The sequence below is a fragment of the Callithrix jacchus genome, chromosome 2 (assembly GCF_049354715.1).
Source record: "Callithrix jacchus isolate 240 chromosome 2, calJac240_pri, whole genome shotgun sequence".
Lineage (NCBI taxonomy): Eukaryota > Metazoa > Chordata > Mammalia > Primates > Cebidae > Callithrix > Callithrix jacchus.
The window spans coordinates 75380598-75662638 of NC_133503.1; the positions used below are offsets into that span (position 1 = coordinate 75380598).

The 282041-nt window shown below is 42.7% G+C and overlaps 7 protein-coding genes, 2 long non-coding RNA genes, 3 other non-coding genes and 6 pseudogenes across 24 annotated transcripts; 7 read left to right on the plus strand and 11 right to left on the minus strand.

Annotated features, from left to right (window-relative positions):
- The first annotated feature begins 12238 nt into the window (after positions 1-12238).
- On the plus strand, positions 12239-13688 carry LOC100402069 (keratin, type I cytoskeletal 19 pseudogene; annotated as a pseudogene).
- Positions 13689-16641: 2953 nt separating this feature from the next.
- On the minus strand, positions 16642-16956 carry LOC108590563 (protein kish-A pseudogene; annotated as a pseudogene).
- A 6097-nt stretch (positions 16957-23053) lies between these two features.
- Positions 23054-23574, minus strand: LOC100414110 (small ribosomal subunit protein eS24 pseudogene; annotated as a pseudogene).
- Positions 23575-32237: 8663 nt separating this feature from the next.
- On the plus strand, positions 32238-54305 carry ZCCHC10 (zinc finger CCHC-type containing 10). 4 transcript variants are annotated; one of them, XM_008991288.5, is made up of 4 exons: positions 32238-32297; positions 46086-46247; positions 51407-51475; positions 52448-54305. In XM_008991288.5, exons 1-4 carry the CDS (start codon positions 32257-32259, stop codon positions 52713-52715), a joined length of 540 nt encoding a protein of 179 aa, XP_008989536.1. In that variant the 5' UTR covers positions 32238-32256; the 3' UTR covers positions 52716-54305. The 4 variants fall into 4 exon arrangements, with proteins under 4 accessions (XP_008989536.1, XP_008989540.1, XP_054107961.1 ...); XM_008991292.5 differs by having other exon boundaries at positions 51434-51475; XM_054251986.2 differs by lacking the exon at positions 32238-32297 and adding an exon at positions 35214-35560.
- A 2399-nt stretch (positions 54306-56704) lies between these two features.
- Positions 56705-67151, minus strand: LOC128931325 (uncharacterized). The gene is made up of 3 exons (XR_008479532.2): positions 67027-67151; positions 57713-57786; positions 56705-56835 (listed from the first exon to the last, which is right to left on the minus strand). It is a non-coding gene; the product is annotated as an uncharacterized LOC128931325 (long non-coding RNA).
- Positions 67152-68262: 1111 nt separating this feature from the next.
- Positions 68263-190960, plus strand: AFF4 (ALF transcription elongation factor 4). 6 transcript variants are annotated; one of them, XM_078364840.1, is made up of 22 exons: positions 68263-68338; positions 116097-116188; positions 116643-116769; positions 118577-119371; positions 121639-121683; positions 126636-126722; positions 153686-153722; positions 162633-162678; positions 165725-165779; positions 166210-166247; positions 166950-167112; positions 168070-168987; positions 171293-171381; positions 172010-172250; positions 177597-177691; positions 178287-178350; positions 178462-178598; positions 178848-178919; positions 180006-180099; positions 180982-181025; positions 182850-183070; positions 184896-190960. In XM_078364840.1, exons 3-22 carry the CDS (start codon positions 116647-116649, stop codon positions 185021-185023), a joined length of 3492 nt encoding a protein of 1163 aa, XP_078220966.1. In that variant the 5' UTR covers positions 68263-68338; positions 116097-116188; positions 116643-116646; the 3' UTR covers positions 185024-190960. The 6 variants fall into 6 exon arrangements, with proteins under 6 accessions (XP_078220966.1, XP_078220964.1, XP_078220967.1 ...); XM_078364839.1 differs by lacking the exon at positions 68263-68338 and adding an exon at positions 93908-94272; XM_078364838.1 differs by lacking the exon at positions 116097-116188.
- Positions 105652-105951, minus strand: LOC118151382 (V-type proton ATPase subunit e 1 pseudogene; annotated as a pseudogene).
- On the minus strand, positions 112687-112793 carry LOC118151791 (U6 spliceosomal RNA). The gene has a single exon (XR_004740200.1). It is a non-coding gene; the product is annotated as a U6 spliceosomal RNA (small nuclear RNA).
- LOC118151899 (U6 spliceosomal RNA) lies at positions 151227-151316 on the minus strand (annotated as a pseudogene).
- LOC100403984 (elongation factor 1-alpha 1 pseudogene) lies at positions 173174-174649 on the minus strand (annotated as a pseudogene).
- Positions 177352-177466, plus strand: LOC118151767 (U5 spliceosomal RNA). Its single transcript, XR_004740178.1, has one exon. It is a non-coding gene; the product is annotated as a U5 spliceosomal RNA (small nuclear RNA).
- LEAP2 (liver enriched antimicrobial peptide 2) lies at positions 190763-192780 on the minus strand. The gene is made up of 3 exons (XM_002744601.7): positions 192636-192780; positions 192292-192431; positions 190763-191992 (listed from the first exon to the last, which is right to left on the minus strand). The coding sequence occupies exons 1-3, from the start codon at positions 192690-192692 to the stop codon at positions 191956-191958; spliced, it is 234 nt and encodes a 77-aa protein (XP_002744647.1). The 5' UTR covers positions 192693-192780; the 3' UTR covers positions 190763-191955.
- Positions 192781-198631: 5851 nt separating this feature from the next.
- On the minus strand, positions 198632-199668 carry UQCRQ (ubiquinol-cytochrome c reductase complex III subunit VII). Of its 2 annotated transcripts, none has more exons than XM_008991315.3 (3): positions 199611-199668; positions 199275-199441; positions 198632-198832 (listed from the first exon to the last, which is right to left on the minus strand). In XM_008991315.3, the coding sequence occupies exons 2-3, from the start codon at positions 199426-199428 to the stop codon at positions 198738-198740; spliced, it is 249 nt and encodes an 82-aa protein (XP_008989563.1). In that variant the 5' UTR covers positions 199429-199441; positions 199611-199668; the 3' UTR covers positions 198632-198737. The 2 variants fall into 2 exon arrangements, with proteins under 2 accessions (XP_008989563.1, XP_002744648.1); XM_002744602.6 differs by having other exon boundaries at positions 199607-199668.
- Positions 199669-199802: 134 nt separating this feature from the next.
- Positions 199803-205790, plus strand: GDF9 (growth differentiation factor 9). The gene is made up of 2 exons (XM_002744603.6): positions 199803-202457; positions 204435-205790. Exons 1-2 carry the CDS (start codon positions 202061-202063, stop codon positions 205403-205405), a joined length of 1368 nt encoding a protein of 455 aa, XP_002744649.1. The 5' UTR covers positions 199803-202060; the 3' UTR covers positions 205406-205790.
- Positions 205791-224201: 18411 nt separating this feature from the next.
- On the plus strand, positions 224202-224262 carry LOC118151914 (U7 small nuclear RNA). Its single transcript, XR_004740307.1, has one exon. It is a non-coding gene; the product is annotated as a U7 small nuclear RNA (small nuclear RNA).
- Positions 224263-234599: 10337 nt separating this feature from the next.
- Positions 234600-242383, plus strand: SHROOM1 (shroom family member 1). 4 transcript variants are annotated; one of them, XM_078364845.1, is made up of 9 exons: positions 234600-234653; positions 234965-235182; positions 238676-239704; positions 239789-239844; positions 240040-240246; positions 240432-241001; positions 241083-241224; positions 241325-241597; positions 241719-242383. In XM_078364845.1, the coding sequence occupies exons 3-9, from the start codon at positions 238718-238720 to the stop codon at positions 242049-242051; spliced, it is 2568 nt and encodes an 855-aa protein (XP_078220971.1). In that variant the 5' UTR covers positions 234600-234653; positions 234965-235182; positions 238676-238717; the 3' UTR covers positions 242052-242383. The 4 variants fall into 4 exon arrangements, with proteins under 4 accessions (XP_078220971.1, XP_078220972.1, XP_035146745.1 ...); XM_078364846.1 differs by having other exon boundaries at positions 235096-235182; XM_035290854.3 differs by lacking the exon at positions 234965-235182.
- Positions 236565-237922, minus strand: LOC144581394 (uncharacterized). The gene is made up of 2 exons (XR_013532076.1): positions 237792-237922; positions 236565-236774 (listed from the first exon to the last, which is right to left on the minus strand). It is a non-coding gene; the product is annotated as an uncharacterized LOC144581394 (long non-coding RNA).
- A 5473-nt stretch (positions 242384-247856) lies between the features above and the next one.
- SOWAHA (sosondowah ankyrin repeat domain family member A) lies at positions 247857-251390 on the minus strand. The gene has a single exon (XM_002744615.6). It carries the CDS (start codon positions 251024-251026, stop codon positions 249374-249376), a length of 1653 nt encoding a protein of 550 aa, XP_002744661.1. The 5' UTR covers positions 251027-251390; the 3' UTR covers positions 247857-249373.
- Positions 251391-282041: the final 30651 nt, after the last annotated feature.

Consider the following 282041-nt stretch of genomic DNA (forward strand, 5'->3'; position numbering starts at 1 on the left):
TTTGAAAAACTAGCAATAGAGACCATAGTTTGAGAAATAGAAGAAGTCTTCTGTTGTTGGAGGGTCCACCGTGAGTTGAAGATCTCAAGGCTAGAGTAGTTGCCCTTCAGCCATTTTTAAAGTAAATGAGCAAAGAAGAAATTGCCTTGCCTTTGTATCCCCTTCGCCTTAAATTTGCGCATTTTCTTGCCACCTCAGAAGGTACTTTACAGGAGCTGCGCCAAAGCCAGGTTGTTTACCGTTAAGACTTGCTAATGGCCACACAGTTCTCACATTTTGCGTAATTAAAACCTGTTTTTTCTTCAAAGATAAGTACCAGGTGCTACCTTTAAAAGGGTACTGGGAATAAAAAGAGTGGAGGCAGCAAGGAACAACCTTTGAAAAAATGAGAGCAGGGACATATTTTTACATTATACACCCATGTTCATAGCAGCTTATTCACAGTAGCTAAAAGGAGGAAACAACCCACATGTCCATTGATGAATGAGTTTTCCAGATTTAGTGTACACACACATCAGTACATTATATAGCCTTGAAAAGGCAAAGGAAGGCCAGGTGTGGTGGCTCACACCTGTAATCCCAGCACTTGGAAGGCCAAGGTGGGCAGATCATGAGGTCAACAGTTCAAGACCAGCCTGGCCAGCATGGTGACACCCCATCTCTACTAAAAATACAAAAATTATATCGTCACCTTCGACCATGCGCATTTCGAAAAAAATACAAAAATTAGCCAGGCATGGTGGTATATGCCTGTAATCCCAACTACTCAGGAGGCTGAGGCAGGAGAATCGCTTGAACCAGGAAGGCAGAGGTTGCAGTGAGCCAAGATCTCATCACTGCACTCCAGCCTGGTGATAGAGCGAGACTCTGTCTCGGGGAAAAAAAAGCTAAGTGAAAAGCCAAACACAAATCAAAAATTTATATTTTTAAAAAATACTTTCAAATTTAATATGGGCCAGGCACGGTGGCTCACGCCTGTAATCCCAGCACTTTGGGAGGCCGAGGTGAGCCGATCACAAGGTCAAGAAATCAAGACCATCCTGGCCAACGTGGTGAAACCCAGTCTCTACTAAAAATACAAAAATTAACTGGTCATGGTGGTGCACCTATAGTCCCAGCTACTCAGTGTAAGTTCTTTTAGGCTGACTGATGGTGCCATGGATGCCGTGTTAACCTCTGTGACCTGCGTGGACACTCCAGATGAGTTTCTGGAAAATCTGAAGTAGCTGGAAGACCATGAAAAGAGAAAGAAATGATCAACCCCTGCTGTGCCTACTTACCGTTAGTGGAGTGGAGGCAGCAAGGAACATTTCTCTAATGTTCCTTATTCCTAATTCCTAATTGATAAGGCCATTGGACTTTGTAACCCACCTTTGTCAGCCTCGTGACTCCACACCCTACGACTCCCTCCCAACTTGCAAAAAACTGCCCTAAACTATGATTTTCCACTGCCCACCCCAAAACTATAAAACCAACTCCTATGGCACTGCCTTTCGCTGACACCCTTTTCAGCCTCAGCCTGCCTGCACCCAGGTAAATTAACTAGCTCACACAAAGCCTATTTGGGGAGTCTCTTCATTCAGCACTCGAGTTTTAACACAGGCTGAGGCAAGAGAATTGCTTGAACCCAGGAGGTGGAGGTTGCAGTGAGCGGAGATCGCACCACTGTACTACAGCCTGGCAACAGAGAAAGACTCCATCTCAAAAAAAGAAAATGTAATATGGTTCCACTTGTATTAGGCACCTAGAGTAGACAACTAAAGACAGAAAAGCGTTTCACAAATAGAATGAAATGGAGAGTTTAAGGATAAAATTTCAGTTTGGGAAAATAAAGGTCAGGAGATAGATGCTGGTGATAGTTGTGTAACAATGCATAACTCAGTGACACTGATTTATACATTTAAAATAAGTAAAATGATAAGTTTTATGTCTATTTTAATGACAATTTTTTAAAGTTTTTTTTTTTTTTAAGTTAGGTTGACCTTGACCTTCCTTCCTCTGTCTTTCTTCTACCTAGGGGGATATCAATAATACTGAGCATACTATTGACCTTAATTATGACAGAGTCCTAGCTCCATCTGTTTGTCTCAGTTATTAATCACTGAGCAAACAGCCCAGGCTGCCTAGGCTAAGGTGTCCAGTGGACCTAAAATATCGCCATGTCTGTGTTACTGCCTGTTTCTGCCTTCCTTGTGTTGGAAGGCCTCCCTAACTCTTAGCTAAGTTGACGAAAAGTACACCCATATCTTACTGTGTTCCAACCTCATGCCTCAACTGCCTTGTTTGCCTTGGTACTGCTTTCAGTTTAAAATACCACCAGCCCTATCAATCTTTTTAATGATTCGTCCTTCTCAAAATAAAACATAACTAACGTCAGTCACAGAGAATACTCATCCTGCTATAAATAGTTTCCTGGATCATCAAACTTATAGCTCAAGAGACTATTCTGGGATATTTAAATAAATGAAGTCAGGAAAAGGTTATTTGAGAATCCTGAAGAATCTAAAGTGGCAAGTTTCTAAGAATCACAAATGTGAACCAACGAAGTGTCCAGAATATTTAATGTTGGAGACACTGTGATCAGAGGCCAAATTCTTTTCATTCGGCAGAGCATCTTAAGTATTTTAGAAGCAGGAAGTTGTTAAATGCCACTCTGGAATACAATGATTAAATTTAGTCCTAAGCAATCACAGGTGTTTTTTGGTTTTTGTTCTTTTTTGTTTGAGACAGAGTCTCCCTCTGTTGCCCAGGCTGGAGTGCAGTGGAGCGATCTCAGTTCACTGCAACCTCCTCCACCTTCTGGGTTCAAGCGATTCTCCTGCCTCAGCTTCCAGAGGAGCTGGGACTACAGGCGCACACCACCATGCTCAGCTAATTTTTGTATTTTTAGTAGAAACTGGGGTTTCACTGTATTGGCCAGGCTGGTTTCAAACTCATGACCTTGTGATCCATCCACCTCACCCTCCCAAAGTTCTGGGATTACAGGTGTGAGCCACTGTGCCCAGTCAGGAGGTGTTTGTTTTTAAATATACAATGTTCATAGGCTGCCCACCAAGAGACAAAAGTTTCTCCATCAGCTGGGGACTCATATTTTTCCCTAACAAGTATCCAGTGGACTCCTGCCCTACTGTTTGGAGCAGCTTCTGCAATTTTTTGTTTCACAGGGAAACTACATGCTCAGGTAATGGTGATTTTCTGGCCTCCCTGATCTTAAACTGAGTGAATCAAAGCCTTTAGTCAAAGGAACAACCCTTTCTTAAACTCTAAAACCTGATAAGGTTAAGGAACTTGTTCAAGTTTACACAACTTTCTCACAACTACACTGCTGCTCTTTTTCTTTCTTTTTCTTTTATTTTTTGTTTTTGAGACAGAGTCTCGCTGTTGTTACCCAGACTGAAGTGCAATGGCACGCTCTCAGCTCACCGCAACCTCCGCCTTCTGGGTTCAAGCAATTCTCCTGCCTCAGCCTTCCGAGTAGCTGGAACTACAGGCGCGCACCACCATGCCCAGCTAATTTTTGTATTTTTAGTAGAGACGTGGTTTCACCTTGTTGACCAGGATAGTCTCGATCTCTTGACCTCATAATTCACCCCCCTCAGCCTCCCAAAGTGCTGGGATTATAGGCGTGAGCCACCACGCCTGGCCTCTTTTTCCTTTAGATGATCTCATTCTGTCCCCCAGAAGAGTTCAGTGGCACGGTCATAGCTCACTGCAGCCTGGGCCCAAGCAGTCCTCCCACCTAGTCTCCTGAGTAGCTAAGACTACAGTCATGGGTCACATGCAGCTTTTTTTTTCTTTTTTAGCTTTTTTTTTTTTCTTAGTAGAAACGAGGATCTTGTTGCCAGGCGACAAGTGGTTCACGCCTATAATCCCAGCACTTTGGGAGGCTGAGGTGGGTGGATCACCTGAAGTCAGGAGTTTGAGACTAGCCTGGCCAACATGGCGAAACCCCATCTCTACTAAAAATACAAAAATTGGCTGGACATGCTGTCCAGTGTCTGTAATCCCAGCTACTTAGGAGGCTGGGGCAGGAGAATCCCTTGAACCTAGGAGGCAGAGGTTGCAGCGAGCCAAGATACCACCACCGCTTTTTAAACAGGGCGACAGAGCAAGACTCCATCTCAAAAAAAAAAAAAAAAGAAAGAAATGAGGGTCTCACTATGTTGCTCAGGCAGATCTTGAATTCCTGGCCTCAAGCAATTCTCCCACCTCGGCCTTCCAAATTGTGTTTCATAGGACAGCGTTTGTTCTAGGAGATATCAGTGAATTAATATTACCATTTCAAAGGCTCTGAGAAGTCCTGCAGAAAACCTCTTTAACTTTGTGTAAACATAAATACAAATAGAAATATAAGAAATAATGGGGGCCAGGCATGGTGGCTCACAGCTGTAATCCCAGCACTTTGGGAGGCTGAGGCGGGCGGATTATGAGGTCAGGAATTCAAGACCAGCCTGACCAACATGGTGAAACCCTGTCTCCACTAAAGATACAAAAATTAGCCGGGCGTGGTGACGCGTACCTGTAATCCCAGCTACTCTGGAGACTGAGGCAGAAGAATCGCTTGAACCCAGGAGGCGGAGGTTGCAGTGAGCCGAGATCATGCCACTGCACTCCACCCTGGGTGACAGAGCAAGACTCCATTTCAAAAAAAAAAAGAAACAAATACTTGTTTAAAAAGTAGAAGAACATAGTTTAGTCTTCTGCTTTTTTCACTCCAGCATTTTTCTTTTGCTTTTTTTTTTTTTTGAGACGAAGTCTCGCTCTGTCGCCCAGGCTGGAGTACAGTGGCATGATCTTGGCTCACTGCAAGCTTTGTCTCCCAGGTTCAAGCAATTCTTCTGCCTCAGCCTCCCGAGTAGCTGGGATTACAGGTGCCTACCACCACACCTGGATAATTTTTGTATTTTTAGTAGAGACAGGGTTTCACTATTTGGCCAGCTGGTCTCAAACTCCTGACCTCAAGTGATCCACCCACCTCAGCTTCTCAAAGTACTGGGATAACAGGTGTGAGCCACCGTGCCCGGCCACTCAAGCATTTTTGTAAGCATAACGTTTTTTTTTGTTTTTGTTTTTGTTTTTGACACAGGGTCTCACTCCATTGCCCAGGCTAGAGTGCAATGGCATGATCATTGCTCTCTGCAGCTTCAACCTCCCGGGCTCAGGCCATCCTCCTGCCTCAGCCCTCGGAATAGTTCAGACCACGAGTGCATGCCACCATACCTACTAATTTTTTAATTATTTGTATGTATGGAGTCTCTCTGTGTTGCCCAAACTGAACTGCAACTCCTGTGCTCAAGTGATCCTCCCACGTTGGCCTCCTAAAGTATTGGGATTACAGGCATGAGCCACCATGCCTGACCCACCATGCCTGACCCATAATGCTCTTTTGATATAAAAACTACCATCGCAGTTCACTTCTAACTCCAAATTGGCTGAAATCCCAGGGTCTTTACTTCACTCTGGCTATCAAACTGTCTCCTTTACATAACAGCACTATGATCTCACCCAGTGGTCTTTTCTCTTAAGCCCTATTTTTTTATCCTTATACAAGCTGGTTCACTTAATGTGTATGGCTTGCAGTGTCATTAGCAGTCCCAACTCTCCCTCTTTGTAGCTTTTAAATGCTGAGGGGAACACTTCACATATTACTCTGGGCCACATAAGCTGACATTATTCTGAAATTTTAACCCTTTCCTCTAGGTCTCTTGATCACCAGTGATTTTCCTGGCATGACTCACATTTTCACTGCCTCCAACTCTCCTCAACTAGCCCCAGACTAGGTTTTTTCCCACCTCTAGCAGCTAACATTCCAACTCCACCCCCAAGTCCTGCCTGTTGGCCTAGTCCGCTGATGTCAAGCATGACTCCCTGCTCAGCCCAGCTCTGCTCTGGCCTGGCCTAGCCTGTGCCTGTCTTGTCCCTGAGTATAGAGGCCCCCACAGGGAAGTATAAGGCAGTAACAGCAGCTGCCATCTCATTCCTGCAACTTACAAAACTTTTTTTTTTTTGAGACGGAGTCTTGCTCTGTCTCACTGCAACCTCCATCTCCCAGGTTCAAGCGATTCTCCTGCCTCAGCCTCCTGAGTAGCTGGGACTACAGGCCTGCACCACCTCACCTAGCTACTTTTTTATATTTTTAGTAGAGACAGGGTTTCTCCACATTGGCCAGGCTGGTCTTGAACTACTGACCTCATGGTCCACCCGCCTTGACCTCCCGAAGTGTTAGGATTGCAGGAGTGAGCCACTGCCCCCGGCCACAAAACTTTCTTGACCATTTTTCTTTTTTTTTCAGACAGAGTCTCGCTCTGTTGCCGGCACCAGGCTGGAGTGCAGTGGCGCAATCTCAGCTCACTGCAATCTCCACCTCCTGGGTTCAAGCAATTCTCCTGCCACAGCCTCCCAAGTAGCTGGAACTACAGGTGCACGCCATCATGCCCAGCTAATTTTTATATTTTTAGTAGAGATGGGTTTTCACCATGTTGGCCAGGATGGTCTCAATCTCTTGACCTCATGATCCACCCACCTCGGCCTCCCAGAGTGCTGGGATTACAGGCATGAGCCACAGTGCCTGGACCAGCCATTTTTCATTTTAACCATCACATTAATCAAGACTCAGTGTATGCTGTGCTGGTTTCCCTTCATCTGAAGGGCAGCTCATCTCTCAGAGCATAGTGTGCTTTGCTTCTTGCTCTAACACTCAAAGACAATAATTTTAAAGGCCCTGTGGCCACTGATAATTTACTTTTCTCATTAAAGAGGAATTGGAGTGTGAATATTTGGTTTTGTTTTTTATGGGTTTTTTTCATTTGTTTTTGAGACAGTTTCACTCTTGTTGCCCAGGCTGGAATACAATGGCAAGATCTCGGCTCACTGCAACCTCTGCCTCCCGGGTTCAAGCGATTTTCCTGCCTCAGCCTCCCGAGTAGCTAGGACTACAGGAGCAAGCCACCATACCCAGCTAATTTTTTTTTTTTTTTTTGTATTTTTAGTAGAGATGGGGTTTCACCATGTTGGTCAGGCTGGTCTGAAACCCCTGACCTCAGGTGATCCACACACCTCTGCCTCCCAAAGTGCTGGGATTACATGCTTGAGTTACTGCACCCGGCCCCCAATGTGAATATTTGTAATTAGATAAAGGATCAGTGTGATGATTAATACTGAGTGTCAACTTGATTGGATTGAAGGGTGCAGTATTGATCATGGGTGTGTCTGTGAGGGTGTTGCCAAAGAAGATTAACACTTGAGTTAGTGGGCTAGGAAATCAGATGGTGGGCAGGCTGGAAATTAGATGGTAGGCACCATCTAATCAGCTGCCAGTGAATATAAAGCAGGCAGAAAAACATGAAGCAATGAAACGGGCCTAGCCTTCCAGCCTACATCTTTCTCCTACCCTGAATGCTGCCTGCATTGAACATCGGACTCCAGGTTCTTCAATTTTGGGTCTGAGACTGGCTCTCTTTGCTCCTCAGCTTGCAGACAGTCTATTTATTATGAGACCCTGTGATTGTTTAATAATTTTTTTTTCTTTTTTTGAGATGGAGTTTTGCTATCAGGCTGGAGGGCAATGGTGGGATCTCAGCTCACTGCAACCTCTGCTTTCTGGGTTCAAACGATTCTCCTGTCTCAGCCTCCTGAGTAGCTGAGATTACAGGCACGTGCCACCACACCCAGCTAATCAGCTAATTTTTCTATTTTTAGTAGAGACGGGGTGTGTGTGTGTGTGGGTGTACACACACACATATATACATATATATACAGAGAGAGAGAGACTACAAGCGCTCACCAACACACACGGCTAATTTTTTTTTTTTTTTTTTTTTTTGAGGCAGAGTTTCGCTGTTGTTGCACCCAGACTGGAGTGCAATGGCGTGATCTCGGCTCACTGCAACCTCTGCCTCCTGGGTTCAAGTAATTCTCCTGCCTCAGCCTCCTGAGTAGCTGGGACTGCAGGCGCACACCACCATGCCCAGCTAATTTTTGTATTTTTAGTAGAGATGGGGTTTCACCTTGTTGACCAGGATGGTCTCCATCTCTTGACCTCGTGATCCACCCGCCTCGGCCTCCCAAAGTGCTGGGATTATAGGCGTGAGCCACCGTGCCCTGCCTCTATTTATTTATTTATTTATTTTTGAGACAGAGTTTCACTGTTGTAACCCAGACTGGAGTGCAATTGCATGATCTCGGCTCACTGCAACCTCCGCCTTCTGGGTTCAAGCAATTCTCCTGCCTCAGCCTCCCAAGTAGCTGGGACTACAGGCACACACCACCATGCCCAGCTAATTTTTGTATTTTTAGTAGAGACGGGGTTTCACCGTGTTGGTGAGGCTGGTCTGGAACCCCTGACCTCAGGTATCAACCCACTTCTGCCTCCCAAAGTGCTGGGATTACATGCATAAGCCATATATATACATATATATATATACACACACACACACACATATATACGTATATATACGTATATACATATATGTAGACAGAGAGAGATACGTATTACAGTCATGAGCCACTGCTCCCAGTGGGTCCTACTTATACTAGAAAGATCACTTTCACTCTTGGCTGGGCTCAGTGGCTCATGCCTATAATCCCAGCACTTTGGGAAGCCGAGGCAGTCAGATTGCCTGAGGTCATGAGTTGGAGACCAGCCTGGCTAACATAGTGAAACCCCATCTCTACTAAAAATACAAAATAATTAGCCAGGCATTGTACTATAGTACCAGCTCCTTGGGAGGCTGAGGCAGGAGAATCACTTGAACTGGGCGGTAGAGGTTGCAGTAAGCCAAGATTGCGCTATTGCACTCCAGCCTGGGCGACAGAGCAAGACTCCATCTCAAAAACAAACAAATAAATAAATAATAAAATAAAAAATCACTTTCAGTAGTTTAAAATGGTATCCAAAATGTCTCCATTAGGGCTTCTCTCTAATGTTCTTTTCAAGGTTACCCTCTCTCAAAATAAAATTTCTTTCCAAGGTTAGGAGACAAAATAACAGTCTGACATCTCCATGTGAATGAAGAGAAATGATAACCACAGAAATGAGAGGAGTTTAGGAAGAAGCATGTGACATAATCACAAGCACAAGAAGGAAGGCTCAAAGGGGCAAAGGCAAAAACAAACCTCACCAAATTACAGTTTTGCTGAAGAGGCCGACAGTGCGCTATCTAATCCACTTAGGGTAGGCTTGTTTTTGGAGAGTGCCGAAAATAATTTAACATTAATAATGAACCTTTTTAAAGGAATGGAAAGTACCTTTAAAACTTATGTGGCAGCATATTGAATCCCTCTAGAGATCCTACCATAGGCTAAATCAGGATTTTGTTTTAATTCAAAACCACCAGGAAGTTGGGCACGGTGGCTCATGCCTGTAATTCCAGCACTTTTGGAAGCTGAAATGGGAGGAATGCTTGAGCCCAGTAGGTGGAGGCTGCAGTAAACCCTGTTCAGGCCACCACACTCCAGCCTGAGAGATGAAGTGAGAACACCTAAAAATAACAAAACAAACAAAAACCCGCACACACCGTGAGAAGATGTGATAGAATAAAAAAACAGGACTCTGAATACCGTGGCCTAACTATAGAATACAGGATTCCTGGTCCAACCAATCTTTCCTCTAGGTGCATCATTACTCTTCATTTATTTGGATCTGATTTGTTCAAATCTTAACTCAGTATTCAGGGGTACATGGAGTAGCTTCAAAGGGACTTAGAATATGAAGTTGCAAGCCGGATGGCAAAGGACTATGAATTTAAACTTACAAGCCCAATTGTGGATGTGTGGGTATGCAGGCACATGTAACATAGGGAGAGACAATGCCTGTGTGGCTGACTTAGGGAGGAGGGGATAAATGAAGACTGGAGAAGGAAGGGACAGATCAGAAAACAAAGAATGAAGACCTGTGCACCTGGCTGGTTTGGGAAGGCTGCTATTAATGCTTCTGTCTGGCAGTTAAAATCCTGTAGACTCATATCTTGAACTTCTGGGAGATCATTCCCAGAAACAGGCCATTCTTTTCCTAGTGTAGGCAGGCCTCTGCAGTCAGCATACCTGTTCCTGCGACCTCACTGCATGAGCAGGATGAAGATGAGGAAGTGCATCCTCAGCCTTAGGCCTTAGGAATATGGCCTAAGAAGGGCAAGAGTGAAAAATGGCAAGATGAAAGGGAAACGTACAGAAAAGAACCAGGGGTCCTCTTTTGAGAACCACTGAAGTCAAAGATTTGAGTATACAAGTTTGTTGATTCTATCTCTCCCTACCTAGACACACACACACACAACTCCCCTTTGCTTTCAAGTTCCTTAAGTTAGTATCTTTCTCTAAGACTTTCAGTGGAATTTCTTAAAGCATGCAATGTATTTTTACTGCAGCATTTAAGAGTTGCTGCTACTTGTGAAGCAAAGCTGATGGCTCACCTCTCCTCTGTGTGTATTACCTCTTTTGACTAAAGGTGTCATTGCTGGCAGCAGAGCCATCCCATCAGAACTACAAGAGAGGACACAATGTAATGAAACAGTGATAATTAGAACAGGCACCAGAAAAGACAAAGGCTAATCCAGTGGACCAGAAATAAGAGTCAAGAAAGAAATTCAAGTATGAGAATTTAGTCTATGATACATGGCATTTCACTTAAGTACAGGAGGAGGGTGATGTTGAAACATTAGCTAACGCCTTGGGGAAAACATTAGTGCCCCACCTCAAGCCATATCTAAGAAAATATTTCTGATAAATCAAATATTTAACGGTGGGCCGGGCGTGGTGGCTCACGCCTGTAATCCCAGCACTTTAGGAGGCCGAGGTGGGTGGATCACAAGGTTAAGAGATCGAGACCATCCTGGTCAACAAGGTGAAACCCCATCTCTACTAAAAATACAAAAATTAGCTGGGCATGGTGGTGTGCGCCTGTAGTCCCAGCTACTCAGGAGGCTGAGGCAGGAGAATTGCTTGAATCCAGAAGGCGGAGGTTGCAGTGAGCCGAGATCGTGCCATTGCACTCCAGTCTGGGTAACAACAGCGAAACTCCATCTCAAAAAAAAAAAAATATATATATATATATATATATATATTTATTTAATGGTTCACAAATTAAATTTCAAAAATAAAACCATATAATACAAAAAAGGTGAATACATATACATATGCATATATATTTACATAAACACACATATATAGTGAACTTTGGTAAGCATAACACCACTAGACAAAAACAATCAAAGAAAAGATAGAAAAAATGAATACAAGACCGGGCATGGTGGCTCACGCCTGTAATCCCAGAACTCCGGGAGGCCGAGGCAGGTGGATTACCTGAGGTCAGGAGATCAAGCCCATCATGGCTAACATGGTGAAAGCCCTTCTCTACTAAAAATACAAAAATTAGCTGGGTGTGGTGGTGAGCACCTGTATTTCCAGCTACTCATTAGGCTGAGGCAGGAGAATCGTTTGAACCCAGGGAATGGAGGTTGCAGTGAGACTAGATCATGCCACTGCACTCCAGCTCCAGCCTGGTGACAGAGTGAGACTCCGTCTCAAAAAAAAAAAAAGTAGGTGGGCATGGAAGTGGATTCCAGCTACTCAGGAGGATGAGGCAGCAGAATCTCTTGAACCCAGGAGGTGGAGGTTGCAGTAAGGCACGATTGCACCATTGCACCCCAGCCTCGGCAACAAGAGCAAAACTCTGTCTCAAAAAAAAAAAAAAAAAAGGAAAAGAAAATTGAATATAAAAAAAACACTATAAACAAACAGCAATAAATACAAAAAATTTTACCCAAAATTTGGAGATGTGGCAAAATTATTGCTTGCCCTTTCTTATTTTTGTTTAATTATATATTTTTATTTTTTTAAGACATGGGGTCTCGCTATGTTGCCCAGGCGGGAGTGCAGTGGCTATTCACAGGCACGATCTCATTACTGATTAGCACGGGAGTTTTGACCTGCTCTGTTTTTGACCTGGGCCGGTTCACCCCTCCTTAGGCAACCTGCTGGTCCCCCGCTCCCTGGAAGTCACCATATTGATGCCGAAATTAGTGCAGACACCACATCAGCATAGCGCACTGCAGCCCAGAACTCCTGGGCTCAAAGTGATCCTCCCACCTCGGCCTCCCGAGTAGCTGGGACTACAGGTACGCGCCACCACGCCCCGCTTGCCCTTTCGATATCATACCAAAACATTGTCTAATGAGTCCGTTTAACAGTCATATGATTCTCAAAGAAAATGTAACTAACTTGGCTCTCCCGTGATGGCAGCCTCTGGTACCAAAGTGGCTCCGTCTATGCTCCGCCTCGCCATGACCTCCTACAGCTATTGCCAGTCGTCGTCCAGGCCTGGGCGGCGGCTCCGTGCATTTTTGGCCAGGGGGGTCGCCTTTCGCGCGCCCAGCATACACGGCATGTCCGTGTCCTCTGCCCGCTTCGTGTCCTCGTCCTCCTCCAGAGGGCTACGGTGGCATCCTGGCCGCAGCCGATGTGCTGCTAGCGGGCAACGAGAAGCTCACCATGCAGAACCTCAACGACCGCCTGGCCACCTACCTGGACAAGGTGCGCGCCCTGGAGGTGGCCAAAGGCGAGTTGGAAAAGATCCGCGACTGGTACCTGAAGCAGGGGACCCGGCCCTCCCACTACTACAGCCACTACTACAAGACCATCCAGGACCTGCGGGACAAGATTCTTGGTGCCACCATTGAGAACTCCAGGATTGTCCTGCAGATCGACAGCGCCCATCTGGCTGCAGATGACTTCGAACCAAGTTTGAGACGGAGCAGGCTTTGCGCATGAGCGGGGAGGCCAACATCAAAGGCCTGCGCAGGATGCTGGATGAGCTGACCCTGGCCAGGAGCCATCTGGAGATGCAGATCGAAGCGCTGAAGGAAGAGCTAGCCTATCTGAAGAAGAACCATGAGGAGGAAATCAGTGTGCTGAGGGGCCAAGTGGGAGGCAAGGTCCCTGTGGAGGTGGATTTGGCTCCGGGTGCCAATCTCGTCAAGATCCTGAGTGACATGCGAAGTCAATGTGAGGTCCTGGTGGGGCAGAACCGGAAGGATGCTGAATCCTGGTTCACCAGCCGGACTGAAGAACTGAACCGGGAGGTCGCTGGCCACACGGAGCAGCTCCAAATGAACAAGACCGAGGTCGCTGACCTGTGGCGCACCCTCCAGGGTGTTGAGATCGAGCTGCAGTCACTGCTGAGCACGAAAGCCGGCTTGGAAGGCACACTGGCAGAAATGGAGGTTCACTTTGGAGTCCAGCTGGCGGAGATCCAGGCGCGGATCAGCGGTATTGAAGCCTTGCTGGGTGATGTGCGGGCTGATAGTGAGAGGCAGAATCAAGAGTACCAGCGGGTCATGGACGTCAAGTCGCGGCTGGAGCAGGAGATCGCCACCTACCGCAGCCTGGTCGAGGATCAGGAAGATCGCTACAACAACCTGTCTGCCTCCAAGGTCCTCTGAGGAGGCAGCAGGCCGGGAGCTTCTGCTGTCCTTCAGAGGGTGTCTCCTGGATGGGGAAATGGGAAGGAAGGGACACTTACCCCTGAGCTTCCCCTGACCTGCCAACTAAATTTTATGGTTCAACGGGGAAAAGAAGTAAATAACTTGCCATTTTCTGTTAAGACTGGACTAAAATTAGATGTTAACTTATAGATTGATAAATTGCAAATAATTTTTGTATGGTAGAAATGTTAATTTTTTTTCGTATCAACACATATTGAGCCATTTTAATAAAAAAAGCAAGTCCAAAAAAGGGTCTCATTCTATAAAGATTAAATCATTTCCAAATCACAGTGAAAGGAACATGAGTAATTAACCAATTTTGTTTTCTACTATGTGCCTTAGTGATACCTCACTAAAATTTGGTATCTGACACAATAGAATGACATATGCAGAATGTAATATTGTAGTGACAGTACTGAGGTTGATTGTTACAGACTATTAAATGGTTACATCTTAATTATTTATATAGAACATTGGTCCGATAACATAAAAATAGAGAACAGCATCTACGAATGTATCTCATTCAATGTTCGGAGATAAAAGAGTTAAGCGGATCTGGATCCAAGATGGCCGACCACTAACAGCTCAGGATTGTAGCTCCCAGTGAAAGCTCAGAGAACGAGACAACGCCACATCTTTAGGCGAATTTTCGTCACTCACCGATTAGCCGATTCCCAGTGGAGGAGCCCCACGGGTCGCCAATGCGACTCTTGTGGCCGCCGCAGCGGTTTTGCCGGCGTCTTGGCGCAGCAGCTCTTCATGCAGAGCCAACGGGACTGCTTCCCCTACTGACCGGAGTTTGGAGCTCTGGGAAATCAGAGCCGCTTGTTGCGGACTCAAGAGGGAAGCCAGACCAGAGATTCCCGGGCAGAAGAGCACCATCAGTCTTATCGCTGCTATTTAGGCCGCCACAGTGGGTTGCTCGGATCCCAGCACTGGGAATCAATAAGTTGGACGTCGACTCAGAAACCTAATTAGAAAGGCGGTTCATCTACAATGAAGGGAAAAAAACAGCCTAAGAAGGCCGAGTATACTCAAAATCAGAACTCATCAGCAATGGAACAAGCCCTGATGGAAAAGGACTCATCAGTAACGGAACAAGCCCTGATGGAAAAGGACTGTGTTCCATTATCTGAAGCAGGCTTTAAAAGGTGGATGATAAGAAACTTCTGGGAGTTAAAGGAACTTGTTCTAACCCAATGTAAAGAAACTAAGAACTTGGAAAAAAGGTTAGATGAAATGTTGAAAAGAATAGACAATATAGAGAGGAATACAAATGAACTTATGGAGTTGAAAAATACAACACGAGAACTTAGTGAAATATGTACAAGCTTAAACAGCCGAATGGATCAAGCAGAAGAAAGGGTATCAGAGGTCGAAAACCAACTTAATGAAACAAAATGACAAGACAAGAATAGAGAAAAAAGGATAAAAAGGAATGAGCAAAGTCTCCAAGCAATATGGGACTATGTGAAAAGACCTAATATACGCTTGATTGGTGTACCTGAATGTGACGGAGAGAATGAAATCAAGCTGGAAAATACTCTCCAGGACATTATCCAGGAAAATTTTCCTAATTTAGCAAAGCAGGACACTATTCAACCCCAGGCAATACAGAGAACACCACAAAGATATTCCTCAAGAAGACCAACCCCAAGGCACATAATCGTTAGATTCACCAAGATCGAAATGAAGGAGAAAATATTAAGGGCAGCCAGAGAGAAAGATCAAGTTACCCATAAAGGTAAGCCTATTAGGCTTACAGCAGATCTCTCAACGGAAACCCTACAAGCTAGAAGAGAGTGGGGGCCAATATTCAATATACTTAATCAACAGAACTTTCAGCCCAGAATTTCATATCCTGCCAATTTAAGCTTTACATTTGAAGGAAAAATAAAATCTTTTAGGAACAAGCAAGTACTCAGAGATTTTATTACCACCAGGCCTGCTTTACAAGAACTTCTAAAAGAAGCATTATACACAGAAAGGAACAACCAGTATGACCCTTTCTAAAAATACACCAAAAAGTAAAGAGCATTAACATAAAGAAGAATTTTTATCAACGAAAGGACAAAATAGCCAGTTAATATCAAATGGCAGCAACCCTAAATTTAAATCGACCAAATCTCCCAATCAAAAGATACAGACAAAATCTAATGGTATATCCAAAGATATACATAGACTCAAAATAAAGGATTGGAAAAAAAAAAACGTACCAATCAAATGGACAGCAAAAATAAATAACTAAAAAGCAGGAGTTGCAATTTTCACATTTGACAAAATAGATTTCAAAGCTACAAGGATACAAGGGTTAAAGGATTAATGTAATAATAAGAGATATTAACACCCAGATACATAAGACCCATAATGAGATTTAGATTCAACGAGACAGAAAATTGATAATGATATCTGGGACTGGAACTAAGATCCAGAACAAATAAACTCAATAGAGCTCTCCATTTTAAACACACAAAATATACATTATCCACAAAATCTAACGATATATCTAAAGATATACAAAGACTCAAAACAAGGGGATGGAAAAAAACTCACCAACCAAATGGAGAGCAAAAATAAATAAATAAAAAGCAGGAGTTGCAATTTTCACACTTAAACAAAATAGATTCCAAAGCTACAAGCATGCAAGGGTAAAAGGATTAATGTAACAATAAGAGATCTTAACACCCAGATACATAAGACACATAATGAGATTTAGATTCAACGAGACAACAAATTGATAACCATATCCAGGACTTGAACTCAGAGTCAGAACAAATAAACCCAATAGAGGTCTCCATTTTAAACACATAAAATATGCATTAACCACTTTAAACACTCAAAATATTGATTGGCCATTATTGAAACCCATTTTAGGAATGAAGTAATATTCCTTTTTCCCTCTTTTTCTTTTTTTCCCCTTCTTTTTCTTTTTTTCCCCTCTTTAAAAAAGAAAAGAAAAGAAAAGAAAATTATAAAAATACAAAAGAAAACAGGAAAAATATTTTTTGATTTTGTTTTTCATATCAGACAGGTAATGTGCTGATGTCATAGCAAGGTTTTTGAAGGTCTTTTGAAGTAAGATACATATCCTAGGAATTATTTTTAAACTAACAAATCTCATGACACAAAAATTAGAAATATAAAAAAAAAAAAAAAGAGTTAAGCATCCTTTCCATTATTTTCTGCAATAAGTCCTTCTTCACAATGAAATTTGATGGCAATTATATTCTAGCATTTTCCCCAGCTACTGTATGAAAAGGATGCTGAAGGCCATCACTATACAGCATACTGCAACATAAGGACTCTTCCGTTCACCAATTTGGGTACAATTCCAAAATATACCCAACAATCCAGTTTTATTTCTGTCCAGGAGGCTGGGTGTCAAGGATCGAATATAAGCACAGGTACAAATAAGCAGCAAGATTACAGTCAATAGACTCTGAAAATTGAAAATGGCACACATAGTGAGGCCGGCGGTGCCACAGCCACATCACCCTTCTGGGCTCTAGGTGCTTTTTTTTTCCTTTTTGCCTTGACCTCTCAACCAATCCTCCTGCCTCAGCTTCCGGAGTAATGGGGACTACAGGCCTACAGGCTCATGCCGCTATGCTTGGTTAATTTTTTTGTTTGTTTGTTTGTCTGTTTTTTTTTGCAGAGACAGGATTTCTCTTTCTTATCCAGGCTGATCTTGAACTCCTGAGCTCAAGCAATCTGCCTGCTGCATTCTCCCAAAGTGCTGCGATTACAAGGGTAACTCACCTGCCATGCCCAGCTGAGATGTAAATTATTTGTGTCTTGTAGAAAAAATATTCCCCACTGGGAGCAGTGGCTCACACCTGTAATCCCAGCACTTTGGGAGGCTGAGGCAGGAGGATCACTTGAGGTCATGAGTTCGAGACCAGCCTGGCCAACATAGTGAAATCCCATCTCTATTAATAAAATACAAAAATTAGCTGGGTGTGGTGGCAAGCACCTGTTATCCCAGCTACTCAGGAGGCTGAGGCAGGGGAACCACTTGAACTCCGGAGGCAGAGGTTGCAGTGAGCCAAGATTGAGCCACTGCACTCCAGCCTCAGTGACAGAGTGAGACTCTGTCTCAAAAAAAAAAGAAAAAAGAAAGAAAGAAAAGAAAAAGAAAACTATTTCCCAAAATTATGCTTTTATGCTCTGTAGAATAACGAGTTTTGTATTTAATTTAGAAATCTGGCCGGGTACGGTGGTTCACACCTATAATCCCAGCACTTTGGGAAGCCGAGGCGGGTGGATCACGAGGTCAAGAGATAGAGACCATCCTGGTCAACAAGGTGAAACCCCGTCTCTACTAGAAATGCAAAAATTAGCTGGGCATGGTGGTGCACGACTGTAGTCCCAGCTACTCGAGAGGCTGAGGCAGAAGAATTGCTTGAACCCAAAAGGCAGAGGTTGTGGTGAGCCGAGATCATGCCATTGCACTCCAGTCTGGGTAACAACAGCGAAACTCCGTCTCAAAAAAAAAAAAAAAGAAATCTAACTTCAGCATTCTTGCTTTCACAAGTCTCTTGAATTATCTATTGAATCAGCTTTGTTCTCCTGCTGGCTCTCCCCTGAATAAGTTAAATAAATCACTGACATACCCTCACTATATATTTGCATGTTCTTACCTTTTTAAAACATACTTTTATAACTCAGACATTTCCTTAATAAAATTAAAAATAAATAAATAAATAAAAATTACACTTTGTCCTCAAAGAGTCAGGCATAGTATTAGCTATGAGCCAGCAGTTCCACTCACAGGTGTCTGTATATCCAAAGGAACTGAAAGTAAAGCTCAGATACTTGTGCATCAATGTTTATAGCAGCATTATTCACAATAGCCAAAAGATGGAAGCAACCTGTGTCCCTCAACAGATGAATAAACAAAATGTGCTATATACATAGATTTTTTTTTTTTTTTTTTAGTTTTGCTCTCGTTGCCCAGTCTGGAGCACAATGGCATGATCTTGGCTTACCCCAACCTCTGCCTCCTGGGTTCAAGTGATTCTCCTGCCTCAGCCTCTCAAGTAGCTGTGATTACAGGCATGTGTCACTACCACCAGCTAATTTTGTATTTTTATTAGAGACATGGTTTCTCCATGTTGGTCAGGCTGATCTTGAACTCCTGACATCAGGTGATCCTCCCGCCTCGGCCTCCCAAAGTGCTGGGATTACAAGCGAGAGCCACTGCGCCCGACCTTTTTTTGTTTGTTTGCTGGAGACAGAGTTTTGCTTTGTTGCCTAGGCTAAAGTGCAAGGGCACGATCTCTGCTCACTCCCAGGTTCAAGCGATTCTCCTACCTCAGCCTCCTGAGTAGCTGGGATTACAGGCACCCACCACCATGCCTGGCTAATTTTGTATTTTTAGTAGAGATGGGGTTTCATCATGTTGTCTAAGCTGGTCTCAAACTCCTGACCTTGTTATCTGCCTGCCTCGGCCTCCCAAAGTGCTGGGATTACAGGCATGAACCACCGCATCGGGCCATACATAGACCATTATTCAGCCATAAAAAGGAATGAAATTCAAATAAATGCTAGAATATGAATAAACCTTGAAAATACTGTTTTGTTTTTGGTTTTGTTTTTGTTTTGAGATAGGGTCTCACTCTGTCTGTCACCCAGGCTGGAATGCAATGGCACAATCTCCACTCACTGAAACCTCTGCCTCTGAGGCTTAAGTGATCCTACCATCTCAGCCTCCTGAGTAGCTGGGACTACAGGCTCATGCCACCACACCCTGCTAATTTTTGCATTTTTTGTAGAGATGAGGTTTTTTCATGTTGCCTAGGCTAGTCTCAAACTCCTGGGTTCAAGCAGTCCACCTCCCTCGGCCTTCCAAAATGCTAGGATTACAGGAGTGAACAACCACACCCCAGCTGAACTTAGAAATTATTAGGCTAAGTGAAATAAACCAGATCCCAAAGGACAAATATGATAGGAATACACGTATAATAAGATACCTAGGGCAGGGCACGGTGGCTCACGCCTATAATCCCAGCACTTTGGGAGGCCAAGGCAGGTGGATCACGAGGTCAAGAGACCATCCTGGTCAACAAGGTGAAACCCTGTCTCTACTAAAAATACAAAAATTAGTTGGGCATGGTGGCGCGCGCCTGTAGTCCCAGCTACTCGGGAGGCTGAGGCAGGAGAATTGCTTGAACCCAGGAGGCAGAGGTTGCGGTAAGCCAAGATCGTGCCATTGCACTCCAGTCTTCGTAACAACAGCGAAACTCCGTCTCAAATAAAGAAAAAAGATATCTAGAATAACCAAACTGATAGAGACAGAATGTAAAATAGAGGTTACCAGAGGCTAAGAAAAATGGATGGGGAATTATTTTTAAGTGAATGCAGAGTTTCTATTTGGGAAGATGAAAAAGTTCTGGAAACAGGTAGTAGTGATGGTTGCCAGGCATGATGGCTCACTACAGTAATCCCAGCACTTTGGAAGGTCAGGGCAGGCAGATCACTTAAGGCCAGGAGTATGAGACCAGCCTGGGCAATATAGTGAGACCCTGTCTCTACAAAAAACATTTTTATTTATTTATTTATTTATTTATTTATTATTATTTTGAGACAGAGTCTCACTCTGTTACCCAGGCTGGAATAAGGTGGCACCATTTTGGCTCACTGCAATCTCCGCCTCCTGGGTTCAAAGGGTCCTCCCGCCTCAAGCTCCTTAGTAGCTGGGACTATAGGCATGTGCCACCATACTCAGCGAATTTTTTTGTATCTTTTGTTTTTGTTTTGTTTTTGAGATGGTGTCTCGCTCTGTCACACAGGCTGGAGTGCAGTGCAACCTCCGCCTGCCAGGTTCGAGCAGTTCTCCTTCCTCAGCCTCCCGAGTAACTGGGATTACAGGCACGGGCCACCATGCCTGGATAATTTTTTGTATTTTTAGTAGAGACGAGAATTTACCATGCTGGCCAGGCTGGTCTCGAACTTCTGACCTCAGGTAATCCACCCGCCTCGGCTTCCCAAAGTGCTGGGATTACAGACATGAGCCACTGCACCTGGCCCTGTATTTTTTTTTTCCTGAGACAGAGTTTTGCTCTTGCTGTCCCAAAATACTGGGATTATAGCCATTAGCCACCACGTCTGACCCTGGCCCTGTATTTTTAATAGAGATAGGGTTTCATCATTTTGGCCAGGCTGGTTTTGAACTCCTGACCTCAAGTGATCCACCTGCCTCAGCCTACTTTCTCTGTAGATCAGATGTCTCTCTCTCCAGACACTGGCTACCCCTCAGCTCTGAATATACATGCTTCAGGACCAGCCCTATGCAGAAGCGAAAAGTAAAGACCATCAGTTCTAATATAAAATTCTCAGGTAAGTAACCTTGATTGACACAGCTTGGATCAGTCAAACTAGTTCAGTCAAGTGTGCCTAGAGGTACAGGGTCACAATGTCCAGATGTGACCTGGAGCAAGAACAGAGGCAGTGAAGCCTATGTGAAATTAAACCACTAAAAATACCGTCATCTTTCAACTACCCTAGACCCCAGATATTGGAGCCAAGATTACCCAGTTCTCCAAGTTCAGCAAAGCCCCTAGGTGATGTCTGAGTTACAATTTTAAGTGTTAAAAAAAGGAAACCATGTAGATTTCACCAATAGCAGCCTGATTAAATAACCACTCTTCTTTACAAAGTGGTCGCCCTGCTCTAAAACACTCCCCTATTTAGAAAAGTTAGTTAAATTCTTTTTTTATTTTTTTTTGACATGGAGTCTTGCTCCATCACCCAGGCTAGAGTGTGGAGTGCAGAGACACAATCTCAGTTCAATGCATCCTCCACCTCCCGGGTTCAAGCGATTCTCTGCCTCAGCCTCCTGAGTAGCTGGGATTACAGGTATGTGCCACCATGGCCAGCTAATTTTTTTGTTTGTTTGTTTGAGATGAATCTCACTCTGTCGCCCAGGTTGGAGAGCAATGGCTTGATCACGGCTCACTACAACTTATGCCTCTTGGGTTCAAGTAAGTCTCCGGCCTCAGCCTCCCAAGTAGCTGGGATTATAGGCACACAGCACCACACCCGGCTAATGTTTGTATTTTTAGTAGAGTTTGGGTTTCACCATGTTGGTCAGGCTGGTCTCGAACTCCTGACCTTAGGTGATGTGCCCACATTGGCCTCCCAAAGTGCTGGGATTACAAACGTGAGCCATGGTACCCAGCCCTCAGTATGTTTTTGAGTTTTGGTACAACTGTAATCTAGGCCCTCTACTCTGTAAGAAGGCTGGTCTCAAACTCCCAACCTCAAGTGATCCACCCACCTCGGCCTCCCAAAGTGCCGGGATTCAGGAGTGAGCTACTGCGCCCAGCCAAGTTAGTTAAATTCTTTTATGCTACTGTAAGAAGAGTTCTTGTTGTTTTATTCCAAGGCATATGAAGGGTAAACCCACACTTGATTTTTATACCAGATTCCAATTTTACCAGCTACAGCACTGAGGTTTCCTGAATAGTTACAATAATCAGTGGTAAAATATAAAGTGTAAAAAAAATTTAAAAAAAAAAATAGCTGCTGGCTGGATGCGGTGGTTCATGCCTGTAATCCCAGCACTTTGGGAGGCTGAGGCGGGAAGATCACTGCCAGATCAGGAGTTTGAGACCAGCCTGGCCAGCATGGTAAAACCCCACCTCTACTAAAAATACAAAAAAATTAGCTGGGCGTGGTGGCGCATGTCTGTAGTCCCAACTATCTGGAGGCTGAGGCAGGAGAATGGCTTGAATCTGGATGGCAAATGTTGCAGCAAGCTGCGATCATACTATCGCACTCCAGCCTGGGTGACAGAGCAAGATTCCGTCTCAAAAAAAAAAAAAAATAGCTAGGCATGTTTGATGGACGGTGCCTGTAGTCCCAGCTACTCGGAGGCTGAGGCAGGAGAATTGCTCAAAACCAAGAGATGGGGGGTGCAGTGAGCCAAGATCACTCCACTGTACTCCAGCCTGGGCAATAGAGTGAGACCCTGTCTCAAATAAAAAAAAAAAAAAATAGCTGCCAATCTTTCTGGAAAAGCTGACCCTGAATTCCAGGAAAGGTAAAAGATTAGTCCTCTCCCATCTTCTGTCCTCGTGGAGCTGGTTTACATTGTGCTCAGAGTCTCACAAAGTGTCTTAATGAAAACACTTTCACCAACCTCTTGGGCAGAGCTAGCTATGTAATTTGCAGGACCCAGTGGAAAACTATTAAATAAAATATGAAGGCTCTTTCTTCAAAAGTTATTAGGAAAGTTGAAATGGTGATAGCAGACCGTTAAACCAAGTACGGGCCTCTTCAAAGCAGGGTGCTGTATGTAACTGCATAGTTTGCTACCCATGAAACAGGCCCTGTTCTCATGCTCAGTCCTCTAGCCATAGGCACACATAAAAGACCAGGACCAGGACAGACCAAAAGCAACCATACTGACCAAAAGCAGAGAATCCAGAGAGATGCAACTGTCCCTCCAACACACACCTTTATATCCATCCCTCTTCCAGTTCTTTCAGACATCTTACATAACCAAAAGATGTTGCAGGAGGTGGTCCCAGGATAAAGGCTAGTAAAGTGTTCACTCTTGCCAGATAGCAATTATGTGCAGCTTCTTCATAAATTTTTTTTTTCACACAAAAGTTTTTAGTTTATTAATAAGCTTCTCGTGAAAAATCCACAACGGCCATAGATAACATCATTGCGGCACCTTTTACTTCTTTGGCTTTTTGCCAGCACCAACATTGGCCTTTGCAGTCCCCCTGACTTCATTCTGTTCTTGCGTTCCTTTCATTGCTTTCTTGAGGTCTTCTTCTCATACAGGCCATGTCTTGCAAGTCTATGTTTGGGTTCATTTTTCTTTGCATAATCCAGGGAATCATAAATTGTGCCAAAGCCAGTTGTCTTGCCAAAATGAGTTCTGAATCCAAATACAAAGATGACATCCGGTGTGGTCTTGTACATTTTGGCTAGTTTTTCCCGAATTTCTGTCTTAGGCACTGTTGCCTTCCCGGGGTGAAGGACATCAATGACCATTTGTTTCCTCTGAAGTAGTCGGTTGGTCATGAACTTTCTAGTGCAGATAGTTACTGTGCCGTTCATGATGGCGGCCTATCTTCTTCATAAATTTTTAACTTTTTCAGCTTCTATCCATTAAGATTTACACATTTTTAGTGTCTGAAATTTAGCCTGGATCTCTGGACAAAGCTGAGGATCCCTCAAACTCACAGGTCACAATGGGAAACAGCTACATAGGCTGTCTTGCCACTGAGAAAGCAAATAATGTGTGTGTGTGTGTGTGTGTGTGTGTGTGTGTGTGTGTGTGTGTCTAGCCACTATGTAGAACTCTAGTCCCTTTTTTTTTCTTTTTTGAGATAGGGTCTTATTCTGTGTCACCAGGCTGGAGTGCAGTGGCAATATCTCGGCTCACTGCAACCTCTGCCTGCCAGGTTCAAGCAATTCTCCTTCTTCAGCCTCCCCAGTAGCTGGGACTACAGGTGTGTGCCACCACGCCCAGCTAATTTTTTGTATTTTTAGTAGAGACAGGATTTTATCATGTTAGCCAGGATGGTCTTGATCTCCTGACCTCGTGATCTGCCTGCCTCTGCCTCTCAAAGTGCTGGGATTACAGGCGTGAGCCTATGAGAATTAACAAATTCTCATAGGCTTTCCAGGTTTGCAACCCATTCATTGCAAATAATATCATTCCCTTCTTCCTTTCAGTTTGTTATACCGCATTCTGTCTCTTGACTTTTTCTTTTCCTTCCTTCCTTTTTCTTTTTCTCTTTCTTTCCTTCCTTTCTTCCTTCTCTCTCTCTCTCTCTCTCTCTCTCTCTCTCTCTCTCTCTCTCTCTCTCTTTCTCTTTCTCTTTCTTTCTTTGAGATGGTGTCTTACTATGTTGCCAGAAGGTTCTCAAACTTTTGGGCTCAAGCCATCTTCCTGCCTCAGCCTCCCTGTAGCTGGTATTATAGATGCATACCACCATGCCTGCCTGTCTCTTGACTTTTCAAATTTGCCATAATGCAGTGCCTTTTTAAATTGCCTGACAAATAAATCTTAGGGCTTGGCACAGTGGCTCATGCCTATAATCCAGCCCTTTAGGAGGCCAAGGTGGGTGGATCACTTGAGGCCAGGAGTTCAAGACCTGCCTAGCCAACATGGTGAAACTCCATCTTTCCTCAAAATACAAAAATATTGGCCAAGCACACTGGCTCAAAGCTGTAATACCATCATTTTGGGAGGCTGAGCCATATGGATCACCTGAGGTCAGGAGTTCGAGACCAGCCTGACCAACATGGAGAAACCCTGTCTCTCCTAAAAAATACAAAATTAGCCAGGGGTGGTGGTGCATGCTTGTAATCCCAGCTACTCAGGAGGCTGAGGCAGGACAATCGCTTGAACCCAGGAGGTAGAGGTTGCAGTGAGCCGAGATTGTGCCATTGCACTCCAGCCTGAGCAACAAGAATGAAACTCTGTCTCAAAAACAAAACAAAACAAAATTAGCTGGGCATGGTGGCACATGTCTGTAATCCCAGCTACTTGGGAGGCAGAGGCATGAGAATTATTTGAACCTGGGAAGCAGAGGTTGCAGTGAGCTGAGATCGCACCACTGCACTCCAGCCTGGGTGACAGAGCAAGAGACTTTGTCTCAAAAATAAATAAATAAATAAATATTCGTATTATTTTACAGAAAACTTGAAAATTTATTACAAGGCTTATCTAGGAAAATAAATGCCTAACAGCAATAAAGTAAACAAGGAAAAACAAGGATTAATTAGGGGGTAAAGACTTGTCTAACTAGATATAAAAATATCCTGTTAAACCCAGTGATACTGATACTGCCACAGTATATCTCTGGAAGAAAACAATGTCCAAACTTACTAAATTGGTACATAATAAGTATATCAGAGTAGCATTTCAAATCAACAGAAAAATGATGCTTAATAAATTGTTTCAATAAAATAAAAATTAGGACTCAGGATATAACCATAGATACAAAATTGTTATTGTAATTAAAGAAATACAAGGCCAGGCTTGATGGCTCAGGCTTGTAATCCCAGCACTTTGGGAGGCTGAGGCAGGTGGATCATGAGGTCAGGAGATCGAGATCATCCTGGCCAACATGGTAAAACCCCATCTCTACTAAAAATACAAAAATTAGCTGGGTATGGTGGCGTGTGCCTGTAATCCCAGCTACTCGGAAGGATAAGGCACAAGAATGGCTTGAATCCAGGAGGTGGAGGAGATTGCAGTGAGCCAAGATCATAACAGCCTGGTGACAGAGTGAGACTCTATCTCAAAAAAAAAAGGAAATACAATAAAACGGCCGGGAGCAGTGGCTTACATCTATAATCTCAGCATTTTGGGAGCCCGAGGCAGGAGGATCACCTGAGGTTGGGAGTTCAAGACCAGCCTGACCAATATGTAGAAACCCTGTTTCTGCCAAAAAAACAAAACTTAGCCAGGCCTGGTGGTGCTTATCTGTAATCCCAGCCACCTGGGGGGCGGAGGCAGGAGAATCACTTGAACCAGGGAAGCGTAGGTTGCAGTGAGCTGAGATTACACCATTGCACTCCAGCTTGGGCAACAAGAGCAAAACTATGCCTCAAAAAAATAAAATAAATAAAATATTTAAATAATTTTGGGACATAAAAGGCCATTCTAAGTGTGAGCCAAATATAGAAAACCACAAAGAGAAAGATTGTTAAACCTGACTATATAAGTCAGCCTCAGTGGCTCGAGCCTGTAATCTCAGCACTTTGGGAGGTGAAGGTGAGAATCTTGCTCTGTCGCCCAGGCTGGATTGCAGTGGCAAGATCTCAGCTTATTGCAACCTCTGCCTCCCAGTTTCAAGGAATTCTCCCTGCCTCAGCCTCCTGAGTAGCTGAGCGTATAGGCGCCCGCCACCACATCTGGCAAATTTTTGTATTTAGTAGACCTGGGGTTTCCCCATGTTGGCCAGGCTGGTTTTAAACTCCTGACCTCAAGTGATCCACCCACCTTGGTGTCCCAAAGTGCTGGGATTACAGGTATGAGCCACTGTACCTGGCCCCACTTCCACAAAAAATTGTTTTAAAAATTAGCCAGGCATGGTGGCACACAAATGTAGTCCCAGCTCCTGGCAAGGATGAAGTAGGAAGATGAAGTAGTAGCTGAGATTACAGGCTTGAGCCAAAAAGCCGGGCCTGAAGAGACAACTCTTGAAGAAGTATACTTTAGGGCCAGGCATGGTGGCTCACGCCTGTAATCTCAGCAGTTTGGAAGGCCAAGGCAGCCAGATCACAAAGTCAAGAGATCGAGACCATCCTGACCAACATGGTGAAACCCAGTCTCTACTAAAAACACAAAAATTAGTGGAGCATGGTGGTGCACGCCTGTAATCCCAGCTACTCAGGAGGCTGAGGCAGGACAATCACTTGAACCCAGGAGGCGGAGGTTGCAGTGAGCTGAGATTGCACTACTGCACTACAGCCTGGTGACAGAGTGAGACTCTGTCTCAAAAAAAAAAAAGAAGTATAGTCTATCAATAATGTTAATATAAAAATTTTAAACAAATTTAACAGTTTAATTGAGCAAAGAACAATTCACAATGTAGGACACCATCAGAATCAGTAGAGGTTCAGAGAATACTTTAAAATATAGGTAGGCAGTTTGTATAGTCAGAAAAGAAAAGTGAGGTACAAAAACAGATTGATTGGTTACAGCTGTGCATTTGGCATATTTGTGCACGGTCTGAACAGTTGGCGGCTTGTAACTGGCTGAAACTCAGCTACCTGTTATAAAAGCATACCCCTAATATAGGCTTGCAATTTGTTTACATATCAAGCTAGGTTGTAGTTCCTTATGTAGTGACTCAACGGAGGCATCCTCAGACCAAATTTACTTTAACAATGATCAGCGGCTAGGCTAGGTTGCTCACGTCTATAATCCCAGCACTTTGGGAGGCCGAGGAGGGTGGATCACTTGAGATCAGGAGTCCAAGACCAGACTGGCCAACGTGGTGAAACCCTGTCTCTACTAAAAATACAAAAGTTAGCCAGGCATGATGACGGCTGCCTGTAATCTCAGCTACTCAGGAGGCTGAGGCAGGAGAATCGCTTGAACTCAGGAAGGCGGATATTGCAATGAACAAAAATCTTACCACTGCACTCCAGCCTGGGCCACAAATCAAGACTCTGTCTCAAAAAAAAAAAAAAAAGAAAAGAAAAAGAAGAAAAACAATGATCATACAAAAGGCATTTAACCTCATCAGTAATATATTATATTGGCTTGGTAGATAGGCAGTAGTCTAAAAGTTTGACCATTCTGGTGACAAGGCAGGTTAGGTACAATTTATTTAAGAAGCAACGGGAATATCTATCAAAATCAAAAGCGTGCACATTGGTTGGGTGCAGTGGCTCACACCTGTAATCCCAGCACTTTGGGAGGCTGAGGTGGGTGGATCATTTGAGGTCAGGAGTTGGAGACCAGCCTGGCCAACATGGAGAAACCCCATCTTTACTAAAAATACAAAAAATTAGCTGGTGGGCATGGTGGTGGGTGCCTTTAATTCCAGCTATTCAGGAGGCTGAGGCAAGAGAATCACCTGAACCCAGGAGGCCGAGGTTGCAGTGAGCCACTGCACTCCAGCCTGGGCAATAGAGACTCTGCCTCAAAAAAAAAGGGGGAACGATCCAAGATGGCCGATCGCTAACATCTCGGGATTGCAGCTCTCAGTGAAAGTGCAGAGAACTAGAGGACGCCACACTTTCAGACAAATTCTGGTCGCTCACGGAGCAGAAGATCCCTAGTGGAGGAGTCACACGGGTCGCCAGAGCGACTCTTGTGGCCGGCGCAGCGGTTTTGCCGGCACCTCAGTGCGGCAGCTCTCAAGCAGAGTAAACAGGGCTGGCTCCCCTTCTGACCGAGGTTTGGAGGACCCACACGGGTCCCCAGCATGACTCCTGAGGCCGGCGCAGCAGCTGTGACAGCACCTCGGCACAGCAGCTCTTGGCACAGAGTAAACGAGACTGGTTCCCCTGCTGACCGAGGTCTGAAGCCCCAGAAAGGCAGAGTCGCCTATTACGGACACAAGAAGGAAGCCAGACAGGAGAATCCTGGGCAGAAAAGCACCATCAATCTTAACGCCGCTGTTCTGGCCCTGGGAACTAACAACTTGGATATCCACTCAAGAGACCTAATCTGAAAGTCGGTAATTTCAAAGATGACAGGAGGATAAATTTACAATGATGGGAAGAAACCAGCGTAAAAAGGCTGAGAATACTCAAAATCAGAACGCCTCTCCCTCTAAAGAGGATCACAGTTCCACATCAACAATGGAACAAGGCTTGATGGAAAACGAGCGCATCCCAATAACAGAATCACGCTTCAGGGAATGGATAATAAGAAACTTCTGTGAGTTAAAAGAACATGTTGTAGCCCAACATAAAGAAACTAAGAACTTTGAAAAAAGGTTTGATGAAATCCTATTGAGAATAGACAACTTAGAGAGGAATATAAGTGAATTAATGGAACTGAAGAATACAATACAGGAACTCCGAGAAGTATGCACAGGTTTAAACACTCGAATTGTTCAAGCAGAAGAAAAGATATCAGAGGTCAAAGTCCAACTTAATGAAATAAAACAAGAAGACAAGATAAGAGAAAAAAGGATAAAAAGGAATGAGCAAAGTCTCCAAGAAATGTGGGACTATGTGAAAAGACCAAATCTACGTTTGATAGGTGTACCTGAACGCGATGGAGAGAATGAATCCAAGCTGGAAAATACCCTTCAGGATATTATTCAGGAAAATTTTCCTAAACTAGCTAAGTAGGTCAATATTCAACCCCAGGTAATACAGAGAACACCACAAAGATATTCCTCAAGAAGAGCAACCCCAAGGCACACAATCTTTAGATTCACCAGGGTTGAAATGAAGGAGAAAATACTAAGGGCAGCCAGAGAGAAAGGCCAGGTTACCCTCAAAGGCAAGCCTATCAGACTTACAGCAGATCTCCCAGCAGAAACTCTACAAGCCAGAAGAGAGTGGGGGCCAATATTCAACATCCTCAAAGAACAGAACCTTCAGCCCAGAATTTCATATCCAGCCAAACTAAGCTTCACAACTGAAGGAAAAATAAAATCTTTTATGAACAAGCAAGAGCTCAGAGATTTTATTACCACCAGGCCTGCTTTACAAGAGCTTCTGAAAGAAGCATTACACACAGAAAGAAACAACCAGTATTAGCCTTTCTAAAAATATACCAAAAAGTAAAGAGCACCAACATAAAGAAGAATTTACATCAACGAATGGATAAAACAGCCAGTTAACATCAAATGGCAGTAACCCTAAAGTTAAATCGACTAAATCCCCCAATCAAAAGACACAGCCAAAACCCAATGACATGTTATATCCAGACCTGTTTCACATGCAAGGATACACAAAGACTCAAAACAAAGGGATGGAGATTTACCAACCAAATGGAGAGCAAAAATAAATAAATAAATAAATAAAAAGCAGGAGCTGCAATTCTCGTATCGGATAAAATAGATTTTAAAGCAACAAAGATATAGTGGTAAAAGGATCAATGCAACAACAAGAGCTAACGATCCTAACACCCAGATACATAGAGACTTAGATTCAATGAGACAGAAAATTAATAAGGATATCAAGGACTCAAACTCAGATCCGGAACAAGTAAACTTAATAAATATTTATAGAGCTCTCCACTTCAAATACACAAAATATACATTCTTGTCAATACCACATCACACCTACTCATAGGTTTAAATGAAACATTGATTGGCCATTATTAATACCCATTTTTTTTCAGAATAAAGAAATATTTCCGTTCACCCTCCCTCTTTCTCTTCCTCTTTCTTCCTCTCCTTTACTCATTTTTTTTTCTTTCCTTCTCTAAAAAAAAAAAAAAAAAAAGTGTGCATATCCTTTGACCCAGCAATTCTACTAGGACATCATCTTACGGCAACACTGGGGGGTTGTTTAAAAATCTACTCTTTCTGTTGTGGTGGTAAATTATCTAACTGTTCAGCAATAGGGTGCTGGCTGGATAAATTGGGGAATATCCATGTAATCCATAACATAATAGATAAAAAGAGGAATTAGATTTGTGTGTGGGGACATGGGAAAAGATTGTCATAAATACATTGAGGAATGAAAAAAGTAAGCTGGAGAACACAACATGTAAGAACCTACTTTTTTGAAGAACAAGTTGTGCTCAAAGGTCACATCATCACCTTCCCTAACTCCTAATCACTCTTTAATCCCTTACCCTAAAATATTTTTCATTAGAGTACTTAGGCCCGTTGGAATAGTCTTCATGCATTGTCTGTACAAAGTTCCGATTTTATTTGTTCAAAGGCTCTATCCTCAGCTCCTGAAACATTTTAAGTGTTATTTTTTTTTTTTTTTTTTTTTTTGAGACGGAGTTTCACTCTTGTTGCCCAAGTTGGAGTGCAATGGCACAATCTCGGTTCACCACAACCTCCGCCTCCCGGGTTCAAGCGATTCTCCTGCCTCAGTCTCCCGAGTAGCTGGGATTACAGGAATGCTCCACCACACCCGTCTAATTTTGTATTTTTAATAGAGACGGGGTTTCTCCATGTTGGTCAGGTTGGTCTCGAACTCCCGACCTCAGGTGATCCACCCGCCTCGGCCTCCCAAAGTGCTAGGATTACAGGCGAGAGCCATTGCGCCCAGTTTGTGTTAATTATTGATTGAAAAAATATGGGCCAGGGGCAGTGGCACACGTCTGTAATCTCAGCACTTTGGGAGGCCGAGGCGGGCAGATCATGAGGTCAAGAGATTGAGATTATCCTGGCCAACATGGTGAAACTCTGTGTCTATAAAAAAATACAAAAATTAGCAGGGTGTGGTGGCGGGCGCCTGTAGTTCCAGCTACATGGGAGGCTGAGGCAGGAGAATCGCCTGAACCTGGGAGGCGGAGGTTGCAATGAGCCGAGATCGCTCCCCTGCACTCCAGCCTGGGCAACAAGAGTGAAACTCCGTCTTGGAAAAAAAAAGAAAAGACAAAATATGGATGACCAAGAAACACACACAGAGACACACACTTCAGAAAGTTATATATATTTCAGAGACTATGGGTTTAATAGAATAATAGCTCCATAAGCTGACATTAGATGTAGGTGCAGCTAAAATATTCTAAAATACTTGTATAGTCCTTTTCTACTTGACAAAGCAGCTTTAGTTACACAGTCCAATTTAGTATTTATAACAACCCTGTGAAATACATTTAAAAAAAAAAACAACCAGAATTTATGTTTGCACTCTATGGCTTGCTAAAGTCATTCTTTGGTCTCAATCCTGGTCAACTAATTCCTTTCTATTCTTCAGACTACCTCTAGTTTTCTGAACACCACAGTTTTATTCTTCGTCTTCGTATGTGTATCCCTCGTTGGAGAATGTTGTCCTCATTTTTCACAGATAACGTACTTGCTGTAATCATCCTTCGAAACCCTGTTCGGCCCGACAATCCGAGACCCACACCGGTCTCCATGGGCCTCTCCTGACTCACCAGGCCCCCCGCCCTGCCGACCCACCAGGCCCTCCCCTCCCAACCTCCAGCCCCTCCTCTCCCGACCTCCCGACCTCCCGACCTCCCGACCTCCCGACCTCCCGACCTCCCGACCTCCCGACTCGCCAGGCAGCGCTAAGATCCTGCCGCGGCTGCTGCCCAGAACCCCAGAGGCCTGTCTGGCTCCGCCCACGTCTATGGCCTCCGGGTTGGAAGCCCCGCCCTTCCGAGGAGTTCCCAAAACCCTGCGCGGCAGTCTTGGACCACGCTAAAATGGCGACTCCCATGCATCGGCTCATAGCCCGGAGACAAGCGTAAGTAAGGATCCGGTTCGGGCCCACGGGCGGCCTGGGAACGGGAAAAAGCGCATCAATGGGTTGATTTCGGACCTCTGTTGGGACCGGCGGACGATGTCCGTTTCTCAAGTACGCTGCCGAGTCCCGAGGGACTCGGGCCCGGGCGATAAGTCTGGTGACCGTAGGTTAGCGATTTCGCGGAAGACAGCCGAGTAAAGTCCGCGGCACAGGACATAGCGGGGTTTGAAGACAATTGTCCCATTCGGTTTCCCTGAAGGGAACGCCCACAGTTGGTCGGTCAGTGGTTTATGCCGCTCCGCCAACCTTACGCGTGTACAGGGAAACCCTGAAGCCCCTGTCCGACACCTTTATTCCAGCCCACGTAAACCTTCAGCTTCCTATTCAGTGTCCAGCCCAGCTCACTTTTCCTTCTTCCTTTCTTGACGCCTCCCTAGGAACACCCTCCCTACAATGCCGACTGCTCTCCCAAGCTATCTTATTACATTTTGCCACTCATTCTCTCTTTCAATAAATATTAATTTAGTTCCTATCTTTCTGTGCCAGACATTGGGTATAAAGAAAGAGATGTTCAACAAAAAAAAGCAAAAATAAAAAGAGATGTTCAAGACAAAATCCTCGCTTTCAGGGAGCTTACATTCTAGTGATGGAAACAGTCGATAAACTACAAATTAAGTAAATACAGCTGGTGATAACAGCTTTGAAAGAAATAAGCTGTTGTGATGGAAGGAGGGAAAGGCCCACTTTGGGGATTGATTGGACTGGAAAGCCATCTCTGAAGAAGTGGAATTTAAACAGAGACTGAAAGAGTGAGAAAGGAACAGTCATGAAAGGATTTGGAGAAAGAGCTTCAGGATAGTGGCATAATTGCTTTGAGGCTGATACTTACTTTTTAAAGAACTGAAAGGTGGCTACTATGCCTAATGAACAAGAGAGAGGGGCAGAAGAGATTTACAGTTGACAAATAATGAGGGGTCACCCCAGATGCCCCTTTCTGGTAAAGCTTTTTTTCCAACAGCCTTTGCACATCCAAACATCTGCCTCTTTTTCATAAAATATTTCATGACATCACTATTTGCATGATATGGAGCTCAATGTCTGCTAGTATATATATATGTGTTTGTCTATCTTTTTATATATCTTTAATCCAAATAATCCCTTTCTTTCTCTTCTTTCCATCTACTCTTTCAGGCCTGATAAGAAGAGTTTCTCAAATGTACAGACACACTTAGGGAGTTAGAGTAGTAAGCTTGGTGAAGGAAGAAGGCTTTGAAGTCAGACAGTTATTTTTTTCTTTTTTAGACAGCATCTCACTCTGTTGGCCAGGCTGGAAAGCAGTGGTGCAATCTTGGCTCATTGCAGCCTCTGCCTCCCTGATTCAAACGATTCTCCTGCTTAGCCTCCAGAGTAGCTGGGACTACAGGCGCCCACCACCGTGCCCTGTTAATTTTTGTATTTTTAGTAGAGACAGAATTTCACCATGTTGGTCAGGCTGGTCTCCAATTCCTGACCTCAAGTGATCCACCAACCTCAGCCTCCCAAAGGGTTGGGATTACAGGCATGAGCCACTGTGGCCCACCATTAAGTCAGACAGTTCTGAGATCAAAAATGGGATGATAATACTTAAGAAGAGTGCTAAATGATGTCACTAGGGTCCCATTTCTCCCAGTCTCTCATGCCTGCTTTTTGGTTGTTGGCTCCATACTTGGATAGACTCTCTTCTTTGGTCCCAATATGGCTGAAAGTATCCAGGGTCGTTTATATTCTCTCAGCTTCAAGTTGATTGTGCTTCTTTGGTCTAGATTGGATTACGTGACCAACCCTAAACCATGCCTGTGGGATTGTGAAGCTCTGATTGATTTAGAGATCTTATTCACCTTTCAGTACAATTGAATGGATGACCATAGCCAATGATGACCGTGGTGGATAGGTCAGAGGAGGTAAACGCAGAATCAGCAAAACCAGTGTCCACTGTAAATTTGAAATGAAAATAAGACTTAACATCTGAATAATACTGTTATTTCTTGTTTCAGAAGTATCAAAAAGTTAAATGTTTTATTTCTACAGTGTGTATTTGGTACATGAGTTATATGATTTGTAAAAGACAAATCTTACCTTTACAGAGCTTCCGTTCTTGTTAGTAGGCAAACGTGGCATATTATAAAAACTCTTGTGGTATACAGACTGTAAGTCTACAAGAGGTTCAGCAAAGGAGGGCCTTTAGAAGCTTGCGAGGTCCAAGAAAGTTTGGGGGTGTATTTGGGGGAAAAGCAAGAGAGGAGCCTTTAGTTTTCATTTTATATTCATCAAAAAGGTTTAATTTTATTTACAAGGAGCATATATTATTTCCATAATAACAAATTTAAAATAGTTTTTAAGGCCAGGCGTGATGGCTAATGCCTGTAATCCCAGCACTTTGGGAGGCCAAGGCGGGTGGATCACTTGAAGTTAGGACTGGGAGACTGGCCTGGCCAACATGGCAAAACCCTGTCTCCACTAAAAATAAAAAATTAGCTGGACATAGTGGTGCATGCCTGTAATTCCAGCTACTCAGGAGGCTGAGGCTGGAGAATCACTTGAATCACTGCCTGGAGGCAGAAGTTGCAGTGAGCCGAGATTGCGCCACTGCACTCCAGCCTGGGCAACAGATTAAGACTCCGTCTCAATAAATAAATAAATAAATAAAATAGTTTTTTTTGGGGGGGGACGGAGTCTCATTGCCCAGGCTGGAGTGCAGTGACGCGATTTCGGCTCACTGCAACCTCCGCCTCCTGGGTTCAAGCAATTCTCCTGCTTCAGCCTCTCCAGTAGCTGGGATTGCAGGCACGCACCACCTAATTTTGTATTTTTAGTAGAGATGGGGTTTTACCTCATGGACCAGGATGGTCTCGATCTCTTGACCTCGTGATCCACCCGCCTCGGCCTCCCATAGTGCTGGGATTACAGGCGTGAGCCACCGTGCCCAGCTTAGTTTTTAAGTTAGTAATGAGAAGTGAGAGGCCGGGCATGGTGGCTCACACCTGTAATCCAGGCACTTTGGTGGCCAAGGTGGGCAGATCGCCTGAGGTCGGGAGTTCAAGTTCAAGAGAAGTGAGAAAGTACTATTATCACTCTTTTTTTGTTTTGTTTTGTTTGAGTCGGAGTTTCGCTCTTGTTACCCAGACTGGAATGCAATGGCACGATCCTGGCTCACCGCAACCTCCTCCGCCTCCTGGGTTCAAGCAATTCTCCTGCCTCAGCCTCCTGAGTAGCTGGGATTACAGGTGCGCACCACCATGCCCAGCTAACTGTTTGTATTTTTAGTAGAGATGGGGTTTCACCTTGTTGACCAGGATGGTCTCGATCTCTTGACCTCGTGATCCACCCACCTCGGCCTCCCAAAGTGCTGGGATTATAGGCGTGAGCCACCACGCCTGGCCTTATTATCACTCTTAAAAAAAAAAGTCTTTGGACTAATAGAAGAAAAGGAGGGAAAAAGCCTAAATATGACCTCCTCATTCAGTAGATCTTTCAGAGACTTAACTAATGAGTCTACTAAATCAATTGGAATGAAATTATTTTTACCTCATAAGTTGTAATTACATCTAACAATATGTAAATAAATTATGGAATCTAGGCACTATTTGGGGTCATTTCTTCCATTAAACCTTATATGAGATTCCAGTACTCCCTCTTCAACATCCGGAGTTGTTATCAAAATTGGCTTGAAGACTTCCAGTAATGTATACTTACCTCCTGAAGTGGCCTATTGTGTTTTGCAAGTCTATCTAAAAGCTTATGTTGACCTGAAAGGAAATAGTATTTGTACAGTTAACCCCTCTTCTTTCTGACTTCCTTGTTTCTGACTGTTGCTATGATTTCAGTCAGTTGAAAAACCCTGTTTTCTACCTGAATTGTCATCAAGTCAGGGCCTTATATTGATTTTCTGGACTTAAGTGTCAGACTCACCTTTGTCATTGTTAAATTTCATCTTGTTAGATTCGACACAGAGTTGCAGCCTGTCAAGACCTTTTGGATCCTGATTCCATCATCCATTGTTATTAAGTATCCTTGTCAGCTTTGTGTCACTGCAGGTTTGATAAATACGTACATTTGTGTCCTCATACAAGGCATTTATAAAAATGTTGAACAAGGCCGGGTGTGGTGGCTCATGTTTACAATCCTAGCACTTTGGGAGGCTAAGGCAGGTGGATCACGAGGTCAAGAGATTGAGACCATCCTGGCCAATATATGGAAACCCCGTCTCTACTAAAAATACAAAAAATTAGCTTGGCATGGTGGTATGCACCTGTAGTTCCAGCTACTCGGGAAGCTGAGGCAGGAGAATTGCTTGAACTCAGGAGGTGGAGGTTGCAGTGAGCCAAGATTGCACCACTATACTCCAGCCCGGTAACAGAATGAGACTCTGTCTCAAAAAAAAAAAAATGTTGAATAAGACCAAGCCATGCAGGCCATCACTGGATCTCTCTTTCTATATATTGTCACTTACTACATAACAGATTCCATATGTTAATTGTATGGTTGTTGCATAAGATTATAATGGAGCTAAAAAATTTTATTGCCTAGTGACGTCTTGATGATCCTGACCCTGTGTAGATCTAGGCTAATATGTATGTGTGTTAGTTTCCCCCCCCCCCACAACTCCCCAGTCATCCAGAAACAGGTTTGGAGGAGAATGTGTCTTAGTTTTTAACAAAAAAAGTTTAAAGAGAAAGAAAAAATTAATAGAAAACAGCTGATTGAATAAAGATATAAAGAAAGAAAATATTTTTGTACAGCTGTAAATGTGTTTGTGCATTAATTGTTATTACAAAAGAGTCAAAAAGCCGGGTGCGGTGGCTATGCCTGTAATCCCAGCACTTTGGGAGGCTGAGGCGGGTGTATCACGAGGTCAAGAGATTGAGACCATCCTGGTCAACATGGTGAAACCCCGTCTCTACTAAAATACAAAAAATTAGCTCGGCGAGGTGGCACGTGCCTGTAATCCCAGCTACTCAGGAGCCTGAGGCAGGAGAATTGCCTGAACCCAGGAGGCGGAGGTTGCGGTGAGCCGAGATCGCGCCATTGCACTCCAGCCTGGGTAACAAGAGCGAAACTCTGTCTCAAAAAAAAAAAAAGAGTCAAAAAATTTTAAAGATTTCTAAGTTATAAAGTAAGCCAGGCAAGGTGGCTTACGCTTGTAATCCCAGCACTTTGGGTGGCCGAGGTGGGTGGATGACCTGAGGTCCGGAGTTTGAGACCAGCCTGGCCAACATGGTGAAACCCCATTCTACAAAAAATTTAGCCAGGCATGATAGTGGGTACCTATAACCCCAGCTACTTGGGAGGCTGAGGCAGGAGAATTGCTTGAGCCTGGGAGATGGTTGTTGAAGTGAGCCAAGATCGTGCCATTGTACTCGAGCCTGGGTGACTGGCAGAGCAAGACTCTGTCTCAAAAAAAAAAAGTTATAGGAAGCTAAGAAGAAAAGAAAATGTATTCATTTAGGGTAGCCTGGCCGGGTGTGGTGGCTTATGTCTGTAATCCCAACACTTTGGGAGGCCTAGGCAGGCAGATCACCTGAATGAAGTCAGGAGTTCGAGACCATCCTGACCAACATGGAGAAACCCCATCTCTACTAAAAATACAAAAAATTAGCTGGGCTTGGTGGTGCATGCCTGTAATCCCAGCTACTTAGGAGGCTGAGGCAGGAGAATCACTTCAACCTGGGAGGCGGAGGTTATGGTCAGCTGAGATTGCACCATTGCATTTCAGCCTGTGCAACACAAGTGAAACTCCATCTCAAAAAAAAAAAATGAGGATAGCTTAATGTACAGTATTTACAAAGTCTATGGTAGTGTCATGATTACTGTAGCTTTATAATACGTCTTGAAACCCTGTGTTAGCCTTCTGATTTTGCTCTTGATTCTCAAATGATTCTCCCACCACAACCTCCCAAGTAACTGGGATTACAGCAGTAAGCCACTACACTCAGCAATTTAATTTTATTTATTTATATATTTTTTGAGACATAGTCTTGCTTTGCGGCCCAGGGTGGAGTGCAATGGTGCAATCTCCATTCCTTGCAGCCTCTGCCTCCCAGGTTCAAGCGATTTTTGTGCCTCAGCCTCCCAAGTTGTTGGGATTACAGATAATTTTTATATTTTCAGCAGAGTTGAGGTTTGCCATGTTGGCCAGGCTGGTCTTGAACTCCTGACGTCAACTGAAACACCTTGACCTCCCAGAGTGTTGGGATATTACAGGAGTGAGCCACCATTTCTGGTCACAATTTTATTTTTAATAGGCAGGGCATCGCTATGTTGCCCTGGCTTGTCTTAAACTCCTGGGCTCAAATGATCCTCCCATCTGAGTTTCCCAAAGCACCCGGATTATAGGCATGAGCCACATACCTGGCCTAGTAGCTCTATTTTTTGGATATCTTAGGTATTTTCTAGACAAACGGCCATCTTTTCTTTTATCTTCTTCTTTTTTTTTTTTAATGCACTGTTTTTTTTTTGTTTGTTTTTGTTTTTGTTTTGTTTTTTTTGAGACAGAGTCTCACTGTGTTGCCCAGGCTAGAGTGCAGTGGCACGAATTCCACTCACTGCAACCTCCACCTCCTGGGTTCAAGCAATTCTCCTGCCTCAGCCTCTTGAGTAGCTAGAAGAATTGATGCACCACCACACCCAGCTAATTTTAGTATTTTTAGTAGAGACAGGGTTTTGCTATGTTGGCCAGGCTGATCTTGAACTCCCGACCTCAAGTGGTCCACCTGCCTTGGCCTCCCAAAATGCTGGAAATCACACCTGGCCGGTATGCACATTTTAAATGTTTTTGTTGCATATTAACAAGTTGCCCTTTGAAAACTTTGTGCCATTTAACATTCTTAACAGCAGTGTCCATATACACAGTGCCTGTTTCCCGCTTTTGTCAGCAATAGGCATTAAAAAGAAACTTGGCCAATATGGCAAGTGTGTCCTAGTATTTTTGGTATCAAGCTCATTTCATATAGAAAGCCTGTACCATTAAAATACTTCCTTGAGCCTTACTTTAGCAAATAGAAATGAAATATTGTTTGACTAGATAATTCATTTGGGTAGAAAGAAATGGTAATCTTGTTTGTTTTGAAATTATGTTTGTTGGGGGTCGGGTGCAGTGGCTCATGCCTGTAATCCAAGCACTTTAGAGGCCAAGGTGGGCAGATCACCTGAGGTCGGGGGTTCAAGAGATTATGTTTGTCTAACTCAGCAATCTATATGGAAGATTAGTATTTTTAGGGGTGATTTGTGAGTTGTGTTTAAAACATGCATAGAAAATATGTTAATCATACCTGGGCTTTGTTTTCTCTCTCTCTCTCTTTTTTTAAGAGACAAGTTCTTACCCTATTGTCCAGGCTGGTCTCAAACTCCTGAGCTCAGGTGATCCTGCCTTGGCCTCCCAAAGTGCTAAGAATATAGGTGTGAGCCACTGCACCCAGCCTCATACCTGGGCTTTACATGATATTTGTGAATGTTGTATTTCTGACAACAAAAAACAAATTCTGCAGTGTCTGGTGGATATTTTAATGACTAGGTCCCAAGCTATCCGTTTCTTGATATGGAGAAAACAACCTATGAACTTGGAAAAGAAGACTATGGCCTCTACCCCCAACACCTTCACATATATTCATTTTTAGGAAAAATCATGATAGGCTTTGAAATGGACAGAAAGAAAGATGATTACTGAGTGCTCTGTCTAGTCCACCCTTCCTGGCTATGTGACTCTACAAAGGCCTGCTTCTTTCATTGCCAGAAGATGTGGTGGCTCACACCTATAATCCCAGCACTTTCGGAGGTCGAGGCGGGCAGATTACTTGAGGTCAGGAGTTTGAGACCAGCTGGCTAACATGGTGAAACCACATATCTATTAAAATACAAAAATTAGCCAGGCATGGTAGCTGGTGCCTGGAATCCCAGCAACCGGGGAGGCTGAGGCAGGAGAATTGCTTGAACGTGGGAGGCAGAGGTTGCAGTGAGCCGAGATCATGCTACTGCACTCCAGCCTGGGTGACTCCCTCTCAAAAAAAAAAAAGAAGCAGTGCAATGCAATCACTTATTTCCCAGTGTCTACTGACCAGTTGTCAACTATTTATAAATTTATTTCAGCATTACTGATTGCCCATATATTTGTGTTGTTTGAATTGTTTTTTGGGTTTTTTTTTTTTTTTGAGTCGGAAGTTTTGCTCTTGTGGCCCAGGCTGGAGTGCTGTTGTGGTCTTGGCTCACTGCAACCTCCGCTTTCTGGGTTCAAGTGATTCTCCTGCCTCAGATTTCTGCAGTGGGTATTGCAGTTGTGTATATCGATGCCCTTACTATAATAATACAAATTCAGATAAGCCCCGAAGTTTTTTGTTTTTGTTTTTTTTTGAGATGTAGTTTTGCTCTTGTTGCCCAGGCTGGAGTGCAATGGCGAGATCTCGGCTCACCACAACCTCCACCTCCCGGGTTCAAGCGATTCTCCTGCCTCTCAACCTCCTGAGTAGCTGGGATTACAGGTATGCACCATCATGCCCGGCTAATTTTGTATTTTCAGTAGAGATGGGTTTCTCCATGTTGGTCAGGCTAGTCTGGAACTCCAGACCTCAGGTCATCTACACGCCTGGGCCTCCCAAAATGTTGGGATTATAGGTGTGAGCCATTGCACCTGGCTAGTCCTGAAGCTGTATTCATGGTTTAGACAGTCATTTGTTGAAATTTAGGAATTACTATTGGGGCGGGGGGCGGTGGCTCATGCTTGTAATCCCAGCACTTTGGGACCCCTAGGTGGGCGGATCACAAGGTCAGGAGTTCGAGACCAACCTGGCCAACATGATGAAACCTCATCTCTACTTAAGATACAAAAAATTAGCTGGGCATGGTGGTAGCAGGGCCTGTAATCCCAGCTACTTGGAGGGGCTGAGGCAGGAGAATCGCTTGAACCCGGGAGGCAGAGGTTGCAGTGAGCTGAGATTGTGCCATTGTACTCCAGCCTGGACAACAGGGTGAGGCTCAGACTCAAAAAAAAAAAAAGAAAGAAAAAAAAAAAGAATTACCATTAGGCAAAAAGTTGACTTTTATTATCTTTTATACTTTACGTAAGTAGTCTCATCTTATTTCCAAACCTGAAGCATTAACTCTTCAAATTAGTATTAGCTTAAATTTTGGATAAATGCTTAAAATAATTATTGTCAGGAATACACAATCTGGCCTGTAAGGCAGAAATTTGTTAATGAAAAGGCTATAGTAAATAAATAAATTGTTCTCTTAAACCCTTGCCCATTTCAACAGTCATTCATTTTGCAAACATTTACTGAGATCAATTATGTTTTTAGCAGAGTAAAAGATGACTGCTGTTGGTCAGTAATAAGAATTCAGATGCCAGGTTCAGTGGCTCACACCAGTAATCCCAGCACTTTCGGAGACTGAGGAGGGTGGATCACCTGAGGTCAGGAGTTTGAGAGCAGCCGGACCAACATGGAGAAACCCTGTCTCTACTAAAAATATAAAATTAGCCCAGCATGGTGGTGCATGCCTGTAATCCTAGCTACTCGGGAGGCTGAGGCAGGAGGTAGTAGAATCACTTGAACCCAAGAGGCAGAGGTTGCAGTGAGCTGAGATCGCACCATTGCACTCTAGCCTGGGCAACAAGAGCAAAAAAAAAAAAAAAAAAAATTCAGCATCTCATCGTGCAATCATGTTTTTTAAATCTACACCTTTTATTTTTAAAACAACCGTGTTTTGAGAAAATGTTAATTTCTGTGTATCATTAGAAATTAACATTTCTAATTGCTCCACATTGCTCTGATTGCTCTAATATGTGGACTAGTAATAATAGTTCTCATTTGTGTGTTACTTTATGTCAGATGCCTTACTGCTTGCTTTATGTACTTCCCAATCTATAGAGTAGATACTGCTCTCAATTCATTGGGTTGTTATAATGGTTGGGTGTGACCACTTATAAGTATTGCTTAAATTTTTGGCACAAGCTTGTATAAGCCCTGGTTATAGTTTTAGCTAATTCTCTCAAAAACCTAATAAAGTAGGTATTAACACTCCTTTTTTTTTTTTTTTGGAACAGGGTTTCACCATGTTAGCCAGGCTGGTCTTGAACTCCTGACCTGTGATCCACCTGCCTCGGCCTCCCAGAGTGCTGGGATTACAGGTGTGAGCCACCATACCTGGCCTAACTCTTTTCTTTTTTTAATGACGAGGTCTCACCTTGTTGGTCAGGCTGGTTTCAAACTCCTGACTTCAGGTGATCCACCCGCCTCAGCCTCCCAGAGTGCTGGGATTACAGGCATGAGCCACCGTGCCTGGCTCTTTTTTTATTTTTTTTGAGACAGAGTCTTGCTTTGTCGCCAGGCACCAGGCTGGAGTGCAGTGGCACGATCTCGGCTCACTGCAACCTCCACCTCCTGGGTTCAAGCAATTCTTCTGCCTCTGCCTCCCAAGTAGCTGGGACTACAGGCCTGCACCGTGCCCAGCTGATTTTTGTATTTTAGTAGAGGTGGGGTTTCACCATGTTGGCCAGGATAGTCTCAATCTCTTGACCTTGTGATCTGCCTGTCTCAGCCTCCCAAAGTGCTGGGATTACAGGCATGAGCCACCACATCCGGCCTCTCACTCTTTTTTTTTTTTTTTTTTTTTTTAATAGAGACCGAATCTTACTATGTTGGCCAGGGTGGTCTCAAAGTCCTGGCCCCAAGCAGTCCTCCTGCCTTGGCCTCCCAAAGTTCTGGAATTACAGGCATGAACCTCTGCACCTGGCCAGTATCACCATATTTTTCACAAGAGGAAACAGAGTTCAAAAATCAGTTTGCTCTGCCAACCATGGTGGCTCACACCTGTAATCCCAGCACTTTGGGAGCCCAAGGTGGGCCAAGGTTGAGGATTACCTGAGGTCAGGAGTTCAAGACCAGCCTGGTTAATGTGACAAAACCCTGTCTCTCCTAAAAATACAAAAATTAGCTGGGCAGGGTGGCATGCCCCTTTAATCCCAGCTACTTGGGAGGCTGAGGCACAAGAATTTTTGAACCTGGGAGGCGGAGGTTGCAGTGAGCCAAGATTGTGCCACTGCACTCCAGACTGAACAACATAGTAGGACTCTGTCTCAAAAAAAAGGAGAGAGGACAAGGAGGGAGGATTGCTTCAGCCCAGGAGTTTGATACCTGATAAGGCAACATAGTGAGACCTTGTCTCTATTGTAATTAAAAAAAAAAAAAAAATCAGTTTGCTAAAGGTCATATAGCTATGTAGTGAAAGAGTAAAGATTTCTTAAAAACTTTAAAGAAGTGCTGGGATGACAGTAAACCACTATGCCTGGCCTCTCTTTATATTTTTACTATCTGAGCACTAGAGTTTAATTTTTTCTTTTTTTTTTTTTTCTTTTTTTGAGGCAGATTCTTGCTTTACTGTCCAGTCTGGAGTGCTGTGGTGCGATATTGGCTCATTGCAACCTCTGCCTCCCGGGTTCAAGTGATTCTTGTGCCTCAGTCTCCCAAGCAGCTGGGACTACAGGCATGTGCCCAGATACCCAGCTATCTTTTTGTATTTTTAGTAGAGACAGAGTTTTGCCATGTTGGCCAGGCTGGTCTCGAACTCCTGGCTTCAACTGATTCACCCACCTACCTTCCCAAGGTGTTGGGATTACAGGTGTGAGCCACTGCACCTGGCTGTCTGTTTACACTTTGTATAAATTTGTACAGTTTGGATTCTTTTGAGTCTGTCTTCTTATATCATATGTTAAATGAAGCTGTAATTTATCCTTTTTTATTACCATGAATATTCCACTGTATTCTATACCACAAATTTCTGTTGTACTTCCATGTTATTTCCAAATTTGAGGATACTGCAAATAATGCTTCTGAGCACAGTGGCTCCTTCCTACAATCCCAGTGCTTTGGGAGGCTGAGGTGGGTTTTTGTAGAAGTGGTGTTTCACCATGTTGCATGAGCCACCATGCAAAGATGGCTGGGCGCAGTGGCTCATGTCTGTATTCCCAGCACTTTGGGAGGCCATGGCGGGCAGATCACTTGAGGTCAGGAGTTTGAGACCAGTCTGGCCAACATGGTGAAACTCCACTTCCTCAAAAATATAAAAATTAGCCGAGTGTGGTATTGCCCATCTGTCCAGCTACTTAGAAGGCTGAGGTGGGAGAATTTCTTGAACCTTGGAGGCATAGGTTGTGGTGAGTCAAGATGGTGCCACTGTACTCCAGCCTAGACAACAGAGTGAGACTCCATCTCAAAAAAAAAAAAAGAGAGAATCTCCCTCTGTTGCCTAGGTTAAAGTACAGTGGCACAATTATAGTTTCCTGCAGCCTTGAATTCCTGGGCTCAATTGAGCCCCCTATCTCAGCTTCCCAAGTAGCTGGGACTAAGATATGCGCCACCATACATGGCTAATTTTTGTATTTTTTGTAGAGACAGGGTTTCACCATGTTGCCCAGGCTGGTCTCAAACTCCTGAGCTCAAGTTATCTGCCTGCCTTGGCCTCCCAAAATGCTGGGATTATAGGTATGAGTCACCGTGCCTGGCCCTAGCTAATTTTAAAAAATTTCTTGTAGATATAGATTCTTGCTATGTTGTCCTGCCTGGCTGTTCTCAAATTCCTGGCCTCAAGCAGTCCTTCCACCATGGCCTCCAAAAATGCTGGCTCATGCCTGTATTCCCAGCACTTTGGGAGGGCATGGCGGGCAGATCACTTGAGGTCAGGAGTTCAAGACGAGCCTGGCTAACACGGTGAAAGATGTGAGCCACTTCAGCTGGTCAGCTTGATTATTCTTTACCCCCTTGTTGATTCTCTGATTCTTAAAGAAGCTTGTTAAAAATGTTTTGACAGTCTTTCTTAGTTCTGAGCTGGAAAGTAGTCTGAATGACCTCGTCTGTCATTAACTGGAACTTATTTGAGGAGCCATGATTTGAATTCAACTGTATCTTAACTTTAAGATCTATGCTTTTAACCATGTATTTTATGTATTAATCCATTTTCACACTCCTGATAAAGACACACCCAGACTGGGCAATTTAAAAAATAAAGAGGTGGCCAGGCGCGGTGGCTCAAGCATGTAATCCTAGCACTTTGGGAGGCCGAGGCGGGTGGATCACGAGGTCAAGAGATCGAGACCATCCTGGTCAACATGGTGAAACCCTGTCTCTACTAAAAATATAAAAAATTAGCTGGGCATGGTGGTGTGTGCCTGTAATCCCAGCTACTCGGGCGGCTGAGGCAGGAGAATTGCCTGAACCCAGGAGGTGGAGGTTGCGGTGAGCCGAGATCACGCCATTGCACTCCAGCCTGGGTAACAAGAGCGAAACTCTGTCTCAAAAAAAAATAATAAATAAAGAGGTTTTATTGGACTCACAATTCGACGTGGCTGGGGAGGCTTCACAATCATGGCAGAAGGCAAGGAGGAATAAGTCATGTTTTACATGGATGGCAGCAGGCAAAGAGAAGAGAGACCGTGCAGCAAACTGCTATTTTAAAAACCATTTATTCACTATCACAAGAACAGCATAGGAAAGTCTTGCCCCTATGATTCAGTTACCTCCAGCCAGTTCCCTCCTACAACACATGGGAATTCAAGATTTCAAGATGAGATTTGGGTGAGGTCACAGCAACCGTATCATTATACTTATTATACTTTGTTGTATTAAATCTAACATAAAGAGTAAAATATTTATGAATCGGACCATAAAAGTAAACATTATTTTATCCTTTATATTTTTTATATTTTACAGGGCAAAAGTCCCAAGACAAAATTTTAAGGCTTGTATTCTATTTTTTGTTCTGCAGTGAAGCAAATAAGCAACATGTAAGATGTCAGAAATGCCTGGAATTTGGACATTGGACTTATGAATGCACAGGAAAAAGAAAATACCTACATAGGCCCTCAAGGACAGCAGAACTAAAAAAAGCTTTAAAAGAAAAAGAAAACAGATTATTATTACAACAAAGGTAGGTTTACATGTGTTATCCAAAGGAATATTTTTTAAAATGTATATTTATAGAATTTATTAAAGGACTAAATGTTTCATGGTGGTTCTCCAGATTTTAATTATATTACTACGAATGTTTAATGGATGCTTGCTATGTGCCAAACACTGTTCTAGGGTCTTTATAAGTATTAGCTTATTTAAACCTGACATCTACACTATTAAGGTAGGTAATATTACTGTCTTTTTACATATGAAGAAACTGAAGCAAGGAAATATTGAACGATTTACTCATTGTTACACAGCTAGTAAGAAGAAAAAAATAATCATTAAATCATGCAGCCTGTGCCCCAGATTCATTGTCTTAATCATTTTGCTCTGTTGCCTCAACTGTCAATGAAATGACAGTTGAATTAAGAGATAGATTATATGAGCTGACATAGAAAGCTTTATATATCAGGTATATAAAGAAGGTAGGGAACAGAATATATAATATGCTGTGATTTATGTTTATAAAAAGAAAAATTGGCTGGGTGCAGTGGCTCACACCTGTAATCCCAACACTTTGGGAGGCCGAGGCGGGTGTATCACATAAGTCCAGGAGTTCAAGACCAGCCTGGCCAACATGGTGAAACCCCATCTCTACTAAAAATACAAAAATTAGCAGGGTGTGGTAGTGTGTGCCTGTAATCCCAGCTAGTCAGGAGGCTGAGGCAGGAGAATCGCTTGAATCCAGGAGCTGGAGGTTTTGGTGAGCCAAGATTGTGCCACTGCACTGCAGCCTGGGCAATAGAGCAAGACTCTGTCTCAAAAAAAAAAAAAAAAAAGGAAAAGAAGCAGCATCTTCATAAAGGTTATTAGTTATATAATAGTGTCTTAAATATTTAGGCTTTCAAGGCAGCAGTCTTCCAATCTGCTGGACATGAAACTTCTTCAAAAGTTGTACAGGAATAGGTAAATAACCAATTTCTAAATTATCAACATTCATATGCAATTTTTCCTAAAACAAATCTAGATGAGAACTTCCCTACTGGTCTGCTTTTATACTTCCGCTTTTCCAACAAACCTTCTCTAATCTCACAAAAGAAAGGTATACCTCTCGCCTATCTCTAATACTTTAGTGTGTTGTCCTCATGTATAAATACCTAGATGGTTTTTCAAAATAGTGGTATTTGTATTGAGAAAGTAAATGGCCATAATAGTTTTGTTTGTTTTGAGACAGGTTCTCACTAGGTCTCACTGTGTCACCCAGGCTGGAGTGCAGTCTCTTCTCACTGCAACCTCCAACTCCTGGGCTCAAGTGATCCTCCCACCTCAGCCTCCCAAGTAGCTGAGACTTCAGGTGCATACCACGATGCCTGGCTTATTTTTTGCATTTTTTGTAAAGACAAGATTTTGCCATGTTGCCCAGGCTGGTCTCAAACTTCTGAGCTCACGCAATCCACCTGCCTCAGCCTCCCAAAGTGTTGGGATTATAGGTGTGAGCCACTATGCCCAGCTGGCCATGATTTTTGAGAGTAAGTTCTTTTTTTTTTTTTTTTCTTTGAGATGGAGTTTCGCTGTTGTTACCCAGCTGGAGTGCAATGGCGCAATCTTGGCTCACCGCAGCCTCCACCTTCTGGGTTCAAGCAATTCTCCTGCCTCAGCCTCCCAAGTAGCTGGGACTACAGGTGCCCACCACCATGTCCAGCTAATTTTTGTATTTTTAGTAGAGACGGGGTTTCACCTTGTTGACCAGGATGGTCTCAATCTCTTGACCTTGTGATCCACCTGCCTTGGCCTCCCAAAGTGCTGGGATTATAGGAGTGAGCCACTGTGCCCAGCCTGAGAGTAAATTCTTTTTTAAGGTTTTTCCCCCAACAAAATTGGTGGGGGACCTAATTGAATTGTCAATTTAAAAATATTTTTTACTGATATATTCTTATATGACTTGTGGAATGTAACATAGAAGGAATGCAGAGAATTGAGTGATACTGAAGTAAGAAGTCTTTCCATTTCCATGATTCTATTTAGGTTAAGGTTTCTCCAGGTTAAATCTATAAAACTGTAAAATAATTTAATTCCCAAAGAGCCATCTCTATTGAAAAAATAAAATTTAAAAATAGGAATTTAGCCAGGCGTGGTAGCTCACGCCTGTAATCCCAGCACTCTGGGAAGCTGAGGCAGGCAGATCACAAGGTCAGGAGTTCAAGACCAGCCTGGCTAATATGGTGAAACCCTGTCTCTATGAATAATACCAAAAAAATCAGCTAGGCATGATGGCACATGTCTGTAGTCCCAGCTACTTGAGAGGCTGAGGCAGAAGAATCGCTTGAACCTAGGAACAGAGGTTGTAGTGAGCCGAGATTGTGCCACTGCACTCCAGCCTGGGCGACAGAATGAGACTCTGTCTCAAAAAAAAAAAAGAATTTAATTGATGTCAAACCTGGTCACATTCTACTCTGAAGTTTTTATTTATGGATATATAAACTAGAAAAAAAATCTGTCATTAGGAAATACATTTCTGGACCAGGCACAGTAGCTCATGCCTGTAATCCCAGTACTTTGAGAGGCTGAAGTGGGTAGATCACTTGAGGTCAGGAATTCGAGACCATCCTTTCCAACACGGCAAAACGCCATCCCTACTACACGTATAGAAATTAGCTGGGTGCAGTGATATGCACCTGTAATTCCAGCTACTCAGGAGGCTGAGGCAGGAGGATCACTTGAACGTGGGAGGCGGAAGTTGCAGTGAGCTGAGATAACACCACTGCACTCCAGCCTGGGAGATAGAGTGAGACTCTTACACACATACATGCACACACAGATATATGTTACCAATAAAGTAACAGTTATTAAAATTTATAATATTGTCCAGCTGCGGTGGCTCACACCTGTAATCCCAGCACTTTGGGAGGCCAAGACAGGAGGATCACTTGAGGCCAGTGCAACATAGCAATATTCTGTTCCTATTAAAAAAAAAAAAAGTTAGCTGGATGTGGCAGCGCATGTCTGTGATCCCAGCTACTTGGGATACTGACTTGGAGGATTGCTTCAACCCAGGAGGTCAAGGTTACAGTGAGCTGTAATTGCACCATTGTACTCCAGCCTGGGTGAGAGAATGAGACCCTGTCTCAAAAGAAGAATTGTTAAACTTTTTCTTTTTTTTGGGATGGAGTCTCACTCTGTTGCCCAGGCTAGAGTGCAGTGATGCGATCTCGGCTCACTGCAACCTCTGCCTCCTGGGTTCAAGCCATTGTCATGCCTCAGCCTCTCGAGTAGCTGGGACTACAGGTGTGCACTACGGAGCCCAGCTAATTTTTTGTATTTTTAGTAGAGATGGGGTTTCACCATGTTAGCCAGGATGGTCTCAATCTCCTGACCTTGTGATCTGCTCGTGTCAGCCTTCCAAAGTGTTGGGATTATAGGTGTGAGGCAACATACCCGAAGTTTACTTCCCTCTCTTGTTTTTTTTTTTTTTTTTTGTCCTACATGTAAAGATCCCCCTCTTATTTTACTCCCAAAATGACAATTCGGTAAGGAATTCCATTGTGTAAAAAACTTTACATAAATACACATTTATGTTTGGAGACTCAGGAAATAAACACAGAAACAGAATCTAGGAAATATAGAAAGGGCCAGAATATAAAAACGTTGGCCACGTGTGGTGGCTCACACCTGTAATCTCACACTTTGAGAGGCTGAGCAGCTTGCTTGAGCTCAGGAGTTCCAGATCAGCCTGGGCAACATGGTAAAACCCCGTCTGTACAAAAAAATGCAAAAATTAGCTAGGGGTGGTGGTAAACACTTGTAGTCCCAGCTACTCAGGAGGCTGAGGTGGGAGGGTTGCTTGAACCTGGGAGGCAGAGGTTGCAGTGAGCCAAGATCGTGCCACTGCACTCCAACCTGGGTAACAGTGATACCCTGTCTCAAAAAGAAAAAAAAGAAGTTAAATTTACAGGACTGAGGTGATATAATTAATTCTGGGGGGTTTTGTTGTTGTGTTGTTTTGAGACAGTCTTGCTCTGTCTCAAGCTGGAGTTCAGTGGCACTATCTTGGCTCACTGCAACCTCTACCTCTCAGGTTCAATAGATTCTTCCACCTTAGTCTTTCAAGTAGCTGGGACTAAGGCGTGTGCCACCACGCCTGGCTAAATTTTATATATTTTTAGGAGAGACCAGGTTTCACCGTGGCCAGCCTGGTCTCAAACTCCTGACATCAAGTGATCTGCACGCCTCAGCCTCCCAAAGTGCTGGGATTACAGCTGTGAGCTACCGCACCTGGCCTAATGCTGTAATTTAAAAACCTGATTTAGCATGCATGTTGTTTGGCAGCATAGCAGCAGCAAGCCATTTGTTCCTTTCATTCAAATTTACCAGACTTTGTTCTTTATAAATAATGTGAGTGAGGCCAGGTGCAGTGGTTTATGCCTGTAATCCCAGCACTTTGGGAGGCCAAGGGGGGCAGATTACCTGAGGTCAGAGTTCAAGACCAGCTTGGCCAACATGGTGAAACCCTGTCTCTACTAAAAAATGCAAAAATTAGCTGTGCATAGTGATGGGCATTTGTAATCCCAGTTATTTGTGAGGCTGAGGCAGGAGTATTGCTTGAACCCAGGAGACAGGTTGCAGTGAGCCAAGATCTCACCACTGCACTCAAGCCTGGGCAATAGAGTGAGACTTCGTCTCAAAAAAAAATAAGAATAATGTGAATGAACGTAGTCTTGAAGTATTAAATTTCTGGTCTTTAAGGAGTAAATAACTCAACAGTCGGGGGGGCATGTGGAAAAATAAATAGGTCTTTTTAAATTAAAGATCTGTTTTTGAAAAATTACGAAATGGCTGTTTATATGATTCTGTGAACTCAAACTACAAATTATAGCTCTTGTGCTATTTGCTTTGTTCTGTTATTCAGTAAGTAGTGATGTAGCTATGTCAGTTTAAGTTCCTGACTAAAACAATTTAATTATCTTAACTACTAACATACCTGACTTTCATACAGGTGATAAGTCTGTCTTAGATGCTGGTTAAATTGACTGCATGTACCATATACAGCCTACAATAGCATACTTTCCACTTGCTTATAACAAAAACTACTGTACTCTACATGTTATAAAAACGCAGAATGTTTCTTCAATATAAAATGGTTTTGGGGATAGCAGAAGGGTTTGTCTGAGCTGTGTATAATCACTCTATTAACAGGAGTTTTTCCCCCTTCATGTTTATCAGCATTGGAGAGACCACTGTAGAAAGAAAGACCAAGAAAAAAAGGTATGTGTGGTTTTGGGAGTACTTTACAGATAATATGTAATGCTAATTGGAGGGATGGGAAAGGTGATTTTAAAATAATAGCTGTAAGATTTGGATCTGAAGTCTCTTATTGCAATTCATAATTAAATAATCCTATTTTCTGATAACTTCCTTATTTTAACCTGTCTGGAATGTATTGCTTCCATTTCTCCTTTTACTCAACTTTCTAGAGTCCTTATACCTGGAAACAATAAATAATTGTCTTCCTTTGGCTTAAAATAGGAAATGTTAATAGACTGCTAAGAAATTGTTGGCCAACCATATCTGGTCCAAAGTAGTTAAAATAAAGATGATGAAATAGTAACAAGCTATATGAGGTTTAAATAGAGCCAGTTGTTACACTGCAGCTTTATTCTAACATTATCACCTCTGAAATGTAATATAGTAGATACTCTTATCTTGAATTCCAACCAAGAGAATTAAGTTGCTGAAGCAACAATATCTTACAAAGAGAGGAGTGTAGTTTACAGCAGTTAGGCAATCCCCAAAACATCAAACCAAAGGATAACATGCTAGTAAAGCTCAGTATATACATATATATATATAATCGGAATCATGTAAAATTGCTTTTGGCCAGGCACGATGGCTCATGCCTGAAATCCCAGCACTTTGGGAGGCCGAGGCAAGTGGATCACTCAGTCAGGAGTTCAAGACCAGCCTGGCCAACATGGTGCAACCCCGTCTCTACTAAAAATACAAAAATTAGCTGGGCGTAGGTACACGCGCATGTTATCCCAGGTACTTGGGTGGCTGAGGCAGGAGAATTGCTTGAACCTGGGAGGCAGAGGTTACAGTGGGTCAAGATTGCGCCACTGCACTCCAGCCTGGGCGACAGAGCAAGACTCCATCTTAAAAAGAAAATAAAAAAGAAATTGCTTTTAACATTCTATTAAATGTGCCTTCCAATATATTTAATTGTGTATTGTCTAATAGGTCTAAGAGTGTAACCAGTTCAAGTAGCAGTAGCAATGGCAGTTCAGCCAGTGATTCTTCATCAGAAAGTGAAGAAACATCTACCTCATCCTCCTCAGAGGACAGTGACACTGATGAAAGCTCCTCTAGTTCCTCATCCTCAGCCTCCTCCACAACCTCATCCTCCTCCTCTGATTCAGACTCAGATTCCAGTTCTTCTAGTAGCAGCAGCACCAGCATGGATAGCAGCTCTGAGGATGAACCACCAAAGAAGAAGAAAAAGAAATAGTTGTTCCATCCATATTGGACTGATGGACCGAAAACATTAATGTGATTCTTGAAAGGGAATTTAGAATATGTTAAGGCCAAATAGGTTAACTGGTGAAAATTTTTAGAATTCAAAAGTTTCTAAATGTTTTATATTGCAAGAGCATAAAGAGTATTAATAATGAATTATATATAGAGAGAGACTTTTTTATTTGAAGGGTGAATCCTGTTTTTCATTTTTTTCTTTAAAATATCTCTCTAGAACTTAAAGCTGAAATCTCCAAATCTGTTTGTGTGATGAAACTATCTTTTCTTTCTGTGAAATAAATGCCATACTTTGTTATATATGTTAGTGGTATATACCAGACATATTTTCAGGATGGTGCATCAGAATATTTGGCAGTGAATTTCTAATGCTTTTGGCTATGAATTATGTAAGATTTAATATATTGTTACTGTAAGCATAGGAGTTTTCCTATTGTTAATAAATGTGCTCTATTTTTACATTTATGTTCAGAAAGTTATTCTGACTTTTTGTCCTAAGTGGTATGTTCAAGGAGCCTATTAATATATTTATAGTTTTTGAATGCTACAAGTTTCAAGTTGCTGTGTTACATCATTCATTTTCTTCTGGTTCCTTAAGTTTTTCAAGTTATCCTTTTATAAGGAAAATTTTTCTAGAGGAACCTAAAAAGGGAGAAAAAATCTGAAACTACTTAGGAGTGTAATCTTGGTGCCTTCCGACAGTCAGTGTATCAGAAAAGAAAGCAGCCATGTAAGAGGCTAACTTAAGCAGAAGTACTAGAAATATCTTCGTGTATTAACATGCAATAAAAGGTACCATTCAAAGCAGGGGAAAGGTAGGAGGAAGAGGTAATTTTTACTGCAAATTAGGGCAGCCTTGGTCACCTTTTATTAAAAGCTTTTTTAAGCTTTCATAAAGATTGCCTTTTGTTATTTTTGCAATTATTATAGTATAGTTTATATGCTAACTAGTCATTTAACAGTCTAGTGCATAAATATGAATGACTAGGATTAATCTGGTGTGGTTACATAGGATATACATAGTTGAAATCTAGCATGAAAGGCTAAAAAGAAAATGCTGCACAATATTTCTTTAAAAATAAAATGTTACTGAGGCAAGAGTCTTTGGTTTAACATCACAGTATTCTGTGATGTCTTTTTAACTTTTTGGAAAGAGGTATCATTTGTAGAAAAATTTTGATTTGGGTTAAATACAGGTTTTTAAAACTATAAATGTCTTATATTTTTATGAAAAAGCAGTGGAAAATTACTTTTGAAGAAAATTAGCTATTTAAATATTAAAATATACGTATGTTGTGAGTTTAGGGAACCTGTAATTACTTGTCGGTTTTACAAAACCATCTGTGTTCAGTGGTTGTAAATAAATTCTCAAAACAATTTCAAAAGCTGCCTACAGAATATTATCACTTGACAGATAAAGTTAATAAATTACCAATCAGGCACATTTGATAATGTTTGTCTCTGTAAAGGTAATGTGAGCAGTTAAAGAACATGGATGAGAAAAGAATGTGTTAACATAGGTTGCATCACTTGCAGTTAAATAAAACTCAACAATTTGTGCTCACAAGCTTCAGCTTCTGTTATCTCTTTACTGTTTTATTTAATCCCAATTCTTACTCCATTTGAGATGTAAGGGCATTTGAACAAATTCTAATTTTAAAGTTTTACTATTAGGGCTGTTAAAAGTATGACTGGGCCAGATGCAGTGGCTCACACCTGTAATCCCAGCACTGGGAGGCCAAGGTGGGTGGATCATTAGGTCAGGAGTTCGAGACCAACCTGGCCAAGGTGGTGAAACCCCATCTCTACTAAAAAATAAAAATAAATAGCCAAGCACAGTGGTGCCCACCACTGTGATCCCAGTTACTCAGTAGGCTGAGGCAGGAGAATCGCTTGAACCCCAGAGGCAGAGGTTACAGTGAGCCAGGATTGCGCCACTGGGCTCTAGCCTAGGCTAGAGAGCAAGACTCTTGTCTCAAAAAAAGAAAGTATGACTGAGAGGTACAGAGAGCAGGAGCTCAATTCTTCTAGTACATTTCTTTCATTCAAAAAGAATCAGGCTGGTCACAGTGGCTCATGCCTATAATCCCAACACTTTAAGAGGCTCAGATGGGAGAATCACTTGAGTCCAGGAGTGTGAGACCAGCCTGGGCAACATAGTAAGACTTCTTCTCTACAAAAAATTGAAAAAAATTGAAAAATTTGTTGGGCATGGTGGTGTGCCCCTATAGTCTCAGCTACTCAGGAGACTGTGGCAAGAGAATCACTTGAGCTGAGGTGGTTGAGGCTGCAGTAAGCTGTGATTGTGCCACTGCAGTCCAGCCTGGGTGACAGAGTGAGAAAAAACAAAATCAATGGCAAAGTGGATACTAACTTTGAAAAGTTTTGTTTTTAGTCCTGCCTAAAATCAGGACTCTGGAAGTTGAGTCCCTGGCAAATACAGTGAGTATATTACTTAACCGCAATCATATGAGTATATTACATAACTACAGTCATATCAAAAGGAATTGTTAGATGATAGGTTTTCATTACACACACACATTTTGTTATTAATAGACTATACAATATACAGATTTTGCCCTAGAATGAACATACAGCATTAGCCATAACTTAACACTGGAAGTAGAAAAAGTGCAGAGAGTCATATGTATTCTTTTTAAATTTTGAACTGTAGATTTACAGAAAAGTTGTAAAAATAATACAATTCCCTTATAAATAACCTCATCTAGCTTCCCATAGTGTTAACATCTTACATAACCATGGCACGATTGCCAGAATGAAGAAATTAACATCTAGTGAAACACTTTTGGGGGAAGTTCACTCTTACTGCCCAGGCTGGAATGCAATGGCATGATCGTGGCTCACCACAATCTCTGCCTCCCGGGTTCAAGCGACTCTGCCTCAGCCTCCCAAGTAGCTGGGATTACAGGCCTGTACCACCACGCCCAGCTAATTTTATATTTTTAAGAGAGACAAGATTTCACCACACTGGTCAGGCTGGTCTTGAACTCCCAACCTCAGGTGATCCACCCGCCTCAGCCTCCCAAAGTGCTGGGATTACAGGCGTGAGCCACCACGCCCAGCCAAAATACTATTTTTTAAGGATATCCTATTATAGCATAGTAAAATACTATTAAACTGGAAACCTTATTCATATTTTGCTCATTTTCCCACTAGTATCCTTTTTCTGTTCCAGAATACTACCCAGAAAATACATTTAGTTACTTCTACCTTTCTACAGGCGGATCACGAGGTCCCAGCTACTCAGGAGACTGAGACAGGAGAATCACTTGAACCCAGGAGGCGGAGTTTGCGGAGAGTGGAGGTCATGCCACTGCACTCCAGCCTGGGCAACAGAGCGAGACTCCACTGCAAAGAAAAAAAAAAAAAATTAACCGGGCACAGTGGCACATGCCTATAATCCCAGTTACTCAAGGCTGAGGCAGTCTCAATACTTCTTCAATGTTACCTTGTTTTTCATGCCCTTGTCACTTTTGAAAAATTATTTTGTCTAACACCCCTCAATTTGGGTTTGTCTGGCTGTGTGCAGTGGCTCGCGCTTCTAATCCCAGCACTTTGGGAGACCAAGGTGGGTGGATCATTTGAGGTCAAGAGTTCAAGACCAGCCTGACTGACATGCTGAAACCCCATCTCTACAAAAAATGCAAAAAAACTAGTGGGGCATGGTGGCACATGCCCGTAGTCCCAGCTAGTCAGGAAGCTGAGGGAGGAAAATTGCTTGAACCTGGGAGGCAGAGGTTGCAGTGAGCCAAGATCTTGCCATTGGACTCCAGCACAGGTGACAGAGCGAAACTGTAAAAAAAAAATTGGTTTTGTCTGATGTTTTCTTGTGTTTGAGGTTATGCTTTCTGGAAGAATATCACCGAAATAAAGTGTCCTCAGTCAATCATATGAGATTCATAATGTTCATATGTCTTCTTTATTACTGGCGATGTTGACCTTGATCACTTGATTAAGGTGGTTCCAGGCTGGGTGCGGTGGTCCATGCCTGTTATTCCAGCACTTTGGGAGGCCAAAGCGTGCAGATTGCTTGAGCTCAGGAGTTTGAGACTGGGCAACATGGCAAAAACCCATTTCTACAAAAAACACAAAAATTATGCCTGGTACAGTGGCTCACGCCTGTAATCCCAGCACTTTGAGAGGCTGAGGTGGGTGGATCACCTGAGGTCAGGAATTTGAAACCAGTCTAGGCAACATGGTGAAACCCTGTCTCTACTAAAAATACAAAAATTAGGCTGGACGCAGTGCCTCAAGCCTGTATCCCAGCACTTTGGGAGGCCAAGGTAAGCGGATCACGAGGTCAGGATATAGAGACCTTCCTGGCTAACACAGTGAAACCCTGTCTCTACTAAAAATACAAAAAATTAGCCAGGTGTGGTGGTGGGCACCTGTAGTCCCAGCTACTCAGGAGACTGAGACAGGAGAATCATTTGAACCCAGGAGGCAGAGTTTGCGGAGAGTGGAGGTCATGCCGTTGCACTCCAGCCTGGAAGTGCAACAGCCTGGAAGGGCAACAGAGCGACACTCCACTGCAAAAAAAAAAAAAAAAAAATTAACCGGGCACAGTGGCACATGCCTATAATCCCAGTTACTCGGAAGGCTGAGGCAGGAGAATTGCTTGAACCTGGGAGGTGGAGGTTGTGCCATTGCATTCCAGCATGGGTGACAGAAAGAAACTCTGTCTCCAAAAAAAAACCATATATATATATATATATATATATATATATATATATATATATTAACCAGGTGTGGCTGGGTGCAGTGGCTCATGCCTGTAATCCTAGCACTTTGGGAGGTCAAGGCAGGTGGATCACGAGGTCAGGAGTTCAAGACCAGCCTGACCAACATGGTGAAACCCCATCTCTACTAAAAATACAAAAATTAGCTAGGTATGGTGGTGGGAGCCTGTAATCCCAGCTACTCAGGAGGCTGAGGCAGGAGAATCTCTTGAACCTGGGAGGTGGGGGTTGCAGTGAGCCAAGACCAGCCCTTGCACTTCAGCCTAGACGACAGAGTGAGACTCATGCCTAAAAAAAAAAAGAAAGAAAGAAAAATTAGCCAGGCATAGTAGTGTGCATTTGTAGTCTCAGCTACTGGGGAAGAATAGGTGAGAGGATAGCTTGAATAGGTAGGAGGAGGACCAGGCTACAGTGAGCTGAGATTGTGCCACTGCACTCTAGATTGAGCAAAAGTGCCAGACCTTGTTTCAAAAAAAAAAAAAAGCCAAGCATGTGACATCGCTTGAGCCCAGGAAGTCCAGGCTTCAGTGAGCTGAGATCAAGCCACTGCACTGTAGCCTGCTTGACAGAGTGAGACCTTAACTCAAAAAAAAAAAAAGGTTATAATCAGATTTTTCCACTGTAGGTTACTACCTTTTCCTTTTTAGCTAATAGATAATTTAGGGGACATATTTTGAGAATATGCAACTTGTTTCTCCTCAAACTCACTAGTTTTAGTGAATCAGTGGAGCTTATCTACAATAATTATTACTATACTATCATCCTTTCCAAACCATGGCTTTATTTCCTTTTTTTTTTTTTTTTTTTTTTTTTGGTAGAGATGGGGTTCACCATGTTGGCCAGGATGGTCTCAATCTCTTGACCTCGTGATCCATGAGCCTCGGCCTCCCAAAGTGCTGGGATTACAGGTGTGAGCCACCGCACCCGGCCTTCTTTTCTTTTTTATTTTTTTGAGGAGTCTTGCTCTGTCACCCAGGTTAGAGTGTGGCGGCATGATCTCAGCCCACTGCAACCTCCACCTCCCAGGTTTAAGTGATTCTCCTGCCTTAGCCTCTCAAATAGCTGGGATCACAGGTGCCCACCACGAGGCCTAGCTAATTTTTTTATTTTTAATAGAAACGGGTTTTCGTCATGTTGGCCAGGCTCATCTCGAACTCCTGACCTCAGGTGATTCCCCCCAACCTCAGCCTCCCAAAGTTCTGGGATTACAGGTGTGAACCACCATGCCCAGCCCCAAATCAGGGTTTTTGTTGTTTGAGCTGGAGTTTCACTCTTGTTGCCCAGGATGGAGTACAGTGGCACAATCTCGGCTCACTGCAACCTCCACCTCCTGGGTTCAAGTGATTCTCCTATCTCAGCCTCCTGAGTAGCTGAGATTACAAGCAAGTGCCACCACGTCCAGCTAATTTTTGTCTCTACTAAAAATACAAAAACTGGCTGGGCGCAGAAGCTCACGCCTGTAATCCCAGCGCTTTGGGAGGCTGAGATGGGCGGATCACGAGGTCAAGAGATCGAGACCATCCTGGCCAACATGGTGAAACCCCACATCTCTACTAAAAATACAAAAATTAGCCGGGTGTGGTGGCATGCACCTGTGGTCCCAGCTACTCGGGAGGCTGAGGTGGAAGAATCGCTTGAACCCAGGAGACGGAGGTTTCAGTGAGCCGAGATTGCGCCACTGCACTCCAGCCTGGTGACAGAGCAAGACTCCGTCTTAAAAAAAAAAAAAAAGATACACTGGGCGCGGTGGCTCAAGCCTGTAATCCCAGCACTTTGGGAGGCCGAGGCGGGTGGAGCACGAGGTCAAGAGATCGAGACCATCCTGGTCAACATAGTGAAACCCCGTCTCTACTAAAAATACAAAAAAATTAGCTGGGCGTGGTGGCGCGTTCCTGTAATCCCAGCTACTCAGGAGGCTGAGGCAGGAGAATTGCCTGAACCCAGGAGGCGGAGGTTGTAGTGAGCCGAGATCGCGCCATTGCACTCTAGCCTGGGTAACAAGAGCGAAACTCCGTCTCAAAAAAAAAATTAGCCGGGCATGGTGGTGCATGTCTGTAATTCTAGCTACTTGGGAGGCTACGACAGGAGGATAGACATTTTCTTTGACAGAAAAAAATAATAATACTGGAAACCAGAACTTGAATTATGGTGCCTTAACTGAAACGAGTTGACCCAAAACACCATTTCAAATTGTACTTTTGTATGCTTCCCTGTAGGTTTTTACACCCTGGGAAAATCGTGCCATAAAGAAATTTAGAGATGTGTTTGTGCCAAAGGGGGAGAAAGGCTTTATCAAAGGAGAAGAGAGAAAGGAAAACCAGTGGGATACCTGGGCTACAGATTCCTTCTCAGTTCAACTTTAGGTGTAGGTGCCCACAGAAGCTGAAGACCTGGAAATTGTCAATGTTTTGAAAGTTTTTTGTGAACCCCCAAGGGTATTTGTGTCTGCTATTCAAAGTAATCAGTAATAACCACAAACATTAACAGAAGTCTTCTTTGGAAGTACTATACAAAGATGTATAAATAATGCTTCAACAGTGGTTTCCTTGGAATTCGCCATCTAGCTGGAGAAACCAGACACACAAAAAACAATGGAAAAGAGAACTTTCCATTAAACATGGTAAACTGAACCCAATGTTCACTATTATTTCCTCCTAAAACCTAAAATGGCAGAAGGAGACAAAAAAACATAAACCCATGAGGCATAGAGATAAAAAGAGGAGATACACTAGTTGGTGTTCTCCAGAGAAGAGAACCAATAGGAGATTTCGTGTGTGTGTGTGTGTGTGTGTGTGTGTGATATATAAACATACAGATATATGTGAGGATATTTATTGTGGGAAATGGCTCATGCAATTATGGAAGCTGAGAAGTCCCACAGTCTGCTGTCTGCAAGCTGGAGGACAAGAGAGCCAGTGGTATAACTCAGTCTGCGTCCAAAAAGACCTGGGAAGCAGAGAGGCTGCTGGTGTTAAGTCCCAAAATCCAAAGACCCAGGAACCAGAAGCTCCAAAGTCCAAGGACAGGAGAAGATAGATGTTCTAGCTCAAAAAGAAAGAAAGGCCAGGTGTGGTGGCTCATAGCTGTTATCTCTGCACTTTGGGAGGCAAGGTAGGCGGATCACCTGAGTTTGAGACCAGCCTGGCCAGCATGGTGAAACCCCATCTCTACTAAAAATACAAAAATTAGCTGGGTGTGGTGGTGGGAGCCTGTAATCCCAGCTACTCACGAGGCTGAGGCAGGAGAATTGCTTGAACCTGGGAGGTGGAGGTTGCAGTGAGCCAAGGTCACACCATTGTACTCCATCCTCCAACCTGGGCAAGAGCTAGATGCTGTCTCAAAAAAAAAGAATTCTCTCTTCCTCTGCCTATTTCTATTTGGGCTCTCAATGGATTGTATGATGCCTGGGGGAATGGATCTTCTTTAGTCGGTTTACTGATTCAAATGCTAATCTCTCCCCAAAACATGCAGAAATAGTGTTTTACCAGCTATCTGGGCATCCCTTAGCCCAGTAAAGTTGACACATAAAATTAATCGCCATAGGAGATGAAACAGATGAGAAATGACAACTATACTGGAAGCTGAAAAGTGGATGTTGACTTAAATAACCAAAGAAAGCCAAACCCTAAGCCCACAGTGAGGAAAAGTAAACAGGAAGCAAATCACAGACTCTGAAAAGCCTCCAAACTTGATGGCACCATACACTTCTGCCAGCCAAGGCACAAGGAGGGCTTGAAAGCAGACTGGTAGAAAGTTTATGTAAGAAGATGGACCCCTATGCTCTCCTCTCCTGTTCATGCTGTCTTTAATATTTTTATCATGACATTTTGCAAGTGAATATTAGCAAACATCTATGTTCATTTTTTTTTTCTGGGTTTTTTTTTTTTTTTTTTTTTGAGATAGGGTCTTATTCTGTTGCCCCAGCTGGAGTGTAGTGGTGTGATCACAGCTCACTGCAGACTTAACCTCCCAGGCTCAAGTGATCTTCCCACCTCAGCCTCCCTAGTAGCTGGGACTACAGGTGTGTGCCACCATGCCTGGCTAATTTTTGTATTTTTTGTAGAAATGAGGTCTCATCATGTTGCCCAGGCTGGTCTCGAACTCCTGGGCTTAAGCCATCCTTCCACCTTGGCCTCACAAAGTGTTGAGATTACAGGTGTGAGATACCACACCCAGCAGGAACATCTATGTTCATGATTAATGAGTATTCCATTATTTATTTATTTATTTATTTTATTTTTTTGAGACAGGATCTCAGTCTGTCCCCACTGGAGTGCAGTGGCACAATCTTGACTCACTGCAACCTCTACCTCCCAGGCTCAAGTGATTCTCCTGCCTCAGCCTCCCAAGTAGCTAGAATTACAGCCACATGCCACTACTGCCCGGCTAATTTTTATATTTTTAGTAGAGATGGGGTTCACCATGTTGGACAGGCTGGTCTTGAATTCTTGACCTCAAGTAATCCAACCACCTTGGCATTCTAAAGTGCTAGGATTGCAGGCATGAGCCACCTTGCCTGGCCCATGATTAATTTAAAATTAAGTAAGAAACAATACAAGTTGCCACATGCTAAGAACCACTTGAAATGGCCAGTCGAGGTGGCTCACGCCTGTAATCCAGCACTTTGGGAGGCCGAGGCAGACAGATCACCTAAGGTCAGGAGTTTGGGACCAGCCTGGCCAACATGGTGAAACCCCTTTTCTACTAAAAATACAGAAAATTAGCTGGGCATGGTGGTGGATGCCTGTAATCCCAGCTACTCAGGAAGCTAAGACAGGAGAATGGCTTGAACCGGGGAGGCAGAGGTTACAGTGAGCCAAGATCACGCCATCTATTCCAAGTGGTTTATTTTTCTTTTTACTGTTGCCCAGGATGAAGTGGCGTGATCTTCATCCTGGGCAACAGTAAAAAGAAAAATAAACCACTTGGAATAAAGACAGTAAGTAAGGGCCTCATTTCTAAATCTCCAGCTCCGGATATTTCTCTAACAAAAATTTTGGACAAAATCAAGAATGAAAAACCACAGAACTTCTGGGAAACCTTTTAGTGTTTGGACACTGTGCTATATACTTGATAAAGTGATCTCCTTCCTTAAGGGGTCCTGAGGGAGGCTGGTCCAAGTGCAGTGGTGTTTACAACTAATTTATCACAATCACTTACAGATTTCTTTGTTCCTTCACCATTCCCACTGTTTCACTTGACTAGCCTAAAATTAAATAAATAAATAAAAGTCCTGGGGCCAGGCGCACTGGCTCACGCCTGTAATCCTCACTTTAGGAGGCCAAGGCAGGTGAATCATGAAGTCAGGAGATTGAGACCTTCCTGGCCAACATGGTGAAACCCTGTCAACATGGTGAAACAAAAAAAAAGTTGCCGGGTGTGGCGGCATGCACATGTAGTCCCAGCCTTCCAGCTACTTGGGAGGGGAATTGCTTGAACCCGGGAGGTGGAGGTTGCAGTGAGCCAAGATTGCACCACTGCACTCCAGGCAACAGAACAAGACTCCCGTCTCAAAAAAACAAAACAAAACAAAACAAAAGCCCTGAGGGGATTCTGTACTAGGCAAATTCATTAAAAAATCTAGGATCACAAAATATGTAAACCAAAACCACAAGACATCTGCTTGAGGAAAAATCCTCTCTAGTTAGCTGTCTTGAAGGGTCACTGAGCCTGTGGACAGAAGAGAAAACTTACTCCTCAGTCAAACTTTAACAACTGTTATTAAGTAACTGGTCCTGTCCCTTGAGGGTTTACAGGCTATTAGTAAACAATTATAGATTTGTCTTTAAGTGCTGCAAATGTCTTGCTAGAGAGCTTAGAGACTTAAACAATTGCTGAAAGTTTGGTAGAGTCTTCCAGGGGAGGCTGATATGGCTGAGAAATAGCTGTTGGGCCTGGCAGGAAGCCCATTAGTATGGGAGCCTGGCAGGGGTTGAGGCTGCTGGTGATAATTGTTTTATTCTCAAGGGTACAATAGGTCAGGCTAAGGAATTTGTATTTTAATTGGAAGATGACAGGAGAATCTTACATTCAAGAAACATTTAAAACCTTGTCAAGACTAGAAATAAAGAAACCAATTACATGACTCTGTAAGAAGCAGCCAAGCCCTATACTTCAACCAAGAATCAAATGATCTGTGACCCAGATTTTATAATCTCAGTTTGTGTGAGATGGTATCACTTTTCTTTTGGGTCTGTAATACTAATCTAATCCTAAAAAGGCATCATAATCATATTACCAGGCTGGGTGAGGTAGCTCACCCCTATAATCTCAGCACTTTGGGAGGCCGAGATTGATGGATCACCTGACATCTGGAGTTCAAGACCAGCCTGGCCAACATGGTAGAACCCCCGTCTCTACTGAAAACACAAAATTTAGCCACGCATGGTGGCTGGCACCTGTAATCCCAGTTATTTGGGAGGCTGAGGCAGGAGAATCGCTTGAAACCATGAGGCGGAGATTGCAGTGAGCTGAGACTGTACCATCGAAATCCAGCCTGGGTGACAGAGCGTGATTATGTCTCAAAAAAAAAAAAGATAAAATTAATAAAACCCTTGATGTTAATTGTGTTTGTAAACATGTATGAAAATACAGAAGGTCGAGCATGGTGGTTCACTCCTATAATCTTAGCACTTTGGGAGGTCCAGGTGGACAGATTCGTTGAGCCCAGGAGTTTGAAACCAACCTGGGCAACATGGCAAAACCCCATCTCTACCAAAAATAAAAAAACTGAGGTGGGAGAATCACCTGAGCTTTGAGAAGTCAAGTCTGCAGCGAGCTGTGATTGAGCTAGTGCACTCCAGCCTGGACAACAGAGTAATACCCCATGTCAAAAAAAAAAAAGAAAGAGGGAAAGAAGAAATATTTTAAACACATATTATATATATATTTAAATATATATGTATAATAATCACAAAATACATAGCTGATCAGCTTGTATTCAACATTGAAATTCAAGGAAAATTCTTTTCACATTTTATTAAATGTGTTGGCTTATTATTATTAAATATATATATATGTGTGTATATATATATATATATATATATATTTTTTTTTTTTGAGACAGAGTCTCACTCTGTAGCCAGGCTGGAGTGCAGTGGCATAATCTCGGCTCTCTGCAACCTCTGCCTCCCGGGTTCAAGTGATTCTCCTGCCTCAGCCTCCCGAGTAGCTGGAACTACAGACATATGCTACCATGTCCAGCTAATTTTGTATTTTTAGTACAGATGGGGTTTCACCATGTTGTCCATGATGGTCTTGATCTCTTGACCTTGTGATCCACCTGCCTCAGCCTCCCAAAGTGCTGGAATTACAGGCGTGAGCCACCATGCCTTGCCATAGGTATGAGAGATATTAAGAAGGTAGAAATGACAGAATTTTGTGATCAGTTGATTACGGTAGTGAGAGAGGTATACCTGGAAAGGTTTTAGGCTCTGTTGTTTGGATGACTGGGTGAATATAAAAATAAAAATACACATTTCAGGCTGGGTGTGTCTGAAATTTTTTTTTTTTTTGAGACTGGATCTAGCTCTGTCACCCAAACTGGAGTGCATTGTCATGGTCTTGGCTCACTGCAACCTCCATTTCCTGGGTTCAAACAATTCTCCTGTCTCAGCCTCCTGAGTCACTGGGATTGTAGGCATGGGCAATCACACCTTGCTAATTTTTATATTTTTAGTAGAGATGAGGGTTTCATCACATTGGCCAGGCTGGTCTCGAACTCCTGACCTCAAGTGATCTGCCCACCTCAGCCTCCCAAAGTGCTGGGATTACAGGTGTGAACCACTGCACCCGGCTACCAAGGTAGTTCACATTCTACACTATAAAACAAGTCTCGGCCAGGCGTGGTGGCTGACACCTGTAATCCCAGCACTTTTGGAGGCAAAGGTAGGCAGATCACAAGGTAAAGACATCGAGACCAGCCTGGCCAACATGGTGAAACCCCATCTCTACTAAAATACAAAAATTAGCCAGGCGTGGTGGCGCGTGCTTGTGGTTCCAGCTACTCAGGAGGCTGAGGCAGGAGAATCACTTGAACCCAGAAGGTGGAGGTTGCAGTGAGCCAAGATCGCACCACTCACTGCACTCCAGCCTTGCTACAGAGCAAGACTCCATCTAAAAAAAAAAAAATTAAAACAAGTCTCAATAAATACGAAAAGGTTCAAGTCATACAAGATATAGTGCTCAACCATGGTGGAATTAAATTAGAGATCAGTAACGGAAACATATCTGGAAAATCCTCCACTATATGGAAACTAAATAAGATACTTCTATGTAATCCATGGTCAAAGAAGAAATCAAAATGAAAATTAGAAAGCATTTTTAACTGAATAAGACAAAAACAAAACATATTAATATTTGTGAAATGCTGCTAAAGTAATACTTAGAAGAAGAAATTTATGTTGGGGTAAAGTCTTAAATCAATGACTGCAGCATTCATCTTAAGAAACTGGAAAAATAGTTTGGGTGTGGTGGCTCACTCCTGTAATCCTAGCACTTTGGGAGGCTGAGGCAGGAGGATCACCTAAGATCAGGAGTTTGAGACCCGCCTGACCAACATGGAGAAACCCCCTCTCTACTAAAAACACAAAATTAGCGAGGTGTGGGCGTGCATGCCTTTAATCCCAGCTACTCGGGAGGCTGAGGCAAGAGAATCATTTGAACCTGGGAGGCAGAGGTTGTGGTGAGCCAAGATTGCATCATTGCACTCCAACCTGGGCAACACGAGCAAAACTCTGTCTCAAAAAAAAAAAAAAAAAAGAAAGAAAGAAAAAGAAAAAAAAAACTAGAGAAATGAAAGCAAATAAATCCCAAAATAAGAAAAGAAAGAAAAATAAAGATCAGGGCCGGGTGTGGCAACTCGAGCCTGTAATCCCAGCACTTTTGGAGGCCAAGGCGGGTGGATCAAGACCATTTTAGCCAACACGGTAAAACCTTGCCTCTACTAAAATACAAAAAATTAGCTGGGCATGTTGGCCCGTGCCTGTTGTTCCAGCTACTTGGGAGGCTGAGGCAGGGGGAATCTCTTCAACACGGAAGGCAGAGGTTGCAGTGAGCTGAGATTGTGCCACTGCACTCCAGCCTGGCAACAGAGTGAGACTCTGTCTCAAAAAAATAAAAAAGATCAGAGCAGAAATCAATGTAATAGAAGATGAAAAAACAATAAAGTCAATGAACCCAAAGGATGGTTCTGAGAAGATTAGTAAAACTGATAAACCTCTAACCATAATGCCCAGGATAAAAAAAGAGAGAGGACACAAATTACCAACATTAGGAATGAGAGAGGTGCTATGGCTACAAATTCCCAGATACTAAAAGAACACAAAGAAAACAATATGAACAACTTTACTCATTTAATAAATTAAACAGGCAGGGTGCTGTGGCTTACACCTATAATCCCAGCACCTTGGAAGGCTGAGGCAGGAGAATTGCTTTAGGCCAGCAATTTGAGACTAGCCTGTGCAACATAGTGAGACCTTGTCTCTAGAAAAAATGTTTTCAAAAATAGCCAGGTTTAGTGGTGCATACCTGTAGTCCCAGCTACTTGGAGGCTGAGATGGAAGGACAGCTTGAGCCCAGGAGTCTGAGGCTGAAATGAACTGTGATTGCACCACTGCACTCCAGCCTTGTCAATAGAACAAGACCCTATTTCTTTAAAAAAAAAAAATAAACACATACATACATAAATTAGATGAATGGACAACTTCTTTGAAAGACAAACTACCAAGGCTCACTTAAGAATAAACAGACCGGGTAGGCGCCATGGCTCATGCCTATAATTCCAGCACTTTGGGAGGCTGAGGTGGGTGGATCACTTGACCTCAGGGGTTCTAGACCAGCCTGGGCAAAAAGGTGAAACCCTGTCTCTACAAAAAATACAAAAATTGGCCAGATGTGTTGGTGTATGTCTGTAGTCCCAGCTACTCTGGAGGCTGAGGTGGGAGGATTCCTTGAGCCCAGGAGGTTGAAGTGGCAGTGAGTAAAAATCATGCCACTGCACTCCAGCCAAGGCAACAGAGTGAGACTCTGTCTCAAAAAAAAGAAAAAAAAGAAAAGAAAAAACAAGGCCAGGTGCGGTGGCTCAAGCCTGTAATCCCAGCACTTTGGGAGGCCGAGGCGGGTGGATCACGAGGTCAAGAGATCAAGACCATCCTGGTCAACACAGTGAAACCCCGTCTCTACTAAAAATATAAAAACTTAGCTGGGCATGGTGGCGTGTGCCTGTAATCCCAGCTACTCGGGAGGCTGAGGCAGGAGAATTGCCTGAACCCAGGAGGTGGAGGTTGTGGTGAGCCAAGATCGTGCCATTGCACTCCAGCCTGGGTAACAGCAGCAAAACTCCGTCTCAAAATAAAAAAAAAAAAAAGAAAAGAAAAGAAAAGAAAAAACAAACACATTTATACACCTAAGGGGAATAAACTTCAAACAGTGAGCAATATAAATTAAATATAGAGTATATCTATACATAAGGACTGGAAATAAAATTGAGTCAATATTTGAAAAATTAGATTTTAGCATTCATTAGCATTTCTCTATCTGTAAATTGCTTAAAGTTATAGTTTGGATTGTGACAACCAGCCTCCAAGATGGTTCCCAGGGATTTTCATTTCCAGTTACTTATGACTTTGTATAGTCCCTTTCCATATGGAATCAGAGCTAACCTATGTGACCAATAGAAAAGTATAAGAATGGCAGTGTGTGACTTCAGAGGTGAGGTCATAAGGGAGTCATTACAGCTTCTGCTTTGTCTCTGGAAACATTTCCAAGGTCTCTTCTGTTGCCCAGGCTGAGTGCAGTGCATGATCATGACTCACTGCAGCTTCGACTTCCCTAAGCTCAGGTGATCTTTTACCCTATCTTCTTACGTAGCTTGGATCTCAGGCTTGCACCACCATGCCCGGCTGATTTTTTGTAATAGCAGTAGGGTCTTGTTATATTGCTCAGGCTGCTCTGGAACTCTTGGGCTTAAGGGATCCTTGGCCTTCCAAAGTGCTGTGATTACAGGCATATGCCAATGTGCCTGGCCCACCAGAATAAATCTTAGAATATTCTGATCACCATGAAAAGAAACCCTGTACCTATTAGCAGTCACTACCCATTTCCAGTGTCCATCCCCCAACCACCCAGCCATAGACAACCACTAAAATCTACTCTCTGTCTCTACAGGTTTGTCTATTGTGGTTATTTAATACAAATGGAATCATAAAATATATTTTCCTTTGTGACTGGCTTTTTTCGCTCAGCATAATGTTTTCGAGGTTTGTTAATATTGCAGCATGTATTAATAATTCATCTCTTTATTACCAAATAATATTTCATGTGTACATACCAATTTCATTTATGCATTCATCAGTTGAAAGACATTTGGATTGTTTTCTATGTTTTGGTTATTATAAGTAATTCTGTAGTTAACATTCATGTACAAGTTTTTGTGTGAATATATGTTTTGAATGTTCTTAGGTGTATACCCAGGTATCAAATTTCTGGATCACATGTTAACTTAGGTATACTCTCAGGAGTAAAATTTCTGGGTCAAATATTTTGAGGAACTGACTGTTTTCCAAAGCAGCTATACCATTTTACACTGTAAACCTACTAGCAATCTGTAAGTGCTCCAATTTCTCCACATCTTCACAACTACTATAGTTTGGATGCTTGTTTCCCCAAGCCTCATATTGAAATTTGATCCCCAGTGTTGGAGGTGGGGCCTACTGGGAGGTGTTTCCGTCATAGGGGCAGATCCCTCATTAATAAATTAATCACCTCCCTGGTTAGGGAGGGAGTGAGTTCTAACTCTATTAGTTTACACAAGAGCTGGTTTCTAAAAAAGCCTGGCACCTCCCCTGCTCTCCTGCTTCCTCTTTTGCCTTGTCAACTCTGCACACATTGGTTCCCCTTTGTCTTCTGTCATGAGTAGAAGCAGCCTGTGGACCCCATCGAAAGCCTAGGAGATGCCAGCACCAGCCTCCTGTACAGCCTGTAAAACCGTGAGAAAAATAAACCTCTTTCCTTTATAAATTGCCTAGTCTCAGGTATTCCTTTATAGCAATACGAACAGACTAAGACACCGGTACTATAAACAAAATCAAGTATCTGTCATTTTGATTATAGTCATCCTAGGGGGTATGAAGTGATACCTCACTGTTTTGATATGCATTTCTCTGACGCCTAATAATGTTGATTATCTTTTTATGTGCTTATTGGTCATTTGCATTTGTATATCTTCTTTGGAAAGATGCCTATTGAGAGCCAGGCATGGTGGCTCACACCTGTAATACCAGCAGTTTGGGAGGCCAAGGTGGAAGGATCACTTGAGGTCAAGAGTTTGAGACCAGCCTGGCCAACATGGTGAAACTCCATCTCTACTAAAAATATAAAAATTAGCCAGGTGTTTTGTTTATTTTATTTTTAATTAAAAAAAAAAAAAGAGGCCAGGCACGGTGGCTCACACCTATAATCCCAACATTTTGGGAGGCCACGGTGGGCAGATCGTGAGGTCAAGAGATCAAGACCATCCTGGTCAACATGGTGAAACCCCATCTCTACTAAAAATACAAAAATTAGCTGGGTGTGGTGGCACGAGCCTATAGTCCCAGCTACTTGGGAGGCTAAGGCAGGAGAATCACTTGAACCTGGGAGGCAGAAGTTGCAGTGAGCTGAGATTGCACTGTTGTACTCCAACTGGGGCAACAAGAGCAAAACTCCATCTCAAAAAGAAAAAAAAGAAAATGAGATCCTCTGATCATTTTTTATCTATTTTCATTTTTTGAGATGGAGTTCTGCTCTGTCACCCAGCAGGAGTGCATTAACACGATCTCAGCTCATGGCAACCTCTGCCTTCCAGATTCAAACTATTCTCCTGCCTCAGCCTCTTGAGTAGCTGTGGTTACAGGCGCACACCACCACACCCAGCTAATTTGTGTTTTTTGTTTGTTTGTTTCTTTATTTTTTTGAGATGGAATTTCATTCACTTGCCAGGCTGGAGTCCAGTGGTGCAATCTCAGCTCACTGCAACCTCTGCTTCCCAGGCTGAAGTGATTCTCCTACCTCATTCTCCTTCGTAGCTGGGACTACAGGCACATGCCACCATGACCAGCTAATTTTTGTATTTGTAGTAGAGACGGGGTTTTACCATGTTGGCCAGGATGGTCTTGATTTCCCGATCTTGTGATCTGCTCACAGGCGTAAGCCACCGCACCCAGCCCAGCCCCCCACCTTTTTTTTTGGAGATGAAGTCTTGCACTGGAGTGCAGTGGCATGATCTCAGCTCACTGCAACCTCCAACTCCCAGGTTCAAATGATTCTCCTGCTTCAGCCTCCTGAGTAGCTAGGATTACAGGTGCCCACCACCACACCCAGCTAATTTTGATTTTTTTGGTAGTGATGGTGTTTCACCATGTTGGTCAAGATGGTCTAGTAGAGAGGGGGTTTCGCCATGTTGGCCAGTCTGATCCCCAACTCCTGACCTCAGGTGATCCACCCACCTCGGCCTCTCAAAGTGCTGGCCGCATTTTGACCTTTGTTTTTCTTTTTTGTGACGGAGTCTCGCTCTGTCACCCTGGCTGGAGTGCAGTGGCGCAGTCTCAGCTCATTGCAACATCCACCTCCCAGGTTCAAGAGATTATTCTGCCTCAGCCTCCCTAGTAGCTAGGACTACAGGCATGTGCCACCAAACCCAGCTAATTTTTGTATTTTTAGTAAAGATGAGGTTTCACTATGTTAGCCAGGCTGATCTTGAACTCCCGACTTTATGATCTGCCTGCCTCGGCCTCCAAAGTACTGAGATTACAGGTGTGAGCCACCGCACCCACCCAGCCCCTGGACCATTTTTTAAAAGCTGAATTGTCATTGGGCACAGTGGCAATTGAATTAAATTGTCTTAGAACTCTTGTTGAATATTGGGCTGGGTGAGGTGGCTCATAACTGTAATCCAAGCACTTTGGGAGGTCAAGGTGAGTGGATCATCTGCGGTCAGGAGTTCAAGACCAGCCTGGCCAACATGGTGAAACACCATTGCTATTAAAAATACAAAAATTAGCCGAGCGTGGTGACGGGCACCTGTAAACCAGCTACTCCAGAGGCTGAGGGAGGAGAATCTCTTGAACTCAGGAGGCAGGGGTTTCAGTGAGCCAAGATCACACCATTGCACTCCAGCCTGGGTAACAGAGCAAGACTTCATCTCCAAAAAAAAAAGGTGGGGGGCTGGGCTGGGTGCGGTGGCTTACGCCTGTGAGCAGATCACAAGATCGGGAAATCAAGACCATCCTGGCCAACATGGTAAAACCCCGTCTCTACTACAAATACAAAAATTAGCTGGGCGTGGTGGCATGTGCCTGTAGTCCCAGCTACGAAGGAGAATGAGGTAGGAGAATCACTTCAGCCTGGGAAGCAGAGGTTGCAGTGAGCTGAGATTGCACCACTGGACTCCAGCCTGGCAACAGAGCTAGACGCTGTCTCAAAAAAAAAAAAAAAAAGAATTCTGGTTAAATATCAACTACTTTTAAATGAGTGTTATTTTTGGACTTTAATTTCTTCTTTTTATTTGTATGTCTTTGACTCTTAAAGAGGTGATGAATGTTAGCAATACTGCTCAGTTGTTCAATGAGCAATGTTGTATTGGAAGTGACTGAAGAATTAGCTTCAAAGAGTAATCTCAGCTGGGCGCAGTGGCTCACGCCTGTAATCCCAACACTTTGGGAGGCCAAGGCAGGCAGATCACGAGGTAAGGAGTTCGAGACCAGGCTGGCCAACATGGTGAAACCCCATCTCTACTAAAAATACAAAAATTAGCTGGGTGTGGTGGCACTTGCCTGTAATCCCAGCTACTCAGGAGGCCGAGGCATGGGAATTGCTCGAACCCCTGGAGGCAGAGGTTGCAGTGAGCTGAGACTGCGCCACTGTACTCCAACTTGGGTGACAGAGGAAGACTCCTTCTCAAAAAAAAAGAAAAAGAGTTGTCTCTATGGAATGAGTACATGTGAGAATATTTTCAAAGAAGTTGAAAGTCAGTACAACCTGAAGTCAAATCTGCTAAAATGTGTTACAATCGATGCTATTACCAATATTTGCAGAGCAGAAGAAACTTAGTTGGACATATTCACTAAGCTTGTGACAATGTAAGATGTTTAACGCCTTGTAGGAAAAAATAAAGAAAGAAGAAGAAAAAAGAAAAGCCTTGTAGGAAATATTTGAATTTGTCATGTGTTATTGAGCCAATAGTGTCAACTGTGAACTTTATTTGCTCTTCTAGAATCAATCATTATGAGTTCCAGATTTTTTTCAGTAATGAAGCTGAATATCCTGACTTGATCTGCCATACAGCAGTTTGATGGCTTAGCAGTTGTAACTTCTTCTTCTTCTTCTTCTTCTTATTATTATTATTATTTTTGAGACGGAGTTTTGCTGTTGTTACCCAGATTGGAGTGCAATGGCACAATCTCGGCTCACCGCAACCTCTGCCTTCTGGGTTCAAGCAATTCTCCTGCCTCAGCCTCCCGAGTAGCTGGGACTACAGGCGCGCACCACCATGCCCAGCTAATTTTTGTATTTTTAGTAGAGATGGGGTTTCACCTTGTTGACCAGGATGGTCTCGATCTCTTGACCTTGTGATCCACCCGCCTCGGCCTCCCAAAGTGCTGGGATTATAGGCGTGAGCCACCGCACCTGGCCATAACTTATTATTTTATTTGGGCTCAGGGCTGAGAATGAAATATTTAAAACTTGTGGTAAAATACACACAACATTCAATTTACCATTCTAGCCATTTTTAAGTGTACAGTTCAATGATATTAAGTATATTCACAATGTTGTGAAACCATGGCCACCATTACCACCACCCATCCATCTCCAGAACTTTTTTTATTTTTTGAGATGGCATTTCACTCTTGTTGCCCAGGCTGGAGTACAACAGCGCAATCTCGGTTCACTGCAACCTCCTTCTCCCAGGTTCAAGTGATTCTCCCACCTCAGCCTCCCAAGTAGCTGGGATTACAGGCATGTGCCACCATGTCCAACTAATTTTGCATTTTTAGTAGAGACAGGGTTTCTCCATTTTGATCAGGCTGGTCTCGAACTCATGACCTCAGGTGATCCACCAGCCTCACCCTCCCAAAGTGCTGGGATTACAGGCATGAGCCACACCCAGCTTCTGGAACTTTTTTTTTTTTTGAGACGGAATATCGATCTGTCTCCAGGCTGGAATGCAGTAGTACGTTCTCAGCTCACTGCAACCTCCGCCTCCCGGGTTCAAGTGATTCTTCTGCTTCAGCCTCTCAGGTAGCTGGGACTATAGGCATGAGCCACCATGCCCAACTAATTTTTTTGTATTTTTAGTGGACACAGGGTTTCACCATTTTGGCCAGGATGGTCTGGATCCACCCGCCTCAGCCTCCCAAAGTGCCGGGATTAGAGGCATTAGCTATCACTCCTGGCCTCCAGAACTTTTCATATTGCAAAACTCAAGTTTTATACCCATTAAATAATAATATTTCCCCATTACCTCCCTACTCCCAACCCCTAGGAACCACCATTCTGCTTTATGTCTTTGTTAATTTGACTACTCTTGGTACCTAATACAAATGAAGTCATATAGTATTTGTCTTTTTGATTGTCTTATTTCATCTGGCATAATATCCTCAAGGTACATCCATGTTTTAGCATTTGTCCTTCCATTTTTTGTTGTTGTTGAGGCAGAATCTTGCTCTGTCGCCGGGGCTGGAATGCAATGATGCAATCTTGGCTCATTGCAAACTCCGCCTCCCAGGTTCAAGGGATTCTTCTACCTCAGCAACCTAAGTAACAGGGATTACAGGTGTGCACCACCACACCTGGCTAATTTTTGTTTTTAGTAGAGATGGGGGTTTCAACATGTTGGCCAGGGTGGTCTCGAACTCCTGACCTCAAGTGATCTGCCCCCTTCAGCCTCCCAAAGTGCTGGAATTACAGGCGTGAACCACTGTGCCCAGCCATTCTTCCTTTTTAAGGTTCGATAATATTTCAACCTTATTTGTTTATTTTTTTACATTTCTGGTGATTCTAATTTTGTTTGAATCACCAGAAATGTCAAGTTGCTTTACACACTTTCTGTGGTGTCAAGGTTGGTGTTTTTTTTTTTTCCTTTCTTTCTTTTTTTTACTGGGACAGAGTGTCACTCTGTTGCCCAGGCTAGAGTGCAATAGCGCAACCTTGGCTCACTGCAACCTCTGCCTCCCGGGTTCAAACAGTTCTCCTACCTCAGCCTCCTGAGTAGCTGGGACTACAGGTATGTGCCACCACACCCGGCTAATTTTTCTATTTTTAGTAGAGACAGAGTTTTGCCATGTTAGCCAAGCTAGTCTGGAACTCCTGACCTCAGGTGATCTGCCCACCTCAGCCTTGCAAAATGCTGGGATTATAGGCATGAGCCACTGCACCCAGCCTGGTGTCAAAGTTAACACAAGACCTGAGATGTCTATTATTGCACAGATTTGCAGCATGTATCTTTTTTTTTTTTTTTTTTTCAGTAGAGACAGGGTTTCTCCAGGTTGGTCAGGTTGGTCTCAAACTCCCAACCTCAGGTGATCTGCCTGCCTCTGCCTCCCAAAGTGCTGGGATTACAGGCATGAGCCACCGCGCCTGGCCTTCAGCATATGTCTTTTCTGTGATTCAAACTACAGTGCCTGTAACTTGTTTTAGCTCTCACATATAAGGGAAATTTTCATATTTCAAAATCAGTTTCAATTTACAATTGAGGCTGTCCTATCTAATCTTCAATTGCACTGTGATTACTTTTCAATGTAATGATATGCTCAAAGGCATATATTAAGAGAAGAGTCTAACAGAATTTTTTTTTTTTCGACAAAGTCTTGCTCTGCCACCCAGGCTGGAGTCCAGTAGCATGATCTCAGCTCACTGCAACCTCTACTTCCTTGGTTCAAGTGATTTTCCTGCCTCAGCCTCCCAAGTAGCTGGGATTACAGGCTCGCACCACCACTCTCAGTGTGATAGCCATGGGACTCTCCAGAACATCATCCCTGCATCTAGCACTGCCAAGCTTGTGGGCAAGGTCATCTCTGAGCTGAATGGGAAGCTCGGTGGCATGGCCTTCTTTGTCCCTACCGCCAATGTGTCAGTCATGGACTGACCTGCCATCTGGAGAAACCTGCCAAATATGATGACATAAAGAAGGTGGTGAAGGCCAGGCGTGGTGGCTCACACCTGTAATCCTAGCACTTTGGGAGGCCGAGATGGGAGGATCCCTTGGGGTTGGGAGTTCAAGATCAGCCTGATCACCACAGTGATATCTATCTCTATTTAAAAATATAATAGCCGAGTATGGTGACTCACACCTATAATCCCAGCACTTTCGGAGGCCAAGGCAGCCAGATCACTTGAGGTCAGGCGTTCCAGTCCAGCCTGGCCAACATGGTGAAACTTCATCTCTACAAAAAATACAAAAAATTAGCTGGGTGTGGTGGTGCATACCTGCAATCCCAGCTATCAAGAGGCTCAGGAGAATTGCTTGAATCTAGCAGGCAGAGGTTGCAGTGAACTGAGATCATGCCACTGCACTCCAGCCTGGGCAACAGAGCAAGACTCTGTCTCAAAAATAAAATAAAATAAAATAAAGTAGTGAAGTAGGCCTCAGAGGGCCCAATCGTGGAAGGGCTTCCTGGGATACAGTGAGTACTAGGTCATCTCCTTCAAGTTAACAGTGACACTCACTCTTCCATCTTTTATGCTGGGGCTGGTATTGCCCTCAATGACCACTTTGTCAAGTTTATTTCCTGCTATGATAATGAATTTGGCTACAGCAACAGGGTGGACCTCATGGTCCACATAGCCTCCAAAGAGTAAGACCCCCAGACCACCAGCCCCAGAGACAGCATAAGAGAGAGGACCTCAGCTGCTGGGGAGTCCCTGCCACACTCAGTCTCCTACCACACTGAAAATCTCCCCTTTTCTCAATTTCCATGAAGTCTCCCTGAAGAGTGAGAGGCCTGGGCCTGGGGAGTCCTACCTTGTTGGGTACCATCAATAAAGTCCCCTGTACTCAACCAAAATTATAAAGAATAAAATCTCATGACAGATCAGCATTAACAGAATATTTGCAATAGCTTTTAATTATAGGAAACACTAACTTCAAATCTCAATTAAGTGAAATGTTATCTTCTGCCAAAAAAATTGTTTAATTCTTTTTGTTGTTGGTTTTTTTTTTGACGAAGTTTCACTCTTGCTGCCCAAGTTGGAGTGTAATGGTGCGATCTTGGCTCACTGCAACCTCTACCTCTGGGTTCAAGCGATTCTCCTGCCTCAGCCTCCCAAGTAGCTGGGATTATGGGCATGTGCCACCATGCCCAGCTAATTTTGTATTTTTAGTAGAGATGGGTTTTTTCCATGTTGGTCATGCTGGTCTCAAAATCCTGACCTTAAGTGATTCACCCAACTCAGCTTCCCAAAGAGTTGGGATTACAGGTGTGAGCCACTGCGCCCGGCTGATTTTTTTTTTTTTTTTAAGACAGAGTCTCTCTCTGTGGTTCAGGCTGGAGTGCAGTGGCTCAGTCTTGGCTCCCAGGTTCAAGCAATTTTTCTGCCTCAGCCTCCTGAATAGCTGGGACTGTAGGCATGCCCCACCACGCCCAGCTAATTTTTTTGTATTTTTAGTAGAGACGGAGTTTTACCATGTTGGCCAGGTTGGTCTCGAACTCCTGACCTCAAGTGATCCTCCCAAAGTACTGGGATTACAGGCATGAGCCACCACCTCCAGCCAAAATTGCTTTATTTTTAGTAACAGGCCTGAAAACTTACTCCACTACTATATTCAAAATTTTGTCGAGGCCTGGCACGGTGGCTCACACCTATAATCCCAGCATTTTGGGAGGCCAAGGCAGGTGGATCACGAGGTCAAGGGATCGAGACCATCCTGGTCAACATGGTGAAACCCTGTCTCTACTAAAAATACAAAAATTAGCTGGGCATGGTGGTGCGCACCTGTAGTCCCAGCTACTCGGGAGGCTGAGGCAGGAGAATTGCTTGAACCCAGAAAGTGGAGGTTGTGGTGAGCTGAGACCGTGCCATTGCACTCCAGTCTGGGTAACAACAGTGAAACTCCGTCTCAAAAAAAACATTTTTTTTGGTCAATAAGCCAGTCATGGTGGTTTATCCCTATAATCATAGCTCTTAGGGAGGCAGAGGCAGGAGGGCAGCTTGAGCCCAGGAGGTCAGCACGAGATATGGGCAATATAGTGAGACTGGGCAATATAGTGAGACTCTATTCTCCACAAAAGGGAAAAAAAAGATGCAAATTTTATCAATAAAATATTTATGGAAACTTTTATACTGTTGTGTAAGCACCTAGATAAAATTCTCAATTTGGCTGGTTGTGGTGGCTCACACCTGTAATCCCAGCACTTTGGGGAGGCCAAGGTGAGTAGATCACTTGAGGTTGGGAGTTCAAGACTAGCCTGGCCAACATGGTGAAACCCCGTCTCTACTGAAAATACAAAAATTAGCTGAGCGTGGTGGTGGGTGCCTGTAAGCCCAGCTACTTGGGAGGCTGAGGAAGGGTAATTACTTGAACCTGGGAGACAAAGGCTGCAGTGACCCAAGACCACATCACTGCACTCCAGCCTGGGCGATACTGCGAGACTCCATCTCAAAATTTAAAAAATCCTTGATTTTGCCACTTGACCTGCAAAGCCTAAAATATCATTATGCTAATGATTTATGATTTTTTAGGCTTTGCAGATCAAACAGAAAGTTTGCTAGGCCGGGCATGGTGGCTCACACCTGTAATTCCAGCATTTTGGGAGACCAAGTTTGGCAGATCACTTGAGGTCAGGAGTTTGAAACCATCCTGGCCAACGTGGTGAAACCCTGTCTCTACTAAAGATACAAAAAATTAGCCAGGCCTGGTGCCTCATGCTGGCAATTCCAGCTGCTCAAGAGGCTGAGGCAGGAGAATCGCTTGAACCCAAAACACAGAGGTTGCAGTGAGCTGAGATGGCACTGCTGAACTCCCGACTAGGTGACAGAGCAAGACTCTGTCTCCAAAAAAAAAGAAAGAAAGAATTCAGGGGATCCATCCATATAGTAGAGTAAAAGCAAGTTTGTTAGAGAAGTAAAGAAACAAAAGAATGATTACTCCATAGACAGAACAATGGCTGGGCTGCTTGACTGAGTATACTTACAGTTATTTTTTGATCATATGCTAAATAAGGGATGGATTATTCATGAGTTTTCCAGGAAAAGGATGGGATTTGCCAGAACTATGTGTTCCTCCCTGGTTCAGACCGTATAAGGTAACTTACAGACATTGCCATGACATTTGTAAACTATCATTGTGCTGGTGGGAGTGTCTTCTAGCATGCTAATGATTTATGATTAAGGTATAATGAGCAGTGAGGTCAATCAGAGGTCACGTTTATCACCATCTTGGTTTTGGTGGGTTTTGGCTAGCTTCTTTACTGCAACCTGTATTATCAGCAAGGTCTTTGTGGCCTGTATCTCGTGCTGACCTCCTATATCATCCTGTGACTAAGAATGCCTAACCTCCTGGGAATGCAGTCCAGTATGTCTCAGCTTTATTTCACCCAGCTCGTGTTCAAGATGGAGTCCCTCTTGTTGGAACACCTCTGACAATTTTAGGAACTTTTTAGAATTGTTTTTGTATTACTCCATTCTTGCATTGCTGTAAAGAGATAACTGAGTCTGGGTAATTTATAAAGATTAAGAGGTTTAATTGGCCCACAGTTATGCAGGCTCTACAGTAAGCATGATGCTGGCATCTTCTTGGCTTCTGGGGAGTCCTCAGGAAAGTTACGATCATGGCAGAATGTGAAACTTACAATCATGGCAGAGCACACACATCACGAGGCCAGAGTAGGAGCAAGAGAGAGGGAGTGAGGAGATGTCACACACTTTTTTTTTTCTTTTTTTTTTTTGAGACAGAGTCTCACTCTGTCACCCAGGCTAGAATGCAGTGGTGTGATCTGGGCTCACTGCAACCTCCACCTCTCAGGTTCAAGCAATTCTCCTGCCTCAGCCTCCTAAGTAGCTGAGACTACAGGTCTACACTACCGAACCCAGCTAATTTTTGTAGAGATGGGGTTTTGCCATGTTGGTCAGGCTGGTCTCAAACTCCAGATCTCAAGTGATCTGCCCGCCTCAGCCTCCCAAAGTATTGGGATTACAGGCATGAGCCACCATGCCCAGCCACGCCACACACTTTTAATCAACCAGATCTTCTGAGAACTCATCATGAGAAGGTAACTAAGAGGATGGCACTAAACTATTCAAGAGAAATATCTCCATGATCCAATCACCTCTCATCAAGCCCCACCTCCAACACTGGGAATCATGATTTTACTTGACACTTGGGCAGAAACACAGATCCAAAGCATATCAGTGTTTAAAAGAATAGCTAAGTGCTCAGCTTTTCGATAGATGACTTCAAATGACTTTATGCTCTGTGGTAAGCAGAATAATTATTCTCCAAAGATGTTCATGTACTGATCCTTAGAACCTGTGGACATGCTTTTGTTTGTTTGTTTGTTTGTTTTTTTGTTTTTGAGGGAGGATCTCTTCCTGTCACCCAGACTAGAGTACAGTGGCAGGATCATGGGTCTTTGCAATCTCCACCTCCCAGGCTCAATTTATCTTCCTATCTCAGCCTCCCAAATACCTGGAATTGCAGGTGTGTACCACCACACCTGGCTAATGCTTCAATGTTTTTAAGAGATGGGAGTCTCACTATGTTGTTCAGGCTGGTCTTGAACTCCTGGGCTCAAGTGATCCTCCTGCCTAACCTCTAAAAGTGCTGGAATTACAAGCATGAGCCACTGCATCCAACATAATATGCTATTTTATTATTTATTTACTTTTTTTTTTTTAGGCAGAATTTCACTCTTGTCACCCAGTCTGGAGTGCAATGGTGTGATCTCAGCTCACTGCAACCTCTGCCTCCCAGGTTCAAGTGATTCTCTTGCCTCAGCCTCCTGAGTAGCTGGGATTACAGGCCCATGCCACCAGGTTTGGCTAATTTTTGTATTTTTAGTAGAGACAGGGTTTCTACACATTGGACAGACTGGTCTTGAACTCATGACTTTGTGATCCGCATGCCTTGGCCTCCCAAAGTCCAGGGATTATAGTCATGAACCACCACGCCCAGCCTTAATATGCTATTTTATATGGCAAAGGGTAATTGAGGTGGGTGATGAAATTAAGGTTGTTTATTTAGTTGATCTTAAAACAAGGAGATGAGATTCTGAATGATCTGAGTTGGCCTAAAATAATCAGAAGTGTCCTTTACTTTTATATAATACATATATAATATAAAGATATATTTGTATAAATATAAAATAAATAATGGAGGTGGAATAGCAAGTGAAAGTGATATGATTTTAAAAGAACACAACCAGCCTTTGCTGGCTTTGAAGATGGAGGAATGGACCCCAAGCCAAGGAATGAGGGCAGCCTCTAGAAGCTGGAAAAAGGAAGAATTCTCCCCCCCAAGCCTCTAGAAAGCAGCAGGCTTGCCAAACATTGTCTTAACCCAGTAAGACTCATGGCAGACTTCTATTGACACAATTGTAAGATAACACATTTGTGGTGTTTGAAGACCCTAAATTTGTGGCAATTCATTCCCGAAGCAGTAGAAAACTAATATACTGTCCCAGACTCTTTAAAATCCTTTCCTTGGAAGGAAAACTAAGAAACAGAAATAATTTCATCATCAACAACCTGGACGTCCACTCAGAGACCCAATCTGAAAATCAGCAACTACACAGATGACAGGTGGATAAATCCACAAAGATGGGAAGAAACCAGTGCAAAAAGGAGGAAAACACCCAAAACCAGAACACCTCTCCTCCTACAAGGGATCACAACTCCTCACCAGCAAGGGAACACAACTCCTCACCAGCAAGGGAACAAAGCTGGATGGAGAATGAGTGTGATGAAATGACAGAATCCAAATTCAGAAGGTGGGTAATGAGAAACTTCTGTGAGCTAAAAGAACATGTTCTAACTCAATGCAAAGAAACTAAGAACCTTGAAAAAAATTTTGAGGAAATGATAACAAGAATGGACAACTTAGAGAGGAATGTGAGTGAATTGATGGAGCTGAAAAACACAACACGAGAACTTCGCAAAGCATGCACAAGTTTCAACAGCCTAATTGACCAAGCAGATGAAAGGGTATCAGAGGTCGAAGACCAACTCAATGAAATAAAATGAGAAGGCAAGATTAGAGAAAAAAGCGCAAAAAGGAATGAACAAAGTCTCCAAGAAATGTGGGACTACGTGAAGAGACCTAATCTACGTTTGATAGATTAGGTGACAAAGAGAATGAATCCAAGCTGGAAAATACTCTTCAGGATATTATCCAGGAAAACTTCCCCAACCTAGCAAGGAAGGCCAATATTCAAGTCCAGGAAATACAGACAACACCACAAAGATATTCTGCAAGAAGAGCAACCCCAAGGCACATAATCGTCAGATTCACCAGGGCTGAAATGAAGGAGAAAATGCTAAGGGCAGCCAGAGAGACAGTTCGGGTCACCCACAAAGGGAAGCCCATCAGACTCACAGCAGATCTCTTGGCAGAAACCCTACAAGCCAGAAGAGAGTGGGGGCCAATATTCAACATCCTTAAAGAAAAGAACTTTCAACCCAGAATTTCATATCTAGCCAAACTGAGCTTCATAAGTGAAGGAAAAACAAAATCCTTTGTGAACAAGCAAGTACTCAGATTTTGTCACCACCAGGCCTGCTTTACAAGAGCTCCTGAAAGAGGCACTACACATAGAAAGGAACAACCAGTACCAGCCATTCCAAAAACATACCAAATGCTAAAGAGCATCAACAAAATGAAGAATCTGCATCAACTAATGGTCAAAACAGCCAGCTAGCATCAAAATGGCAGGATCAAATTAACATAATAATATTAACCCTAAATGTAAATGGGCTAAATGCACCAATCAAAAGACACAGACTGGCAAATTGGATAAAAAGCCAGAACCCATCAGTGTGCTGTCTACAGGAAACCCATCTCACATACAAGGATACACAGAGGCTCAAAATAAAGGGATGGAGGAAGATTTACCAAGCAAATGCAGAGCAAAGAAAAGCAGAATTTGCAATTCTCCTCTCTGACAAAATAGACTTTAAAGCAACAAAGATCAAAAGAGACAAAGAAGGACATCACATAATGGTAAAAGGATCAATACAACAAGAAGAGCTAACGATCCTAAAGATATACGGACCCAATACAGGAGCACCCAGATACATAAGGCAAGTTCTTAATGACTTACAAAGAAACTTGGACTCCCACACAATAATAGGGGGAGATTTTAACAATCCACTGTCGATATTAGACAGATCAAGCAGACAGAAAATTAACAAGGACATCCAGGACTTGAACTCAGACCTGGAACAAGCAAACCTGACAGACATTTACAGAACTCTCCACCCCAAATCCACAGAATATACATTCTTCTCAGCACCACATCTCACCTACTCTAAAATTGACTGCATACTTGGAAGTAAATCACTCCCCAGCAAATGCAAAAGAATGGAAATTATAACAAACAGTCTCTCAGACCATAGTGCAATCAAGTTAGAACTCAGAATTCAGAAACTAACACAGAACCGCACAGCTTCATGGAAACTGAACAACTGGCTCTTGAATGTTGACTGGATAAACAATGAAATGAAGAAAGAAATAAAGAAGTTCTTCGAAACCAACGAGAATGAAGACACAACATACCAGAATCTCTGGGACACATTGAAAGCAGTCTCTAGAGGAAAATATATAGCAATAAGTGCCCACATGAGAACAGTGGAGAGATCCAAAATTGACACCCTAATGTCAAAATTGAAAGAGCTAGAAGAGCAAGATCAAAAAAACTCAAAACCTAGCAGAAGACAAGAAATAACAAAGATCAGAGCAGAACTGAAGGAGATAGAGACACGAAAAACCCTTCAAAAAATCAATAAATCCAGGAGCTGTTTTTTCAAAAAGATCAACAAAATAGACAGACCACTAGCCAGATTAATTAAAAAAGAAAAGAGAGAATAACCAAATAGATGCAATAAAAAATGATAGAGGGGAAATCACCACAGATCCCACAGAAATTCAGACCATCATCAGAGAATATTACAAACAACTTTATGTACATAAACTAGTAAACCTGGAAGAAATGGATAAATTCCTGGACACTTGTGTCCTCCCAAGCCTAAACCAGGAAGAAGTCGAAACCATGAATAGACCAATAACAAGATCTGAAGTTGAGGCAACAATTAGGAGCCTACCACACAAAAAAAGCCCGGGTCCAGATGGGTTCACAGCCAAATTCTACCAGACACACAAAGAGGAACTGTTACCATACCTCCTGAAACTATTCCAAATAATCCAAAAAGAGGGAATCCTTCCCAAATCATTTTATGAGACGAACATCATTCTGATACCAAAACCCGGCAGAAACTCAACAAGAAAAGAAAACTTCAGGCCAGGCCGGGCACGGTGGCTCAAGCCTGTAATCCCAGCACTTTGGGAGGCCGAGGCGGGTGGATCACGAGGTCAGGAGATCGAGACCATCCTGGTCAACATGACGAAACCCCGTCTCTACTAAAAATACAAAAAAAATTAGCTGGGCATGGTAGCGTGTGCCTATAATCCCAGCTACTCGGGAGGCTGAGGCAGGAGAATTGCCTGAACCCAGGAGGCGGAGGTTGCGGTGAGCCGAGATCGTGCCATTGCACTCCAGCCTGGGTAACAAGAGCGAAACTCCGTCTCAAAAAAAGAAAACTTCAGGCCAATATCCATGATGAACATAGATGCAAAAGTCTTTAATAAAATACTGGCAAGCCGATTGCAACAGCACATCAAAAAGCTTATCCACCATGATCAAGTAGGATTCATCCCGGGGATGCAAGGCTGGTTCAACATATGCAAGTCTATAAACGTAATTCACCACATAAACAGAACAAAAAACAAAAACCACGTGATTATCTCAATTGACACAGAGAAGGCATTTGACAAAATTCAACAGCCCTTTATGCTAAAAATCCTCAATAAACTCGGTATTGACGGAATGTATCTCAAAATAATAAAAGCTATTTATGACAAACCAACAGCCAATATCATACTGAATGGGCAAAAACTGGAAGCATTCCCTTTGAAATCTGGCACTAGGCAAGGATGCCCTCTCTCACCACTCCTATTCAATATAGTACTGGAAGTTCTAGCCAGAGCAATCAGGCAAGAAAAAGAAATAAAGGGTATTCGAATAGGAAAGGAGGAAGCCAAATTGTCTCTATTTGCAGACGACATGATAGTATATCTAGAAGATCCCATCGTCTCAGCCCAAAATCACCTGAAACTGATAAGCAACTTCAGCAAAGTCTCAGGATACAAAATCAATGTGCAAAAATCACAAGCATTCCTATACACCAATAACAGACTTAAAAAGAGCCAAATCGAGAACGAACTGCCATTCACAATTGCTACAAAGAGAATAAAATACCTAGGAATACAACTAACAAGGAACGTAAAGGACCTCTTCAAGGAGAACTACATACAAACCACTGCTTGACGAAATAAGAGAGGACACAAACAGATGGAGAAACATTCCATGTTCATGGTTAAGAAGAATCAATATCATGAAAATGGTCATACTGCCCAAAGTAATTTACAGATTCAATGCTATCCCCATGAAGCTACCAATGACCTTCACAGAACTGGAAAAAACCACCTTGAACTTCATATGGAACCAAAAGAGAGCCTGCATAGCCAAGTCAATTCTAAGTAAAAAGAACACAGCGGGAGGCATCACACTACTGGACTTCAAACTATACTACAAGGCTACAGTAATCAAAACAGCATGGTACTGGTACCAAAACAGAGATATAGACCAATGGAACAGAACAGAGGCATCGGAGGGAACACAGCATATCTACAACCATACAATCTTGGATAAACCTGACAAAAAGAAGCAATGGGGAAAGGATTCCCTGTTTAATAAATGGTGTTGGGAAAACTGGCTAGCTATGTGCAGAAAGCAGAAACTGGACCCCTTCCTGACACCTTACACTAAAATTAACTCCAGATGGATTAAAGACTTAAACATAAGACCTGGCACCATAAAAACCCTAGAAGAAAATCTAGGCAAAACCATTCAGGACATAGGAGTAGGCAAGGACTTCATGACCAAGACACCAAAAGCATTGGCAGCAAAAGCCAAAATAGACAAATGGGACCTAATCAAACTCCACAGCTTCTGCACGGCAAAAGAAACAGTCATTAGAGTGAATCGGCAACCAACAGAATGGGAAAAAATATTTGCAGTTTACCCATCTGACAAAGCGCTGATATCCAGAATTTAGAAAGAAGTCAAACAGATTTATAAGAAAAAAACAAACAAGCCCATTCAAAAGTGGGCAAAGGATATGAACAGACACTTTACAAAAGAAGACATACATGAGGCCAACAAACGTATAAAAAAATGCTCATCATCACTGGTCATTAGAGAAATGCAAATCAAAACTACATTGAGATACCATCTCACGCCAGTTAGAATGGCGATCATTAGCAGAGGATGTGGCGAAATAGGAACACTTTTACATTGCTGGTGGGAGTGTAAATTAGTTCAACCATTGTGGAAGACAGTGTGGCGATTCCTCAAGGACCTAGAAATAGAAATTCCATTTGACCCAGCAATCCCATTACTGGATATATATTCGAAGGATTATAAATTGTTCTACTATAAGGACACATGCACACGAATGTTCATTGCAGCACTGTTTACAATAGCAAAGACCTGGAACCAACCCAAATGCCCATCGATGATAGACTGGACTGGGAAAATGTGGCACATATACACTATGGAATATTATGCAGCAATCAAAAACGATGAGCTCATATCCTTTGTAGGGACATGGATGAACCTGGAGAACATAATTCTCAGCTAACTGACACAAGAACAGAAAATGAAATACAGCATGTTCTCACTCATAGGTGGGTGTTGAACAATGAGCACACATGGACACAGGGAGGGGAGCACTACACACTGGGATCTGTTGGGGGCAATAGAGGAGGGACAGTGGGGGGTGGGGAGTTGGGGAGAGACAGCATGGGGAGACATGCCAGATATAGGTGAAGGGGAGGAAGGCAGCAAATCACACTGCCACATATGTACCTATGCAACTATCTTACATGTTCTTTACATGTACCCCAAAACCTAAAATGCAATTAAAAAAATATTAAAAATAAATAAATAAAACCCTTTCCTGGCCAGGCACAGTGGCTCACTCCTATAATCTCAGCACTTTGGTAGGCTAAGGCAGGAAAATCACCTGAATTAAAGAGTTTGACACCAGCCTGGCCAACATGGCAAAACCCCATCTCTACTAAAAATACAAAAATTAGCTGGGCATGGTGGTGGGCACCTGTAATCTCAGCCTGTCAGGAGACTGAGGCCCGAGAATCACTTGGACCTGGGAGGTGGAGGTTGCAGTGAGCCGAGATTGTGCCACTGCACTCCAGCGTGGGTGACGAGAGACGAACTGACTCTCAAAAACAAAACAAAACAAAACAAAACAAAAAAACCCCTTTCCTTACTATGTCCACAAATCCCAATGTATTATGACTCTTATCCAGTTGTAATCGAGCTCCTTTAATTGAAAAACTCAAAATCAGATCCCCAAACCTTATAAATGTTCCAATTTTGCTTTTCCCCTTGGAGCTGTTACTGAAACTCTGATAAGGTAGTGATCTATCTTTTTTTATTGATGTAAACAATAACTCAGTTTTACTTCTTTTTGAGACAGTGTCTTACTCTGTCACCCAGGCTGGAGTACAATGTCAAGATCTCGGCTAACTGCAGCCTCTACCTCCCAGGTTCAAGCAATTCTCCTGTCTCAGTCTCCCAAGTACCTGGGATTAGAGGTGCCCACCACCATACCCGGCTAAATTTTTCTACTTTAGTAGAGACAGGGTTTCACCAATGTGTTGTCTTGGTGGTATTTTGGGGGAGTTAGTACCTGACAATTTTCTTATCATTGTGCTTAGAATAGTACCTGCTATGTGGTAGATGTCTAATAAATATTTGATAAATAATAAATTTCTGAGTTTCTAAAATAATATGGAATATTTATGTAGCTGTAGTTATGACTTGGTATTTCCTGTATCTAGATGTGATTTTCAGAAAATATTGGTGGAGATCATTTAAGGCACAAATGAAAACTTGTACATGGATAATTATAGCAGCTTTATTCATATTTTATTTTATTTTTTGGACTTGTACAATGCCTTGGAATTTGTTGTTGTTGTTGTTAATAGAAACAACCCAAATGTCCTTCAACTGATTAATGGCTAAACAAGCTATGTTATATCCATATAATGAAATACTATTCAGCAATAAAAAAAGAAATAAAGTACTGATACATGAAAACAACAATGGATAAATTTCACAACCATTATACCAAAGAAGCCAGACTTGAAAGGCTATATACCGTATGATTCCATTTATTTGATATTCTGGAAAAGGTAATGCTATAAAGGACAAAAAGTAGATCTATATTTTCCAGGAACTAGGGTTGAAATGAAGGGTTCATTACCAAGGGCCAAGAGGGAATATTTTGTGGTGATTGAAATGTTTTCTATCTTGATTGTGGTGGTAGTTACACAACTGTATGCATTTGTCAGAACTCATAAAACTGTACATTATAAAAGATACTTTGTTTTTTTTGAGATGGATTCTTACTCTGTTGCCCAGGCTGGAGTGCAGTGGTGAGTTCTCATCTCACTGCAACCTCCACCTGCCAGGTTCAGCCTCCCACGTAGCTGGGATTACAAGTGCAAACCACCATGCCCAGCTAATTTTTGTATTTTTAGTAGAGACGGGGTTTCACGATGTTGGCCAAGCTGGTCTCAAACTCCTGACCTCAACAGATCTGTCCACCTCTGCCTCCCAAAGTGCTGGGATTACAGGGATGAGCCATCACACCCAGACTAGAATGAATTTTATGACATGTAAATTATACCTCCAAAAACCTAAGTTAAAAACAGCACTCTACTAAGTATTGCTACTCTAACAAATATATATTAAATAGCTTTTTTTTTTTTTTTTGGAGAGGGAGTCTCCCACTGCTGCCCAGGCTGGAATGCAGATGGCACAATCTTGGCTTACTGCAACCTCCACCTCCAGGGTTCAAGTGGTTTTCCTGTCTTAGTCTCCCAAGTAGGTGGGATTACAGGCATGTGTCACCATGCCCAGATAATTTTTGTATGTTAGTAGAGATGAGGTTTCGCCATGTTGGCCAGGCCAGTCTAGAATTCCTGACCTCAGGTGATCCACCACCTCAACCTCCCAATGTGCTGGGATTACAAGCAAGAGCCACTGCGCCTGGCCTAAATCCTTTGTTAAAATCTTGCATGCTAGTAAAACGATCATATTTTGTTTTGAGATTTTTGTTTCTCTTTTAGTTTTATGGTACGTTATTTTCTGTGGTTTCTCCATTCTGCACAGTAGTCTTACACTGTTCTGAAACATGAAGTTAGAGACAGAACATTCACTTTGTTAAAACAGATACAACTGATTAAATAAAATGATATAGCATCAAAATATCAAAAATTTAGAAATAATTTTAGAAACTTTTTCTTTCATTTGCTGTAATAGAGGAAACTTTTTATTTGTAGAATAATGCCAAATACAAGGCTACATTGGTCATTCCTCCCGTTTTTAGTTTTTAAATAAGGTCTCATTTTGTATTAAAAAATTAGCACTATCCTTTATGGAACAAGAGCATATTATTTGGGTTAGCTAAATAACATTTACTTCAAAGCAAGAAAACTTTCTTATAAAATTTGTTACATATTTTCAATTTGCACATTAATACTTATCTTTAATCAAAATTATTATGGTGTAAAGTGACAAACATTCGTGCCTTTTTTTTTTTTTTTTTGAGATGGAGTTTCACTCTTGTTACCCAGGCTGGAGTGCAATGGCACAATCTCGGCTCACCGCAACCTCCGCCTCCTGGGTTCAGGCAATTCTCCTGCCTCAGCCTCCTGAGTAGCTGGGACTACAGGCACGTGCCACCATGCCCAGCTAATTTTTTGTATTTTAATAGAGACGGGGTTTCACCTTGTTGACCAGGATGGTCTCAATCTCTTGACCTCGTGATCCACCTACTTCGGCCTCCCAAAGTGCTGGGATTACAGGAGTGAGCCACCGCGCCCAGCTTTTTCTTTTTCTTTTTCTTTTTTCTTTTGAGATGAAGTCGCACTCTGTCGCCCAGGCTGGAATGCAGTGGGGAGATTTTGGCTCACCAGAACCTCTGCCTCCCACGTTCAAGCGATTCTTCTGCCTCAGCCTCCCGAGCAGTTATGATTACAGGAACGTGCCACTACGCTCAGCTAATTTTTTTTGGCATTTCTAGTAGAGACAGTGTTTCACCATGTTGGCCAGGATGGTCTTGATCTCTTGACCTTGTGTTCCACCTGCCTTGGCCTCCCAAAGTGCTGGGATTACAGGCGTGAGCCACCGTGACCGGCCTACTCTTTCCTTTTGCCATTTTCCATCCCCCAACCCTCCAACCTATACAGCCTTGTAAATCTTCCTAAGCATAGTTTGAAAGAAAGTAAATGAAATCAGCACAATTTCTGTGTAGGATAATTTGGTATTATCAAAATTAAAAATCCTTTTGATCTAAAGATCCCAGGCTAAGGATTTATCATATAGGTATAATTTCCTCATTATATGGTGTTTTCATTTTTAATTATTTTCATTTTTTTGAGACAGGGTCTTGCTCTGTTACTGAGACTGGAGTGCAGTGGTGGGATTAGCGCTCATTGCAGCCTTCACCTCCTGGGTACAAACGATCCTCCCACCTCAGTCTCCCTAGCAACTAGGACCACAACCCTGTGCCACCACAGACAGCTAATTTTTTATTTTTTGTAGAGACAGGGTCTTACAATGTTGCCCCGTCTTGTATGAGGTTATTCATTGCATCTGAGCATGTAATAGTAATGGCTTGGCAACAAGCTGAATATCCACCTGTAGGGGATTGGTTGGTTAAACAAGTTAGGATATTTGTATACAGTGGAATATTATTCTGCCTCTAGGAAGAAAAAGGTATTCTTTTTAAAATTTTATTTGTTTATTTTTGATACGAAGTCTCCCCCTGTTGCCAATGACGTGCAATGATGTTATCTTGGCTCACTGCAACCTCTACCTTCTGGGTTCAAGTGATTCTCCTGCCTCAGCCTCTCAAGTAGCTGGGATTACCGGCACACGACACCACCCCTGGCTAATTTTGTGTATCTTTAGTAGAGATGGGGTTTCACCATATTGGCCAGGTTGGTCTTGAACTCCTGACTTTGTGATCTGTCTGCCTTAGCCTCCCAAAGTGCTGGGATTTACAGGTGTGAGCCACCATGCCTGGCAAAGGTAGTTCTTTATATACTGATTTGGTAAGATTTCCAAGACATTTTTCTCTTTTTCCTTTGTTTCTTCTTCTTTTTTTTTTTTTAAACAAGGTCTCACTTTGTCACCAGAGTGGATGGCACACTCTCAGCTCACTGCAACATCAACCTACTGGGCTCATGTGATCTTCCCACTTCAGCCCCCAGAGTAGCTGGGACTACAGGCACCCACCACTACCCTAGACTAATTTTTGTATTTTTCGTAGAGACGGGATTTTGTCATATTGCTGGGGTTGGTCTCAAACTCCTGGCCTCAAGCAATCAGCCTGCCTCAGCCTGCCAACGTGGGAATATAGGCCTGAGCCACTGTGCCCAGTCTATCTAAGATATTTGAAGGGAGAAAAGGAAGGACTGAACAGTGTATATAGTGTATTATCTTTTGTGTAAAAAGAAGTATCCCTGTATTTTAACGTATTGTTTATAAATATGTAGGGAAGGATACATTATAAAACACTAAGTGATTGCCTTCCAGTACTGGAGTAGCTAACGGATAGAGATGGGAGAATCAATCATTTTTCACTCTATTCTGTCATGTTTTGAGTTTTGCATTAAGACATTTCTTAATTTATATAGATCTATAGAGAAAATGTAGGTAAAGAGTGAAGCTTAAGAAATAGCAGGTATCGGGCCGGGTGCGGTGGCTCACGCCTGTCATCCCAGCACTTTGGGAGGCCGAGGCGGGTGGATCACGAGGTCAAGAGATCGAGACCATCTTGGACAAGGTGAAACCCCGTCTCTACTAAAAATATAAAAAATTAGCTGGGCATAGTGGCGCGTGCCTGTAGTCCCAGCTACTCAGGAGGCTGAGGCATGAGAATTGCCTGAACCCAGGAGGTGGAGGTTGCGGTGAGCCGAGATCGTGCCATTGCACTACAGCCTGGGTAACAAGAGCGAAACTCCGTCTTAAAAAAAAAAAAAAAAGAAAGAAAAAGAAAAAAGAAATAGTAGGTAGTCATTTCGGCGTGGTGGCACATGCCTCTAGTCCGGGCTACTCTGGAAGCTGAGGCAGGAGAATTGCTTGAACCCGGGAAGCGGAGGCTGCAGTGATCGAGATCGCGCCACTACATTCCAGCCTGGCGACAGAGCGAAACTCTGTCTAAAAAAAAAAAAGAAAAGAAAAAGAAACAACAACAACAGAAATAGTACGTAGTCAGGATTTTTTTTTTTTTTTTGACGGAGTCTCACTCTGTAGCTAAGTAGCTACAGAGTGTACCAAACAAGCTGCTGGGATTACAGTCACGCACCACCACGCTCGGCTACTTTTTGTGTTTTCAGTAAAGAGTGGGTTTCACTAAGTTGGTCAGGCTGGTCTCGAACTCCTGACCTCCTGATCCATCCGCCTCGGCCTCCCACAGTGCTGGAAGTACAGGTGTGAGCCATCGTGCTGGCCGGTAGTTAGGAGTTTTAGAAATGAAAAAGGGCTGGGCGTGGCTCATGCCTGTAATCCCAGCACTTTGGGAGCCCAGGAGTTTCGGACCAGACTAGGCAACATAGAGAGGCTGTTTCTACCCACCACCAAAAAAAAAAAAAAATCCACAAAAATGAAACAAAACAAAATAAAACCACCTCAAAAAACAAAATTAAAAAATGTTTTATACTTCTGTTGCTACCACCTTTGGGGTTCATAAAAGCATTTTTCATATGTACATTTCTTATACTTATTGATTACAAAGTTCCTCAAAACCTTTGAATCTCATTAAAAACAATCTTTAAAGTGATCACTTCAAAATCAGTTAGAAAGTAAACAACAAAAAAATTTCATAAGGCTTCTTCACTGAAAGTAAACAGGTAGACGTGAGATTTTATTAATATCGTTTAGGAAATGATGAACAAGAGGTTGATCCCTCGAAAGAGTATAGAACCCTACTAGGTTCTATGAGACCCTTTGAAAACCCTGTCAAATCTATATCATTTTACTCTGAGTTAAATTATGGCTTGCCCTGACTGGAAGGATGTTTAGAGGTGAAAGAAGTGTTGAGAACGATATCCTGAAGAAAAACAGTGGGCTGGGTGCGATGCCTCACACCTGTAATCCCAGCACTTTTGGGAGGCCGAGGTGGGTGCATTGCTTGAGGTCAGGAGCTCTAGACCTGCATAGCCAACATGGCACAACCCGTCTCTACTAAAAATACAAAAATTAGCTGGGCGTGGTGGCTGGCGCCTGTAATCCCAGGAGGTTGAGGAACGAGAACCTCCGTCAGGAGGTTGAGGAAGGAGAATCGCTTGAACCTCGGAGGCAGAGGTTGCAGTGAGCCGAGATCACGCCATTGCACTCCAGCCTGGGCGACAACAGCGAGATCAGTCTCAAAAATAAAATAAATGAATAAAATTTAAAAAAATAAAATAAATAAAAGAAAAGGAAAAGAAAAGCATTGGTGGTAGATGTTCAGGTGACGAAGAAAGAGGGCCGGTTTGGCTTGTTAAGTTTACTGGAAGTACCGAACAGCCTCCTGCGTCCTTTGCCTCTCTGCTGGACCTGTTGAGGATTCTAGGGTTCTACAACTGGAAGCAGGTCTAGGGGGCTCCGGGTTGGGACGGATCCCCACCCGGGGCGAGGGGCGCAAGGCCTGGGCCCGTCACATGAGCCCCAGAACCTGCAGATCCGGCTCGGCCCGGCCCTGCCCCGCCCTTCCGAACCTCACTAGCGGGCTAAGCGCAGGAGGGCGTGTGCGACCGGATGTGCAGGCCTGGTCCTGCCCTGGTAGCCCTGCCCGACGCGGCCGCAGTGCCCAGAGGCTCAGGCCTAGACCGCTCGGGCCGGTCCTCCGCCTGGCCCTGGTCATCGACCCCCACAGCCGGGCACGTCACCACCTCGGGCGTCGCCTCCCGGCCCAGCGGGCCCACAGATCCCAGTCCCCCACCCCCAGAGGGGAGGGGCGCAGAGGCGTCACGTGACGCCCCGAACTCGCCCGGTTCTGGTCACGTGGGTGGCACGGCCGCTGCGTCAGTCACAGTCCTGGCTGCGGGAGTCGAGCCGCCGTCGCCGCCGCCAGCGGACGGGGCGGGGATCCTGGTGTCAGGTCCTCGTCAACCCGCCCTCGTCGCCTCAGTCAGCCGTCCCAGCCGGGGCCCGACCGTCATGGAGCGGTGTGGGGCCTACGTCTGTTCCGTGTGAGGCGCGTCGCTCGCCGCCGCCGCCTTGGCTTTTCTAGGCCTCTGGAACCCCCGCCGCCTCCCGGAGCCCCTCGCCCTTGGCAGCCTGTCGCCGCCCCCTGGGCGATCTCGAATGCGCGTCTAGTGAAGGTGCAGGCCCGGCGCCTCCACTGCCGCGGTCAGGAGATGGTTCGGGCCTAGCGGAGCCGGGACTGGAGGTGAGAGGGCCGACGGACTGACTGAGGGCCGTGCCGGGCCGCGGGGGCTGTGGCCCAGGCCAGGTTGGGGGGGGCAAGCTCCTCAGGGAGCCTCGGGGAGATCCCCCGGGCTGGGGCTGCTCGATCAGGCTTCACCCCTCCCCTGATCTTCGCGTCTCACCCCACCACCTTCCCGCAAAAATAAGAAAATAAAGCGAAGCCAATCCTAACAGTTCTCAGAAATCCATCTTTTCAGTGTTTCTCCTTTCATCTTTCTTAATCCATTCCTTTCCTCAGACATTTCATCGGCTGATTTGTTACTTTTTCATATCCTCCTCAGCTTCAGATTATTTCTAATTAAAGAGAAAATAGGCCCAGATTCTGGCTAACATTACCCAACTAGTTCTCGCTTTCCTTCTCGCGATCCTGCGCACCTCTCCCACCCCCCCACCCCCGCAAAAAAAAAAAAAAAGAAAAGAAAAATTTCCGCCTTCGACTTGTGAGGGGGGTTGACTAAAAATGGGAACGTGAGGTTTTAATACTCAGATAGTCCCCCCGACAACTTCTCAATCGGCCTGTTACCTAGTTATCCCGGTAGCTTGTGCGTGGATATTGATGTTTAGGCCTTTCCTCCAGCTGCCTGTGTTTGGGGTTAATCTCGTAATTGACGTCAGTGCTTTGTTCCTTCTACTTTGCTGTTCCTTCCACTCTTTGAGAATGGATCATGGAGTACAGGAGTTTGGGGAGTAACCTTATTGCCTTTTCGTATACAAACAACATTATTTACAGAAAGTGGAAGTACAAATCTGAAGTGTTTGTGTATGGAGTTCAAGGCGAAGAGTCCGATTTAGGGTTCTTGTAGTTTTGTCACTTGTAATTCAGAATTATGCGGTTTCCTCCCTGCTGGCCATATGGAAATTTCAAACTAAGGCTAGTCTCTTTTCCATTGACCAGTGTTTTTCTTGATGGAATCTAAGCTATAGGTGACTGTGAATAGACTGTAAATGTGACATAAAATGTGTGCTGTTTTTAGGGCTCGTGTCAATAGCCCAAAGCTTCATTTCTATATTGATTCCGCACTTTATAAAGTGCTTTTTAAAACTTAACTGACCTTTAACTTATCAAAATTGAAATATTTATGAGAACTTTCTTAATTTGGGGTTTGATAAAGAGTCTTTGTGGTCTGTGAGTCTGCCTAGAATCATCTTTGGTCATATGTGCATAAAGAAGTGTTGGCAAGTGGCCACTTGGTTTTCGACAAAGCTGGCTTCTTTAAATTTCTCGGGTTCCTTTTCCTTATTCATCACTGCATCTTTCAGCCCCTAAACATAAGAAAAATTCCCAATAAATTATTTTAAGTTATCTTTCAGAGTTAACTTACTAAAAACCTGGACCAGTCAAATTTTTCTTTTTTTAGTATCAGCAATTTCATTCAATTTGTGGTGGTTTGCACGCTGGCGATTTTGGTTTTTGTTAGCTCTGTATGAACAGCAGGCAAATTTTACTTTAAATAAAATTTTGCTTCAAGCGGGGGACAAGGTAGGGTGTCTGAAAAAAGAGCTTAGCTGTGTTAATTGGAACATGTTCACAATTTGGGAATGTAAGGTGAAACCGTAATTAAGAATTCTTAAAGATAGACTAATTTTGTTCTGAGTTACTTGCTACTTGTCAGATTCTCACATTCAGGTTTATATATTCTCTTCTGTGTACCCTTGAGTTATTGTACCTTTTTCTAACAATATATTCTGCAGCCGGGCCTGGTGGTTCATGTTTGTAATCCTAGCTTTGAGAGGCCAGGGTGGGCGGATCACCTGAGGTCAGTCTGGCCAACATGGTGAAACCCCATCTCTACTAAAAATACAAAAATTAGCCAGGCATGATGGTGCACACCTGTAGTCCCAGCTACTCCAGAGGCTGAGGCATGAGCATCAAATTGGCTAGGCATGGTGGCACATGCCTCTAGTACCAGCTACTCCAGAGGCTGAGGCATGAGAATTGCTTGAACTGGGAGGTAAGGGTTGCAATGAGCAGCGATCACACCATTGCACTCCAGCCTGGGTAATGCCTCAGAACAATCAAATGGAAGCCCACTATATTTTCTGCATTGTAATTTTCTTTTTCCCCCGTGTCTTGCAAATACTGAGGGGTGCATAATTTTCTTATAGAGCTGTTATAGGGTCTTTGAGCAAGTATCATATTTATCCCTCTCTTTATCTTTCTCAGTATTTTACTCAATTATTAGATTGAATTTGAATGTGAGAATATTTTGAACTTGAAATTGTTCTATCAAGTTATCTAAGATTTCACGAAAAGGTAATGTGAAGAAAGGTGTATGAGCGAAGGATCAGTACTTGAAAGGGAAAAACATAGCTTCAGAAGATGAGACAGAAGATGAAGCTTTCTAAAAGTTTTGCATTTTGCCTTTTTTGCGAAGGTAAGGTAAATGTCATAGTTTTATATGTAACTGAGAGGAACAAATAGGTATTTCTTCTTTCATATCCATCTACTGGTTTAGAATGGAGTTGAAAATCTGTGAGGACTTTTCTTTGTGATATTTTTAATAAAATCAAAGAGGTGTTCTTAAGTATTGAGGGCACACCTGGACAATGACCCAGAAGTACAACATGTACTATAAAAAAATTGATGACTTAGTTTTTTTTACTTCAGCTTTATTCTACAGATATCTCACTATAAAGACTTTTCTATATGATATAAAGGTTCCCAGCTGTCCTCATCCTTATATTTTACCCATTCCCTTATTCATTTCCTCTGATAAGTTGGAATAATTGTATTTGATTTCTGGGAGGGTGTTAGCTAGTCTCAGTTATTGTGAAATACGGTGTAACTAGTGACTAAGGACTGCATAAAGCTAACCTGACCTGTTACCTTGCTTTTTTCTTTGGTTTAAGAAAAGCACTCCTACTTGTTAACTTCCTGTATATAACCCTCTCGGTTATTTGAAGTGATACTCTAGTACATGGAAGAGGGCAATAATACCTGTTTCAGTTACTGAGTTTTGGCACATCATCTGCATTCCTATTTGTCTTGAGGTTCATTTTCACTGGCATCATATCATGAAAATTTTAATGATACTGGGCACAGAAAATATATCAAATTCAATTCCAGAGTATTCCAGAACATTTAAATAACAGAACTACCTATTCTATTTTTGAAGAAAAATATCTTATTTAACTACCTGCTTTATCAGCTATTCTTTATTAAAAAAATCTGTAACCTGAGGAATGTTCTGACAGAAGGCATTTTATGTAACTTTATCTCTCGTGGAGTACTTAATGAACTGTGTTGGTGGGTTTTAGGCAGGGAATCATGGCTTATTAGTGGGTACTATTTTAAACTAATTACTTCAACAATCGTTTCCTAGGTCAGGTAAAAGAACTTCATCTTTTTTTTCCCCAAGGTTGTTGGGTAGGAGAAATCAGGGACTGACATGAATAGATTGCATTGAAAAGCCAGTATGGTTTGATTATCCAGAGATTATAATGATCTGTTTGGGGACTGGGCTCCCTGGGGTTGCTTTGGGCCTAATAACTCTCCCAGGATTTTGTCAGTTTGGAGTTGCCTAGTGGGTTATGACTTTTCCTTTTCATGTCATCATTAGGGAAGGGACAGTTTTATGGAGAGGTGAGTACCAGCCAACACTCTACAGAGACACACCTTCTTACCTTTTTGCAGTTGCTAATCGGAATATTATTTCTCCTATCTTGTTTCTTACCTGTTAAAATTTCACCATTTTTAAAGGCCTAATTCTCATTCCATTGCCTTCTTAAAGTTTTCCTTGATTCCTCACCCCACTCCAGTTGTGATCTGCTTCCTTTCAATCTCTGCATTGCTTTGTAGCGCCCCCCACCCCCCGCCTTTTTTTTTTTTGTCATCCAGGCTGGAGTGCAGTGGTGTGATCTTGGCTCATTGCAACGTCCGCTTCCTAGGCTCAAGCGATTTTCGTGCCTTCGCCTCCCAAGTAGCTGGGACTACAGGTGTGCACCACCATGCCCTGCTTATTTTTTTTGTATTTTTTGTAGAAATGGAGTTTTGCCCTGTTGCCCAGGCTGGTGTACCTCTTTTAATTATTTGTTATGAAGCTACTATGGGACTATAGCCTGCTGAGTAGCATCATGAAAAATGTATTAGGAAAGGTACTAGTAAAAGAAGGACTGTAAGTGTTGCAAATCTCATTATATATTTCTAAAAGATAAGGATTAAAACAATAATCACCATATTATACACTAAAAAAATGTAATGCTAATTCCAGCTGGGCACCATGGCTCACACCTGTAATCCCAGCATTTTGGGAAACCAAGGCAGGCGGATCACAAGGTCAGGACTTTAAGACCAGCCTGGCCAATATGGTAAAACCCCATCTCTACCAAAAATACAAAAATTAGCTGGGCGTGGTGGTGGGTGCCTGTAGTTCCAGCTACTCTGGAGGCTGAGGTAGGAGAATTGCTTGAACCTGGGAGGTGGAGGTTGTAGCCTGGACGACAGAGCGAGAGTCTGCCTCAAAAAAAAAAAGGCCAGGCACGGTGGCTCACACCTATAATCCCAGCACTTTGGGAGGCTGAAGCAGGTGAATCACAAGGTCAGGAGTTTGAGACCAGCCTGACCAACATGGTGAAACCCCATCTCTACTAAAAATACAAAAATTAGCTGGGTGTGGTGGCATGCAACTGTAACCCCAGCTACTCAGGAGGCTGAAGCAGGAGAATCGCTTGAAGCCAGGAGGCAGAGGTTGCAGTGAGCCGAGATTGTACCACTGCACTCCAGCCTGGGCAACAGAGCAAGACTCTGTCTCAAAAAAAAAAATTAATGCTCATTTCTTAATATCATCAGTATCCAGTTAAGTGTTTACATTTCACTGATTATAGTTTTTATATTGTTTTTACAATTCGTAGGAAATATAATCCAAATATGGTCTGTATATGTTACATTGGGTTTAGCTGCATCTCAACCCTCTTTTTTTTTTTTTTTAATCTGTAAGTTTTTCTTATAGAAAACTGGCCAGGAAAGTCAGATTTCAATGTCCATAAATCAAGTTTTACTGGGGCCGGGCATGGTGGCTCACGCCTGTAATCCTAGCATTTTGGGAGGCCAATGTGGGTGGATCACCTGAGGTCAGGAGTTCAAGACCAGCCTGGCCATCATGGTGAAACCCCATCTTTAAAAAAAATAAAGTTTTATTGGAACACAGATAGTACACCTGTTTGTTTATGTATTGTCTGTGGCTGCTTTTGCTGTTGCAATGGCAGAATTTATTAATTGTGACTATATGGCCTGCCAAACCTGAAATATTTACTGTGAAAAACATTTCTTGAGTCCTGCCTTAGCAGATCAAATAGGCCTTAGTGCATACTTGGGTTTCAGGATTACCTTAGGGTTGAGCAGTTAGTTACAAGATCCCTATTTACTGTGGTGGCTATTAGGGTTTTTTGTTTGTAGAATATGTATATGTGTATAATATATACATTTATATATTATATTACATATATTGCATATAACATATATCATGTGCCTTGTATATACTATGATGTTTAGTATATATTATAGTATGTATTATATATATTACATATGCTGTGTGTGTGTGTGTGTGTGTGTGTGTGTGTTTGAGACGGAGTTTCGCAGTTGTTACCCAGACTGGAGTGCAATGGCACGATCTCGGCTCACCGCAACCTCTGCCTTCTGGGTTCAAGCAATTCTTCTGCCTCAGCCTCCCAGGTAGCTGGGACTACAGGCGTGCACCACCATGCCCAGCTAATTTTTGTATTTTTAGTAGAGACGGGATTTCACCTTGTTGACCAGGATGGTCTTGATCTCTTGACCTCGTGATCCACCTGCCTCGGCCTCCCAAAGTGCTGGGATTATAGGCGTGAGCCACCATGCCTGGACATATATATATATTTTTTGAAACAAGAGTCTTGCTCTGTCACCCAGACTGGAGTGCAATGGCACAGTCTCTGCTCACTGCAACCTCGAACTCCCAGGTTCAGATGATTCTCCTGCCTCAGCCTTCCAAATAGTTGGGAATACAGGTGTATGCCACCATACCCAGCTAATTTTTATATTTTTAGTAGAGATGGGGCTCCACTATGTTAGCCAGGATGGTCTTGATCTCTTGACCTAGCGATCCCCCCCACTTTGGCCTCCCAAAGTGCTGGGAAGGCATGAGCCACTGCGCCTGGCCCATATAGTATATATTATATGTAGTATATATATATTACATGTATGTATAATATATATGTAATATACTCTGCTGTATATTATATATACTATATACATAATACATATTGCATATGTGTGTTATATATTATATGTACAATATAATTTAGTATACTATTCAGGATCAGATTCTCATAGTGATATGGACAGGAGGCAGGGAAAGAATGGCTAGAAGAGGGTGGGGTCCCTGGTGAGAGCCCCTCAAGCCTGGACCTGTGGCCCTAAATAAGAACTTCACATCCCTGTTTTCCTGCCTGAGTTTTGCCTTTTCCATAACGACCCTGGCCTGCCAAACGCACCCCGCTCTGTACCCATAGAAACCCCATGCTCCACTAGCAGAGGAGCAGAGTGGTATGGCACAGGAGGAGAGAAGAGAAGAAGCATCTGCATGTCGAGAGGAGAAGAGACAGCTGGACACCAGAGACTATGGGTTGGAGAGGATTTCAGCCAGGGACAGCTGAGCTCCAGGGGAGGGTTATCTTCCCACTCCATTCCTTTTCCAGCTCCCCATCCTGCTGAGAGTCACTTCTCCCACCCAGTAAAATTTCTGCATTCGCCATCCTTCAAGTTCTTGTGACCTGATTCTTCCTGGATGCTGGACAAGAACCTGGGTACCAAGAGAGCAGGGTGTAAAAGGATATCATCCTGACCTTCTGCTGAGCTGGTTTAACTCTTAGCCATCTGTGGACAGCAAACAATAAAACAGCATTGTTTGTAACACACACCCTCTGGGGCTCCAGAGGTCGTGGGCAACCACCCCTAGATGCTGCCGTGGGGGCTGGTTTATTCCTCCTGGCACCCAAAGGCTCCTGTACCCACTCCCCCTCCTGCAAAGGGTAGGAGCATGGTGGCTGAGTAAACAAGCCACCTCTGTCACAAGTCACATGATGGGGTCAAGCGAACTCTCCTGTCTCAATAGGAGCTCAAAAACTGTGCATGTGAGGGATTAAGTTGCATACTCCTGAGAATCTAACTAATGCCTGATGATCTGAGGTGGAATGGTTTTATTTCAAAATCATCTCCCTGCAACCCTATCCATCCATGGAAAAATTTTATCTTCTGTAAAACTGGTCCCTGGTGCCAAAAAGGTTGGGGACTGCCTGTCTACATGATTTTCCTGAAACTGGAATAAGCACCACATGTTCAGGAAGCCCACAGAAAGGCCCTTGGAACTGGAAGGGACTGGTAGAAAGTATGAGATGAATCTGATGAGAGAGACAAGAGTCAGATCAAGTGGAATGTTTTAAGCCCTGTTGAGGAGTTTAAAGTTTATCTTCAGGTAAATGGAAAGCTTATTTAAAAATTTTAAGCAGGAGTTAGGCAATTTGACCTGATTCGTGTCTTAAAAAGATTACTTTGGCTGCTGTATAGCATATAGATTAAAGAGAGACCAAGGGAAATAGAATTCCAATAAAAAGGCTGTAGCATTTATTCAAGCCAAAGATAAAATGTGGTGTGTTTTGAATGGTGGCAGTAGAAACAAGTGAGCAGGGAGAGTCAAAATTTATTTTAGAGGTTATGGTGATGGATTGGATTTGGAGGAAGGTTGAAGGAAGAATTCAAAAGTGGTTGGATGGATGCACTACCATTAGGATGAGGATCACTGGAGAAGAAGTGGTTGATGGTAAGGGAAAGTAGATCAGAAACTTAATTTTAGGTGTATTAAGATTGAGCTTTTTGGGGCTGGGCATGGTGACTCATTACAAAGTTCTTGTAATCCCAGTACTTTGGGAGGCTGAGGTGGTAGGATTACTTGAGGCCAGGAGTTTGAGACTGGCTTGGGTAACACAGTGAGATCTTTAGATTTCTTAGATAGCCAAAGGACATTGTTAAACGGGTCCCTGGATGTGTGGTTTTGTATTTTAGAAAAGAAAGTGTCATGTGGAGCATATGTGGGCATTCTGGTTGTAGGCATAGAGTTGTTTTTTGAGACAGTCTCACTCCGTCACTCAAGCTAGAGTGCATGGCATGATCTAGGCTCACTGCAACCTCCCAGGCTCAAGTGATTCTCAAGCCTCAGCCTCTTGAGTAGGTGGAATTACAGACATGCACCACCACACCCAGCTAATTTTTTGTATTTTTAGCAGAGATGGGGTTTCACCATGTTGACCACGCTGGTCTTGAATTCCTGACCTCAAGTGATATGCCCGCCTTGGCCTCCCAAAGTGTTGGGATTATAGGCGTGGTGCCTATAAGAGATATTTTAAGTTTTGAGAGTGAAAGGAGAGGATGTAAAATGAATGAGAATAAGACCCATGGCTGAGCACAGATGAATACCAACTTTGAACAAGTCTGGTAGTAGGATGGGAAGAGCCAGAGGAGCTGGGGAAACTGGGAAGGCTAAGTGTTAATAGAAGCCAAAGAATGTATCAAGGAGAAATAAGTGGCTCAATCTATTGAATGGTAGGTCAAGTAAAATGATAAAGTATCTGTTGGATTTAGCAACATGAAAGTTGCTAATGATCTTGGCAAATAAATACTATGTGGGAAATTGGAAACAATGTTGGGAAATTGGAAACAATAGAATGTTGAATAGTGATTGGATACAACATTTTGGAAAGTATTAATTGGCTGTATCTACTAAAGTTGAAAATGCTTATCCTCTGCAGCCCATTAGTTCCACTTCTAGCTTTCTATTCTGGAAAAACTCATTGGTAAAAAGAGTTAAGCATAACAATGATGATTTAGTGTTGTTTGTAATGGCAGAGAAAGGGGAAACTACCTAAATATATGTCATCCGGAGAGTGGATAAGTAAACTGTGTGGATACATAGTGAAAATAAATGAACTACAGCAATGGATTAACTTCATAATTCTGAGAATTATAAAAACGAAGTTCTTAGAGTTTTAATAATGTTGGAGAAATATGGAAAACAATTCAGTTTCTTATTTAGAGATACATACATATATAGTAAAAGTATAAAGATTTCTGGCTGGGAGCAGTGGCTCAAGCCTATAACCCCAGCAGTTTGGGAGGCTGAGGCAGGTGGAACATGAGGTCAGGAATTCAAGACCAGCCTGGTTTACATAATGAAACCCTGTCTCTACTGAAATGTGTGTGTGTGTGTGTGTGTGTGTGTGTGAGATAAATTAGCCAGGCATGGTGTCGTGTGCCTAGTCCCAGCTACTTGGGAGGCTGAGGCAGGAGAATGACTTTAACCTGGGAGATGGAGGTTTCAGTGAGCTGAAATCAGGCCACTGCACTCCAGCCTGGGTGACAGAGTGAGACTCTGTCTCAAAAAAAAAAAAATTCCTTGCTGGGAGTGGTGCCTAGTGCCTATAATCCCAGCACTTTGGGAGGCCAAGGCGAGTAGATCATCTGAGGTCAGGTGTTTGAGACCAGCCTGGCCAACATGGTGAACCCCCCATCACTACTAAAAATACAAAAATTAGCCAAACATCATGATGGACACCTGTAATCCCACCTACTCAGGAGACTGAGGCAGGAGAATTGCTTGAACCTGGGATGCAGAAGTTGCAGTGAGCTGAGACCATGCCACTGCATTCCAGCCTGGGGAACCAAGTGAGACTGTCTCAAAAAAGAAAAGAAAAATTCCTGAGAATGGTTGAAACCACAATTAGAATAGTGGCTACTGCTTGTAGTGGGAGGGAGTACCTGGAGATGTGATATAGGAGAAGGGCACAGCAGCCTTCAACTATGTTGTTAATGCTTTATTTCCTAAGGTGTTTGTTTGATGAGTAGCACAACTGTTCACTGTATTGGTCCTTACACCTTTTGGGGTAACGTTTTATAAAATGATTGGTTGCTCAGGAAGTGAAGAACCACTGAGAGTCCTTTTGAGAAGCTTGACTGGAGAGATATGTGGGGCCAATGCAGACCTTTTTATTTTTTTGAGACAGAGTCTCACTCTGTTGCCCAGGCTGGAGTTCAGTGGTGTGATCTTGGCTCACTGCAGCCTCTGCTTCCTGGTTCAAGTGATTCTTCTGCCTCAGCCTCCCAAGTAGCTGGGATTACAGGTGCCCGCCACCACACCCAGCTAATTTTTGTGCTTTTAGTAGAGACAGGATTTCACCATGTTGGCCAGGCTAATCTCGAACTCCTGACCACCTGTCTTGGCCTCCCAAAGTACTGGGATTACACCAGCCTTTTCTTTTTTTTAAAAAAGAATATATTTGAATGCTGATGGAAAGGATTTGAAGGATTCATTAGAGATGGAGAAGTTGAAGTTGTTGGAGAGAAAGCAGTAACTTAAAGGTCTAGAAGATAGCACAATGAGGATAGTTGTTCTTTTGATAGGAAGATAGAGGTTTTTTCCTTTGTCATTGGGAGGGAAGAGAATAGATGTAGATGCTGATAGTTTGAAAGTTGATGGTTGATTGATAAAAATATTTTTCTTTCATTGTTTTTTTAATTTTTATCCTATTTTATTTTTGAGACCGAGTCTTACACTATCACCTGGACTGGAGTGCAGTGGCGCAATCTCAGTTCACTGCAATCTCTACCTCCCAGGTTCAAGTGATTCTCCTGCCTCAGCCTCCTGAGTAGCTGGGATTACAGGCACCCACTACCATGCCCAGCTAGTTTTTTTTTGTATTTTTAGTAGAGACGGGGTTTTACTTTGTTGGCTGACTGACCAGGTATGGTAGCTCATGCCTCTAGTCCCAGCCACTCTGAAGGCTGTGGCAAGGAGGATTGCTTGAGCCAAGGAATTTAAAATAAGCCTGGGCAACATGGCAAGACCCCATCTCAAAAAAAAAAGACAAATGATGGCAGAAATAAGACATTTATCCTGAAAATACGGTTTGGTGTAGTGTTGTTGGCACAGGTCTTCCCTCTGAGAATGCTTTCTTACTGACAGCCCCACCAGAGTCTTGTTTGTCTTGTAGCAGTTTTCAAACCCTTCACTGATTCCCATGTTTTGATAAGGTAAGAACCATCTTCAAATCTATAAATTCCAAAGATAGATCAATACATTTCTCAGAAGAGAGCATCTTCTGTCTCAGAAGAGTCCAAAAACATTGTGTGGAATCAGCATAGTTTAGGTTAAGTAGGCGCATAATTCATCAAAGTGTAAATAAGGTGAAAGAAAAAATACTGCATTGTAAAAAAATATATTCAAATGTGCTATGAACAGTTAAGGCAGCTGATGCCCAAATAGGCAAAGTCAAAGAAGTTGGCCTGCGTTTGGAGGTGATTTTGCATCGAAAAGGGAATTCACTTTCTTGTCTTTGATGACTGAATAACACTGTAGAACATGTCTTCTTCCTCAAGGCCAGTGATGCTTCAGATACCAGGTGGTTTCATCTTTCAAGCATGGTCCATAGAGAGGATTACATTAGGCCAGAATTGCAATCAGCCAAAAGAGAGCAGCAAACTGAACAGGTCACCATCATGGTGATGACAACTCCCCAGTTAGGCCCTTTAGGGATGAACCAGGGCACAAAGAAGCCAACAAAGCCCCAGAACATGCTCATTTCTGTGAAGCACTGTGAGGCCACAGTATGCCATGGTTGCTGCTCAAGCTGCCTCTCTTTGATTTTTAATACTCTGTTTTTTATCTTTGTCTATTAAGACAAGGTTATTTGTGAATGGAAATTAGGATTGCAGAGAGTCATAGAACATCATGAAATACTTTATGAGGAATGGGAGAGAACATTTATCAGAGAAAGATAGTACAATTTCACTTTGGGAGGCCAAGGTGGGTGGATCATGATGTTAGGAGATTGAGACCATCCTGGTCAACATGGTGAGACCTTGTCTTTACTAAAATACAAAAAATTAGCTGGGCATGGTGGTGTACACCTGTATCCTAGCTACTTGGGAGGCTGAGGCAGGGAAATCACTTGAACCCAGGAGATGGAGGTTGCAATTAGCCGAGATTGTGCCACTACAGCCTGGCAACAGAGCAAGACTCTGTCTCAAAGAAAAAAAAAAGGAAGATAGTACAATTTCTGGGAAAATTTGAGGGTCCAGTTGAGAGTGATTTATGAAATAAATGAGAAATTCAGATAATACATAAAGATGTGATGAAGAAAGCAAAAATGTGTGGAATTGTTAGCTTTGCTTTCGTATTTTTCACCACATTATTTTAACCTGAAGGCTGTAGAAGTTTCATGACCAACTTTGGGGCAAAGGTCCTTCTGTGCTAAATATTGTCTGGGTACCTGATGTTTTGTTAGTATTGGCTTTGATCTCTAAGTGTACAACCTTTGTTTCCCTGACTTGTAGGAAGTGACCTCTTTAGACTCCCTCATGGGTAGAGAAGTTCTACCAAATGAGGTCAAGAGGGATTTATGTACTCCTGAGGCTTTGTGCTTTAACATAGTGCATTGTGGTAAAGTTAACAGTTTAATAGCAGTTGTAATATACTGGCTTTGAAAATAATCTCTTAGCTTAAATCTCATTTTGACTTTTGGAGTTTAAATCACTCAATAATCTTAGAGTTGAATGGCTCTGTGTTTCAGTAGAATAGTTATTCGAATACAGTAAGTGGAAAAAAATATTGTAACAAATTCTGACTTCCACTTAAATGGGGAAAGGCAGAGTACACATTTTATACTAAACTTTTTATTTATTTATTTATTTTTGAGACAGTCTTACTCTGTTGCACAGGCTGGAGTGCAGTGACAGTCTCAGCTCACTACAACATTTGCCTCCCAGGTTCAAGTGATTCTCTTGGTTCAGCCTCCTGAGTAGCTGGGACTACAGGTGCGTGTCACCCCACCCGGCTGGTTTTTGTATTTTTACTAAAAATGGGGTTTCACCACGTTGACCAGGTTGGTCTGGAACTCCTGGCATCAAGTGATACACTGCCTCAGCCTCCTGAAGTGCTGGGATTACAGGAGTGAGCCACCACACCCATCTGTTTAAAAATTTTTAAAATTAAAATTGTAAAAAGTCATAAAATGTTTTATGTATGTATGTATTTATTTATTTGAGTCAGAGTCTTGTTCTGTCGCCGCGTAGTACAGTGGCGCGATCTTGGCTCACTACAACCTCTGCCTCCTGGGTTCAGGCGATTCTCGTGCCTCAGCCTCCTGAGTAGCTGAGACTACAGGAGCATGCCACCATGCCTGACCCAAAATGTTTTATAACTAATGTATGTGTTTATAAAAAATTATAAAATGAATTTAATTCTTAGGAATACACATTAAAATTTTTATTTTTACTGTGTACTAATTTTTTTAATGTGGCAAAATATATATAACAAAATTTACTATTTTAATAATTTTACATATACAATTCAGTGGCATTAAGTACATTCACAATGTTGTACAATCATCAACACTGTCCATTTCCAGAACTTTTTCATCATCTCAAAGAGAACCTCACCACATCTGTTCTCTTTTCTGTCTATGAATTTGCCTATTCCAGATGCCTCATAGTAAGTGAACAATATGTGTCCTTTTGTATCTGGCTTATTTCACATAGCATAATCAAGGTTCATCTGTGTTATAGCATGTATCATAATTTCATTCCTTACGGCTAAATAGTATTCCATTGCATATATAGACCACATTTTGCTTACCCATGTTGATGGATAGCCATCTGTTAATGGACACTTGGGTTGTTTCCACATTTTGGCTATTGTGAACGATGCTGCTGTGAACATTGATGTACATAGATTTGTTTGAGTGTCTGCTTTCAGTTCCTTTGACTGTATTCCTAGGAGTAAAATTGCTGGCTCATATGGTAATTATTTGTTAAAGTTTCTGAGGAACTGCCAATCCATAGCAGCTACACCATTGCACATTCCCACCAGCAGTGCACAAAGGTTCCAGTTTCTCTACATCCTCACCAACATGTGATATTTTGTGTTTTTGTTTTTGTAATAGCCATCCTAATGGGTGTGGAATGATGTCTCATGGTGGGTATTTTCTCTCATTAAACTTTACTTGTTTGTTTGTTAATTTATTTTTTTGAGATGGAGTTTTGCTTTCGTTCATGCTGAAGTGCAATGGTGTGACCTTGGCTCACTGCAACCTCCACCTCCTGGGTTCAAGCAATTCTCCTGCCTTAGTCTCCTGAACAACTGGGATTACATGTGCCTGCCACCATACCCAGCTGACTTTTTTTTTTTTTTTGAGACGGAGTTTCGCTGTTGTTACCCAGACTGGAGTGCAATGGCATGATCTCGGCTCACCGCAACCTCCGCCTTCTGGGTTCAAGCAATTCTCCTGCCTCAGCCTCCCGAGTAGCTGGGACTACAGGCGCACACCACCATGCCTAGCTAATTTTTTGTATTTTTAGTAGAGGTGGGGTTTCACCTTGTTGACCAGGATGGTCTCAATCTCTTGACTTCGTGATCCACCTGCCTCGGCCTCCCAAAGTGCTGGGATTATAGGCATGAGCCACCGCGCCTGGCCCCCCAGCTGACTTTTTGTATTTTTAGTAGAGATCGGGTTTTACCATGTTGACCAGGCTAGTCTCAAACTCCCAACCACCTCTGCCTCCCAAAGTGCTGGGACTACAGGCATGAGCCACTGCACCCGGCTTTTGTTTTTTGTTTTTGTTTTTGAGACAGAATTTTGCTCTTGTTGTCCAGGCTGGAGTACGGTGGCGCGATCTTGGCTAACTACAATCTCTTCTGGATTCAAGTGATTCTCCTGCCTCAGCCTCCCGAGTAGCTGGGATTACAGGCATGCGCCACCATGCCCGGCTAATTTTATAATTTTAGTAAAGTCAAAGTTTCTCCATGTTGGCCTAGCCGGTCTTGAACTCCCAACCTCAGGTGATCGCATGCCTTGGCCTACCATAGTGCTGGGATTACAGGCATGCCCAGACTGTTTGTTTATTTTTTAAAACTAGTCAGTCAAGTGTGATAGTGAGAATGGGGCAAAGAGTAGAACAATGAGTTCAATCTGTAACTTCACTGTGAACAATCAGTTTACATAACTGACTACCTTTAAACCAGCCTCTCATTAAACATTGTTTCATGGGTCTCAAAATTCTTAGACAGTTTCTTGGTCAAGTTGCTTCCATTAAACAGTGCTGATTTTAAAAACTAGTAATTTAAAATTACCATGTGAAAAAAACTCAAAATGATTCACACAGCAGTCATCTTTTCCTTCTGAAGGTTTTACCATGCACTATTATCATTAACCACTCTCTTACTGTTAAACCTAAATGGCCAGTCAAAACAAAAACTTCTGAGATTATTCTTGTACCACTGATTGAGACTGTGGTGGCAGGTATTAGGGATGATATTTATTTAGTCTTCTGAGCTTTCTGGGCAGACTTGATGATGTTGCTAGGTCTAGGAGTCTTCTTGTCCACTGTTTTTTTGTTTTGTTTTGTTTTAAATTTTAAATTTAAATAAAAAAATTTTTTTGAGACAGAGTTTCATTCTTGTTGCCCAGGTTGGAGTGCAATGGTATGGTCACAGCTCACTGCAACCTCTGCCTCCCATGTTCATGTGATTCTCCTACCTCAGCCTCTCTAGTGGCTGGGATTAAAGGCGCCTGCCACCATGCCTGGCTAATTTTGTATTTTTAGTAGAGACGGGGTTTCACCATGTTGGCCAGGCTGGTTTCAAACTCCTGACCTCAGGTGATCTGCCTGCCTTGGCCTCCCAAAGTGCTGGAATTAAGGTATGAACCACTGGGTCTGGCCAATTTTACAATTTTGAGAGGGAGTCTCAGTCTGTCACCCAGGCTGGAGTGCAGTGGTGTGATCTTGGCTCATTTGAACCTCCACCTCCCAGGCTCAAGCATTCCCCTCACCTCAGTTTCCCTAGTAGCTGGGACCACAGGTGCATGCTACCACACCCAGCTAATTTTTTGTGTTTTTGATAGAGATAGGGTTTCACCATGTTGCCCAGGTTGGTCTCAAACTCCTAAGCTCATGTGGTACTCCTGCCACGGCTTCCCAAAGTGCTGGGATTACAGGCCTGAACCTGTTTTGATGACACCCACAGCAACTGTCTTATATTATGAACAGCAAAAAAACCCAGAGGAGGATAGTCAGAAGCTCTCAACATACATTGGCTTGCTGGGGACCATATCAAAGATGGCAGCGTTACCAGATTTCAAGAATTTATTTCAAGCCATCTTTTAGCTTACCAGAATGTCAGTGGGTCTTTTTCTTCAATTCAGCAAACTTGCAGGCAGTGTGAGCCATGTGGCAGTTCATTACAGGAGCATAGCCAGCACTGATTAGGCCTGGATAGTTGAGGATGATCACCTGAGCAGTGAAGCCAGCTGCTTCCATTGTTGGGTCATTTTTCCTGTCACCAGCAACATTGCCATGATGAACATCTTTGACAGATATGTTCTTGACATTGAAGCCCTCATTGTCCCCAGGTAAAGGTTCATTCAAAGCTTCATGGTATTTTGCAACAGATTTGGCTTTAGTTGTAACTGTTGACTGGAGCCAAGGTGACCACTATGCTGACACCAATCTCCAGTTGGCCTACAGAGACAGTAATAATGCCACCAATTTTGTAGATATTTTGGAGAGGCAGACACAAGGGCTTGTCACTTGGACAAGTTGGTGGTAGGATGCAATCCAGAGCTTCAAGCAGGGTGTTTGCACTGGCATTGCCATCTTCACAGGTGACTTTCCATCCCCTGAACAGAGGCATGTTAGCACTTGGCCCTGGCGTGTTGTCATCATTCCAGCCAGAAATTGGCACAAATGCTACTGTATTGGGGTTGTAGCCAACTTTCTTATTATAAATGCTGACTTCCTTAACCACTTTCTTGTAACTCTTCTGTCTGTAGGGTGGCTCAGTGGAATCCATTTTGTTAACTCCAACAATTAGCTGTTTCACACCCAGTGTGTAAGTCAGAAGGAGATACCAGCTTCAGATTCATTACCGGCAACAGTCAGGGCAGCACAGTCAGCCTGAGATGTGCCTATAATGATGTTTTTTAAAAAAGTCTCTGTCTTGGGGTGTCAACTAGTCACATAATACTTTCTGATCTTAAGTTTCCACAGGGAGCTATCAGCAGTGCCACTACGCTCACACTCAGCTTTCAGTTTATCTAAGACCCAGGCATATTTGAAGGACTCCTTTCCCATCTCAGTAGCCTCATTAGCTGATGGATCTTTTATCAATCCCACCACATTTATAGATCAGATGGTCAGTAGTGGTGGACTTGCCTGAGTCTATGCGTTCAGTGACAGTGATATTGGTAAGGGCCTTCCTTTCCCATTTTGGCTTTTAGGGGTGGTTTTTTCAACTGACCTGTGTCCTTGGTGGCAAATCTGATGCAAAAAAGATCATGGTGGTTTCATTTATTTTTATTTTTTTGAGACGGAGTTTTGCTCTTGTCACCCAGGCTGGAGTACAATAGTGTGATCTCGGTTAACTGCAGCCTCCGCCTCCCAGGTTCAAGTGATTCTCTTGCCTTAGCCTCTTGAGTAGCTGGGATTACAGGTGACTGCCACCACACCCAGCTATTTTTTTTGTATTTTTTGAGAGATGGGGTTTCACCATGTTGGCCAGGCTGGTCTTGAACTCTTGACCTTGTGATGTACCCACCTTAGCCTCCCAAAGCTCTGGGATTACAGGCGTGAGCCACCGTGCCCAACCAAGTGTGTGGCTTTTAACTTTGTTCTTTTGCAAGGTTGTTTTGACTATTCTGGATCTTTTGAATTTAAGGATCAGCTTGTGAATTTCTGCAAAGAAGTCAGCTGAGTTTTTCTTTTTTATCTTTTTAAGAAACGGAGTCACTCTGTCACCCAGGCTGGAGTGCAATGGTGAGAACGCGGCTCACTGCAGCCTCAGCTTTCTGGGGTGAAGCAATCCTACCACAGCTTCCTGAGTAGCTGGAACTATAGGTACACACCAGTATGGATGGCTATTTTTTTTTTTTAAGATAGGGTCTCACTGTATCCTCCACCTTCCAGGCTCGGGTGATTGTCTCACTTCAGCTACTTGAGTAGCTGGGACTACAGGCACGCATCACCACGCCCAGCTAATTTTTGTATTCTTTGTAGAGACTGAGTTTCACTGTATTGCCCAGGGTGGTCTCGAACTTCTAGACTCGAGCAGTCCTCCCGCTTCAGCCTCCCAAAGCTAGGATTACAGGCATGAGCCACCATGCCTGGATTGGAATTGCTGTCTTAATTTCATTTTTGGTTTAATTATTGCTGCCATACAGAAATACATCTGATTTTCTGTGTTTTAATGCTGTATCCTGCAACCTTGCTGAACTCACTCGTTAGCTCTAATAGATTATAAGTGGATTCTTTAGGATTTTCTATATACAGGGTCATCATTTTACTTCTTTTTTTTTTTTAAATATGGAACACTTCATGAATTTGCATGTCATCCTTGCACAGGGGTCATGCTAATCTTCTCTGTATTGTTCCAATTTTAGTATATGTGCTGCCGAAGCGAGCACTCATCATTTTACTTCTTTCTTTTTAGTTTGATGGCTTTTGTTTCTTTCTTGCCTAATTGCCCTGGCTAGAAGAAGTCACAGGTGTTGAATAGAAGAGGTGAAAGCAGACATCCTTGTCCTGCTCTTAGGGGGAAAGCATTCAGTGTCTCACCATTAAGTATGGTATTAGCTGTGGGGTTTTTTGTTTTTTGCTTTTGAGAGGGAGTCTCTTTTGAGACTCCAGTCTCTGTTACCCAGGCTGGAGTGCAATGGCGTGATCCCAGCTTACCACAGCCTCTGCCTTCTGGGTTCAAGTGGTTCTCCTGCCTCAGCCTCCTGAGTATCTGGGATTATCAGGCGCCACCACGCCTGGCTAATTTTTGTATTAGTGGAAATAGGTTTCACCATGTTGGTCAGGCTGGTCTCAAACTCCTGACCTTGTGATTGCCCACAGGCTTTTGAAAGTTTAAGACAGGTATGAGCCACCCTGCCCAGTTGGTGGGTTTTTTTGCAGATGCCTTTTATTAGTTTGGGGAAATTCTTTTTTATTCCTAGTTTGTGGAGTGTTTTTATCAAGAAAGAGTGTTAAAATTTGTCACTTTTTTTTCTGCATCTGTTGAGACAATCGTATGCTTTTTTTTCCCCTTTACTGTGGTATATACATTAATTGATTGTGGTATATTATGTTAGCTGGTCTTAGGTGTTAAAGCAACCCATGTTCCTGAGATAAATCTCACTTGATCATGGTGTATAATCTTTTGTATATATTGCTGTATTCAGTTTGCTAGTATTTTGTAATTATAAGGTTTTATTGATCTATAGTTTTCTTGTAATGTCTTTGTCTGGTTTTGATAAATATTGGCCTCATAGAATGAATTGGAGTATTTCTTCCTCCTCTTTTCAGGAGTGTTTGTGAAGGATCAGCACTAAGTAGCTGGGATTACAGACACGTGCCACCATGCCCAGCTAATTTTTTAATTTTTAGTAGAGGTGGGGTTTCACTATGTTGGCCAGGCTGATCTTGATCTCCTGACCTCAAGTCACCTACCTGCCTTGGCCTCCCAAAGTGCTGGGATTTTAGGCATGAGCCACTGTGCCCAGCCTTAATTTTTGTGTTTTTAGTAAGGATGGAGTTATGCCATGTTGCCCAGGCTGGTCTTGAACTCTTGACTTCAAGCAGTCTACCTGTCTTCCCCAAAGTGCTGAGATTACAGGCATGAGCCACCGTGCCTGGCTAAAACTGTTAGAATTACTATTTTTGAGACTGAGCCTTGCTCTCTGTTGCCCAGGCTGGAGTGCAGTGGTGCAATCTTGGTTCACCACAGCCTCTGCCTCCCAGGTTCAAGAGCACATGAACGTTAACTTAGCCTCCCAAGGTGCCTGCCACCACACCCGGCTAATTTTTTGTATTTTTAGTAGAAACGGGATTTTGCCATGTTGGCCAGGCTGGTCTCAAACTCCCAGCCTCAAGCAATCTGCCCACCTTAGCCTCCCCAAAGTGCTGGAATTACAGGTGTGAGCCACCACCCCTGGCCAAAACTGTTAATTTTTTAAGGTAAATTGTTTTAAGTGCCTGCGAAGTACTTATGTTCAGTCAATACATTAATTATAAACAAATATATACGTATTTTTAGGTTTTTGTTTACAGTTCCTGGCTCCCAGCTTCTGAACCCTTGCAATTTCCTAAATGATAGAGCAGTAAGAATATCTTTTGTTAAAATGTTTGGCCTTTTGTCCTTGGTGCCTGAAACAACTGTGAACAGTTCTGGAGGGATAATGGTGAAAGGCACCGTTTTGTTATTTTTAACAAGCCCCTTTCAACCACACCTGAGCTTACCTTAATGAGGTGATTTTTGGAAAGTCCCTTGGTAACCACAAGAGGAATGGTTGCCAGGGGAACCAACCTAATGCTGGTAGGGTTGGAACTCATAGCCCTACTCCCCACCTCTTGGGGGAGGGGTTGAAGGTTGAATTGATCACCAATGGCCAGTGATTTAATCAGTCATGCCTATGTAATGAAGCCTTCTTAAAAAGTCAGAAGGGCCAGCACAGTGGCTCAGGCCTGTAATCCCAGTAGTTTGGGAGGCTGAGGCGGGCAGATCACCTGAGGTAGAGAGTTTGGGACCAACATGGGGAAACCCTGTCTCTAACTGAAAATACAAAATTAGCTGGATGTGGTGGCACATGCCTGTAATCCCAGCTACTCAGGAGGCTGAGGCAGGTGAATTGCTTGAACCTAGGAGGTGGAGGTTATGGTGAGCTGAGATCATGCCATTGCACTCAAGCCTGGGTAAGGAGCGGGGTAGGGGGAGGGGGGAAATAAAGGCGGGCGCTGTAGATTACGCCTGTGATCCCAGCACTTTGGGAGGCCAAGGTGGGCAGATCACAAGAAAGTTAACTCGCCTGTCCTACAAAGACTGCTGCCATTCGTGCTGAGAATAATAAAGCTCTGTTTTTTTTTGTTTTTTTCTGGGAAAAAAAGTATAGTATTGGGGGAGGCTTGGTTGCTCTTATGCCTGTAATCCCAGCACTTTGGAAGGCCAAGGTGGGAGGATTGCTTGAGGTCAGGAGTGCTAGACCGGCCTGGCCAACATGGCAAAAACCTGTCTCTACTAAAAATACAAAATTTAGTCAGGTGTATTGGCTTGCATCTGTAATCCCAGCTACTCAGGAGGCTGAGGCAGGAGAATTGCCTTGAACTCAGTAGATGTAGGTTGCAGCGAGCTTGGAGATTGCACCACCGCACCTCCAGCCTGGGTGATAGAGCAAGTCTCTGTTTCAGGAAAAAGCCCAAGAATGTAATACTGGTTTTGTTACTAACTGTAATTTTATAACTATAGTTTTTGATTAACTTTAATTTTCTGATTTGATTTATGAATTATAGGCTAGAAATACTCCATACATATAACTTGATTGTTTTCTTCTGGGCCCTAATGGGACTTTTTTTTTTTTTTTTTTTAAAAACAAAACCAGGTCCAATAATTTAATTTCTCCAGGGAAGAGTATTGTACAGTCCCTGGTAATCCCTAGTGCCAGAGTTTGACAGCCTGTACTACCATTGTCTATTTAACCAAAATCTTTGATGCTGTAAATTGACTGTATTTCTCTTGGTTTGTTCTGGTAAAAATAAGACAAACTGTCATGATTATAGAGATGAGACTTCCATTTTTTTCCCCTACTCCAAAAACTGTCTTTTTCAATACAATTTCAGTTACTGCTACCCAAGTTAATTTTAGATTTTATCACTGAAAACCTGGGTTTTGCCATTTATTGAGGTGTTATTTGAAATATAAATATATTTAGAGCAGAATTGTCATTTTTTAGGGAATCTAGAGCAACAGCAAAGCTGAGGTCAAACTGCCATAAGGATGGACACCAAGGAAGCGGTGTTTGGGACAAAAAGAAATCAAGATAAGGTAGATGCAAAGCAGAGAAAAGAACTGGACCCTGCGGGGAAGGGTGGTAGTTGGGAGTGGGTTTTATGCTTCTAAGGGCAAAGAATAGATAGATTTCTGAAGAGGAAGCCCCAAAAGGAAATATTGAGGATTTGTGTTCAAATGCTACCTTCCCTCTTAATGTACAAGTTTCTGCTTTTAGCTAACAGAGTACTTCAAACGTTGATAAGGTTAAGAGTTTCGTTGGGGTTGGTTCTAATATTCTGGACTAGTGTTTCCTCTGAATAGTTGTGCAAGACACTATTGGTATTTGGTGATGAAACCATTACCAAAACCCAACTTCAGCACTAATGCCTGTATTACTTGGAAGTTGAAAGGGAATCTGTGACTGAAGTGTTAAGCTGACAAAATCAGTACAGAATATTTTATTTTTCCTTTTATTTTTGTGATAAAAAGATTGTGTTTTTTTTCATAGCAACATGAACCGTGAAGACCGGAATGTGCTGCGTATGAAAGAACGGGAAAGGCGGAATCAGGAAATTCAGCAGGGCGAAGACGCCTTCCCACCTAGTTCTCCTCTCTTTGCTGAGCCATACAAAGTTGTAAGTTGTCCTTCTGTGAATGTTTTTTTCCCATTAGCATGACATTTTTGCTTTTAAAATGTTTCATACTTGAATGTTTATATTAGAAAAGAATTATTATGACTACCACTGAACATTTTTCCTGTCCTTTACATATAACATACTTTTTTGGGGGGGATAAACTTTTTTTGGAATATAATATGCTTACAGAAAAATACACAAAATAAGAGTTATGGCTTGAAGAATTTTCACAACATCAGCAGCTTCATACATTCAGTACTCAGATCAAGAAATAGAGCATTAGCAGCACCCTAAAAGTTGTCTTCCAACCCACGTCCTATTGCTGTACTGTGTTCTAAAAAATGTGGTCTGAGTTGGCTCATACATTTATTTCTATTTTCCTAGTTGTGCTACTAACCATGGGCAGGTACTTTACCATTCTGAGCCTTGAATTAGATTAGTATTTTGTGACTCAATTTGCATTGTTTGATTTTTTTCCTAGGTGTTCCTTAAGTATGATACCAATAAAAAATGAATATTTTTCATAGATGCTTTTGTTTCTTCTCCTCACTTATTGCCATTTGCTGCTTAGTTTACAGAGTTTCAGAGATTATTAGTAGTATGTTTGAATAAGTGTGTTTTCAGTATCAGTCTGATTTCTTCTTTTTCTGTTGTTATAGTGTCACTTGGGTATAACTTGTTTCACTAAATTTTTGTTTCTGCTTCTAACTATAACATTGAATTGTAAGGAATATAATATTTTCATAAACTGCCAAATGTTAGCTAATCTGCTGGCCTGCGAACTTAATTTTATAAAGGCAGTTTATTTTCTGTTCTTCAAAAGATTTTGGTTTTTTTAGACAGAGTCTCGTTCTTTCGTCTAGGCATGAGTGCCATGTCATAATCTTAGCTCACTGTCACCACTGGCTCCTGGGTTCAAGTGATTCTCCTGCCTCAGACTCCCAAGTGGCTGGGATTACACGCATGCACCACCTTGCCTGGTTAATTTTTTCCTTTTTGGAGGTGGATTCTCACTGGAGTGCAATAATGCAGTCTTGGCTCACTGCACCCTCCACCTCCCGGGTTCAAGCGATTCTCATGCCTCAGCCTCCTGAGTAGCTTAGATTACAGGTGCCCGCCACCATGCCTGGCTAATTTTTGTATTTTTAGTAGAGATGGGGTTTCATCAAGTTGGCTAGGCTTGTCTCCAACTCCTGACCTCAGGTGATCTGCCTGCCTCAGCCTTCCAAAATGTTGGAATTACAGGCATGAGCTACCGTATCCAACCACCCTCGGCTAATTTTTGCATTTTTAGTAGAAATGGGTTTTCACCATGTTGTCCAGGCTGGTCTAGAATTCCTGACATCAGGTGAGCCACCTGCCTCGGCCTCCCAAAGTGCTGGAATTACACAAGTGAGCCACTGCCCCCAGCCCTTCAAAAAACTAAGTATTTAAAAGACAGAGTCTTGCTATGTTATTCATGCTGGAGTGCAGTAGCTATTCACAGGCGCAACCGTAGTACAAAATCTTGGAATTGAATAATCCTCCTGCCTCAGCCGCCTGGAGTAGCTGGGAAGTACAGGCACGTGCCACTGCACTTGGCTTATGTTTTAGCATGGTTATTTTTAGCCAATTTTCAATGATTTATTTTTTTTCACTACAGAAATGATATATTTGGAGTTTGCTTCAAGGTATTAACATTAAGATATGAGGTAAAGTCTCCCTTTGAAAAACCCCTTTCCATTAGAAGTTTGGAAAATTAGTTCAGAAGCATATTTTATTTCTAATATGCTCATTGTGTAATTTTATTTATTTATTTATTTTGTAGACTAGCAAAGAAGATAAGTTATCAAGCCGCATTCAGAGTATGCTTGGAAACTACGATGAAATGAAGGATTTCATAGGAGACAGATCTATACCAAAGCTTGTTGCAATTCCCAAGCCTACAGTACCACCATCAGCAGATGAAAAATCTAACCCAAATTTCTTTGAACAGAGACATGGAGGCTCTCATCAGAGTAGCAAATGGACTCCAGTAGGACCCGCACCCAGCACTTCTCAGTCTCAGAAACGGTCCTCAGGCTTACAGAGTGGACATAGTAGCCAGCGGACCAGTGCGGGTAGCAGTAGTGGCACTAATAGTAGCAGTCAGAGGCATGACCGTGAGTCGTATAACAGTAGTGTGAGCAGTAGCCGGAAAAAAGGCCAGCATGGATCAGAACACTCCAAATCACGTTCTTCTAGCCCCGGAAAACCCCAGGCTGTTTCTTCCTTAAGCTCTAGTCATTCCAGGTCTCATGGGAGTGATCACCATAGCAAGGAACATCAACGCTCCAAATCGCCTCGGGACCCTGATGCAAACTGGGATTCTCCTTCCCGTGTACCTTTTTCAAGTGGGCAGCACTCAAATCAATCTTTCCCACCCTCATTGATGTCAAAGTCCAACTCAATGTTACAGAAACCTACTGCCTATGTGCGGCCCATGGACGGACAAGAGTCCATGGAACCAAAGCTGTCTTCTGAGCACTACAGCAGCCAATCCCATGGCAACAGCATGACTGAGCTGAAGCCCAGCAGCAAAGCACATCTCACCAAGCTGAAAATACCTTCCCAACCACTGGATGTAAGTCACACATTTAGAGCTTTTAACGTTGTGACTGTGAAGCAATTGATGCTTATGAAATTATGATTGAACTTGAACTGTTTCCTTGCCTTAATAGTAAGGAATGTAAAAGTTTAAAGATTGAAAAAAAATGTAGACAGACTTACGAGTTACTCCCAAATGGATCTGTAGAGCCGTTAACTTGTCCTTTTGGGAAATGGAGAAAATGTCGTCCACAGTTTTCAAATATTAAGATGATAAGTTAGTTATAGAATAAAAGAATGACCCATTGATATCTTAGATTTCTGCATTTTAATTTTATGGAACAGTATACCTTTGTGATTTAAAAACAAAATGAACTTCTCTTCGCTTAGATTAATACTAATGAATGAGATGCAGGTCATGGTTTATGGTTATGGTAAATGGGACTTTTGAGTCCCATTGGACTCAAAAAAAGTGGAAATGGTAATATTGTATTCTTTGAATGCTATGATCCTTTTCTCTGGTTATGCTTTTTCTTTTTCTTTTTTTTTCTTAAGCGGAGTTTTGCTGTCACCCAGGCTGGAGTGCAGTGGCCCCATCTTGACCCTCTGCAACCTCCTCCTCCTCAGTTCAAGCAATTCTCCTGTCTCAGCCTCCCAAGTAGCTGGGATTATAGGCATACGCCACCACACCCAGCTAATTTTGTATTTTTAGTAGAGGCAGGGTTTCACCAAGTTGATCAGGCTGGTCTTGAACTCCTGACCTAAAATGATCCTCCTGCCTTGGCCTCCTAAAGTGCTGGGATTACAGGCGTGAGCCACCACACCTGGCCTCTTGGGTTGTATTAAAGGATTGAGACAGCTGCTCCAGATTCATAGTGATGGTTTGAAATTTGAATTGAATTGTATCCCAAAGCCTGATATTCAAAACAACCAAACAAGGGAACATTTCACTGTGAAATAGCTGAAATTTTATCTTTTTTTCCGAGATGGGTGTCTCATCATGTTGCCCAGGCCCGTCTGGAACTCCTGATCTCAAGTGATCCTCTCACCTTGGCTTCCCAAAGTGCTGAGGTTATAGACATGACCATCATGCCTGACCCAAATTTTATCTTCCCCCTGCCTTTTTTTTTTGGAGACAGAGTTTTGCTCTTGTTGCCCAGGCTGGAGTACAGTGATGTGATTTTAGCTCACTGCAACCTCCAGCTCCTGAGTTCAAGCGATTCTCCTGCCTCAGTCTCCTGAGTAGCTAGGATCACAGGCATGTGCCACCATGCCTGGCTAATTTTGTATTTTTAGTAGAGGCGGGGGTTTCACTATGTTGGTCAGTCTGGTCTCAAACTCCTAACCTCAGGTGATTCGCCTGCCTCGGCCTCCCAAAGTGCTGGGATTATAGGCGTAAGCCACTGCGCCCAGCCCCAAATTTTATCTTTTGATGTAGTTTGTGCAATAAAGAAAAAATTTGGAAAGTAATCTCAGTAGCCAAAAACTTATAACTCTTAGCTCAAAATGGTGGAGGGAAGAATTTGGGTAATGTCAAATGCTGTTTTGCAAACATTTAAAGTATCTTTCCAGTGGCCTTGGGAAACTCATTTTGAGTGGCATTTGTTATCTAATTACACCTCTCAAGAGAACAGTAAAATGGTCATTTGTTTCTTTAAACAACATGATCTTTAGAGCTAGACTGGAGTTCAGCTCTCTAATTCCTGTTTGTGCATTAGAATAAATAATTTGCTTTTTGTGATTTAGAAAGACTGTAAAATGTCCATGTTCTACCCCAGTAATCTTTCAGTAATACTTGTTTAACCCATTTATGCCTAGTGTTTCATTATTGGATTGCTAAGCTTGTAGGAGTTATTTATATCCTACTGCTCGAGGTCATTGCCAAGGTCTGATTTTTCACAAAAAAACTTTGCAACCTCTGGCATAAATGGGTTAACTCTGTTTATACGAAATGATGTATCTCAGTATCATGATATCGTTTATATATAGATAAGTTTAAATTTTTGGATAAGCTGCACACCTGAAAAATTACATTCTAAAAATTATTTCTAATCTAAAATATAAGATAAAAAAACGTAAAACCTTCGAAAACTTTACAGTTCTCCCAGCTTTGTATGGTTTAGTGATTAGAATTTTCCGGTGCTTGAAGAATTTGTATTTAAGGAAATTAATCCAAAGATTCTAACCAGTGTTCTGATTTAGAGTAGTGGGATCATAAATACTTTCAATAATGTTTTAAGTCCGTGAAGCAAATACTAAAAGTCTACTGATAAAAATCTAATGTGTGCTGCTTCTTCTCTTAAGGCATCAGCTTCTGGTGATGTGAGCTGTGTGGATGAAATCCTAAAAGTAAGTTTAAAAAAAAAAAATCATTTCAAGCTCTTTAATTTTTTTATGCTCTGCTACCCTCTTATCCTCCTTCTACCTATATTGCACAAAGGATCTGAAGCAACGGATTGCTTATATGTGTAACTTATGCCCATCATAAATAATGTACTCTCTTTTGCTTATATAGATTCTAAATCACATGGTTTGTTTACCATTTGCCTTCAAAGAGCTTTGTTCTTTGTGTTTTTTTGTTGTGTTTTTTGAGACAGAGTCTTACTCTGTCGCCCAGGCTGCAGTGCAATGGTTCGATCTTGGCTTACTGCAATCTCCGCCTCCCAGGTTCAAATGATTCTCCCGCCTCAGCCTCCCAAGTAGCTGGGATTACAGGTGCCCACCATCATGCCCAGCTAATTTCTATATTTTTGTAGAGATGGGGTTTCACCATGTTGACTAGGCTGATCTGGAATCCCTGACCTCAGGTGATCCACCCCCACCTCAGCCTCCCAAAGTGCTGGGATTACAGGTGTGAGCCACTGCGCCCGGCTGCATTCTTTGTTTTTAAGTAAAACAAATTTTAGTCTTAACACTTACTTTGCCTGGAAAACATGAACAAGCCAATTATAACTGTACTTTCTCATGCTTAACTGTTAGTAATTTGAAGTGCAAAAATCTCAGTAGTTATCAATCAAACCATTTTGATCAAAATACCTTGCTTTAGTTCATCTGTACATACTGGTCAAATCTTACAGTAATAGATTTCCTTCTAGTTTTGCACTTTTGAAAAAAAATACCTGGGGGTCTTGCTCTGTGGCCCACGCTGGAGTGCAGAGGCACGATCTTGTCTCACTGTTAAGCTCTGCCTCCTGGGTACAAGTGATTCTTCTGCCTCAGCCTCTCGAGTAGCTGGACTTACAGGCCCCTGCCACCATGCCCAGCTAATTTTTGTATTTTTAGTAGAGATGGGATTTCACCATGTTAGTCAAGTTGGTCTCAAACTCCTGACCTCAGTTGATCCGCCTGCTTCGGCCTCCCGAAGTGTTGGGATTACAGGCATGAGTCACTGTGCCTGGATGTGTTTTACGTGTTTTGTTTTTGTTTTTGTTTTTTTGAGACAGAGTTTTGCTCTGTCACAAGGCTGGAGTGCAATGGCATGATGTCGGCTCACTGCAGCCTCTGCCTCTGGAGATCAAGTGATTCTCCTGCCTCAGCCTCCTGAGTAGCTGAGATTATAGGTATCTGCCACCCCGCCTGGCTAATTTCTATTATTATTATTATTATTTTTAGTAAAAATGGAGTATCACCATCTTGGCCAGGCTAGTTCGGAACTCCTGACATCAGGTGATCCACCTGCCTTGGCCTCCCAAAGTGCTGGGATTTTAGGCATGAGCCACCATGCCTGGCCAACATTTTAGATATTTAGTGAAATAGGTTTAAAATTGACACATGATCAAGAAGTACATTATACTATTGGAAAAAGAGAAAGTCCAGTGAATTAATGAATGACAGTGACTACTTTTTGCTTAGGAAACTGTTAGTCACATATTACTTAATTTTCTTTTCTTTTTTCTTTTTCTTTTTTTTTTTTTGTGAGCTTCTGAGATTGTGTCTATATTCCGTATTTCACTGTGAATACCTTTGAAAGACTACCTGCATTGGTTCCTTCCACTGTTTTCTTTCCCTTTCCTTCCTTTAGCCCGCTATAATTTCTCTTTTACCTCTACCATTTTGCTGAACCTATTTCTCTGTGGTCATTATCTTTCTCCTTTCATCCAGAGGCATCAGTTGAGTTCTTTTTTATTCTTTCTGCTGTTTATTTTTTCCTTTTGGAAACATTCTTCTCTACTTGACTATTGTTATGCTTCATTGTTTTTATTTGCCTTCTACCTTTTTTGCCTCTCTTTCTTTGCCCTTTTTGGAAACCTGTGTCTTCTCTTATCCCTTCAGTGCAGGTGCATTCTTCCAGCCTCTGCTCTTTCTGCTCTTTGACTTGCCTTTTCCACCATTCTTGGCTTTATCTGTTAGACAGCTGTTTACGCTTTCTCTCCTGCATTGACCTCTTGGGTTTTGGTTTGTCTCTTAATTGCTTCTTAGCTGGGTTTCCATTGGGATTTATTTCTCTTTGCTTCTTCAGACTCAACATGTCTAAAGCCGTACTTATCAGACTTCCTTGGATTAGTAGTACACCATTTTCCCATGCTTGTAAGTGTAGAATCCTAATTATCTGTGATTTCTTCCTCATGTTCTATGTAGTTGCAAAACTAGATGTAGACTTTGAAATTTTTGTTTTTTAAATATCCATTCCTTTCTTTCCATTTCTGCAGCTTTGAGCTTCAATAATTATAACACTGAGTACTCACTCAGCCTTTCTGCCTCCAGAATCTCTGCTTATAGTCTTGCATTGCTTCCTGATTCTTTACTTCAGGCCCTGGTCTTCATAAATTAATTTTTTCCTTAAAAATTTTCAGTGGCTCTCTAAGACCTGTAGAAAGAATAGTATCCAAATTTAATGTTCACAGACCAATCTTAACCTCTTTCATTACTGATTGACTACTTTGGCAAAACTGGTTTCCCTAAGCCACATACTTTCTTGCTGTTTTACCTCCTTAAATAAAGTATGTTTGGAATCTTTTTCCTTCCTCTTCAGTTATCTATAGATTGTTTTTTCCTGGAATCCCAATGAAATCCTTCTTCGTATCAGATTATGAGACTACAGTGACTGCTCTTTCATTTGAATCTCATTCGTTTCTTAGTTGCCACGTATATAAAAAGTCCAAGGGAGCGTAATATTTTCCTCTGAATCCTCAACAGTGCATGGAATTATTAGTACCTGGAAGATTTTCTTACATTTAATGATCTGTTTAATGTTATTGACAGCTACATTTTATATGTACAGGGACTTGGCACTTGGCCTTTAGTTAAAAGGTGCTCAGTCTATTCAATGATAGTTGGAGAATTAGATCAGATTTTTATTTGAGAATTTCGACATTTGAGATATAAAATGCCAATGCTAAAAACCTGAGTTTATGAATTTCTGTTTCCTTTTCCCTTTCCTATTTGTAGTATGCAAGGAACTTCAGGTGTGTGTTGCCTTCATGTTTTTGTATTTGTAGTTGGATCATTTGTAGGAACTCTGTCATGAACTTAAAGAAAAATAAATTACTCTAAAAGTAATGTATATTTATTGAAAAAATGATTTATTCAAGGCATGCTAATTGAACACCTACTTTGTGTCAGCCACTGGTAATACAGTGGTCATAATGATAGCTGTTATACCTTTGAGCTGATATTCTAGAGCTGGATGTATGAAGTAATCAATTATATAATATTATTTCAGGAAGTGAAATTCTATTTAAAAAACAAAGCATTTTAAGGGAATAAAGAGCAATTTTGTACAGATGGCTATTTTAAGAGGTTCAAGTAGTAATATATCAAATGCCCTCATCTCTTCTTCCTTCTGTCATTCTGTTGCCCAAAGCAAGTTATAAACATTTACTAGGACATAGACTATGATTTGTCTTTGTCACTTAACAAAATACTGTGGGCATCATTACATATTAATAGTTAAATTTCTCATTTTAATGTCTACTTGGTATTCTGTTTTATAGATGTCTGATAATTTATTTAATCAACACTTTGTTGGTGTCAACCTAAATAACAGAGGCTCTCTAAAAGAAAAGACAATGGGAATAGAGCATTGCAATGGGAATATGTGTGCCATAATCGTTTATGTGCATATTCAAGGAGGCAAAGAAAGACAAAGGTTTTTTAAAGGGAAAAATGAGGAAGATTATATAATTGTTTTTGAAATTATTATTCTTGGCTACAAAGATCAGTAGTAAGGATGACACCAGTCTAAGGTTGGACAGGCTGGACAGATGTCCTTGTGGAAAAACTTTTTGGTTTAAGGTTTTGATGACCTTTGTGCAAGGTTGTGGTTTTTGTAGACTTTTTTGTTTATCAGGCATATAAGCATCAAGTATGAAAAGCCTTTCTTCATGATCTTTCTCAGCTCAGGGTGTTTTTTTTGTTTGTTTTTTTGTGTGGTGGTTTCAATTTTTGAAGTGTGAACCCCTTGTATCTTTACAAAACTGTATAGATATTGCTATGGGATAAATTCCTAGGTGTTATGCCACTGTTAATTTGTTTTATTTTCTTAATTTAACTGATGGCTTACTTTGATCTAAATGCCATAAATAAAACACTCTCTCCTTATCCTGTTACCTCTGTCTCCTTGGCTCCTCAAATATGTCTGGGTGAGGTCTGTAAGCTTATCTTACATATTTGGCATTAAGATTAGACAGAAGGCATTGAATAAAATCAAACTTAGGGTCTTGCTTTTCTGTCTTCTTCCTCTTGTGCTTTTGAAATTTCTCTTCTGATTTCTTCCCCTGTCAGAATTTTTCTATGAGCATGTAGACTATAGCCAGACTTTTGAGGGTGAAATATAATGTTTATTATTTACCAAGTGTATGGCCTTGAATAAATTAACTTTTGTGCTTCAGTGTCATCCTAAATAGAGGTAGGATAATAATGGTATCTACCTCATAATGTCATTGTGAGTATGAAATGAGTAATAAACACGTAAAACACTTAGCACAGTGTCTGGCCCATTAAAGGTACACAGTAAATGTTAGCTGTTTCCTTATTGTTGTCCCTTTCCTCCTTCTCTCACAGCGAGCTCTTCCTTATTAGTGTTTTATTATGTGCCTTGTATTTGATTACAGGCTGATTTCTGTAACAATTCACAGGTTTCATCATTTGAATTGTAAACTCCTTGAAACCAGGAGTTTATTAATCTTCGTATTACCTACACCATAGTGCCTTGCACACAATTGTACTTAATATTTATTAAGTATGTAGAATTTTGGAGGAGCTGTCATGAAACCAGTATTTATAAATACAAATCTGGTTTTTAGCTGTATAATTTTTATCCTTGACCTGGTTGAAAACAAACTGTAATAATTACATTTCAGGAGATGACGCATTCATGGCCTCCCCCTCTAACGGCTATTCATACACCATGCAAAACAGAACCTTCCAAATTTCCTTTTCCAACTAAGGTAAGTAAACAAAATGTGTCTTTCATAATGTAAGAAAACTCTAAATGGCTTGACTAAAATTATATGGATTAAAAATTGTCTTGCCATTCCTATTCTAGTGGGAGATAGGCAGTAAATAAGTGAATAAATAGATAAGTTTAGATAGTGACAACTGTTATGAAGATTATTAGCAGGGTAATGGAATTGAAAGCATTTTGGATCAAGGGCTATTTAAAAAAGCTTAGAAGGCAATATGGGGGAGAGATTCAAAACATACTGATATAGCTGGACACAGTGGCTTATGCCTGTAATGTCAGCACTTTGGAAGGCTGAGGCAGGAGACTCTCTTGAGGCCAGGAGTTTGTGACCAGCCTAGTCAAATAATGAGACACCATCTCTACCAAAAATGGAAAAAAAAATTAGCTGGGCATAGTGGCACACACCTGTGGTCCCAGCTACTTGGGAGGCTGAGATGGGAGGATCACTTGAACCTGGGAGGTCAAGTCTGCAGTGAGCTGTGATTGCACCATTGCGCTCCAGCCTGGGCAACAGAGCAAGATCCTATCTTTAAAAAAAAAATAGACATTGATATTTATTGCAAACTATTTTGGTATTGTAGGCCAGAGTTGGTAAGGGCTTCTCAAACTGTTGTTTTAAGAACCTGTTTCCATAAGACATAGCAACCATACTTATGTCCCGTTGAAAAAAGTTGTTCAGATAACAGTTCCAAGGTTATTTAAAATCAGCAGATTGATTTTTTTTTAAAGTTATACTTAACAGTATTAATTTGTATTTACACAGATAATACAAAAATACATTCTCCTTGTGAAAGTTTGACCAGGACCCCTAATAATAGCCTTTTCCCAATTCTGTTCCCTTCATCCCAACAGAAGGGGTACATCTTTCATATGTACCTTTGCAAGTCTTTTTTTATATTCATGTACATAACATATATGTAATCATTACATGTACTCATTTTCTCATTTATTTCTACACAAATATGTTGTTCTGTATCTTTCATCAGTAGGTCTTGGGGACCTGTCCATGTTATTACGTAGAGAGGTATTTCATTTCTTTTAACTGCATCTGTAGTATTAATGTATCCTAGTTTATTTAGCCATTTCTCTGTGGTATTTAATCTGATAGCAAGTTTTCTTTTCTATAAATGTTTAGTTGGTGTCTTTGATCATGCCTTCTTTGTGCGTGTGATTTCAGGTAAAAAGCAGAAAGTAGAATTGCTGAGTGTTCGTAGTATATATTTAATCTATACTCTTACAAATTCCTTCCATAGTTCTGATACAGGATTTGTATGAGCCAGTACTCTCACTTGTATTACCTATTGTTTCACATATGCACACCACCATTTGATGTTATTAAATAACGGTGTTTTGAATAAAAACGGCATTCCATTTGCTTGATGGCTGGTGAGGTTCATCATCTTTACATATTTGTTATCTATTTGGTTTCTTTGTGGGTGAACTTGCTTATTCTCACTGTCCTTTGGGTCGTGTTTTTTACCTATTGAGTTTTAGGTGGTCTTTGTTTTTTGTTTTGTTTGAATTCTGGATTCTAGTAATTAATTATATATGCTGAAAATATATCTACCAGTTATATTCTTGTTTTTTTTTATGGTCTAAAGGTTTTAATTTTGATGAATAAAATATATCTTTCTCTTCCTTTACAGCTTTGCTTTTAATATCTTGTTAAAGAAGACTTTTCTTTCTCTAGGATCATGAACACACCCTCTTACTTTTCTTTTGATGTGGTTTTATTTTTTATGTTTATCTTTGTGAATGACGTCAGGTAGCTGTAAAAACTTTCTGTCTATATGTGCCGTATCACTCTTACTTTTTGAATCTTTATTTATATATGCAAAATGCACCGGTGTTTAAATGTGGAGTTTGAATTTTGTTTTTTTGTTTGTTTGTTTTTTGAGACAGAGTCTTGCTCTGTTGCCCAGGCTGGAGTGAAGTGGTGCAATCTCAGCTCACTGCAACTTCCCCTTCCTGGGTTCTAGCAGTTCTCTTGTCTCAGCCTCCTGAGTAGCTGGGACTACAGGCACATGCCACCACACATGGGTAAGTTTTGTATTTTTAGTAGAGACGGTGTTTCACCATGTTGGTTAGGCTGGTCTCCAACTCCTGACCTCAGGTGATCCACCTGCCTCTGCCTCCCAAAGTACTGGGATTGCAGGCATGAGCCACCATGCCCTACATGTTTTCTGATATAATTATTGAAGCTAGTATTTTAACTCCAAGACCTGTTTTAGGTGTATCCTACAATTGTTTTTATTATATTCAGTACAAAGGATTTTCAAATTTTCTGTGTGACCTCTTTGAATAGTGTGTTATTTAAAAGTATGTGGTTTTGTTTTCAACTCTTTGAACATTTTTTAGATGGTGACTATTTCATGTGCACTAGGCACAGTATGTTCTATATATCTCAGATCAATTTGGATGAGAGTAGATAAGTCATCTGTATTTTTAGTGACTTTCTGTCTACTTGTTCCATCAGTTACTGAAAGGAGTGTTGACATCTATGTCTGTATTTGTGGATTTGTCTTCTTACCCCTTTCAGAAAGTTTTGTCAGTTTTTGATTCCTGTATTTTGAAGTATTGTCAGTGGGTATGCACAAATTTAAGATTGCTATGTTTTTCTGATTAACTGATCCTTTTTTCATTATGAGATGTTCCTCTTTATCTTTGCTATTAATGTTTATTCTGAAGTCTACTTTGTCAGTTATTAATATAGCTACTCCAGCTTTGTTTTAATTTATTTTTAGCCTGGTTTACCAATTTTCATTCTTTTATTTTTGTCTTTTTTTGAGTTGGAGCCCTATGTTTTTCTGATTAACTGATCCTTTTTTCATTATGAGATGTTCCTCTTTATCTTTGCTATTAATGTTTATTCTGAAGTCTACTTTGTCAGTTATTAATATAGCTACTCCAGCTTTGTTTTAATTTATTTTTAGCCTGGTTTACCAATTTTCATTCTTTTATTTTTGTCTTTTTTTGAGTTGGAGCCTCACCCTGTTGTCCAGGCTAGAGTGCAGTGGCACAATCTCAGCTCACTGCAACCTCCACCTCCTAGGTTCAAGCTATTCTCCTGCCTCAGCCTCCTGAGTAGCTGGGATTACAGGCACGCATGACCATGCCTGGCTAATTTTGTGTATCTTCAGTAGAGACGGGGTTTCACCATGTTGGCCAAGCTGGTCTCCAACTCCCGACCTCATGATTCTCCCACCTTGGCCTCCAAAGTGTTGGAATTACAGGCGTGAGCTACTGTGCCCAACTCTCTTTTACTTTTAATCCATATCTTTATATATATATTATTTATGTAACAGGTTTCTTACAGGCATCATATCACTGGGTCTTGCTTTTTTTTATCCAGCCTGCCAGTCTCAGGTATTTAATCTTGCAGTGTTTAATTCATTTTCTTTTGATGTAATTATTAATATTTTTGGATTTAAAATGCACACTTTTGCTATTTGCTTTCTGTTTGACCCATCAGTTCTTTGTATTCTTTCTCAGGCTTCTTTCTTGTTAAATAATTATTCTATATTCCATTTCATCTCTTCAATGTTTATACCTCTTTTATTTTTTTAGTTCTGAAATTAAAGCTTGAGTTTATCAGAAGACTTTGAGCCTAAGTTCATTATTCTGCCTAGTACTTACTTTTTTTTTTTTTGGAGACAGAGTCTAACTCTGTCACCCAGCCTGGAGTGCAGTGGTGTGTCCCGAGTTCAAGTGTTTCTCCTTCCTCAGGCTCCCCAGTAGCTGGGATTACAGACGTGTGCCACCACACCCGGGTAATTTTTATATTTTTCAGTAGGGATGAGGTTTCACCAGGTTAGCCAGGCTGGTCTCAAATTCCTGACCTCAGGTCATCCACCCACCTCGGCCTCCCAAACTGTTGGGATTACAGGCATGAGCCACCATGTGTGGCCATAATACCTACTTTTTTGGGGTAACAGTTGTATGAAGACATAACATATGTTAAATTCACCCATCTAAACTGTTCACTGGTTGTTAGTATATTCACAGAGTTATACCATGTATTCACAGAGTTATACCACCAATACCACCATTATTTTAGGACATTTCTATTAACCTAGAAAGAAACCCTGTATCCTTTATTAGTCGCTATTACATATCTTCCAAAGCACCCTTCCCTAGTGCCTGACAGCCACTAATCTACCTTTTGTCTGTATAGATTTGCCTATTCTGGACATTTTATGTTAAGTGGAATCATATACTCTGTGACCTTTTGTGACTGATTTCTTTGACTTAGCATGATGTTTTCAAGGTTCATCCCTGTTATAGCATGTGTCAGTACTTGCAGTACTCGTGGATGAGTTTATTCCATTTTATGGATATGTCATATTTTATTTATCCATTAGTTAATGGATATTCTCCACTTTGGGGCTATTATGAATAATTTCTTTTTTTTTTGAGACGGGAGTTTCACTCTCTCGCCAGGCTGGAGTGCAGTGGCATGATCTCAGCTCACCACAGCCTCCATCTCCTGGTTTCAAGTGATTCTCCTGCCTCAGCCTCGCGAGTAGCTGGGACTATAGGCACATGCCACCATGCCCAGCTAATTTTTATATTTTTAGTAGAGATGGGATTTCACCATGTTGGGCAGTATGATCTCGATCTCTTGACCTGGTGATCCACGCATCTCAGCCTCCCAAAATGCTGAGATTACAGGCCTGAGCCACTGCGCCCGGCCATGAATAATTTCAAGTAGAGGTGTTTTTGTGGACATATGTTTTCATGTCTCTTGGTTCTATACCAAGGAATGAAATCGCTGTGTCATTTGGTAAGTCTGTATTTAATCATTCGAGGAACTGCCAAATGATTTCCAAGGTGGCTGCTCTATTTTATGTTCCTGTTAGCAATGCATGAGTGCTCCAGTTTTATCTAGACATGTTATTATCTTTCTTATCTATGTTTTCATAACCATTTTAGTGGATGTGAAATGGTAGGTCATTGTAGTTTTGATTTGCATTTCCCTAATGGCTGATGAGGTTGAGCATCTTTTTATGTGCTTGTTGACCTTTACATATCTCTTTTTTTTTTTTTGAGAGAGGGTCTCACCCTGTTGCCCAGACTGAAGTGTAGCTGTGCAGTCATGACTCACTGTAGTCTTGAACTCCTGGGCTCAAGTGATCCTCCTTGTTCATCCTCCCAAGTAGGTGGGACTACAGGCATGTACCATCATGCTTGACTTTTTTTTTTTTTTTTTTGGTGGGATAGGGTACAGACAGGGCCTTGCTGTGTTGATCAAGCTGTTTTTAACTCCTGGCCTTAAGCAATCCTGTCATTTCTGCCTCCCAGAGTGCTAGGATTTCAGATGTGAGCCATGGCAGCCAGCCTTTCATATAACTTAGTCAGTGAAATATGTCTTCAGAGCTTTAGCTTTTTTAAGAAAATATTTTTCCAGCTTTTATTTTCAAATTAGTGGGTACATGCGCAGGTTTGTTACAGAGTTATATTGCATGATGCTGAGGTTTAGAATACAAATGAATGTGTCACCCAGGTAGTGATTATATTACTCACTAGGTAGTTTTTCAGCCCTTGCCTGCTCCATCACTGTCCTCTCTAATAGTCCTCAGTGTTGTTCCTATCTTTATGTCCATGTGTATCCAATGTTTAGCTCCTACTTATTATACACGAGAATATGCAGTATTTGATTTTCTGTTTCTGTGTTAGTTTGCTTGTGGTAATGGCCTCCAGCTGTATCCATGTTGCCTCAAAGGACGTTATTTTATACTTCTTTATGGCTGCATAGTATTTCATGGTGTATATGTACCACATTTTCTTAATCTACATAGTGAAATCAATTTAAAAATTTTTTTATTTTATTTTATTTTGGTTTCTTTTGCTCATTTTTATTTTATTTTTTTGAGACAGAATTTTGCACTTGTTGCTCAGGCTGGAATGAAATGGCATGATCTTCACTCACTGCAACCTCCATCTCCTGGGTTCAAGTAATTCCCCTGCCTCAGCCTCCTGAGTAGCTGGGATTGCAGGCATGCGCCACTATGCCCAGCTAATTTTGTATTTTTAGTAGAGACAAGTTTCACTATGTTGGCCAGGCTGGTCTTGAACTCCTGACCTCAGCTGATAATCCTGTGTCGGACTCCCTAAGTGCTGGGATTACAGGCATGAGCTATTATGCCTGACCCCTTTTGCTCGTTTTTAAATTTGATTGTCTTTATTGAATTATAAGCATATTTATTTATTTATTTTTTTTTTGAAACAAGGTCTGTCTCTATCACCCAGGCTGGAGTTTATTGATGGTATACCGGCTCACTACAGCCTAAACTTCCCAGATTCCAGCGATCCTCCCACCTCCAGTACCACCATGCCTGGCTAATTTTTATATTTTTGGTAGAGATGAGGTTTCTCCATATTGTCCAGGCTGGTCTCGAATGTCTGTGCTTAAGGGGTCCACTTGCCTTGTCCTCTCAATGTGCTGGGATTATGGGAATGAGGCACTGTGCCTGGCCAAGAGTTTTTTTTATAAATTATAGAAATCAATTTCTTATCAGATGCATGATTTACAAAAATCTCCCATTCTTTGGTCTGTCTTTTTGCTCTCTTGATGGTATTCTTTGAAGCACAAATGTTTTTTATTTTGATGAAGTCCAATTTATCTAATTTTTGTTGTTGCTTGTGCTTTTGATGTCATACTCAAGAAACCATTGCATAATCCAAAATAATAAAGATTTATACCTTTTTTCTTTTTCTTTTTTTTTTTTTTTTTTTTGAGACGGAATCTCACTCTGTCACCAGGCTGAAGTGCAGTAGTATGATCTCAGCTCTTTGCAACCTCCACCTCCTGGGTTCAAGTGATCAAGTGATTCTTCTGCCTCAGCCTCCTGAATAGCTGGGACTACAGGCATTCGCCACAACACCCAGCTAATTTTTTTGTATTTTTAGTAGAGACGGGGTTTCACCGTGTTGGCCAGGATGGTCTTGATCTCTTGACCTCGTGATTGACCCACATCGGCTTCCCAAAGTGCTGGGAATACAGGTGTGAGCCACTGCGCCTGGCCACCTTTTTTTTTTTTTTAAGAGTTTCATAATTTTCTCTTACATTTAGGTCTTTCATCCATTTTGAGTTAATTTGTGTCTATGAGATGTAAGGGTCCACATTCATTCTTTTGCATGTGCATATGCAGTTTTCTCTACAGCATTTGTTGAAAAGGTTATTTTTTCAATGAATTGTCTTGACATCCTTGTTGAAAATCAATTCACTGTAAATGTGAGGGTGTGTTTCTAAACTTTCAACTATGTTTTATTGATCTGTGTGTCTTTTCTTATGCTATTACCGCACCATCTTGTCTACTGTAGCTTTCATGGTAAGTTTTAAAATAGGAAAGTGTGAGTCCTTTAGATATCAGTGCATGTGTGTGTGCAATTGCTCTAGGGCTTGCAATTTAAATTTAAACATATTACAATTACTTTATAAGAATACATCATTTCTTGGGGCCAGGGCAGTGGCTCACCCCTGTAATCCCAGCACTGTGGGAGGCCGAGGCAGGCGAATCACCTGAGGTCGGGAGTTTGAGGCCAGCCTGACCAACATGGAGAAACCCCATCTCTACTAAAAATACAAAATTAGCCAGGCGTGGTGGTGCATATCTGTAATCCCAGCTACTTGGGAGGCTGAGGCAGGAGAATTGCTTGAACCTGGGAGGCAAGGTTGCAGTGAGCCAAGATCGTGCTACTGCACTCCAGTCTGTGCAACAAGGGTGAAACTCTTGTCTCAAAAAAAAAAAAAAAAAGAATACATCACTTCTTGTATAGCTTAATTGCTTTACGACAGCATAACTTTATTTCTCTCTTCATTCCCTCTGTTGTCATACGTGTTATTTATATATGTTAAAAACTTCGTGGCATATTATTTTAAACATTTAAATAGTGAAAAATCTTTTATATAGCTTTATTGAAGATTGACATTTAATAAATGGCATATAAAGTATACACTTTGATAAGTTTTGACGTATGTGCGCAACTGGGAAACTGTCAAGGCAATCAAGATAATGAATATATTAGTCACTAGCAAAAGTTTCTATATGATCCTTATATAATGCTTTCTTCCTTCCATTTCTGGTTCCTCCCATACCTAGGCAGCCAGTAATCTGACTTCTGTTAGCATAGTTTGTATTTTCAAGAATTTTGTATAAATGGAAGGATTCTATATGTACTGGCTCTTTTGTTCTGGCTTTCTTTTACTCAGCGCTGTTATTTTGAGATTCATCCATATCATTGCATGTGTAGATCATACTTTCTTACTAATAAAGTAATATTTAATTATATGGCATCACAATTTACCTAATTACCTAATAATGGACATTTGGATTCTTCTAGTTCTTGGCTATTAAAAATAAAGCTGATATGAATATTTGTGTATAAATCTTTGTATGAACATATACTTTTCTTTTTTTTTTTTTAAGACAAGGTCTCACTCTGTTGTCCAGGCAAGAGTGCAGTGGCATGATCATGGCTCACTACAGCTGCGAACTCCCAGGTTCAAGCAATCTCTCAGCTCAGCCTCCCAAGTAGCTGGGACTACAGGCGCATGCCACTATGTCTGGCTAATTTTGTATTTTTTTTGTAGAGACAAGGTTTTGCCACACTGTCCAGGCTGGTCTTGAACTCCTGGTCTCAAGCAATCCTCCTGCTTTGGCCTCTCAAATTGCTGAGAGTCAGGCATGAGCCACTATGCCTGGCATACTTTATTTCTTTTTGATAAATACCTATTAGTGGGGTGGTTAGGTATGTGGTAGGTGTCTATAGCTCACACCTGTAATCCTAGCACTTTGAGAGGTTGAGGCAGGAAGATCACTTGAGTCCAGGAGTTTGAGACCAGTGAAGGCAACATAATGACACTCTGTCTCCACAAAAAAAAAAAAAAAAAAAAAAAAAAAAAAAAAGTACCCAGGCACGGTGCCATAGGCCTGTAGTTTTAGCTACTCAGTAGGCTAAGGTGGGAGGATTGCTTGACCACAGGTGGTTGAGGCTGCAGGAGCAGAGATCATGCCACTACTCTCCAGCCTGGGTGACAGAGTGAGACCCTGTCTGGGGATGCGGGGAAGTTTAACTTCTTACAACTCTCATACTGTTTTCCAAAGTGGTTGAACCGTTTTATATTCTTGCCAGTGGTATATGAGAGTTCCAATTATTCCATGTTCTTAATAACACTTGATATGGTCATTCTTTTAAAATTGTAGCCTTCTAGCAGTATTATAGTGGTACCTCATTGTGATTTCAATTTACATTTCTCTAGAGACAGATTATTTTGAGCATCTTTTGCTTGCTTTGTGGACTAACTTTTCATTCTCTTAATAGTGTCTCTAAGAACACATGTTAATTTTTATAAAGTCTACTTCTTCAGTGTTTTCTTTTATGGGTCATGTTTTTGGTATCTTAAGAAGTCTTTGCCTGGTTGGGCGAGGTGGCTCTCGCCTGTAATCCTAGCACTTTGGGAGGCCGAGGTGTGTAGATCACCTGAGGCCAGGAGTGTGAGACTAGCCTGGCCAACCAGGCAAGAACCCACTTCTACAAAAAATATAAAAATTAGCCAGGCATGGTGGCCTGGCCTGTAGTCCCAGTTACTTGGGGGATCGCTTGAGCTTGGGAGGTTGAGGCTGCAGTGAGCCATGATTATGCCACTGCACTCCAACCTACATGACAGAGTGAGACCTTGTCTCAAAATTAAAAAAAAAAAAATACATATATATATATATTGCCGGCTAGGTGCAGTGGCTCATACCTGTAATCCCAAAACTTTGGGAGGCTGAGACGAGTGGATCACTTGAGGTCGAGAGTTCCAAACCAGCATCGGCAACATGGAGAAACTCCGACTCTACTAAAAATATGAAACTTAGCCAGGCATGGTAGCAAGCACCTATAATCCCAGCTACTCAGGAGGCTGAGGCAGAAGAATCGCATGAACCCAGGAGGCGAAGGTTGCAGTGAACCAAGAATGCACCAGTGCACTCCAGCCTGGGCCACAGAGCAAGACTTCCTCTCAAAAAAAAAAAAAAAGAAAAGAGAAGAAAATTTTTTTGCCTAACCCAAATCTTCTTACATTATTTCCTAGACTTCTCCTTTTTTCTTATTTAAATAAGAGACAGGGTCTTGCTTTGTTTCCCTGGCTAGTCTTGAACTTGTAGACTCAGGTGATCCTCCCACCTCCTCTGCTTCCTGCATAGTTGGGACTCTGCTGTCAGTTATCCTAGACTTTTTTTTTTTTGAGACAGAGTTTTGCTCTTGTTACCCAGGCTGTAGTGCAATGGCGCGATCTCGGCTCACCGCAACCTCTGCCTCCTGGGTTCAGGCAGTTCTCCTGCCTCAGCCTCCCGAGTAGCTGGGAATACAGGCGCGTGCCACCATGCCCAGCTAATGTTTTGTATTTTTAGTAGAGATGGGGTTTCACCATGTTGAACCAGGATGGTCTCGATCTGTTGACATCGTGATCCACCCGCCTCAGCCTCCCAAAGTGCTGGGATTACAGGCTTGAGCCACCGTGCCCGGCCCTAAGAAATTCTTATGTCTTGGCCTCTGGAATAGCTGGAATTACAAGTGCGTGCCACCACACCTGGCTAATTTTTGTATTTTTAATAGAGATGGGGTTTTGCCATGTTGTCCAGGCTGGTCTTGAACTCCTTAGCTCAAAGTGATATGCCTGCCTTGGCCTCCCAAAGTGCTAAAATTAAAGGCATGAGCCACTGTGCCTAGCCTTTCCTAGATTTTTTTATAGTTTTAGGTTTTATGTTTGGATCTATGATTTATCTTAAGCTAATTTTTCTATATTGTGACAATATATGAAATGAAGTTTTATCCTCTTGTATGTGCATATCCAATTAGCGTATTTATTTAAAAGCCTTCTCTCTCCATTGAATTGTCTTTGCAGTTGTAGTTGATACTGTATGTGGTGCATTTCTAACTTTGTTATGTTTTATTAACCTGTTTGTCTCTCATGGTGCCAATATCAGCTTGTCCAGATGATTTGACTTCAGGATTACTGTAAAGTTACTGCAACGTAAATCTTCAAATTATATTAGTATTCTTCAAAGTAGATTTGACTTTTCTAGGCCCTTTGCATTTTCATAAGAATTTTAGGCCAGGCATAGTGACTCATACCTGTAATCCCAGCAATTTGGGAGGCCGAGGAGGGTGGATCACCTAAGGAGGAGTTTGAGTCCAGCCTGGCCACCGTGTTGAAATCCCATCACTGCTAAAAATACAAAATTAGTTGGGCATGGGACATGGTGGTGCATACCTGTAATCCCAGCTACTCAGGAGGCTGAGGCAGGGGAATCACTTGAACCTGGGAGACAGAGGTTGCAGACAGCCAAGATAAGGGCCACTCTACCTCTAGCCTGGGTGACAGAGCAAGACTCTGTCTAAAAAAAACAAAAACAAAACAAAACAAAACCACTATATCAATTTCAACATAAAAGCCTGGTGGGATTTTGATAGGGGTTGTGTTAGATCTATAGATCGATTTGGGGAGAATTGATGTCTTAGTAATACTGAGTTTTCTGACCCATGAGTCCTTATTTATCTCTACTTTGGTCTAATTTAATTTCCTTCAGTATTGTTTTGTAGTTTTCATTATATAGATTTTGTACATCTTTTGTCAGAGTTAATCTTTTTTTTTTTTTGGGAGGGGGCGGAGTCACACTATGTCATCCAAGCTAGAGTACAGTGGTGCTCACTGCAATCTCCGCCTCCTGTGTTCAAACAATTCTTCTTCCTCAGCCTCTCAAGTAACTGGGATCACAGGCGCCCCCCATGATGCTCGGCTAATTTTTGTATTTTTAGTAGAGACGAGATGTTGGCCAGGCTAGTCTTGAACTCCTGACAGCAGGTTATCTGCTTGCCTTGGCCTCCCAAAGTTCTGGGATTACAGGCGTGAGCCACCATCGTTGGCTGATTTTTTTTTTTTTTTTTTTGAGACAGAGTTTCGCTCTTGTTACCCAGGCTGGAGTACAGTGGCAATCTTGGCTCACTGTAGCCTCAGCCTCCCAAGTAGCTGGGATTACTGGCCTGCGCCAACACACTCAGCTGATTTTTAAATTTTTAGTAAAGATGGGTTTTTACCATGTTTGCCAGGATAGTCTCAAACACCCGGCCTCAAGTGTTCTGCCTGCCTTAGCCTCCCAAAGTGCTGGGATTACAGGTGTGAGCCACTGTACCCAGCCCTGTTTGATTTTTTTAATGGTATTATAATAGACTTTTATAAACATTTGAGTATCTGATTTTTCCTTGCTAGTTTATAGAAATACGTTTCATGGGTTGGATGTTTTGACCCATGCCTGTAATCCCAGCACTTTGGGAGGCTGTGGAGGGTGGATCACCTTGGGTCAGGAGTTTGACACCAGCCTGGCCAACATGGTGAAACCCCATTTCTACTAAAAAATACAAAAATTAGCCTTGTGTGGTGGCACATGTCTGTAATCCCTTGGAAGGATGAGGCAAGAGAATTGTTTGAACCCAGCAAGGCAAAGGTTTCAGTAAGCCAGGATCGTGCCACTGCACTCCTACTTGGGCAATGAAGTGAGTCTCTGTCTCAAAAAAAATAAAAATAAAAAAGACATGCCTTTTTTGTATAATTTTATGTTTTATCTTGCAGTTTTGCTAAATTTACTTAATTTTAATAGCACTTTTGTAGATACTATAGATTTCCTACTCAGTTATTTCACCTGTGAATAAAGATTTTACAATGTTTGTTTCAAATGGATGCCTTATTTTGTATTCTTGCTTTATTGCACTGGCTAGAATCTCTAGTATGATGTTGACTGCCAAGTAGTGAATTAGACATTCTTGTCTTATTTTTTATCATAGAGGAGAAAATATTCGGTCTTTCACCATTAAGTGTGATGTTAACTGTGGGCTTTTCATAGATGTCATTTATTACATTGAGGAAGTTCTTCTCTTCCTCTTTACCTAAGAGTTCTCATTAGGAAAGATTTTTGAATTTTGTTGAATACCTTTTCAATCTGTTGGAATGATCATCAGATTTTCTTGTTTGGTTTGTATTAATATGTTGAATAAATGGTTAAATTTTAAATGTTAAATCAATATTACATTCCTGGTATAAACTCTACTTGGTCATCATGTATTTTTTATAGTGTTGAATTTGATTTTAAAATTTTTTTCTAAATTTTGCATCTGTTTTCATGAGTTATCTTAGTCTGTATTGTTCTCTTCTTATATCTGCAACCATAATAGGTCTGTTGTCTGAGGCACACAGCAGGTCAATAACAGAGACACTGGTTGCTACAGAGAAAGAGTTTAATTATAGGGCCTTCAAACAAAGATGGGAGGAAACAACAAATCTGTCTTCGCAAGGAGTCGAGACCATGGCTTTTAAGGATTTTGGAGTGGGCTGAAGGATTAAGATCGTTGTGGTCAAAGAATGCTGGGTGAAATTATGAGATAGGTAGATGTATCTTTACAACTTTGTGTGATCTTTAAACTGGTTGGCTTCAGCTGTTCTGTGTTTAAGCAACTCTTGATTAAAAAAAAAAAAAAACTTTGTGGAAATGGGGATCCCACAGTGTTGCCCAGGCTGGTCTCAAACTCCTGGCCCAAAGCAATCCTCCTGCCTAGGTCTCACAAAGCACTGGGATGATAGGCATGAGCCATGGAGACTGTCTTGCTTAAGTGATTCTTTTTTTTTTGAAAAAGACCGCATCTTACTCTGTTACCCAGGCTAGAGTGCAGTTGCACAATATGAACTTACTGCAACTTAAGCTTCTCAAGCTCAAGTGATTTTCCCTGCCTCAGCCTCCCAAGTAGCTGGAAGTACAGGCCCTGCTACCATAACCAGCTAATTTTTGTATGTTTTAGTAGAGACAGGTTTTCACCATATTGCCCAGGCTGGTCCCAAACTCGTGATCCTTCTGCCTTGGCCTCCCAAAGTGCTGGGGTTACGGATGTGAGCTACCACACCTGGCCATAAGCAATTGTTAAACAAAAGCCTTAAGTTTCTAATGTCAGCAATTCTATCTGTAGGAACAATGGGAATGCCAGTGGTCAACTTTCAGTGGTTACAGGGAAGTAGGTCAAAGTACAGTATAATTAATGCTTAATTATAACTATATTTCTGTTCAGAATTCTGTTAAATCCTGTGAGGATGGTTTCATATCCTTGCCTCGTTTTGGCGTCTGAGTAATGATAGCCTTACAGAATGGATTGGGAAATAATTGCTTTCTCTTCCATTTTCTGCAATAGTTTGTATAGAATGGGTAATTTTTCTTTACGTATTTGTTAGAATTCACCTCTGGATATAAGCTTTCTTTGTAAGATGGATTTTAAGCAAAAATTAGACTTCTTTGGTGGCTATAGGGCTACTCATGTTTTTCTCCTTGAATGATCTTTGGTTGTTTTTATCTTTCAAGGAACTTGTCCATTTTATCTATGAATTTCCAAAGTTAACAAATTGCTGTAAGTTTTTTAAATAATATTCCCTTACACATTTAACATATGTTGTTATGATAGCACTTCTCTTATTCCTGATTCTGGTAATTTGTTTTCTTGTCTTTTTTTTATTGCCCTCACTAGAGATTGTCCGTTTTCTTGAGAGCTGCATTTTCTTTCTCTGTTGTTTCGTTTTTTATTGCACTGATTTCTGTCCTGATCTTTTACTTTTCTGATTTCTTTTGGCTTAATTTTTTTCTTTTCTTTTTTTTTTTTAATGTTGTCTCTCTCTGTTGCCCAGGCTAGAGTGCAGTGGCACAGTCTTGGCTCATTGCAACCTCTACCTCCCAGGTTCAAGCATTTTTAGTCAGTTTAAAATACCTTTTGAGGGCCGGGGGCAGTGGTTCACACCTGTCAATCCCAGCACTTTGGGAGGCCCACGTGGGTGGATAACCTGAGGTCAGGAGTTCAAGATCAGCCTGGCCAACATGGTGGATCTCCATCTCTGCTAAAAGTACAAAAATTAGCTGGTGGGGGAGGGTGGTGGCATCAGCTACTTGAGAGGCTGAGGCACGAGAATCACTTGAACCTGGGAGGCGGAGGTTGCAGTGAACTGAGATGGAGCCATTGCGCTCTGGCCTGGGCAACCTCAAAAAAAGAAAAAAACACCTTTTGATTTTGTGTTTTCTTTATTTTTTTTTTTCCAGACAGAGTTTTGCTCTTGTCCCCAGGCTAGAGTGCAGTGGCTTGATCTCAGCTCACTACAATCTCTGCCTCCTGGATTCAAGTGATTCTCCTGCCTCCGCCTCTCTAGTAGCTGAATTACAGGGGTACACCACCACATCCAGCTAGTTTTTGTATTTTTAGTACAGAGAGGGTTTCATGATGTTGGCCAGGCTGGTCTGGAGCTCCTGACCTGAAGTGATCTGCCCGCTTTGGCCTCCCAAAGTGCTGGGATTACAGGCATAAGCTACCATGCCCTTGCCTAATTTCTTGTTTTTTGGATTATTTCTAATTGTGTTTGTTTCCAAATATTTGGATATTTTCTACATATTTTGTGTTACTGATTTGTGATTTAATTCCATTATGGTAATGGATCATATGTTATATGAGATGAATCTTTTTACATCTATTGAGACTTAAATCCCAGATTATTGTCTTTTTTTGGCTAATGTTTTGTGTACACTCTAAAAGAATGTGTATTCCAGCCAGTGTGGTGGCCCATGTTTGTAATCCCAATGCTTGGCTGAGGTGGGAGGATCCCTGGAGGCCAGGAGTTTGAGACCAACTTAGGTAATATAGCAAGACCTCATCTCTACAAAAAAATCAGCAGGGCACGGTGGCAGGCACCTGTAGTCCCTTTTACTCAGGAGGCTGAAACAAGAGGATTGCCTGAGCGCAAGAGGTCAAGGCTACAGTGAGCCGTGATCATGCCACTGTACTCCAGCCTGGATGACAGAGAAAGACCCTATCTCAAAAAGAAGAAAAGAAAAGAATGCTTATTTTGCTGTTGTTGAGTGGAGTATCCTGTTAGGTTAAGTTGGCTTATGGTGTTATACTAATCTTTTATACTCTTACTCATTTTAATTCTATTCTATCAGTTATGTATTATTGAGAGGTAATCTTCAACTATAATTTGAATTTGTATGTATGTTCTTGCTTTGTTTCTTCATGCCCTCTCAAAATCTGTTTTTAGGTACATAAACACTAAGGATTGTTACCTCTTAATGAATTGAGCCTTTATTATTATGAAATGACCCCTTTTAAACCTGATCATATTCTTTACTATAAAATTTACTTTCATATTAACATGACCAGCTCCAGCTTTCTTTTATTTAATATTAGTATGGTATACTTCCTTCCAACCTCTTGCTTTTAACCTATTTATGTTCTTATATTTAAAATGCATTTCTTTTAGGTAGTATATTATTTTGTTGTGCTTTTTAAACATAATCTGACACTCTGCTCTTTAATAAGGGTGTTCAGACCACTTACATTTAATGTGATTATTGATATAGTTGGGCTTAAATCTACTATCTTGCTTTTTGATTTCTGTTTGTCTCATCAGGTTTTTTTTTTTTTTAACAGCCTCTATCTGCAAGTGATTTTATACCATCCTTTTCTACTGTATGAAACCCTATTATCATTATACTTGCATTTCTCCTCTCCTAGAATCTGTATTATCTGTATTATTCTTGTTTGTGTTTTACTCCCACGTAAGGTATAAATGGCACAATGTTACTATTTTTTTATTTAAACTATCTATTTAATCTTTTAGGCTGGGTGCAATGGTTCACACCTATAATCCCAGCATTTTGGGAGTCCAAGGAGGGAGGATCACTTGAGTCTAGGAGTTTGAGACCAGTCTCAGCAACATAGTGAGACCCTGTTTCTACAAAAAAATTAAAAAATTATCTGAGTGTGGTAGTATGTACTTGTGGTCCCAGCTGCTCAGGAGGCTGATATGGAAAGATAGCTCAAGCCCTAGAGATCTTGGCTGCAGTGAGCCATGATCACACCACTGCACTCCAGTCTGGGTGGCAGTGAGACCCTGTCTCAAAATAATCAAATAAATACACTATTATCTCTTTCTTTCTTTCTTTCTTTCTTTCTTTCTTTCTTTCTTTCTTTCTTTCTTTCTTTCTTTCTTTCGTTCTTTCTCCTCCTTTCCTTTCCTTTCCTTTCCTTTCCTTTCCTTTCCTTTCCTTTCCTTTCCTTTCCTTTCCTTTCCTTTCCTTTCCTTTTCTCCTTTTCTCCTTTTCTCCTTTCTCCTTTCTCCTTTCTCCTTTCTCCTTTCTCCTTTCTTTCTCCTTTTTCTCCTTTTTCTCCTTTCTCCTTTCTCCTTTCTCTGTTACCTAGGCTGGAGTGCAGTGGTGCAATCTTGGCTCGCTGCAGCTCTGCCTCCCCAGTTCAAGCAATTCTTCTGTCTCAGCCTGTGTAGTAGCTGGGATTACAGCGATTGCCACCCTGCCCAGCTACATTTTTTTTTTTTTTGCATTTTTAGTAGTGGTGGGGTTTCTGCATGTTGGCCAGGCTGGTCTCAAACTTCCTGACCTCAGGTGGTCTGCCCGTCTCTGCCTCCCAAAGTGCTGGGATTACAGGCGTGAACCACCATGCCTGGCCCATTTTACTTCTGTCTGGAGGACTTTTAAAAGTATTTCTTTGAGTACTTTAAATAAATCTTTATTTTACTTTTCCATTTTTATTTTATTTTTTAAAGTGTTTTTGTTGGCTATAGAATTCTAGGTTGAGGATCTTACCCCACTGTCTGCCAACTTGCATTGTTTCTGATATGTACTTTGATGTCATTCTTTTCTTTCTTTATATGCAAGGTGTCCTTTTTTGGGGAGAGCGAGGACGCGTTGCCTTTAAACTTTTAATCATTGCTTTTAATTTGTTCAGTTATGATATGTCCTGATATAGTTCTCTTTATCTTTTTTGTGCTTGGGGTTTGTTCAGCTCCTTGAAACTTTGGTCTTACGGTTTCCTTCAAATTTGGGTAATTTGCTTTAATTACTCAAAAAACTTTTTTTATCTTCTCCTTCCCTTTTTTCTTCTTCAAGGACTCCAATTACATGTATATTAGGCCCCTCAAAGTTGTCCCAGGGTTTACTAATGCGGTGTTCTTTTTCCTTCTTTTTTTTTGCTGGGGATTCTCCTATTTTATTGCTCCATTTTGGATGGTTTGTATTGCTGTGTCTTCAGGTTTGCTAATCTGTTGTTCTGTGATGTCTAATCTACTGTTAGACATTTAATATGTATTTTATGTTAGACATGTTTTTATCTATGCAAATTTGATAATGCTTATGTATTTATTAAACAGATACTTATTAACTTTTTACTGTATTTCTGGCTTTAGATTTGACAATTTGTTGTTTATTAACAAAGATTTTTAGTAGAAAGATGAGGATAAAAGACTAATTGTATACTAGTCTCAAAAGATCAGAAGAGGTGTCTTTAGAAGCATTTTTTTTAAAGCACCCTGATTGCCCACAGACCCAGGGCCAGGCCATGTGGGGCTGCACCAGGGCTAGAAAAATTTACTGTAAAAAGGAACAGAGAATGTGGTACCAAGAACTGTGTGGTGATGTCAGGGGAGTGTTTTTATAAGATGAAGATATTTTGTTATATGCTGATGGTTTAGTAGAAAGGGAAAAACAAATGATCCATGGGAAAGAGAGCAGGTAACCTTAGGAAATCTTCACAAGAGTGGTTGATTTTCAGTGCCCAAGTAGAGCGGAGTAGCTTTAGAATAGAGTACCACTACTTCACTGGCACCAGAGGGAATCAGAGAATATGTGTATAGTTGGGGATAGCTTGGGAGATTTTCCAGTGATAGTTTAAAGAACATTAAAGATTTTGTTTGCCTTTGCACTTATTCACCATATGTTTGGAACAACCTCCAGCAGTGTTCTTGACACTGGAGATAGAACACTGTACAATTTAAATGTTTTTGGTTTAACTACGATGGGTATTTAAAGAGCATAGGAAAATGCTGTGCCAATGCTTAGAATAGTTCTGGCATGAAGTAGCTTTTCAATGAATGTTTGGGTACATATACTGAGGTTATAGTGTTTAGATTTTGGTGTTTGTGAGACACCTCAGTTAGCTGCTGACTGTTGCTTAAGCTTATCTCGTTCTCTGAATTTCAGTGGGTACAACAACTTTATGTATAATATACCTAAAAGCTCTGTGTGATACTTGTCCAGTGAGAGAACAGAGAAGGGAGAAAGTTGTTATACCTAGGGAATTTGGGATTAGCATCCTACAGGAAGTGATACTGTTCTTTACCTAGGTGCTTCACAAATCTTTATCTTACCATCTTCTCCTTCCCATCTCCTTCCCTCTTTTCCTTCCCCTTCCATATGCCACTATTGATACAGGGGCTGCTTTAACAGGAACTATAAAAAGGAGCCCAGGACAAGGCAAGAGTAATGGTACAAGTGCAGTTTATGCACAGTTATACTGTTGCAGCAATACAGAAATGTCTGGAACTGTGGAATATCTTCAACTCAGATATAAAATCATGCTCTGTACAATATGTTCTGTAATGAAATGAGGAGTGACTCTGAATATTTTTTACGCTAACATAGAAGTTATTTCATCATGTCAGTTATTTCACTTAAAAATGAGTTAGACACCTCTCTCTTTTCATCTCTCTCTGTCCCTCTCTCTCTCATACATGCACACACATACAAACCACCACCAAATATGCCATATGTCTTTTTGTAATGTATTTTTAAAAAATTAATTAAACACCCTCTCTCTTCAGAGTAAAGATGATGTTGGCTGAGTGTGGTGGCTCATGCCTATAATCCCAGCACTTTGGGAGGCCAAGGTGGGCCCAAGATCACCTGAGATCAGGAGTTCAAGACCAGCCTGGGCAACGTGGAGAAACCCCATCTCTACTAAAAATACAAAAATTAGCCAGGTGTGGTGGCACGCACCTATAATCCCAGCTACTTGGGAGGCTGAGGCTGGAGAATCACTTGAACCCAAGAGGCAAAGGTTGCAGTGAGCAGAGATTACGCCATTGCACTCCAGGCTGGGTGACAACTATGAAACTCCATCTCAAAAAAAAAAAAAAAAAAAAAGACAGTGTTTTAACAATGAATAAAGTAACTACTTCCATAAAAAATATACTCGAATTAGGAATATAACACTTAAAAAAATATTGTCATTGTTTATGTATTTTTAGTTTTTTGTTACCAATAACCATGGTTACTAAAGTGCAAACTTTAAAGAGCTGAATAAAAAATTCTATTCGGTGGATTGAACCTATTTGCTAAAAATATTAAAATGCAACCTTTTAATTAATTTTTCTAAATGATTTATACCAGAGAGCGTGGAAATCTAATTCAACTTCAGTAGAATCCTTTACATGATGTGCAGGACTGAAAGTTTGGTACTATGATTTAATAAGCATAGTATTTCTTCCATGAGTATAACTATATCTTTGTGGCATCTATTGAAACCAGATGTCAAAAGTCAGTCTTAGTCATACCTTTGTTTTTTTTTTTTTTACAGTCCAGAGGTCTTTTATTATTTTTTTAAACACCTATTATGCCATGAATTCATAGGGAATAGGTTCCAGCAGCTCAGGCTCCTTCCCATTGGTTCTCACAAAGTGTGCTTCTCTGGGTGGAGCAGGTTGGCGCTTCAGTTGAACCCAGGTACCTTTCTCTTTGGCTTCTTTCTTTTTCTGATCATTTTCCTTCACACATTTTAGGAAGCTATCTCAGCTCTTAGAGTGCTTGATGTGCTCAATACGTACTTTAATTCTCTTGGCAAGAATCTTGCCCTTAACTTGTTTGTTTGCAACAATGCCAACAGCATGCTGGGTAATATTGTAGACTCTTCCAGTTTTGCCATGATAACATTTGTGGGGCATTCCTTTTTGAACAGTACCCATTCCCTTGATGTCTACAATATCACTTTTCTTTTAGATTCACATAGACATGGCCAAAGGAACAACTCTATGTTTTCTAAAAGGCTCAGAGAACATACATCAAGTGCCTCTCCTCTTTCCCTTTGTGTTCGTCATTTTGGCGAATTACTGGAAGATGGCGGTTCTGGCTGAAAGGCTTAGTCATACCTTTGAAGTGTTACATTTTTGTGTGTAAGAACGGTTTTTGTTGTCATTCATAAATATAATTTAAAAATTTAAAATGTTAATTTTTATCTTATACATATGTTAAGTAGTAATGCATACTCTGTACATATTTTGGAGATACAAATGGGAAAATTTCTTAGTAATAGAGTACATGATAAAAAGCCTGAAGAAAAACTTGTTTAAACTACAGCATCTACTGGTACTACTACTCTAGTAACCTCATTTTGTATCCTTAACACCATCCTAGCTTTCATAAACCTGTTCTCCACTTAGTAGGTGAGATGGTCTTCACAATATGCAGATATAGTTGCGTGACTCTTCTGCTTAGTAAGCTGCACACACACAGGTCTTTAATATGGTCTACAAGGTCTGTAAACTGTGTGATGTAGTGTTTTAGGTATCAGTCTCATGTCTTACCACTCTTCCACCTGTACTTTTTCCTCTCTGTGGGCTGCCTCTAAGTTCCTTGTACTAGCTGTGCTCTTCCTTTTAAGCTGGCGTTACACATGTTTTCTCTCTCCCTACGACACTTAGCCTATCTCCTCCTTTCCCAGTTTATTTCCTACATATCCTTCAAACTTCAATCTGAATGGCAGGTCCTTCAGGGAATCCTTTGGTCATCTTGCTGGCTAGATCTCGATCTTGATCTCGATCTCTCTCTCTCTCTCTCTCTCTCTCTCTCTCTCTCTCTCTCTCTCTCTCTCTCTCTCTCTCTCTCTCTCTCTCTCACACACACACACACACACACACACACACAATTACAAACTCAATATAATTCTGTGTATTCACCCTTTATTGTACTTATCACAGTTGCCATTTTACTTTGATTTGCATGAGTATTTGCAAAGGTAGTCATATTGACGTTCAAATAGGTGTTAAGCTCCTTGGGCACAGGGCCTTTGTCAGTTTTTGCTTATTCTGTTTTCTTAGTACTTTGATGCATGAGTGTGATGCCAGGGAGTCTGGGTTTCATACTAGGAAAAAACAAAGAGTCATTGGAGGTTCTACAAAAAGTAGACAAGCAGTGATGACACATACTAAGACTTGGGCTGTAGAAGGGTAAACTGGAGGCTATAGTTGAGTGAAGGAGAAAGACTAGAGCCAGGAAGATCCATTAGAGGGCCACTGTAGGTAAAAAAGATGAGGACCTGAGTCTTTCCAGTTCAGTTGGTCTTGCCTTTGGTGGGTTTAAGAGACAGAATCTAGTATTCTTTGGGGACTTTGTCAGAGATAAGACAAAGAAATCAGAGATTACTTGGAATATAGGGCTAATAACTTTTAGGCCATTCACCAAGTAAATGAATATTAGACAATAAGCAATTCAAGGGGGTAAAGGAATCTTCGTTTTATTTTACTTTTATTATTTGTACAGATGGGGTCTTGGTATGTTGCCCATGCTGGTCTTGAGCTCCTGGCATCAAGTGATTCTTCCACCTTAGCCTCCCAGAGTATTGGGATTACATGCATAAGCCACCATACGAACCCTGGAATGTTCATTTTATTTATTTATTATTTTTTTAAATTGCATTTTAGGTTTTGGGGTACATGTGAAGAACATGCAAGATAGTTGCATAGGTACACATGTGGCAGTGTGATTTGCTGCCTTCCTCCCCTTCACCTATATCTGGCATTTCTCCCCCTGCTATCTCTCCCCAACTCCCCACCCCCCGCTGTCCCTCCCCATTCCCCCCAACAGACCCCAGTATGTAGTGCTCCCCTCCCTGTGTCCATGTGTTCTCATTGTTCAACACCCTCCTGTGAGTGAGAACATGCAGTATTTCATTTTCTGTTCTTGTGTCAGTTTGCTGAGAATGATGTTCTCCAGGTTCATCCAATGTCCCTACAAAGGACACGAACTCATCGTTTTTGATGGCTGCATAATATTCCATGGTGTATATGTGCCACATTTTCCCTGTCCAGTCAGTCTATCATCGATGGGCATTTGGGTTGGTTCCAGGTCTTTGCTATTGTAAACAGTGCTGCAATGAACATTCATGTGCATGTGTCTTTATAGTACAACGATTTATAGTCCTTTGGATATATACCCAGTAATGGGATTGCTGGGTCAAATGGAATTTCTATTTCTAGGTCCTTGAGGAATCACCACACTGTCTTCTACAATGGTTGAACTAATTTACACTCCCACCAGCAGTGTAAAAGTGTTCCTATTTCTCCACATCCTCTCCAGCATCTGTCTCCAGATTTTTTAATGATCGCCATGCTAACTGGCGTGAGATGGTATCTCAATGTGGTTTTGATTTGCATCTCTCTGATGACCAGTGATGATGAGCATTTTTTCATATGTTTGTTGGCCTCATGTATGTCTTCTTTTGTTAAGTGTCTGTTCATATCCTTTGCCCGCTTTTGAATGGGCTTGTTTGTTTTGTTCTTGTAAATCTGTTTTAGTTCTTTGTAGATTCTGGATATCAGCCCTTTGTCAGATGGGTAGACTGCAAAAATTCTTTCCCATTCTGTTGGTTGCGCATTCACTCTAATGACTGTTTCTTTTGCCGTGCAGAAGCTGTGGGGTTTCATTAGGTCCCATTTGTCTATTTTGGCTTTTGCTTTTGGTGTTTTGGTCATGAAGTTCTTGCCTACTCCTATGTCCTGGATGGTTTTGCCTGGATTTTCTTCTAGGGTTTTTATGGTGTTAGGTCTTATGTGTAAGTCTTTAATCCATCTGGAGTTAATTTTAGTGTAAGGTGTCAGGAAGGGGTCCAGTTTCTGCTTTCTGCACATGGCTAGCCAGTTTTCCCAACACCATTTATTAAACAGGGAATCCTTTCCCCATTGCTTATTTTTGTCAGGTTTATCAAAGATCAGATGGTTGTAGATGTGTGGCATTGCCTCCAAGGCCTCTGTTCTGTTCCGTTGGTCTATATCTCTGTTTTGGTACCAGTACATGCTATTTTGATTACTGTAGCCTTGTAGTATAGTTTGAAGTCCGGTAGTGTGATGCCTCCTGCTGTGTTCTTTTTGCTTAGAATTGACTTGGCTATGTGGACTCTCTTTTGGTTCCATATGAAGTTTAAGGTGGTCTTTTCCAGTTCTGTGAAGAAGGTCATTGGTAGCTTGATGGGGATAGCATTGAATCTGTAAATTACTTTGGGCAGTATGGCCATTTTCACGATATTGATTCTTCCTAACCATGAACATGGAATGTTTCTCCATCTGTTTGTGTCCTCTCTTACTTCGTTGAGCAGTGGTTTGTAGTTCTCCTTGAAGAGGTCCTTTACGTTCCTTGTTAGTTGTATTCCTAGGTATTTTATTCTCTTTGTAGCAATTGTGAATGGCAGTTTGTTCTTGATTGGGCTCTCTTTAAGTCTGTTATTGGTGTATAGGAATGCTTGTGATTTTTGCACATTGATTTTGTATCCTGAGACTTTGCTGAAGTTGCTTATCAGTTTCAGGAGATTTTGGGCTGAGACGATGGGGTCTTCTAGATATACTATCATGTCATCTGCAAAAAGAAATATGGAATGCTTCACTGTATAGAACGCTTCACTAATCTTCTCTGTATTGTTCCAATTTTAGTATATGTGCTGCTGAAGTGAGCACGGAATTGTCATTTTAAACAGAAAAGTCACAAAAGTGACCTCTTGCCTACTGCTCTAGTTACAGTTTTTTAACAGCAGTACTGAGATGCAATTCACTTACCATGTGATTCACCTGCTTCAAGTGTAGAGTTCAGTAGTTTTGAGTTTATTTGTTAATCATCAAAAGAAACTGTACCTTTAGCTGTTATCCCTCTTTCCCTTTATCCTCCTTCCCACCCTTAAGCAACAACTAATCTACTCTATCTCTATAGATTTCCCTGTTGTAAACATTTTATATAAATAGGATAATGTAGCATGTGGTCTTTTGTGACTGGATTTTTTCACTTAACATTATGTTTTCAAGATTCATCTAAGTTGTAGCATGTAACAGTACTTCATTCCTTTTTATGGCCAGATACAATTCCAGTATATGGATGTATGTCACATTTTGTTCATACATTCTTCAGCTGTTGGGCATTTGAGTTGTTTCCACGTTTTTGACTATTATGAATAATGTTGCTATAAACACTTATGTAGAAGTGTTTGTGTGGACATATGTTTACATTTTGTTTGGTTATATACCTAAGAGTGGAATGTCTGGGTTGTCTGGTAACTGTTAAATTATTTGAGGAACTGCCAGAATGTTTCCAAAGTAGCTGCACCATTTCACATTCTCACCAGGGTTCTGATTTTTCCACATCTTTGTCAACATTTGTTACATCTGTCTTTTTGATTCTAGTCATCCTAGTGGGTGTGAAGTGAAATCTCTTTGTAGGTTTGATTTGTATTTCCCTGATGACAAGTGTGAGACATCTTTTCATCTGCTTATTGGCCATTTACATGTCTTCCTTGGGTAAATGTTTATTCCGGATCTTTTCCTGCTTTTTAATTGGATTGTCTTATTATTGAATTGCAAGGATACTGTGGATACTAGCCCCTTATCAGAGATATCATTTGCAAATATTTTCTCTCATTCTGTCATTTCACTTTTTTGATAGCATCATTTGAAGCACAGAAGTTCTTAATTTTAATTAAGTCCAGTTTTTCTTGCCAAATCCCAGGTCATTTCGATTTGGCACTGTTTTCTTCTAAGGATTTTATAGCCCTAGCTTTTACATTTACAGGTCTTTGGTCCATTTTGAATTAGTTTTTTTATATGGTATGATATAAAGTCCCAGCTTTATTTTGCCTACGGCTATTCAGTTTTCCCAGCAGTATTAAGAGGATGCCATGTAATGGTCTTGGCATCCTCTTGGAAAATCAGTTGACTGTAGAAATAAGTTTTTAATGTTTTTTAACAGCAGAACTATATTTTAGCTTTCTTATTAGTTGGATTGTTCTTTCACAGACAATTCTGTAACTAAAAGAAGATTATGCTTGTTTTTAAGTAGGCTTTTAGGAATATTTGTGTAATTTTAGTGCTACATCTTTTACCCAGACTTAATTTTGAGAAATGCATAATTTGTACATATGGAACAGCTGTTCTGGTCATGAAAATTGAGTTTGGAAAGCCATGTTTTACTGAGGGTGATATTTTGGTTTCTTGCTATTGGTGCTTCCTGAGTGCCAGCCACTATGCTGTTATAGGGCTTACATGGAAGTATATGACCATCTCTTCTTCAAGTTGCTAATGTGTATAAAATATTGGGAGCAGGGAGAAGGAGGTAGTAAAATGATAAGGAAATATTCATATGGGGTTTTTTAGTCTATAAAAGTGGTGGGTTTTTTGTTTGTTTGTTTGTTTTTTGAGATGGAGTCTTGCTCTGTCGCCAGGCTGGAGCGCAGTGGCATGATCTCGGCTCACTGTAACCTCCACTTCCTGGGTTCAAGTGATTCTTCTGCCTCAGCCTCCTGAGTAAGCTGGGACTACAGCCACGTGCCACCATACCCAGCTAATTTTTGTATTTTTTAGTAGAGCTCGGGTTTCACCATATCGGCCAGAATGGTCTTGATCTCCTGACCTCGTGATCTGCCCACCTCGGTGTCCCAAAAAGGTGGTATGCTTTTAATGAATAAAGGTTATGCTGCTGTTTTCACCTAGTACACTGTCTTCAGTATTACTTTTAGTTTTAAATAAAATGTTTTCTTAAAAGCAAGAATTTTAAATTGAATTTACTTTCTAAAGGGCTCCAAATAAGGATATGACTACAATGGATGCTGCTGAAATAATTGAATGATAAAGATTATTAGTTACTTAATTCTTTTTGTATTAATCTCTGGGAAAATCCGTTATTGATCACAAAATTGCCAAAGCTGATCAGACAGGATCATTATATTCTTTCTGTGCTTTTTCAAGTACTTGAAGTGTTTTTATGTAATTTAAGCATTCTTCATGAATTAACCTTTCTCTTTTAGTGTCACTTTGTATAATACTATGTTCGTTTTTCTTAGGATTCTCAGCAGTCCAATTTTGGCCCTGGAGAACAAAGTGAGTATTTCTTTCCCTCTTGGTTTTTCAAATTAAGCTATTTATTGAACTTTCAGTTTTCATGGTCATACCATATATAATGTTAATAGTAACTTTACATGTCATATCTTTTTTCATTTTTCTTTTACTTTCTTTTTTTTTTTTCTTATTAGGAACTTTTATTTTTCCCAAATGAAGCATGGTTTTACATCTTCATAGCTGTTCCAACTTTTAAAATTATCCAGCATGTTTCTGAATTTAACAGGTTTTAATTTCTTTCTTTCTTTATTATTATTTTTTATTGAATTTTAGGTTTTGGGGTACATGTGCAGAACATGCAAGATAGTTGCATAGGTACACACGTGGCAGTTTGATTTGCTGTCTTCCTCCCCTTCACCCACATCTGGCATTTCTCTCAATGCTATCACTCCCCAACTCCCCCACCGCTGTCCCTCCCATATTCCCCCCAACAGACCCCAGTGTGTAGTGCTCCCCTCCCTGTGTCCATGTGTTCTCATTGTTCATCACCCGTCTATGAGTGAGAACGTGCGGTATTTCATTTTCTGTTCTTGTGTCAGTTTGCTGAGAATGATGTTCTCCAGATTCATCCATGTCCCTACAATGGACACGAACTCAACGTTTTTGATTGCTGCATAATATTCCATGGTGTATATGTGCCACCTTTTCCCAGTCCAGTCTTATCATCAATGGGCATTTGGGTTGGTTCCAGGTCTTTGGTATTGTAAACAGTGCTGCAATGAACATTCGTGTGCATGTGTCCTTATAGTAGAATGATTTATAGTCCTTTGGATATATACCCAGTAATGGGATTGCTGGGTCAAATGGAATTTCTATTTCTAGGTCCTTGAGGAATGGCCACACTGTCTTCTACAATGGTTGAACTAATTTACACTCCCACCAGCAGTGTAAAAGTGTTCCTATTTCTCCACATCCTCTCCAGCATCTGTTGTCTCCAGATTTTTTAATGATCGCCATGCTAACTGGCGTGAGATGGTATCTCAATGTAGTTTTGATTTGCCTTTCTCTAACGGCCAGTGATGATGAGCATTTTTTCATATGTTTGTTGGCCTCATGTATGTCTTCTTTTGTAAAGTGTCTGTTCATATCCTTTGCCCATTTTTGAATGGGCTTTTTTGCTTTTTTCTTGTAAATCTGTTTTAGTTCTTTGTAAATTCTGGTTATCAGCCCTTTGTCAGATGGGCAAATTGCAAAAATTTTTTTCCCATTCTGTTGGTTGCGCATTCACTCTAATGACTGTTTCTTTTGCCGTGCAGAAGCTGTGGGGTTTCATTAGGTCCCATTTGTCTATTTTGGCTTTTGTTGCCAATGTTTTTGGTGTTTTGGTCATGAAGTCCTTTCCTACTCCTATGTCCTGAATGGTTTTGCCTGGATTTTCTTCTAGGGTTTTTATGGTGCCAGGTCTTATGTTTAAGTCTTTAATCCATCTGGAGTTAATTTTAGTGTAAGGTGTCAGAAAGGGATTCAGTTTCTGCTTTCTGCACATGACTAGCCAGTTTTCCCAACACCATTTATTAAACAGGGAATCCTTTCCCCATTGCTTGTTTTTGTCAGGTTTATCTGAGATTGTACGGTTGTAGATATGTTGTGTTCCCTCCGATGCCTCTGTTCTGTTCCATTGGTCTATATCTCTGTTTTGGTACCAGTACCATGCTGTTTTGATTACTGTAGCCTTGTAGTATAGTTTGAAGTCCAGTAGTGTGATGCCTCCCACTGTGTTCTTTTTACATAGAATTCACTTGGCTACGCAGGCTCTCTTTTGGTTCCATATGAAGTTTAAGGTGGTTTTTTTCCAGTTCTGTGAAGAAGGTCATTGGTAGCTTGATGGAGATAGCGTTGAATCTGTATATTACTTTGGGAAGTAAGGCCATTTTCACGATATTGATTCTTCCTAACCATGAACGTGGAATATTTCTCCATCTGTTTGTGTCCTCTCTTATTTCGTTGAGCAGTGGTTTGTAGTTCTCTGTGAAGAGATCCTTTACGTTCCTTGTTAGTTGTATTCCTAGGTATTTTATTCTCTTTGTAGCAATTGTGAATGGCAGTTTGTTCTTGATTGGGCTCTCTTTAAGTCTGTTATTGGTGTATAGGAATGCCTGTGATTTTTGCACATTGATTTTATATCCTGAGACTTTGCTGAAGTTGCTTATCAGTTTCAGGAGATTTTGGGCTGAGACGATGGGGTCTTCTAGGTATACTATCATGTCGTCTGCAAATAGAGACAATTTGGCTTCCACCTTTCCTATTCGAATACCCTTTATTTCTTTTTCTTGCCTGATTGCTCTGGCTAGAACTTCCAGTACTATATTGAATAGGAGTGGTGAGAGAGCGCATTCTTCTCTAATGCCGGATTTCAAAGGGAATGCTTCCAGTTTTTGCCCATTTGGTATGATATTGGCTGTTGGTTTGTCATAAATAGCTTTTGTTATTTTGAGATACATTCCATCAATACTGAGTTTATTGAGGGTTTTTAGCATAAAGGGCTGTTGTATTTTGTCAAATGCCTTCTCTGTGTCAATTGAGATAATCACATGGTTTTTGTTTTTGATTCTGTTTATGTGGTGAATTACGTTTATAGACTTGCATATGTTGAACCAGCCTTGCATCCCCGGGATGAATCCTACTTGATCATGGTGGATAAGCTTTTTGATGTGCTGTTGCAATCGGCTTGCCAGTATTTTATTGAAGATTTTTGCATCTGTGTTCATCATGGATATTGGCCTGAAGTTTTCTTTTCTTGTTGCGTTTCTGCCGGGTTTTAGTATCAGGATGATGTTGGTCTCATAAAATGATTTGGGAAGGATTCCCTCTTTTTGGATTATTTGGAATAGTTTCAGAAGGAATGGTAACAATTCCTCTTTGTGTGTCTGGTAGAGTTTGGCTGTGAACCCATCTGGATCCGGGCTTTTTTTTTGTGGTAGGCTCTTATTTGCTGGCTCAATTTCAGATCTTGTTATTGGGCTATTCATGGTTTCGACTTCTTCCTGGTTTAGGCTTGGGAGGACACAAGTGTCCAGGAATTTATCCATTTCTTCCAGGTTTACTGGTTTATGTGCATAGAGTTGTTTGTAATATTCTCTGATGATGGTTAGAATTTCTGTGGAATCTGTGGTGATTTCCCCTTTATTGTTTTTTATTGCATCTATTTGGTTATTCTCTCTTTTCTTTTTTATTAATCTGGCTACTGGTCTATTTTGTTGATCTTTTCGAAAAACCAGCTCTTGGATTTATTGATTTTTTTTGAAGGGTTTTTCATGTCTCTATTTCCTTCAGTTCTACTCTGATCTTAGTTATTTCTTGTCTTCTGCTAGGTTTTGAGTTTTTTTTATCTTGATCCTCTAGCTCTTTCAGTTTTGACAATAGGGTGTCAGTTTTGGATCTCTCCACTGTTCTCATGTGGGCACTTATTGCTATATATTTTCCTCTAGAGACTGCTTTCAATGTGTCCCAGAGATTCTGGTATGTTGTGTCTTCATTCTCGTTGGTTTCGAAGAACTTCTTTATTTCTGCCTTCATTTCATTGTTTATCCAGTCAACATTCAAGAGCCGGTTGTTCCGTTTCCATGAAGCTGTGTGGTTCTGAGTTAGTTTCTGAATTCTGAATTCTAACTTGATTGCACTATGGTCTGAGAGACTGTTTGTTATGATTTCAGTTGTTTTGCATTTGCTGAGGAGTGATTTACTTCCAAGTATGTGGTCAATTTTAGAGTAGGTGTGATGTGGTGCTGAGAAGAATGTATATTCTGTGGATTTGGGGTGGAGAGTTCTGTAGATGTCTATCAGGTTTGCTTGTTCCAGGTCTAAGTTCAAGTCCTGGATATCCTTGTTAATTTTCTGTCTGGTTGATCTATCTAATACTGACAGTGGAGTGTTAAAGTCTCTCACTATTATTGCGTGGGAGTGTAAGTCTTTTTGTAAGTCGTTAAGAACTTGCCTTATATATCTGGGTGCTCCTGTATTGGGTCCCTATATATTTAGAATCATTAGCTCTTCTTGTTGTATCGGTCCTTTTACCATTATGTAATGTCCTTCTTTGTCTCTTTTGATCTTTGTTGCTTTAAAGTCTATTTTATCAGAGACTAGAATTGCAACTTCTGCTTTTTTTTGCTCTACATTTGCTTGGTAAATCTTCCTCCATCCCTTTATTTTGAGCCTTTGTGTGTCCTTGCTTGTGAGATGGGTTTCCTGGATACAGCACACCGATGGGTTTTGGCTTTTTATCCAATTTGCCAGTCTGTGTCTTTTGATTGGTCCATTTAGCCCATTTACATTTAGGGTTAATATTGTTATGTGTTAATTTGATCCTACCATTTTGATGCTAGCTGGCTGTTTTGACCATTAGTTGATGCAGATTCTTCATTTTGTTGATACTCTTTAACATTTGGTATGTTTTTGGAGTGGCTGGTACTGGTTGTTTCTTTCTATGTGTAGTGCCTCTTTCAGGAGCTCTTCTAACGCAGGCCTGGTGGTGACAAAAATCTCTGAGTACTTGCTTGTTCGCAAAGGATTTTATTTTTCCTTCACTTATGAAGCATAGTTTGGCTGGATATGAAATTCTGGGTTGAAAGTTTTTTTCTTTAAGGATGTTGAATATTGGCCCCCACTCTCTTCTGGCTTGTAGGGTTTCTGCCGAGAGATCTGCTGTGCGTCTGATGGGCTTCCCTTTGTGGGTGACCCAACCTTTCTCTCTGGCTGCCCTTAGCATTTTCTCCTTCATTTCAACCCTGGTGAATCTGACGATTATGTGCCTTGGGGTTGCTCTTCTTGCAGAGTATCTTTGTGGTGTTCTCTGTATTTCCTGGACTTAAATATTGGCCTGCCTTGGTAGGTTGGGGAAATTTTCCTGGATAATATCCTGAAGAGTATTTTCCAGCTTGGCTTCATTCTCTTCGTCACATTCAGGTACACCTATCAAACGTAGAATAGGTCTCTTCACATAGTCCCATATTTCTTGGAGATTTTGTTCATTTCTTTTTTCACTTTTTTCTCTTATCTTGCCTTCTCATTTTATTTCATTGAGTTTATCTTCGACCTCTGATATCCTTTCTTCTGTTTAGTCAATTCAGCTGTTGAAACTTGTGCATGCTTTGCGAAGTTCTCGTGTTGTGTTTTTCAGCTCCATCAATTCACTGATATTCCTCCTTAGCTGTCCATTGTTGTTATCATTTCCTCAAATCTTTTTCAAGGTTCTTAGTTTCTGTTCTTTAGCTCACGGAAGTTTCTCATTACCCACCTTCTGAAGTCTGACTCTGTCATTTTATCACACTCATTCTCTGTCCAGGTTTGTTCCCTTGCTGGTGAGGAGTTGTGGTCCCTTGTAGGAGGCAAGGTGTTCTGGTTTCGCGTGTTTTCCTCTTTTTTTATGCTGGTTTCTTCCCATCTTAGTGGATTTATCCACCTGTTGTCTGAGTAGTTGCTGATTTTCCAATTGGGTCTCTGAGTAGACGTCCAGATTGTTGATGATGAAGTATTTCTGTTTCATAGTTTTCCTTCTAACAGTCTGAACCCTCTGCTCTAGGACTGCTGAGGTCCACTCCAGGCCCTGCTTGCCTGGGAAACACCTGTAGCAGCTGCGGAACAGTAAGGGTTGCTACCAGTTTTTTCTTCTGCTATCTTTGTCGCAGAATGATGACCGCCAAATGTCAGTCTGATCAGTCCTTTGTGAGGTGACTCTTTGGATATAGTGGGGTCAGGGAGCTACTTGAGGAGATAGTCTGTACTTTATAGGAGCTCAGATGCTTAGCTGTGAGCTCCACTGTTCATTCAGAGCTGCTGGGCAGGTCCATTTAAGTCTGCTGCAGCAGAACTCATAAAACCCCTTTTTTTCTCCTCAGGTGCTCTGTCCCAGGGAGTTAGGGCTTTATTTATGAGTATTCTTAGCACTGTCCTGCCCTGCAAGGAGGCAGTCTAGTCACTGCCTGCCTGCAGAGGCTATACTGAGCTGCTCTGGGGTCTGCCCTGCTGCCGTGGGCTCCGCCCTGCTGCCGTGTGTAATTCCCTGCAGTCCTGTTTATATGGGTGTGGTTCGAACTGCCGTGGCAATGGTGGCCTGCCTCTGTAATGGCGGACTCTTTCTGTTTTGGTGGGTTGCCTTGGCAATGGCAGGCTGCATCAGCACTGGCACAGTACCTCTGTAGGGGTGGAGTGCCTCCGTAATGGTGGACACCCCTCCCACACCGAGCTGCACTGTCCTGGGTTCAGCTGTACTTGCCGTGAAACTCTCAACCCCAAGGGTTTCCAATTGCAGTTTTTTTTGTTTGTTTGTTTTTGCGGGGTTGGGACCCACCAAGCCTGATCACCTGGCTCCCTGCCTCAGAGCCCTTTTTTAAGTTGAACAGTTGACTCTCTCCCAGGTGTTCCAGTCGCCTGCTGAAAGGGCGCTGGGATCTGTGTGATGTCCTGTGTGGCGACCCACTGCGCCGGCTGAAACAACATCGCTGCCTGGGAATCTCCTGGCCTGGCTTTATGTTTAAGTCCCATTTAATCAGATGTATGTGCTAATCTGCCTTCCCAGATCTTCAATTGCTGGTTTAGCAGGGCAACCAGACCAGTGTATTTTGTACGGAGTGCTGCCGCGCTGCAGCGCCGGCCAAAACAGCTGCGCTGGCGACCCGTGGGGCTCCTACACCTGGGAATCTCCTGGTCTGTGGGCAATAAAGATCCATCTGGAAATATGCCATCCATTAACCCTCTGCGATTTCACTGGGAGCTGCAATCCTTAGTTGCTCCTACAGCGCCATCTTCTCTTCTCCCCACCTTTCTTTTTTTTTTTTCTGGAATGTAGTGGTGTGGTTGTAGCTCACTGCAGCCTCCATCTCCAGGGCTCAAGTGATCCTCCTGCCTCATCCTTCTGAGTAGCTGGGACTTTGGGAACATGCCACTATGCCTGGCTGATTTTTTAAATTTTTCATAGAGATAGAGTCTCACTGTGTCGCTCAGGCTGGTCTCAAACTCCTGAGCTCAAGTGATCCACCCACCTCGCCTCCTAAAATGTTGGGATTAATGGCATGAGCCACATGCCCTCATATCCTAATTTTTATGATCTAATGAGTAGTAATGGGTTGAGCTGAAAAATTGTTATGCTTTAAAAAATTCAAGAACTGTAGGTCATTGGAGATCAATATACACTACTTTTGTTAAGTATTTGAACTAATAGTTAGTAAATACAATTTGATGGGCACCTTGTAAACTCAAGAGTCATTCTTTCTTTTAACTTTCTTCATGAAGATGCTTGGTTCTATGATGGTAAAATGCCATACAGGAAGGTGTCATTTTATTTAGCTGACCATGGCTCTTTTCTTCTTATATCTGTACATTCCTTGTTTATTATTCCCTGGTTTTCTGATCTGGGTAGAAAGTCTTCTGCCTGCATACCCTCACCTTTGCCCTTACTCTTTTGTCCTGTCAGAAGAACTTCTAGGGAAGATAGTCTTAAGGAATTCAAATATGGTCCCAAGAGATGGTGGTTGTGTAGACTGAGAGTGGTAAGATCAGGAACCATTGCAAATGTTTGGGCGTCACCATATACCTTGGTAACAAAATAGGTATTCTTTTTGCCAAGAGCAGTAACTTCTTAATTAAGGTAGATTTATAGTAGTCATAAGGTATTTTAGGAAATGAAAATGTGGGACTTTTTGATCCTTGATTTTTTATCTCCAGTGATCTTAATGCAGAGGTAAAACTAGAAGAATACCTCTTTTGATGTATGCTTTTCTTTATCAATATATTCGTTTCTTAGTTCCACCTTAAAGGTTGTAGCTGCAGGAAAAAGGGACCTGACATTGTTAATATGCAGAAAATAGCTAGATGTAGGCCAGAAAATTTACATTTTTCTCTCTTCTTTTTATTTCCTTTTTCTTGGCTTGTTTTTTTCTAGTCATCATCTTTTAAGAATATTTAGTCCTTCTACTCCTCTCCCATTCTCTTTCCCAAAAGCTGTTCACAAATGGGATTATAAGCTGCCTCTACTCATTATTACTTTGTGTTTTTCACTTCGTTTTAGAGCTATTTCTATATCAGCATAAAGCTCTAGCTCATTCTTTTAACCTTATACTTGTGTTATAATATGAAAGTATCTGGCTGGGAACGGTGGCTCACGCCTGTAATCCCAGCACTTTGGGAGGCCGAGGCGGGCAGATCATGAGGTCAGCAGTTCAAGATCAGCCTGGCCAATATGTCGAAATCCCGTCTCTACTAAAAGTACAAAAATTAGCCAGGTGTGGTAGCGGGTGCCTGTAATCCCAGCTACTTGGGAGGCTAAGACAGGAGAATCGCTTGAACCCGAGTCGGAGGTTGCAGTGAGCCAAGATTGTGCCATTGCACTCCAACCTGGGTAACGAGCAGGCATAATTTATTTCACTATTTATCATAATTTATTGCCAAGAACAGTAACTTCTTAATTAAGGTAGATTTATATTAGTCATAAGGTATTTTGGGAAATTATGCTTTCTTTATCTCTATATCCAATTTCTTAGTTCCACCTTAAATATTGATGGACATTTTTTTTTCCAGTTTTTGCTGTTACACACTGTGCTATGAAAACATTCCCCTGTGTGTGTGTTTGTGTGTGTTTCTCAAGATTATACCTGTAACGTAATTCCTTATATTAGAATTACTAAGTTAGTTAGCAGTATAGTTATATTATATTACCAGATTGCCCTCCAAGAAGATAGTGTGCATTTACAGTCCTACCGGCAACATGAATGCATGCTTATTTCCCCTGTAGTCACCAGTACCTCATATTATTGGGCTTGATGGTGATACCTGTTTGGTGGATGAAGAACTATATTTCATTGTTTGATTTACATTTATTTGAGGGTAGATATTTTATGTAGACATTTTACAGTCTAAATAGCCATACTTTAGTTGCTCACGTCATTGTTTTTGTTCCAGAAAGATATAATCCTTCTAAAACTTCAAATGGGCACCAGTCTAAATCGTAAGTTTATTGCTTAATAAGTTTCATGTTTATCATTTTTATAAAAGTTACCTGTAATATCTGAGATTTGTTTGTTTGTTTGTTTGTTTGGAGACGGAGTCTCGCTCTTTCGCCAGGTGGGAGTGCAGTGGCGCAATCTCGGCTCACTGCAACTTCTGCCTCCCGGGTTCAAGCATTTCTCCTGACTCAGCCACCCAAGTAGCTGGGACTATGGGCGCACGTCACCAAGCCCAGCTCATTTTTGTATTTTTAGTAGAGACAGGGTTTCATCGTGTTGGCCAGGATGGCCGTGATCGCTTGACGTCGTGATCCGCCCGCCTTGGCCTCCCAAAGTGCTAGGATTACAGGCGTGAGCCACCACGCCCGGCCATATCTGGGTATTTTTAACAATACTTAGAAATATTGAGGCTGGGCAAGGTGGCTCACGCCTGTAATCCCAGCATTTGGCAGGCCAAGGCTGGTGGATCACATGAGGTCAGGAATTCGAGACGAGCCTGGCCACTGTGGTGAAACCCCTTCTCTACTAAAAATACAAAAAATTAGGCAGGCTTGGTGGCGAGTGCCTGTAATCCCAGCTACTTGGAAGGCTGAGGCAGGAGAATCACTTCAACTTGGAAGGCTGAGGTTGTAGGGAGCTGAGATTGCACCGCTTTACTCCAGCCTGGACCACAGAGTGATACTTGGTCTCAAAATTAAAAAATAAAATAAATATTGATCTTTTAAGGCATGAGCATGCAAACTTTTATGTAAAGGGTCAGTTAGTGAAATATTTAGGCTTTCAGAGCCACATAGTCTGTGTTTTAACTGCCCAGCTCTGCCACTGTAATATTAAAGCAGCTGTAGACCATATTCCAGCCACACTCTTTATAACAATGTGGCAGGTTGGATTTGGCTTGTGGTCACAGTTTGCCTGCCTCTGCTCTGAGATAATTTTTTTTTCTCATTTTAGAGTTGTATGTGTATGTTTTTGTGTGTATATTCCTAATTTGTATTTAGTAAAGAAGTCATAAAATAGAAAAAGACATGATTTTTCTTTAAGCCAAGCCCTTCATTTAACCACTAGATTAAGTAACAAACGTAGTTTGAATTGTCTTTAAGTTTTCCTATTTTTATTTTGTTGGTAGATCCAGGAATATATTTTTTTAAATGTAACAGGGTAATGTATTGGATGAAAATAAATTCCAGCTTAAAAAATGAATTCCTGAGACTGCAAGTTAACTCAGTGATTAAAGTTCTAAAGAAACAGTGACTATAGTGCCAGCTTTCTATGCCACAGTCAGAAACTACTGTGATGACCCTAGCCTGGCAGCACTTCAACTGAATATAAGAACTAAGAATGAAAATACATGAACACGAGAAGCAACGCCCCCCACTGAAAAATTCAAATTATATTTCTGTTACCATATTTATTTGTATGTAAAGAACTGCTCTGTACTTACATATTTGTGCCTATCACTTTGGTTGCTAAGGGAACAAAAGTGTGTGTACGGCCTTGAGTAGTCTGCTAAAAGCTTTGACATATTCACATGTGTAAACAAGTTCATTGAGCTGCCATTATTAAATCATAAGGGCCGAGAGAATTCAGAGTAAGTACATTTCCTTAGAGGAAAATCAGTCATAGAGATAGATGTACTCAGCCCTTGCCTGAAAGAAAACTCTTTTTTCCTGTTCGATTTAATTGGGCCTGTTTTAAAAATCATCTGGTTACTTCATTTCAAGGTGATCTTTTATATGTAATATTTTGAACTTAGGGTCAGATACAGAAATGTAGGTTAAGCTTTGATGGGGAAATTACAAGTAGTTATTAGAGGGAAAGAAGATTTCCTTCCCACTGATTGGAGATAGTCATAAAATTTTAAGAAAGGTAATGGAATTACTGGTAATGAGAAATTAGACCTTTTTCTAGTTTTAGTTCTCCCTAAGCTTCGTATTAATTTTTCCTCCTCTGTAAAAAGACAAGGAATGTTTTGTGGGCTGTGTGGAAAATTTTAAGTTTAATTGTTTTGATTTTACAGCTTTAATTTTACTTTCAAAAACAAATTCCAGAAACTGTTAGCTTTTAGTATTTGTGTATGTGTTTTAATTGATTTGAATTTTGCTCAAGGGTGATTCTGGAACTTGGATGGTTTATTTTTTATTTTGTTTTTGAGACAGAGTCTTGCTCTGTCGCCCAGGCTGTAGCGCAGTGATGGGATGTCAGCTCACTGCAACCTCCAGCTCCCAGGTTCAAGCGATTCTCCTACCTCAATCTCCTGAGTAGCTGGAATTACAGGCATTCACCACCACCCCCAGCTAATTTTTGTATTTTCAGTAGAGATGAGGTTTTACCATTTTGGCCAGGCTGGTCTCACTCCTGACCTCAGGTGATTTGCTCACCTCAGCCTCCCTAAGTGCTGGGATTATAGATGTGAACCACTGCACCCAGCCAGAACTTAGGAGTTTTAAAAACATATGCATAGTCATTGCTGCTATATAGCCAAGGCTTTTACCTGAAATTTTTATTTATAGAGGGCAATTTCTTTCATAGCAAGGCATTTATGAAGTAAAACTTTGGCTTAGGAAACTGTGCTGGTTTTCACATTTACCCAGTTGTCAACAGTTATGCTAACCTCTCTTTGTGGAACATAGGGTACAAAGAAAGAATTGCTTGATGCTTTCATTTTGTCTTCCTTCTTTTTAGGACTTATATCTCTGTAGTGGATTGTTGGGTATGGCTGTGTTAATTTTTAATAATGAATATGTGTGTGCACGATTAGGGGAAAAGTTAGAGATTACAGAACTGAATATGAGAGTTTATAGAAAGTTGCTTTTGTTTAATTAGAAAAAGTGAATATTTTATTCATGGGAAGGTTAGAGCTTATGAGATAGTTAAATTCCTCCATTCTCAATTTTGAGACTGAATCAAACCGGATAGAATAAGACTTATGGGTGTTTTGTTTTATGGTTAAATTTTTGGTTACCACAGTGATAGTTTCTAGAATTTAGTACTTTGGCATACCATGTAAACTGTTCCAAAAATAATAATCCTTTCTGCCTTTTCTCTTAGTATGTTAAAAGATGACTTAAAACTAAGCAGCAGTGAAGACAGTGATGGGGAACAGGTATGTCTACTATTTGCCAGTCTCAAACAGTATTTTCATTGTATCTTATAAAAATGATAATTGAATAATGCATTTATTACTTAAAATAAGTTTCTTCTTATAAGCTTTCTGACACTGGAATGTTGTAGTTTTCCTCTCTGTATTTAGATCTCCATTTTTTTCTTATTTTTTTTTAATTGGGTTTTCCTCACATTTATTATGGATCAGAACATACTCATGAAGCAGTAGATCATTGACAGCAATAACTATTAACAAAGCTTTTGATCTTATACTGGCAATTCAGTTACTATTTAGGTAAAAACAGTATAAGTGTTAATTAAGCATTGTTGCATAGAGAATCCAGTTTTTTTTGTTCAGTTCAGATATTCACACTAAGCAAATAGAATACTGTTTATTCATTCACAGATTCCTTCTTATGCTTTAATTTTAGGATTGTGATAAGACAATGCCAAGGAGCACACCTGGAAGGTGAGCATCCTTTTCTTTACTCTTTTATTGGTAAGAGTTGGATCAGCCTGATAACAGTGTAGGGATATAAGTTGCTTTATAAGTAAATATCAGTTTTGATAGTGGTTGTACAACTCTGTAAATTAACTAAAAATAATTGAGTTATACACTTAAAGTAGGTGGTTTATATATTATACCTCAAACTGTTTTTAAAAGGTAAGAATAGCTAAGCAGCACATCAGAAACTTTTAAAAGGAATTATTCATTTCATTTACAGTGAAGTTCAGGATTCATAAAATTATAACAGTCTAACAAATAGTAAACATTTTAAAGAGAGTTGTGGCTGGGTGTGGTGGCTGACACCTGTAATTCCAGCACTTCAAGAGGCCAGGGCAGGCATATCACCTTGGTCAGAAGTTTGAGACCCGATTGACCAATATGGTGAAACTCTGTCTCTACTAAAAATACAAAAATTAGCTGGGCATGGTGGCAGGTGCCTGTTGTCCCAGCTACTCAGGAGGCTAAGAGAAGAATTGCTTGAACCCGGGAGGTGGAGGTTGGAGTGAGCTGAGGATCATGCCACTGCACTCCAACCTGGGTGACAGAGTGAGACTCCGTCTTGAAAAACAAAACAAAACAAGAAAGTTGGTTGTCAGATTTGGATGTTTTCCTGTTGGCAATGTAAAATAAACTTTGGACATTTGTATGTTTCATCTCTTTTAGTAACTCTGAACCTTCACACCATAATAGTGAAGGAGCAGATAACTCCAGGGATGATTCTAGTAGCCACAGTGGATCTGAAAGCAGCTCTGGATCTGACTCAGAGAGTGAAAGTAGTTCCAGTGACAGTGAGGCAAATGAGCCATCCCAGAGTGCATCTCCTGAGGTGAGACAGAGAGAGGGGCTACCTTCCATAGGCCCTCTCAGGATTCTTGGTGATATCCATTTAAGACCTAATTTAACTGAGGCGGGTGGATCACGAGGTCAAGAGATTGAGACCATCCTGGTCAACAAGGTGAAACCTTGTCTCTACTAAAAATACAAAAAATTAGCTGGGCATGGTGGCGCGTGCCTGTAATCCCAGTCACTCGGGAGGCTGAGGCAGGAGAATTGCCTGAACCCAGGAGGCGGAGGTTGCGGTGAGCCGAGATCGTGCCATTGCACTCCAGCCTGGGTAACAAGAGTGAAACTCTGTCTCAAAAAAAAAAAAAAAAAAAAAAAACGGGCCTGATTTAAATATAAAAGGTAAAGGAAAGACGATTCCATATTCTGACAAAAAGAAATTGTACTGTTTACCTTGGAGGAAACATATGGTTCCTTGTTGTTTGAGGAAATTTGGTCTAGATTAGGAACTGCTTGACATCATATTACAGGTCACTAAAATATTGTGTATCTTTAGTTTGGTCTTTATTTTTATGATTCAACATGGTAATTGATGTTCTGTAGTTAGAAAGAACATCCTGTTGTTGATAAAAGGCATCTTATATAATACAATTTTAGTATAGTTTGTTAAATTGCAGTTAAAAATCTCCTTGTACCTACATCATTTCTTTACTTTCTAGAATTAAATATTCTGTATGGTCATTTGTAATTATGCTTTTGAAATTGGATTCTTGAATTTGTAATTTAAAGGTCATATGTAATATTAAGCTTATCTTCTCATTCAGATGATAAGAGCTAACAGTCAATACTCACCCAGCCCTTTGCTTTGGTTCATAGAGAATCATGGAGAGTAAATGCTTTTGTTGCATGAGGCAATTGTAGTTTTTGTCTTCTTGGAGGTTATAAAGGAGAGAGAACGCTTCAGTATTGACAAAAGCATGCATATTTCTCTGTTTTTCAGCCTGAACCCCCGCCAACAAACAAATGGCAACTTGATAATTGGTTGAATAAGGTGAACCCACATAAAGTGTCACCCGCTTCTTCAGTGGACAGTAATATCCCATCATCTCAAGGTTACAAAAAGGAAGGCAGAGAGCAGGGCACTGGGAATAGCTACACTGATACGACTGGACCCAAAGAAACGAGTTCCGCTACTCCTGGACGAGACTCCAAAACCATCCAAAAGGGATCAGAAAGTGGGCGTGGGAGACAGAAATCTCCTGCTCAGAGTGACAGCACAACACAGAGAAGAACTGTAGGCAAAAAACAACCCAAAAAGGCTGAGAAGGCAGCTGCTGAAGAGCCTCGTGGAGGCCTGAAGATAGAAAGTGAAACCCCTGTAGACTTGGCTAGCAGCATGCCCTCCAGCAGACACAAAGCAGCCACCAAAGGCTCAAGGAAACCCAATATAAAGAAGGAGTCTAAGTCTTCCCCTCGACCTACAGCAGAGAAAAAGAAATATAAGTCGACAAGTAAATCTTCCCAGAAATCAAGGGAAATCATAGAAACAGATACCTCATCCTCAGATTCAGATGAAAGTGAGAGCCTTCCTCCTTCCTCACAAACTCCTAAGTACCCCGAGAGTAATAGGACTCCTGTTAAACCCTCCTCAATGGAGGAAGAAGATAGCTTTTTTCGGCAACGAATGTTCTCTCCTATGGAAGAGAAGGAACTTCTTTCACCCCTCAGTGAGCCTGATGACAGGTATCCACTTATTGTGAAGATTGACCTGAATCTTTTGACTAGAATACCAGGAAAGCCTTACAAAGAAACAGAGCCACCCAAGGGGGAAAAGAAAAATGTGCCAGAAAAGCACACGAGAGAGGCTCAGAAACAAGCCTCAGAAAAAGTTTCCAACAAAGGCAAGAGAAAGCATAAGGTGTGTGAAGGGTTTTTGTTGTTTGTTTTGAAATATCAGAATCTGAAATGGCACATTAAAATCTGAAATGCTGTGGAAATCTCAGTGAGCCACAAAGTAACAAGGTGGGTCATAAGCTGTGAAGGAAAGTAGTGGGTAAGTACAAGGCCCAATAGAAGCTACATATGGAGCAGTCTTGAGGACTTCTTTGTTTCTGCCTGTGTCCTTCAGTAAAGCAGGATAATTGCTAATGAAATAAGAAATGAGCCAGTGCTTTTTAGCATGTGCTGGCCAGTGTAAAGGTCAGAGAGCAGCATCTTGCAAATAGGCCTTTGCAACATTCTCAACATTTTGGTTGTAGGTGTTTTTAGTTTGGATATGTACCCTCCAGGTTGTTATAATCCCTACCATTCTTTTCTGTCTTACACCCAGACCAAGTCACACTTTTAACACAAGTAATACTGATTTCAGCTAAAAAAAAAAGAATTGATTTACAAATTTTGACATATCCTTAAGAATTCCACTAATCTGCTGTGCACCTCTGTGCCCCAGCTTCTTTTCCCTAACAAAGGTCAGAACTAAAAATACTGCTAGCACATAGCCAGCTCTCATCCCTAAATGTCTCCCAAGATAATTTTGGATGTAGAGGCAAATTTGTACATTCAAGTTTTCTTAGAAGAAATGTGAAAACTCACACGTGTCTATGATTGGAGGAATAGTCATATAATGAAGAGATCTGAATCACACCTATAGAGACGCTTTGGGAAAAACAGCCTGATCTTTTCAGCTCTAGTGAGGAATTTTTAGGAGAACATAAAGTTTTAAGTAGTCTATATCAAAGAATAATATAATTTCCCCTGATACCTGTATACCTGTATATGATTGTGAAAGACTAAAAGTTAAGCTTGAGTAGGTGAACAGTTAGGTACTCAAATGGCCTTACCAAATAAACTTAGAACACAAGAACCAATCTAGTTAACCTGAGAATCCTAGATACTACAGGAGAGTAGAGCACTTTCTTAAAATGAAGTGAGATATTTTCCTCTCTCCTTTGCATAAAACCACAGTGCCATGTGCAAATTATATATATTAAGAGAAATTAGAATAGTACCTCACTACTTTTTGAATCTTTAAAAATTGAAATTGTCCACATTATTTGAATTTCTAGAAGACCAAAGCTTACTACTGTCCATACTATACCTAATGAGTTTTATTATGTTATGGTAGAATATTTACATTCTCGTGTCCTGATATTTGAAGCAAAAGGAAAACTTAGATTCATTTAGAAAAATAACATTGGCAGTGAGTGGGCCCACCACTTGTGTTTTCCATCAGAAAGTTTTTTCAGTCACTAGGCTGGGCTATAATCAAAAGTATGGACCATAGCAAATGTTGGCAAAGTTGTCAAGAAGTTGGAACTTCTGAGACAGTGCTGGTGAGAATGGAAATGATACCACTGCTTTGGAACATAGTTTAGTTGTTACTGAAAAAATTAAACATAGAATTACCTTTTGACCTGCAGTTGTACTCCTAGGTGTACATCCAAGAGAAATGAAAACATATATCCACACAAAAACTCGTACTTGAATATTCATAATAGCATTATTCATATTAGCCAAAAAGTGGAGACAACCCAGATGGCCATCACTTGATGAATAACTAAACGAAATGAATAAATTCTATGCAGTGTAATACTATTTAGCCGTAAATGAGAATGCAGTACTGATCCATGCTGCAACGTGGATGAACTTTAAAAATGTTACACTAAATGAAAGGAGAGCCAGTCACAAAAGGTCACATATATTGAATGATACCATTTTCCTGAAATGTCTAGAATAGGCAAATCCATAAAGATGAAATGTAGATTGCCAGTGTCTGGGAGAGGAGGAGATGGGGATAGACTGCTAATGGGTATAGAGTATCTTTTCAGGATAACAAAAATATTTTAAAATTCATTGTGGTGATGGTCGTACAACTCTGAATATACCAAATGTTATGGAATTGTGCACTTCTAAAGAGTGAATGTTACGTTATATAAATTATATCTTAATTATAGTTTCACAGATGTGACCCCTCAAATCATTACACTGAAAAGATGCCATCTTAGACACTGCAGGAAATCTGTTTTAGTCTATCTAAAATAGGAGACCTCAGCCTTAAAACCTAATCTCTTTCAATATTATTTAAATGAATTATTGTACTTCTCTTTTATTTTCTTTCTGATGTCTTATCAGGGATAAACTCTTTATGGGTAGCTAGTGCTGGAAGCTGAAGTTAGTTGAATAAAAATCAGACCGAGTAGCCATGGTTTCTATTTTTCATCTAGAATGAAGATGATAGCCGAGCCAGTGAGAGCAAGAAACCCAAAACGGAGGACAAGAATTCAGCAGGCCATAAGCCATCCAGCAACAGAGAGTATGTCCCCAAAACATGTTGCATGCTAGTGTTGTTAATATATGTATATCACTTGATACTGGGTACTTTCTAACATGCTCTGAGTGTTCCTTTTAGTAAATGGGTGTCACATAAATGCACACACATAACATATGGCAAATAGTGGAAGCTTTTGCTTTTAGTCAATGGGGATGGGCAACATTTAAAATTTAATTAGTTCTTCCTTTCTTCATTTTTTATTGGGGGTAGGGGTGAGTATGGGGGGAGAATTAAAATAAAGCTGTGCCACTTTCTGGTTAGATGGCAAACTTACCTATAATTTCCAAGAGACTAGTTGCCAACTTATGAGTGGTAATCTCTTCATTCACCATTCATCAATTTGTTCATTCATTCAACCAATATTTATTGAGTACTTACTGAGTGGTAGGTCATATTTTTGGCACTGCATATACAACCACGGGAATAAAAACAGACAAGATACCTACCCTCATGGAATTTACAGTTTTATTTTGTTTTACAGAAATAATGTGTCCTAGTAATGAAATGGGGAAAAACAGATTTGTCTTGAAAGCAGACAAAGAGAAATGGAAAAATCCATCACCTCTGTATCACTGTGTGGAGAAATGAGGGCATTTGTTTTATTTGGCAGGTCATCTAAGCAGAGTGCTGCAAAAGAAAAGGATTTGTTGCCTTCTCCCGCTGGGCCTGTTCCTTCAAAAGATCCAAAAACAGAGCATGGCTCTAGGAAGAGGACTATTAGTCAGTCTTCTTCCTTAAAGTCAAGCAGTAACAGCAACAAGGAGACAAGTGGCAGCAGCAAAAACAGTTCTTCCACATCCAAGCAGAAGAAGACCGAAGGGAAGACTTCTAGTAACTCCAAGGAGGTTAAGGTAAAGTGTTAGGGGCTGGGGCTTTTGAAAATCACTCAGCTTGCCATATGACTTCTCCAAGGTGACACTGCTTTGAAATTATTGTAACATCTCAATAAATATATAGGCCTATGCCTTTTACCCTCTCTATATAATAATACTGATCGATTAATACAGTGATGTGAGACTGTGAAAGCAGTAAATCAGCTGGTCACATGCACACTGAAATAAAAAGTCCTGAGTGCAGTGGCTCATACCTGTAGTACCAGCTATTTGGGAGGCTAAGATGGAAGGATCACTTGAGGAATTTGAGTCCAGCCTGGGCAACATGATGAGACCCTGTCTCTAAGAACTTTAAAATTGGAAAAATAAAGGTAGAAACCAGTAATTGGAAAAGTTGGTTATGGAAGTTTTTAAAATAAGAACTAAATGGTTTTAGTTGCTAAGATTAAGTTCTTGTATTTTGTTTGAAGTAGGCTTTGAGTTTCTCAGAATTAGACTTTACAAACAAGTTATATTATGTAAGGTGACAAAGCAATCATTTGCCTTTGATTCATTAAATAGAAAAAGAAATCTTTAGCTAAGTTAGCACTGTAATTATTTCTTTTTTTTCCTCATTAAACTTTTTTAATGGGTCTCAAAATTCTGTGACAAATTTTTGGTCAAGTTGTCCAAAGTGGCTCCTGCTGGAGGTCATGGCGCTCGCGAAGGCGAGGTCATCAGTTCAAGGCTAACCTGAGCAACCTCATAAGCTCAAACTGATTGGCAAAAAAAAAAAAGTTGTTTCCATTAAAAAGTACTGATTTTAAAAACTAATAACTTAAACTGTCACATGCAAAAAAAGAAAACCAAAGTGGTCCACAAAACATTCTCCTTTCCTCCCAAAGATTTTACGACACATTGTTATCATTAACTAGTCTTTTACTAGTAAACTTAAATGGCCAATTGAAACAAACAGTTCTGAGACGGTTCTTCCTCCACCACTGATTAAGACTGAGGTGGCAGGTATTAGGGATAATGTTCATTTAGCCTTCTGAGCTTTCTGGGCAGACTTGGTGACCTTGCCAGCTCCATCAGCTTTCTTGTCTCCTGCTTTGATGACACCCATGGCAACTGTCTGTCTCATATCACGAACGGCAAAGCGACCGAGAGGTGGATAGTCTGAGAAGCTCTCAACACACATGGGTTTGCCAGGAACCATATCAATGATGGCAGCATCACCAGACTTCAAGAACTTAGGGCCGTCTTCCAGCTTTTTGCCAGAATGGCGATCAATCTTTTCCTTCAGCTCAGCAAACTTGCGTGCAATGTGAGCTATGTGTCAGTACAGGGGCATAGCCAGCACTGATTTGGCCTGGATGGTTCAGGATAATCACCTGAGCAGTGAAGCCAGCTGCTTCCATTGATGGGTCATTCTTGCTGTCACCAGCAATGTTGCCACAACGAACATCCTTGACAGACACATTCTTGACATTGAAGCCCACATTGTCCCCAGGAAGAGCTTCACTCAAAGCTTCATAGTGCATTTCAACAGATTTCACTTCAGTTGTAACGTTGATTGGAGCAAAGGTGACCACCATACCAGGTTTGAGAACACCAGTCTCCACTCGGCCAACAGGAACAGTACCAATACCACCAATTTTATAGACCTCCTGGAGAGGCAGGTGCAAGGGCTTGTCAGTTGGACGAGTCGGTGGTAGGATGCAGTCCAGAGCCTCAAGCAGTGTAGTCCCTCTGGGATTGCCATCCTTATGGGTGACTTTCCAACCCTTGAACCAAGGCATGTTAGCACTTGGCTCCACCATGTTGTCACCATTCCAACCAGAAATTGGCACAAATGCTACCGTGTCAGGGTTGTAGCCAATTTTCTTAATGTAAGTGCTGACTTCCTTAACGATTTCCTCATATCTCTTCTGGCTGTAGGGTGGCTCAGTGGAATCCATTTTGTTAACACCAACAATTAGTTGTTTCACACCTAGTGTGTAAGCCAGGAGGGCATGCTCTCAGGTCTGCCCGTTCTTGGAGATACCAGCTTCGAAATCACCAACACCAGCAGCGACAATCAGGACAGCACAGTCAGCCTGAGATGTCCCTGTAATCATGTTTTTGATGAAGTCTCTGTGTCCTGGGGCATCAATGATAGTCACATAGTACTTCCTGGTCTCGAGTTTCCACAAGGAGATATCAATGGTGATACCATGTTCACGCTCGGCTTTTAGTTTATCCAAGACCCAGGCATACTTGAAGGAGCTCTTTCCCATCTCAGCAGCCTCCTTTTCAAATTTTTCAGTGGTTCTTTTGTCGATGTTACCACATTTGTAGATTAGATGGCCAGTAGTGGTGGACTTGCCCGAATCTATGTGTCCAATGATGACAATGTTGATATGAGCCTTTTCCTTTCCCATTTTGGCTTTTAGCGGTAGTTTTCACGACACCTATGTTCTGGCGGCAAACCCTTTGCCAAAAAGCAGCACTGTAATTATTTCTAATTATTATTCCTAGGATAGTCACAATATAGGGGAATATTCTTCATGTTTATGGATGGAGATTTGGATCAAAGAAGCTTTTTCAAGGCTGTACTTTAATTGAATCACCCTCAGTTTGTTTACCAGGTTCTTTGCATTGCTTTCTAAACTGTTTACAAATTTACTCAAATCAGAAAATACCTATTATTTAGTAAGCAAAGGTTTGAGAGTTGAAAAATAAGACTGCTTAAAGCTATTAGTTATATTGATTAAATGTGGTAAAATAAAATTTTTTAATCAAGATTATTTTAATAACTTTTCAAATCAAAATACACATTTTCTCTAGCTGAACAACCTCCTTCTTTAGTAGATCAGTGTTAGCACAAGGTGCTTAAGACCTTGACTCTTATATTGGCCCTGCTTCATTGCTCCAGTTCTCCATCTCCCTGCTGATGGATTTTCTTCATTTCTCATCCTTTAACTGTAGAATTTGAGGCCTCTGTGCTTGATTCTTGAAACCTGCTATTGCTTTAAAAAAAATGTATTAAATGAGCTCTCCTGCTCATTTGGTTTCTGCTGTCTCACAGGTAAAAATCACTGTGTACACTTCTAACACACATTAGAAGGGAATTTTGGTCGGGCGTGGTGGCTCACACCTGTAATCCCAGCACTTTGGGAGGCCGAGGCGGGCGGATCACAAGGTCAAGAGATCAAGACCATCCTCTCCAACATGGTGAAACCCCGTCTCTACTAAAAATACAAAAATTAACTGGGTATGGTGGCGTGTGCCTGTAGTCCCAGCTACTCGGGAGGCTGAGGCAGGAGAATCACTTGAACCCAGGAGGCAGAGGTTGTAGTGAGCCGAGATCGCACCACTGACTCCAGCCTGGCGACAGAGCAAGACTCCGTCTGAGGAAAAAAAAGAAGGGAGTTTCTTCAAGAAGTTTGTCAGCTTCTTGAAAGCAGGGATTTGTGTCTTACTTATTTTGTGATTTATCTAGTACTTAACTTGCTGGGTAATGAGGAAATATTTGTTGGATCAAATGTAGTAATTTGGGACTCTGTTGTTTTCAACAAAATATAGAATAGGTCCTTACCACTCTGATTTCAGTAGCTCTTGGGACTTAAAGTTATTGAAGTTAATATTTGTTAGTCTTGACAATTTCCAAGTTAGGCAGTGACGTTTGAGTTTATTAGAGAAAAATCTGTAATTTAGTTGGGTAATATGCTACTTTTTATTCTATCAATGAAAGAAAAATTAGATCTGGAAAACCAACATTACACACAACTTTTATATAAGAAAACTATGTTTAAATATCTGGAAACTTTATTTTCAGAAATCCTCTGAAAAGCAAATCTAAATGTAGGTCCTTAGGGGGTCTATTTATACAATATAGAGGGAACCAGGCATGGTGGCTCATGGCCTGTAATTCCAACAGTTTGGGAGGCTGTCTGGAGGATCACTTGAGCCCAGGAGGTTGAAGCCACAGTGGGCCATAATTGTACCACTACACTCCAGCCAGGGTAACAGAGTGAGACCTTGTCTCAAATAAATAAATAAAACATAGAGGGAAAGCTATCCTAGTAATGTTACAGTACAACATAATATTCAGAAGGCCATTTCAAAGTACAATTATGTATTTAAAAATTGTGTATGTTTTATATAAATATAAAATTTATATTATTGGGTAAAGTTATGTATTATTGGGTTTTCTAAATGTTGAAATATCCATGCATTCCTGGAATAAATTCCACTTGTTTATGGTGTTTCATTATGGAAAAATGTATATTTGTTTTATTGAAGATAGGGCTGGATGGGAGGCAATTGAGAGAGAGAGTCATAGTTCTCTGGAATAAATTCCACTTGTTTATGGTGTTTTATTGTAGAAAAATGTGTATTCATTTTATTAAAGATAGGGCAGGATGGGAGGCAGTTGAGAGAGAATCATGTAGGGCTATATTGAAAGGAGACAGAGCAGACAAGCAGCCAGGTGCAGTGGTACCTGCCTCCTATCCCAGCTACTCAGGAGGCTGAAGTATGAGGATCACTTGAGCCTAGGAGTTTGAGACCAACCTGGGCAACGTAGCAAGACCCCATCTCAAAAAAAAAAAAAAAAAGACATGTGGATGGGAGGCACAATAAAGTTTAAGAAAGTAGCTAAGCTTTTGAAGACTGACAATTCTGAATTTAAAACTCAAATTCCAGGAATGCCACTTAAAACCTGTTTGAACTTAGGCAAGTTATTCAACCTCCTTGAGACTGCTTTTTTATTTTATCTTAATAGCAGTACTTATTTCCTAAGGTTGTTGAGGGATTAAAAACAGTGCTAAGAACTTAGTTAACTTAGTGTCTGGTAAGTAATAAGCACATAAATAAACATTAGATGCTATTAATATTATTTCTGTTTTCATTGACGAGTAACTATCAATAAATTTTGCCGTAAGCAGTGCTGCCATTTTGGTATTAGATTTTGTCTTCCTTATGTTTTAACAACTGCCTAGGCCAGTGCCTGGCATATAGTAGGCCCTTAAATAAGTATTAGAATGAATATTACAGTTATATTAAATGGATCCATTGTTTTTTTTAAAAAAAAGTTTACATTATGAAGTTTATAAAAGTTTTATAACAAGGAAATTTATTACAAAAGGCAGTGGACATTCTCTGGTTTCTCTTCATAACAAATAAGTCTTGCTTTTTACTAAAGAGTTCCATGGAGAGGAACAATTATGAGTTTATAACTGAATTTTTTGATGTCCTGCTTAGTCAGGGCTCATTGTTAAAAAAAAAAAAAAAAGGCAATGGATTTTTGTTTCCTTTTTACCAGTGGCTGAAAAAAATGCTGTTAGTTTAATTTTTAATCTCCTTACAGTTTTCATTGTAGTTATTTATTTTTTTGGTCAGGAAAAGGCTCCAAGTAGCTCCTCTCACTGTCCTCCATCTGCACCAACTCTTGATTCTTCTAAGCCTCGGAGAACAAAGCTTGTCTTTGATGACAGGTAAGATAATACGATTTTTTTGTATGTGTATCTAAGAAATTATTTCAGTCAGCATATAAGAAACTCATTTTAATTTCTATCATTGGTCAGTAGGATGAATAGTTATGTATGATCGGCAGCATATTCAAGTTTCAATTTGAAAGGTACCCACTAGTCCAAGTACTGCTCCTTTAGTGACTCCCATGGGGGATGTGAATGATCTGTGTTTTAGTAGAAGAACCTTACTACTGCTGATATCACTGTTAAAATGGAGTGTTTCTTAGATGAGGAAGAGGAATATTGTTTTTTTCCTCTGTTTTAATAAAAGATTATTTCTTCTCACATTTTATTTATGCTTAATCAACTTGAGTAACTTAGTATTTAATACTAGGGAGCTTGATTTCTATTTTCCTAATTAGATTTGCCATGAGTTAGCCAAGTAACTTATACTTTTAACCTGATATAAACATTTGTCAGAAAAAATTGAAACAAGTACTTAGTAATAGCTCATTTTATTTGCTTGAGGACATAAAAACTGAGGGTTACTAGAAACTGAAATGAACTAGTATTATAAAAATATTTACTATTTTATTTGTAATGAAAATTTACCTTGCAGAAATTATTCAGCAGACCATTATCTACAAGAAGCAAAAAAGCTAAAGCACAATGCAGATGCATTGGTATGTAAATATTCTCCATACACTTATGTATTTAATCAAATTAACTTAAATAATCTTTTGTTTGTAGCCATAGTACGTCACTATGCATTACTTGTATTCTCCTTTCTTCAGTCTGATAGGTTTGAGAAAGCTGTATACTATCTTGATGCTGTGGTATCTTTCATTGAATGTGGGAATGCATTAGAGAAAAATGCTCAGGAATCCAAATCCCCATTCCCTATGTATTCAGAGACGGTGGATCTCATCAAGTAAGTGGAAAAACTTGGCAAATCATTGGCAATAACATTATTTCTCTGGTCCATCTAGGGAAGGGGCTGATATATAGTAAACTGAAGAGTGTGTATATCTTTTAATGTCCTTGGATAAAGAAGTAGATACTTCAATGAGTATTTTTGCTTTTATTTAGGTTTGAAATTCTAATGTTTTGAGGACAAGTGAAATCATAAGATCAAGGTGAAGTATTCTGTTTGTCATTTTTTTGTTATTGTAACTCACAGATACACTATGAAGCTAAAGAACTACTTGGCACCAGATGCTACAGCTGCAGATAAACGACTCACAGTGCTTTGGTGAGTTTCTGTGTACTAGCCTCTGTAGATGACAGGAAGTTCTATGATAAATAGTGCTGTATTGCTCTTCTGAATGTTTTCCTTGAATCAGCCTTCTATAATCCTGTCTTAAATCTGTTCCTGATGGGTCAAGCAGGAAGTAACTCAGAATTCCTACTAAAAAGTTTTAGCTGTTGTCAGTCTCTGATCCATTTCCCGCTTGATGAAAGCTTTGGTTTGGTGGGACTGATGTTAGAAACCGCCACAGTCTGACTTTTCCACGCTCTTCTTTTGGTACCCTCTCTCTCCATTCATGTATACATCTACCTTGCTCAGAATAAAGGACGTGACTTGCTTGCTTCATCGCAGTGAGATATTATCAGTTCGGTTGTTACAGACCTTTACTTTACCTGGCACTCTGTTTAACACTGGGAATGCAACTAAGAAGAAAACTAACAGAGCCCTATTCATCATGGAGTATTGTCTAGTATGAGAAGACAGAAATCAACCAAATCATCATTCAAGTCCATATTAATTAAATATTTTGAAAGAAAAGTATATGTAACTGTAACAGTAGAGGGTAGGGAGACCTACTCTATTTAGAGGGAACAACATGTACAAGGGCTGAATGGTGGAAAGAAATGGGAAACTTTTAAGGAATTAAAAGACCAGCGAGAAGGTGTGACTGGAGACAGGCAGGAATGATCCTGCAAGGTTTTTGTAAGCCATGTTTTGGTTTGTCATGTTTGTAGTTGAGTTTCCAGTTTTCACTCATTTTAGATTGTTTACAATTTGGCTTGGAAATTCTCCACCTTTGTAGTCTTTAAAACTTCCTAACCTGTTGGCGTCCTATGAGGTGAGGTTTGAATTTTGGAATGTCAACAAATAATGAAAGGCTAGTCCTAGGCTTCTTAGTTATCTCCCGCTCCCTAGGTTGTATACCACAATAAGAACACATCTTTTGGTTTTGCCTAAGGGTTAGTGTTGTGGCCTATGCTGTGGTCATATGAGCCAGTTATATATTCTTGCACAATGCAAAGGCTGTCTGTGCAGATCTGGCCAGAGTTTGCTGTCCTGGTAAATAAGTTGCCCTTTTCCATTGGCTAGCCTGCGATGCGAGTCTTTGCTGTACCTGAGGCTATTCAAACTGAAGAAGGAAAATGCTCTGAAGTACTCAAAGACACTGACAGAGCACCTGAAGGTAAGCATGCAAAAGTGCAAGGTACATTTCTTAGGAGACAAAATTTGTCATCTCCTGTCCTCACCTCAGAACTGCCCTCATGTTTATGCAAAACACAACAAGGGAGGAGCTACTGTTTGGGACCTTTCAGATAAGTTTGAGGTTTCTTTTGAGTTTTTTAATGTACCTGTATCTCATTGTAGAACTCTTGTAGCCACATGCAGCTGCTGTTTTTAGATTTTTTAAGTGGTCTTTTATTTTCATGCCATTATTTTTTTACTACTATCTTAGTTTCCTAAAAGGTTTTCCTGTGTTTCTTCAGGCTAACACCACATAAATCCTCCTAAAATCTGCCTCTGATTATGACTTGAAACCCTTCAGCAGTTGCCTACTGGATCAAGTTTAAATACCTTAACCTGGCCCCATGGTCTCTCTCTGTTTCTTGCCTAAACTTCTGCTTTAGGCAAACTGTATGGGGCACATACATTTTCTTTTCTGCAGCCTTTGTGCTTAGTATGATTCACCTCTCCCCTGTCCCCCCCGCCCAGACTCCCTGCTCCTTTTTTTAAGAGGGAGTTTTAAAGAAAATGATCATGGCTTACTGTAGCTACTCCCGGGCAGTTGGGAGTAGCTGGGACTTATTCCCCTTCCCTTCATCCATGTGTTACTCATTCTTTCCTTGCCTCTTCTGTGAAGTCTTCCAGAACACCCTAGCTCTCACCTAATAATTTTTTTTGTACATTTACACACGCACGTTCCTGCACACACACGTGTGTATTTGGTGTCTTAAACTTTTAAAGCTCCTTAAGATCAACTCTGGCCCAATGCTTTCAGATATATTTAGAACGTTATAAAGTAGTGATAGTTTTTGTTGTTGTTAAGTATGTTTTACTTTTTCCACAGAATTCTTACAATAATTCTCAAGCACCATCGCCTGGTTTGGGAAGGTAGGTGAAATTTTATTACATAAAATTTGTGGCAAATTAATAAAAGTAAAATGAGGTTGGGCATGGTGGCTCATGCCTGTAATCTCAGCCCTTTGGGAGGCCGAGGCGGGTGGATCACCTGAGGTTAGGGGTTCAAGACCAGCTTGGCCAACATGGTGAAACTCTGTCTTTTAAAAATAAATAAATAAATAAAAGTAAAATGAGTATGGTCCAATTTCTAAAAAAATGGAAAGATGATTACTTTTTAAATAAGTAAAACCATCTCTGATAAAATATTTTTAGAAGTTAGAATTTTTTCTCTGTATTTTTTGTGAATTGGAAATATGAATGAATATAATCATAAAGATTAGATATGAGACATTTCACCTGCAGAAATCTGAGTTTTTACTAGCACACAATCCTTTTCACAGTTTCATTTCCATAGTTACTTGGACTTATCACAGTGGGCTTATCGTTAGCCAAATCTTGGCACTGTCAGAAGTTAGTAACAGTGACATGATTGTGATTTCTCCTCCATCCCCACATCACTCTCATCTCACCCATCTCTCAGAGGATGAAAAACACCATGGAACCTTTTTTATTTTGTTTATCTATTCAGTTATTATGTTTATACGAATTGACATTCTGTCTTTGCCTGTATGTATTTTCTTACATAAGTTTATAATGTTAAAAGTGCAGATAAAAATACAGACAAGCCAGGTGAGGTGGCTTACGCCTGTAATCCCAGCACTTTGAGAGGTCGAGGCGGGTAGATCACAAGATCAGGAGTTTGAGACCAGCCAGGCCAACATGGTGAAACCCTTGTCTCTACTAAAAGTACAAAAAATGAGTATTATATAAACAAATTTATGATTTTCCCCAACTTTTGACTTTTCCTTTCTTTCAGTGTGTGATCATAGTCTTGAACATTTTACAAATTTTAGTATTCCTGAAATGAACCTTCCAGACTTCAAGCCTGCCTTGAAAAATTCAACCTGCCTGTTTTCTAAGAAATATTTAATTGGCAGGAAGCTTGGATGATTGCAGTTGCTTGAGAGAGCTGTACCTCTTTGTCAGCTGAATAATTTTGTTAAACTAGGAAAGTGTCAGAAATTATGGAGTTCGATAAAAGATGTTCCCATCTTCTACCACAGTTTTTTAGGTTAAATGTGAATTCCACCAAAGTTTGTACAAAACAGTATGAAAAGTACGTAATTATATTCCTGAATAGATGGAAAGTGTTGAGCAGAGAGTAAGAGGATCTGGCTTTTAAGTCTTTGAAATGACTTCTTCAGTTATCTTCCATCTCTTGTTGTTTTGTTGTCATTCATTAAAACAAAGGGTATAGATTCTAACATAATAAGATTGTGAATTGCAAGGTTATACTGCTTATTTAGAAGAAATTGTAGTTCTCTGCAAACCCCTCTAGTTTAAGAGAATGTTGGCCGGGCGTGATGGCTCACACCTGTAATCCCAGCACTTTAGGAGGCCAAGGTGGGTGGATCATGAGGTCAGGAGATCGAGACCATCATGGCTAACATGGTGAAACCCTGTCTCTACTAAAAATACAAAAAAAATTAGCTGGGCATGGTGGCAGGCGCCTGTAATCCCACCTACTCAGGAGGTTGAGGCAGAAAATTGCTTGAACCCAGGAGGTAGAGGTTGCAGTGAGCCAAGATCGTGCCACTGCACTCCAGCCTGGGCGACAGAACGAGACTCTGTCTCCAAAAAAAAAAAAAAGAATGTTTACATTTTTAATGCTTTCATGTAGAAAGAGCTAGTAGTACTAGATTTTATAATGCTTACCATGTCCATATGAACAAGCTTCCTATTTCTGTTGTGTAGCAAAGCTGTGGGGATGCCTTCCCCTGTTTCTCCAAAGCTGTCACCAGGCAATTCAGGAAATTACTCATCTGGGGCCAGTAGTGCTTCTGCAAGTGGTTCTTCAGTGACCATTCCACAGAAGATCCACCAGATGGCAGCCAGCTATGTTCAGGTCACATCCAACTTCCTCTATGCCACCGAAATTTGGGACCAAGCTGAACAACTTTCCAAAGAGCAAAAAGGTAGGTGGCTTTCTGAATAACTTAGAGGGATGGAATTGTTAAAAGGAACTGTTACAATTTATTTAAATAAGTATTCAGTCTATATTTAGTTTTATTGCCTACTTTAGAGTTAATGATCATCTGTTTGTTAATAATTGCTTAGCAGTTATACTAAATGAAACTGAATTTGGTCAAACAATACCTCTCATGATTCTGGTGACACAAATTAAACTGAAAATAGTTCTTGGTCTAAGATAAGTGTGCCTCTATTCTGGCACATTAAATGCAGCTCATACCATAAAAGTAATAAAATATATGTCCTACTCTATGATAATTAACAGTAAGTTTGGCAGTAGGCATAGGATTACATCCAAACATCTGTACATCTAAGAAGTTTAATGTATAAGAAAGCATATTCATACTGGATTTTTAGGTTTAGTGGAAGAAACCTATGAAATAAAGGAGACTAAGAAATGAATAGAATTCTTAACATTCTTTAAAATTAGGTTGGTTGAGGCTTTGCCCTTAAAAGTTTCTTATTTCCCAAACTAAGGATATTGAGAATTATAAAGTCTTTGAAGAACTTAGTGGAAAGTACTGTATAAAAACCGTTTTATTTTAGTAGATGCTATTAACAAATATGTGCATGCAGCTTCTCTTTAGGCAGATCCTTTACAGAGAAACACTATATTAGCCAGTCAATCAAGTGTCCTTTTGTCACAGAGTACATTTAAATACTTATAGTATGAACAGTTAATCAGATGAAAATGAAAGATTCCTATCCATAAGAGAGGTAATGGTGAGAGAAAAGTAAAAGTGGAATCCCAACTTTTTTTTTGAGACAAGGTTTTACTCTGTCACCCAGGCTGGAGTGCAGTGGCACAGTCACAGCTCACTGCAGCCTCTACCACTTGGGCTCAAGTGATCCTCTTGCCTCAGCCTCTTGAGTAGCTGGGACTGCAGATGCGTGCCACCATACCTAGCTAATTTTTCTACTTTTTGTAGAGACAAGCTCTCATTATGTTGCCCAGGTGGGAATCCCAACATACAACAAAAGTTGTATTTATAAAAATACAATTTGTGGCTCATGCTTATAGTCTCAGCACTTTGGGAGCCCAAAGTGGGTGGATCACCCAAGGTCAGGAGTTAGAGACCAGCCTGGCCAACATGGTGAAACTCCATCTCTACTAAAAAAATACGAAATTTTTTTGTATTTTACATTTGGCTGAGGCAGGAGAATTGCTTGGACCCAGGAGACGGGGGTTGCAGTGAGCCAAGATTGCGCCACTGCACTCCAGCCTGGGCAACAGAGGGAGACTTCTTCTTAAAACAACATAAATGAATAAAAACATAGGGTAGTTATCAGTTGGTTCATGGCATATGATTCTAGCTGAAAGTTTGATAGTCTTAAGTGTCTAACCTCATAGAGGCTGTTACAGGAAACATGCAAAGAACATCTTCCTTTTTGTATCACTTGCTTCTTATACAAAAACAGTACACAAAATGTTTTGTGTAATCAGTAGTACATTGTGGCACTAGGTCTTCATTTTAATAATATTTACTGCATAATAGCCCTTTATCATTTCCATTTCTGGAATCCTGCATATATGTATAACACTTAATTTCTGACCATACATTCTGTTTAAAATGTGCATGACCTAGGAAACAACTGTAACTTGAGAGATTGTGGAATGATTTGCTCTGAAACATGGACAGTAATTATTTTAGTGTGGGAGGAGGTATTTTTTGAATTTATATGAATGCTGTTTTATAATCTCTACTCAAAATTTTAAAGCAGTGATTCAAAGGAGTATATATCATTTAATGAATATTTTTGGTTTTCCAGAATTCTTTGCTGAACTGGATAAAGTAATGGGTCCTCTCATCTTTAATGCAAGCATCATGACAGATCTAGTTCGTTACACCCGGCAGGGACTGCACTGGCTTCGCCAGGATGCCAAGTTGATATCTTGAACTGAACACATTCTCGTTGCCTCTGATTTTCTCCACAACACTGTGTCACATCACAAAGGAAAACTGCCATAACATACATACCACCTAGTCGACACTAAGAATGAGGAATAGTTTTCTCCTCGTTGGTTCATGTGTTGTTGTTTTTTATAATCCAAAGCCATCATGTCAGTTGGCCCCTTTAATATTTCCAATGTGAAAAATTATTTAAATGCTTTTAAATCTGCAGCACATTGAAAAGATGGTTTCCATGAACTATAAGATTGAAATTCCAGTTGCAATTCATAACTAATGAATTGAAATTTTATTTATTTTAATTTTTTTAAGTTCCCAGACTGGGGCTAGTTTAAGACTTAGTTATTTCTGCCTATGAATTTACTCTGTTGAATATTTAGCATAAATTTAATGTAGACATTTTTATTTATATACTTTGGGAGCTTTATTACCTAATGTCTTTTTGTGGTAGCTGTTCTAAGAGTAAGAATTGGTTCATCTAAAATAAGGACATATTCTTTCTATACCTACTACCTGATAATTGAAATGATAACTCTCGTTTTATTATTGTGGAATTTACAGTTAGTATTAAGGATATTCTTCTATACATGAAAAATCACTTAAATATGAGAGAATGACATTCTACATGTATGTAATATGAACTGTGTCTGATTTGGTATGCATTATTTCAAAAACTGTGAATGTGTGTTAATAACACTACAGCAATCACAAGGTGACTATAACTTGCATTTAATGCATTACAAAAGAGGGTGGGCAAACTTTCTAGAAGAAGCATTTCATTTTAAAGGTTTTCATAAAGGACAATCCTGAACTTTATGGATTTTATTAAAACCATATGTTCTTTTTTATTGCTAATCATTTGACACTTAATCAAAGCAGAATAAGTACTGAGGGTTGCTGCCTATGTGTCTTTGATAATCTTTGATGGTTAGAGTTATTTTTCAGATTTTTCCCCCTCATACTGGATTGTGATGCTCTGATATGAGCATGCAGTGACTGATACAGAAATAGGCTGGAGCTTTGGTGTGTGCTTTTGCTATACAACTTACAGTTCTAATGCCTGATGTAGAGATGGTGAATTTCTTCTTTTTAAACCTATCTTATGTTTACTCCTTTTGTATTATGAAGGCCCTCTTCAATGATGTATGTTTCTGATGGAATCAGAAAATTTCACACTAGAAAAGTGTACCTAACTTGTTCAGTGTGAGCTCTCGGGACAGGGAGGGGGCCAGGGGTAGAGCTTAAGAAGCCGGCTCTGTAAGAGTTGTGTATCAAAGTACCTTCTGCTGCAAGGTGCATATAGAAGTCAAAGGTAAGAAATGTACCCTCTGTACTTTATTTTTCATGCCCCTATCATGTTTGGTGTGCCTTAAATCTTACCTTTAAATGAAGACTATGGATTGTTTACAAATGAAGTTTTACACTAGGACCAGATCGTCCATACATGATTGGTCTTCTTCAACAATAATGTTAAATTCTGTTTCATCTTAAATCTTTCTTTAGGGTCACAGAAAGATTAGTTCTTTCAGAAAAGCTATTGCTTTGGTACATGACTTAGTCTGACCAATTGGGTAATGCTGCTTTGAAAAATAGTTTGTCTCCCTCCCCATTCCAAAAATGAATCTATCTAGTCAGAAAAAAAAGATGATCCTACTATTTGTAGATGATTGCTAAGGCCTGAAATAGGAAAGGGGAACAAAGGGATAGAAAAGCTTCAAGTCCCGTGGTGCAGTGAATCCTTTGAGTTTGAGTCTTTTTTATACTTAGTTCTGAAGGTGAACTTTCATTGTCCTTGTGGCCTCATATTTATAGAGTTTCTTAACTGTTTTGTACCTCAGATTTTTTTTAGATATCATTGAAGATTGAGATGTACAAATTATGTTGAATTTAACGTTTCCCTTGGAGAAATTGCCTCTGGTATGTTTCTAACTTAATCTTAGTGTGTTCTAGGAACAGTTTTCCATAAGAGGACAACTTCTCAGCGATCATTATAGTTATTTAGTAAGAAATAATGGTTGTTAATCAAGTACATGTATGTCTTGTCCTTCTCTGACTCCGATTCCTTAACTCGCAGTGTTGTCTTAGAAATGGAAAAAGTATCCTCTGGGCTTTCAGACTTTCAGCAACAATAGCCAGTGGGATACCTCCAAGTTCTAGTGTGTTCTAGTCTCTTGTATGTCCTGAAAGGCAGCAGGAGCATTTCTGGGGTCACACTGATTATTTTGTTAAAGCAGAGTTTCCTGCATGGTTTATGGTGCTGCTCTAATATTTTCTCTTTAAAACTGTGTTAATTTTTGGAGAATGACTTTTTCAACCTTTTCATTGTGGAGGGTTTTTCCCAGAAGGTTGTAATGGGCAATGAATCGAAATCCTATCGTAAATGATTGACTATTCAATGTCATAGTGTGTGGAAATACTCCCTTTCCTTCATATCTGTCTTCTTAGATGTTCTGTCTTTGTCATCATCTTCTCCGGCACATACTTTGGACTCCTTTACAGGTGACCATTCCTCCCTCCTTAATAGGTGTCCTCAGTGTTTTCTAACCATTTAAAACTGAATTTGACAAGTGGCTAAAAACTTAGTCTGAGACTTGTACTTAACATGTGGTTAATTATAGAAATAACTATTTTAACAATTACTCTGTTGATTGCTCTTTATGACCACACTTGTATGCCAGGAGGCAGCAGCCTATACACCATTGGACTCTTTACAAGCAACCAACGAACCAATTGAAGTGGATGCAGTTGTCACAGTAGTCTTGCCTGGGCCAGACTGGGCTGGGCTATGGGGAACATCTCCCTTCAGGGGAGTTTCCACAGCTCAGCCCAGGCTCCAGTCTGGTTAGAGAGCATCCAGCCCATTCCTTGCCTCACTTTTTCTGGGCAAGTGACTTTATACGCAGTGAGTACTTCAGATAAACTTACAGCTGTAGCTGCCGAAGAGTGGAGAAGGTTGACCACCATTGATTTAATTATCTAATGTGAAAGCAATTTAGAGCAGTATGTGCACAAACCCACAGATGCCTGTGTTTCTGGGAGCTCTCGAAGTGGTGGATTCATAGGCACTTGGGCTGCACTTTGAGCGGCACACTTGTGGCTTTATTAGATTCACTGGTTTTTAAAAAATTGTTGTTCGTTTCTTTTCATTAAAGATTTAATCAGCCAGATAAGACAGCATCATTTTGTATTTAATGACAGAAACTTTGGTACATTTTTTCATGAATGAGCTTGCATTCTGAAGCAAGAGCCTACAAAAGGCACCTGTTATAAATGAAAGTTCTGGCTCTGGAGGCCAGTACTCTGTGGAGTTTCAGAGCAGCCAGTGATTGTTCCAGTCAGTGATGCCTAGTTATATAGAGGAAGGGTACACTGTGCACTCTTCTAGGTGTAAGGGTATGCAACTTTGGATCTTAAAATTATGTACACATACACACTTTATATATATGTATGTATGTATGTATGAAAACATGAAATTAGTTTGTCAAAAATGTGTGTGTTTAGTATTTTAGCTTAGTGCGACTATTTCCACATTATTTATTAAATTGATCTAAGACACTTTCTTGTTGACACCTTGAATATTAATGTTCGAGGGTGCAATGTGTATTCCTTTAGATTGTTAAAGCTTAATTACTATGATTTGTAGTAAATTAACTTTTAAAACGTATTTGAGCACTTCTATAGTGTAATAGGGCTCTTACAGGGTGGGAAAGATTTTAATTTTCCAGTTGCTAATTGAACAGTATGGCCTCATTATATATTTTGATTTATAGGAGTTTGTGTCTGGGTCCCAGGAACATCTTCTGGGGATGACTGTTAGGCAGCTTTTGATGATGATTTTTTTTAAAAAAAAAACCTAAGTAACTTGGGGAGCCAGAGCATTTCAAACCCATATAGACACCTATCATACCAATATATCCCCTAATACATGGAACATAACTTTTATTTCAACTTTATGCATTAATGTGTTGAAGAGGCAGGCTTTTTCCCAGTAATAATATTACACATCTAAGGTTGCTATTCAGTAAAATTAATAGAAGAGATCATTATTGAATGCCTTGGAATATGTAGTGACAATAGGCCAAATTGTTCATGTTTGTGACCATGTCTTTCAGATACTCACTAATGGAGAAATTCATTTTAGACCTCTAGGCTGGGTGCAGTGGCTCATGCCCGTAATCCCAGCACTTTGAGAGGCTGAGGCTGGTGGATCACAAGGTCAGGAGATAGGACCATCCTGGCTAACATGGTGAAACCCCGTCTCTACTAAAAACACAAAAATTAGCTGGGCATGGTGACACTTGCCTATAGTCCCAGCTACTCGGGAGACTAAGGCAGGAGAATTGCTTGCACTTGGGAGGTGGAGGTAGCAGTGAGCTGAGATTGTGCCATTGCACTCCAGCCTGGGCAACAGAGCAAGACTCTGTCTCAAAAAAATAAATAAAATAAAATAGACCTCTAGACCTGAAAACCAAGTTAGCAAGCGAAGAAAAGTAAATTATTAATAGTAAAGTGGATGCTGGTCTTACAAAGCTCCTATTCACATGAACCCTAAGGCTAATTAAAAAGAACTTGCTGTCTCCAGAAAAGGGAATGGAAAGAATAACTATACATCTTCTTTTCATGTAATTTGGTCACAGAATAAGGTATTCAAGTTAAGTCTAATCCAAGTCTTAGAGATCTTTAAGTATCTTAAAATAGCAGCCTAAGTAGTCATCATATAAAGAAGTTGACTTTCAGGAATGTCAGCATTGACCTCTCCTTGCCACTGTTACTCAGCTAAGCATAACTTGCCATTCTTAAAAATAAAAAAAAGCTCTCTAAATGAACGTGGAAAAAAAAACTCCCACCTAGAAGTTCTAGTAATACTCAGTTTTGACTTCTTACTGCTTCCATGTGGGGTTTCTTTTCAGCTTTTAACCATTAGCATTCTCTACCTGCTATGTTCCTCTTTGGAAAATATCAATTTGGAAATGCTGCCTTTCAAATCAATGCCATGATTATCCATATTGTTGAGTTTGTTGTTGCTGTTCCAGAAGTGTCCCCATTTTACAACTTTATGCACACACCTGGCAAATCATTGACATGAGCATTCAACAGTACTGGGATGGGTGGGGTGGGGGGTGGGGGGCTCACCAACAGAACTGGCCCGGTTGACATTGCCTGCAAAGGCACCATCTTTGAGGGCCAGTTGTGGGGTTGGTAAGCACAGTTATGAAAATTTCTATCTAACCTCCGTTTTGAATGGTTTTAAGAAATTTTATATATGGAGGATGGAAATGCTTATATATTTATTGAAAATCCTTTTATTTGAAATTAAAATTATTTGGTAAATAATTGTTTGATATTTTGGGAGGGTTTTGGAGGGGTGGTAATGTCACTGATAAATTAAAAGCCTGTTGATTTTGCAGAAAGGTACTGTTAGTGACTGATAGGATGCCTTTGTTTTGTACATGATCCAGATCTTTGTTTTACATTTTTTTTATCCAAAATATTTAGGCATCTGACATTTTCAACCAAAATTTCAATTATATACTGTGATTTTTATTTGTTGCAATACATTAAAATTTCAAAGGTACTTTGGGGCTCAAAAGCTAGGATTTCTAAGTCAGTATGTGCATTTCACATGATAAAGCTGTTAATGGTGAGCAAAGTATTATATACTAACTAGATTTTTCCACATCTGTATAGTATATTATATGTATTTTGTGGTATTGAGAGTATAGAAAGTTTAGTGTCAAACATGCGTTTAATGTGTATTTTTAAACAAATTTATGGCAATTAAAATATTTGGAGACAAGGGTATCACATTTCAATTTGTAAAGATCTTTTTAACTCTATTGTGTCATTAAGATGCTTTGTACAATGCCAAACCATAGCTGGAGAAACTAAGTTTAATAAATATCAAATAGATTTTCTGTATTAAAAGTTAATGAACACTGTGCTCTTTATACTTTTTCAACTCTTAGCCCTTTTCATGCAATTCGTGTTTTGTGTCTTCAGGTCTATTATTACAGTCTATTCCTGCCAGCTGAGGTCTCATTTTCTGATTACAGAAATTCTGAACTTGCTGGCCATGGATCGTTGTGCTTATGTCAAAATTTAACTTGTCCCAGCAGAAATCTTAAATCCCTTTTGGTGCTTCTGGTGGCTTGGGTTTTTATTGCTTTATTAAACTAGATTTTTCTTTTTGTTCTCCCTTACATTCAGACAGTCATAGACAAACTTGGGTATTTGTCTTAGATGGCAAGTGCCAAGCTTGACCATCTTTTTTTTTTTTTTTTGAGACAGAGTCTCGCTCTGTCACCCAGGCTGGAGTGCAGTGGCGTGATCTCGGCTCACTGCAACCTCCACCTCCCAGGTTCAAGTGATTCTCCTGCCTCAGCCTCTCAAGCTTGACTCTCTTTGACACCGCCCTGAAGAGTTACCATGGAGTGAAGGGATCCAGGGCTACAACTTAGGAACTTGTCAAAGCTGATTACTTAGCCATTGCTAAACTTTTGCCTTTAACCTACTGTTGTGTTCTTTATAAGATTCTTGAAAAAATGTCAACTCTCACCACACTTTCCAGATCGAGAAGTTTACAAGTTATTGCGCAGTGCTCTTTTTTTCTCTAGTATACAAAGTGAATCCTTCTTTCCCTCAAAAGCTTGAATTCCAGACTGCTAAAATTTCAATTTGAGACATTTAATAGTATCCATAGAAAAATAAACTCTAAAGTGACAAGTTTAGTTATGCTTATCCATATATCAACATTCTAAGAAGAAATGGAGACCAATTTAAAGCATACATCTGCCTTTAAATATTAAAAATACAAGATTGCTTCACTTGTATGTCTCCAGCCAAAATGCAGTTAATCAATATTCCATAGAACGGAGCATTGTCAGAGATGACTGCTATCCTTTCTTCCCCTGGTATGTACTTCATTCCTGGGCCACACTTAAGGAACAACGTCGTTTTCTAGGGGAAAAGAAAAGGCAGTTTTTAAGACTGAGTCTAGGAGTGACCAGAACTAACTCTGCTGCATTTCCCTCTTTGCTTGATCTATTCAGTCTCAAGGAAGACTGAAGAATGGAAAGTCACCCATGTGGAGCTGTTCTTGGCTCCTAACTCTTAAGGGATTTTCCATGGAGCTCCCAGTCTCAGCCCAGAGCTCCTCCAGCCCAGCTTTATTCTTAGGTTCATGTTCCCCTCATCTCTCCTCTGCCCAGCTTCCCAGGGCTCTCTGGCCCAACCCTGCTCCTAGGTTCCTGGAGTACCTGCATAGCCTTGTGATACACTCAGAATCATCCCGGCAGGAGGCTCCAATGGGCCTGAGGGAAACCCCTCTCCAAAATGGGGTCATTCTCTGTGGCCTTCTCTTTGCTGAACTCACTTCTGGTATTGGGGAGCCATTTATCTGTAGAGCAAAGACATCCAGACATGGAAGTGTTGACACCCTGCCGCACACCTTGGAAGAATGATCATTCCCCAGATGCTGTAGACTCAGAACAGAGGAACCATTCCTCAGGATGGAGTCTGGCTTTCAAGTTCCACTTACGGTTCCACCACTACTGTCATCTTCACACTCCACACATACACATACATATCCGTCCCTCCTTACCTGGCCCAACAGCAACAGGAAGATCATGAGCAGTGCACAAAGTTTGAGGTGCCACATCTTGACAGAGGCAGGATGTTGGAGCCTGAAAGCCAGGGACAGTTCCTACTTCCTTTTATAGACTCACATTGAGTCTTGCATTGTTACCAGGTGAGATGGGGGCAAAGTTTATATTTGTAATCAGAATCAATTTAATAAGTTAATGTCTACCAGAGGAATGTGCCCAAGGGCCACCTTTCAGGCACATTGTATTTACTGATGCCTCATCTGGACTTTGAGTGATTGTGTTGCTGGCATGGACCCTTTCGCCCATTTTACCAAAAGTCAGCACTGCCCCTCCTTCCCTTTGAAAGCCACGTGAAACCATTGAGGGAGATCAGGCAACCAGCCATATTTCTATTCCAAAATAGCTCAGTGAGATCACTCCCAATAAAAATAGAATTCCAATAATGAAGTCTTCAGAAATAATGTTGACCCCTTTCAGCCTTGTCTAGGAAAGAAGTACCGATCTGTTGTGTACAGGCAATTAGGATAAAGCCCTTATCTCCCTTCTATGGGAGGATGCTTCAGGAAGGTCTACAGTCCCCCAGCTCCTCCACTTGCTTAGATGAACTATCACCCTAATCTGCACCAGTTCATCTCACTAGTAGAATGAAGACCTAGCTGTGGAAAGTTGAAAGTCTGGCTTCCTGCCCTCTCAGGGTAATTGCTGGATGTGAGACTTATCTGGACCACAGGTGAATTGAATAATTATACATTTCTTTTTGGTTTTTAAGCACATGTAGACGAGGAGGTAACAAGATCCCCTAAATCAGAGGGAGAACTTGTGTAGTGACTATATTAAAAGCCTTGAATTATGGGCTTTCTTTCCAGTAGTTGAGGGAGGCCTTTCCTTCTGGCTGCTTCAGGGCAGCAGGCATAGGGATGAGATGTCTCCGAAGCCCAAAGCATTCATCATTTTAAGTAGGAACTGCTGCCAATTTCTAGACGAAGTGCTCTACTGAGACAAAGGGAGGACATGTATCTAAACCATGAGTAGTTATGGGTACTTGTGAAATGGCATGGACATTTTAAATTTGAGGGGAAAGGTGTGAATTCTGAGTAAGGAGATTCATTGGACTTTAGATCTTTCTATGACCTGGGAGGATAATAAGCTTAAGACAAATACAACAAATTCTATCTGCCAGGCATCGCATTGAAAACTTGGCTAATACCTCTTCCCAAGGCCTTTCTCATCTTCATAGGTTGGGTATTTGGATAAGAATCTGCTTGTTCCTTTACCCCAAGAAAAAGAGGAGATGCACAGTAGCTGAAGGTAGAAAAGGATGGCCACTGACTCTGCTATCAGGTAGATGGAGCTTCTTGCCAAGGGAGAAGCAGATGGTTTGATGGACCTCCAAGCTGGAATTGGGCAGGATGTGACCACAGATCTTACTGTCCTGGTTTTAGTCCTCTCAGAATCATGGAGCCAAGCCTTGACAGGGATGTCACTGTTTGCACGTTAGGAACATTGAGAAAAGACCTATATACCAACTAACCAGTTAGGACTAGTTAGCTGCTCCCTCCCTTCATCCCTGAGCTTGGATACTGGATGATCCCAGCTAGGGGCCTAACTGGGAACTTTTGTAGGGTGAGGAAGTGGCTATGTGCTGACCTAACGAACATTGGGTAAGAACACAAATGTGATTAGATAAGGAAAAGACTGAACAACGTGATGTCCTAGAGTCAGTTGGGTCTGTGGACTCAGTGCCAGCCTCCCCTTCACCAGTCTAGAGTGACGTGCCAAATGGGATTTGGAAACTGCTCATCCAAAAGATGAGTAATTCTTCTAATTCTCCATTTCTGCCTTCCTGTACGTCAAACAGGATCAAACTAGCCTGTTGTGTTAATTTCTAAAGCCGACAACACCGTCAAGGAAAGAGCTTAAAGCCCTTTGCTCTGTGTGTAGGGGGAAAAAGACTATTCATCCTCACGAGTGTGGCAACACTGCAGAGGCGTTTGGTTCAAGCCTCTATGTTGTATACCGCCCTCTCGCCAAAAGAAACCATTAGTTACTGTCTGTGGAAGGAACCACTGTTGGGGAAGGGGAATGTATTTCAACATGTATCATACATGAACTCTGTAGTTGTTTTAGTTAAGTATGGAGCAAAAATCAAACACAAAGCAACATCCAGGCAGCACTTAGCTGAATTGACAGCATTCGTCCACAGCCATCCCATACTTGAGAGACTGTGAAGGCCTCCTCTTGAAATTTAAAAAAAAAAAGAAAGATCATGGACTCTACAATCAATTATTTTGCTCAGCGAATATACACATAACTATATGCACCTTCCTCCCATAGGAAGGCCTAAGTAGGCTTTAACAGTTTCAGCCATGAGAAGATAGAATACTTGGCTGGGAAGCAGTAGCCTGGGGTCGAGAGTGCAATTGCCCATAGGCCAGCCCTTCCCGTCTTTGGGCTTTAGTGTCCTGTTCTTTCACTTTGGGGGTTCAAACGATTAATTTACAAGAAGAAAATGAGAGAAGCAGATTTGGTAGCTGAGAGCTTGGTAACTCTGGATACAACTCTTCAGAGATTGTATGCTTCTGAGGCAAATGCCTAGGATGAAATGGGAGAAAGAGGGTATGGATACATGAGCAGCTGCCTGAAACACATTCCAGGTCAATCAGTAGGAGTTGGCAGTAATTGGAAACTTTTTTTTGCTGTCTCTAAGCAGAAGGTACCTAATAAAAGATGAAAGACCCTGAAATGGAAACACTTTCCAGGTAAAATTTCAACAATGGGTCAAAGTGTATTTGCTTTTTAGCTGGCTGGAACTGGCATAGACTTTTGGGCCTACTCTAGGCCTGCATTTTGAGGACTGTTGGCAAACTAAAAGAGCAAGGGCATTCCTTTCACCAGACTCTGCAGCCCACAGATAAAAGCACTTGTGGGGGCAGGAACATTTGGAGAAAGAAAGGTTAAATGGAGCAAGTGGTTGTGCCAGAGTAGCAAGTAAAGGCTCAACACCCAGGGCTGGAGGCTCTGGATGGGCTGCCGGCACTGAAGCCCACAGCAGCTGTCCTCTCTTAAAAAGGCTTTACTCAGCTCCTCCGCTGAGGATTTCTTCAAATAGAATGTCCCCAAAATGATTCCAGATGATGTATAGGAGCACTAAGCTGCTAAAACTCACCACTTTCCACACACCTACTACTTCAGCACACCCGCCACACAGGTGAGATCCACGCCCCCAAACTTAGAGAGGGAACCCCCTTGATGAGACATAGGCTTAAAGCAGATTAATTTCTTGTAAAGCAGAAGCTCCGCACATCACAGGGCTAACAGCAGAGTCATCTCAATAGTGCACTCCTGGAATAAAAAACGGGCTCAGTGCCTGGTTTGGGCTGAGAAAAGGGGTTTGGATCTTTTGAGCTGGTCTCTCCAAAGGAGTCAAAGAACCAGGGAGAAATAGTCTAAGTGTAGAAGAAGGCAAGCAAGATGGGAGAGGGTGGCTATCTACTTTGGAGGCTTGGGGCGAACATCACGGGGTGAAAGACATTAACGGCCTCTCAAAGCAGTGGTCCTTTCCTGGACTGTGAACTTTTTGAAGCTATGCAAGGTAAGTACGGGTCCACAGTTTCCTTAGTCTGTGACCCAAGTATGTTGCAAGACCTGGGAATAAACCTGGACTGAGAGACATGGGAAAATTGGACCGTCTTTTGGGGGTGGAAGAGTTACTCAGTTAGTTGTCCTGTGTTAACCCTGTACCACCTTGCCAGACATTTGTCATTCATTTCACCATCACCACAACCCAAGAAATTTATATTAATAGTTCCATTTTATGGGCGAGAAACTTAGGCTCATGAAGGCAGGTTTCTTGCCTATATCACACAATGAGGAAGTGATGGGCTAAGAAGATGAGCCCAAGACTCAAACTTCTCCCCATATCCTGCCTCACAATGTAGTTTATCTTTAAGGTTTTATTTGAAGTCTCGCTCTGCCACCCAAGCTGGAGTGCAGTGGCACAATCTCTGCTCACTGAAACCTCCACCACCTGGGTTCAAGCAATTGTGCCTTAGCCTCCTGAGTAGCTGGGATTACAAGTGTGAACCACTACACTCAGCTAATTTTTCTATTTTTAGGAGAGAGATGGGGTTTCACCATGTTGGCCAGGCTGGTCTCAAACTCCTGACCACAAGTGATCCACCCACTTCAGCCTCTCAAAGTGTTGGAATTACAGGCATGAGCCACCTAATCCAGCCATATTTTGAAGTACCTTTTGATTGTTAAAAGGCAATAGCAGTAATTAGGATAATAAAGATATAGTCTGAGCCAGAATAAAAGTTGCTGCTGGCAAAAGTGTCCTTAGAAGAGTTTCTGTAAACATCTCAGATCTCATATTATGTACTGTACTGACTGAGCTAAGACAACTCACCTTATTCCACATAACCACTACCCCAGGTGAGATCCGTGCCCCCAGGCTTAGAGAAGCCTCTCTGAGGGACTAGAGGCATAAAACTGCCAACCACATCTACCCCCACCATCTCCTGGTGGGCAAAGAGAAAATGGTACCTTTTCTACCAAAAAAAAAAAAAAAGAATGTAAGCGCTCTAGAGCAGGGGTTTACTTTTTTTCATAAAGAGCCAGAGTACATATTTGAGGCTTTATGAACCACATATGGTTTAAAACATTGTTGGCTCCCTGGCACAGAAACAGAAAACTTCTGTGGAGGCCAAGAGATCACCTCATCCATTTTGTAGCTGGCATCCCCTCACGCTAAGGCCTGCCTTAGGAGGAAAGGGAGTAGAGCAAGCTTGTCCAACCTGCAGTCGTGGGCAGCATCTGACCCAACAAAAATTGAGTTTTCTTAAAACACTGAGTTTTCGTAATTTTTTTAAAGCTCATCAACTATCATAGTGTATTTTGTGTGTGACTCAGGGATGCCAAAAGATCGGACACCCCAGAATTAAAGCATAGCTTTAAGAACATCACTTTAGTGCAAGACTCCACCATTCACTGCTATATACTTTCTGGCAAATAACTAAATCCCTGTGACTCCCTCATCTGCAAAAGAAGGATGATACATTAAGGGTGCTTGTGAGGTTTCACAGTTCATTTGTGTGGATAAGAAGAGTATTCGAAGCTGGGCTTGCAATGGCTCACGCCTGTAATCCCAGCACTTTGCAACGCTGAGGTAGGCAGATCACCCAAGGACAGGTGTTCCAGACCAGCCTGGCCAACATGGTGAAACTGTCTCTACTAAAAATACAAAAAAATTAGCCAGGTGTGGTGGCCTGCACCTATAATCCCAGTTACTTGGGAGGCTGAGGCAAGAGAATTGCTGGAACCCAGGAGGCAGAGGTGACAGTGAGCAGGGATTGCACCACTGCACTCCAGCCTGGGTGACAGTGCAAGACTCTATTTAAAAAAAAAAAAAAAAAAAACGCCAGGCACAGTGGCTCACGCCTGTCATCCCAGGACTTTGGGAGGCTGAGGCGGAAGGACCACCTGAGGTCAGGAGTTCGAGACCAGCTTGACCAACATGGAGAAACCCCTCCTCTACTAAAAATACAAAAAATTAGCCAGGTGTGGTGGCACATGCCTGTAATCCCAGCTACTCAGGAGGCTGAGGCAGGAGAAAAGCTTGAACCCTGGAGTCAGAGGTTGCAGTGAGCCAAGGTCACGCTATTGCACTTCACCCTGGGCAAGAAGAGTGAAACTCCCTCTCAAAAAAAAAAAGTGTACCTGAAATATAGTAATTACAATATAGTTACTAGACTTTATTGTTATGGCAGCAGAGGACCTAGAACCAGCACTCCCCATAGCCCATGTTCCCCACAAATGGTTAGCTGCAGCTACTTTCTTGTAGATTATGGAACAAAAGGCGAGCCCTGCTCCTTCACTAAAACCCTAGACCAGGTAAAAACTTCCAAGACTCATGCTGAAGAGGGGAGCTTCATGAACTTGAATATTAGGGGTCACACAGGATTCTGTTCACAAAAAGGTAAAATCACAACAATGCAGACCATAGGAAGTTTACTGTGTCTTTAAGAGACTACAATGCAGACTCCTCTTCCAGAGAAAGGTCTTTTAAGAGTCAGGGAACTGTCATTCGGATGCGTGGCTCATTTGTCATTTTCATAGTCAGCTGGATTCTTCCTCTTGGATCGCTCAAACTCTTCAGTCCCCCATGTGTAGAGAAGATAAAACGCTATAAACGCTTTAAAAACCAAGAGAGCACACATATAAGACACAAAGAAGAAAAAAAAGGTCTTAGTCCTCTTAAGGTATACACTTCAGTAGTTCTTAGCATATCCAAGGCCGTGCAACTATCATCACTATCTGCGGCATGTTTTACAAAGCATTTCACCACTGTTAAGAACTGGATAAAGATGACCTCCGAGGAACATGCTGGAATCACTCGAGTGACGGAGTGACCCTGAGCCAGTCATTTCAGTTCTGTAACTGTTTTCCCCGTGTTAAGATGGGGAGGATAGTATGACCAGCTTAAGGGCGGTCACGAATATTCAACGAGAAAGGTGTGTACTGCAAGTTACAGAGCGCCTGCCCGACCGCCCCCGCTCATAGGGGAGCCGCAGTGACTGCTGCTACTGCTGCTGCTGGAATCCAGCCTCCCGCCCCCGCGGGCCCTGGGCACTCACGCGGCACCACGCGAAGGAAAGACTCCCGAGTGCGGCGCACCACGTTGGGGACTCCTTTAGAGAAGACGTGCGGGAAGGCGCGCTGCTCGAAAGGTGACAAGCTGTAGGAGATCACATGCCGCATCCGCGTCAGATTCCCAAATTCGCGACCCATGGTGGCGGCGGCCCTGCAGGACCGAGGGCGGACGGGCGCTTGGCTCGCTTTCGCGAAGCGCCGCAGTCCCCGCGGGGATCTGTCCCCAACCCCAGACGCCTGCCCCTGCAATCCTTATCCTTCCCCAGCCCAGAGAGTCCCCCACGGTACACTAACAGCACAACCAAACGCCACTCACTCACTGGAGTCACCGACCCCTCCGTAGTCACCGATCCGGTGGACTCGTTCGTCATTTCCGGTAAGATCGGAAGCCGCTCTTGGAGGACGTGAGGTCACTTCTGGGAGATACCATTTTCCTGCTGTCTCTAGGGGGTGACGCCTCTGTCCCAGAAAGAAGTGTCCTGACTGGGTGACCCGTAGGTGGGTGGTACCTTGGAGGCCCTCCCTGGGCCTGTGGCTTGGAGCCTAGCGGAGGACGTCGGGGATTGAGCGGGCTTTGGGAAGCAGTGGACAGGCGGAGGCGCTCATACTTCTCCTCAGCCGTCGGCCTTTCTGTGGAGTCCAATCAGGAAGCGGTCGAATGCGGGAGGCGGGTGAGGGGACAAAGAAGTGACAAGGAAGGGGCCTGTCGACTTCGGGGGCCGCGCTGGCCAGGAGCTTGGGGCCTCCGAGTACTCCCGGCTGTGGACAGAGTGCCTCTGCGTCTTGAGGCCAGGCCACCCCGCAGCAGACCACTTTGGTCTTGGCCAGTAGCTCAAAGGGGGCTCCGTTATTTTCAGGCCACCAGCAACCCCAGCACCAAAATCAGGGACATACATCTAAGGCTTTTCTTGGTAACTTCTGTTTTAGAGTCCACCGGCAGGCTGTAAACAGTCCCAAGAGATAATAAAAACGTTTCTTGAAATTCAGCCACAAAAATCATCAAATAATCATCAAGCAATTGATGAACACTGAGGCTGCGTCGACAGCAGCCAGCCTCCTCCCAAGATGGTTTGCGTGGGGTGGGGGGTATCACCATGCCCCAGTTCTTTCCTATCCCCACATGAGAAGCAAGGAATGTCGAGTGAGAGGCCTTCTTGTGTTTTCCCTGAAGTGCATTCTACTTAACGATGCTGTTGTCCTGTGCAGCTCACCACGCGCCGGCTGTCAGTGTTTTGTTAGTGGAACTGCTGGCCATATATAATCTAGGACCAAACAATCAACAGATGAGTGTGTTTTATTTTTATTTATTTATTTATTTATTTATTTATTTATTTATTTTGAGACGGAGTTTCACTCTTGTTACCCAGGCTGGAGTGCAATGGCGCGATCTTGGCTCACCGCAACCTCCGCCTCCTGGATTCAGGCAATTCTCCTGCCTCAGCCTCCTGAGTAGCTGGGATTACAGGCACGCGCCACCATGCCCAGCTAATGTTTTGTATTTTTAGTAGAGACGGGGTTTCACCATGTTGACCAGGTTGGTCTCGATCTCTGGACCTCGCGATCCACCCGCCTCGGCCTCCCAAAGTGCTGGGATTACAGGCTTGAGCCACCGCTCCCGGCCATGAGTGTGTTTTATAACACTGCTTACGGACCACGGAGGCTCAGCAGGCAGTCAACTTGTATTTTGCATACATACCTTAGTTTTCTCAATCTAGCTACTGCACAGACTGGCTTTGTATCTTGTACTATGGGTGTGAGTTGACTTTCTTCCAGCAGTCTCTCCTTCGGGGTGGCGCTGAATATCCCCTCATTTCAGCTTTTTGTGGTGCTCCTTTGCCTCATTTTTCTAAGCCATAATGTCTAGCCTGGTCTCAGCTCCAAGGCAAGAACAGAAATACAGATAAGGACAGAAATGCTATAGCGAATTCTACCACCATTTGGATGAATAATAAAAAAATAAAACATTTATTTTATAGCATCTGCAAACATCCCAAAACCTTTCAACCAAAATACATATAAATGAGTGTGTAGACCAAAGTAAGGACATCAAGATGTTATATTTAAAAATAAATCAAGATTAAAGGCAATGTCCTTCTCTTTTAGGAACATTGCAAATACAATTGCAATACTCCAAGTACATATTCTGTACCCAGCCACCTGGGACTACTGGGAACTTCTATGCCAATTGTGACTTTCTCACCCCTCAAATTAACATGCAGTGAATAATTACATATTGTAAACACCTGGAAGTGGAAGAGGCAGTGGGGATAAATTAAGAGGAAGAGTAAAGCTAATACCATAAGTTCGTTGCATAGCAACAGATCTGAGTATCATCATGAATAATTGGTTAGCTTTTCCACATGCCTCAGAAGTTTCAGCAATCACCTAACAAACATTTTAGGAATCCAGATTTCTCAAAAATTGAGAGATTTAAGATAATTCCTCAATTTATCTTGGACTTTCAGCTTAGTAGCTAGCCCAGTACTATAACAATGACAGGTTTTAAGTAAATGGCAGGGGAAAAGGGAGGAAATCTAAATAACCAATCTCTAGCTGGTGAATAGATTGGCTGAATAAGGTGTTATCAGCTGCTTGATATAGAGCTGATAAAAATCATCTTCAGCTAGGCATACTTGAGGCCTGATTACAGAGGTGATGCTCTTCCACCCACACACCTAAAATTTATTTAAGAAACCAAGCTAGGCTCTTCCTGGCTTTTAGGAAGAGGACTGGCATGGAGAAATATGTTCCTCGCTAGTTCTCCCAAGCCATGGCGCTTCCCAGCAAATTACTCCTTTGGTTTTGCTGCTTTGCCTGGCTATGTTTTCCTATTAGTGTTGGTTCTCAGGCTTCTAGGGGAGACGCTCAGATTGCTGCTAGTGCTGAGTTGGCATCTGAGGCTAAGCCTTGGTCCTTGCTGCAGCCTATAGAGGAGAGAGACAGAGCTGGCCTCCTTCCCCCGCTTTTCAAAGTTCTCTCTGGTGGGCGAGGTGGGGCACCTAGGCTGCAGCCAGACTCCAGAGCTTTGCACTACATGAAGAAGCTCTATAACACATATGCTACGAAGGAAGGGATTCCTAAATCCAATAGAAGTCACCTCTACAACACTATTCGGCTCTTCACCCCCTGTACCCAGCACAAGCAGGCTCCTGGAGACCAGGTAACAGGTGTGTAAAAGCAGATTGGTTAACTGGATGGAGGGAGGATGATAAACACTTCTGCATTTCAGTTACAGAAAGGAGCTGAGTCTAGCTCCTTGAATTGCATTTTATTTTCCATAAAACTCAGTATCCAACTGAAACAAATCTGGGATTTGAGCTTATTGTTTGTTCCTAATGCTCTCCTTCGTTAAGGTGGGCTTACATGATGGAATTTTAAAGTGACACCGGAGACTTAATGGCTTTCAAGGCTGAAGGGCAATGCTGCTAGAGAATAGTAGCATCTCTTTCTATACCACTAAGCTTTTGGCCCGGAAATGGGCTTTAAACATCTCTTACAGCTATTGGTGTGCATGTTAAATAGGATATTTTTTCATTGTTACTTTCTTTGAGAGAAAATCTTAAGTCCCCATTTGGAACAGTCAGCCCTTACAGGAACAAAATATTAGTCCACAGTTTGACTCAGCAGTTGGGTGTGGTGCTTTAAAAAAAGAACATATTTACCAGCTTTTTTTTTTTTTTCTTCTGAGACTGAGTGTCTCTCTGTGGCCCAGGCTAGAGTGCAGTGGTGCAATCTCCGCTCATTGCAACCTCCGCCTCCCAGGTTCAAGTGATTCTCCTGCCTCAGCCTCCTGAGTAGCCGGGACTATAGGTGCACGGCACCATGCCCAGCTAATTTTTGTATTTTTAGTAGAGATGGGGTTTCACCATATTAATCAGGCTGTCCTTGAACTCCTGACCTCAGGTGATCCACCTGCCTCCTAAAGTGCTGGGATTACAAATGTGAGCTATTGAGCCCAGCAACCAGCTCTTGATTTAAAATCATTGGAACCCAACAGGGCAGTTGTGTCTGCTTAAAATCCTTTCTCCTAGGCCAGGCACAGTGGCTCAAGCTTGTAATTCCAGCACTTTGCTAGGCTGAGGCGGACGAATCACTTGAGGTCAGGAGTTCGAGACCAGCTTGGCCAACATGGTGAAACCCCGTCTCTACTAAAAATACAAAAAATTAGCTGGGCGTGCTGGTGCATTCCTATAGTCCCAGCTGCTTGGGAAGCTGAGGAAGGAGAATGGCTTGAACCTGGGAGGCGGAGGTTGCAGTGAGCCGAGATTGCACCATTGCACCCTAGCCTGGGTGACAGAGCGAGACTCTGTCTCCAAACAAAAAACCCTTTTTCCTTCCCTAATATCCTATTTTAATATAGTGGTTTTAGAGCATCTGTTTTTAATCTCAAGTGTTCTAAATTAACTCGGACAATTACCTTGTAAATTGACTTTCTTCACTAAGGCTTAGAATGTTATCTTAATAAGTCTGATAAGTGTTTTTATTATGGTGTGCCCTCTAGAGACGATCCAAGAGAAAAATACTACTTTCCTTATCAGCTGCTTCTGTGTTTGGAGCAAATTATTCAGAATGAAACTTCAGACTGAGCACAATGGCTCATGCCTGTGCTTCTAGCACTTTGGGAGGTTAAGGCAGGAGGATCACCTGAGCCCAGAAGTTGGCACAGCCTGGGCAACATGGCAAGACCTTGTCTCTACAAAAACAAAAAATTAGCTGGGCGTGGTGGCTCACACCTGTAGGCCCAACTACTTGGGAGGCTAAGGTGGGAGGATCAGTTGAGCCTGGAAGGTTGAGAGCGCAGTGGCCGTGATGGTGCCACTAACTCCAGCCTGGGTGACAGAGTGAGACCCTGTCTTGAAAAAAATAAAAATGAAACCTCAGAATGTAGTTGATTCCCTGTTACTTTAACTCACCACCAAATCTGACTTTCTAGAGATAAAATGTCCAGTATGGTTGCTGGGAATTAGTAATGGTACCAGTTGCCTTCCTTTTCTATATTAGCCCCATTCTCTTTTTTGAGTCTTGAGAAAGCAGAAAAAAGAAGGGAGAAAGCATATTACAAAGTACTGATTCCTTGACTTGACTGCCTGTTATGTATGTTGACTCGTATTCAAGCACTACTACTCGATTGTTTTTCTTCTCAGGAATCCTTCCATCAGTGGACCTGCTATTTAACCTGGATCGCATTACTACCGTTGAACACTTACTCAAGTCAGTCTTGCTGTACGCTATCAGTGACTCAGTTTCTTTTTCCTCTGCTATCAAATGTATGTGCAACCTGATGATGAAGGAACCAAAGTTTTCTAGCAAGACACTCCCCAGAGGTCCATACTCATTTACCTTTAACTCACAGTTTGAACTTGGAAAGAAACACAAGTGGATTGAGATTGATGTGACTAGCCTCCTTCAACCTTTAGTGGCCTCCAACAAGAGAAGTGTTCACATGTCTGTAAATTTTACATGCATGAAAGACCAGCTGCAGCATCCTTTGGCACAGAATGGTTTGTTTAACATGACTCTTGTGGTGCCCCCCTCACTCATCTTATATTTGAATGACACAAGCGCTCAGGCTTATCACAGGTGGTATTCCCTTCACTATAAAAGGAGGCCTTCCCAGTGTCCTGACCAGGAGAGAAGTCTGTCTGCCTATCCTGTGGGAGAAGAGGCTGCTGAGGTTGGGAGAACTTCCCATCACCGTCACCGCAGAGGTCAGGAAACTGTCAGCTCTAAATTGAAGAAGCCCCTGGTCCCAGCTGCCCTCAATCTGAGTGAGTACTTCAAACAGTTTCTTTTTCCCCAAAATGAGTGTGAGCTCCATGACTTTAGACTTAGCTTTAGTCAGCTGAAGTGGGACAACTGGATTGTGGCTCCGCACAGATACAACCCTCGATACTGTAAAGGGGACTGTCCAAGGGCAGTTGGACATCGGTATGGCTCTCCAGTTCACACCATGGTGCAGAACATCATCTATGAGAAGCTGGACTCCTCAGTGCCAAGACCATCATGTGTACCTGCCAAATACAGCCCCCTGAGTGTGTTGACTATTGAGCCTGATGGCTCAATTGCCTATAAAGAGTATGAAGATATGATAGCTACAAAGTGTACCTGTCGTTAACAAATGGTCCTCTTAAAACCTTGAGCCTGTTTGGCAAAGTATCTGTGCCTTCAAGAGAAAGCTTCATATGTTAAGTCTCAATAAAATGCAGCGTATGTTATATAAAGAGGAGCCTGTGTAGATTAGTACCTTACATGGCATCTATCAGGATAACGGGATAACATCAATTGTTGCTTCAGAGCCTTTTTTATTTCCAAATTTAAATGAAATATAATTATTGTGGAGAACTTTACATTTTTTTCCTTGAGCTATTTTTTCATAGGAGTCTGTTTCTTGATAGGGAAAAAAACCTTATTTAGCATAAATCCTGGATGGACTTGCACTATAAATAGGCAATTCAGATTGTAGTCTTAATCGAAAAATAAATTTCTGTCAATGGCATAAATTTTTTGTGTGTTTTATTAAAGATTGCTTTTAAGTGATCTTTTGAGGGCGAGAGGAAGTGTCTAAAAACTGGCCATAGGTCAACTTTTGATCCTTTTTCCGGGTGAAAGAGAGCCTAACTTCACCTGAATCCTCATGAAGTGAGACTCAATAGGACTAGAGAGTAGGCAGTTTAACCCATTTCTGTTGCTTTAGTGTGATTGGTGAACAATATACTAATTCTTCTTGTTAACTGGAATACATAAATTGATCAAGTCACACAGAGCAAAATAACATTTGTCCCATTCATTTAAAGGAAATTGCCTTGCATATTTTCCTAAGAAAACCTATATACAAGACTTTGTAATGTATTTTTTTCTTTATGTATTTAAAACCTCTGACCTTATGAAAGGAAGCCAGGGAAGGTTTTATGTCTTTTGGTTTGGTTTTTGCTGATTTCCTTAGCTCCCTCCACACCAGCCCCACAGATTTTTTTCTAGCTGCGTTTAAAACTGTTAAGTTTGCAGTAGTGACTGGTTATATTACTGACTGGTCTTATGTGGATGCTAGGGTTTTTATGTAAGTTTCAATACATCTGTTTTGAGAGTGCCCTGGAGGCACAGAGGTAGGTTTGATATGGTGATTTTGTGTTTGAGTTTCTAAAACCTTGATGTATAAACCCAAACTCCTAGATGTGATAAGTACTTTTCATTCTTGTAAATGATCTTTTCTTGGTGCTATTTTTAGCTTCATTAAATATGCACATACCATATAATTTACCCATTTCAAGTGTACAATTCAATGGCTTATAGTATATTCATAAACATGGGACACCATCACCATCATCAGTTTTAGAACATGTTTATCACCTCAAAAAGAAACCTTAGACCCTTTAGCTAGTACTCCCCTGTTTCCCATCCTGCCCCACTCCCGCCCTAAGCAACTACTGACCTGTTAATAGGTTTCCTGATTCAGGACCTTCATATGAATGGAGTCATACAATAGGCTGGCTCCTTTCATTTAGCATGTTTTCAACATTCATTTGTATTGTAGCATGTATCAGTACTTTCTAGTGGCTATAGTGGTATGGCTATACCAAATTTTGTTTATCCATTTGTTGATGGACATTTGGGCTGTTTCCATGTTTTAGCTATTACAAATAATGCTGATAAAATTCATGTAGAAGTTTTATTTCTTTGGAGTACATACCTAAGAGTGGAATTGCTAGGTCATATGTTAACTACATTTAGTCATTTGAAGAACTGCTAGATTTTTTTCCAAACCAGCCACACCATTTTACATTCCCACCAACAGTGTACGAGAGTTCTGATTTCTCATCCTTTCAACACTCACCTGACTTTGGGAGATGTTTTTATTTTTATTTTCTATGGGTATATAGTAGTTGTACATATTTATAGGCACATGTGATACTTCGATATAAGCATACAATGTGTGATGAACTTAACTGACTTTTCTGACCATCCAAGTGGGTGTGAAATGGTATCTCATTGTGGTTTTGATTTGCATTCTCTTGATAACTGATGATGTTGAGCATCTCTTCATTTGCTTATTAGCCATTTGTGTATCTTTTTTGAAGAAATCTCTATTAAGATCATTTGCCCATTTTCTAATTGGTTGCATGTTTATTGAGTTGTAAGAGTTATTCATATATTCTAGATACAAGTTTCTTATACAATTTTCAAATACTTTCTCTCATTCTGTGGGCTGCCTTTTTGTTACTTTATTGTAATATATATAACATTTTACTATTTTAAGTATTTTTTAAGTGTACAAGTCAGTGGCATTAAGTACATTCACGTTGATTTCCGACCATCACTACTATCTCAAACGTTTTCATCATCCCAATCTGAAATTCTTCCCATGTAGAGTTAAAAAAAAAAAAAATCCCAGCCTGGGCAACAGACAGGGTTCTGCAGTGTTACTCATTTAAAAAAAATCCCAGCCTGGGCAACATTGCAAAACTCCATCTCCACAAAAAATACAAATATTAGCTGGGCATAATGTCATGAGCCTGTAGTTCCATGTACTCAGGAGGCTGAGGCAGGAGGATTACTTGAGCCTTGGAGGTCAAGGCTGCAGTGAGTTATGATTGCACCACTGCACTCCAACTACAGCCTCAGTGGCAGAGTGAGACCTTGTCTCAAAAAAAAATCACTTTTCTCCTTGCTGTCCTTGGTAACCACTATTCTGTTATATCTCTACAAATTTGCTTGTTCTAGGTACTTCCTATAAGTGAATCATTCAATATCTGTTCTTTTGTGTCTGTCTGATTTCACTTAGCATGATGTTTTCAAGGCTCGTTCATGTTGTAGCATATATCAGATTTTCTTTCCTCATTAAGGCTGAATAATCCATTGTACTCCTATCACATTTTGTTCATCTATCAGTGGATGCTTCAATTGTTTCTACCTTTTAGCTATTGTGAATAATGCTGCTATGAACATTGGTTTACAAATATCTGTTAGAATCTCTGCTTTCAATTCATTTGGATCTATTCCTAGAAATGGAACAGCAGGATCACAGGGTAATTCTTTGTGGCCATAGCATTTTACATTTCTACCAGCAATTTACAAGTATTCCAATTTCTCCACCTCATAGCCAGCACTTGTAATTTAATTTTCTCTGTGTGTGTGTATACACACAGCAAATAAAATTACAAGTATGTGTGTATGTGTATATGTGTGTGTGTGTGTATATGTATATGTATAAAATAGCTATCCTAATGGCTATGAAATGGCATCTCATTGTGTGTGTGGTGTCTTTTTGTTTGGTTTATTTTTAGAAGTAAAAGAATAGTTACTCCATAGGCAGAGCAGCTTCATTGTGGTTTTGATTTGTATTTCTCTAATAACTGAGGATGTTGAGTATTTCTTCGTGTGTTTACTATTTGTATATCTTCTTTAGAGAAACGTCTACTCAGATCCTTTTCCTTTTTTTTGAGATGGGGGTCTCTCTCTGTTTCCCAGGCTGGAATGCAGTGGCATGATCTCAGTTTACTGCAACCTCCACCTCCCTGGTTCAAGCAATTCTCATGCCCCAGCCTCTTAGATAGCTGGGATTGCAGGTGCGTGCCATCACACCTGGCTAAGTCTTGCATTTTTAGTAGAGATGGGGTTTCGCCATGTTGGCCAGGCTGACCTCAAACTCCTCACCTCAAGTGATCTGCCTGCCTCAGCCTTCTCAAGTGCTGAAATTACAGGCATGAGACACTGCATCCAGCCCTGTCCATTTTTAAATGTATTTTCTCATTCTTTGGGTTACCTTTTCACTTTTCACTCGTGTGTGTGTGTGTGTGTGTGTGTGTATGTAGGTAGAGACATGGGGTTTTACCATGTTGCCAGGGTAGTCTTGAACTCCCGAGCTCAAGCAATCTGCTCACCTCCGTCTCCCAAAGTGTTGGGATTAAAAGTGTGAGCTGCTGTGCCAAGCCCCTTTTCACTCTCTCAATAGTCCTTTGCACAAAAGTTTTCAATTTTGATGAAGTCTAAAACATCTGTTTTTCAGTTTTTTGCCTATGCTTTTGGTGTTATATCCAAGGAATCGTTGCTAGATCCAATTTTGGGTTGTAAAATCAATGTCATGAAGATTTTTCCCTGTGTTTTCTTCTAATGGTTTTGCACTTTTAGCTTTTACTTGAGTCTCTAATCCATTTTGAATTAATATTTGTATATGGTGTAAGGTAGAGGTCCAACTCTTACTTTTGCATGTGAATATCTAGTTGTTTCAGTATCACTTGTTAAGACGATTTTTTTCTCCTGTTGAATTATTTTGGAATTCTTGTAAACAGTTGACCAGGCTGGGAGTGATGACTCACACCTGTAATCCCAGCACTTCGGGAGCCTGAGACAGGAGGATTGCTTGAATCCAGAAGTTTGAGACAAGTCTGGGGGGTAACAAAGTAAGACACTGTCTCTACAAAAAATACAAAATAAAAAAATTAGCTAGGTGTGGTGGTGCACACCTGTAGTTACAGCTACTCGGGAGGCTGAGGCAGGAGGATTGTTGAGCTCAGGAGGTTGAGGCAGCATAGAGCTATGATTATATACCTATACTCCAGGGTGACAGAGCAAGACCCTGTCTCTCTCTCTCTCTCTCTCTCTCTCTCTCTCTCTCTCTCTCTCTCTCTCTCTCTCTCTCTCTCCTCTCTCTCTCTCTCTCTCTCCTCTCTCTCTCTATATATATATATATAAAATTTACTTTTTTTTTTTTTTTTTTTTTGAGACAGTCTCTCTCTCTCTGTCATCCAGGCTGGAGTGCAGTGATGCGATCTCAGCTTCCCTTCCCAGGTTCAAGTGATTCTTGTACCTCGGCCTCTGGAGTAGCTGGCATTACATGTAGGTGTCATCACACCTAGCTAATTTTTGTATTTTTTGTAGAGATGAGGTTTTTGCCATGTTGGCCAGGCTGGTTTCCAACTCCTGGCTTCAAGTGATCCACCTCCCTTGGCCTCCCAAAGTGCTGGGATTACAAGTATTAGTCACTGCGCCTGGCTAAAACCATATAAATTTTATAATCAATTCATTAATTTCTGCAAAAAAGTCAGCTAGGATTTTCTTAGGGATTATATTGAATCTATAGGTCAGTTTGAGAAGAATTGCCATCTTAGCAATGTTGTCTTACAGTTCATGAGCATAAGATGTTTCCCATTTGTTTAGATAATCTTTAATTTTCTTTTCTTTTTGTTTTTTGTTTTTTGAGACAGGGTCTCACTCTATTGCCCAGGCTGGAGGCTCCCTGTAGCCTTCAACTGCCAGGCTCAGGTGATCCTCCTACTTCAGTCTCCCAGGTAGCTGGGACTATCGGCATGTGCCACCACTCTTGGCTCATTTTGTGTACTTTTAGTAGAGACAGTGTCTCGCCATGTTGCCCAGGTTGGTTATAAACTCCAGGCTCAAGTGATCCTCCCACTTCCTCCCTCGCAAAGTGGTAGGGTTACTGGCCAGGCGCAGTGGCTCATAATCCCAGCATTTCAGGAGGGCAAGGCAGGCAGATCACTTGAGGTCAGGCATTTGAGACCAGCCTGGCCAACATGGTGAAACCACCCTCTACTAAAAATACAAAAATTAACTGGGCATGGTGGCGCATGCCTGCAATCCTAGCTACTTGGGAGGCTGAGGCAGGAGAATTGCTTGAACCCAGGAGGTGAAGGCTGCAGTGAGCCAAGATACTGTGCCATTATACTCCAGCCTGGGCAACAGAGTGAGACTCCATCTGGAAGGAGGAGAAGGAGGAGAAGAAGAAAATAGGGTTATAGGCATGAGCCACCATGCCTGGCCAATTTTGTCATTTTTAAGAGTTAAAGGGTCGAGTATGGTGGCTCACATCTAATCCTACCATTTTGGGAGGCTAAGGTGACAGAATCCCTTGAATCCAGGAGTTTAAGACCAGTCTGGGCAATGTAGTGAGACCCCATCTCTTAAAGAAAAAAATTCAGCTGGATGTAATGGCTTAAACCTGTAGTCCCCACTATTCTTGAGGCTGACATGGGAGAATTAATTACCCAAGCCCAAGAGATGGAAGTTGCAGTGAGCCATGATGGTGTCATTGCACTCCAGCCTGGGCAATGGAGTGAGATCCCATCTCTAGAAATAAAAGTAAAGCATCTGGATTGGGCTGGGCACAATGGCTCACACCTGTAATCTCATCCCACTTTGGGAGGCCAAGTCTGGCGGATCATTGGGGTCAGGAGTTTGAGACCAGCCGGACCAACGTAGTGAAACTCTGTCTCTACTAAAAATAGAAAAAATTAGCTGCGTATGGTGGCACATAGCCTAAAATCCCAGCTACCTGGGAGGCTGAGACAGGAGAATTGCTTGAACCTGGGAGGCTGAGGTTGCAGTGAGCCAAGATTGCGCCACTGCATACCAGCCTGGGCAACACAATGAGACCCCATCTCAAAAAAAAAAGTGGAAAAGGGCATGAATAATGGTGCCAATGCACAATTGAACTTAATTGAAGGTAACTTTCCTTTAATATGGCTGCTTTCGAATCGATCACACTAAATATATATTGATCTAAGTGGTGCCTCATAATTTCCTAACCTATCATTATTTTTATTTTTGAGGCGGAGTCTCACTGTCACTCATGCTGGAGTGCAGTGGTGTGATCTCAGCTCACTGCCACCTCCACCCCAACCCGGGTTCAAGCAATTCTCATGCCTCAAGCTCTGGCGTAGCTGGGACTACAGACACCTGCCACCATCTCCAGCTAATTTTTGTATTTTTAGTAGAGACAGGGTTTCACCATGTTGGCCAGGCTGGTCTCGAACTCCTGACCTCAGGTCTGCCTGCGTTGGCCTTCCAAAGTGTTGAAATTACAGGCGTGAGCCACTGTGCCCAGCCATCATTTTTATACTTATGGTTTATATGTATATATATATATATATATATATAGCCAGAAAAAAATTGTTATTGCTTATATGTTTTTATTTGTATATAAAATATGGAGTCTCGCTCTGTGGTCAGGCTGGAGTGCTGTGGCACAATCTTGACTGACTGCAACATCTGCCTCCTGGGTTCAAGTGATTCTCCTGTCTTGGCCTCTCAAGTAGCTAGGACAGCAGCTTGCCACCATGCCCAGCTAATTTTTGTCTTTTTAGTAGAGATGGGATTTCGCCATGCTGGCCAGGCTGGTCTCAATCTCTTGACCCTCGTGATCCACCACCTCGGCCTCCTAGAGTGCTGTGATTAGAGGCAAGAGCCACTGTGCCCAGCCTCTATTTATTTTTTTATTTATTTTTATTTATTTTGAGATGAAGTTTTGCTCTTGTTTCCCGGGCTGGAGTCTGATGACACTATCTCAGCCCAGTGCAACTTCCACATTCTGGGTTCAAGTGATTGTCCTGCCTCAGCCTCCCACGTGGCTGGGGTTACAGGGATGTACCCCCACGCGTGACTAATTTTATATTTTTAGTAGAGATAGGGTCTCACATGTTGGTCAGGTTGGTCTTGAACTCCTGACTTCAGGTGATCCACCTGCCTCAGCCTCCCAAAGTGCTGGGATTACAGCCATGAGCCACTGTGCCAGGCCTGTTTTTATTTTTTGCATGACCTAGTTCTGTGGTTGAGTACGAATGTGGTCTGAAATCTGAAGATAACAAAACAAAGAAAGCAGGGGAGTTGGAAAAGAAAACGAAGGGAAGAGTTTGATGGAAGTTAAGTATTATGGTCAATGCCAAAATTCAGGAGCAGAAAAATCACTGGGTATTCTTACAGGTAAGTTCTAAAAAGTACTTACCTAAACTTTTTTGCATAGTGTTTTGATCCTATAGGTGAATGATAGCTTGACATTAAATTTTTTTTTCTTAGACTTTATTTGTAAATCTAATTTCACTCACAGGACAGTGTTAATATTCCTGTAATATGTCAGGGCCGATAGACCTGCTAAGTTTAAACTTCAAAGTTTCTCTTATACACAATTGAGAAGGATATACTAATTGCTCAACTCCCTCTCCCATATGAAACCTATTTTCTTTTTTTACTCTTATAAAAGCTGCCACTCTAGAAAACAAATGAGAAAGGACAACAGCGATTTAAATCTGGAAATTTAAGGATGAAGCTGCATCTGCCTTAAATAGATGCATTCAGCTTTGGTATTTAGTCCAGATGAGATATGAGGTCACTTAATGTGATGAGTGCCTTAGTATGCCAAGGAACAATGGGTTACGTCAGGCACTGGTTTTACCTTTAGCTCTGAATTTCCTGCCCTTTATCAGTTTAAATCAACTCCTGTATTATGTTGAATACTTTGTGTTTTGCTAATCAGCTTCAAGGGCAGCAGCCACTGGACGTGGTTTAGAGTGCCATTTAGACAGTCTGTGGGAAAAGAAAAAAAGCTCTTCATGGGGTAGAGAGAAAAGAAAAATGCTCTGACAGAAGAACTTGATTTATATAAAATTTTATGAAGTTGATTTTAATGAAAAATAAGAATTTAAAAAACAAAAAATAAGAAAATTTATGTAATGAATTTTAGTGTTTAACTTTGTAAGGATTGTAACTTATAAAGTGAAAAATGAAGTGAAATTAAATTTTTTTAAATGTTCTTTTAGAGGATGTAAAACTCAAAAATATTTTAGGCATGTAGATTAGCTAAACGGATACAATAGACAACTATGCTGCTTAACTCATTAACTGTTCTCTAAATAGAAACAAAATATAAACACAAGGGGATGCAGGCACTTCATCCTTTACCACAATTGACAAGTCAAAGAGGGCCTCTTCTTGTGGCTAGCTACTTCCTTATTCAGTTGTTCTTCCCAAACCACACAATTACTGGTCGATTTTTAGAAAGGGCCTTGTTAATAAGACCAGGACTCAGGATTTTATACATGGCCTACCAGAGTATTTCCTTGTCTTACCTTAGTATATAATGCAATTTGTATCAAATAATTTTATTTTTTAAAATTTTTTGTATATCAAAGAATTGAGTAATTAGACATGTGGATAAGTGTCAACTGTACATTTTGGGAATCTTACTCCTTTAAGAGTAATAGGGGCATTGGGCACACTGGCTCACTCCTGTAATCCCAGCACTTTGGGAGGCCAAGGTGGGCGGATCACGAGGTCAGGAGATCAAGACCATCCTGGCTGGCATGGTGAAACCCCGTCTCTACTAAAAATACAAAAATGAGATGGGAATGGTAGTAGGTGCCTGTAGTCCCAGCTACTCGGGATGCTGAGGCAGAAGAATCACTTGAACCTGGGAGGCAGAGGCTGCAGTGAGCTGAGATTGTGCCACTACACTTTAGCGTGGGCAACAGAGTAAGACTCCATCTCAAAAAAAAAAAAAAAGTAATAGGGGTTTTGTGAACAATACACGAAGTCATTGATAGACCTGTCTTTGATGCTGGTGTCTTTCCATGCTGGAATAAAAGTCAATGTAATAAGAGTTCACAACCTGTGCCTGGATGTCATTTTGGCTTTCTCAAATAATTAGCTCATTAAATAAATATTTATTGAACACTGACTATGGGCCAGGTGCTGTGTGGTTAAGAACAGTCTGATGTTCTTAGCTCCCAGAGAGGGATATTGGCTGTCAGCTATGTAGGCGTCTTCCATGACCCTAAGTTCATCAGTGAGCATTCATCTCTGTGGAGCATTCTATAAAGGAATACATTTTGTGGTGGCACTACAAAAGTAGGCTGGGTGAATACTAAATGATCTTACTTTTGATTAGAATTGTTTAAACATTTTATTTTAGCAGAGATACTAAAATAATATACTAAATATAAATAGTAAATTTAGATACCAAATAATATACTAAGAGATAATTTCAGATTTACATAAAATTACAAGAAATAATACAGAGATCCTGTGTATCTTTTATCCAGTTTCTTCAGTCTTGCCAAACTATAGCATATTATCACAACCAGGATATTGACATTGATAGAATTTTTGACATTAAAACTTACTTGGTCCAAGGGAACTACTGATTTTAACATCAAAAGAGTTTTTATATCCCCTGATGGGATTTGCTTAATAATTCAATATTTTTTCATTTTACATTGTTTCACCTCTCCCTTGAAACTCTGAGGCTTCTGTACTGTGATTTCATTTATTCAATATTTATTGGGTGCACACTATCTGGCAGGTATGGCAAATAAGATAGGCATGATACTTGCTTTCATGGAGCTTTTGTTATAGGGTGGGGACACAGACAATTAAAAAAAAGCAGTCATATTCAGGAACCTCTAGGCTAGGCCTGAGAAGAGAAAAAACTTGTGTTCTAGGAACAGAAAGAGCTGGATGTGGCTGGCATGTCTTGGGGAAAAGGAATGGGTGGAATGGCAAGTAGAATGGGAAAGATCGAAGGAACATGCAGGCTCAATGATACCAGACCTTTTTGGCCAGCACAAGGGCATTAGATTTATTATTTATGTATTTTTTGAGGCAGGGCCTCACTTTGTCACCCAGCAGGAGTAAAGTGGCATGATTTTGACTCACTGCAACCTCGACCTCCCAGGTTCAAGTGATCCTCCCACCTCAGCCTCCCAAATAGCTGGGATTATAGGCATGAGTCACCATGCCTGGCTAGGCATTAGATTTTTATGCCACATTCTAAAGTAAGCCATTGAGAATGTTTAATCAGGGACCTGATATGGTTGGATTCTTTTTTTTTCTTTTTTAAGACAGTCTTATTCTGTCACCCAGACTGGAGCGCAGTGGTGCAATATCTGCTCACTGCAACCTTCACCTCCCGGGTTCAAGCAATTGTCCTGCCTCAGCCTCCCAAGCAGCTGGGACTACAGGTGTGCGCCATCATGCCCGGCTAATTTTTTTGTATTTTTAGTAGAGAAGGGGTTTTACCATGTTGGCCAGGCTGGTCGTGAACTCAGGTGATCCATCAGCCTCAGCCTCCCAAAGTGCTGGGATGACAGGCATGAGCCATGTCCCTGGCCTCTTTGTTGTTGTTGTTTTTTAATAGATCATTCTGTCCCGGTGCAGTAGCTCACAGCTGTCATCCCACCACTTTGTGAGGCTGAAGGGGGTGGATTGCTTGAGACCAGGAGTTCAAGACCAGGTTGGGCAACACAGGGAGCCCTCATCGCTACAAATAATAAAAAAAAAATTGCCAGGTGTGGTGGTGGTACACATCTGTGGTCCCAACAATTCCCTGAAGTAGGGGAATTGCATGAGCCCAGGCAGTCAAGGCTGCAGTGAACTGTGATCATATTACCGCACTCTAGTCTGGGCAACAGTTTCAAAAAAAAAAAAATTCTAAATATTCTATGTAGTATTGTTTGGCAGGGGCTAGTCTAAAGCAGGGAGACCTTTTGAAGAGGTTGTTGTCATGGTTCAGGTAAGAGTTGATGTTGCTTTGGACTATGGCAGTGGAGATGGGGGTGCAGAGAAGTGAAAAAAACTTGGAATTTATTTTAACGGTTTTTTATTTGGTCTATCTCTCTGAGTTGGTAGGGTGGCAACATTCAAATAAGAGAAGAAACATGAGTTCTTAGAGTGAAATGAAAAGATACAAGTAATCCCGTTCTTTGGCTTTATAGTCCCATCCAAATGAAGTGTTTCTTAATTACAATTTTTTTGAAATCATCTTGCACTGATTCATCTAAGTTTTTATTTATTTTGTCCTTTACATGTTGGAGGCTTTTTTCAAAAGTCTTTTGTGGTCTATGAGTAGAAGGCCCTAGAAAAGCCATTGGAAGCTCTGCATCAGAAGATGAGATGTGTTAGTGCACTCTTGTTTAAAGCACCTATCAATTTCTTTGTTTTTCCAGAGAAGAATTATCCAATCTTCTGGTGGTGAAAAAAGATTGGGCAAAGATACACACTTAGCTACTGGTGGCTTTAGAGCCCACAATGCAAGCTAAGATTTCATCATTCACAGTGAGCACTTTCACCCTTTTTCCCCAATAATCTATTACTTCCCCCAACCTCCAACATGCCTGGAGTTTATTTGCCTGGAGCTTCTTTGAAACTGTCCCACAGAATCAACTCCCAGTCTCTTGTTAGTTGGGAGAGGGGCAGTCATCTAGCTGCTTGGGATGAGAGTGTCCATAGGGGCCCAATTGTTCCATCTAAAGACTCAGCCAATACCCACCTACAGTCCCAGCTGGCCCGCTACTTTCCATGGTACATGGCATGATACATGGTATGTGGATCCTGAGCTTCTTCAGGGTCTGAGGCTTAACTCACTAGCTTCTCATTGACATCCCCATCCCTAGCAGGTTTAGGTTTCACTTTTTCCTAGCTGCTCACTCTTCCAGATAATTTCTAACTTCTGAAACTCTGTTCATACTCATCTGCTGCTCTCTTCTCCCTTATTTTTTGTCCGTATGGGTATATTTGATGTTCACTTGCTCTAATGTTAGTGGGAAGAAGTAGAGATAAATGCATGTGCTCAGTTTTCCAAGTCAAAATGAGGTGCTCCTTAAAGTACCAGGTAAAGTCCTCATCCAAACCGCTGCTTAGAGAAAATAAGAAAAGTTTATAGTAGTTTGCAGTCCCTTTGTGACCTGCAAATAATTTGCTGCATGTTCTTTGCCTAATAGCATTCTTAATTTTCTCCATCTCATCCTTCTATTAGTTTTAGGTAAGTAAAGTAGTATTCCTAAAGCAGGAGAACATCCAACAGTTGGACTGTATAACATATTTGACACTAAAAAGTGCCTCATTAGATAATATTAACTAGCAGGGCTAAACCGTTTTCCAATAAGTAATCTGAAGTTTTAATGTAGGAAAATGGATTTCAATTGTACCTTTAGAAAATGGACAGTTTTAACAGTTTATTAAAGTCAAAAGGCTAGCATGCTCAGCTTCTATTGCATCATTCTCCATGAAAATTTGTGCTGTGAACTTTGCAAATCATTGCATGATTAGAGAAGAAAGTGATTAGCATCACAAGTTTTCTTTGTGTTTGTGCCCTTGACCTTTGCCAGTTTGTGAAATATTTGTAAAGCGCTGAAGCAGGGTTGTAGAGATTAAGGAATCTTGGAGATTTACTGAGTCGATGCTCCACATTTAGCGCTTCTTGGACCCGAAGAGTTCATGACTCCACCTTATCATATCCTTCTCCAACAAAACTACATATAAAGTAAAAAGTATTCCCAGCAACAGCACTTGGTTTATTATCACTTATCAAGACGATACTAGAGAGAGAAATAGTAGGCAGGCCCTAGGGAGTTAAGTAGAATAGTTAAAAGTATGAGCTCTGAAACTACCTTGGCTATGACTTTGGGCAAATAAGCTCACCTCTCTGAAACTCAGTTTCCTTCTCAATAAAACAGGATGAAAATACCTACTTCATAGAGTTGTGAGGATTAATGTATTAATACCTGTAAAGAGCTCACAACAATGCCTGCAAAAATCGATCCACTAAGCGCTGCTTTTATTATTCCCACACTAAGATGCTGTGAAGCTGTGCTGTCCAATAGAGTTGTCACTAGTCATGTGTAGCTACTGAGTATTTAAAATATGAGTAGTCAAAATTGAGATGAGCTGTAACTATAAAATATTACCAGTTTTCAAAGATGTTTCAAGTCTTTTACCAAAGACTTAAGACTTTAAAACACTTAGAAGTATGTATTTTACATCTAGCATATATCTCTTCCCTCCATGGAAAACCTACATGCCCACACATTGCCCACCTCACTGATTTTTACAAATGATTTCAATTCCCTTTGAAGGCTACTGGTGGGCTGATGTATTGCCAAACTATTGGGAGTTTCACACATGCAAATTTTAATCTCTGACCTCTGCAAATAAAAGATCTTTATGTTCTCCAACTGTGAAGTGTGTTCACAATTTCTATGCAGAGCATCTGTCTGTGCATGAACTCAGAGGCTCTGCGAACATATGTGTTCACTGCCATGTTTGAGAATTTTCATGGAAAAGAGGGTTTTTTGTAAAAGCCCTGGCAGCACCATCTCTTTCCAAAGAATGCCCCACAAACGCTGTGTTGGAGCTAAATTGTCAGCCCTGGTATTGTGTCCAAGTGTTTTGAGAAGTCGCATACCAAAGTAAGCCCACAACAAGCTATGCTGGTTTTGTCATAAGGAACAGTGTTTTAAATGCTTGACAAGAAATTCATATGGGTTTTTGTCTTGTTGATACATTTTGGGACACCAGGGTGGATGGATTGCTTGAGCTCAGGAGTTGGAGACCAGTCTGAGTAATACGGCAAAACCCCGTCTCTACAAAAATTAGCTGAGCATGGTGGTGTGTGCCTCTAGTGTCAGCTATTTGGGTGGCTGAGGCAGGTGGATTGCTTGAACCCAGAAGGTTGGAACTGCAATGAGCCATAATTTACCCACTATACTCCAAGCTGGGTGACAGAGCAAGACTCAATCTCCAAAAAAAAAAAAAAAAGTATAATGGGAATTAACGAGCAAGCAAGGATTTTGCAGTCAGCTATGGATCTGAGTTCAGGCTCTACCATGTATTAGCTCTGAGATGCCAAACTTGACGCCTCTAAGTCTTAGTTTCCTTACCTGCACAATGGCATAATAAAAGTTACTTTGTGGAATAAGACTGATGAAATATGAAGAAAATAATGTAGACTGGGTGTGGTGGCTCATGCCTGTAATACCAGCACTTTGGGAAGCTGAGGCAAGAAGAGCCCAAGAGTTAAGACCAGCCTGAGCAATATAGTGAGAACCTGTCTCTAAAAAAGTAAGAATAAAAAATTAAGCAGGCCTGAGCCTGTAGTGAGCTGTATTTGCACCACTGAACTCTAGCGCAGGTGACCTAATGAGACCCTATCTCAAAAATTAATAATAAAATGTAAAATATTTCTATTGATTACATGGGGAAATATTTTGATATATTGGGTCTATTTGGATATGTTAAATTGGTACATATAGTTAATGTACTAATTAATTTCACTTTTTTTTTTTTTTTACTATTTAGTTTTGAGACAGAGTCTTACTCTGTTTCCCAGGCTGGAGTGCAGTGGTACGATCTTGGCTCACTGCAACCTCCGCCTTTTGGGTCCAAGCAATTCTTGTGCCTCAGCCTCCTGAGAAGCTGGGATCACAAACACCCACCACCATGCCTGACTAATTTTTTCTATTTTTAGTAGAGAGGGGCTTTCATCGTATTGGCCAGGCTGGTCTCAAACTCCTGACCTCAGGTGATCCTCCCATGTAGGGCTCCGAAAGTGCTGGGATTATAGGTATGAGCCACCATGCCTGGCCTACTTATTTATTTATTTATTTATTTATTCTTTATGTATTTATTTATTTTGAGACAGGATCTCACTCTGTTGCCCAGACTGGAGCGCAGTGGTGCAATCTCAGTTCACTGCAATCTTTGCTTCCTGGGTTCAAGCGATTCTCCCACCTCAGCCTCCTGAATAGCTGGTATTATAGGCATGAAACACCATGCCCCGCTAATTTTTTTGTATTTTTAGTAGAGGTGGGGTTTCACTATGCTGGCAAGGCTGGTCTCGAACTCCTGGCCTCAAGTGATCCACCTGTCTTGGCCTCCCAAAGCGCTGGGATTACAGGTGTGAGCCACCAAGCCCAGCTCTTTTTACTTTTTTTTTTTTTTTTAAGATGGAGTCTTGCTCTATAGCCCAGGCTGGAGTGCAGTGGTGTGATCTCACTGCAATATCCACCTCCTGGGTTCAAGCAATTCTTCTGCCTCAGCCTTCTGAGTAGCTTGGATTATAGGCATCTGCCATCATGCCCAGCTAATTATTATTTTTTTTTTGTATTTTTAGTAAAGACGAGGTTTCACCATGTTGGCCAGGTTGGTCTCAAACTCCTGACCACAGGTAATCCACCTGCCTCCGCCTCTCAAAGTGCTGGGATTACAGGCATGAGTCACTGTACCTGGCCTACTTTTTTTTTTTGAGTTAGAGTCTTACTCTGTCACCAGGCTGGAGTCAGTGGCAAGATCTTGGCTCACTGCAAACTCCGCCTCTCGGGTTCAAGGGATTCTCTGGCCTCACCCTCTGAGTAGCTGGGACTACAGGTGCCCATCACCATACTCGGCTAATTTTTGTATTTTTAGTAGAGACAGGGTTTCACCATGTTGGCCAGGATGGTCTTGATTTCTTGACCTCGTGATCCGCCTCCTAAAGTGCTGGGATTATAGGAATGAGCCACTGCATTCGGCCCACTCGGCCTACTTTTTAAATGTGTCTGTTAGATTACTTAAACCTACATATGTGGCTCATATTGTATTTCTCTTGAACAGCACAACAGTCCCTTCCTCATACGATTTTACTCTAAACTCCACCTAATAATGCCCCAAGGTAGAGCTCATGATACTTCTAAAGTATACGTATTATATATTTATTACTTTTTTTTTTGAGACAGAGTCTTATTCTGTCTCCCAAGCTGGAATGCAGTGGCATGATCATAGCTCACTGCAGCCCCCATCTCTCGAGCTCAAGGAATCCCCCCTCCTCAGCTTCCCAAGTAGCTGGGACTATAGGCAGGCACTACCATGCTCAGCTGATTTTTTTTTTTTTTTTTAGTTGAGATGAGGTCTCACTATGTTACCTAGGCTGGTCTCAAACTTCTGAGCTCAAGCAATCCACCCATCTTGGCCTCTCAAAGTGCAACAATTATAGGCATGAGCCACCGTGCCCAGCCTATTACTTAATAAATTAATATATTTCCTCCTCCTAACGTAGTGGTGCTTGCACTCACTCTAGTGTGTACTCTCTCTCTCCCACTCCCCTCTTTTTTTTTTTTTTTTTTTTTTTTTAAAGAGACAGAGTCTTCCTGTATTGTCCAGCTTGGTCTCAAAGTTCTGGGCTCAAGTGATCCTTCTGCCTTGCACTCCTTAGTAGCTAGAACTAACAGGTGCATGCCACTATGCCCAACTAGCTTTCTGGTCTGAATAACAATACCCAGATATACTTCTCTCCCATTACTGAACTGCCCAAGCATGGTGGAATCATGAATCGTATAAGATAAACTGCAGCTCTCCCTGGTGAAAATGGACAAAATTTGAGAGAAAGGCACACAGTCTGAGACACCTGTGAAATGTGTTGATTTTCTGCAGCTACCTTTGGAATTCAGTCCTCCAGAGCTCTAAGTCAAAGGAACTAATAGAATACAAAGAGATGATACTCTGCCCACCAAGAGAACCTGGACCTAGTTCTGCCAAAGTTCTTATTCTTTCATGGAACTGCTAACATGAAGCTGAGAACTACTATGTAGATACAAATTTGGTGTCAAGACTGGGACATGCCTTGACCTAACAGGTTCTGATGATAATGTAAATACTTCATTATGATATGATCAAATCAGATTAGAATTGGTTAATAGGTAGCATTAGGCTAAATACTTTTGAACAGACTCCTTTTGTATTACTACTAAAGATTCTTAATTTTGGTTGGGTGTGGTGGCTCATGCCTGTAATCCCAGGCCAAGGTGAGTGGGTCATTAGGTCAGGAGCTCAAGACCAGCCTGGCCAATATGGTGAAACCCCATCTCTACTAAATTAGCCAGGCGTGCTGGCGAGCACCTGTAGTCCAGCTACTTGGGAGGCTGAGACAGAAGAATCACTTGAACCTGTCAGGCAGAGGTTGCAGTGAACCAACGTCATGTCACTGCACTCCAGCCTGGGCAGCAGACCGAGACTCTGTTTCAAAAAAAAAAAAAATTCTTAATTTTAATGATTAGTAAACTAATTTACACACAACTGTAAAAAAGTCATGTGATCTGCAGGCACATGCACATCTGAATATGTGGCTCACAAATAAACCTGAGATCACCAGGCTTGCAAGATATCTTTAGGTCTGTGGGTAGAAGGTGCTCTGAATTAATAACTTAGTGCAAGATTGCGTGAGCTTGCTTTCTGCATTTGTAGACACAGGCTTAAGACATCAGAGTGGTTAGAACCCTCAGAAGCCATCTCTTGCTTTGTATGTGAAGACCTTGAGCAAGAATGGGCCAATGTCAGGCTAGGTGTGATGTCTCACACCTGGATTCCCAGCACTTTGGGAGGCTGAGGTGGGTAGATTGCTTGAGGCCAGGAGTTTGAGACCAGCCTGGTCAACATGGCAAAATCTCGTCTCTGCTAAAAATACAAAAATTAGCGAGGCGTGGTGGCACATGACTGCAATCCCAGCTTCTTGGGAGGTTGAGGCAGGAGAAGCACTTTAACCTGAGAGGCGGAGGTTTCAGTGAGCCAAGGTCGTACCACTGCACTCCAGCCTGGGCAACAAGAGCAAAACTCTATCTCAAAAAACAACAACAACAACAAAGTGTAGGCCAGGCAAGGTGGCTCATGCCTGTAATCCCAGTGCTTTGGGAGGATCAGGAGGTCAGGAGCATGAGACCAGCCTGGCCAACATGGTAAAACCTCATTTCTACTAAAAATACAAAAAGGTAGCCGGGTGTGGTGGCAGGTGCCTGTAATCCCAGCTACTCAGGAGGCTGAGGCAAGAGAATCACTTGAACCTGGGAGACGGAGGTTGCAGTGAACTGAGATCGTGTCACTGCACTCTAGCCTGGGCAACAAGAGTGAAATTCTGTCTCAAAAAAAAAAAAAATGGAGAATCCAAATGAACTCTCTTGAAAGTCCTTGTTTCCATTCACGGCAGCACCTCCCTAGACCTCTCATTGCTGTGCCCCAGTGAGTGACTAAAGCTATTTGCTCTGAAAAGACTCCAGCAAAAGGAGAGAGTGAAATAGGAAGCGTGGCTACCTGAAGGAAATGATCAGTCCAGGGTCTAATGTTTCTTTAAAATTTGGTTCAAGGCAGGTGGATCACTTGAGTTCGAAACCAACATGGTCAAATCTTGTCTGTACTGAAAGTACAAAAGTTAGCCGGGCATGGTGACTCATGCCTGTAATTCTAGCTACTTAGAAGGCTGAGGCAGGAGAATTGCTTGAATCCAGGAGAGGGGGGTTGCAGTGAGCCAAGATTGCACCACTGCACTCCAGCCTGGGCAAAGGAGTGAGACTCCATCTCAAAAAAAAAAAAAAAAGGTTGGTTCTCAGTGTTACAGCTCTTAGAATTTGTCTAGCAGGCTTTCTGTTTTTTTGCCAGAAGGCCCCAAAAATGTTAAACAAGTCAGTTCCCCAAGTGAGGGCTGACAATGAGTCTGCCCATGGCAGGCCCTGGCAGAGGGGTTGTCAGCAATGGCTCTGGTGGAAGAAGTACTGATTTCCTTTCTGGCTCCTAGGACATCTGTCCCTTGCTTCTCACCTTAAGTATGGGCCAACTGGTACATGAACACTCAATAATTGTTTACTAATTAAGTCCCTTTATTTAATTTAATCACTTCCCTAGGAGGGCCATTTGGTGCCTTCAATGCTGTTTGCATGGACTCTCCCAACCCCATAACCCCCACCAACATACAAATGGGGTCTGGAGGCCAAGACCATTCTTGGCATGTTGCTATCAACTGTGAACTCACAGAATAAAGGAATGACACAGCTGTTCACATGAAGTCAGGTCTCCCACATGCATTTATTCAACAAACTCTGAGATTACTTCTGAGCCTGGTACTGCCAGGCATAGTCCTTTCCTTCAGAGCACTCACTACAGGTCTAATAAGGCAGACAGATCACTAAATGAGCACATACTCTACAATGTAGTATTAAGTAGACCTGGAACAATGACCTCTACCTGGGGATGTCAAAGAAGGCTTCACTGATGAGCTGATACTTGGCTCAGGGATCATGTAATTCAGCATCATGATGGGTCTTTACCAGGGACATTTGCAAATGGGGAAAGGAAGAAAAAAGAAAATTTCAGGACACACCCAGTCCCCTGTTGGGGCAGCTATGGGATGGAAGCCTGCGTCTCTTCTCTAGCCTGACTTCAGCTTAGCCTTTTTGCCTATGCTGGTGTGCAAAGAAAAGGCAGAATCAAGGTCAACCCTCCTTAGTATAGCAAGAGGAAAAAGCAACCAGTCTCCACATTTTCTTGCCTTTGTTTTGTTTATCAAGGGAAATCTTGTTCTTATTTTTATGGCAAATGTTTATGACTTTGAACCAGGAACTTGCCTGCCTCATATTTCTCTTGTACTGCTTTATCCTGTTTCCTGACTTGCTAGTTTTGAGATTGCATAAGTGTTGTTAGAGGATTTCCAGCAACATCAAAGGGCAGAGAGACTGCCTCCCCTGAACTCTGGGGCAGCTGTGGAAATCTCTCTTGCCCTCTTTGCTAGTAGTTGCTTTTCCCAGGTAAAGGGCAGCTCTGAACACCCAAATCTGGCTGGATTTTCCTCCTGCCTGACAGTATGTAAAAGGTGTCTTGGCTCCACGTTAGAAACTTCTTCTTTTCAAACAATAGCAAGCAGTTCGGCCTGACTCATTCAAAAAAGGAATGTATTGGGAGGAGACTTGGTGGTTCACAGAATCAACTAGAAGGCTGGAGAGCCAGACTTTGAAAATAAACAAGAACTAATGGAGGCTGTGCAGCGAAAGCAGGGGACAGGCCAGGATTACTACTGCCCTTGCGCCCCCTGACTTGTGATCGTTTCTCACCTGTCCCAGTGTGTCTCTTTTACTCACGTAAGAGTTCCAGTCTGTGGAAGAAGTATCAAATTGATTAAGTTCAGGTCTCAGGACTGTACTGTGACTGGGCTGGCTTTCAAAGCAGGAGGGGGAGTTCTGTCTCCCCAAGACTTACACAATATGAAGAAAGTGTTCAGATGTCTACTACAGCCCTGTTTGCCGGAATGGTGAGCGAAGATTAGGAGAGGAGCTATCAGCAGCATGAGCAACACTTATGGGAGACCCCAGGTGGATACACCAGTCCTTAGAGAGAAAATCAGGACTGGAGTTTAGTTGAGATTGTATTTCTTGGGAGAAACTCAAGTGAGAAATAATGACAACTAACACCACTTATTGGTGGCCTACTGTGAGCCTGGCACTATTCTATGTGATCAAATCTCCCTTACTCTTTATCTGGCAGGTATGTAGTAGTATCCCTGTTTTACACATGAGGAAATGGAGGGAGGTTCAGAAAGATGGGGCCATCTTCCAGGTTCATACAGCTACTGGCATTCAAACTGAAGTCTGCCATACTTTGGAACTCACACTCTTTCCTACTTCACTGGTTTTCTATATCTGGGATACACCAAATTGAAGAGTACCTTTTTCTCCCTGTTTCATTTTGAGAAATCAAGGGTGGGCAGTGAGCCTGTCTACGAATCCTTCTCTGCCACTTCTAGGCGGTTGCTATCAGTTGCCATTTGCCAGCTAACAGACTATATTCCTCTTTCATCTTGCTAGGTGATTTTCAAGGAAAGTCAAAAGCGTCTTGCTGCGTTGTTTTTTGTTTTGATCTTTACTTTTCTTGCTGCTTCCCCTGAAGTAGAAAAAGCTGCTAACTAGGATCTGAGGACCCCACCAGGGATAAATGTGAGCACAAACACAGTGCCCAGACTCTGATGAATGCTGGGTATACCCTGGGTTTTAGAACAAAGTGTCCTATGTGTGAGTAACTCACCAGATATGCCACAGTTAAACTCAAGAAGGTATTCTTGGTGAAGGTTTAGGGCATGCAGTCTCAGTCTCCTGAGCCACCAGCCAAAATTCTTCCACATGCACATAGCATGCTGTGACCTAATTCTGTACCAAGTCCATCACGCAGTTTCTGTGGCAGCCAGGGCCCAGAGATCACAAATTGGATGTTTCTTCCATTGAATATGCTGACTGGGTGACTCCTCAGCAAGCAGAAATCTGGGAGATTTAGCTCAAACAGAATGACAGTTTTAGGAGAGGGGCTTTCTGGAGACCATCTAATTCCATTTTATGATCTGGACACAAAAGGGACAGCCTGGCCATTCCTGGGCCTGAGGAGGCTGTTGCCATCTCTGAGCAATGCTGTTGGGGTCTAGTTCAGAGCCCGAGATAGTTTCTTTTCTTGAAAACCAAAATGAACCTTAGGAGACCAGAAGAGCAAAGTGGAAAATCTCATTTGCCCACACTTATCTGTCTGGGGCCCACTGAAGTTCGTAGAGAAGAAGAAGCCTGTATGCATCTTTCTCATGAATCCTCTTTTGTCCAAGGATATATGAGTAACATCTGAATGAAAGAAGACCACGAGAATGGAATGGTTTCAGGCCTGGGGCTGAGGGCCAGGCTGGAGGAGAAAAGTTAAGTTATTCTGACCAAAGCAAACAGAGGCTGGGTGTCACCCAGTGTCTGCAGGGAAAAGGTGACATATGTGTACTTAACGGGAACATGACAGCCCAGCACTCCTCCCCAGCAACTGCCGATCTGAAAGGGAATCTGGTTCAGTTCCGGGAACAGTCAGCCCTCACCCAGCCTCACCAAGAGGCCTGGCCTGTCAGGAGTGCCCCCGGGGAAGGCAAGCTGCACTTTCCCTGCACTTTCTTTGCATGCACTCTCTACTTTCCTGTGAAGCCCTATCTTTGGACAACTGTGGTGAATTCAGTGCATAATTAAAAAGCAAACAAACTTGCCCCAGAGGAACATTTACAATTTAGGTAGACATTTGTGTATAAGCAGTAGTTCATGCTTTGTTGAATTTCTAAAAATAAACATGATTTTGTTGAAAGATTTCTGACCTCTAATGTACTTTAACCAATATATTACCATCTCTGAATTATTGAGACGGCTATGTAGTTGCTGCCTAAAAGAAAGATACATCTGTTGCTTCAGCTATGAACTATATAAATCCACTGTTACCACATACAAAGTCAACAGACACAAACTTGGAAAAATATTTGCCACACATTGGAAAAAGTGTTAACTGTCTTAATATATAAAGGTCTTTTTTTTTTTCTTGAGACAGGGTCTGACTCTATCACTCAGGCTGGAGTGCAGTGGCACAATCATATCTAACTACAACCTCAACCTCCTGGGCTCAGGTGATCCTACCGCCTCAGCCTCCTGGAGTAGCTGGAACTACATGCATGTGCAACCATGTGCAACTAATTTTTATATCTTTTATAGAGACAGGGCTTCGCCATGTTGCCAAGGCTGGTCTCCAACTCCTGGGCTCAAGCAATCACCTGACTCGGCCTCCCAAAATGCTGCTAGGATTACAGGCGTGAGCCACTGTGGCTGGCCCTAAAGAGGTCTTATAAATCAGTAAGTCCAATAATCTAATAGAAAAATGAGCAAAGAAAATGGACAGACCCCAGATCATATACAAATAGCTTTAAAATACACAAAAGTGTGTAGTCTCATTTATAATATATGCAATATAAATTAAGACATATATTATTTTTACCTTTCAGATTTCAGAGATCCAAAAGTTTGATAATGCACTAGGCATGGTGGCATGTGCCAACAGCGGTGGGCTACTTGCAGGGGATAGGCCCAGGAGCTGCCGGCCACAGCACTCATTCTAAAGAAGTGAAACCTTTGGGAGGCCGAGGCGGGTGGATTGCGAGGTCAGGAGATCGAGACCATCCTGGTCAACATGGTGAAACCCCGTCTCTACTAAAAGTACAAAAAAAAATTAGCTGGGCATGGTGGCGCGTGCCTGTAATCCCAACTACTCGGGAGGCTGAGGCAGGAGAATTGCCTGAACCCAGGAGGCGGAGGTTGCGGTGAGCCGAGATCGCGCCATTGCACTCCAGCCTGGGTAACAAGAGGGAAACTCCGTCTCAAAAAAAAAAAAAAAAAAGAAGGGAAACTTGAGACCCCAGAGAGCAGGGGTTGATCCCACGCAGATTGGTGGGCAAAGTTGATCACCCCAAATTTCAATGGCACTGGGAACACTTACACACTCTGACCTGGACTAAGGCTGCCAGGATGGGCCATGGCTCTTTAAAAGTTAAAGAGGCCAGGCACAGTGGTGTGCACCTGTAGTCACAGCTACTGGGGAGGTTGAGGCAGGAGGATCACTTGAGCCCAGGAGTTCAAATCCAGACTGGGCAACACAGCAAGACCCCATCTAAAAAAAGTTTGATAATCCACTGTGTTAGTGAGTGTATTAGTGTGATCTCACACTGCTGTAAATAAATACCTGAGACTGGCTAATTTATAAAGAAAAGAGGTTTAATTGGTTCATGGTTCTGCAGGTTGTATGGGAAACATAGGCTTCTGCTTCTGAGGGGGCCACAGGAAGCTTCCAGTCATGGTGGAAGATGAAGGGGAAGCAGGTACCTTTTATATGGCCAGAGCAGAAGCAAGGGAGGGGTGTGTGGGTGCCACATACTTTTAAATGTCCAGATCTCATAAGAACTTACTCACTAGTATGACTCAGGGGGATGGTGCCAAACCATTCATGATAAAACTGCCCTCATGATCCAGTTGCCTCCTACCAGAACTCACCCCAACATGAAGGATTACAACTGAACATGAGACTTGGGTGGGGACACAGATCTAAACCATATCAGTGAGGACACAGAAAAATAAGCACTTGCATACATTTTTTATGGGAATGTAAATTGGTATGGCCTCTGTGGAAGTGATTGACAATATCAAATAGAAAATTCACGTACCCTGTTGCAGTTATCTATTGCCATGTAACAAACTACCCCCAAACTTAGTGGTTTGCACTCTTATAATTATTTTGCTCATGTTTTTGAGTGTCAGAAATTTAGGAAGAGCTAGGCTGAGGAATTCTTTCCTGATCAGTATGGTGTCAGCGAGGGTGGCTGACACTGCAGGATTTGCTTCCAAGATGGTTTGGTTACTTGCCCATCCGATGCCTAAGTGCTCCTTGGCCTCTTTCCCCTCTCCACATGCCATCTCGTGCTCCTGGGCCTCTCCATATGGCTTGTATTGCTCATAGCTTAGTTGTCTCAGAGTAGTCACGCTGCCAAGAGGCAGGAAGTGGAAGCTACCAGGCCACTTAAAGGCCATGTCCAGAACTAGTCCAATAAACCTTCTGCTACATTCTGTTGGTCAAAGCAGTTACTGTCATCCCTAAGCTCATATCCAAGGGGATGGCGAAATAGACCTCACCTCTTCTGGGTAGAGTAGAGGCAAAGTCACACTGCAGAAAAGCTTGGGAGGTAGAAGATTTTTTCATGATTATCTTCATAAAGTACAATCTACTATGTACACTTTAACCCACCAATTCCATCTTTTAGAAATTTATCCTGTAAGTGGACTTACAAATGTGAGCAACGATATATGAACAAGGGTATTTGTTACTAAATTAGTAATAGCAAAAGACTGGATTAACCTAAATGTCCGATAATAGAGTTATTTAACCCAATTTATTTGTGCCCATGCAATGGACAGCTATATGCTTGTCTTTAAAAAACCTATGCACTGACTTTGAATAAACTCTAAGATACACTTTGAAATGAAAAAATAAAGGTGCAGGGTAGGCACGCTCATGCCTGTAATCCCAGCACTTTGGGAGGCCAAAATGGGTGGATCACCTGAAGTCAGGGGTTTAAGACCACCCTGAGCAACATAATAAAACCCCTGACCTGGGCATCTCTACTAAAAATACAAAAATTAGCCAGGCATGGTGGTGTACCCCATCGCTTGAACCCAGGAGGCAGAAGTTTCAGTGAGCTGAGATAGCACCATTGCACTCCAGCCTGGGTGACAGAGTGAGATTCTGTCTCAAAAAAAAAAAAAAATTTTTTTTTAGTAGAGACTAGGTCTCACTATGTTGCCCAGTCTGGTCCCAAATTCCTGGTCTCAAGTGATCTTCCCACCTTAGCTTCCCAAAGTGCTGGGATTACAGGTGTGAGCCACCACACCCAGTTCCATCTCTATTAAAAAAAAAAAAAAGGTACTTACAGAAAGAAATGTTTCTATAAGTCCTTTATAAAAAATCCTTGGAAATCATATATGAAACTAAGCCCTCATCTGTGTTGGGACTGTTGGGGACACACAGAGGTGGGGAAATCCTGATTGGAGTCTGGCTGCTGCTACTGTCTCATCTTACCCACTCACTTCCTAGTTCTGCTCAATCTGAAGTCCAAATCCTGCTCTCTTAGGAAGGCTGCACTGACATCCACAATGCACAGTTCTTTACACTGGTCATGTTCACATGACAGCATGGCCTTTGGAACCAGACATTCGGGGGTTAAGTTTTGCCTCTACTGTTTATTAGCTACCTGACCTTGACAAAATAATGTCTCTAAGTCTCAGCTTTCTCACTTGTAAAATGGGCTTATACTGATACCTACTTCTCAGGAATAAGAGGATTAACAAGATGCGTAGAGCACTTAGCACAGTGGTGGCACTAACAAAGTGGTATTTAGTATTCCACCCACTGTCACATCACATTAACCATATCCAACAAAGAGAGTGGGCATCAAAGCAAGAAACCACCGGGACTTGTGGAGTGGGCTTTGCTTTGGCGTCATCAGTTCAGATTTCAAGTGCCAAAGCATGTAGAATGGGGGCCAACATCTCCCCGCCTATCAGCTCCTTGATATAGGACCTGGTCAGGAACAGCAAGGTCTGTGGTTCTAAGCCCGGCTAAGCCTAGCCATCTAAGGGGCTCTTCAAAAGAACTCTCCCAGGCCTGAGGAAGTTTGAGATACTGAAGGGGGCAGACATCTGTCTCTTCATGTATCAGAAAAATATAAATATATGCATATTTTCCTCCTCTGCATGTACACTCACCCCCCAACCACCATCACTAAGGAAGACTCCAGCTTTGTGGCAGTTTCTTTCCTCTTTTCTCCAAGATTCTCTGTGTTTTTGTAATAATGAGATAGGAAGAGTCAGTGCCCTCCAGCCAAAGACCACCAAGAACACACCTGTAGTTAAACAATTCGGGTTCACTGCTTTTTGAAGTGGGTGAGGATTCGTAGCATGGGAAACCATGTGGTATCTCAGGAAATGAGCATTAGAAAGGACTTATAGGATCTGGGTTTGTGTTAGTGGTTTTTAAGAGGGTTAAAGAAGCAGAACTTTCCTTTGTGCCAGATGCTGTCAGGGAACAAGAGTAATTCTATGATTGGGTATATTAATAAATCTTATCTAGAAGGAGGAACAATTAGAGTGAGCCTAAAGCTGCAATTGGTGAAGAAGCACAATGCACTCACATTAGCTAGGACAGAAAGATGTCTGGTCATTTTTGTGGCTTGGACAATGTTCATGCTTTTGTCTGTGTTAGACATGATCAGACTCCTGTTGCTTTTGTCTTGATCCATCATAGTTAAAGAATGGCCCTGTCTCATGGTGATATCCGGTGAAATGGCTTACGTCCAATGGGATGACACTAAGGCCTTGCTGTGAATGTCAGGACAAATTCTGGCAACACCGAGGTCCGGTTGGGGCTTTCAGATATTAGGGGCTACTTTTCTCTTTCTCAGAACAGAAGAGGCTAAGAGAGACATGGGTAGGCAGGATTTGTTTTCTGGGGACTTAAGTAGACAGTTAAGCTCTACCTACTATAGAGCGTGCAGGAGGTGAGGGGTAGCTGGGTGGAGTGGGTTAATAAGAATCACTCTGGACACTGTGTCCCCATGGTTTTCAAGACATGTAAGTAAAAAAATAAGCAATTTTTTATTTTTTGAGACAGAGTCTTACTCTGTTTCCCAGGCTGGAACGAAGTGGTGTGATCTCGGCTCACTGTGGCCTGTGCCTCCCGGGTTTAAGTGATTTTTGTGCCTCAGCCTCCCAAGTAGCTGGGACTACAGGTGCATGCCACCATGCTCAGCTAATTTTTTTTTAATCTTTTTGTAGCGTTGACGCTTCACCATGTTACCAAGGCTGGTCTTGAACTCCTGAGCTCGAGCGATCTGCCTACCTTGGCCTCCCAAAGTGCTGGGATTATAGGCACGAGCCACTGCCCCAACCAACATGAACAATTAAAAAAAATTTGTTTGTTTGTTTGCTGTGCTGTCTTTCTTCTATTGTGATGCTGCTGTGAGACGATGTGGATCAGGGTCTTAAAAACCTTAAAAGTCTTTCAGGCTGGTGTGGTGGCTCATGTCCGTAATCTCAGAACTTTGGGAGGCCAAGGCGGGTGGATCACCAGTGGTCAATAGTTTGAGACCAGCCCAGCTAACATGGCGAACCCCATCTTTACTAAAAATACAAAAAGTATCTGGGCATGGTGCCAGGTGCCTGTAATCCCAGCTACTTGGGAGGCTAAAGCAGGGAGAATTGCTTGAACCTGGGAGGCAGAGGTTTCAGGGAGCCGAGATCAGCCCACAGCACTCCAGCCTGGGTGACAGAGGGAGACTCCATCTCAAACAAAACAAAACAAAACAAAACAACAACAAAAGTCTTTCAAAGCCAAAATGTTCTGAGGCACTGTGTTAAAGCCTAGAGCTCCAGCTGAAGCTAGTGCCTGAGTCCAGATGATGTTGAAGAAGGAGCAGGGCCCAGAGGGCACCACTCTCAGAAGCCAGGCTCAAATGTTTCTTACCTCCACCCCAAGATGACCCAAGAAGACAGAGTTCCTCAGACTCCCAGTGTCCCTAGGAGGTGGCAACCTTGACTCCTGGCCAGAGTTCAGAGTCCTGGTTGTTAACACCAATAAACCTTTATATGCCAGGGATACTACCATGAGAAGACATGGTCCCTGAGCCCAGCCCTGCTGATCCTGTGGGAGGGGGAGGACAGCAGAGGACAAAGGCAGAGACCTGAGTGCTGGAGAGACTCAGCAAAGGGCCCCCAGCCATTCTCAGGAATGGAGCATTTCTTGGTAGAGTGGTATTCCTGAAATAGTTTGGAAAGCTGGGGCAGGGGAGCCTGAGGACACAGCAAGGAGCTCAGTGGCAGGAGCAGGCAGAGCAATCTTTGAAGAATGGAGGTCCTGAGAGGTGAGGGCCTTGAGCACCAGCGTCCAGCCTTAGCGGGTATGCATATGTTCAGCTCCCTGAGGACCCATTCAGGGCAGCTAGGGTGCACATAAGTCCAGGGGCTTCCCTGTGCTCTGCCCTCCCTCCCCACCCCGCCACCCGGTAGCAGGTTGAGGGCCCAGGCCATACTGGGTAGTGGGAGAAATGGAAAGAAATGGGACAGGAACAGGAGACAAGAGCCCATGGTGGAAGTCAAAGAGCTGGAAGAGTTTTGGAAATGGGAGTCTGGGGGAAGAATTGATCAAGGGGCGAGTTACCCAGCTGGACAGGTGGGAGGCAAGAGGCCCTGGCAGCTTTGTTTTATTGGCCGGGCTTGGAGAGGAAAGTGGGTAGCCGTCTGGCGCCTGAAGGCCCGCTCTGGACCTCCCCACCGAGGGAGGTGTCGGGTCCCCAGGGACACGGCCCCCGAGCATTACGCGTGCTGAGGACGCGCTGGAGGCCGGTAGGCGGTCGCATCAGTCGCCTTCCCACCCCTTCGCTCAAGTTTTTCCGGTCTAGAGCAAGAGGTCTGTGCCCGGCGCGAGAACGCACTGTCCACCCCTCCGGCCTGGGACTGGGCTGGCGCGCGGACGCTACCTAGAGGCAGTGACTCCCGCCCCCGCGGCCGGACGTGGCGCCTCCCCTGCGGCCGCGGCCAGAGCCTGGAGGTGGGGTCGGAGCCGGAGACCGGGGCTCTGATGTCACCACGCGGCCGCGAGTGCCCAGGAGTGCGTCTCGGCAGGAGCCTCAGGTAGGCGGCGGGGGCGGGGGCCGGGGAGTCCGCCAACCCCGGGAGGCCGGCGGGGCTGCGGGCGGACGGGGTTGAGGGGCGGGTGGCGAGGCTGTGGCCGCGGGGCAGCCCGGGCGTCGTTCGGCCGGGACGTGTCCGGCTCCGCGCCGCGTCGGGTTGTGCGAGTGGAGTCGGGCCCCTGCGCGCCTCTCCCGGCTGCAGCGCTGTGAGGCGGAGACGCGACCCCCTCCCGGCAGGCGGCGCGGCGTGTGGCTTGGGGGCGCCGTGCTGTCTCACTCCGCCACCATCCGCTTCTGCCACTCGTCGCCAAGCCTCTGGAGAAGCCAGGTCCTTCCCTCCCGGGCTCGCCCTGTCTCCTGCGCGCGATCCTTTCCCGACGGTGAACCCAACCCGAAAGGCCGAGAACTGCGCGGGGCCACTACGACCATTCACTCTCGCGCAGCTCCACGTGTGTCTGCCGCCCCCTGCGGCCGCCAGAGCCTGCGCTTCTCTCCCTCCCGCGCTTAGGCTCCCAGAGCTTGAAGCCCAGGTAACCGGGTCTGTCCACGCCCCAGGCCGCCTCTCTCCGGGTGTTGCCAGCTTCCTGCATTTCCTGTGCATGGCACGGAGCTCGGGTCTTCGGAGATTCTGCATGTGGGGTGCAGCGACCGATGAGCCCTTAAACCAGCCGCTCACTGGGAGCGCGGATCCTTAGTGGGGTGCACTGTCGGTCCTGACAGACCGGGAGAATGGGGGGGGGGGGGACGCTGGGGACAGGGAGAGCCCGTGAACTTCCCAGAACGTCCACCTAGCTAGACCTAGTGATGGGTACTGGGGTTCGAGATGTGGTCCAGGACCCAGGAACTTAGTCTGGCAGGGAGACAGCACCCCCACAGTGAGCCCAGTACTGAGGGAGGACCCGCCGGGAGGGGCGGCCTGGACGGCCCCTGCACGGAGAGGTCAGATGTCAGGCAGCCTTGAGGGAGGTATGATCTAAAGCCTGATCGTTTGTTGTGTTTGAGGCTGTCCGTTCTATGCCTCCTCGGTCACCTTACCTGGATTTGTTCCTATTGCCTTGGTGTGATTTTATCCACCGGAAATAGTCTTCAGCTATTTCCCCAGTAACCTGTAACTAAAAACCTGGGTCTTGCCTGGATCACCCTCCACTGCTCAACTCCAGAGCCACATCCCAACTGCTGCCAAACTTGTCACAGACACCGTGAAGCCCAGACTGAAGGAGCACTGGACCCCAGCCCCAGCTTCCTCCTTTCAGACTGGTGCCTCCACCTGCCAGGCCACTAGCTTTGAAGGCCACACTCATCTTTGTCTCCTTTTCCTCTCTGCCTCCTTCATTCAGGTGACAAGTATACATCAAATGCCCACCCCAACTCCCCCTCCCAGGACTCCAATCTGTTGGCTTTCTAGCGGGGAGTCCAGGCTGCTCCCCCTTCTCTGGAGAGGCTTGGCGAAATGCCCGCAGAGCTCCTTGAGCTCCCCCTTCTGGACACCCTCCCTTTCAGCAGCAAGCACAGGCTTGGCAGCCCAGCCCACATGTGCCACTGCCACTGAGGTGGGGACCCCTAATATAGGGCTACTCCCAGCCACAGGGGCTGGCTGGACTGCAAGAGGCTCCCTGCAGCCAGACAAATGTGAAAATACCTTGTTGTTTTGTGCTGAGGCCCCCCGCAAAACACATAAAAGCAGCTGGGTCCTCTGGGCATGGTACACAATGTGAGCAAAGGACACATTGTGAGCAGCCTGCATAGATGTCAGCCTGATAGGGCCACCAATGCAAAAGCATCTTCAACAAGTTACAGTCAATAAGGAAACAGACATGTGTACACATTTTGATCACCCATTCAAGCTGTTTTTATTTGGTGAATTCAGAATCCTTTGTTAGCACAGTAACTCAAGACAGATTTTTAAGACCTCTTTTGAGGAAACATCTTTTTATTTGGTGACTCCCATCTGTAGCTGCAGCAAGCCACAATGGGCAGGATGGGTGGCATGAGCAAGTGCTCCCAAGCTGGACTCAGAAAGAGTAGGAAGAGAAAGGGCTTGTGTCTGAGCAGTCAGGGTGGGCTTCCTAGAAGAGGTGACTGTCCTCCCAGGAGCTGGTACTCAGAGTAGTTTCTTGTCCTCCTAAAGTTTAGAGTGGAAATACTTTGCAAAAGAGGTCCCCAACCCTAAGTGTGAGGGCCAACCTCCTGTGCTTAGTAGCCATACAAATGTCCCCAGATGGGTGACATCAAGATGTTCTGGTCCTAGGTCTGCTGAGAGCCTCTCCTGGGAATATTGTAGGTACTGCCTCTCCTTTTTAGGAAACACCATATCCTCCTACCACTAACCCCTGTACTTGCCCTAACCAGCAATCTGTAACATCCTCAGCCTCAGGGACATGGGTGGAGGGTGACTCTGAGTTCCCAATAGTGTCTAATTGGCTCAAATAAGCCTGCTTTTTGGTCCTCACCCTAGCTGCACTCCCCACCAAGCAGCTTAGAGAATGCAAGCCAGCCCCACAAAGTCTCCATAGTTGATAGGGAACCCAAAACCTCAACATTACCATTTCCCAAACCTCAAAATTGCTTTCACCCTGACCCAGGCACACCCACTCAATTCTTACCTTTGATCCTCCTCCCAGGATTGGAAAGGATCAATTTCTGGTCAGTCCTGCCCAAACCTGTGCTTACCTGCTCTGTTTGTACCTAATACTGCATGAGCAACCTCGCCAGTGTCTATGGTGGCAAGTGCTTCATCCATTCTCTCCTCTTCCCCAGAAAAGTAATAGGGAGGGAAGAAAGATGTGCAGAAGCTAAGGTGCTCTCTTCCTTCTCTGCCAAGGCCACCCCTACATCTACTCCCTGCAAGTCTGCTCTTTCCCTTGACGTTCAGCAAATATTGGTTTAACACTGACCACATGCCAGGCACTGTGCTGGGCCCTGAGAGTTCAGTAATGAAGAAGAACAGGGCCTGTCCCCAGGAAGTTCAGGGGTGTGAATGGGAGGAGGGAATCAGAAGCAAGCCAACAGGAACAGTGTGGGGTGATGGGGGCTGCTCAGCACACTGAAGGAATCCCAAAAGGTGAGAGACCTCTAACCTGAGTCCTACAGGAGAAGCAAGAGTAGAAGCAGGGCAAAGATGGGGGTCGGCCCACCGTACCTAGACAAAAGGCAGAGTCTGAGAAGTGGAGACCAGATTATTTTGGAATCTGCCCATAGTGCGTGGGAGGTAGGAGTGACTTTCCCGCCGTGGAGTGTAGGCTTTGTGAGGATTCAGGCTCTTGGGGGGCAGGAGGGATGGTAAGCTGCCTTTCAGCAGGGCTTGCTTCTAGGAAATTGATTCTGGCTGCAGGGAGTGTGGAGGCAGGCCTGGATTCCAGGCAGGCTTCTGCCACTTCTCAGCTGTGTGGCCCTGGACAAATCATTTCCCTTCAGATGCTCGTCTGTAAAATGCAGACAGCAGTTGTGACGATCAAAAAAATATATATATTTACATAAAGCACCTGGAACCGAACAGGCACAGAGGGAGGGAGGAACGCTGTGAAGCTGCCTCTGTCCCTTGCCCTGGGTCTTCCCCCATCCCTCCTTTCTTGGCTCCCCTGTGGTCTCAGACTGTTCTTGACCATTGTTTATCAGGGAAGGATCACATGGAGAAGCCAACAGAGCAGCCAGGAAGCAGCCTGGGTGGAACAGGGTTGGGGAGGAAAGGAGCATGGGTACATTCTCAGCGTTCCAGAAGGTCTCAGGGTACAGGCTGCTTGTGTGGGCAAGGGGAGCCCGGCATGGAATGAGCTGGTCTCAATTCCTTCCCCTGAGCTGGGCTCTCAACCTTCAGAGGTGCTCCCTGGGACTGGTCCTACTTCCCATGCCACCTCTGATCCCAAGTTGACGCTGCCAAAATCAGGGGAATGCCAGCGCTTGTGACGGTGTGACCACGGAGGGGAAGTTTAGTATGTGTCTGGCTGTCTGTGGTGACAGGGCCTGCAGGCCGCCCCCGCCCTCACATGGAGCTTCTTACCCAGCACCACGTCTGTGTTTTCCCAGGATCCAAGGAGCCAGCCAACCTCAGGATTCATCTGCGCAGCCATGGAGGCCCTGGAACCTGGGGATGACCGCGCCTCCCCGGCCTCGTCCACTAGCAGCCTGGACCTGCGGCATCTATCCCTGCACGCGGACTCGGCCTACAGCTCTTTCTCCGCAGCCTCTGGCGGCCTCGAGCCGCGCACGCCGTCGCCGGGGACGGACCTCTTTCCTTACTTAGACTGGGACTACGTGCGCGTTGTTTGGGGTGGCCCGGCCCCCGCCCCGCCCGACGCTGCCCTTTGCACATCCCCGCGGTCCCCTTCGCACATCCCCGCGGTCGCCGCCCGCAGTGGGCCGCAGCCAGCAGAGGTCCCGGGAACCCCAGGGCCACTGAGCAGGCAGGCCACCCCGCTGCTGTACGCGCTGGCGGCGGAGGCGGAGGCCGCGGCTCGGACTGCCGAGCCGCCCAGCCCGCCGGCCTCGAGGGCCGCCTACCGCCAGCGGCTGCAGGGTGCCCAGCGGCGAGTGCTCCGGGAGACGTCATTCCAGCGCAAGGAGCTCCGCATGAGCCTGCCCGCCCGCCTGCGGCCCACTGTCCCCGCACGGCCCCCGGTGACGCACCCGCGCTCCGCCTCGCTCAGCCACCCGGGCGGGGAGGGAGAGCCCGCGCGCTCCCGGGGTCCCGCGCCAGGAACCGCCGGCCGGGGTCGCCTAGCCAACAAGCAGCGGAAGTGGTGCTTCTCGGAGCCAGGAAAGCTGGATTGCGTGGGTCAGGGCGGTGGGCCGGCTGGGGAATGCCTGGGTGAGGCCTGCTCCAGCTCTGGCCTCGCTGGGCCTGAGCATTTGGAGTTCCAGCATCCGGCTCTGGCTAAGTTTGAAGATTGCCAGGTCGGATGGCTGCCTGAGAGGCAGTCTCAAGGCACAACGGACCTGGACTCCAGGGCCTTGAAGCTTGGTGATATCTATAGGCCTGCCAGTCGGAGTGAGAGCGCCTCAGTCGAAGCCTTGGGTTCCTGTGGTGGATCAGGAGGGACCATTCCCATTGCCCAGGTATGGAAGACAGGAAATGCAGGCGGGGGAGCATCTGGGAAACAAAACTTGAGCCACATTTCAGTAGACTGTTCACCCTTCCAGGCTGTTCCCGAAGGAGCAGAAACCCCCAGACCATTGTTTCAGACCAAACTTTCCAGGTGAGAGACAGGGACCACTCTGTAGACCAAGTTGGGGGAAGGCAGCTTGTATAGCTTTTGCTCAACAAAGGAAAGGGCTTCCTTACCTACCGCCAGTCTGAGCCTTCTGATTGTTTTGCACCCTACTGTCTCCCTGGTGCAACACCAAGAGCTTCCTTCCTGTCACTGTGGTCACTATGGGGTCCCTGCCTTTAGGTTCTTACCTCAGAGGGAGGCTGCGGTGGTACATCATGCAGAGGTACCCCAGATCAGCCCTGCTGACTGTAAGCAGAGGATCTCAGAGACCTGCACTGTGCCTGCTCGGCTCCCTTCCCTTCCTGATGAAGTGTTCCTGGAAGAGGCCCCGCTGGTCACAATGAGATCACCACCAGACCCCTGTGCCTCCCAGGGACCACCAGCCAGGTAATTCCCTCTTGCTTCCAAGCATCGTGCGGCACCCCCTGACACACACATCTACGAAACGCTAGAGGGGTAGGAACCCTCTCTAGCTGAAGCCTGGTGATGGGGGTAGGGACAGATGGCCCTTGGAGGCCACCATTTGTCTGTGGCTGGAGCTTTTCTTGATTCAGTGTCTTTTCTGCTTCCAGTGTTCATGCCTCTGACCAACAGTATGGAACTGGCTCAGGCCAAAGAATTGGCCAGGCTACAGTCCCCCCAGAGTACCTGCTCCATGAGTGTCCAGAAACTGCAGGGGCAGATGACTGCTGGCAGGGGGTAAATGGTTCCGTAGGTATTTCCAGACCCACAAGCCATACCCCCACTGGGACTGTAAATGATGACATCCCAACTATTGACCCCACTGGATTGACCACTAATCCCCCCACAGCTGCAGAGAGTGACCTCCTCAAACCTCTTCCAATTGATGCTTTGAGACTTTCAGGCAATGATACCCCAGGTCCTCTTCACAACACTGCCCTGGCCAGGGGCACTGGCCAGCCTGGTTCCAGGCCCACATGGCCTAGCCAGTGCCTCGAGGAGCTGGTTCAGGAGCTTGCCAGATTGGATCCCTCTCTAAGTGACACTCTTGCTTCCCAACCCAGCCCAGAGCCACCTCTGGTTCTGCTGGATGGGCTGATTCCTTTAGCAGAGGTCCGGGCTGCAATGCGGCCTGCCTATGGGGAGGCTGGAGAGGAGGCTGCTGGTACTTTTGAGCCAGGGTGAGTGAGGGGTACCAGGGATTCTGAACTCTGAGCCCCTGAAGTCGGGGGCAGGAAACTTAGCTTTGGCTTTGTTCCCAGGTCCTATCAACTCAGCTTCACCCAGCCCTTGCCAGCTCCTCAGGAGGAGGCAAGGCTTGAAAACCCTGCCACCGAGCCTGTGCCTGACCAGCCATGTGGCCAGGAGCTCCCTGTACCAAACAACAGCATCCAAGGCAAGAAAGTGAGTGGAGAGGGGCTGGTGGAGGCTGGGTGTGGGTAGGAGCCCAGAGCCTGGGCAGAAAAGTCAGGAGCCTGGCCCCAGCCTTGAGTCTTCCCCACAGGTGGAGCTGGCCGTCCTCCTCCAAAAGATTCTTCAGGACCTTCATATGGAGCAGGAGCGGCTGCAAGGGGAGGCCCAGGTATGGGCCAGGCGTCAAGTGGCTCTGGAGGCTGCAGTGCGCCAGGCTTGTGCTCCCCGGGAGCTGGAGCGGTTTAGCCGGTTCATGGCCGACTTAGAGCGCGTGCTTGGCCTCCTGCTGCTGTTGGGCAGTCGCCTGGCGCGCGTGCGCCGCGCCCTGGCCCGGGTGGCCTCAGACAGCGACGCTGACGAGCAGGTGAAAGAGGTTCAGGTTGCAAGCGGGTAGGGCGGTGAGGGGCCTGCTGCCTCTGGCTGGAACCATTCCGCGAGCGGTGGCGCCCTTGCTCGGCTCACGCCACCTCTTCCTGCGGCTCCAGGCCTCTCTGCTGCAGCGACTCCGGCTTCTGCAGAGGCAGGAGGAGGACGCTAAGGAGCTGAAGGAGCACGTGGCGCGGCGCGAGCGGGTGGTGCGGGAGGTGCTGACGCGAGCACTGCCGGTGGAGGAGCTGCGCGCCTATTGTGCCCTGTTGGCCGGCAAGGCCGCCATCCTGGCCCAGCAGCGCAGCCTGGACGAGCGCATCCGGTACCTTCAGGACCAACTGGACGCCATCAGGAACGACCTTGGCCATCATTCCCCATCTCCCAGGCTGTCCCGGCCCCCAGGGACCTGTCCTCCGGATCAGCCGCCCTTCCCTCTTCTCCTTACCTAGTTATAGATGGAGAGGGTGGGGAGCATCACCCCTACCTCTGCCCCACATAAGTGGGGTGATGCTGATTTATTCTGTGCTTTTCCCTTGAGGGATTGGGGAGGACCGAGGCCAGGGCTCTCTAAGATATTCCTCCAAAGTGTTCTCATGTGGCCTTACCCAGGTCTTGTGGGTTATTTGGCAATTAATGTATGGATCTTAAAACTGCAGTATTCCCCCATTTTGTGATGAGAGTTCGAGGCTGTCAGGGTTTGGTTGGAGGCAGGAGACAAGGGAGAGGAACACTTAAGGTGCAAAGCAGCCTCTTTTTTCTTCAATAAAAATGGTTAAGAAAAGTGTGTGTGTCATCTGCAGCACAGCTGTGGGAGGGGTGAGGGGTCTTATTTACAGAGTCACCAGCCCTGCCTGACTAGAGCAGAAGAGGGATTTGCTGGCAGAATATCAGTCAACCGCGGCAATGTCTAGCCTGGAGAACCTGGCTTGAAAACAAGAGGGACCAGGGAAATACTGGGCTTTCAGCTCCACTGTCACCAGTATTTTCTAACTGCTACCAGTGACTGTGTCACAGCCTTAAAAGCCTAGCTCTGATTGTCTGAGTCCTGGATTCCTTATCTGGTTTCTAGCCAACATCCCAGCTTCAGTAGTGAAAATGGGAGTCCTGTCTCCTTTCAAGACTCAAATGGGCTCAGATGCTTTGCTGCCTAAATGCCCTGACAAATATTCAGCACACTTGAACATTTAGGGATATTTATTCTAAAATGAATGTATGCCCCCAAATGTCCAAGAAAGAACTTTCTTCTTCCAGTTATGTTATCAAAACCATTTATCCTCCTCTCCTTCAGAGACTCCCCCCTCCCCCACCGCTGCCCCCGAGGCAGGCAGTTGAGGGTGGGACGGGAAGGTGAGGGGTAGGAGACCTGAAGACCTTCCATGCTGGGACTAAGGACCTGGAGACACAGCTGTGGTTGTAATCTGGGGATGGGCTGCAGTGGGAAGTGGGAAGTTAGGGGCTGGAGTGGTATGACACGCAGGACTCCTCAATGTGTGCATCAACCCCGTGTATATAGAATCAAAGTTAGGTTCACAGATATACATGTTGAAATCTGCGTCAGCCTTTGTAGCTGCAAATGCTGGGGACAACAACATTGTTCCACAAATATTCGGTGTATTTTTGGAAGTTGTGCACATTAAAAGGCATGTTTATGTGTATTTAAAGCCAACAGACCCCTGAGTGAGAAATCTCTGCTTCTGGGCTTGTTTTCTGATGCGTACTCTCACTGAGTGCAACTGGTTGGGAATTTTAAATGGTCGTATTCATACCAAAAGCGTTTGTTATAACAGTTGTGCCATTGAGCACAGAACAATGCTCACATTATGCCTTTTTATAAAAAACATAGGGGGCTCCTGCTGAGGCCTTTGTGGGTTCTAACATTATGCTTTGCTTTGCCCCTTTGAACACAGTGGGCAGGGCCTCCACTCCAGTGTCTTCAGCCTAGCAAACACACTCAGAGACACATTCTGGATGGAAGCTGCTAATTTCTGCCTTTTCTTCTGTACAGTCCCTGTTGCATTATTCCACTGTGGTATTCTTAGAAACACAGCTATGGCGTGGGGGTGGGGGCTCAGCCTATGATCCCCGCACTTTGGGAGGCCAAGGTGGGCAGATCACGAGGTCAGGAGATAGAGACCGTCCTGGCCAACATGGTGAAACTCCGTCTCTATAAAAATACAGAAGTTAGCTCGGTGTGGTGGCATGTCCCTGTAATCCCAGTTTACTGGGGAGGCTGAGGCAGGAGAATCGTTTGAACCAGAGAGTGGGAGGTTGTAGTGAGCTGAGATCGCGTCACTGCACTCCATCACTGCACTCCAGCACTCCAGCCTCGACAGAGTGGGTGACGACAGAGTGAGACCGGTCTCAAAAAAAAAAAAAAGAAGAAAAGAGAAAAAGGAAAAACACAGCTAACATCTCCATTAAGACAATGGGAACTGTGCATTTCAAAGCACCCCCAGCCCGGCTGGGCATGGGGAGCACAGGGGAGTAGGGGTGTCTGCCATCTTCTTATTAAACTGGACTTCGGTTGTGTGCTGGGTTTTTCCACGGGGAAATAAATTTGAGGCTTTTGTGCTCGTCCCTGCCAGACCGGAAGAACCCCCAAATAAGGCCACACCTCCTGATATGGATCTTGCCTTGGTCTTCTTGCCCCAGGTTTTCTCCCTTCCAAATCGTTATTTCTCCAGAGGGCAAGAATGAGCTCACCATTATTTGTTCCGTATCAGTACCACAGATTCAAGACTTGGCTGGGTCCAGAAGCCCGGTGAATTGACCCTTCAGGACGCTGCCAGCAGAGGGCGCTGTCCTCCTTTTGGTGAAAGCTGGTGCCTACGCTTCGCCCGCCACACGCAGCTTCTCCAGCTACCAGGCCCTCTAGGCCAACCACAGGGACTTTGACTTGCCCTGCTGAGCAGTTCTATTAGGCCCGAAAGCTGGAGCTGAGCCTTTTGCTTCTTTCAGAAAGAAACTCTGACCAGCCAGGCAGCGAAAAGCTGGCTGTCTTTTCTTTACCGGTGGGCCTTTATTGGAAAGTTGCTGGCCAACGAAAAGTGGGAGAGAGGAGGTGCGTGAGGGGATTTAAACGCACACTGATTAAATCATATCCTCCTAATATGGATTTAATCAGTGCATTTTTTGATCTAGAACATCAGTATCATACAAGAGCCTTGCGTAATCTCCCACGGTGGGAAAGAGGGTTGCATCGGGGTTTCAGTCCCCCACCTCCTTTAGCCGCCAGCGCCCCTGCCCCATCCTCCTTCCTGGCTGCCTGCTGCGGTGCTCTTGGGCTTTTGGGAAGCGCAGGCTGCGGCTGGCATCGTTGCTAGGCAACAGACAGCCCCGCGGCCGCCTTCCCCGCTCTCTTATTCCGCCCCCGCTGCTCCTCCTAATATGGATTTAATCAATGTGCTTTTTACCTTCAGGCAGTAAATTAGAAACGGAACAGGGAAGCCGTGTTCTGCGGTGCCCCAAACCGGAGCGCAGTCTGTCTTGTACATCCTGCTCGGCACAGAATGTACCCCTGCGAGGGGCTGGTGCAAACCTCAGGGCTCCTCATTGGAACAAATTGCCGTGCTTTGCATTCACATGTAAACCAGAAGTTTAGGAAATTCAGGTCAAACGTGGTTGAGGGCCACAGAGAAAAAGAGGTGAAAGGGTCATTTGGGGTTGCAGGAAGGCAGGAGGCAGCAATTGCTGAGGCCCCCATAGTGTTACTCTCAGCCTAGCTACAGCGTAAAAGGTCGCAATGGACTTTTACCTGTGGTCTTTGATGTCTAAATCAGCACTCACTTCCCACGAGGATTATTATTATTATTATTTTTTTCCATTGAGGAGAGATCTGGATCTCGTTGTCTTTGCTTTCTTTTCTCTTCCCTTGCAGGCACACCTGAGGCACCCCGGCCACAGGTTGAAGTCCGGAGGTGTGGCAGTTCCAAACAGGTGAGACTGGTTCAAGGCAAAAGGCTATCTGGAGACCAAAAGAGAATCTAAGTATATGACGGGCGTCTATAAATACAGGGTGGCTAATGCCTGTAATCCCAGCATTTTGGGAGGCCAAGGAGGGCGAATTGCCTGAGCTCAAGAGTTTCAGACCAGTCTGGCCAATATGGCAAAACCCCCTCCTCCAACAAAAGATTAGCTGGGCGTGGTGGTGCACACCTGTAATCCCAGCTACTGGCGAAGCTGAGGCACGAGAATCGCTTGAACCAGGGAGGCAGAGGTTGCAGTGAGCCGAGATCGCTCCATCGCTCTCCAGCCCAGGTGGCTGAATGGCAGTGGTCTAGGTCTGGAAGGTGGGAGTAGGGATGCTAGAGGAATGGGAATTTAGAAAGACATTGCTATTTCTATTTTAACTAAAGTGACATCATGTACAGAATATGGGATAATTTCACTCTTGTGGGAATACATTTTTCCTGGTAAGTTATGTTTCCTGGTTACTTATGTATACAAATACATGTTAAAAGAATGGTGATCATGGCAGGGCATGGTGGCTCACGCCTGTAATCCCAGAACTTTGGGAGGCTGAAGGGGGTGGGTCACCTGAGGTCAGGGGTTTGAGACTAGCCGGGCCAACATGGCGAAACCCCATCTCTACTAAAAGTACAAAAAATTAGCCGGGCATGGTGGCATGTGCCTGTAATCTCAGCTATTCAGGAGGCTGAGCCAGGAGAATCGCTTGAACCTGGAGGCAGAGGTTGCAGTAAACAGATTCTGCCACTGCACTCCAGCCCGGGTGACAGAGCGAAACTCCATTTTAAAAAAATTAAAAACAAAAGCAGAATGGTGATCATGTAAAGCAAATCCACAAATCAGAGCTATTTGGTTTTGGGATGCAGCCATATACTCCCTGGAACCAACTCGGCACCCCGCATTGGCGTTGCAGTTCATAAAGAGCTCTATTCACTCATTCCATGTGCTCTTCCTTCCCCGACGGCCAGTGAAATAGATAGAGGAAGTCTTTTGTCCCATAGAGAGAGAAGATGGAGCATGGGGAGTTGGGTGATTCGCCCAAGGTCACTAAATGAGTAAAGGGCTGAGATGAGCCCACCCTGCTTTCTGTAGTAGGATAGCAGTGTTACGAAAAAGAGCACCAAGAGGCTATCCCAGCTCTGCCATTTACTAGCTGTGAGGCCTGGACAAGTCACTTATGACTTCTCTAGGCTTCAGTTTCCTCACTTTAAAATCAAGATACACATAGTGCATACCTTAAAAACCTGCGGTAATACCTGCAAAGTGTTTAGAACTGTGCCTGGCACTTAATCAGCACAGGTTATACAGTATATGCATTACCCTGGATCTCCATTAGGTAAGTGAGACATACTTAGGAATAACTTCCAACCTCCATTAAAGGACATGTAAAACTTTACTTAAAAGCTTGCTATGGATATGACTCATACCCATCAACAATTAACTTCTCCCTTGATAAAATAAGTGATTTCATCCCTGTGACCATTCTCATCAGCTAAATTGCCTTCACAATTACTTTCTGTTAGTGTTGAAAATACCCTTCCAAAGGTGTGCCTCCCCCTAGGTGATACATGATTCTTAAAAACTTTCCATATGCATATGAAACTATAATTTCCTATTGGCTTACCTTATAGTTGTAGAAAGCTTTGGCCTGCAAGGAAAAACAGTGTTTTCTAAAACCTGAGCTTTAGTTTTTGATCCTAAACTCTTGCTAAATGTTATACTTCACTTGGAAGGCTTACAGTACTCTTCTGAAACATAAAGCTGCTTCTTTCATTTCAAATGACTCTCCTCTGATTTAAGTGTGCAATAAACATTAGTTATTACTACTTTGCTGGTTTATATGCTGTCTTTCTCAAGGCAGGTCATACCTGTGTCTGTGACCTTTGTCTGAGGCCTGTCTTAGTCAGGCGTCTCTTTTACCGTGGAAAATCTCTAACATTTTATTCTGTTTTCTAGACTGTCAGCTACTCAGATTGCTGTAATTGTGCCTCCCACAATTTTTCTGCAGAGGCAGTAGATTTAATTTGCATTTTTAAAATAATTTATGCAGAGTTCCAGGCAAGGAAGGTAGGAAGGTCACGTCAGGGCCCACATTTATCTACAGTTCTGTTACATGTCCAGTGCAGCTGACCCCTTTACTTTGCTGAGCAATCCAACTTCTTTCAATAACAGAATGCTGGAAAGAGGGAAGAATAAGGGAAAAGGAAGAAATGAGATAAAAAGAAAAGAAAAATACAATAGCAAAAACTAGAATTTTTAAGGGAAGTACATCACCACTCAAGCAGAAACAAAATGGAGGACTGTTTATTTCATTGCTCAGTCAAAACATTCCATGAAAAACTGCCTTAAGTAATTTCAAATGCTTCACTAATCCATATGGGGGTGGGAGGGAAGTTCTACTGCCCCGTGCCACAAAACTATTTGATATAACTAATGACATGCAAACACAATTTGCAAAAGCAGAGCATTAGCACAATATGATATTTTAAAAATTGGTTAAGTAAATAGATTTCATATCTTTAAAAAGAGAAAAAAATTACACTGTGTTGAGCATGGGAAATCTGGGCAACATCTACAAACCTTCTCATTTATAGACAGGAACAAAGGCCCAGAGAAGTTAAGCCACTCATCCAAGTTCACTGAGCAAAGAGAGTCTGCATTTGCTATTTTGGAATAAGTTGTCTCTTTTCAAATGGTTTTTAAAAATGGGTATCACATACTTTTTGTTTGTATAGAACATTCATATAAAATAGTTGCTCTTTAACTGTATCCATTATTATTTATCCACTTATTTTTGTCATAATGCTATGACTTTTTTCCTATGAATATTCACCTATTGCACTGAAAGGCTCTGCTGGATTTGAAAAACTACAGATTCAGAAACATGGCACAAAGGTGCAATTCACAAACCACAATTTTTTAAAAGAAGTATTCATGCCAAATCAAAATAGCCACTCACCAGTGCCAAACACGTTTATATTTCATTATAGAGACAACCACACATTAAAAGTATCTGCCAAAATGTCTCTTTTCTCTAAAGTCATCTTTACTTTCAAGATGTACCTGTTTGCAAATATTTAGCATTCACAGTACAACTGAATTAGTTACATTCATAATGGTCACAATTATTATTCTGTGTTCAAGACTCTCCAGAATCTTAATTGCCTAAAATGAGGTAGATAAACTTTTAAGTTTGTTGGTTGGGATTAATTTCCTTTAGATCTTGATCATCTATTTTTTAAACAGAATTCCAAAATATTTAGCAAAAAATTGAAAATGTCTGAGCACTTTGCCTAAAAGTGGAAAAATATAATTTCAAAAGGTTATTATGAAAGTTGCTTTACCTCATTTCAATTTAAAAACAGAATAAAAGCATCAAATTACAAAACCACCGCATATCTTAAAGCTGACAACCTAACATCTTCTAACATTTAAAGAGACCCTGGCTCTAGTTCTGGCTTGGGATTGTGCAGACGCAGAGGCATCAGTTAACCATTGGGGCCCAGACCAGCTGCTGCCCCTTAACCTTTGACCCTGGATTTCAAGTTTCCTCCAGCGTTCAGGCCTGTCTCCTGGAGTTCTTTATAGGAGGCTCTCAATGAGTTCTCAAATACCATCTCTGGAGATGGGTCATGCTTCAGAGAGAAGCTGGAAGTGCAGGCCCCTCTGGGTAAAACAGGCTGCAGTGGGCAAAGCTGGAAACAGAACGAGGCTGCAGGCATTGATTGAGCTGCAGTCTTGGGCAGACTTAGACTGCCAGGAGCAGGCCAGGATAGATCAACCCAGGTGGTAGCCCCAGGGACTTTCAGGTGGTTGGGGGCAAAGTGGGCACTAGACCAGCTAAAGGCCCCGGAGTAGGTCGACGAGAGATTTCTGAGAAGGCTGGCAGACCACCACGGATCTTCATCTTTTTACGTGGAGCCATGGGCGAGGCGCTCAAGAACTTGCTGAAGGAGCTTGACTTCTTCAAGCCTCGGGCCAGGTCCTGGAGCATGAGGTCGTCGGCCAGGACGCCTAGAAATGCACTGGTGGTGGAACTGAGGATGGTGGCGGCCACCTGCACCGGGCGCCTGGCAGCAAGACTGCCACTTCCGCCCCCGTTCCCATCTAGCTCTGTGGTGCCTGGCAGGCTTGGATCGCCAAGTAGGCGGCGCAGCGCATACGAAGAGCCGGGCCTCAGGTACTGGTAGGCGCGACGTCCGCTGTGGTCACGCACGTGCACATGGGCACCCAGACGCACCACCAGCAGCACAGCGGCGTCCTCGTGGCCGTGCAGCACAGCCAGGTGCAGAGGCGTGTAGCCGCCGTGGGAGCGCGCGTTCACGTCGACTGGCGCGCCACCGAGCTGCGCGACCTCCACCAGCTTCAGTGCCATCTCGCCGTCGCCGCTCTTGGCGGCCCAATGCAGGGCGGTGAAGCCAGACATGAAGTCGCGCTTGGCCGCCAGGCCGCGGTCGCGCAGCAGCAGCCCGTGCAGCTGGTGGGTCCAGCGGCCCCCGGCCGTCCGGACGAGCCACTCGTGCTCGGACGGCTCCAGTGGCACGGCGGACGGCGGTGGCGCGGCGGGCACCTCCTCGGCGTCGGGGCTCAGCAGACGCGGGCCGGCGCGCGACAGACGCCGCAGGTGCGGGGAGCGGCCCGAGCCCAGGCCGAGGCCCAGGCCGGACTCCTCCACCGAGAGCCGCCTCAGCAGCAGAGGGGAGCTCCGCGGGCTCGGCTCCTCTGACAGCTGCCGGCGCAGGCCCTGCTCCTCCGCCCGGATGCGGAGCGTGGCTGGGCCCGGGACGCAGCGCACCGGCAGCATGCAGGGCTTCTGCGGTGGCGGCCCTTTCGCTGTCCTGGGCTCGGGATCCGGGTGTGGCGGATCAGCGCAGGGCGAGACCGCTTCCGACGGAGCCCTAAGCGGTGGGGCCGCGTCTGCGGAGGGTCCCTCGGGGCCCTGGGCTAGCTCGAGGGCTGGAAGCCGGGAGTTGGCTGACCGCTCTTCCGGCGGCTGAGCGGGCTCGGAGGCCGGTGCCCCGGGGGTGTCCTGTGTCTCTGTTGGCGGACCCGGGTGCCCTGGCGGCTCCACCGGCTGCGGCGCGGAGACCAACGGCGGAGCTCCCGGGGCAGAGGCGTCCCCCGGTAAGACGACAGGTGGCTTCGACGGCGGGGCCGCTGCCTCCAGGAGGCCGGAGGGCGCGGGCTCGGGCTCCCGGGGCTGCAGCTTCTTCCTCAGCACCACGAACTTGACGCCGTCGACCTCCTTTACCACTGCCACGTCATTGACGAACTGCTTGAAGCGGTCCCTGCGGGCGGCGCGGCCCCGCGGGTCGCCGGCATCCAGCAGCGGCTTGAAGCGACTCAGCAGCTCCGAGTTGCGCACCTTCCCGCCGCGCTCCTGCAGGAAGCCCAGCACTGCCGCCTGGCTCACCCCGGCAGCCGCAGCGGCGGCGGCGGCGGCGGCGGCCAGCGCCATGGCAGGGCCCCGGGTTCCTGGCTGCCGGGGCAGGTGGGCGCCGCGTTGTCGCGGGGCGCGCGGGAGCGATGTTCCGGGAGGCGCGACCGCGCTCACCTGGCGCCTTCCCCGCGGCCGACCGGGCGTGTCCCAGAAGCTGAACCTCGATCGCGCCGGTGCCGCCGGGCCCGGGCGTCTCGGGGCGAAGGGCGCCGGGGGCCGTGGGCAGCGCCCACCCCCAGCGCCCCGCCGGCCCCGGCCTTTGGGGTAGGTTTCTGCCTTTGTGTTCTGTCCAATGGGCGCTGGGCTCCATCCCCCGCCCCGCGCTCGCCTTACAGGTGACAGCTGCCCCCGCGACGCGGAGGGAGCGGGAGCGGAAATTCCCACCGCCCCCTGTCCGCCCCCGAATTAAAGGCGCAGAGCTCGGGCTCGGCTCCCGGTTGCTAGGTGGGCGTGTTCTCTCGGGACGCCGTGGTCCGCCAAGGAGGAATGGATTTTTATTCCTTTAATGAACATTTAACCACTACGAAATACCGAGCGACGATTTCTCAGTAATCCATTTTTTAAAAAAAGACCGTCAATACCTCTCCAGTTGTTTATTGCGTTTTATGCAGGAAAACGACTTCATGCGATTTACAGCAAAACCAATTCACTGTGCTTGGCAATGCACGTTACTCTAGGTTTAGAGAGGTTTTCAAAAGCAATTTTCTGATGGTCAAATAATACATTTTCACGTAGGATTTGGGATATAAAACCACAGGAAGCAAACGTAACAGGAAAACATAAAGGAGGAAAACAAGGAAAAATATCACCATTAACATTTTGAAATATTCTCTTCCCCTACCTCATATGTGTATGTATGTTTATGCTTTAAAATAAGAAAGCAATGTGGAGTCATGCTATGTTTTTAAACCATTTGTTCCACGGATAAGTATTGAGCACGCAGTTTGTGCCAGGACCCTTTTTTTTTTTCTTTTAACAACTGGTAATCGATTTATTAAAATAGTTGACTTAAGCATCTGCTTTTTGGCTAAGATGCATCAGTTAATAAGACAGATTTAATAACCTGTCTTATTAACTTTAATAATCTGTCTTATTAAATAAGACAGACTTAAGACCTAGTGGGGCTCATATGTTGGGAGAGAACAGAAACACAGTGAAACTAAAGACGATATGATATGCTAAATAAATGCTATGGAAAAAACACATCGGGGTAAAACGGATGAGGGGCAGGTTGCAATTGTGATGGGGCAGTCAAGATAGGACTCATTGTGAAGGTGACATTTAAACAAGGACTTGAAGTAGATCAGGAAGTTATGTAGATGGAGAAGTTTCTAGGCCGGGCGCAGTGGCTCAAGCCTATAATCCCAGCACTTTAGGAGGCCGAAGCGGGTGGATCACGAGGTCAAGAGATCGAGACCATCCTGGTCAACATGGTGAAACCCCGTCTCTACTAAAAATACAAAACATTAGCTGGGCATGGTGGCGCGTGCCTGTAATCCCAGCTACTCAGGAGGCTGAGGCGGAAGAATTGCTTGAACCCAGGAGGCGGAGGTCGCGGTGAGCCGAGATCGCACCATTGCACTGCAGCCTGGGTAACAAGAGCAAAACTCCATCTAAAAAAAAAAGAAGTTTCTAGTTGGAACTGCCTGGCAGAGGCAGGATCAGTTCCTTAATTTAAAATGCAGGCCTGGCGGGGTGGCTCACGCCTGTAATCCCAGCACTTTGGGAGGCTGAGGCAGGTGGATGACCTGAGGTCAGGAGTTTGAGAGCAGCCTAGCCAACAGGTGAAACACCGTCTCTACTAAACATACAAAAAAATTAGCCAGGCGTGATGGCGGGCGCCTGTAATCTCAGCTACTCCAGAGGCTGAGGAAGGAGAATCGCTTGAACCCGGGAGGTGAAGGTTGCAGAGAGCCGAGATTGTGCCACTGCCCTTTAGACTAAGTGACAAGAGCAAGACCCTGTCTCATAAATATATAAATAAATAAAATAAAATAAAATTCAGTACTACAAATATATATAACCAGAGGCAACATATTGTAGTAGCTAAGAGAACAGGACTCTGGAGTCAAAATTCTACACTTGAATTCTGCCTCTACCTTGGGCAAATGTCTTGACTTCTCGGTGCCTCAGCTTTCTTATCTGTAAAGAAATTATGAAAATAGTACTTACCTGCTCAGGTGGATGAGAGGATTAAGTGAGAAAATAGTCACAAAAGACTTAGCATAATGCTTGGCTTACAGTAATCATTTGAATTATTATTAGTAGTATAGCCACTGCTGTTAGTATTACTCACTGAAAAGGAAAAGAGAAGACTAAAATGTGAAAGGTCCTCTTTCCCCAGTCCAATCCCCAGAGGCATTCTCTGAGTTCAGTCCTATCCCCAAGATGCAAACAGTTTAAACATTTCCCTCTCACTTTACATTGTGAGCATTCCTCCCAATGACAATAGCTAATCTTTAAAAATATACAACTTTTAATGATAGCATCAAATAAATGTAGTACTATACTTTTATTATTCTTCATTGCTCATATTGTTTCTAGTTTTTAATTCTATATTATAAATGATGCTGCTGATATATAAGACTTTGTGTATATTTCTGATTAATTCCTTAGGATAGGCTCCTAGGAGTAGAATTAGTACTAATTAGTAGAATTAGGCACAAACCATCACGCCCAGCTAATTTTATTTTTATTTTGCCCAGGCCGGTCTCAAACTCCTGACCTCAAGCAAACCTTCCACCTCAGCCTCCAAAGATTACAGGTGTGAGTTACTGCATCTAGCGTTACCCGTTCCTTCCTTCTTTCCTTCCTTTATTCATTCATTCATCCATCTATTTATTTTCCCTTCTTTTTCTTTTTTAAATTTTAATTTATTTATTTTTCTTTCTTTCTTTCTTTTTTTGAGATGGAGTCTTGCCCTGTTGCCCAGTGCAATGGCGTGATCTCCGCTCACAGCAACCTCTGCCTCCCGGGCTCAAGCGATTCTCCCACCTCGGCCTCCTGAGTAACTGGGATTACAGGCGCATGCTGCCACACCCAGCTAAGTTTTTGTATCTTTTAGCAGAGACGGGGTTTCACCATATTGGCCAGGCTGATCTCAAACTCCTGAGCTTGCGATCCACCCGCCTTGGCCTCCTGAAGTGCTGGGATTACAGGCATGAGCCACCGTGCCGAACCCTTTTTCTTTTCTTTTCTGACAGTTTCGCTCTTGTTGCCCAGGCTGGAGTGCAATGGTGCACTCTCGCTCACTGCAACCTCTACCTCCCTCGTTCAAGCAATTCTCTTGCCTCAGCCTCCTAAACATCTGAGATTACAGGCATGTGCCACCATGCCCAGTTAATTTCTGTATTTTTGATAGAGACAGGGTTTGGCCATGTTGGCTAGGCTGTCTCAAAGTCCTGACCTCAGGTAATCCACCCACCTCCACTCACCCAACAAAGTGCTGGGATTATAGGCATGAGCCACGACTCCTGGCTTGCCTTATCCATTCTTTAAACCTACCTCAAGGCCCACCCCTGTAAAGCCTTCTGCAACTATCTCAGGAGTGTCATGCTCTGCACTTCTTCAGTAATTTATTTCAGCAAACATCTATTGGTATCTTTTGGTGCAAGACTGTAAGCCAGATACTCTGGGAAGAAGACATAACCTGCCTTTGAATAGCTTACTGCTTAGTGGAGAAGAGAAAAACATATTAAATACAATTAATTTTGTGACATAGCCAAATGAAATGAATGCTCCAGGTACTTACCAGGGGAGAGGGGGAGCAAGGGGGTGGGGAAAGGTGGGGAAGAGGGAGGCCTGGGACATCTCCAAGAGGCAGGCTATGAGAGCAGGAGAGACGAAAGCTTGAAAGCAGGACTGTGAAGGCTGAATTCAGGGTAAAGAGTGTTGAGCATGTGTGAAGTTCAGGGTGTGTGCCAGGGATACAGAAAAATATCATGTTGAAGAAGTAATCTGGGGCGCTGTGTGGAGGGCCTTAAATGGTAGTTTGGACTTTACCCTGTTTGCAGTAGAATGTCATTGAAAGCTTGCTTTTGTCTTTTTAAAAAATAGCTTTATTTTCTGACTATAAAAGTAATACTTTTTTTCAATTCTCAATAGTTTTTAAAATATAAAAAGAACATGTCACATGTCAGAGAGCCACTTCATATTTTTTGGTTTATGCTGTGAGGAGTTTTTCTCAGTATATTCATAGATATAGACACAGCCATCTACACCATTTGGTACATATGGGATTAGACTGTGTGTTGCTAATAACCCATGCTACTGTAGTCAAGACTGATGTGGTGAATGGGTGGAAGAGGGGACCCTGGGACATGTGGAAGATGGTAGGGCTTATCAAGCTTGGACAGTGGATGGGTATCAAAGATATTTCAGAAACAGAGCTTGCATTATATTGCCTTGTTTTCGCTTTTAACGTTATATTCCCTTTGTTGTAATTTTCATTTCAATAGCTATTTTTTATATTTCATTTTCCTAGCCTTTTCTGGACCAACTGTGTTTCTTGAAAAGTCATTTCCATGATCTCATAGGTAGTGAAGCCTCAACTTGGAGTTTTGTTACCATCTCCTGTCTCCAAGAAGAGAGAGGAGGGATCTTTGTTAAAGATCATTATTGGGCCGGGTGCGGTGGCTCACGCCTGTAATCCCGGCACTTTGGGAGGCCGAGGCAGGTGGATCACAAGGTGAAGAGATCGAGACCATCCTGGTCAATATGGTGAAACCCCGTCTCTACTAAAAATACAAAAAATTAGCTGGGCATGGTGGCGCGCACCTGTAATCCCATCTACTCAGGAGGCTGAGGCAGAAGAATTGCCTGAACCCAGGAGGCGGAGGTTGCGATGAGCCGAGATGGCGCCATTGAACTCCAGCCTGGGTAATGAGCGAAACTCCGTCTCAAAAAAAAAAAAAAAAAAAAAAGATCATTATTGATTTATGTGGAGTGAACTAATTTTGACTGTAACCATCCAATGGATTCACCTTGCCGATTTATCAAGACGGGAATTGCAGTGGAGAAAAATAATTCACACAGAGCTGGCTGTGCAGAAGACCAGAGTTTTATTATTACTCAAATCAGTCTCCCTGAGAAGTTAGGGACTGGAAGTTTTAAGGATAATTTGGTGGGTAGACAGCCAGTGAATTGGAAGTTCTGATTGGTCAGATTGGAGATGAAGTCATAGGGAGTTGAAGCTGTCCTCTTGCACTGAGTCAGTTCCTGGGTGGGGGCTATAAGACCGAATGAGCCAGTTTACAGTTTGGGTAGTGCCAGCTGATCCATCGAGTGCAGGGTCTGCAAAATCTCTCAAGCACTGATCTTAGGCTTTACAATAGTGATGTTATACCCAGGAGCAATTGGGGGAAGTTTAGAATCTTGTAGTCTCCAGCTGCATGACTCTTAAACCATAATTTGTAATCCTTTTGCTAATTTGTTAGTTCTACAAAGGCAGTCTAGTTTATTTTGGGAAAGGGCTGTTACTGTCTTTGTTTCAAACTGTAAACTATAAACTAGTTGCTCCCAAAGTTAGTTTGGCCTATGCTCAGGAATGAGCAAGGGCAACTTGGAGGTTAGAAGGAAGATGGAGGTGGTAAGGTCAGGTCTCTTTCACTGTCTCAGTTATAATTTTGCAATGGTGGTTTCATGATCGCTAAGAATAGACGAGGATTAAATACTGATTGAACAGGAATTGCTAGTACAAGCAGTTTATTGACAGTGCTTAACAGGCTTCAGGCTCTGAGCTACATAAAGAAACTTGGCCAAGGTCACAGATAATAACTTGCTGAGCTCAGACTGGAACCCTGGCTACCTGCCTGTGCTCATTTACCATGCAAAGTTAGATTGCTGATTATTTAAAATTGATGTTTTGAATGTTTAAGAAATAAAGTTGGGAAAAACTCTTCACAAATATCTCACTTAAACTTTTATTTATGCTTGTGCATCTGAACATTCTCTGCTTTAATATTTTAAGTGATAAGTTTGTAGGTTGAGCATACATTACAGTGAGGATGCCAATGACATCCAGTTCCCCAGGCTGCTTTTAAATTTCGATGCCCTGTTGCCAGTGAGGCCAGAGAATCAATTCTTCCAGTGACCCAGCAGTTCGCCCGCAACATTAGGAAAATCAAATATAAAATGTATATTTATAGAAAGGGTAAAATTCCATAATGTATCTTGAACATGGAGAACGAAATAGGAAGGCTATTTGTTCTTATCTCAGTTTCTTAAATATGAAGCAGATCAGGGTAGAAGCCCTCTATAATTTTTAAAGCCACATTATTTAAATATAAAATAACCTCAAAATCTTATACTATGTTACATTATACTTATATTAAATTATATATATTATATAGTTACTATTACATTACTTATCCCAATCCACACTACCCTCTAACCCCCATGCCTAGGCCCCACCAAGAGCCACAGTGGATGCTTAATGTTTGTGAATGTCTTCTCCCCTACCATGGCAGTATAAATCAGCCCCTTCCATCGCAGCCTGCCACCTTTGGCCCCTGGTGTCTCACCAATGTGTCATCATCTGTAAAGAAGAGTTCCTCAGGCCCCAATGGGCAGGAGCTCCAGGGACTTGAGGGGGATGGGCTGCCCAGCAATGGCTATAAAGGGACTTTGCCCAGATATCAAGCTTTTGCGGTCACAACTTCCGGAACAAATCGAGTTTTGTTCTTGCTTCCAGCCCAAGGGAAGCAAGGGGGGCCTCTCTTGTGCCTGCAGCTCATTAAACCCACTTCTCTCTGAGATCAAAAGAACTTTATTTCTAAATCTGAGTGACAGGTGTCAGCTCACGTGTTTCTGCTGTAGACTGAGTTTTTGCCTCTGCAGTTCATTTTTCAGGCTGCTGCTTCTCTGATTGCTCAGACTATTGCTTGGTTGCTACGTAGGGAGCCACAGGCCTGGTCCATGGAGACTTGGAAAGCTGTGTCCTGGCTTCATGAAACTCAAGCAGTTGGCGCCCTTTGCTGCCCATCCTTAGTCATCCCTTTCAGTCCCTTTTATTCTCAGGTATGAGTTTGTATTTAAAAGAGTCTACCTGCTTCTCTACCCATGGGGCATTTAGGGGCTCAGTTTATCTTTTTCTTTTAATGGGCAACACTTCATTCCATAAAACAGAATACGTGTTCCCTGTGGTCAGCTTTTCTTTCACGTGGGACAGCGTCTGATTTAAGAAGGGCCTAATCTGAGATGCCTGCAAAATGCTGGTCTTTTGTTGTTGTTGTTTGAGACGGAGTCTTGCTGTGTTGCCTGGGCTTGTCTGGAACTCCTGGGCTGAAGTGATCTCCTGCCTCAGCCTTCTGAGTTGCTGAGATGACAGGCATGTGTCACTGTGCCTGGCCCAAAGTGCTGTTTTAACCATTTCTTTAGTTGTGAAATGGAGTCCCTGCTTGGTCAAGGTGGATGAACCAGCAACTCAGAGGTAAGACTTCTATTCCATGCAGTTTCCCATTGTATTAGTCTGTTGCCACTCTGCTGATAAGCACATACCCAAGACTGGGTAATTTATTTTTTTCTCTCTCTCTTATTTTTTTTTCTTCACTCTAAACCAGGATTAGCTTTAAAAGGACTGGGTAATTTATAAAGAAAAAGAGGTTTAATGGATTCACAGTTCCACATGGCTGGGGAGGCCAACCATGGCAGAAGATAAAAGGCATGTCTCATATGGAGGCAGGCAAGAGCGAACTTGTGCAGGGAAACGCCCCTTTATAAAACCATCAGATCTGGTGAGACTAAGTCAACGAAAACAGCATGGGAAAGACCTGCCCCCATGATTCAATTACCTACTGTGGGGTCCTTCCCATGACACGTGGGAATTGTGGGAGCTACAATTTAAGAGAGATTTGAGTGGGGACACAACCAAACCATATCACCCATGCAGATGGGCTTGGAGATTACAGCACCAAATGTTTGGAAATGTGAAATCCACCAACAACATTCCATGTTGAAACCTTGTCCTGGCTTTAGAGATGACAGGTAGAAAAAACTCAATTATTCCCTAAACTCTTGTTGTGCTAATGTACCACGTTTGCTTGTTTTTAGAGATGGACTCTTACTATGTTGCCTAGGCTGGACCTGGAACTCCTGGGCTCAAGTGATCCTCTGGCCTCAGCCTCCCAAGTAGCTGGCACTATAGGCAGGTGTCACTGCACCAGGCTTAGTATACCATGTTTAATTTTCTATTTAACTCAGTTAAAGGTAGGAAAAAATCCTTAAACATCAGCTTATCTGGTTTCCCATTCAATAATTCTAAGAGCTAATTTGCAGAGAGCTTAAAATAATTTGAAGTAAGCTGTAGTAAAAGACTGAAAGTCAGGTGTTGATTGAGAATCTCCTTTCTGGAGGGGAGGTGTCTGATGAGGAGTCAAGCTAGGTCTGTGTGGTGGAGGGAGCAGGACGTGAGGTGGGCGGCAGGGTGGGCAGGCAGCCACAAGGTCTAGAGAGTCTCAGAAGATATGCTTGCTTGCCACTTTGAGACCATCAGCTATGTAAATATTGGAGAGTTTTATTTACAGCCTTCAGAGGAATAATTTGTGACACTGAAGAATGAGCAAGAAACAGGAAGGTGAACTCTACCTTTGAGGCTGTGTGGTTTGGGGAGAAAGTCATTGCTAATACTGATTTTACTTACCTAACTAAAAATCAGTGAAATATTGGCAGTGCTAAATGAAAACAGGGATGAATACAGGTCTCTTTTTACTACCTATTCCTCAGGTGGCCCAAGTTCCAAGGAGTAAGATTCTGTGTCCTCATCAGTTGGGGTATATCTCTAAATATTTGGTAAATATTTCTTTTTTTTTTTTTAAGATGGGGTTTCACCTTATTTTTTCTTTTTCTTTTTCTTTTTTTGAGATGGAGTCTTGCTCTGCCTCCCAGGCTAGAATGCAATGGTGCAATCTTGGCTCACTGCAACCTCCACCTCCTGGTTCAAATGATTCTCCTGCCTCAGACGCCCGAGTAGCTGGGATTACAGGTGACTGCCACAGTGCCCAGTTAATTTTTTGTATTTTTAGTAGAGATGAGGTTTCGCCATGTTGGCCAGGTTGTCTCGAACTCCTGACCTCAGGTGATCCACCTGCCTTGGCCTCCCAAAGTGCTGGGATTACAGGCATGAGCTACGACACCTGGCCTTGATAAATATTTATAATGATTAAATGGCAACAATTTGTCACATAGTGACTGTGGTCACTTTGAGTTTTCTTTTTAAGAATGGGGTCTCAGGGTACTGTCTATATACCTTATGTTCAATAACTATTGATAATGATAAAACAGTCACAATTCATCACACAACAGTGACTCTCATCTTATCGGAAGGCAGCTATGCACACCACTATAACCACTGTCACCACTATGCCACCAACGTCGCTCTCATCACTTAGATTTTTCCTTTTCAAAATGGGACTAGAGGTTACTGTCTACAGTCCTGACTCTCAGGCTAGGGTGAGAGTCTGTGAACAACTTGGATATGTCACAGTAGTTTGAAGTGGTTTGAGTCCCATGATTTCAGGAGCTAGATGTGAGGCCACGGAGAAGGATGTTTTTCTGGAACTTTTCAGGATATAAACTCCTGGTTACCTTCCCAGAGATTGATGAATGGAAGTAAGCATAGCACAGTTAGCACAAACATTGACACTACTAACCCTTCGGTAAGGAAGGATTCTTCATAGAGCCCTCAGAGGGAGTGGGACCCTGCTGAGATCTGGATTGTGGACTTCTGTTTTCCAGAATTGTCACAGAGTAAGTTTCTATTGTTTTAAGCTACTCAGTTTACAGTAATTTATTATGGAAGCTATAGGGCTTCAGTTCCAGATAAAACTGGCTGGAGCAAGAGCAAGAACAGCAACAACAACAAAACACAGCTTATGCTGGGAGCACTCAGCAGGAGGAAAGGCTCTGCTTCCCCCAGAATAAGTTTCTGTCTCTAAAACACAAGCTCCTGAGCGTTTCTCTCTTAGTGGTGAGAGGCTAGAGGCTGTGGCTTGGTTACTCATGCATGGCACTGTGTTTCTTCCTCTCTTCTTCCTTCTCCAATCTTTCTCTTCATTAGCAATGATGATAGAATTTCCTGGGCAAAATAATCCTTTATTTTGTAACTGGAAAATTTTGGCAAAATGTCACAATGTTCTAGTGTCCTAAAAGCTCAACATGCTGGGCCTTAGGAACTTTCCAGGGGAGAGACAATAAGACCACAGTCTGCACAGAGCCTTCTGTGTGGCTGTGACAGCGAGGGAAAAAACAATTACATTAATGTTGTTTGTTAGGATGGGACTTTTTTGCTGCTGCTTTTTCATGGTAGTTTTTCACTATTCAGTCTAAATTTGTAAAGACCATTGTTTGTTTCCATTAAGAGAAACTGTTTATATCTCAAAGTTAACCCATCCTCAGTCCTACCTGTTATTTTCCATTCAGAAAGTGTAGTGAGTCTATGTCTCAGAACCTGTTAATGTGACCTTATTTGGAAAAAGTATCTTTGTGGATATAATTAAATTAAGGATCTCGAGATAAGGACTTCCTAGATCATGCAGGTGGGCCCTAAATCCAATGACAAGTATCTTATAAGAGACAGAAGAGGAGGGCTGGGCATGATAGCTCACATCTGTAATCCCAGCACTTTGGGAGGCTGAGGCAGGTGGATTATTTGAGGTCAGGAGTTTGAGACCAGCCTGGTCCACATGGTGAAACCCTGTCTCTACTAAAGATACAAAAATTACCTGGGCAGTAGTGGTGCATGCCTATAATCCCAGCTACTCAGGAGGCTGAGGCAGGAGAATCGCTTCAGTCTGGGAGGCGGCGGTTGTGATAAGTGGATGTTGGGGCACTGCACTCCAGTCAGGGTGACAGAGTGAGACCCTGTCTAAAAAAAAAAAAAAAAAAAAAAAAGAAGAGGAGAAGACACAGTGGGAGAAATGAGAAGGCCAAATGAAGATGGGGACAGAGATGAGAGTGATGCTGCCAAGAAAGCCCAGGAACACCTGCAGCCACCAAAAGCTGGGACAATTGAGGAAGATTGAGGAAGGATTCTCCCCTAGGGCCTTCCGAGGGAGCAAGACCTGCTGATACCTTGATGTTGGACTTCTGGACCCCAGAACTGTGAGAGAATAACTTTCTGTTGTAATAGCTTACCCAGTTTGCAGTATTTTGTTATGGCAGCTACAGGAAACAAATAAAGAAGGTTAGAAGGAAATGGTGGGTTTACTGAAATCTTGCTGGAATGGAAGAGTCTATCCTGAAATATGAGTGGCATTCCTCAGGCCCTTGAACTCAGATGACCCAAGGCTGTGAAGAGATCTGGCCCAGGCCTGTCTCAACTAAAGCCATGGCTTTGGCTGCACATTGGAGAGTCTTAACGTGTGGATCACATTTGAGGAACAAAACTTCCCTGTAGTATAAAGATATGTAACCCGTTTTTAGACTGCATTCTAGCCTGGGCAATAGAGCAAGATTCCCGTTCTCTCTCCCTCTTTCTCTTCCTCTTTCTCTCTCATTTTTTTTCTTTCTTTCTCTCTTATTCTTTCTTCTTTTCTTTTTTCTCTTTGTTAAAAAAAATAAAAATAAATAAAATAAAAAGATATGCAGACCCCAAGGAAGTCTTCTCACTACAAGGTACTTTATGTGATGAGACAGGCTAGTACTTGCTTTTTTTTTGAGACAGAGTTTCGCTTTTGTTGCCCAGGGTGGAGTGCAATGGTGCAATCTTGGCTCACTACAACCTCCGCCTTCTGGGTTCAGGTGATTTTTCTCCCTCAGCCTCCTGAGTAGCTGGGACTACAGGAATGCACCACCATGCTCAGCTATTTTTCTTGTATTTAGTAGAGATGGGGTTTCACCATGTTGGCCAGGCTGGTCTCGAACTCCTGACCTCAGGTGATCTACCCACCTCAGCCTCCCAGAGTTCTGAGATTAAAGGCATGAGACACTGTGCCTGGCCCAGCAGTTGCTTTTTACAGCCCTTGGGAGGGGTGCTCCTTGTTAGTTCATTTGAAAAATCCTGGTCCTTGCGTCCTCCTTTATCCATGCACTTTCCGGCACCCCATCACCACCCTGCATGACCTGCATCTCTCTGGAATCATCTTCCCTGTGGCATTCTATGTAGCCATCATCAAGCTGATAGAGTTAATAAACAAGATGAAACACCTTACTACTTCCAGTTTAAGAGCTAAAAATACAAAAGATAATAGGTGGCAGCTCTTGTCTTCTGTAAAACCATTGCCTGGTGGAGAAGATGCATACATAAGACGTGCTAACGGATAGACAGTGGGAACGGTGGGAATGCGGTGGCTCACTCCTGTAATTTTGGCATTTTGGGAGGCCGAGGTGGGTGAATCACTTCAGGTCAGGAGTTCAAGACCAGTCTGGCCAACATGATGAAACCTCGTCTCTATTAAAAATACAAAACTTAGCTGGGTGTGGTGGCACGTGCTTGTAATCCCAGCTTCTTGGGAGGCTAAGGCAGGAGAATTGCTTGAACCTGGGAGGCAGAGGTTGCAGTGAACCGAGATCATACCACTGCACTCCAGCCTAGGCAACAGAGCAAGACTCTGTCTCAAATGAATGAATGAATGAATGAATGAATGAATAATGGGGAATCTTTCAGCTGTCTGGGACACCCAGAGGAGGACTGCTTCTCCTTGGGAGAGTCTGAAAGCATTTGAGAAGACATGACCTTGGAGCTGAAATCAGGAGCTCTGCAAGCTGAGATGGGGAAGTAAATCATTCCTGGTAGATGAACATGAGGAAAGACATATAATGTGTTTGTGGAACAGCGAGAAGTTCAGGGTAAGAACAGGGATGAGAATGGGGCGTGAGTGAGTGCAGAAACAGGTTGAGAGGGTGGTTGGTGCCAGACCATTAAGAGCCTTATACATCCTTGATGACTCAAGCTGAACATGTCCCAACTGAACTGGTTATCTTCCCTAACCCCCCTTCTCCTACCCCAGGGTTCTCCAGCTCAAAAAAGACACCATCACCCACCCAATCAGCGTCCGGCAGAGATCTGGGCATCCATCGTGCTTCTTCTTCACCCTCTTTAGTACCTCCTGAATCCCTCCTACTCTCTCCATCCTTATGCCAGGCCATCATCACCTACAGCCTGGACATCTGCTTCAGTTCTCCCTCCCCTCTCCCCGTTGTACCCAATCTCCTTGCTCCCAGTCTGGCTTGTCTTTGCACTCTGTTCTCTCCTTAGAGCCAGAGCATTCCATTTAGAAAACAGATTTAACCATATCACTTGGCTGTCTGTGTAAAACTCCATAAGCTACTTTCAATGGCTCACAAAGCCCTCTATGATATAGCTTCTGATCAAAACAATGCATGCACAGAGGAGCTTGGAATGGAAAGCAGTAGTGCCCTGACACCATGATCCCCACTCCCAGGCCTCCTCCCCATAGGCCTTCTTTTGGCCACTTCTGCGTTTTAGTATTCCTGGTGATTATCTCCGTATCCCCCAGTAGTATACTTATACTGATGTTTCTTGATTTATTAACCTTAAATAGCCTACTGTAACAACTAAGGGTTTTCGACTCCCTTCTTTTTCTTTCTTTTTTTTTTTGAGATAGAGTTTTGCTCTGTTGCCAGGCTGGAGTGCAGTGGCGTGATCTCAGCTCACTGTAACCTCTGCCTCTCAGGTTCAAGCAATTCCCCTGCCTCAGTCTCCTCAGTAACTGGGACTACAGGTGCGTACCACCATGCCTGGCTTTTCGTATTTTAGTAGGGATGGGGTTTCACCATGTTGGCCAGGATGGTCTTGATCTCCTGACTTTGTGATCTGCCTGCCTCAGCCTTCCAAAGTGCTGAGATTATAGGCCTGAGCCAGCACGCTTGGCTTTTTCTTTCTTTAATTTTTTTTTTTTTTTTTTTTTTGAGAGGGGTCTCATTCTGTCACCCAGGCTGGAGCGCAGTGGTGCAATCAAGGCTCATTTGCAATTTCAAACTCCTGGGCTCAAGTGAATCTTCCTGCCTCAGCCTCCCAAGTAGCTGGGACAGGTGGACAGGATGATACCTGGCTAATTCTTAATTTTTTTTGTAGAGAGCTGCCTCACTATTTTCTCCAGGCTGGTCTTGCCTGGCCTCAAGCGACCTTCCTACTTTGGCTTCCCAAAGTGTTGAGATTACAGGCATGAGCCATCGTGCCTGGCTTTGTCTCCCCAGAAGATTCCTGGTTCCTCCTCAGGTCTCTTCTCAAATTTCAAAAATATATACTTAAACCTCAATGCCTGTCTTCATCAGTCTTGAACTTTTGACTTACCACTTTGTAAGATGGAAACATTAGTGCTCCTAACCTCCCATCTACCTTCTGTGACCCAACCATTCCTTGTCTATATCTTGGCATACATTATGGAGTTTGATAACATTTACATTTCATTTAGCTATAGTAGAATCCTCCATAAGTTCTTCTTAAGTTGAGTCTGAAAGAAAAAAAGTTGACTACATAATAACCATGAAAAATGGTGTTGGCTGGGTGTGGTGGCTCATGCCGATAATCCCAGCACTTTGGGAGGCCTAGGCCAGCAGATCACTTGAGGTCAAGAGTTTGAGACTAGTCTGGCCAACATGGTGAAACCCCCTCTCTACTAAAAATACAAAAATTAGCTACAGTACACACTACAGGTGTGATGGCGCATTCCTGTAGTCCCAGCTACTCAGGAGGCTGACGCAGGAGAATCACTGGAACCCAGGAGGCAGAGGTTGCAGTGAGCTGAGATTGCGCCATTGCACTCCAGGCTGGGCGACAGAGCAAGACTCCACCAAAAAAAAAAAAAAAGAAAGAAAGAGAGAAAGAGAGAAAGAAAGAAAGAAAGAAAGAAAGAAAGAAAGAAAGAAAGAAAGAAAGAAAGAAAAGAAAAGAAAGAAAGAAAAGAAAAGAAACAAAATTGGTATTTACTGCCGTCACCTCTGCGCTGTGTTTCAGTTTGCTTCATATTTGGGTTTGACCTTTCTTGTCTATTTTGTTTTTCTGGGAGTACAATTGCGTTTCTTCTTTTTTTTTGCATTCTATAAATTTGCCAAGCCATCAGTTTTACTATCTATTCTATTGAATACTCTTCCCCAACTCCTTACCTCTTTCCAGGACCCTTGGAAACAGTCTGGCCTAGTTGCTGTCTTGACTTGCTGCACAGCTCAGCTCTCCTTCTGGGACTTCCTGTAATTGCTCTCCTGGGTTGGATGCACTGTTTCTGAATGATGTATCTTTTTCTTTTGCTTTGGTAACTTTGAAGCATGATATCAAGTAACTTCCTAAGAAAAGGTACTTAGGGAATAATATTTTTTAATCTTTTTGTTATATAAAACTTCAGGGCAGGTGCATCCCGGCACTTTGGGAGACCATAGCAGGAGGATCTCTTGAGCCCAGGAGGTTTTTTTTTTTTAGACGGAGTTTTGGTCTTGTTGCCCAGGCTGGAGTGCAGTGGTGTGATCTTGACTCACCACAACCTCTGCCTTCCGGGTTCAAGCGGTTCTCCCGCCTCAGCCTACCACGTAACTGGGATTACAGGCATGTGCCACCACAGCTGGCTAATTTTGTAATTTGAGTAGAGACGGGGTTTATCCATGTTGGCCAGGCTGTTCTCTACCTTCGGACTTCAGGTGATCTGCCCACCTCTGCCTCCCAAAGTGCTGCGATTACAGACATGAGCCACTGCACCTGGCTGAGCCCAGGAGTTTGAGATCAGCCTGGGCAATATAGTGAGAGCTCATCTTTACAAATAATTAAAAAATTAGCTGGGCATGGTGGCACACACCTGTGGTCCCAGCTACTCAGGAGGTGTAAAGATCACTTGAGCCTGGGGGCTGGAGGCTGCAGTGAGTTGTGATCAGCTACTGCTCTCCAGCCTGGGCAACAGAACAAGACCCTGTCTCAAAAAAAAAAAAAAACCAAAAAAAAAACAGAAAAGAAAAAGAAAATTTCAAACACATATAAAAGGAGATAAAATAATAATGTAATGAACCCTTATATATCTATCAGCTGCTCCAATAATTATCAACTCTCAGCCAACCTTATTCCACCCACACTCCTGGCCACCGCTCACCTCTCCTCAATTGCTTTTCCCCCTAGATATCGTATCACCAGAAAATGTTTAAGTATACGTCCCAGAAAGAGAAGGACTCTTGTAAAAAAAGTAAGAACATTAACACACCTAACCAAATTCTCAATGATTTCTTAATGGCATCAAATAATTGATCAGTATTCAAATTGACCTGATATATATAAACATTTGCTTGTTTGAATCGGAGCCAACTGCAATTGTTTGATGTCTCTTTTAATTCAAATAAATTATAATTTTAAAAAATTTGATTGAAACAGTTGTTCAATTGTTCAGTATGTCTCAAGTCTCTTTTCATTTACGTTTCCTTCATCTCATTTTTTTTCTTGCAGTTTATTTGTTGAAAGACAAATTTTTTCTTAATGATTATCTCCTTTTGCCAGTGTAAACATCTTTTAGTTGACTCGAAGCCTCCTGCCTCAACTTTTCCTTGATATCTGAAATTTTAAGCTGTCCCACTTTTATTTTGCATATTTTCCATTGTAGACCTGGAATAAAGTCATTGCTCTCATTCGCTTCTCATTGTTACGGGGTTGATAATTTTTCTAGGCCTTTTCAATAGATGGAGCTAGAAATGCATTTCTTTAAAGATAAGATGTATCATTAACTCCTACATAACTTCTAAATCAAATTGAAAACTCAGGATTTTTACTTAACCTCATGGATGTTATTTTTCTTTTCTCCCAAACTCAAATTGAGGTATTCTTTATACCTTTTAAAATGTCTTAACAGGCCAGGTGTGGTGACTCACACCTGTAACCCCAGCACTTTGGGAGGCTGAAGCAGGCAGATCACCTGAGGTCAGGAGTTCAAGACCAACCTGGTCCACATGGTAAAACCCCATTTCTACTAAAAACACAAAAATTAGCTTGACATGGTGCTGAGCACCTATAGTCCTAGCTACTTGGGAGGCTGAGTGGGAGAATCACTTGAACCTGGGAGGTGGAGGTTGCAGTGAACTCAGATCACCCTATTGCACTCCAGCCTGGGTGACAGAGCAAGATCTTATCTCAAAAAAAGAAAAAAATGATAATAAAATAAAATGCCTGAACATTTCATTATTCTCCCTTATGAATTGACAGCTTGGTTTGGTGTAGAATTCTGGGTTGAAAATAGTTTTCTTCGGGAACTTTGAAACCATTGCTCCATTTTCTTCTAAGTAACCAATGTTACAAATGAGAAGTCTGAAGCCATTCTGAGTGTTTTTCTTGTATGTGGCCTCCTTTTTTTTGTTTTGTTTCATTCCATTTGAGGGCTCTTCTATTCATTCTCCAGTTCTGAAATCTCACCATGGCATGTTTAGATGTGGGTTTCTTAAAAATAACCACGAGGCCGGGCTGGACGTGGTGGTTCATATCTATAATCCCAGGACTTTGGGAAGTTGAGGTGGGAAGATTGCTTGAACCTGGGAGGCAGTGGCTTCAGTGAGCTGAGATTGCGCCACTACACTCCAGCCTGGGTGACAGAGAGAGACTCTGTCTCAAAATAAATACAAAAAAATAAATTAACATTAACCCTGATCTACTCTTGGGGAGATATGAGGTAAATATTCAATATGTGTGCAGTCAGTTCACCTCTTGCTGCTCGCCCCCTTCTGATGCCAGGTCTCCATGGCATCTGAGGTCTCCGCGTGCAGAGGAGGGCTGTCTGAACGTGTGGATATAGCCCCTTTGTGAGGGTTCTGGGCTTCACCCAATCTGCTTTGTCCATGAATAGTCACCCTTCCACTTTCTGTCTCCTAGAAACCTGTTGTAATCCTTTATCTTCAGATATCTTCTCTTCTTTTCTGCACGATTGCAAAAATGAATCTACTTTAAAAGTTTTCCTAACAATGTCTGTCATGGCATCTTGGAAAGACAGGAGATGGGCATGAGCTGGGAGGCCCTGGCCCTGCCTCTCAGCACCCATCCTCTACCCTTAGCTCTTCTCAGTTCCTGAAATGGGTCTCTTTCTTCTTAAATTGGGATCGTCTCAAATTCTGTTCCTTCATCTTGAAATAGTTCTCCTTTTCCACCTCCTGTTCCACACAAACTTTGTGCCTGGTGAACACCTGCTCCAGTCTGTGCACCCTCTGCAAGGGCTCTCCTCTGAGCCTCCACTAGGTAAGTACCCCCTTATTTGTGCTTTCATCAGTCTATACTTTCCACATCACCATGTCTCCAGCTATTGCAGCTACTTGCTCAGTGCCTCTACAGACTCTCAGCCCCTTGAAGGCAGGATATCACCTGGGCTATACTCCTGATTTGAGGGAGCTCAATGTAGTCAGCCAGCAGTCACCATGTGGCTGGCTCAGCTTCTTAGAAGCTTTTGGTGGCAATGTGGGTGACAAGGGAGACCAATGAGGAAGTTATCTCTGGAGTCTGGAGGAGAGGAAAAAGCTCTGGATGAGGGCAGTGTGGGGAGGGGTGGGGAGAGAAGAGAGCCTGGCTCAGGAGATGTTCCCAAGCTTATAATCAGGAGTTGGTGACCTTTCACAGATGGATGAGAGAAAATGAGTATTCAGAGATGACTCCATAGTTTTCGTATTGTGAGAAGAGGAAAACTGTTTCTGTTTGTCAACATGGGAAAGATAAAAGAAGGAGGAGGTACAAGGTGAGTATGGACAAGTTAAGTTTCTAAGATAAGAGGAATTTGTGGTTCACCTGAAAGGAAGCTGCCCATGAGGGTCTGGAGCTCAAAAGAGACATCTGGGCTGGAGCCGGGGGAGTCCTGAGCTTTCAGATGGTAGCCCGTCTAGGGAGAAGGTGTAGCAAGGGCAAGAAAGAACAGGAAGAACCGTGAGGAATCCCAGTCCCAAAAAGGCAGATGAAGGAACAGCCATGGAATGGAAGAGGCAGGAATGGGCCTCTGGAGAGGCAGGAAAGCCAAGGGAGGAAAGAACGTCAAGATCTAAGGAAAGGCTAAAGTGTGCTATGGCCACACCCGTGGGACACAAATAAGGAAGAGCTGTATGTACTGACAAGGAGGAAAGTCCATGCATGAGGTTTGCTAAATAAACCCAGCAACTTTATTCATTTGCCTTATATTTATTAAGGACCTGCTAGGCTTCAATAAATTTATTGTGCTCAATTTATTGTGCTCTTGGGAACATCTCCTGAGCCAGGCATTGTTCGAGGCCCTGGGGATTAATTAGTGAGTAAAACAGGAAAAATCTCTGTCCTCATGGAGCTCACAATAGTAGGGAAGACAGAAATAATATAAATAAATGAAATATGCAGTATGTTAGAAGGTGACAAGTGGTGGCCGGGCACAGTGGCTCACGCCTGCAATCCCAGCACTTTGGGAGGCTGAGGCAGGCAGAATACCTGAGGTCAGGAGTTCGAGACCAACGTGGCCAACATGGCAAAACCCTGTCTCTACTAAAAATACCAAAATTAGCTGGGGATGGTGGCGTGCGCCTGTAATCCCAGTTACTTAGGAGGCTGAAGCAGGAGAATCACTTGAACCTGGGAGGTGGAGGTTGCAATGAGCTGAGATTGCACCATTGCACTCCAGTCTGTGTGACAGAGTGAGACTGTCTCAAAAAAAAAAAGAAGGTGACAAGTGCCAAGGAGAAAAAATAAAGCAGAGAACAAGGATATGAAATGCAGGGAGGGTTGAGATTTCACATAGGGTGGCAAGGAAGGCCTCACTGAGAAGGTGACTTTTCTGGGGTTTTTTTTTGAGACAGGGCCTCACTCTGTTGCCCAGGCTGGAGTGTAGTGGTGCAATTTCAGCTCACTGCAACCTCAGCCTCCTGGGCTCAAGCAATCCTCCCGCTTCAGCCTCTGGAGTAGCTGGGACTACAGGTACATGCCACCATGCCTGGCTAATTTTTCTATTTTTTTGATAGAGGTGGGGTCTGGCTGTGTTGCCCAGGCTGGTTTCAAACTCCTGGACTCAAGCAATTGCCCACCTTGGCCATCCAAAGTTCTGGGATTATAAGTGTAAACCACGGTGCCTGGACTATAATATTTTTTTTAAAATTAGCTGAATGTGGTGGCATGCACCTGTTGTCCCAGCTACTCAAGAGGCTGAGTAGGAAGATTGCTTGAGCCTAGGAGGTCAGGAGATTGAGGCTGAGGCTGCAGTGAGCTACGATTGCCTCATTAAACTCACCCAGCGAGCCTGGGTGACAGAATGAGACCCTGTCTCAAAAAAAAAAAAGAAGCCATGGTGAAGAGGTCATTGGTGGTCTCAACAGAAACAGTTTCCTTGGAGTGTGGAGACAAAAGACAACTGATAACTGACAAAAGTGTCTTACATTGAGTGAGTTGAAAGTAGATTCCTGTTTTGATTAGAACAGGAAAGGGAAGCGGTAAGAAGGGCCCATCAGGGGAGGAGGCTCCAGACTTTTTAGATGGAGGAGACTTGATGGTGTTGGCTAGATTAGAGGATAACTAAAGGAGGAGAGAGAGATATTTAAGATGTGGAAAAAGGAAAAAATTCACTGAGACTATTGAAGGGATGCTCAGGGAAAGAGTTCGGCATTTATTAGAGCCCAGAGGGAAGCTTATCCAGGCAGCGCTGTGGCACTTGGCTGGGTGAGGGGTGGGGGAAGGGCTTTGGAGGCTGGCCAGTGCCCAGCAGCTTCAGTTACAGAGTAGCCAGTTTGCCCTGGTATCACAACCATCTGTACTTTTCTAAATTCCCACTAAACTGTAAGGGCAAGAACCACACCCGATTTATCCCCATGGCACGAGCACACAGTAGATCTTGGTTTTCTTTGTAATAGAAGAGGTCAAGGCCAGGTGCAGTGGCTCACACCTGTAATCCAAGCACTTTGGGAAGCCAAGGCAGGAAGATCATTTGAGGTCAGGGGTTCGAGACCAGCCTGATCGACATGGAGAAACCCCATCTCTACTAAAAATTAGCTAGGTGTGGGGGCAGGTGCCTTTAATCCCAGCTACTTGGGAGGCTAAGGCAAGAGAATCACTTCAACCCAGGAGGCAGAGGGTGCAGTGAGCTGAGATTGTGTAACTGCCCTCCAGCCTGGGTGACAAAGTGAAGCTCTGTCTCAGAAAAAAAAAGGGGCGGGGGGGGGTCAAAGCATCAGCTGAGTGTGAAGGGGGCTGGAGTCAGAGACAGTGGTTAATATTTGGGGCTGCTGCTGTGGGGAAAGAGGCTGAGGTTGCAGTGAGCTGGAAGTGCATCACTGCACTCACGCCTGGGCCACAGAGCGAGATCCTGTCTCAAAACAAACCAAAAAACAATAAAAAGTCATCTTGTTAGTGAGGTCTTCCCTGCCACCCTATGTGAAATCTCAGCCCTCCATGCATTTCCCATATATTTTTTCTCTGCTTTATTTTTTTCTCCTTACCACTTGTTGTCTCCTCCTCCTCCTCCTCCTCCTCCTTCTTTCTCCTTCTCCTTCTCCTTCTCCTTCTTCTTCTTTTCTTCTTTTTTCTTTTTGACAGAGAGGCTATAGGAACAAGTGCAGCATTTCCAGGCAGCTCTGGGAGACCTGCTGAGCAGGGAAGCATCAGGATGTAGTGCTGTCAGGCACCAGGGCTGATGATACTTCTTTTTCTCATGCAACCCTGGGCAGTTCAGGAGCATGCCGAGAAAGCAGATGGGTTTCGTGTAATGTGAATTGACCTGCTGTCATTCTCTCAGTGGTGGCCTGGAAGAGCTAATGTAGCTCCCCAAGGCCCTGGCTTCATTCCTGGAGAGTGTCTTTGCCTTGGGTGGGCTCATCTTTTGTGTTTAAAACTGCTGCTTACCAGGGCAAATTAGTATTTAAGCCTCAGCCCAAATGTTATCTCTAGGGAAGCCTTCTCCTCCCTCCCCTCCTCTCATTCTCCCCTGGATCCCTGGCAGGGGGTACCAGGCCAGTATGCTTCCTATTTGTGATGGTCTGGGTCCCACCAAGACAGTCCAGGCTGGGGACGCAGCATTTGCTCAGGCAGAGCACACACTGGGAGGGTGAGAGCCAGGTTAAGCTGTCAGGTATCCACCAGCAGGCCTTCAGTAGGAGTGCTGAGCCAAGGAGAGCAAGAACGATGGGGATGGCCAGGACACAAGGTTCTGGAGGCCAGCAGGAAACTAAAGTAACATCACCCTGGGCAGGCAAGGTGGGTGAGGTGAGAACAAGGAAGAAGTAGGTAAAAGCACTGAGAGACGGGAGCAGGCTGCTGGCGCCAGGTGGCTCAGGATTTAGGCTTCGTAATGCCGGTGTTCTGCCCTTTTATCTTATTCTTAGCACAGTTTGCTTGGCTGAAGGTGGATTTCTTAAAGGGGTGATTGAGTTGGTCTGTGTATTATTGTAATTAATAATTTTTATGTGTGTTGCTTGTTGAACTCTGGACTCTGGCAGCCAGCATCCATGCCTTGTTTATCCTCATGCCCATGGCACACTGTAAGCACTCAGTAAATGTTTGTTGTGTAAATGACCTCAGTGTTCAATTGTTGAGGAACATCTATAGTCATGACCTGGGCCAGCAGGATCCTGAGAGGTGAGCCAGTCCTTCCCCTCCCCTTCAAGAGGGACTTCATAGATAAGAACAAATTGTATGGGCCCCAGATCCATAATGTATCAGAAAAACAGACACTTTCTTTTATCTAATGAACTCAGCATGCCTGATCTGGGGTCAGAAGCCCAGACTAAGTGAACTCTTGTGCCTTCAGGCTCCAACCCAACAGCCATTCCCTCTTTCTTTTCTAACAGACTCCAGTTTTGTTCAGAGAGCAATGTCCCCAGCCCTAGGGGCAAATCATTGTTTTGTCATGTGGGAAATTATCTTAAATCAATGTAGTTTCCAAGTACCCTGTGAGCAAGCTGTCTGGAGATACTTAAGTCATCCTGCTTATTGATCCAATTTAAAGTGTACAGCAAGAAGCAAGGGGAAAGAGGTGGGGAAGGTTAACCCAGTTAGGGTGTGGGGTAAGCAAGGTGGAGGAGCACACTGCCTGAATCCTGTGTTCCAGGGTTCATGTACTATCCATCTCTATCCCCGCCCGTCTCTCTCTCTGTTTCTCTCTCTCTCTCTCTCTCTTTCATTATCTGTCCGCACTGACAGTGTGGTTATGAAAACAAGAAAATAAGAGTTAGCCGGGTGCAGTGACTCACGCCTGTTATCGCAGCACTTTGGGAGGCTGAGGTGGGAGGACTGCTTGGGCCCAGGAATTAGAGACCAGCCTGGGCAACATGGTGAAACTCCTCTGTCTCTACCGAAAAGATATAAATTAGCCAGGTGTGGTGCACACACTGTATTCCCAGCTACTTGGGAGGCTGAGGTGGGAGGATTGACTAAGCCCAAAAGGTCGAGGCTGCAGCAGTGAGCTGTGCACCCCCAGCCTGGGTGACTGATTGAGATCCTGCCTGAAAATAAATAAATAAATAAATGAGAAAGATAAAAGAAAACAAGAGTTTAGGTTGAACAAGGGGGCTCAGCAAACAGGTGCCTAGAGCTAACACACTTTATCGAAGAAGCAGCAGCCTAGGGGCAGATACACCTGGCTAGAGTCATAGCATGCTAATTACCTCCAAGCAGCTGGAAAAGAGAATGGGAGGGACCAGAATGGGATCAAAGTGGGGGCTATAAGGGGACCAATATCTTCAGATGATAGTCGTCTATCTGGAATTAGCATGGTCCTTGCCGTGTAACTGGGGGATTGGATTCCTTTCTATCTCCAAGTAACGCTCTTGTGTGTTCTGTCCTTTTAAATCTAAACCTGACACCCATATGTTTCATGTATTCTATGTCTAGCATGTCTCTCAAGTTACCAACTTACTATCTATTCTTAACACATCTTATGAATTTTGCCGACTGTTTTTTGTTTTTTTTTCCTGCCTGCTACAGTACATTTAAATATTCTCAATAATACAGACAACACACATTCCACTATTCCAGGCCAACCTTTGGCAGTCCTTTATCGTCTGTGTGGTCATTCGTATGACTCAGTTCTGATCAATGAGATCTCAGGGGGAGTTTTTAGTGGAGGATCTGGGAAAGATTTTCTTCCTCAATGAAAGGAAGGGCAATGCAAAGAAGAAGCCTTTTGTCCCCTTTCCTCTCTTCCTATGTCTTCAGCACCTGAATCAGTGGCTGGCACGTAATAGACTATCCACAAATACTTTGTTGAGTGAATGAATGATGGGTGCTGGTGCCTAGTCTTAACAGCTGTGACATTAAAGTCGTGCTTCATCTTCTGATCAAGCTTCATTTCTGAGTCCAGGGTTGGGAAAGTGAAAGCAGGATGGTGGAAATAAATCATGTGATGGTAATATATAATAATAATAATACCAATTGAAGCAGCAGTTAACATTTATTGAAAAGCTTCCTCTGTGTCAGAAATAGTTCTAAGCACTTCACATGTAGTCCTCACAATAACCATATAAGGTAGAAATTATTATTATCCTCATTTCACACATGAGGAAACTGAGGCACAGAACATAAGGTTACTTACCTGAGGTCCCTTAGCTGCCAAGTGATGGCCCTGGAATTAGAATTCAGACAACTGAGTTCAGAGAGCACACCCTTAGACACAGGGCCATTTGAATTAGGGTCCTGGTGCTGCCACAAACCTTGTGGCTTAAGACAGCACAAATTCATCGTCTTACAGTTCTGGAGGTCAGCAGCCCCACAGTCTTCCTGGGCTGAGATCAGGGTATTGGCAGGACTATGCTCCTCCCAGAGGCTGTAGGGTAGAATCCGTTTCCGTGCCGTTTTCAGTTCTAGAAGGTGCCCAAATTCTTTGACTTGTGGCTGCATCATTCTGATCACTCTGATCTCTGCTTCTGTTATCACATCTTCTCCTCCAACTCTTCTGCTTCCGCATTCTAACAGCCCTATTACAAGGACCCTTGGGATTTCACTGGGCCCACATGGACAATCAGGGATAATCTCTCTATTTTCAGACCCTTAATTTAATCATATTTGTAAAATGCCCTTTGCCATGTAAGGCAACATATTCACAGGCTATGGGGATTAGGAAGTGGATGTCTTGCGGGGGTGGGGGGCATTATTCTGACCACCATACCGTCTTGCCTGTGGGGTCCCATAACGCATACCACACACAAGTCCTGCAGTGGAACTCCTGCACGAATGGAGAGTTTTCCCTTGAACCTTCTTCCACTTCCCCAAAGGCTTCTGCCTGGTTACCACTCCTTCACAATCCACCTCCCCGCCCCACCCCAGCAGGTGAGGAACACTTAGTAAACCGGTAATATGAACCAAGCAGATGAGCACTTGGCTTTGGCCTCTTGTTCATGAGTTCATCTAGACTGGATTCTGTATGTTAATCAGGTCCTTAGCTTTCTCCATTTTCATTTCCCAGTCGGATGGCCTCAGCTTTGTGGTATGTGTTTTCTTTATTGCGAATTTGCCATCATTTCAACTTCTAATTCAACTCAGAGTAATTTCTCTCAGCTCCCTTGAATCCTTTCTTCCAGTCTCCCTGGCCCACCCCTTGGTTCTAGGTGAAACTCTACCTCCCAGTTGTTTGAATTTGGATTCAGTGGTTTCCCTGGATTCCTCCCAGCAGCCGCCTTTTCCAGACCTATTTTGTCTGTCTGAATACATTTCCTCCAGAGAGGTGGTTTTTCAGGCTTATTTTTAGCTGCAGAAGAACCTTTTGTTGAAATGAAAGCCCAATATATAAAGCAGACGGGTGGTGTTGTTTGGGGACGGTGTAGAGCGCCACCAGAGGAGCCCCTTTTCTTTGTCCCCTATGGCTCCTTTGAACCCAGTTTGAAAAACATTGCTCTAAAGACCCCTCTCATTTTAAGTCTTGCCTTGCTGATGTGCCTGTCTTCAGTTAACTGTCTCCTTTCCTGATGGCTTCCTCTAGTGCCTTAAACAGCATGAAGCATTCTTTCTCTCTCTCTCCATTTCCCTCATGCCCTTTGAAGGTCACATTTTTCCAAAACAGCAAAACACTTTAACTTCCTCATCTCTGACTAGTGGTGTCACCATGTGGGGCTTCCTCTCACCTGCTTGTATCCCACCTGTTCATGGCTGCAGAGATAGAGACCATGCTGATATGAGCTGGGTGGCCCTTCTGTAATGGGTGCATCCTAAAGTCCTCCACTTCTATGGATGGTAGCTCTTTGGTTACTGACCAGTTAACATATTCTTTTTTCCAGATAATTCTTTTTTTTTTTTTTTGAGATGGAGTCTCACTCTGTCACCCAGGCTGTAGTGCAGTGGTGCTATTCTGACTCACTGCAACATTCACCTCAGAGGTTCAAGCAATTCCCCTGTTTCAGCCTCCTGAGTAGCTGGGATTAAAGGCTCATGCCACCATGTCCAGCTAATTTTGTATTTTTAGTAGAGATGGGTTTTGCCATGTTTACCAGGCTGGTATCAAACTCCCGACCTCAGGTGATCCACCCACCTTGGCCTCCTGAAGTGCTGGGATTACATGCATGAGTCACGGTGCCCGTTCCATCCTTTTTTTCTTTTTTGAGAGGCATGGTCTCACCCTGTCACCCAGGCTGGGGTGTAGTGGCTTGATCATATCTCACTTCAGTTTCAGCCTTTCAGGCTCAAGTGATTCTCCTGCCTCGTCCTTTTAAGTAGTTGTGACCACAGGAGCACACCACTACACTCAGCTAATTTTAAAAATTTTTGGTAGAGATGAGATCTCTTTATGTTGCCTGGGCTGGTCTAGAACTCCTGGGCTCAAGCCATCCTTCTGCCTTGGCCTCTGAAAGTGCTAGGATTGCAGTCACGAGCCTTTGCTCCTGGCCCAGAGAATTCTTTTTGGCCACAACTAAGTTAAAAGAGCAGAATGCTTCCACCTGGGAGAGGCCCAGGGCACTAGGGTAGGCCATGGGCATAATCTTTGAATAAGTTTTGTGAAGCTCCTTGTAAAGCTGCTGTCAATGCCCTGTCTTTGGGCACTCCAGGCCAGGCTTGGAGCAGGATCTCCTCCCCTCCTGGCCGCTCTGGACCATGGAGTTGCTGCAGGGATCCCTGTGGACTCAGGGACTGGAGACAAGTGGGTGTCTCTGGTCCATTTCCTGAGGGCTCCCTGGACTTCATGAAACTTGAGGCTTACATTTCCAGGTCACTCACTAGCTCAGGTCCCTTCTAAGTCCTGTTCTTTTCTTATTCTAAATAATTACTTCCACATCTAATTTTGTCTTTATAACTATGTATTCTTTTAAACTTTTTTTTTTTTTTTGAGTCAGAGTTTCACTCTTGTCACCCAGGCTAGAATGCAATGGCACGATCTCGGCTCACTGCAACCTCTGCCTCCCGGGTTCAAACGATTCTCCTGCCTCAGCCTTCCAAGTAGCTGGGATTACAGACATGTACCACCACGTCTGGCTAATTTTGTATTTTTTAGTAGAGACGGGATTTCTCCATGTTGCTCAGACTGGTCTTGAACTCCTGACATCAGGTGATCTGCCTGCCTCAGCCTCCCAAAGTGCTGGGATTACACGTGTGAGTGATCATGCCCTGCCAATGTATTCTTTTCCTAAAAGAAAGCCTTCCAAATCCCACAAGCTTCAGGCTCCAAAAACCTGGATGCATCCCTGAGAACCTTGGACTCAGGACTATCTTAGGGACCCCAGGGACTCATGGGCTAGGTGGACCTCTTCTATGAAAAAATGCAGAGATTCTCATCTTCAGAGCTTTCCAAGGCATCCCTGGTGCTCTGTCTCCAGGGCGCCCATGCTAAACGCTCTGGTGGAAGGCAGGGAGGCATCCTCTCCCCATCTGCAGCATGAGGGTCCACTGTGGAACTCGGAGGCACAGAATAGCCAGAAACCCATGAGGCCAGGGAAGGGCTGCTTTCTGCTGACTGTCTCTTCTGTGCCACATGGCTCCCTGTCCCCAGCCTCAGTGCAAACTCTTGCCAATCTTTCTGGCAGACATAAGAATGTGGTTCCTTCTCTCCAGGCTGGCTTTTCCATCAGGTCGGGACTCTTGATCTAGGCTTCAACCTGGTAGCACCACCATGAGACTGTAATTTCTCGATCTGGCTTTTAAGAATTCTCGTTTGCAAAATGGGAGCATTTGCCTGCCAGTTGGGACATCTCGGGACTCTTTGGAGCTTAGTAGGCTCTTTGAGTCTGTTCTTGCTCTGTATTGTTTCGACGATATTGGTACAAATCAGACCTCAAAGCCAGAGGTAACATGTGCTGCTTTAAAAATGTGTAGAAAACCAGGTGTGGTGGCTCACGCCTGTAATCCCATCACTTTGGAAGGCCAAGGTGGGCAGATATTTTGAGGTAAGGAGTTTGAGACCAGCCAACATGGTGTAAACACTGTCTCTACTAAAAATACAAAAATTGGATGGACATGGTGGTAGGCACCTATAATCCCACCTACTCCGGAGGCTGAGGCAGAAGAGTTGATTGAATCGGGAGGTGGAGGTTGCAGTGAGCCGAGATGGAGCCACTGCACTTTAGCCTGGGCAACAGAGTGAGACTCTGCCTCAAAAAATAAGTAGATAAATAAAAAATAAAAATACGTAGGGACACTGCTGCATACAGATTATTGATGAATGCTTCCCACAGAACTTCTTTTTCTGAATTCCTAACAAAATCAAAGAAAGTAAATAAAACAAGGGGGTAAAATCTATTATCAGCAATCAATACAATACACTTCCAAATTGGCACCCAAAGAGCGATATAGAGGATTCTGGAGTGGCAAGGAGTGGTGCAGCGCGTCTCTGCTCCCTACCCCGTCCCCAATGCCCAGAAATGGACCAAAACCTGAACTTTCTTCCTATGGTTCCTGAATCTGAAAGGAAGCAGATGTGAGTCATGCCCCGTCTTCTTCCTCTTCTGAATGAGCTGTATTAAAAAGCATGCTGAGGGGAGATGGGAAGCAGGGAGCACGAGCCACTGAGCTGACTCAGCTGATGGAAATAAGCCTTGAGAACAACACTCCCCATGGGGAAACTGACACTGAGTTCTGCCCCTTCCATGGAAGAGGTGTATAGCGACCCCTTTCCAGTCCCATTTAGGTGGCATGAGACTCGTACAGGACATTAAACAGGCCCTCAGGGCAGGAGCATGCTGAGGCATTCCAACAAAGACCACAGGCTGCTTCAGCTCAGCTCTCTCTTCCAGAATACCAAAAAGCGGAGAGGACCCAAATACCCAACCTTCTGCTTAGCTCAGAGGGAAAAATAGGGTCTCAAACAGTGGGGAGACGTCAATAAGCCCTTCTCCCTGCTGTTGTGTTACAGCGGCATAAAGAAGGTCTGGACAGGGCCACCAAACCAGAATGAAAAGAAATTGATGCAAACACGTGGCGGCAAAATATTAATGATAAATAAGGGGAAAACAGAGAGAGAGGCAAGAGCTCCTCCACACCCCTAAAAAAATCTTAAGAGACTGCTTTACATTATGAAATGACTTAACAATATGAATTTAATAAAGTGGGGGCTCAATGATAGGATGCTAAAACACGAGAATGAGATGGAAAGGAAAAAGCTGAGGACAAAAACGTGTTATTATAGAACAAACAAGAAAGAGAATGGACCCCATTGAAACTCAAATTATGGAATTAGGGCAGCTAAACTAGGCAAAGAGATTAAAGCAATTAGAATTAGTAGAAATGAAAGACAGACAAAGCTGATCTGATAGAAAAATTAATTAACATCCCTGAAGAAGAGAAACCAGAAACAGAACTAAAAGAGAATTCCTTTAAAGGAGAAACAAACAACATGTTTCAAAACTAAAGCTGCAGATGGAAAGAATACACTATATTTCAGAAAAGCTTGATTTGAAATGTTTACTACTAAGACATCTTAGTTAAGTTATTGAACTAAGAAAAATGAGGAAGAGTGACTTCTTTAGGCATTCAAGCAGAAAGAAATGTCTCCTTTAAAGGGAAAAATTCAGGCTGGCCTCAGACTTCTTCTCAGAAGGAAAAGAAGCAAAACCTACCGAATTCAGTGGGAAAGGTGAGACTCGAGGATGTTATAGCCAGCCAAGATATGGTTCCAGTATAGAGGCACAGGCAGATACTCTTAAACATCGAAAATACTTCCTGGAAAAACAGCTTAACAATTAAGAGATGAATTAAACTAAAAACTTGCAAATGGAAAAAAAGCCTTGGTAAAAAGACTATCGATGAGCACTGAATTCATTTTAATTTAGGATGTTTATCAACTATGAAATTATGTTTACAGAACAGAATATCAGTGTTATCAACAAGGATAGTGTGACAATAATATGTAACTTAGGAAGCAGGTCAGTCAGAGATGGAAAGAATCATGAGAGCTAATTTTTCTTTTCTTTTTTTTGTTATTTTTGAGATGGAGTCTCGCTCTATTGCCCAGGCTGGAATGCAGTGGTGCAATCTTGGCTCATTGAAACCTCTGCCTCCTGGATTCCAGTGATTCTCCCACCTCAGCCTCCCAAGTAGCTGGGACTATAGGTGCCTTCCACCACGCCTGGCAAATATTTGTATTTTTAGTGGAGATGAGGTTTCACCATGTTGGCCAGGCTGGTGTCGAACTCCTGACCTTTTGATCTGCCTGCCTCGGCCTCCCAAAGTGCTGGGATAAAGCAATGAACATACTGAACACCCACACACACGCACACACACTCATATGTCATTGAAATGTGCATTTTCAGAAAATAACTCTAACCTCAGTGTTTTTTTTTTTTTTTTTTACAATTTTTGTTTAACCTCAGAGGTATCTTTTAGGAATTAATATCTCTTGTGGTCAAGAAACATTCTTTGAAGTTCAGCTCTTTCTTCAGTTTCAACTTCTTTTTATTCTTTTAAATTCAAGTAAAATGAAGTACTTCTAATTTAAATAACATCTGTATTATGGCCCAGATTCCTATAAAATATCTGTATTATCTTTCTTCCTATCAGTAAATGTAGAAAGAAAGTTTTCTGGAATGATATAAATGTAGTGTTCATAATGGTCACTTCTGGGTGGTGGGATTGGGATAATTTAAACTTCTGTCTTGTTCAAATTATTTCAAATGTACATATATCACTTAAAATTATGCAATTTTTCTTTTAAAGGGGCAGATAGACTAGGATATTATCTGTGGCTGATTCTGGTGGTGTACGGCTGATTATTTT

Coding starts and splice junctions, on each gene's coding strand:
- ZCCHC10 (XM_054251986.2), top strand. CDS start 35,283: ATGAGAAGTGAGAGGCCGGGCATGGTGGCTCACACCTGTAATCCAGGC. Junction 35,561..46,085: donor CTGAGTAGCTGGGATTACAG/GTGCGCACCACC, acceptor TTTGTTCTGCAG/TGAAGCAAATAAGCAACATG. Junction 51,476..52,447: donor AGAAAGACCAAGAAAAAAAG/GTATGTGTGGTT, acceptor ATTGTCTAATAG/GTCTAAGAGTGTAACCAGTT.
- AFF4 (XM_078364838.1), top strand. CDS start 68,298: ATGATCATGACTCACTGCAGCTTCGACTTCCCTAAGCTCAG. Junction 178,599..178,847: donor GAGACGGTGGATCTCATCAA/GTAAGTGGAAAA, acceptor TGTAACTCACAG/ATACACTATGAAGCTAAAGA. Junction 180,100..180,981: donor CACTGACAGAGCACCTGAAG/GTAAGCATGCAA, acceptor CTTTTTCCACAG/AATTCTTACAATAATTCTCA.
- LEAP2 (XM_002744601.7), bottom strand. CDS start 192,692: ATGTGGCACCTCAAACTTTGTGCACTGCTCATGATCTTCCTGTTGCTG. Junction 192,432..192,635: donor TCCTGTTGCTGTTGGGCCAG/GTAAGGAGGGAC, acceptor TTTGCTCTACAG/ATAAATGGCTCCCCAATACC. Junction 191,993..192,291: donor TGTATCACAAGGCTATGCAG/GTACTCCAGGAA, acceptor CTTTTCCCCTAG/AAAACGACGTTGTTCCTTAA.
- UQCRQ (XM_008991315.3), bottom strand. CDS start 199,428: ATGGGTCGCGAATTTGGGAATCTGACGCGGATGCGGCATGTGATCTCC. Junction 198,833..199,274: donor TTTCCTTCGCGTGGTGCCGC/GTGAGTGCCCAG, acceptor TGGTTTTTAAAG/CGTTTATAGCGTTTTATCTT.
- GDF9 (XM_002744603.6), top strand. CDS start 202,061: ATGGCGCTTCCCAGCAAATTACTCCTTTGGTTTTGCTGCTTTGCCTGG. Junction 202,458..204,434: donor TCCTGGAGACCAGGTAACAG/GTGTGTAAAAGC, acceptor TTTTCTTCTCAG/GAATCCTTCCATCAGTGGAC.
- SHROOM1 (XM_078364845.1), top strand. CDS start 238,718: ATGGAGGCCCTGGAACCTGGGGATGACCGCGCCTCCCCGGCCTCGTCC. Junction 240,247..240,431: donor TCCCAGGGACCACCAGCCAG/GTAATTCCCTCT, acceptor TTCTGCTTCCAG/TGTTCATGCCTCTGACCAAC. Junction 241,002..241,082: donor GCTGGTACTTTTGAGCCAGG/GTGAGTGAGGGG, acceptor CTTTGTTCCCAG/GTCCTATCAACTCAGCTTCA.
- SOWAHA (XM_002744615.6), bottom strand. CDS start 251,026: ATGGCGCTGGCCGCCGCCGCCGCCGCCGCCGCTGCGGCTGCCGGGGTG.